Source organism: Schistocerca serialis, chromosome 4 (assembly GCF_023864345.2).
Source record: "Schistocerca serialis cubense isolate TAMUIC-IGC-003099 chromosome 4, iqSchSeri2.2, whole genome shotgun sequence".
Taxonomy (NCBI): domain Eukaryota; kingdom Metazoa; phylum Arthropoda; class Insecta; order Orthoptera; family Acrididae; genus Schistocerca; species Schistocerca serialis.
In genome coordinates this window covers 766,259,168-766,547,525 of record NC_064641.1, presented here as the reverse complement: position 1 = coordinate 766,547,525, position 288,358 = coordinate 766,259,168, and the positions used below count along the sequence as shown (strand labels likewise).

At 43.3% G+C, this 288,358-nt stretch overlaps 2 protein-coding genes across 2 annotated transcripts; one reads left to right on the top strand and one right to left on the bottom strand.

The window, feature by feature from the left end:
* Positions 1–20,596: 20,596 nt before the first annotated feature.
* Positions 20,597–21,286, bottom strand: LOC126474754 (uncharacterized). The gene has a single exon (XM_050102231.1). It carries the CDS (start codon positions 21,284–21,286, stop codon positions 20,597–20,599), a length of 690 nt encoding a protein of 229 aa, XP_049958188.1.
* Positions 21,287–120,421: 99,135 nt separating this feature from the next.
* LOC126473316 (uncharacterized) lies at positions 120,422–265,073 on the top strand. Its single transcript, XM_050100299.1, has 5 exons — positions 120,422–120,586; positions 194,361–194,578; positions 223,760–223,971; positions 238,820–239,180; positions 261,409–265,073. Exons 1-5 carry the CDS (start codon positions 120,523–120,525, stop codon positions 261,766–261,768), a joined length of 1,215 nt encoding a protein of 404 aa, XP_049956256.1. The 5' UTR covers positions 120,422–120,522; the 3' UTR covers positions 261,769–265,073.
* The last annotated feature ends 23,285 nt before the right edge of the window (positions 265,074–288,358 follow it).

Sequence of the window (288,358 nt, the reverse complement as noted above, 5' to 3'; positions counted from 1 at the left end):
GTACAGGTAGGTACAGCTGCCCATGCAGCTTCAACACGATACCACAGTTCATCAAGAGTAGTGACTGGCGTATTGTGACGAGCCAGTTGCTCGGCCACCATTGACCAGACGTTTTCAATTGGTGAGAGATCTGGAGAATGTGCTGGCCAGGGCAGCAGTCGAAAATTTTCTGTATCCAGAAAGGCCCGTACAGGACCTGCAACATGCGGTCGTGCATTATCCTGATGAAATGTAGGGTTTCGCAGGGATCGAATGATGGGTAGAGCCACGGGTCGTAACACATCTGAAATGTAACGTCCACTGTTCAAAGTGCCGTCAATGCCAACAAGAGGTGACCGAGACGTGTAACCAATGGCACCCCATACCATCACGCCGGGTGATACGCCAGTATGACGATGACGAATACACGCTTCCAATGTGCGTTCACCGAAATGTCGCCAAACACGAATGCGACCATCATGATGTTATAAACACAACCTGGATTCGTCCGAAAAAACGACGTTTTGCCATTCGCGCACCCAGGTTCGTCGTTGAGTACACCATCGCAGGCGCTCCTGTCTGTGATGCAGCGTCAAAGGTAACCGCAGGCATGGTCTCCGAGCTAATAGTCCATGCTGCTGCAAACGTCGTCGAACTGTTCGCGTAGATGGTTGTTGTCTTGCAAACGTCCCCATCTGTTGAGTCAGAGGTCGAGACATGGCTGCATGATCCGTTACAGCCATGTGGATAATATGCCTGTCATCTCGACTGCTAGTGATACGAGGCCTGGGACCCAGCAGGGCGTTCCGTATTACCCTCCTGAACACACCGATTCCATATTCTGCTAACAGTCATTGGATCTCGACCAGCGCGAGCAGCAATGTCGCGATACGATAAACCGCAATCGCGATAGGCTACAATTCGATGTTTATCAAAATCAGAAATGTGATGGTACGCATTTCTCCTCCTCACACGAGGCATCACTACAACGTTTCACCAGGTAACGCCGGTGAAATGCTGTTTGTGTATGAGAAATCGGTTGGAAACTTTCCTCATGTCAGCACGGTGTAGGTGTCGCCACCGGCGCCAACCTTGTGTGAATGCTCTGAAAAGCTAATCATTTGCATATCACAGCATCATCTTCCTGTCGGTTAAATTTCGCGTCTGTAGCACGTCATCTTCGTGGTGCAGCCGTTTTAATGGCCAGTAGTGTATTTACTATATTAATCTTACAGTTATAAATGACATGTAAAATGAAAGAGCAACTCAAACAGTTTTACCAAGAACCTTATAAATGTTCAATGTGAGCACCATTTGTCACACGGCACACATGAAGTCTATAGCAGAGTTCTTCCCAAACGTTGATAAGTGTGTCTTCAGTCACTGTAGCAACAGCTGCTTCGCCGGCCGCGGTGGTCTAGCGGTTCTTGGCGCGCAGTCCGGAACCGCGCGACTGCTACGGTCGCAGGTTCGAATCCTGCCTCGGGCATGGATGTGTGTGATGTCCTTAGGTTAGTTAGGTTTAAGTAGTTCTAAGTTCTAGGGGAGTGATGACCACAGATGTTAAGTCCCATAGTGCTCAGAGCCATTTGAACCATTTTGAACAGCTGATTCAATCCTGTTTGCTACGGTCGCAGGTTCGAATCCTGCCTCGGGCATGGGTGTGTGTGATGTCCTTAGGTTAGTTAGGTTTAAGTAGTTCTAAGTTCTAGGGGACTTATGACCTAAGATGTTGAGTCCCATAGTGCTCAGAGCCATTTGAACCATTTTTCAATCCTGTTTCTTAATTCAGGGAGGTCTGCAGGTAGCGGAGGCACGTACATACGATCCTTGATGAAGCCCCAAAGGAAAAAATCGCATGGCGTTAGATCGGCTTAACGTGGAGGCCATGCAAAGCAAGCCTTGTCACTGGGCCCCTTGCGGTCTGTCCAGCGCTTAGGTACAGTGAAGTTCAACCAATGGCATACTTCGCTATGCCAGTGAGGTGGCGGACCATCTTGCTGGAAACTGAAGATCTCTGGCTCATCTTCTTCCAACTGAGGGAAGAGCCATTGCTCTAGTGCATCAAGATAAGAAGTGCCACTTACAGTAGGTTCACCAAAGAGAGTGAGAGAGAGTCGTTCACTCGTAGCCCAAAGAAGTCCGGAAGTCTATTCGTGAATTGCAAGTTCCCGTGTCGACTGTTCGGAAAGTTTTAAGAAAACGCATACTGTACATCTACGTCCTTACCGTTTGCAGTTATTACAGGCTCTAAAGCCGGCAGACCAAAACCCATAAACTTTCTGCCGGGATACAGCACAAAAAACAGTCACTTTAGGGGCATCTCGTTACATTTGTACCACTTTGTGAGGAATTTCTGAGCCCCAGATGCGCACATTGTGAGTGCTAACATGTCCACTAAGGTGAAAGGTCGATTCATCACTGAAGACAATGTTGGTGTTGTTGTGGTCTTCAGTCCTGGGACTGGTTTGATGCAGCTCTCGATGCTACTCTATCCTGTGCAAGCTTCTTCATCTCCCAGTACCTACTGCAACCTACATCCTTCTGAATCTGCTTAGTGTATTCATCTCTTGGTCTCCCTCTACGAATTTTACCCTCCACGCTGCCCTCCAATGCTAAATTTGTGATCCCTTGATGCCTCAAAACATGTCCTACCAACCGATCCTTTCTTCTAGTCAAGTTGTGCCACAAACTTCTCTTCTCCCCAATCATATTCAATACCTCCTCATTCGTTACGTGATCTACCCACCTTACCTTCAGCATTCTTCTGTAGCACCACATTTCGAAAGCTTCTATTCTCTTTTTGTCCAAACTAGTTATCGTCCATGTTTCACTTCCATACATGGCTACACTCCATACAAATACTTTCAGAAACGACTTCCTCACACTTAAGTCTATACTCGACGTTAACAAATTTCTCTTCTTCAGTAACGATTTCCTTGCCATTGCCAGTCTACATTTTATATCCTCTCTACTTCGACCATCATCAGTTATTTTACTCCCTAAATAGCAAAACTCCTTTACTACTTTAAGTGTCTCATTTCCTAATCTAATCCCCTCAGCATCACCCGATTTAATTTGACTACATTCCATTATCCTCGTTTTGCTTTTGTTGATGTTCATCTTATATCCTCCCTTCAAGACACTGTCCATTCCGTTCATCTGCTCTTCCAAGTCCTTTGCTGTCTCTGACAGAATTACAATGTCATCGGCGAACCTCAAAGTTTTTATTTCTTCTCCATGGATTTTAATACCTACTCAGAATTTTTCTTTTGTTTCCCTTACTGCTTGCTCAATATACAGATTGAATAGCATCGGGGAGAGGCTACAACCCTGTCTTACTCCCTTCCCGACCACTGCTTCCCTTTCATGTCCCTCGACTCTTATAACTGCCATCTGGTTTCTGTACAAATTGTAAATAGCCTTTCGCTCCCTGTATTTTACCCCTGCCACCTTCAGAATTTGAAAGAGAGTATTCCAATTAACGTTGTCAAAAGCTTTCTCTAAGTCTACAAATGCTAGAAACGTAGGTTTGCCTTTTCTTAATCTTTCTTCTAAGATAAGTCGTAAGGTTAGTATTGCCTCAGGTGTTCCAACATTTCTACGGAATCCAAACTGATCTTCCCCGAGGTCCGCTTCTACCAGTTTTTCCATTCGTCTGTAAAGAATTCGCGTTAGTATTTTGCAGCTGTGACTTATTAAACTGATAGTTCGGTAATTTTCACATCTGTCAATACCTGCTTTCTTTGGGATTGGAATTATTATATTCTTCTTGAAGTCTGTGGGTATTTCGCCTGTCTCATACATCTTCCTCACCAGATGGTAGAGTTTTGTCATGACTGGCTCTCCCAAGGCCATCAGTAGTTCTAATGGAATGTTGTCTACTCCCAGGGCCTTGTTTCGACTCAGGTCTTTCAGTGCTCTGTCAAACTCTTCACGCAGTATCTTATCTCCCATTTCATCTTCATCTACATCCTCTTCCATTTCCATAATATGAAGACAATATGATCCAGAAAATCCTTATTGTCATGAAACAACATTTCGTTTGCGAAGTTGGCATGTAATCCATGGTCTGCCGGCTTTAGAGCCTGTAATAACTGCAAACGGTATGGACGTAGATGTACAGTATGCGTTTTCTTAAAACTTTCCAAACAGTCGACACGGGAACTTGAAATTCACGAATAGACTTCCGGACTGATTTCTTTGGGCTACGAGTGAACGACTCTCTCTCACTCGTTCAACAGTCTCTTCACTAACTCATGGTCGTCCTGCACTCTTCCCTTTACAAAGGCAGGCGGTATCTTCAAATTGATGTTTCCATCTACGAATGTTATTATCACTTGGAGGATCACAACCGAACTTCAGCCACAACGCACGTTGCACAGTTACTACAGATTGCAAACTGCAAAACACAAAACGCTTTCTGTTCACTAGCCGCCATCTTCGCTACTACCGATGTCTAGCGGATTGAGGCGGAAACATTGCGCGCTATGCATGCACACTGGTGACAAACACAACTGTTAGAGTTGCTCTTTCATTTGACATATCATTCATAACTGTAAATTTAATGAATATATATTATAAAGCATTAAATCCCCGGTATTCATTTATAAACAGATTGTACATTGGCGCAAGCTATGGTGTCCCAAATTCTGACAAGAAATTGTAGCGTAAGGACATCTGCAGCACAGCTCGGTTGTTGTTTTTGTTGTGATCTACAAACCGAATAATGGCTTAATGCAGATTTCCGTGCAAGTCATGCTGTGGATTCCTCCTCATCTCTGTATAATTACAGCAACATCAATCCACTTGAACCTGTCTTCTGTAGTCAAGCTCTGGTCCTCCTCTACAATTTTTAGCCTCTACAGCTCCCTCCATTACCAAATTGAAGATCCGTTGTTGCTTCAACAGGTGTTCTATCAACAGATCCTGGGTTTTAATCAAGTCTCATTCTTCTTGTTGGTGTTCAATTGAAAAGTTTCCGTAACAAAAAGAAAAGCAATAATATTCCTACTATGTCTCAAGTAACTGAAACTGACTGGGATCAAATACTTGAAAGTCAGTTAAAGCACAGAACTTTATAAAATTACTGAATTACGTTGAGATAATGCTGTAACAAAAATTCTTCAAGTTATTCAGTTAAATAACAGTATCTGCAGAAAGCGAATCGGTAGATGAATTCGTTGAACATTTACCTGTGTGATCTGCGTCGAAAGGATGTCTTTTGCTGTAAAAAAAGAGTCCAAATCTGGGTATATCAGCAACTGACAAGAGTACCAAATTGCTGACATTAATTAGTGCCACATTTTTGAATTTCGAAATAACGTTTTTCCGTCTTGAAGTTATCCAGAGTAAGCAACAGCACAACTGAGCTAAATTGGCACAATGTGTGCCTTGAAGAATCGTTGCATATTTACAAATCACACCAGCACAGTAGCCACTTCTACAGTTCGAGCAGAACTGATATTGAACAACATTCAGCTACAATCTCGTTGATTGTTAAAATCTGAAAATTAATGAAATAGAATGAAATTTAGCATACATCCCAACAGAAAATGCAGTATGATTTGTGAAATAAAATGTCATTATGCCCATACTTGGCTATGCTTCGGATTACTGTTGATATGTTATTAGCTTTTCAATTAATCAAATGAGAGCGAGAATCTGGCGGTAATACACTTTAATGAAGTGGAACAGTTCCCAGGTGTTACGTTTCAACCTTGAGGTTGGTTTGCACAAGTGCACCATTCTTCTCTTTTGTCCGCATTCCCTTTCATTTTCTCATACGTAGCAATCTGCTGCATGTATAACATCCTTAGTCGTCTCTGGCGATTTCTTCCCACAATAGCATCATCTGCTGCTGTTCCAGTGACCCTATCGTGTCTTAAAATGTGTCCCACGAGTTTGTCTCTTCTTGTTTGGCGGTTGATCCAGGCACAACTGACTTCCTGCAATCTTCTCAGCACCTCCTCATTGGTAACTGTCACTCGAACCTTCTGTAACACCAAATCCCCAGGGCTTCCGACCGCCTTCTCTCTGGTTTTCCTATCTTACAAGTTTCAAACCCTTACAGGGCCACACTCCGAACCAATACTTTCTTGATCCGTTCTTTTATTTCCATACTGATGTTCTTGCTGGTGAGTAAGAGCTTAAGATCTTTATCATATTAAACGCAGTTTTGACCTGCTGTATTCGGCTCACAATTACTTTCAGCTTCTACATTTGCTTGTGTTCCTGTTTCTCAAGTAAGTAAATTCCACTATCAAATGGTTCAAATGGCTCTGAGCACTATGCGACTTAACTTCTGAGGTCATCTGTCGCCTAGAACTTAGAACTAATTAAACCTAACTAACCTAAGGACATCACACACATCCATGCCCGAGGCAGGATTCGAACCTGCGACCGTAGCGGTCACGCGGTTCCAGACTGATGCGCCTTTAACCGCACGGCCACACCGGCCGGCTAAATTCTACTATCATTTCTAACTTATCAATCCCAAATCCTACTCTTAGACATTCATATTTTTCTTCAATACTGCACACCATCACTGTACTTTTTCGCGAGTTTATTCACACCATCCTCATCACTGAAAATCCTTTCCATTGTGCTGAGCCGGCCTCTGTGGCCGAGCTGCTCTAGGTACTTCAGTCCGGAACCGCGCTGCTGCCACGGTCGCAGGTTCGAATCCTGCCCAGTTCACGGATGTGTGTGATGTCCTTAGGTTAGTTAGGTTTAAGTAGTTCTAAGTTCTAGGGGACTGATGGCTTCAGATGTTAAGTCCCATAGTGCTTAGAGCTATTTGAACCATTATGCTGAGGACCTTCTCTAGGTCTTCTTTCGTTCCCATCGGCTTAAGACAGTTTGTCTATCTTGTTGTTGTTATGGTCTTCAGTCCAGAGTATGGTTTGATGCAGCTCTCCATGCTACTCTATCCTGTGCAAGCTTCTTCTTCTCCCAGTACCTACTGCAACCTGCATCGTTCTGAATCTCTTTAGTGTATTCATCTCTTGTCTGTCTTATGCCCACTTGATTCCAATACCAGTAGGTTCACGAAACTGGTCTCCAGATTCCTAGATGTTAATTTAAAATAAGAGAAGAGACAGCTCATCTTGTCAAGTAGTGCCATACATTTCTTTCCTCCCTATTTCGATTCAGTACCTCCTCATTTGTAATCCGACCTACATATCTAGCACTAGTTTTCAAAATCTTCTATTCTCATCGTGGCTGACCTGTTTACGCTCAGTGTTTGACTTTCGCGAAAGGTTACACTCAAGACTAATTAATTCAGAAAAGACTTCCCAACATTTAAAATTACACTGAGGTGACAAAAGTCATGGGATACCCCTAATATCATACCTGACCTCCTTTTGCTCGGCGTAGCGCAGCAACTCGATGTGGCTTTGACATAAAAAGTCGTTGGAAGTCCTCAATAAAAATATTGAGCCATGCTGCCTCTACAGCCGTCCATAATTACGAAAGTGATGCTGGTGCAGGATTTTGTCCACGAACTGACCTTTCGATTACGTCCCATAATTATTAGAGGGGATTCATGTCGAGTGATCTGGGTGGCCAAATCATTCGCCCGAATTGTCCAGTATGTTCTGAAAACCAATCGCGAACGATTGTGGCCCGATGGCATGGTGCACTGTTATCCATAAAAATTTCATCGTTGTATGGCAACATGAAGTCCATGAATGGGTGCAAATGCTATCCACGTAGCCTAAAATAACCATTTCCAGTCAATGATCGGCTCAGTTGGACCAGAGACCTCAGTCTAATCCACGTAAACACAGCACGCACCATTATGTAGCTACCACCACCCTGCACAGTGCCTTGTTGATAACCTGGGTCCATAGCTTCGCGGGGTCTGCGTCACATTCGAACCCCACCATCAGCTCGTACTAACTGAAATCGGGGCTTCCAATCGTCTAGGATCCAACCGGTATGGTAACGAACCTAGGAGAGGCGCTGCAGGCGATGTCGCGCTGTTAGCAAAGGGACTCGCGACCGTCGTCTGCCGCCATTGACTCCAGATTTCGCCGCACTGTAGTGGCGGATACGTTCGTCGTACGTACCACATTGATTTCTCCTGTTATTTCACGCAGTGTTTCTTGTCTGGCAGCACTGACAACTCTACGCACACGTCCCTGATCTCCGTCGTTAAGTGAAGGCCATCGCATGCCTGAAAATTATGATCTCTGCACACTCTTGACACTGTGGCTCTCGGAATATCTAATTCCCTAACGATTTCTGAAATGAAATGTTCCATGCGTCTACCTCCAACTTCCATTCTCTGCTCGAAGTCTGTTAATTCCCGAAGTGCGCCCGTAATCAAGCTGAAAACCTATTCACATGAGTTACCTCAGTACGAGTCCGCCCCCGGTAGCTAAATGGTCAGCGTGACGGATTGTCAATCCTCTGGGCCCGGGTTCGATTTCCGGCTTGGTCGGGGAATTTTCTTCGCCTACGGACTGGGTGTTGTGCTATCCTCACAACCATCCTATCATCCTCATCAACTGCAGATCGCCGAAGTGGCGACAAATTGAAAGAGCGGCACCCGGCGAACGGTCTGCCCGGCGGGGGACCCTAGCGATATGATTAAATTAAAAAACCTCAGTACAAATGACAGCTCCGCGAATGCACTGACCTCTTATACCTTGTGTAAGCGATACTACCGTCATCTGTTCAAATGGTTCAAATGGCTCTGAGCACTACGGGACTTAACATCTGGGGTCATCAGTCCCCTAGAGCTTAGAACTACTTATACCTAACTAACCTAAGGACATCACGCACATCCATGCCCGAGGCAGGATTCGAACCTGCGGCCGTAGCGGTCGCGCGGTTCCAGACTGACCCTAGAACCGCTCGGCCACAGCAGCTAGCCCGTCATCTGTATATGTGCATATCGTTATGTCATGATTTATGTCACCTCAGTGTATACCTGCTTTTTATCGCATTGAAGTCGGTTTTATTTTTTGTATGCACTTCATCATACATTTATTTACACAGATACTTGTTCACGCCCTATTTGTTGTTACCGTCGTTTTGATTTGTCGTTGTACAGCTTTGTAAGTACTGTTGGTGACTCTGTTTTTATACGAATGGCTCTGAGCACTATGGGACTTAACTGCTGAGGCCATCAGTCCCCTAGAACTTAGAAATAATCAAACCTAACTAACCTAAGGACATCACACACATCCATGCCCGAGGCAGGATTCGAAACTGCGACCGTAGCGGTCGCGCGGTTCCAGACTGTAGCGCCTAGAACCGCTCGGCCATTCCGGTCGGCTCTGTTTTTATACGAACAATATTCATATTTTTATTTGACTTTGTATACTATATATATATATTTTGCTTTATTTTATTTTGTTTTACTTCCAGTCCTCCAGTGATGGTGCTTGTAATAAGAGAAACCTGTTGAGAAATAAAGTTTCACAGGTACAGTTGACGGCTCTAGATGTTTTACATTAGACATCTGACGGATGTAAGCGATTATCTTTTTTAAAGTTCTTGCAAATAATGAGAGTGCGGCAGGCGAGCGTCTGAGGCGCGGCCAATCGCCACGGCAGCCGCCGGAACGATCAGGAGGTTGTTGTGCCTATGACGACGCTGCGAAATGTGTCTGCGCCTACGGTGTGTCGTTTGCGGCGAAACAGCCAACCAAGAAAGCTAGCTGCGCCGCCAACACATAACGCTCGTATTTTTGCGATCAGCATTTTGTTGACCCTGACTTTGTAGGTGTTCTTTGTTCCGTAGCATTGTGTCCCTGTAGGCAGGGTTGTTATAAAGTTCTGTTGAGGCCTTCACGGCTGCTGCAGCGGCCACGCGCCCGCAAAGATCCCACCACACTTCACACCCTACAGCAGTCCCCTCCTTTAGCATGCGCCTTTATTTTTTCATGTCAGTTTTAATTATACCTCGTTCCTGAAACAGAATCTTGAACATACTACCGAAGTTCTTTTGTTGGCGTTTTTAGTTGTATATTTTTGTCCATTAGGCCTATTATTTCCGTTTTTTTTTGTTTGTAACATAACGAATATGATTTCCTAATATCGACAATAGTACAAAAGCATATGTTTGCATTTCTTCTGTCGTCAAAGATAAGTTGTAAGGTCAAGCCGGCTAGTGTGACGAGCGGTTCTAGGAGCTTCAGTGTGGAAGCGCGCGAACGCTACGGTCGCAGGTTCGAATCCTGCCTCGGGCATGGATGTGTGTCATGTCCTTACGTTCGTTAGGTTTAAGTAGTTCTAAGTTCTAGGGGACTGATGACCTCAGATGTTAAGTCCCATAGTGCTCAGAGCCATTTGCACCATTTTTTGTAAGGTCAGACAATCATGTCATGTTTCTTTATTTCTCCGGAACCCATACTCATCTTTCCTAAGTCCAGCTTATATCATTTTTCCCTTTCTCTTGGAAACAATTCGTGTCAATATTGTTTTACTCATGACGGCTCGATGATATTCGCACCTGTCATTACCAACCTTCTTTGGAATTGGAATTATTTCTAGGGGCGTTGAATAAATAAGATCACGAAAACTGTCAACGGCCAGGAGAGCGATGTTCTGACTTAATGCCCCTCCTTCTCCTTATCCTGTGACGCCTATCGGCTGAAGTGTGTGTGAAATCTTATGGGACTTAAGTGCTAAGGTCATCAGTCCCTAACCTTACACACTACTTAACCTAAATTATCCTAAGGACAAACACACACACCCACGCCCGAGGGAGGACTCGAACCTCTGCCGGGATCAGCCGCACAGTCCATGTCTGCAGCGCCCCAGACCGCTCGGCTAATCCCACGTGGCTATCGGCTGAAGATGACATGGCGGTCGGTCAGTGCCATTGGCCCTTCCGAGGCCTGTTTGGACGGAGTTTACTTTTTTAGCTTTTAGTTTAACTGAATAAGCAACGTAATTTTTTTTTTTCTGAAAGCAGATTAGTCTTATACAGGATTCTAATACACCATATTATTCCGCACTCTTTTGGCTACAAAACCCTATTTTTCAACATAATCTCAGTTCACTGTAACGGCTTACGCCACTTTACTGGGAAAGCCTGTATGCCCGCGTGGTACCACTCTACTGGTCGACGTCGGAGTCAACCTCTTGCTGCAACAATAACCTCCCATTCATTCACGAATTGCTTCCTGGCGAGCGCATCCTTCATTGGGCCAAACAGATGGAAGTCGGAAGGCGAGCTGCCCAGCAAGCACACACCTTTTAGTACCCAATCTGGTCGACGAGTGTGTCAGTACTACCAACAGAGACGCCCAGCTGAGCAGCGAGGTGTCAGATTGGGATCGGTCCATCACCTCGAATGAGAGTGTCCGCACGTTCCAACGTCCCAGGAGTCACAACTGTGTGCAGCCGGCCGGCGTCCAGGAGATCGGACGGGCTTACACAACCTTGTTGGGATGATGAAGGACTCCTCGCCCAACGACTCACCGTGCTTTTATTCACTGCCAGGTCTCCGTAGATATTCTACAAGCGCCAATGATTATCCGCGGTGCTCTGGTTTTGCGCGAAAAGGAACTCAGTGACAACTCTCTGCTTGGAACGCACCACCGCTACAGACGCCATTTTGAAGGCGCCGCCACCTACCGGAACTTTATGGAACTGTAGGAGCTGAAACTGGAACATCCCACGATGTCCCACAACCAATTCCACATTTTTTCAACCGAAATGGACCGAGGAAGAACATACGTTGCATTACGAGGTTTGTCCGGAGAATACGTATAAAAGTTGAATAATGTCTTTATGTTACAGGTTGCAGTCACCACCAGGTGAGACTACTGCTGTAATCAATCCCATCAACGCTCAGTCCGAGTCAGAGCACTCTGCGTGAAGGTGGTAGTGTGCGGCAGCTTATTGACAGTTACCCTTTTTCGCTTGCCGTCGGTATGGAGCTCTCTCTGATTGAGGAACAGCGCGTCAACATCAAGTTTCTTGCAAAGCTAGGCAAGAATGGCCGTGAGATTTTTGAGTGTTTGGAACAGGTTTACGGTGACAATTCTCTGAAGGAACCAACCGTGAACAAGTGGTTAAAAAGGTTCCGGGATGGCCGAGAAGAAGTGAACGATGACCCTCGCCCAGGACGCCCATCGACATCGCGTTCCGATCCAAATGTTGAACGAATTCGGGCTTGTGTTCTTAAAGACCGTAGATTGACAGTCACAATGATTGCTGACGAGCTGTCAACCCCCAAAACAAACGTTCACGAAATTCTGACACAAAAATTGAAATAAAGAAATTGTGGGCGAAAATCGTGCCGAAGCTCTTGACGCCAGAACAGATAGCAAAGAGGATTGAGTGCTGTGAGGATTGGTTGGAAGCAGAGGAACGAGGGGACATCCTCAACCGAGTCATCACTGGAGACGAGTCCTGGTTTTACGAATTCGATGTGGAGCTCAAATCTCAAAGCAAGGAATGGAAACTAGCAGGAGAACCGAGAACAAAAAAGTCGCGAAAATCAAGGTCCAATGTGAAGACAATGTTGATTGTTTTCTGTGATTCTAGGGGCATTGTTCACAAGGAATTTGTCCCTCCCGGCCAGAGAGTTAAGTTCTGACGCGTCTCAGAGCTCGTGTGGCCCGAGTTCGACCGGAGTTAACCTAGGTGGCAGTATTACAGGTCCTAAAAGATTACCCACTCTTCCCGCCCAAATGTTTACGGAGAACCTTGGTTGGTGCGTTCTAATAGCAACAGAATGCTGATGTGGCTGTTCCTGCTGTTAAAATACCCGTGACCTGTAAAGAAGGCCTCATCTGTAAATAAAACATGTGTGTGGAAGGCAGCATCTTTGGTGTACGAACCAGTGCACAAATTGCATACGATGTAGGTAGTACTGCATACGATGTAGGTAATCAACCGGTCCTAAAACCTGCACCCTTCGAAGATGCTCCCCAAATGGATAACTGACCTCACAAAGTGCGAGCCATAGAATAACTGTCAGACACGCGCGCGCACACACACACACACACACACACACACACACACACACACACACACACACACAAGCACACACACACAAAAACAACAAAGAGACCTCTGAAAGATTCAGAACAACCGCCAGGAACACCTTCAACTGTTCCACTGTCAGCCGTCTTATTTTTTAAACCTTCAACTGCTTCACTGCCCGCTATGTTTGTTTTTACAGCTGGTAAACAGTGCAACAGTATCAGTGCCAGTGACAGTGGAAACTCAATATACAGGGTGTTACAAAAAGGTACGGCCAAACTTTCAGGAAACATTCCTCACACACAAATAAAGAAAAGATGTTATGTGGATACGTGTCCGGAAACGCTTAATTTCCATGTTAGAGCTCATTTTAGTTTCGTCAGTATGTACTGTACTTCCTCGATTCACCGCCAGTTGGCCCAATTGAAGGAAGGTAATGTTGACTTTGGTGCTTGTGTTGACATGCGACTCATTGCTCTGCAGTACTAGCATAAAGCACATCAGTACGTAGCATCAACAGTTTAGTGTTCATCACGAACGTGGTTTTGCAGTCAGTGCAATGTTTACAAATGCGGAGTTGGCAGATGCCCATTTGATGTATGGATTAGCACGGGGCAATAGCCGTGGCGCCGTACGTTTGTATCGAGACAGAATTCCAGAACGAAGGTGTCCCGACAAGAAGACGTTCGAAGCAATTGATCGACGTCTTAGGGAGCACGGAACATTCCAGCCTATGACTCGCGACTGGGGAAGACCTAGAACGACGAGGACACCTGCAATGGACGAGGCAATTCTTCGTGCAGTTGACGATAACCCTAATGTCACCGACAGAGAAGTTGCTGCTGTACAAGGTAACGTTGACCAGACCACGTCACTGTATGGAGAGTGCTACGGGAGAAACAGTTGTTTCCGTACCATGTACAGCGTGTGCAGGCACTACCAGCAGCTGATTGGCCTCCACGGGTACACTTCTGCGAATGGTTCATCCAACAATGTGTCAATCCTCATTTCAGTGCAAATGTTCTCTTTACGGATGAAGCTTCATTCCAACGTGATCAAGTTGTAAATTTTCACAATCAACATGTGTGGGCTGACGAGAATCCGCACTCAATTGCGCAATCACGTCATCAAAACAGATTTTCTGTGAACGTTTGGGCAGGCATTGTTGGTGATGTCTTGATTGGGCCCCCATGTTCTTCCACCTACGCTCAATGGAGCACGTTATCATGATTTCATACGGGATACTCTACCTGTGCTGCTAGAACATGTGCCTTTACAAGTACGACACAACATTTGGTTCATGCACGATGGAGCTCCTGCACATTTCAGTCGAAGTGTTCGTACGCTTCTCAACAACAGATTCGGTGACCGATGGATTGGTAGAGGCGGACCAATTCCATGGCCTCCACGCTCTCCTTACCTCCACCCTCTTGACTTTCATTTACGGGGGCATTTGAAAGCTCTTGTCTGCGCAACTCCGGTACCAAATGTAGAGACTCTTCGTGCTCGTATTGTGGACGGCATACAATACGCCATTCTCCAGGGCTGCATCAGCGCATCAGGGATTCCATGCGACGGAGGGTGGATGCATGTATCCTCGCTAACGGAGGACATTTTGACCATTTCAACATAACAAAGTGTTTGAAGTACACTGGTACGTTCCGTTGCTGTGTGTTTCCATTCCATGATTAATGTGATTTGAAGAGAAGTAATAAACTGAGCTCTAACATGGAAAGTAAGCGTTTCCGGACACATGTCCACATAACATATTTTCTTTCTTTGTGTGTGAGGAATGTTTCCTGAAAGTTTGGCCGTAGCTTTTTGTACCACCCTGTATAGAGTTTGACAGTGCTGAAGATGAGGAAAAAGAAAACGTAAGTGTAACATTATGTAAATAGACAGACACACACACACATACACACACACACACACACACACAACATAGAACTAATTAACATCAGCCATAGAAATAACAATTTCAAATCGTAATTTTGGCTTAAATAATTTATCTACTTTAAGGTGTAAGTGGTTGCAGATGACAAACTTTGGAACAAAACAGTCTCTTAGAAACACAACACATCAGAAAAACTACACCATGTGGTAAAAAGGTACGAATTCATAATTTATGTCTTTTTTTTCAAATATCTGTAATTACGATTTAAAAACTAATAGTTACATGTATGCAAACAGTAAAGAGCATTCTTTATCTTTAACAGACGAGAAATAAAAGCCCACTGAAGATGCTGCAACTGCAGTGAAACATGTTAAGGGTTAAAAAAACAAAATTGTGTTTTGCTAAAGGCGCACACTATCCAAAAACATACGTATAGAACCCCTGTTGCTTGAAGGTTCATTGATAAATCTACGAATCACGTTATCCTCAAAAACTAGTGTTCTCACGTCTCACCTACCACCAGCAACATGCAGAGGACGCAAACTCCCCGTTCCTGCTAACAAGGGAACCTCCCCATCGCACCCCCCTCAGATTTAGTTATAAGTTGCCACAGTGGATAGACCTTGAAAAACTGAACACAGATCAATCGAGAAAACAGGAAGAAGTTGTGTGGAACTATGAAAAAATAAGCAAAATATACAAACTGATTAGTCTATGTGCAAGATAGGTCACATAAAGGATAGACAGAACTCATGTGCGCCGTGGTCCCGTGGTTAGCGTGAGCGGCTGCGGAGTGAGAGGTCCTTGGTTCGAGTCTTCCTTCAAGCGAGAAGTTTAATTTTTTTAATTTTCAGACAATTATCAAAATTCAGGCACTCACACATAATCAACTTCGCTCTCCAAAACTCCAGTACAAGTTCAGATTTGCTTGGATATGTGCAGGATTTGACGGTCTACACACGGAAAAATTTGAAAACCTTAAAAAAAAATATGTTTTGACAGAGCACAGGGAAAAGTGTGCGACTGTGAGATTTTTGGATTCACTTGTTGCAGTTTATGTGAGAAACTCTTATGTTTTCATCACTTCTTTGGGAGTAATTATCACATCCACAAGAAAACCTAAATCGGGCAACGTAGAAGAATCTTTTTACCCATTCGCCAAGTACAAGTTAGTTGGGTCGACAACATATTCCTGTCATGTGACGCACATGCCGTCACCAGTGTCGTATAGAATATATCAGACGTGTCTTCTTGTGGAGGAACTGGTTGACCTGTGACCTTGCGATCAAATGTTTTCGGTTCTCATTGGAGAGGCACCACCTTTCGTCTGCTAATCGCACGGTTTTGCGGTGCGGTCGCAAAACACAGACACTAAACTTATTACAGTGAACAGAGACGTCACTGAACGAATGGACAGAGCATAACTTCGCGAAAATAAAGAAAAAATTTTCGCTCGAGGGGAGACTTGAACCAAGGACCTCTCGTTTCGCAGCTGCTCACGCTAACCACAGGACCACGGCGCTGCTGTTCGCTAACCGTCCTTGATGTTGCCTATGTTCGCGTGGACTACTCAGTTTGTATGTTTTGCTTATTTTTTCATAGTTCCACACAACTTCTTCCTGTTTTCTCCATTGATCTGTGTTCAGTTTTTCAAGGCCTATCCACTGTGCCGACTTATAACTAATTCTGAGGGGGGTGCGATGTGGAGGTTCCCTTGTAAGTGTCCTTGAATTGCAGCAAAGGTGCCGTGGCGCAGATGTCTTCTGTTGGGAATCGATTTTCGCAGATAAGAAGAGCTGCTCCTCTGTTTCCCCTTGACTAACTGTGACACTTAATCTAATCGTTCAACGAACTCGTTAAATCCATACTCCATGTTGAGTACTAACAGCAAGAAAACCTGCATTTAGGACTAGTAAGATGCGTGACTCTGAAGCTGTAATATTACATCAACACGAGCTGCACAGAATAAGAAGCTCCCTAGGAGCTGTGCAGCAAATGAGTTGGTGTCAGTGCACATCATGACCATGTGGATAACTCATAAATGGAAGACCAAAACGGATATGTTCCTTAATGGAAAGTGATCGTATTTGTGTGATCTACCAAACCTCGAAGTTTGTTGTGGGGTCCTGAACCTGCTTATACATCGCAAAAGCCAGTGTAGCGCATATGAGTAGTTACAGTTGAGTGGCAACACGTATCATAGACCTCATTCTTTCATTAATCGCAGTTCATAGAAAACGTGGCCACGTAAGTGCTATCCGCGAGCCTTGTTACACTTTCCATGATGCGAGCTGCGAACTTGCATCGACTTGTTATCCGGACTTGTTCTTATGTGGTCTCACATACAGGTAATAAAAGATTACAATGGAAAATAGTACATGATGTTGCTGCTAAGGTGTCCAAGCCTGGACTAACGTTTACTTTACTGGTTTATAAACTAACGCGTCTCTACTGAAATCATAAACTATCCTTGGTTCAAATGGCTCTGAGCACTATGGGACTCAACTGCTGAGGTCATTAGTCCCCGAGAACTTAGAACTAGTTAAACCTAACTAACCTAAGGACATCACAAACATCCATGCCAGAGGCAGGATTCGAACCTGCGACCGTAGCGGTCTTGCGGTTCCAGACTGCAGCGCCTTTAACCGCACGGCCACTTCGGCCGGCCCTGACACAGCAAGTCCCGATCTTCAGTCCTATTCCCATCCAACTCTAAACACGTGCGCTTAAACTGTAATGCGCTAACCAAAGCTCCCAATTCAACTGCTAGTTTTTTATGATGATATTCCAAGGCCAAAATGCCCAAATCCGCAATCCGATTAGTTAAATGCATTAACTGCGCCCACACCCTATCCAGCTGACCGTCACCAGGTTGGGTTCCTTCAAAATGGTTCAAATGGCTCTGAGCACTATGGGACTTAACATCTGAGGTCATCAGTCCCCTAGAACTTATAACTACTTAAACCTAACTAACCTAAGGACATCACACACATCCATGCCCGAGGCAGGATTCGAACCTGCAACCGTAGCGGTCGCGCGGTGCCAGACTGTAGCGCCTAGAACCGCTCGGCCACTTCGGCCGGCTGGGTTCCTTCCAAACCACAAATAGTGTACTCAAGGCCTCTAACAGCCTTAAACAAAAATTCAATGGCCGCTCCTGTCTCATCACCACCGCCGGCGTGACGTCAACCGGATGAAGAACTGCAGCGCGCAAACGAGATACTAAATCCGGAACACTGCCCTCAATAGGTTGGCGCCTTATTGCCAACTCGTAAACTAGATGGTCCTTCCTGAGCAGGCCGATCCCTGGACACTGTCTGACCGCCATTAGAATACATCTGAAACAATCAACAACCAAAACAATACGGTGCCATAGAACAGAAACAAGGGTGAAACTGACAGTAAATGGAATGGCAAGTGCAAATGTAATCATGCCCTGCTACCAGTGAAATGCCTGGGCTAGCAGGACAGAGCGGATTAGGTTGTGGAAAGGGGCCAAAATGAACTCCTGTCAGTTGCATTCAACATGCAAACTTTATTTATCAACACATAATATTACAACAAGGATGCAAAACACTCAAAACTTTAATCGACCTCCTTTGATTAACCTTAGATCGGCTGAAGGCCACATTCAAAATTCAAGACACAAGGCTTAAGCAAAAGTGAAATACAAGGTTCTTCTGGAGGTTTCATCGAGGAATATTTTGTAAATCTTCAATCTAATCGGCTGAAGGCCTTAGCAATTTAATTTTAATGGAACTAGGCTGGAGGTCGCATATTAAGCAATAAGAGGAGTTTCAATCAAAAGGCACAAGGCCTTATCTGAAAACATTTCATGCAAATCGGGCTGAAGGCCACATTCAAAAGTATAACAATATTATGAATTAAGGGCAAGAGAAGATGATTGATTTAATAGATATTAAAACTCAGCTGAAGGACGCTCACCGACAAATAATTTAACGGCTTAAGCCCTAGCAGAAGAGTTTGAATTTTAAAGGGCAGAAGGCTGTATCTTAAAACATTCCATATAAAATACAGAATAACAAACTTATATTTTAAAGGCAAGACAAGGACACTAATTTAAAAGATAATACTCAGCTGAAGGCCGTTTAACGGCCTAAGGCCTAAAAAGAGTTTCAATATAAAGGGCAGAAGACCTTATCTTAAAACCTCTCCAGTAAAATTCGGCTGAAGGCCCCATATAAAAATATAACAATCTCATGCCTTAAGTGGTTGACAAGAACATTAATTTAAGAGATACTGATTCTCAGCTGAAAGCCACACATCAACCAAATAACTAAAATCCAAACAGGGAAATTACTACATAACACACAATGAACTGCGCTCAGAAGTCTCCAGTGGCTGGCCAGGAATTGGAACACTAACGCCCGTTTAGGTGAGACAGGCAGCTCTCCAGTGATTTCTTAATCTGGAGGTAACCCAACCGACAGACAGCTGACTGATCAATCAACCAAATCAGTTCCTCTCCACGCAACCAGCAAAACGACCACAAGATTTCAATACACGGCACACACAATATTGGCGCCCACAGCGCCTCAGTTGTCGAACTACACACCGCACTGGTCAGCAAACAACAGGACGAGGAAAATACACTGCCTAAAATGACATCAACTTCTGCCACAAGGCAGAAGATACCGCTGGTGAACTTCCACAACAGGGAATAAATTAAGTTAAATTTCACAGGAAGACAGCTGGAATCTTAGCCGACTTAAATACACACTTTGTTGCTCGCGGGAATGTCCCAAAAGCGACGACCAGGATCCAACGAAGATATGTAAATAGTTGAGGCTCGATAGTAACTTAAGTGACGACTCGACTTTCATGTCCAGGACGACATACTTCGTAGCACTCGCAAGCGGCACCTCACACTCCAGCCGCCAGCTGCTGCTGCCCGACTCCGCGCGACGAGGCTTACTTGCTGCTCTACGCCAACTGACCGACTGGACTGCTGGTCCGTCCGAGACTGCTGCTCCGTCGCGACTGACCACCCGACGCAGACGCAGACGCACAAGACCGAGGGCTGAACCCTCTGCTGGGGGCGAAGTACTAGCGCTTTATGCGCTTCACCTTCTTAAATGATGGGGTGAAGATGTGGGATAACATGGTGGGTGTTTTTTTTTTTTTTGTTACTTGACGTTTGTGCTGGTGGATATATATATATATATATATATATATATATATATATATATATATATATATATATATATATAAAGAAAGATTAAAGGACAGTGAGAGGGACAGTGAGAGAAAGGGAAAACGAAAGGCCTAAGTGACTGGCCGGTGGTTATGGTGAGTCTCCGCTACGCTTGATGGTGGCTTGTGTGTGTTCATTTCTGAACTTGGCCCTGTGATTTCAATTTTTTCCTGACAAATATGTCAACGGGGAGCTTCTTCTCTCTCCCACCCTACCGGGCCTCTTCCCACACCCACGATTCTATGACGTCGACCAGGTTGTCCCATTGGGGGGGGCGTAAATATTGGGTAAGAGTTGATGATGTCTAACTCTTCGTCCGTGGCTGCTTCCGCTAGTATGGTACGCCATCTGTATGTCCGTAGGTCGAGCGGTTGATGGGGGAGGGGAGGCTTAGACTGGCCGGGTGGGGTGTAGGGGTATGGGAGGTGTGATTGGGGGTACGACCCGCTCTTCAGTGACGAGGCAGTGTACTTGAGGATTTCCTGCACATCCTCCATCCTTGGGAATGGTAGCCGCACCTTCCTCCTCTTCTTTGGTTGCTCGGCTTGCGAGCAGTCAGGTGGCGCGTCGGCACCCTTGCTTGTGGCTGCCACCTTGGAGGGGGGCAGCCCGGGCGGCAATTCCTCTGTTTCCATGGGCGCCACCTCCTGCATTGCTGCAGGAGGGGGAGCGGTGGTTTGCGTGGCCGCGTCGACCCCCATCGGACGACTCACGGCGGGGTTGGCGGCGGGATCTGGCGGCTGCTTCTTGATAGCCCGCAGCTCGTCGCGCAGCTGCTGGAGCTGGCGATGCACAGCTGCGAGCTTGGAAGCCGGCCATAGCTTCGTCGGTGGTGGCCTCAAGGCGGCGCGGCTCGCACCCCTCGCTGAAGCGGGGGGGCGGGGCAGCCGTCGAGGCGCTTGACGTCGCCGCAGGGCGTGGTGCGGCGGGTAGACGGCGTGACTCGCGGAGGTAGCCACAGCTACGCGAGTTGGCGGCGTGTGGTCCGCCGCAGTTCGCGCAGACGCAGGCTACCCCACGTGGCTTCGTGCAGCTGCGGGTGTCGAGGGCCGCCGCGCACTTCAAGCACGCGACGGCGTTCTTACACCCGCGCGCGGAGTGCCCCAGCTGCTGACAGTAGTAGCACTGGAGCATCGTCCTGTCCCGCTGCGTTCGCCTACGCCTTGGCTGCCGTTGGTGGCCACCGGTGAACCCCATCGCGTGGATGAGGGCCTCCAATGCGGCGGCAATCTGTTTCCCAGCCATGGCGTTGCGTGCGCGGAGACGATGTGAGTCGCAGCGAGTCGAGCAGCGGAATGGCGTGCCGTCTGACCACCCGACACATGACGACCCGGAAATACTATCGGTCGCTCCAGAGATGGTACGACAGTGCGCTTATCGATGCGCGCTGCTGCTGCCACTCACGGGCAAACAAGGCAGGAAGTTAGTGACGCCAGTAAATGGAATAAGAAAACGAGGCGGCACTACCGTAATAGAAGATGGCAAACAATTAATGGGATGAACACCAGCCGTGCACAGCTTACATGCAATATGTTTTACCAGATTCAGTTGAAATGCAACAGGAAAAAATATAGTTACTGATAGGAGTACAGCAGTAGCATTGGAGAGCTTCGAACTTGCTGTGTTTCGAATGCTAATGGAATGTATAAAGAATTTTCAAGGTAGATTTAGCACGCATCAGTATGTCATAGTTTTAGTACAGTGTCATATGCAGAACGAGGTCTCATGCAGCAGGACCACAAGTGAAGACAATCACTGCTGGACACATCGACGAATAGGAGACGTCGGCATCGACACACTGCCATGTGTATCCTTACACTGCCACAATCTGGAAGTTATCTGTGTCTGAGTGCAGTCCCTCTCACAACAGTCCGTATGTAATCAGCATTAGAGGGGTGAAGAGAGAATGAGCACAGTTTGCAACAATGCAAATTTACTCAAGATGGCAGACCCTCCCCTACCCTGCCCCTGCCTCCCGGTGTAAATGTGTCAACAGTGCACTGATGACATCATGGTTTTTTCCCCATTCTCCTTCACCACCACATTCCACCCCACCCCTCACCTCCCTCATCAAAACTGTCAGAAAAAGTCGCTCTGTATTGAGCTGTTGTTGTGGAAGGCATATGGTGTTTTTTCCTTTACATTGGGTGTTATCCTGTTGGAAATTGGTGTGCTAAATTGATGAGGTGTTGGTGTTAAACAGAGAGGATTTTAATAACTGTATTACCAGTATGCATTCAAGGAAGGACTGTGTCCATAGCAGCCAACATGAGGATTGGAAATGGAAGATTATGGAAGAATGTTATGATATTTTTTTTTTAGTATTTGTATTTTGATTAAATTATTATTCTCTTGTGAAGATTCAGAAATCTGTTGTGAGTTTTGCACCACTTCTTGGCGGGAAGAGCAAAGACTTTTCAAAAACTTAAGTACTGTATGTTATAGTTGATATTTCACCTGAAATCGTTTGCAGAAGGCGTAGCGTTCTCAATATTAAGAACAGAGTTCGCATTGCCACTTAATTTATTTGTGTCGTGATCATGTTCGATCACGACCGGGTATGAGACAGCTATTACGAACAGAGAAACCTAAGGGACCAGACAGAGCTGGAAATTTTCTTTGCTATACTACACCACACGTTAAAAGAAATTGGATTTAAATCACTGACAAGGTAAATGGCAGTGCGCCTTCTGCCTTAACTACGACGTTTGCCGACATGCAGTCGGTCCCTGGTAGCTGTATGAAAACTATAAAAACACCATTATTTCTGTTGCCATTAGTAGGAGATGGATAGCATAGAAATACTTTAAGTAATAAGCAGGCACTACAGCATTTGAGAACATAATAACGAATTTAATTACCTTAGTCAGTATTGCTAACAATAGGCTCCGTACAATTTCAATTTTCTATCTTGCTGGCTGTTTCTTTAAAGAAAGTCCTTTAACATCTTCCATATTTCATCTTAGATGCACACATAAATTCTTACATAGCACTGAACAATAGCAATATTTTACAATAACTAATTAGTGATTGCGGACCGCGCCACATACGCGTCCACCATCTTTAAAAAATATATCAAGACTGTGGTAATAGAAGAGGATTACAATTATTCAGCTGTCAAAAAATAAGAAACACGAAATATCGCTATCGATACAATTTATGAACAAGCGCCGTGGCGCGTAAGATAGTCTTTGAAATATCAAGTGGTCGCTGCTCAGCGACGATCTAAGACATTTATACAAAAATTGTATGACAAGCATGGTTAGATTACCGAATGTAAGTTTATTTAAGCTATCGAAACGGCAGATACTAATATTACACTGCCACGCATGAGGAGGGGAGGAATACCGGAGGTATTACTTCCGTCCTCATGTCACTCGTGATATTAGTGGCTTTCAATACATATCTATTGCTGAAATTGAGTAGTCATATAGTACTATACACTTGGCGTTTCATGAAGTTAGCGTAATAGAAGAACTATTCATTGTTATGACCATTAGTAAAAATTGTCTTTGTGCAGTTCATCTACATCTGTGTTTTGGTCACAGGGTTTGTTAACATCTACAACAACATGGAAAGTATTACTATTCACAATAAAAAGCTATATACATTAAGTGGAGATGACAGGCATTGTCGCAGAGAAAAAAAAATACACATACATAGAAGTACCTACATAATCCTAAAATGCTTACAAACTATGAAACTGACATGACATTTTCATTATTCTTTCACATGTTTTCCAAATTTTCAATGTCTCTACAAGCTCGATAGGCTTGTGTTTATTTCATCGTAATATTCCTTCTTATTTTACACACATTGTAGATTCGTTTGTGGACACACTGTGCCGTCGAATTGTTTGTCAAGAACCGCTCACGATGGGAGTCCTTTTTCTACCACTTCACTGAATGGAATTTGCCATTTTCCGTCAACTCATGGAATATAGAACATAAATAGAGAATACTCTGCATTAATATTACTTAAAATTATCGGTTTATTTACAATGGGTTCAGGATGGGTAAGGTTCATTTCTTTCTTTCTTTCATTTCGCACTGATTTCTGCTCTTGTTTATGACAGCGGTTAAGCAAATATCAACTTCGTTCTGACCGTGTCAGAAATTTATTCTAGTCGTGACCATTTTATTCTTTGCTTAATACAAATCGTTCTCTTTCAGTCTCTAAAATATGATGTTAGCTATGTACATATACGACAATGTCTTTCAAAATGGTATGAAGTCTCAGTTATTGTCGGAGCGAGCCACGCGGACCCGGCCATCAAAGTTTCAAATATCCATTATTTCGTCATACGCCGCGGCGCGGAAATGTTGACAGACCAGCACCGGCCAGTATCGCGCGCGCAATCGTAGATTGGATGTGTGCTGTGTTGTCCGCCGATAACGTGCTGCGGTTAAAGCATGTTGTTTGAGGATTGCTACTGTTGCTTCACCGAGGGTGCCTGCACGAAGTCATCTCGTCGTACCACTTGTCAACTGTCCGTAAAGGACTCACAGGTAAGTGAAAAGAAGTTATTTTGCTGGCTTGCTAGGGCTGCATGGCGAACGATACTTATTCACTGACCGTTGCACGTGTTAAAAATAAAACTAATACACACAAGGTTTGATATAAAGAACCGTGACACAGACTCGCATTTCGACGCACAAAGTTTCACTTTAACTTTGATAGGCGTTCGTGAACTAAACGCCGTGTTTCATCTCACTTTCTCTTTGCAAAAATAACACTTTCACAGGAGGATAACAAGATACCTTGACTAATAATACAGGGTGATTCAAAAAGAATACCACAACTTTAGGAATTTAAAACTCTGCAACGACAAAAGGCAGAGCTAAGCACTATCTGTCGGCGAATTAAGGGAGCTATAAAGTTTCATTTAGTTGTACATTTGTTCGCCATTTTAGCCAATAAAGTTTTTGGTCCCTTTTTCTTCGAATGTGCTACTGTAACTGGACTACAGTATCTGGAGATGTTAGAGAATTGGCTGTTCCCTCAGCTCGAACAAGAAGCACAACAATTCATATTTCAGCAGGATGGAGCGCCACCACATTGGCACTTATCTGTCCGTAACTACCTGAACGTCAACTACCCGAGGCGATGGATCGGCCGCCAGGCAGCCCGTGACAGAGCACTTCATCACTGGCCTCCAAGAAGCCCTGATCTTACCCCCTGCGATTTTTTCTTATGGGGGTATGTTAAGGATATGGCGTTTCGGCCAACTCTCCCAACTACCATTGATGATTTGAAACGAGAAATAACAGCAGCTATCCAAACTGTTACGCCTGATATGCTACAGAGAGTGTGGAACGAGTTGGAGTATCGGGTTGATATTGCTCGTGTGTCTGGAGGGGGCCATATTGAACATCTCTGAACTTGTTTTTGAGTGAAAAAAAACCTTTTTAAATACTCTTTGTAATGATGTATAACAGGAGGTTATATTATGTTTCTTTCATTAAATATACATTTTTAAAGTTGTGGTATTCTTTTTGAATCACCCTGTATTTACATAGTTTACTTATATACACATATACATTCTTAATCTAATGGTCACGTCCTGTAAAGAAGTGCTGTCGATCATTTTCTTTGTCGCTCTCTTTTGCCTACCAGTTAAAATTTACATCTTCCACTTAAGACTCAATCTCCTCTTATAAACTCAGCTACCAGTTTCATTTATTCTTTACCGTCAAATTCTTATTACATTTTTAATTGTCCCAAAGACAAACTAATTGACCTCCTCTTTGATAACACGCCTCTTTTTATCACTCTTTTCATTATTGGTCCATTAACTTGTGCTTATTGTGTTATTTAAATTGAGGACAGCCTCCAGACGGAGATACTGCCTCCTTTCCATGCTGAATACTATGCGCTTAAAAATACACGGGTGATGACTAACTAATCGCGCGTTACGAAGACAACAAACTCAATTGCATGCCAAGTAAGTGGCTTGACTCTAATTGGCTTCAGCAAGCAAAATTTAACTGATCTCGTCGCGAACCTGCGCGCTTTTCATATGAGCTGCTTCGCCCAGACAGTACAAGTAAACCTTTACGAGCTGATCCTTGGAATAGAATGTTTGAAGGATTATCAGGGGTCGGTATTTTGGATAAGATTTTATAAAGAAACACAAAAGTCGGCCTTTCAATAATCTGGACATTATAAAAATTATCATGCTAAACAAGAAACACTTATATGCGAGAGCTTATGCTGCTGCAATTGCTTTTTGCATTTCATTCACTTAGTCACTTAGAAAATATAATTGATTCATTTACATGCTTCTATGCATGTGCTTGTTTGACCAATTATTTACTTGGTTACTTGACTCTGCAGCCTTCTACAAGAAGCTGTCATCCTTTTTTTCCCCTTAATACTGTTGTGAGTTTTGCATCACTTCTTGGCGGGAAGAGCAATGACTTTTCAAAAACTTAAGTACTGTAAGTGATAGTTTATATGTCGCCTGAAATCGTTTGCAGAAGGCATAGCGTTCTCAAGATTAAGAACAGAGTTCGCATCGCCTTTTAATTTATTTGTGTCGTGTTCATGTTCGATCACGACCGGATATGAGACATAGCAACTACGAACAGAGAAACCTAAGGGACCAGACAGAGCTGGAAATTTTCTTTGCTATACTACACCACACGTTAAAAGAAGTTGGATTTAAATCACAAACAAGGTAAATGGCAATGCGCCTTCTGCCTTAACTACGACGTTTGCCGACATGCAGTCGGTCCCTGGTAGCTGCATGAAAACTATAAAAACACCATTATTTCTGTTGCCATTAGTAGGAGATGGATAGCATAGAAATACTTTAAGTAATAAGCAGGCACTACAGCATTTGAGAACATAATAACGAATTTAATTACCTTAGTCAGTATTGCTAACAATAAGCTCCGTACAATTTCAATTTTCTATCTTGCTGGCTGTTTCTTTAAGTAAAGTCCTTTAACATCTTCGATATTTCATCCTAGATGCACACATAAATTCTTACATAGCACTGAACAATAGTAATATTTATAATAACTAATTAGTGATTGCGGACCACGCCACATACGCTTCCGCCGTCTTTAAAAAATATATCAGGACTGTGGTAACAGAAGAGGATTACAATTCTTCAGCTGTCAAAAAATAAGAAACACATCGATACCATTTATGGTGGTCGCTGCTCAGCGTCGATCTCACAAATTCTTACACAAATTGTATGGATTTTATGAGCCTGCATGGTTAGATTATCGAATGTAAATTTATTTAAGCTATCGTTTAAATTTATCGATTTTCAAGTAGGAGAAACGAAGGCATATACTCTACTGGTTCAGTACATAATTAAAATATAACATGTAAGCAACCGCCAGCAATTTACTCTAAAACTATGTCTACTTCATTTGATTCCAATGGGTAACTTCTCTGACAGCCCTTATTCGCGTGTTCATATTGCTGCACAACCTTGAGTTCCATAAATTCATTTGCCGTTGCAGTGACTATGTGTTATTACAGTGTGATAGTTCTCATTTTTTTGTGTTGCAAAAGCGAATCGTAACCGATAATTGCTGTTTCAGCTACGGATACACAGAAATTATGGCCTTTCATAAAAAGAGACAAAACAGATGACGAAGCATTCTGCAAATATGGTTCCTTTTATTTTTCAGTTACGTATGGTGGGAAATCTGTCATAGGTCGTATTTTAAGACCCAAAAGCACAAAAGAAGAGCTCAGGGAGAAGCATCCAGTACAAGACTCACAGACTTTCTTTTGTAAAGCTGGATACAATAAAGCAAATGCTCAATGTTACCGCTGAACTGACAAAAGCATTTAAGTCACTTGATTACACGACCAAATAGTGTTCAGCTTTTTGATTGCTAAAAAGCAAAGTGTTGTAAGAATTGAAGTCACAGCAGTTATCAAACTTTTTCTTGCTCCTCATCCTGTATCCATTTGAAATCTGGACTTGGAAAAAAAAAGTCGTTTCAGGGACTAGCAAATTATGGCGTCAATCATAAACCATTGAAATTATTTCCTATATTATTCAGTATTTTGATGCAGATGAAGGGATAAAACCTAAAATAATTAAGCTCCCTTCTGTACAAAATGAAACACCAGAGACAATATCCAACTTACGCATTTCAGCTCTCACAGATGTTGAAGTTAATTTTAACAAATGTGTAGCATTTTTCGGCGACAACTGCAATGCCAATTTTGGGGGTTGAACCGCAGAGGTGAAAACAACATATTTGGTCTTTTAAAAACGAAACTCGGGAAGAACCTGCGAGGAGTGGGCTGTTAACCACACTCTGATGCAATTTTATCAATCGATATCGAGTTAATAGTGATAAACTTTTAAACTACTTTTCCTGTACACAATCGAAAGACGTAGCGAAGGAGGGAATCCAGGGACCGGGGCACCCTACACCTAAATGAAATTACACACCACCTAGTTGCCGTATAGAGAAACTGAAAGATATTTTGATTTTTATACTTATATGGAGATGGTGTCTGTTATTTCGGACATGTCCGAAAGGACAGGCACCATCTCCATATAAGTATATAATTCTGACAATACCGGCCGTGACCTCCGTATTCTGTGCGGATGCACTCATATTCCCTGAACTCTTACTGGGCTTGGTAAGAATGTCTTCCACGAGTAATGAGTGTGTTGGGGTGGGACGCTACGAATGTAGTGTGTGGACATAGAAAGTGAGGATGCCGATTCTCAGTCCCCCAAATTCGCCAGTTTTGCTTACTGACGAATCCGTCCAAATGAAAGGGGCTTCGTCGCTAAACCAAACCACACATTGCATACTAATTTCCACCATGCTCCATGGCCAATAGTGCAGTTTGAAGATTCTAATGCAAACCATTCAGAAGTTATGACGATTTTACGAGGCGCGTTTTTTTTTTAAAATTGGTTGAGAGGCATGATACGTGTTTGAACAAACTTGGTAACTATGTCGAAAAATAGAGTGAAGTATGTACTTTCTGAAAATAAATTTACTTTTTTGAAACAACTTTTCATTGTGTACTTGTGTTCAAATGGACCTTACTTAAAAAAAAAAAAAACACGCCTCGTATTTCATACTGTTCAGTAACTGTCGCCATGCATTTTCGCGCGGTCGCAGCGCCGTACTGCGTTCGTCACAGTTCGCTCACGGAGGACGCCGCCTAACACACGAGGCACGACAAACAAGTGATGTGACACGTGGTGCGTCAGACACGTGGCGATGACGTGTCACGTGCGTTACTCGACACTAAAAGAGGAGAGAATAGTTAGTAACGTGCCACCACATCTTCTTCGGACGACGAAACTTTCCTGACTTCGATCAACTTCATTAACAATGATCAACAAATGTTAAAACTTATTGTTAGGTACATTCTTTCATTAATGTTGGAAGGTATGGCTGCAACAGTGATGGGAGAGTATTAAAAGAAATCTGTTCTGAAGCTATATTACATCTGTATTATGGTGTCAGTTCGAAAGTGTCCAGGTGTGTGCTTTATTTAACTCAAAAACACAACATGTTTGGAAAGACATGATCCCTTATCAAGTTCTTAAAAATATTACGCGATGCTGTAATCATAATGGAATCATGTCCCTCCCAATCATCTTGTGACTTGAAATGAAATAAAGCACACATCTAGACAACTGGTGCGTCATATTTTCTATTCTGATAAAGTTCTTTTGGTAAAGTCTTGCTTACGGGTGAGAACACACTTCCAGATCCTACGCCTTTGCAGAAAGAAGATTTGCAAATTTCCTTGTTATTTTACTACGTAAAAGCTTTTGGTCTCAAAAAACGCAGTATGGTAAGGACAGAACCTCATAGACAATTAACTGATGAAAGGTGAATGTTTAATGATACATTAGCTAGAGGAGTATATACAGGACGTCCCACATAAAACCGGTACGCCGGACCTACCAGTGAATCACCTCTGGTCGAATTGCTTGTGAAGTGGCAACGCTGTTTCGAAAGTTGGCTACACTGCATTTTATCAGAAAGTTGAGTGCAGCTGTGTGCTTGTGCGACAGTTGTTGTGAAAAGCCCAAATTGTTACAGAAATGGAGCAGATTGCATAGAACAGCGAATTGATATTGTGGATTGTTACATAAACACAGGCACCGTCAAGAAACGTAACGAAATGTTTCAAGCGTACGATCCTCATAGGAAACTCCTCACGACCAGGACTGTTGAAGAGCTATACAAAAAATGGAGGGCTGTAGGACCCGTTTAGAACGTGCAGAGAAATACGCCACCGACAGTGAGGATCCTGAAACTATAGAAAAAGAATCGTATTGACATTACGAGAAGTCTCCGCAAGTCGCTAAGGAGGTTATCACAGCAGGTTGGTGTATCTTGTACATCGTGCACTAAAAGATATTAAATTAAAAGCGCATTTGAACAGCCAATGTACCGTGGTTGTGTGGCTACGGTGTTGGACTCCGAACTGTAAGATCTGTGTTCAAATCTCTGTCGTGCTCCATATTCTTTTTAGCAAAATTATGACCGAGCGAGGTGGCGCAGTGGTTAGCACACTGGACTCGCATACGGGAGGACAGCGGTTGAATCCCACGTCCGGCCATTCTGATTTAGGTTTCCCGTGATTTCCCTAAATCGCTTCAGGCAAATGCCGGGATGGTTCCTTCGAAAGGGCACGGCCGACTTCCTTCCCCCTTCTTCCCTAATCCGATGAGACTGATGACCTCGTTGTGTGGTCTCCTCCCCCAAACCAACCCAACAAAATTATGAACTGTCCGCCAAGTCAATGGCATGTCTACTAGATGTATTCAGATATGCATCTATGTTGTCGTGTAACGTCCGTTTGCAACAGCGAGTTGTAAAGAAGGGATCTCCTATTTGTTGTACGCAGGTACCACATGTTATGATCCTTGCGTTCCGTTATGGAAGTTTTGATTCTTGAATTCCTTTGTTGTAACTTAGTTCACACCCATTTATTTGTTATTTCTATTTCTGTGAGAGGTCTATGTGGCATTTCGTCTGCTCTCACTAATCCCCACATCTACTTGCAACGGTAATATATTCTTACCACGTGACTAAAATTTATAACCAATGCATAGTATGACAACTGTCAAGACTACAGAAGGAGCACCGACACGACACTGAGTTGACGGACAGTTCATAACTTTTTGAAGAAAAAAAAGGTAGGGGTAAGAGGGAGAATTGAAAAGAGATCTCCCCTTTAACAGTCAAACGTCGTGACCACATAACTACGACCACATTCCTACACAGGCCTGGTCAATGTTGCACATCTTATGCTTTGACCATTCACAGTTTCCCTTTTGCTTCTGTTTTCACAGTTCAATACACCTTCTTCCTGTCTTCATGCTTCATCTGTGCTCATTTTTTGACGGACTATCCACTGGGCCATCCTACCACTAGATCAGAGGGGGGTGTTTCCCTTGTGAGTACGCATAACAGTCGCGACACTCCATCTCATCTTCGTTACCCACAGCGATAGCAGCACCCCAAGCAGCCAGTAAGCGACATTTCTGAATACGATATCGGATGAGTGTGAATACCAAGTTTATAATGATATGTAACATAGCTTTTACCATAGGGAGTATATGTAGTGCTATAAAAATAGTCAACAACTAAAAAAGTCACCATAATTTTGTTGTTATTCTTTAGTTTCTTACTACAGAAGGAGCACCGACACGACAGTGAGTTGACCGACAGTGGAGGTGCGAAACAGTACATTACGGGACAGTTTATTACGATTCTCTTGCAACGTACAGATTTAATGAATAATGTCGTTTCTCTCTCATAACAAAAAATTGCTAGTAAATACCAGAAGACATTACGTTTTGCACAAAGACGTCGTATATCCACACAACAAAGTGGAGTTTTGTTTGCTAAACTTCGAGCCATATCAGTGACTGTGGAAAGTAGGAAAACTGTATAGAATATAATACCTACACTGTTTAACTTACCAAATAAGCTACCACACAAGTAGCTTAAGGAGAAACCATGCAAACCTGATGTAGAACGTTAAAAGCAATAAAACTATTTCCCAAAACAAAAGAACCAATTCCACAATTGTTCCCTAAATCTGAGCCACAAACGGCAAGAATCTTAAATACATTCGCTTCTGAAGCAAAAGGAATTACATTTATAAAACTATTAGTGTATTAGAATGTCGAGTGAAGTGCAAGAATGGGCGAATCATTAGACTCTCCAAATCTTTTTTAATGTTACAGGAAGTGTCTATGATAACAATTACTGACAAGAAGAGAAATATTAACTTCTATGCATGTAATGTGCGTTTACCTTCTCTTTTTTCCAGCGGAGTAAGCTGCAACTATACACATATTCGAAAGGAAATTTCCTCAATATTAAGTTGTATACACTGAACCAGTGCGATTCAGCTGTTTTTACGCGTATTTCACGATAATTCATGTCTTTTGGTAATTTACTAACCCATAGACCGCAATAATATAACGACTATTTCGCTCATTAAGTAGAAAATAATAACAAACGATATCACGTGACTGTTTATTTCTCACCACATGGAGAGCTAGTGTCGCTCCAGCTTTCAAACGGAACAACTTCCACAACAGAGTGTGTCGTGACTGCATGTACTAGGCTGTGCTACACCACAGGATACATATAATGCGACCGGTTGGCACGAATCTTGATTGACACTGTGACTCGTGTAGCATGACCTACATCAGTCCCTTTCGTGAAAGCGGAGTGTCATCTTGGAAACTGGCGGGAAAATATCCTAACCAGGTGGAAGAGGTTGTGGAAGCATGTCGTCGTTTTATGTTGGACAGTTGTTGCAACCCCGATTGATGGTTCAAATGGCTCTGAGCACTATGGGACTTAACATCTGAGGGCATCAGGCCCCTAGAACTTAGAACTACTTAAACCTAGCCTAAGGACATCACACATATCCATGCCCGAGGCAGGATTCGAACCTGGGACCGTAGCGGTCTCGCGGTTCCAGACTGAAGCGCCTAGAAGCGCTCGGCCACAGCGGCCGGCCAACCTAGGTGGAGGCTGTGGCGCTGGTGCGGGCAGACGCTGCGGTCTCGAAGCTCCCACGGTTGATGGTGCTTCGTAAATACTGTACACAGGATTCACGCGGTCGATTGACATAGTTGTGGACTTGTTTACGGCAATGTCTAGCAAATTCATATCTTTTATTAAGAACGACACAGGCCAGGATAAGGATGTTGCAAACGTCGCTCTCGCCACCATCAGTCCGGAACATTAAGTGCGAGTTGCTGTCTAGATCGCTGTGCACGTAAGTGGTCAGCGCACTGTTCCTAGAAGTCCCGGACACTAGCATCTGAGCGACAGTCTCAAAACTGATGTAGTGACTCCGGCTGATCTCTGTAGAGAATTGGCGTCGATAAATCCTCCAGGAAGACGCAATGTTTCGTCACAGACTAATTCTGCGGCCAAGGAGTCGATGTCGGACTCGCAAGTAATTTTTAGTCCGACGAGAACCGTCGGACGGACCGACGTCCAGGAAGTTCATCAGTATAAGCCACCAGGCAATGAAACCAATGCTCGATCGTAGCACTACTCACAGGACGGTAGCTGGTGATCTCGTGACGTATGTACCCACAGAACTTTGCCTGCTGTGCGTACAGATCAGATCTGAATGGCCGGCCGCAGTCAGTACGTGTTGCGAGCACCCGAATATTCCAGAATGAAATTTTCACTCTGCAGCGGAGTGTGCGCTGATATGAAACATTCCTGGCAGATTAAAACTGTGTGCCCGACCGAGACTCGAACTCGGGACCTTTGCCTTTCGCGGGCAAGTGCTCTACCAACTGAGCTACCGAAGCTGCAGAGTGAAAATTTCATTGTGGAAACATCCCCCAGGCTGTGGCGAAGCCATGTCTCCGCAGTATCCTTTCTTTCAGGAGTGCTAGTTCTGCAAGGTTCGCAGGAGAGCTTCTGTAAAGTTTGGAAGGTAGGAGACGAGGTACTGGCAGAAGTAAAGCTGTGAGTACCGGGCGTGAGTCGTGCTTCGGTAGCTCAGTTGGTAGAGCACTTGCCCGCGAAAGGCAAAGGTCCCGAGCTCGAGTCTCGGTCGGGCACACAGTTTTAACCCGAATATTGCTAGCCACGCTGATGTGAATGTGCGGCTAATGATTCCGCAGAGGTGTTTCCTCCAGACAGTACGTAAAACGATCTGTCGTGATGAGGAAATACTGCTGGCCATGTAACAGAGGAAACAGGCCTACAACATCGTGGTGTTCACGTGCAAAACGTGTAGTTGCATCTGGAAAATCATCAACGTCTACATGCGCGCACATGACGTGACACGTTACATGTCCGTGTCCACTCCCAACAGTCTATCTCCATCCGAGACCATACAAAACAGTGCGACACTAAGCCGAAGATTAGACGCACTCCAGGGTGGGGCAGATCGTGAAAATTGTCGAAAACTTGCCGTCGAAATGCGAGTCGGTAGGAATACGCGCAATCTTCCTTGCGAAACTTCACAGTGTATTTGGACATCTTCACCACGAGAGTTGACAAGTTATTAACTTCGTACCTGACGTGGCATCTTTGATGAAGGTCTGGAGCTATTGGTCACCCCACAGAGCCTTGGCCAGTTCCGAAAAGTCAATTGTACCTAGCACACTGTTGACACGCGAGAGAGCCAGCTGCTGTGGCCGAGCAGTTCTAGGCGCTTCAGTCCGGAACCATGCTGCGGCTACGGTAGCAGGTTCGAATCCTGCCTCGGACATGGATGTGTGTGATGTCCTTAGGTTAGTTAGGTTTAAGTAGTTCTAAGTTCTAGGGGACTAATGACCTCAGATGTTAAATCCCATAGTTCTTAGAGCTATTTGAATCATTTTGAACACGCGAGAGACAATCAGCCGCTACATTGTCAGTGTCAGAAGAGTTACAAGATGCTACTCCTAGCGGGTGTAAAATGAATGTGCACAACGGAAATACGGAACGCGAAAATGAAGATTTGGCCGTGTTTGACTACCCCCTGAAGCAGATCTGAGGATCTTTTAATGGTGATTATCTCCTCCTTCTTGCACTTTAACATGTAAATTACAACATAAACATAAATGAATGATTAGGGAACTAGTAGCTACCAAATTATAAATGCTGTTTCCGCTTATACATTTATTGTAGATTAAAACCCCTTTATATTACAAGTGTTTATATGTCTATGTCCAATGGACATAAAGGGATATAAATTAATTTCCTAACTAATGTGATTGATCAATTGCCCAAATCTGCCCCTTTCATGGCCACGTGATCTAATATAAGTAACGCGAGACGACTGGCATCATCTACATACCAAGCACTAGAAGACACTACTTTCAGAGATGATCTACAGTGGTGTGCAACCTCAGTGGGAATAAAATTTTCGTGATCACAGCTGTTTAGCTTTATAGTCCTAATAAGCCGAAGCAATTAGCAATATCACCATATGTACTGCGTCCGGTGCGTAGGAGCGATGGTTCTCGTACACGTGTGCGACAACGGAAGAACTCCAGCCACAAAATATATAAAAAAAACTAATTTAAACATTAGTACGGGACAAGATGGTCCTCTGACTAGTATAATCTAATACTGTCTTCTCCTCTCTGTGTTCTACAGACGAGAAACGCAAACTCGCAGCCACAAGGACAGAGTTCAGACAGCGTCTCAACGTGAGTACAGGCAGAAGTAGTGCTCTCAATCACTGAACGCTGCGTACTCAACGACGACTCCCAACCCGGAGTCCAGAATCGTATAAGTTAGCAACAGTACAGTGCCTAACTGTTCTAACTGTAAAATATTCTGAGAGCCCATCTGTACCAACAAAAGCTGATGCTGAGCGACTGTCCAACACGGACGCTCAAAAGACCTGTCCTCTCTTCTCCACGGCTGGCTTCGCAGCAAAGCTCGGGTCCCCTCCCCCCTAACTCAGAAGGTGAATCTTATTCTCGAAACCACAGAATATTCTCCCTCTCTACAGATTCTTCCGAACGCCGACCAACTATCTTTTAGTCTCTCGTCGTCCAGCGCGGAGATTTTGCGAGGAAATACCTATACTCGTACAATGGTACGCTTCTCAGAGTAAAAAGTCCTCGGAAATAGCCCAGCCTGTGATTTGTGAGGTGATCTTCGTTCCTCTCTGCTGCGTCCAAGATTTTCAGTTTCCAAAGTATTTTCCAGTTATCCTTCCGGCCCCACTACAATACTGGCCGGCCGCTGCTGCATTGTGCTTCCGCGCTTAGGTGCCCAGACCGTCCACCTTGGCACTTCCTGTGTGAAGCAGGTCCAACACACCTGTGCGGGCTTTTCCACCTAGGACTTGAGTTACGCCTGCCATTTCATTTCCACTGGCTTTACAACCTCTACTAGTACAAGCAATCATTCATTACGCCAGTTTGATAATAAGCGTTAGCAATTATTTACGAGGTATACGTAGCAATGTCAGTCTTCTTTAAATATTCATATACACGATGTACAACCTACCAAATGATACCTAATTCTGGTTGTAAAGCACGGCAAAGTATGTAGATGAGTGCTTGTAAGGTGCGAAATTATAGTCACCATACAGTATGTCTAATGTTCGTAGTGAATTGGCTTATAATCTCCAGATGTGATGAACTCTTCTCGTGTGGTCAGCTGAGTGGTGGCGTCGTCTTGTCGACCAAAGTCCCTTTAGGCTTACAGACACCAGGCATCTACAGTATTGAGTGTGAATGTGGAAGGCAGTACATGAGACAAACACAACAGTGTGTATCACAGTGCTGTACGGAGCACATCAGAAACGTGCGCATAGGACAAATAAGCAAGTCTGCGGGAGCAGAGCTTTGCGTTAACAAGGGGCACACCTTCAACATTGAGGAAGCGAAGAAGGTATGCAGTGCTAGCGGATTCTGGGACGTCTGCCCAACAATCTGGTCAACCAGGATAGCGGATTTCAACTTAGCGCAGCGTGGGATTCCACAGTTGAGAATGTACGTCAGTAACGCTCTGCTATGAAGATGGCGGCGTCCGCGGACAAAATGGACAGCGACCAGGAGTTGACGCCCGGACCACAGCAGCGCCGTCATCTCCCACCAACGGCCGCTCTGTGATCCGCTACTACCGGCCGCGCCGCTCGGCCCTCGGTTCTGGAGGCGCGTGATTGGTCCGCCTGCAGAAGAGGACAGCGGTCAAGTAACTATATACACATGTGGAGCACATGGCTGGCCGCTCATTCCGGCATTCCCGGCATTCCGGCATTCTCGCTCGCCGCGCCAACATGTCTGGACGCCAGGGAAGACGAGGAGAACAAGCTGCCGCAATCGTTAGCCTCCTGGGCCAAGCGCTTGGACTGGACAGCGAGCAGAAGAGGAATAAACCTTTACAGTGCTTCCGCTGTCAGAAGTTGGGGCACTTCGCCGTGGACTGCACAGGAGTAGTCGCGTGTTTGAAGTGTGCAAAGCCGCACCTCACTCGCGACTGTAAGAAGCCCAGGGAAGCCGCTGCTACATGTTGTAATTGCGGCGGTTCCCACGCCGCCAACCACCGTGGCTGCAGTTATCTTAAGAGCCGTGGCCGCGGGAGGGAGCGGAACACACACCGACGGCGAACCACTGCGCAAGAAGAGGTGACAAGGAATCAAGAAGCGGCAAAATCTCTACCCGCGCATCACGCCACTGGCACTTTTGCCGGTGCTGCCGCGGGTGGAGGGCTGTGCTGCTGCAATCCCTACAGCATTCACAAGATCGACGATGCTGTCGCCAACGCAGTTGCTGCTCTCAAATCTGCCATGGCAGGTGAGAGGGCCGCACTTCGGGCCGATGTGGACGAGGTACGCCTCCAGCTCGCGCAGCTTCGCGAGTTGCTGGCCTGTAAGTCTCGCAAGGGGCGAGAGGTTACGACTGCCACCATCGCCACGCAGACGGACGCTCCCCCGGCTCCTGCGGTAACGCAGGGCGCTGTGGGGGTGCCCATGGAGGTGGCAAACAAGATGTCTGCCCCCTCCTCGAAGGAGGAGGCCCAGCGGAAGCAAGATTCCGAATCATCTCCACCAGTAATACGGGATGACGTGACCAAAGGCATCGAAACGCCTGCCTGCCCTTCCGCGGACAAGGCGGGATTGCCGCTGCTGGGAGAAGAAGTCACAACAGCTGCGCCCATCCAAGACCTGGACACAGAAGAGGTAGTCTACACGCCGCCTGCAGAGACAGAGATCACTGCGCCTGAACTGCTGAAGATGGTCGCAAAATCATTGCGTAACAAGACGTTCGCGCATCACAATACCCCGTACCCCTTTACCGCCTCCAATGTTCCTAAACCACCTCTACCCCATAAGCCTTATGATTTCGGATGGGCAATTGCAAATCTGACCGCCGTCATTCCCAAGAGGGACTTGGACCTTATAAACCGCTTCCCTATTTTTACCGATTATGACTGGCAGCGTATAATCGCTGTTATTCCGAGAGTTAAGCAGAAGAAGAACAAACATTCCTCTTCCTCTCGCCGCTAGTTTTCTAGCACTCTTTGTATTTTATCCTGCCGAGCTCAGACAAGTTTTAGCAAACCCTTTTTTATCCCAGCCAATTTTACCTTTATACTTGTGGAGTAAATGTCAATTGACAACAGACTCCAATATTGTAGACCACCTCAGAGGAGGTTATCCATACCAGAGAGCTGCAAGCAAAATGGCTGGCCGCTGCCTCCAAGATGGTGCCTGTTAAGTCTTGTAGCGCTTGTTCTACTGTTTCGGCAGTAGGTGGCGGAGCGGGAGCGATATCAGATGCGACAGTTTCTCGGTATCGCTCACAGTCTGTACGTTTGTAAGATGTCTGGTACCATGGGAGTCCTACCCATTCTCCGACATCGACCTCTAGAATCACTGGGTTGTGGTCGGAGGACATTCTATTGATTTTCCTTGCGGCCACAAACCTTGCGATCCTCCTAGTGAGAGCTATGTCTAACACGTCGGGCCTGCCTCCACAAAGGGGTGGCCCACCGCCGCAAATACAGCTCGCGGAACACTTGCTAGCTCAAATTCGACATAAGAACAGAGTGGCAAAAGAGTGGAAGATCACCAGAAATCAGGCCACCGGAAAGCTGCTCAATCGTCTACAGAGAGAACTGAGGGTAGCGCTCAATGAGTACAGAAACCAGCAAAGGCAAAACCGCCTCACAGCTCTCAAAGTAGACGATCATACACTATGGCAAGCAACCAAACAGTTCACAAAACGACGCGCTACGATGCCGCCACTGCACGGCGAGCGGGGTCTGGCCTACAGCCATGCTGAGAAGGCCAACGCCCTCGCCGACTCCTTCGAGAAGCAGTTCCAAGAGGCAGACCCTCAGGATGAAGAGCATGAAGAGGTAGTCAGTCGTCAACTGGCTGTCCTCCTCAATGCTGAGGAGGACCCAGAGGACGAACCCACACTTTTCGCCCCCGAGGACGTGGCAAAAGTAATTAGGTCAGTCCCCACAAAAAAGGTGCCAGGACACGACAGTAGCACCAATCAGTTAGTCAAAAATCTCCCACCCACGGCGATCACACACCTCGCGAACGCCCTCAACGAGATTACTCGATCCCGCGAGTTTACAGCTTGCTGGAAACATGCGGAAGTGGTCGCGATTCACAAACCAGGGAAAGACCCTCTATTCTCCGTCAAAGTAGAAACTACCACCTCCACCAAAAGGCGTAATCGTGCTGGGATGCCACAGGGGTCGGTCCTGGGGCCCGTTTTGTACAGTCTGTACACTGTGGACACACCAAAGGCCCCCCTGGTGCACACTGCACAGTATGCAGACGACACAGCCTTCTACACAAGAAATGCGAACAAGGACCTGGTCATCCATAGGCTACAAAGGGTTTTAGGTGACACAGAAACTTGGCCCTGTCGCTGGCGTATCACAGTCAACTCTGAAAAGACACAGGCTATCCTGATTACCCGCAGGCTCGGAAGGCGCGAACCTCCTCAACGCCCCCCTCCATCTTCACCTAAAATGAACCCAGCCCCCTGACGCAGAACCTCCAAGTACCTTGGCGTAACCTTGGACTTCACCTAAAATGAACCCAGCTCCCCTGATGCAGAACCTCCAAGTATCTTGGCGTAACCTTGGACTCTCGTCTTACGCGGAAACCCCACATAGACGAGGTCCACAGAAAGGTCTGCGGCAGAATGTCCATCCTATACCCAATCCTGAACTCAACCAGCTCCCTTCCCTACCCACTAGCAGTAAATGTGTAACAGGCCCTGATCTGGCCGGTAATCGAATATGCATGCCCCGTCTGGGGATACGCGTCAAAGCAGCATCTGGACCACCTCCAGAGGCTGCAAAACCATGCCCTCAGGAGGGCACTGCACCTACCTATGGAATTCCCCACTGATGATCTGCACGCCGCTGCCGAAATCCCACTCCTCAAAGAAAGATTCCAAAATCTGGCAAGGGCTTTCTACGAGAGCTCCTCCAGATGTGGAAATAACCTCATCCACTCCTTAGGTCGGTATGACATGTCCCGCGACAAGCACAAACGCCCTATGACGATCTTCGACGACTAAGTCGAAGAGAACATCCCTATATCCAAATCCTAATCCTCTTCCCGCCTCCAAAATAACAATCATCTTGCCAACCTCAGGCCAGTACCAGACACAAACAGAACATTCATCACATTTCACAGACACAAAAAAAAAAAAAAAAAATAAAAAAAAAAATAAAAAAAAATCACAGATAAATTTACACACACAAGTACACAGAGGAGTAAAAGCCGCAAGCCTACAAATTCGCCCACAGGCTTCCCCAAAGAGGGGAAAGTATTAGATGAGAGCAGCAGTGGCTGGCGGAGGCAAGGGAGACGAAGCCAAGGAGAAGTCAGGATTCCGCCTTCTCGCCGTCCTACTGGAGCATCTGGCTGATGAAGTGCGAAGCGGAAAGAAGAGCGAGAAGAAGAAGAAGATGCAGCAGTGCTACAACTGCCAACTTCTAGGCCATGTAGTAAAGTCCAGTGGCAACGTGGTCGCATGCATGAAATGTGCAAAGGCACACGATACACGCGACTGCAATAAGCCGCGAGATGCTGCTCCGAAGTGCGTCAACTGTGGTGATGCACATCCTGTAAATCATCGTCGTTGTAGCTATATCAAGAATTGGAGCAAGGAGAACAAGAAGACTGGGGCCATTAAACCTGAAGAGGTGGCCCAACAAGACAAAGCGGCCGCCCCGCCCCCTATCCAAGAAGGGGAAGCGGGCCGTGCCGCCGCGAAGAAGAAGACTACTACGATAGTTTTCGTGAATCATTACAGAAAGCCACAGACGATGCCGTCGCTGCGCTCAAATCCGCCATGGTGGAGGAGAGGGCGGCCCTGAGGGCGGAACTGGAAGAGGTGCGCAGTCAGATGTGCCAATTGACGGAAGCCTTGACTCTCGCAACTCGCAAAGGAGAAGTGCCGACCCTCACCAGGAAAGGGATAGATGCGGAAACCCAGATGACGGCCTCCCTGGCCGACGCTGAAACGCAGGTTGCTGGAGAGGTGGTCGAGGAAACAGAGGAGGAGGCACAGCAGCTGGAAGAAGAGGGCGAAGAAGCAGCACAAGTCGTTGCTACGGTTGAAGAAGAGGCTTCCAAACGCGACCACCTGCAGCTGCCGGTAAACCCGAAAGCAGCGAAGATGGTGACGGTCATGTTAGCGAAGTCACTGCGAGGTGGTACGTACCTGCTGTACCTCAACCTTCCATACCCCTTTACCCCTCTCGATGCTCCCAGACCCTCTCTTCCCCACCAACCATACGATTTCTGTTGGGCAGCCGCAAACCTGCACAACATCGTTTCCAAGGAAGACCTAGCCCTGATCAATTCTCATCCCATCTTCACGCCCCGGGATTGGCAAATCTTGGGTGTGGTGCCAAGAGCGAGGACTAAGAAGAAAAATCGCAAGTCACACTAGCACAACCACTTATTCAATCCTGCCTTGCTCAGGCAAGTTCAGTCTTTTCCCTAGTCCCAGTAATTATCCTCACCCCATCATTTTTGGAGTAGATGTCAAATGACAAAGGCTGCACATTTTAGGCAATCTCTGGGAGGCTGTCAGTCATAGAGAGCAAGGAGGAGCATGCCAACACCTCGCCTAAGGATGACAGGTATGAAACTCATCGAAACGTTGCGACGACACCACCACTCGGCTGATCACCCGAGAAGAGTTCGTTACTGGACTACCTTAACAAAGCCTGCAATCGCATTTAAACTCTAGATTGTCATATTGCATAGGAGTGCAGTTGTTGGTGTTACGCCTGAAGGTGTATATTAGCGGCTTGGGGTGCATCTAAAACGTGAATTCTCTCGCTTCAGTCCGTGACCGGAGCTATTTAACTATCTAGTAAGCGGCCAGGAGTTCATGGACATACACTCCTGGAAATGGAAAAAAGAACACATTGACACCGGTGTGTCAGACCCACCATACTTGCTCCGGACACTGCGAGAGGGCTGTACAAGCAATGATCACACGCACGGCACAGCGGACACACCAGGAACCGCGGTGTTGGCCGTCGAATGGCGCTAGCTGCGCAGCATTTGTGCACCGCCGCCGTCAGTGTCAGCCAGTTTGCCGTGGCATACGGAGCTCCATCGCAGTCTTTAACACTGGTAGCATGCCGCGACAGCGTGGACGTGAACCGTATGTGCAGTTGACGGACTTTGAGCGAGGGCGTATAGTGGGCATGCGGGAGGCCGGGTGGACGTACCGCCGAATTGCTCAACACGTGGGGCGTGAGGTCTCCACAGTACATCGATGTTGTCGCCAGTGGTCGGCGGAAGGTGCACGTGCCCGTCGACCTGGGACCGGACCGCAGCGACGCACGGATGCACGCCAAGACCGTAGGATCCTACACAGTGCCGTAGGGGACTGCACCGCCACTTCCCAGCAAATTAGGGACACTGTTGCTCCTGGGGTATCGGCGAGGACCATTCGCAACCGTCTCCATGAAGCTGGGCTACAGTCCCGCACACCGTTAGGCCGTCTTCCGCTCACGCCCCAACATCGTGCAGCCCGCCTCCAGTGGTGTCGCGACAGGCGTGAATGGAGGGACGAATGGAGACGTGTCGTCTTCAGCGATGAGAGTCGCTTCTGCCTTGGTGCCAATGATGGTCGTATGCGTGTTTGGCGCCGTGCAGGTGAGCGCCACAATCAGGACTGCATACGACCGAGGCACACAGGGCCAACACCCGGCATCATGGTGTGGGGAGCGATCTCCTACACTGGCCGTACACCACTGGTGATCGTCGAGGGGACACTGAATAGTGCACGGTACATCCAAACCGTCATCGAACCCATCGTTCTACCATTCCTAGACCGGCAAGGGAACTTGCTGTTCCAACAGGACAATGCACGTCCGCATGTATCCCGTGCCACCCAACGTGCTCTAGAAGGTGTAAGTCAACTACCCTGGCCAGCAAGATCTCCGGATCTGTCCCCCATTGAGCATGTTTGGGAGTGGATGAAGCGTCGTCTCACGCGGTCTGCGCGTCCAGCACGAACGCTGGTCCAACTGAGGCGCCAGGTGGAAATGGCATGGCAAGCCGTTCCACAGGACTACATCCAGCATCTCTACGATCGTCTCCATGGGAGAATAGCAGCCTGCATTGCTGCGAAAGGTGGATATACACTGTACTAGTGCCGACATTGTGCATGCTCTGTTTCCTGTGTCTATGTGCCTGTGGTTCTGTCAGTGTGATCATGTGATGTATCTGACCCCAGGAATGTGTCAATAAATTTTCCCCTTCCTGGGACAATGAATTCACGGTGTTCTTATTTCAATTTCCAGGAGTGTATATGCCCCTCTTTTGGTGTGATGGTGACAATTTCTGCGAGATGTACGAAAGTGGTAGCCACGAAACATCTGACAACTGCTGCAATGTCCCACCGATAGGCGTTTGGCTTGAGTCTACCACCAACGCCAAGTGTGCATCAAAACTGAGGTGTGCGTGAAGTGCTGTGTTCGCCATACCCTGCTTTGCGGCTTCCAAAGCAGAGCACATCTTCTCAGACCACTGCACTAGGTTACTGCCTCTGCCCTTTAGAGCGGTAAGTGCCGCATTTAATGGTGCCTGCAGCTCCGCTGAGTGCTGTAGATGGTTGCAGTAAAAGTTTTACCATCCCTCGCAGATGGTGTAATTATCTAATTGTGGTCGGACTTGGTACCTGCAGAATGGCTTCCACCTTGTATATTAACGGTGGGGAGCCTGTAGCAGATACCCAGTGGTCTAGGAATGTGATTCGGGTTGGTCAAACATGTACTGCTGCTTAAATACCTCTTTAAGATGCTAGTTGTGTTGATACACGTTAGCCAAATACACAAATTGTCACTGGCTACATGACATATGGATTATACCTTCTCGAACATTGTCTCAAATTCAGCCTTGGCAATGGCCAGGTGGTCGGATGCCGAGTGCCTAGGTCTGCAGGATATCGGCAGACCATCTGTAGTTCTTACAGGCTGAATCAGTTAAAACTTCCAGCTCAAATATTTCAGGAATGGAAAGTGATACAGATGTGCCGTTTTCACAGAATGTATTGGTAATCTGGGATTCGTATTGTTATCCAATACACAGATTGTAATAATTCTTTGAAAGTGTATTTTTTGTGCAAACACACATTTTATAAATGGAACAATGCCTCTTGACATTAACAAACTAAAAGTAGGGTTAATTCGAATGTCAGTAGTGTTTGTTGCAAGATTATAGGGCGAGTAGTTTACGAGATATAGCATTTTGAAAAAGTTTTCACACTGACACTTGTTTGTGCCACTCAACCTGCGCAGTTGCTTGGTACAATGTTGTTACTCGTATGTTTGCTTAAAGTGTGCTTGTGTGTTCCGTGAGTGCATTGTGAGGGGCTAGTCAGTTAATATGTGACAGTCCTAGCAGTAGGTCGTGAGTGGACGAGGGGATTTACCAATGCAGAAGGAGCTGACTTAGTGATTGTATATGGAGAGTATAGGAAGAATGTAGTTCATTCTTGTACGTTATTGCGGTAAGAAATACTAATAGACGTCAACCATCTCGGCTGTTATTTGTCAACCACTTCTATCAGTTACGTGAAAGTGGTACACCTGGACAAGATAACAGAAGGAAACACCTAACGACAGAATAGAGGGAAATTAATGTTCTTGCTGCTGTTGCAGTTGATCCCCACGTTAGCTTCCAAGTGACATGAATGAGGCAAGTGTCCTATGCATTCTCCATCAACGTAAATTCTACCCCTATCACATCTCTCTCCATCAGGAGCTATATGGACACGACTATGAGAATCGTGTTAACTTCTGTACAAGGGCACTAAGACATGACAACCCAGACGTATCATGTATCTTGTTTAGTGATGAAGCCACATTTACCAATCATGTCCAGGTAAACAGCCGAAATATGCACAATTGGTTTGTTGGCAATCCCCATTAGCTTCGTCAGGTGGAACATCTGTGTCCAAGAATTGTAAAAATTGTGTAGGACGGTGAACCATCAGCTTACAGGGTCGTTTTTCATAGAAAGAACACTGAATATGCAAACGTGTTGCAGCATCCTTACAGACGATCTTCCACGGATGCAAGAAGACATTCCTATGAAGACTAGGAGGAACATGTGGTACAAATATGGTGGCTGTCCAGCCAATAGTGCACGAAGTACTACAGCATGTCTTCGCGAACTGTTTTTAAATCGTTGGATTGGACACAGAGGACCTGTACCTTGACCAGCCCGTTCTCCAGATTTGATGCCTGTAGACTTTTTTCTGCGAGGAAAACTGGAAGACGTCATCTACAAGGACATGTCAACTACTCCCGACGATATTAAACGAAGTTTTACTGCTGCCCGCTGGAACATCTTCACTGAAATGCTGGCAAGTGTGCAGTAGTCGCTCCATACTAGTCAGGAAGCATGTATTGCCGCTGATGGTGGTCATTTTGAACACAACCTGTGGTGGTCAATTGTCTCGTTACTGGTCAGAATAAACATAACTAGTTAACTAGTGTATACACTTGTGTTGGTCTTTAGTACATTATGTGATCAGAAGTATGCGGACACCCCCAAAAACATACCTTTTTCATATTACTAGGTGCATTGTGCTTCCACATACTGCCAGGTACTCAGTATCAGCGACTTCAGTAGTCATTAGACATTGTCAGAGAGCAGAATGGGGCGCTCTGCGCAACTCACGGACTTCGAACATGGTCAGGTGACTGTCATTTTTGTCATACTATACGCGAGATTTCCACACTCCTAAACATCCCTAGGTCCACTGTTTTCGATGTGATAGTGAAGGGGATACGTGAAAGGATACGTACAGCACAAAAGCGTACAGGCTGACCTCGTCTGTTGACTGACAGAGACCGCCGACGGTTGAAGAGGGTCGTAATGTGTAATAGCCAGACATCTAACCAGACCATCAGACAGGAATTCCAAACTGTATCAGGATCCACTGCAAGTACTATGATAGGCAGGAGGTGAGAAAACTTGGATTTCATGGTCGAGCGGCTGGTCATAAACCACACATCACGCCGATAAATGGCAAACGACGCCTCACTTGGTGTAAGGAGCGCAAACATTGGACGATTGAACAGTGCAAAAACGTTGTATGGAGTGACGAATCACGGTTTACACTATGGTGATCCGGTGGCAAGGTGTGGGTATGGCGAATGCCCGGTGAACGTCACCTGCCAGCGTGTGTAGTGCCAACAGCAAAATTCGGAGGCAATGGTGTTAAGGTGTGGTCGTGTTTTTCATGGAGGGGAATTGCACCCCTTGTTGTTTTGCGTGGCACTATCACAGCAAAGGTGGTTACACGATAATAATATCCCTGTAATGGACTGGCCTGCACAGAGTCCTGACCTGAATCCTATAGAACGTTGGCGTCGTCCCGGGCCCCACCAACTGACATCGATACCTCTCCTCAGTGCAGCACTCCATGAAGTATGGGTTGCCATTCTCCAAGACACCTTCCAGCACCTGATTGAATGTATACCTGCGAGAGTGGAAGCTACCATCAAGGCCATCATGGGTGGGCCAACACCATATTTTATTCCATCATTACCAATGGAGGGCTCCACCAACTTGTAAGTCATTTTCAGCCAGGTGTCCAGACACTTTTTATCACATAGTGTATATGCCGCACAGGTATTATACAAGTGTCAGTGTGGGAACTTTTCAAAATACGATGTCTCGTGAACGACTCGCCCTAGAATCCTGCAACGAACACCACTGACATTCTTATTTATCCTAATTTTAGTCTACTAAAGTCAATAGACATTATTCCGTTTAAAAAGGGTCTGTTTGCCCAAAAAATACGCATCTAACTGTTATTACCATCTGTTTAGTGCCTAACAATAGGGTGCCTGACTGGAAATCCATTCTGTGAAGACTGCACACCAATAGCACTTTCCATTTCCGCAATATTTGTGGTGCAAGTTTTAGTTGATTCACCCTGTGTATGCTGCACCTTATTGTCAGACACTTGCATAGGTGCACCTACAGGTCTGGTAAACACAGGCCGGCCGCGGTGGTCTAGCGGTTCTAGGCGCGCAGTCCGGAACCGCGCGACTGCTACGGTCGCAGGTTCGAATCCTGCCTCGGGCATGGATGTGTGTGATGTCCTTAAGTTAGTTAGGTTTAAGTAGTTCTAAGTTCTAGGGGACTGATGACCACAGATGTTAAGTCTCATAGTGCTCAGAGCCATTTTGGTAAACACAGGGAACAATCTTCATAGGGAGGTGTACCCCTCATCATATGCCTTTATCAGCTTGGGAGTGTGCACAGTTGCATCACGATGGAATCCTACAGCCGTCAGTCCATGACGCTATCGACCAGCCGAGTGTTGGCCACCTCAGGTACGAGGTGGTAAAGTGACAAGAGATCAGCTCCTATAATGGCCTCCACAATGTCCGTGAATATGAAATCCCACATGACTGGGTGGCGTCATCAAAAATTTAGTTCAATCCACTGTGTTCCGTACATAGAGTTGGAGGAGTTATTAGTGGTGGACAAACAGAATTCTGTCAGCGGTCTGTAACTATGCACTGAAGTGTGAGGTAAGATGTTCAAGTCTGAGCTGCTGTTTGTTAAGTAGTTCTGTTTGCATCTGCTGTCACTGATGAAGAGTGTTGTGATTTAATCAGTTCCACCTACAGCTGACTGACTGCTGCTGGCGTTTGGGAATCAGCAGGTTCTTGTACATTTCTGTGCCTGTTCACCAAACATATGGTGATACTAGCAGGTAGGTTGTTCTATGTTACACAATGTACCCTTGGATGCTGAATGGCTCTGGGAAATCCAACCCCTAACATTTCCAGAAGTGTGCCACTATGCATGCATAACAACTCCATGTTTGACACAAAGGAGTCCAAATATGCACGTGTGACTGTGGCAGCCACTGCTCTACTACCACGTACCATTAACCTGAGCAGGTGCAATGCCCTCTCAGATGCGATCTGCGAGAACCGCCACGTCGTCCAATGACTGCTCCGTTTGAGATGCCACGATTGCTTTGACTTGTGCTGGTAGTCGACTGCTCCACAGGGTAGTTAGTAGCTTGTCTGGAACAGTTACCATGTCTACCTTGCATCGTAATTGGCGTAATTATTGTGACAGCTTGCGATCACCCGTGTTCTCTTGCTTCAGTACCTGCCCCATTTCAGCCTCTTGTGATGCTCTAACTCACCAGATTAGTTCGGATTTAAGTTTCTCGTATGAGTTTTCTGGTGGTGACACAGTAATGACTGCCTGAATGTCTGCGCTCACGTTGAGAGCAAGTTTCGTCAAGTCAGCCTTGATTCTCGCCTAGCAAAGGATTGCTTCCATTTGTGGAAACAACAGCACCAGCTTGTTAGCCCAGAAGGGAGGCAAACGGACCGATACTTTGGACATCTTTGATTCGCAGGCCATCTCGATAACTAGTAAATTCAGTAGTGGTTTAGCCTTCTTCAGCTCACATTGTTTAGCTCCATTCACATTAGGTTCACCACAGTAGTGGGACAAAGTATGTGTCACCCCACTCTCCACTGTTGCCAGGTGTATCCAAGATGGCGGTGATGACGTCATCCATGATGGCAGCCTGTAGAGTTGGCAACAGCCCATGACGTCATCCAAGATGGTGACCGTGACGTCAGCTGATGATGCGAGTACTGTTAACCAGAATGGCGGCTTTTGGTGGAAAGTTTGAATTTTGGCAGGAAGATAGGTCAGTTGGGCTCCCTCCACTAACCTAAACCCCTCCCCTCCCCCCCCCCCCCCGCAGAAAATGGCGGGCTGTTCAAATACTATCAGTACAATACAACACACCTCTACTAACCTAAGAAAATGGCGAGAAAATAGGTCACTTGGGCTACCCCCACTAACCTAAGTCATCCGACCACCACCTCTTCCTAGGAATAGGCAGGAAAAGGACTCAGCCTGTGCTGTACGTAAGTCTTTTTTTATGCAGTCTTTATTTAAACAGTTAGAGGCAGTACCAGTATCAAGTGTGTTCACCAGGGTGCCCAGAGTCCAACTGACCTAGTACAGAGTACCACCACCATAGGGTGCTGTTATCCATTCCATGACAATCCAAGATGGCGATCTGGGGTGGGGGGAAATGGCAGGAAATCTAATTTAAACAATTAGAGGCAGTACCAACATCAAGTGTGTTCAGCACAAGGTCCGGAGTCCAATTGACCTAGTACACAGTACCACCTCTAGAGGACGCTGTCATCCTCCCATAATGTAATCCAAGATGGCGGTCCGGGATGGAGGAAAAATGGTGGGTCACGCCACTGCCGAAGGCATGTGAAAGTCACGTGTACAGTTAAAGTTCTTCGATTGTTATACTGACGTCACATATGTATCTAAATAAGTGCCAAGTCATCCTCTGGGCCAGCTGTGAACCCAGCACAGGAGGCTGGACCCAGAGTCTGTTGTGATCCAGCCCCCTCCTCTCTCTCTTCACACTACAAGACAAAATTCTGCTGTTGTACTGTAATGAGGAGATGGAATTAATAATGCAAATTTAACATACATACGAAAATTTACACTCAAAATAGAAATTATTTACTCATTTGGTAATCCTGTCTCCAGAACTTCCCGCTACACTCTGAGGTGTTGCTGCAGCTATCTCTCTTCATCTTGTGGAGAGAAAAGAACTAGTAAACACACACAGACACGATGGAATGCACAACAAGGCAGACAGCAGTGGACTCAGGACGATGGAAGTTGATTGTGGGTTTATATAGACTGAGGCGGCCGGTGAGAAGGCTTATTTGAATGTACAGCCAATGAGAAGCTATTAGCGAACGTCACTATTTCTGAAAGGGGTAGTCTGTCTCTCTCTCTATATCTCTCTCCCCCCCCCCCTCCCCTCTCTCTCTCTCTCCCTCTCGCTCTCTCTCTGAGTAAAAAGAATGCTTTTATGATTAACTGTATTTTCGCAACTGTGGATATTACGATTTCTCGTGATGGCTCGTTAGGACCATCAGGAAGAATGTAATCGGTGTTATTCTGGGCTATTTTCATGAACAGGTCCTGTTAGGATCGCGATGGATAGAAAGTAGTTGATCAGATTTCTATAGTGCAGGCTGTGATGTCAGTATCCACAGGTTTCATGCACGAGGGCTAGACCAGTTCGCTTGTCCTGTTAGTATTGCAAGGGAGATAAAGCAGTCGATAAGATTTCTACACCGCGGTCTTTGATGTCAGCATACAAAGGTTTCATGTGCACTGGGTAGACGCGTCTCGTATGTCCCATAAAGATCACAAGGCAGAGAAAACAGTCAACCAGATTTCTATAGCGTGAGCTGTGACCTCAGTATCTAAAGGTGACGCACACGCAGTCTATACACGTCTCGCATGTCTCGATAGGATCGCAATGGAGAGAAAGTGGTTGAACAGATTTCTATAGCGTCAGCTGTGACGTCAGTATCCACAGATATCGCGTCAGCAACGGTAAACACACGCTTGTGTGACTCAGAGGATGGTTTGGCGCTTATTTAGATAGACATGTGGTGTCAGTATAACACTGAAAGAAATTTAACTGTACATGTGAATTTCACATGCTGTCGGCAGCAGCATGACGGCCATTTTCCTCCACCCCAGACCGCCATCTGGAATTATGTCATGGAAGGGATGACAGCACCCTCTGACAGCAGTACTGTGTACTATGTCAATTGGATCAATTGGACTCTGTACCTCATGGTGAACACATGTGATAGTGGTACTGGCTCTAATTGTTTAAATAAAGACATACGTCCACCACAGGCTGAGTCCTTTTCCTGCCATTTTCCCCCACCCCAGATCGCCATCTTGGATTACGTCATGGAAGGGGTGACAGCACTCTCTGGTCGCAGTACTGTGTTCCAAGTCAGTTGGACTCTGGAGCTTGTAGTGAACACAGTTGATTGTAGTACTGCCTCTATTTCTTTAAATAAAGACTGCATGCAAAACAACGACTTATGTCCAGCACATTCTAAGTCGTTTTCCCGCTAATTCCTAGGAAGACGTCGCAGTCAGATGACTTAGGTTAGTGGAGGTAGCCCAAGTGACCTATTTTCCCGCCATATCCTTAGGTTCGTAGAGGTAGCAGTGATGTGTTGCATTGTCCTGACGGGATTTGAGCTTCCCACCATTTTCTGGTGGAGGGGAGGGAAGGGGTTTAGGTTAGTGGAGGTAGCCCAATTGACCTATCTTCCTGCCAAAATTCAAACTTCCCGCCAAAAGCTGTCATCTTGGAAAATGGTACTTGTGCCATCAGCTGATGCCACATCCGCCATCTCGGATGACGACATGTGCTGTTGCCAAGTCTACAGGGCGCCATCATGGATGATGTCATCGCCGCCAGCTTGGATACAGCTGGTAACAGTGGAGAGTGGGGTGACACATACTTTGTTCCACTACTCACCATTTGTCGGGATATGAGTACTGTGAGACGACCGAGCTTTGTAATAATGTATTCCATTTGAGACTAGAAACTGAGCTGGATTTAAATTCTTTGTCGATGAATAACTGCGTCTATTTACTAGCTTGCAGAACACATCATTACAGGAGACGTGTAGAATATCAGAAGCACTTTACTGGTAGCAATAACAGTCCTGAGCACAATAATATTTCGTGACAAGCTTCATACTCGTTACTATCAAATTTCGCACGTGAAGGAATAAATAACACATAGAAATCATAAGAACACATACGCAACACAGCACCCCTGTGGAAACTGCCTGACAGCGGTTCAATTGTCATCATGCATACGTGACACTACACCACTGAATACACAGAATGTCATTGGTTGGCCCGAAACTTGATTGACACGGTGACCTGCATAGCAGACATCTACTAGGGAAATGTTGCAATCAAAACCTGATAATTACATCAGCTTTCTGCAGATCGACAGTAAAACTTTTAATAGCTTGTGTAGAGCTACTTCGCCATCACATTGAGAAAGACAGCACAAATATGCGAAGATTCTCTTCTACTTGGTCGTCTAAAGATAGTTCATTATAATACCACAATGTAGGAAGATATGGCGCACATCATTTGTGGAATAACCGGATAATTTCGATTTTTATTTTTCATTGCATTCCTGCTTATATGTAATGCATAGAATATGGTTGGGAAATATGTGACACCTCTACCATCTTGGTAATTGCCAGTGCTGTTTCGATTCTGTACCCGATCGTAATTTCCATAGTTGTGATAACTCGCAATTCAGAGAGGTACATTGTAAAAAAAAAAAAGTCTTTCACTAAACCTATGCGGCGAAACATCTACGCAAACAAAGTGTGCCATCTCTTCACACTTTCAGAGAGTCAAAATTTGTCTCAATGAAAGGTACAATCAATTTCTGTACCTTTTTAGACACAGAGAACAAACGGTTGCTTGGATACAATATTAGGTAGGTGGTCTTGATGGCAGTAGTTGAGAGAGTTATGCAAATGTATGGACCACTAAAATTATAATTTTGGAGTGAAGGAAAATGCCTAAAAATACGTAAGACTTTTATCTAATCAAATCCATGCTCTGAATTTCTTATGTTTTTACATAATCAGGAATCAACTTTTCAGCAGCAGCATTGATGGTTGAAGGATAGCATGTTACATTTGTAGAGGCTGGAGAAGCACTTAGTGATTTAAGAATGAATATTACAGGAAAATGAAAAACCATATTCATGCCACACCTTGTATTAAAAGTGCTTTAAGGGGCTCCGGAAATGTTCAAAATCATGAAATATTCAATTTTTACTTTTCTGTATTTTAAAAATGTACAGACTTTCACCTTTCGATTGATAAATAACTTATTTAGCTCAGAAGACCATTTCTAAAATATTTTTGAAATATGTTCTGTGGCTGTTTAAATGCCGTTTAAATGCTGCGAAATGCTGTACTCATGAATATATGCTCATCATGTACATTTTAGTGATGCAAGAGAAGGTAAATGTTACAAAATAAGTGTTGTGCCTAACCTGTGGTAGTTCGATATACATCTCTCGCTCGATTGTCGTGTGTTTCACGTTTATTTGCTCTTTGGTAATCCTGAAAATATTCGTAATGAATTCCGTTCATTGAAGTCTCTGTTTTATTGAAGGATAATTATGGATAAACAAAATGACTAGAAACCCTCTGAAGGCTTTTAAGAAAAGGAGAAATTTTGGGAAGCCAATGGTAGGTGTTATTACCGTAAACAATAAAGACGATAACCAAGTGTGTGAACCTAACATTGTTGGTACACCTGCCCATTGCAGTGAAAGTGAGAAAAAAAAGTACTTCACAGAGGAAGCTTGGTTCAGTTAGTGAAAAGTACGAATGTTTTATGGGCGAATCGGATGTGAATGAAATATTTGATGCGTCAGCTCTCAATGGTATTTTTGCAAACTGTGTTAAGTTGTGTTCGGTGTAGTGAAGTCTCTCTAGAACACTCTATAAAAACCCATGTAGGACTTGCCAGTGAAACGGAACTGAAGTGTGGTAAGTGTTCATACATGACCACCTTTTGGAACAGTGTTGCAGTAACTCCAAATGAAGAAAATGGTAGCAAAATTACATTAGTTTTGTTTATGCCTTGCGTACAGTTGGTAAGGGTGCTACTGCAGGTGCAGTTATCTGTGACATGATGTATCTTCGAAATCCCCCAACCAAGTTTACGAACTGTAATAGATTTATAGGCTCTAAAGTAGAAGATACCTGTATAGAATCAATGAAGAAAGCTGTGGAAGAGGCAGTAATAGAAAACAGTGGTAACCGAGACTTGACTGCAGCATTCGATGGTACCTGGCATAAATGGGGACTCACATCTCTTTATGGTGTAGTATCTGGCACCAGTATGTATACAGCGACAGTTTTAGATGTAGCAGTAATATCTAAATATTGTAGCTGTCCACTAAAACAATAAAGGTACATCTGAAAATAGTTGCACAGTTAACTATAGTGGCAGTAGTGGAGGAATGGAAGTGGCTGGTGTTGCTAGTATATTTCAACGTTCTGTTCCATGTGATAAAGTAAGATATTTGAATTACCTTGGTGATGGTCATTCTGAATGTTTCAAACATATTGAAGAACTGAACCTATGGTGATGATGTTGTAGTTGAGAAATTTGGGTGTATTGGACACATATAAAAACGAATGGCATCAAGACTTCGGCAACTGAAAGTTCCTTCAAACACAAAAACTCAGTCATGGTAAAGGGTTGGATGGGAAGGGAAGGTTAACTGATAGTGTAATTGACAAAATTAAGAAATTTTATGGAATGGCTATTATGCAAAACATATGCAGTGTCGATGAAATGAAGAAGGCTGTTTCGGCTATTTTTTCACACTTTTTCAACGAATGAAAGTCCCCATCATCACTTGTATCTCAAAGGAGACAACAATAAGTGTAAGTACAACAAGGGATTGCTCACTGGTGAAGTGCACACTCATAAACGTAGTCTGGCTGATCCGTTAATGGAAGTTATAAAACCTGTTCCCAAAAATTTAGCAGCAGCTGAACTGTTGAAAAAGTGTGTTCATGGAAAAACTCAAAAACCCAATGAAAGTGTAAATAGGAGTTCTATAGTGAAGACCCCAAGACTGTGTTTGTTGGAATAGAAACACTTCACTTTAGTGTGTATCATGATGTTACTATTTTCAGTAATGACAATGTAGAGTGCAAAGTATTTCGAGATATGGAAACGAAGATAGGTTTCAACATGGTACGAACGATGCTTGCTTTACATAAGGAATGTCTTCAGGCTGCTGACAGAGCTGTAAATAATCTAGAAATACAAGCCACAGTAAACAGGAGGAGGACAAAGAAGAAGTTGGAGGAGGGGTTTGCAGAAAGTTAATCCTAACTTTGTCGCTCGATTCCCAAAAGTTTTTATTTTTTCATATAAATTACATTTTTTCTCAGGATCTACCAATTCAATTTGCTTCAAATTTTCAGTCCCTTTTGTGTAATTTGACTTAGGCTTTCTCCACAAACCTGAGTACTGTTGATCTTATAAACAAAAAGTGGCACAAAAAAAGTGTATTTTCATCACAATAGAAAAAAATAATCTCTAATAACCGAATTCAAATTTTTAAAAATCCCCATGTTAAGTTGGAGCCAATACTCCAATAAATAACTTGTAAAAATTTCAGCTTCCTAGCTCAAATACTTTCTGAGAAAACATGTAATTCATAAGCTCGGTTTTAACTTTGGAAAGATACGGCTTTCTGGAGCCCATTAAGTAAACTTGAACAAGAGTGCAATATAAATGTTACTAAGTTCACTAAAACAGTCTGTGAATTTTATGATAGCTGAGCAAAATACTCTGAGAAGTGGAGGGATATCATGTTAATGCCTTATCAGACTATAATTAGAGCCTTATGAACAATATATCTACATGGGATGAGGTACAAAAATGCTACAAGTCTCTTAGAAATGTGTTACCAAATTGCACAAGTAATGACAATGACTAGTTTCAAGAGTGTGTTAATATTCAGCAATTTGTCACACCTCAGCAAAAAGAGAAACGAAGCATAGAAAAAACTGTCATCAATATATACTAGGTAGGAAAAGGTCCACCCATATATCTTATGAAAATATTTCTAAATTATGGAATTAATATTATTTCTTCCCATTACAAATGCACAAGTCGCGTGTGTCTTTTCTTTGATGAATAAGATATGGACTTCTAAGGAAAGTCAAATGAAAGTAGAGAGTTTGAAAGCAATACTTATGATGAAAATTGTTTGAAATACAGTTGTTCAGAATTCTACGACTTCTTAAAGGGAAAGAAACGTTTTCTGAATCAAATTCGTCCGGCGCAGAAGTCAAACAAGTGTGAAAAGCTGTGTATCGTTCCCTAAGCAAGTGTTTTATCCTGTTTATTAACTTTTAAGATCAAAACTGAGCCAACTTTGGCCCTTTGGCATAACTTTTTCCCACATACAGAACTAATATAAATTTTTTTCTCCAGAGATTATGCTGAATATGTTTGAACCTGCTGCTCTATACTTGTTGTTAGTAGGTATAATCTCAGTTTAAGTCCATCACACTTATTTTCAAGCCTGTTTTCATATTGGAAACATTGTTACAAGGGACACGCCTCTTTTTCAGATAAAAATATGAGAATAAATGAGCCAAGCCCAATTTTACTCTGTTTTGGAACTGACTAACGTTATTATTTTCTGATCTCATAAATGTACTTTCCTTGTTTGTGTTACACTCATATGTATAGCATTTTCATTCAATAAAGTATGCAACTTAGTACCAGTACATTACTTTAACCGTCTTTTTTCTGCCTTACTTTATCTTACAGAAACTGCGTTAACATTATTTCTTCATTACATATGTAGAATATTGACTAACTGATCAAAAAATATTTACCGAAGCATAAAACTGTAAATGAAATAAAGTCGTCCTACAAAGAGATAACATTAGCCCATTTAGGAGTACAATTTTTTCAATCATTAATGACTAATTATGCTCTGTATCTTAAAATGTACTCAGAAAACCGTCACTTTTTCCACAGAATTTATTTGCATTTTTTGGCAAAAATGTAAGACATAATAAACTGTAATCTTCAAAAACCGGGAGAAATGGGCAAAAGCTGGTCTATTCTACGGTATTATAATCATACAGTGACTGTGCATGTGCCTATGATTTGTATTACGTTTGTTATATTATCAATTGGCGCCTGCTGTTCATTTCATTTAAGCTTTAGTAATGTAATGTAATCCAATAACAGAGCATTGTTGCATTACGAGTAAAAGCAGTTTTAGAATTGGCGTCAGTTTCGACTCCTAGAAATATAATCACCATGCATGTAGTCTACAAATGCTGGTTTGTAAATCTAATTCGAAGATTATCGCTACACATCCGTACTTGCTGCATGATGTATCTATCGGTGCTGAATCAAGTTAATGAAGCGACAGAGCAAACAGATAAGCGCACTAAGACTTCTGTATGCAAATGATTATGCCATAGTGTTGCGAACATTGACAACAGCGATCTGTCGTACTGCTGCCACAGTGTAGACTGCACCGCTGTTCTGCCATCTGTTGACCAAGCCGAGCAACTGCTATACGGCATTCCGTTCGATTGTATCCAAAGGCGGTAGTTAATTTTAGTTTCTATTTTGAAGTTTTTTGTGACCATAAATGAAGTAAGACTCATACCCACAACTACAGGTACCTTGGTCGTTTATGGAGTGGCTATAAATTAACGTGTATCCGAAATATTGATGGTGAATATATTTCATACTCACTTGACGTTTATCATAACGATTGTTAGGCATCTACTTTCGTTTAATTGGTGTCGTGTGCAATGAAATAACTTCTGAGTATCAATTTTTGTGGGGAGTATTTGCCGGACGGCAAATGAACTCTCACAACATGCGATTAACGCGTTACATGGAGATACGATGATGGGTGCACGTGTTGCTAGATTGCGTGACGGATTGTAGTAAATCTGGAGAAGTGCAATTTTAATTCAATTAATAACGGTGACGGACTCCGTCGTGCCCACTACGCAGCCGAGCTATAAATAACTCCGCACTAAGAGAAGGTGCGAGAGGAAGTCGTCGGGATTTGCCAAATTTACTGGAGCTTGTTCACATATAGCTAAAAGGCCTAGGTAGTCGGACTGCAGCCTTCGCCGCAGCATCGGCAGCTTCATTCCCCGATGTGACCAGGGACCCTCATGAACATCAGCGAGCGAATGGAGGAATTCGTGGATTCGTTGTACTAAGGGGTGGTATGTGTACAGTACATATAGCCTCTGGGGGACACTACAGAAGATCAGATCATAATACACAATATTGAGAAGCCTGTGTCGTCGGATGTACTGGGTGGACTGGTAGAGAGCGGAAAGCTCTGCAGTAAAAATCGAGCACTGGTCTAGAAGCCGGAATCTAAAATGCTTGCTGCCAATGACAAATGTGCATCCAACACCATAGTCTGTGTTAGAGCATTCAGTATAGACGAAGGTGCTGTCTCCAAGTTGTGTGTAACGTTCGAGAAAATTAACAGCGATAGATCGAATCTAGAGTTGGGTCTTTGGGAAATGAACTAAGTTCAAGATGAATGCAGATCTCTGCACGAAACCAAGGCGGTGAAGGGCTCTCACCCATCGGGAACGTGGCGGGTAATGTAAGGTTAGGCGTCGAAAGCAGTATATGAAAGCGAACTCTGGGAGGCAGCAAACAGGCTGCGCTTACTCCGTATAGGTGGTCAAGGGAATTACCAAAAACGGTTGCTTGATTTGAAGAGTTTGGTTTGCCAATGGGTAATCCCGCCTTTACAACATGGTAAGTCTGTGACAAAAAAAATTTTTGTTGGTTATGTGAGCCTTTACTGAAAGAGAGGATGAATTGTGGAAAAAAGATCTGAAAGAAAACAAGTATCTCCGTGATAAGAAAATGCTTGGTTAACAATGAACTGCATTTGTTATTATACAAGTAGGTTCACCATGTGGAGGGTCCGACTTGAGTAAAAGAATTTTTAAGTTTTCAGTTATTTACCAGACATGATTTGCTGAAGTTTCAGCATCATCAGCGGGCTGTCATTATCTCTTTCTATAACAGGCAATCTACCAACAGACTGACCCATTGTCTTATGTGGAGAGAGTGTGGATCTCATACAAAAATTGGTATTTGGTCTCTCTGTCAGCGTTTTCGGAAATTCAATTGCTGAGAGGGTAAAATAGTGGGTGAAAAGTTTTTTTGAAAGCAAATCAGTATTAAAGAAGTACTAAAGCATTTTTAAAGTTGCATCTATGAAAATTGGTGCTTGACTTCTGGGTTAGGGATAAAATAATATGTATTTCAATGTTTTTGAAAAGTCATCTCCTAAGGGGTTGAAATAGGGTATGAAAATTTTTAGGAAAATATTTCGTTGTCTTAAAATAACTTTAATGCAAAATCAATGAAAATTGTTACTTCAATTCTAGATTAGATATAAAGAAATATGTGTCAGGAAAAGAAATTTTCTATGGAAATATCACCACAAGAACGCAAAAGGTATGATTAACAAAAACCAGAATCGCTTTTTTGGTCAGAAGTACATTCTGGAAAGACGATGCTTCGGTGGCCTTAATTAGCCTGAAAAGCTTATACAGTTTGTAGTTTGTGGGAAAAAAAACATAAAAATTCGATTACAGAGAAACAAAAAAGGTCTGTGCACACGATGTAGTCTTTGCGAGTGACGCAGTGGGCGCTAGGCTTTCTATGAAACAGGAAAAACGCTCTTTAGTACTTCCATACATTGAAATTTGAGTTTTTACGACAATGTTTGCAAATTTGAAAAACAAAGTTTTGTATATGTACCTCGTTACTACATGCTGAAGTTTTCATGATTTTTTTTTTTGCTACTAACAAGGTACGATATCTATACAAAACTTTGACTGTTCTTCAAATTCGTAAATACTTTCTTAAAAATTCAAATTCATGTGCGTGCAAGTAGTATAGAGGAAAATAAAGGAAAGATAAAAATATGGATTTTGGTCAAGGCAGTCCGTCTCCAAAAACAAACCTTTTGTATGATTGTTGATTTGTAAATTCCTGTAAAAGGACGGCATGTACCTACGTAAATATTATTATATTTTAGTTGTATGCAGGTGTTCTATGATTTTTCTGTTGACACATTCCTGGTCATAAACGAGCAAACTCGTTTGTCAAATACACCCTTACCTAGCTGCGGATTTGTCAAACACGCTTGTACTCGTTCATATAGGGTTGTCAGTTTTAACTTCACTTTGAAGCAGACGCTGCTCGTGTTCCTGAGTACTTCGACAGTAGTGAGAATGGCCACAAATGCAGGCGCACTTTTGGCATTGACTTTGGCAAGAAGAGGAAGAAGAAGAAACAAGACTCTGGTCCAGGGACTGGCTTAAAATAAGAGAGAGATTTACTCATAAAGTATAAATATCTAAAGAGAATACTGTACGCGACATCTGCAGCAGATGAAGTCACGTTATTTTGAGACAGCGCATTTTAGGCCATAGAATGCTTAGCGTATTTTGCTCTTATTACTTCGCTAGTAGATATACGTCACCTTCAGAAGTACCGTGAACTTTTTATGTGTTTTATAACATAATAACATTTCCTGGCAGATTAAAACTGTGTGCCCGACCGAGACTCGAACTTGGGACCTTTGCCTTTCGCGGGCAAGTGCTCTACCAACTGAGCTACCGAAGCACGACTCAGGACCGGGACTCACAGCTTTACTTCTGGCAGTACCTCGTCTCCTACCTTCCAAACTTTACAGAAGCTCTCCTGCGAACCTTGCAGAACTAGCACTCCTGAAAGAAAGGATATTGCGGGGACATGGCTTAGCCACAGCCTGGGGGATTCTCATTGGTTAAAAGAACGATTTTACAAACTACGGCTTTGTATCGCAATGTCATTGCGCTAGCGCAGGCTAGTAACATAAAATGTGGACTGCTTTTCATAGACTTCCATAAGGAATTTGATCAAATTAATCACAAATACCTGATAGAGATAATGCGCCGAATGGACTTCCTGCCAAAAACCATCGACATCATCAAGAACATGGCTATGGGTGTTACTGCACAAATCTCCGTTAACTGTCAACTGACAAAAAAAATTGATTAAAAGGGGGTGTTACCCAAGGAAGTCCCTTATCCATGCTGATGTTCGTTATATCGCTGGAACCTTTCTTGAGACAGCTACAGCACAGGCTGACAGGCATTACCATTCAAGGAACAAAGACCGTGGTTGGTGCTTACGCGGACGATGTAGGCGTAATCATCAGAGACCAAACAGATGTGACACAACTAGAGATGATACTTGCAAAATACTGTTCCGCATCAGGTGCGAGGGTAAATGAAAATAAAAGTAAATTTCTAAATATAAAGCGGCTTGCTAACTTACGCATTGAGTGGGCGAACCATGTTAATGAACACAAACCTCTTGGAATGGCATTTACAACGTCCCTTTTAAAAATGATAGCAATAAATTGGCGGGAGGTGGCAAGAAAAATCAAAGGAGCTTTGATTGAAAACTGTCAACGTAGCATAGACCAGTTCCAGAGAATACTATTTATCAACACGTATATTTTATCCAAGGCCTACTACATAGCACAGGTTCTCCCCATTCCATCAATGGTGGCGAAGACGATCATGTCCACCTTAGCAAAGTTCTTGTGGAAAGGGGAATTGTTTCGAGTGCCTGAAGACAGCAGTTTTGGATCCAAGCAATGGAGGAATGGGTCTAACAGACATCAAGTCTAAAGCGATGGCATTGTATGTCAAACGAACATGGAGCATAATGTGTAATGATCCAGGGTGCATTACAGCAAAACTATACGATATTGTCAGGCCAGAAAGTGTAGAGCCGCCGATAAATATACAAAAAATAAGTTTTAAGCTGAAACACATTAGGGAGTATTATCTTGAACTAAGTTATCTCAGCAAAAAGATTTTAAACTTCAAAAACGTTACAGCAAAGGCGATTTTCGCTGAAAGACGGAAACATGAAAGGAAAAATAACATAGAAGCCAAATATGCTGGAATAGCATGGAATGTGGTCTGGAAAAACATCAGTTGTGATGTTCTTTCGTCTGACGTGAGAACAGCGTGGTTCAAGGTAGTCAATAACATCATCAGCACTAATGAGCGTCTCTTTGCCATCGGCTTAAGTGACACAAACCTCTGCAGCAAATCCAACCTCGTTGATAGTGTGCCTCATCGTTACACTTGTGGAGATCGGATTATCAACTGGAGGTGGACCAGGGAGAAAATTGCTCAAATAACAAGAACTTCAGCAAACAATGTACCGACTAACATTTTCTTCAGACCAGAGGAAAGTTCCTACCCTCAGGCAAAAAATAACGCAGTGATTTGGTTAGTGGGCAAATATACAAGTTATGTTTTTAACAATATTGGGAGCGATGAACATATTGAATACAAGATGCATATGGAAAATGAATTCGAGAAAATACTCAAATATCAGAATCACAATAAGAAATATGGTAACATGCTCCGAATTGTCTTCAACCGAATGGGTATAGGTTAGGAACTGGATTCGTAGTAGAGAGGGAATGGATTGGGCCACGTTCCCGACCCTAACCTCACATGCAAGTTACACATAAAAAATAAATCAGCAGTACAGCAGATACAAGAATATGGCGAGAAACATCTGGTGTTTGATATAAAGTAAGATCTTGAACTCCCTATAGATGCGTTTAGAAGGCTGGGACTGACAAAAATAACAAGGCAGTGAAGTATTTTGCGATGTCGCTGTTCGGGACTGCCCTTCTGTCCACGTAATTTACCCTGGAAGGAACACACATCAAGGATTTACTGAATGAGTAATTTTGGTCTGGGAAATGATGATGAGGAACCGGCTGCAGAAGAAGAAATGTGCATGCTGAACTGCCACCAGTTGAAGGTGACAGTGAAGGTGCTAAATCGTGCTACTGCTAAAGACTCCTTTTTTGAATGCTGTAATTTATGACTGCAATTATCTGTCACCTTATTTATGTCATTTCATTGTAGCCATTTTTGTTACTGTTTTTTGGTGAATAAAATAATAAAAAAAAGTTCGAGTCTCGGTCGGGCACACAGTTTTAATCTGCCAGTAAGTTTCATATCAGCGCACACTCCGATGCAGAGTGAAAATCTCATTCTGGAAACATAATAACAGTTTGGTACCTGGAACTGAAAAGCGATTCACGTTACCTAACATGTCAAAACAATCTTCTCCGAAGTGTTTAGAGCACAGTTTTGAATATGTTTGTAGGGATAAAATTCTTCCTTTTTACTTTGTGGAGCAATATTTTGACTTTTTGTTCATCTTTCAGGAAGCTAGACTACAAAAACCACGTAATGTAGGGAACTGTCTCATGGTAGAAGTACTGAAATACACACAACGGTTTGAGAACATGCATAAACTGGAGAAAACTAACCAGACTATCAAGTATAAATTTTATCTGTATATGAACGTAGCTCGAATATGTATACGCTGACTGCCAGTTTTTCAAACACACTTGCAAATTTAAATAGCACTTGTCTCCTAAACACATGGCCTAAAAATCCCAGAAGTTAGCTCTCTACAATACAAGGCTTTATAATACCGTGTCTCGGTATTTTTCAACATATTAAGTGCCTCATATCAATACGACATTTACAACTATTCATTTGTTGTACATACCTATGAAAAGTAACTGGACCTCCTTTCACAAAATTCTCTTTACACCAGACAACGATGCACAATAGCTGTAATTGATGTTCAAGCGTGCAGGAACGTAATATAATACAACGCAGATAAGCGTAATGTTCAAGTTTTGCTGTTAGCGCAAAATGACGACAAGCAGCGTATCCCAAAATCACGTGACAAGCTCGGTTTGATGCTGAGAACATGAGCAGTAGGCTATGCTCACTCCGTAGATGTATATAGCCTGTGGATTTACCCAGTGACCTCCGTACTGTTTGGATGTCGAACTCCAGCTGTCTGAGCATGACGGCTAAAGAAGCACATAACACATTTCTTGCCGAATTACAACATGGCTGCCACGAAATGTCACGAAAGCGCAAAATGAAAATATTTTTCGATTCTGTTTCCACATCAACCTATTACATTGGACGTTGATATGAAGTGGAAAGCTAGAAATAAGTAAAGAATTATCTGTCACATACAGCGATGGAAGTCTTTTGGCCTAACTACAACATGGTGGGCTAAGCAAAGGCAACTTTCTGCAAGCACGCCAAAGTTCCATGTTCTATGATCATAGTTCTAAATCGAGGTACTATAGAGATCACAGGATTTACCCACGAAAATCTAAAGGAAACATTACGCTCAGAAACGAATATTTACATCAGCTTTCTTCGAATGAGCAACGAAACTTTTAATAACCTGTAAAAAATCGTAAAGCAGCAAACTTGTCTGTCAAATTCGATCATATGCAGCCACGGGTGTATCAAATTAGCTCGTATACATACCAACAAAGCTTTCTGTTTAACCTTACATTTGAAGCAGATCCTTTTCGTGTATTCTGTATTTGACACTAGTAGGAAAGGCTACAAATGCAGATAAAGCTCTCTGGCACCGCGATTAAAGAAAAACAAGAAAACAAGGCGCTAGTCCAGGGAATTGTTTAAAACGGTATAAAAAAACACACATTAAAACCTGTCAATGGTTTCGGGATCTGCGTAATTTGGGTTGACCGACCTTTGAAATAGCGTATTCCGTCTGAGACTAAGAATTGAGCTGAATTTAAACTCTTTGTTGATGAGTTACTACATTTGCTTACTAGCTCGTACAACAGATTGTTACAGGAGACAAGTAGATCAAGAACACTTTACCCACAGCAATAACGTTGCTTAGCTTAAGAATATTTCGTGAAAAGCAGGCTACTTGTTATTATTGAAACCAGGGGAGTAGTAACCCGGAATAATACTAAGTACAGAACAAATAAACATGGAATACACAAAAACATATAAAACTCATATGTAGATATCCTGAGAACATAAACAAACCTCAGCACTCTGGTGGCTTGATCGGAAACTATTTGACGTCCGCAGCTCGTGGTCGTGCGGTAGCGTTCTCGCTTCCCGCGCACGGGTTCCCGGGTTCGATTCCCGGCGGGGTCAGGGATTTTCTCTGCCTCGTGATGACTGAGTGTTGTGTGCTGTCCTTAGGTTAGTTAGGTTTAAGTAGTTCTGAGTTCTAGGGGACTGATGACCATAGTTGTTAAGTCCCATAGTGCTCAGAGCCATTTGAACCATTTTTGAACTGTTTAACAGTTCCGATTCACTTGCCTTTGTGCACACGTGACGCAACACCACTGACAAGGGAAATTCCCCATCGCACCCCTCTCAGATTTAGTGGTAAGATGTCCCAGTAGATAGCCCGTCAGATACTGAACATACATGAAGCATGATAACAGCGATAAGGTGTACTGAAGCAAAATAGAAACAGTGAACGGTCCAAGGTGTGGACGTGCAATATCAAGCGCACTTAAGCAACCACGGTCTCCTGCTTCTGTGGTCACGATGTTGGACTACGAATGGTCCCTAAGGTCCGTGTTCAAATCTCACTCGTGTTTCATTTTTTTTTTCTTTTTTCACAAAATTATGAGCTGTTCACCCAGTCATTGATCTATCTGTTCTCTATATTCAAATTTGCGTCTGTGTCGTGGTGAAATGTCCGTGCCGGGGTGGCCGTGCGGTTCTAGGCGCTACAGTCTGGAACCGAGTGACCTCTACGGTCGCAGGTTCGAATCCTGCCTCGGGCATGGATGTGGGTGATGTCCTTAGGCTAGTTAGGTTTAAGTAGTTCTAAGTTCTAGGGGACTGATGACCTTAGCAGTTAAGTCGCATAGTGCTCATAGCCATTTGAACCGTTTTTTGAAATGTCCGTTTGCAACAGCGACGTGTAACGAAGGGTCTTCCTATTTATTATACACAAGTACAACATGTTATGACTCTCGCGCTCTCTAGCGTCATCTCGTTGTCACTGTAGGCTTGTAGCACAGGAAGCAAGGAGAGGGAGTTGTTGGTGGCCAGTATCCTCTTTCTATAACACAACTGCACGCATATATTAATAGAATTCTGTATTCATAAGAATAAGAAAGCTAGTTGTTGTTGAACAAGTTCTTCCATAAGAGTCCACTTTAGCGTCATTGTTGATGAAGTACACGTCTCGCTATGCACACTACTTTTGTCGCTAGGTACTGACTGACTCCGAGCTAGAGGCTGAGCTAACTGTGTCTGCGACTCCCACTAGGCTGCGTCTGATGCCTCAAATCGTTGACTCACTGGATGACTGACTGGGCCCTCCGGTCCGCAGTGGCGATTTAAATACTGGCGGCCGAGAGGACACTGGCGGTGCGTTTCTTACGAGTCTGTCTTTGGCCTCTATCGATCTTCTCGCAACCTCTTTGCCGCCTGATGTGCTGGCGACAGCTTGGGCCAGCACATTCCTCCCCCACGAAATGCCTCGCCATTGTCGTGTAGTGAGGCTGTGAATGACAACAGGGAGGGAGACCGATTGCTGGACATAGAGACGAGCCGGGAACCGTAGCTGTGGAGGACGACATACTCCTGACCGTACCCTACCATCTGGCTTCTGAGCCAACAGGAACATCCTCTGGAAAACTGCTCCAGAGCATACGTCCAGATCTGAGGATACGTCGTGGGGCAATGACGGCAATGGCAATGGTTGGTCCAGGTCCATTGGGTTGGCGAGTGGGGACGGCAGTGGCGAGCGCACAACGTCCATCCAATCCTCCTGGTGGCACCAGTGCGGGGGGGAGGGGGAGCTGCGAAGGCCGCACAGTCCTGTGAGGCCATGAATCAGGGTTTAGAGAAGCAGCAGAATGACGGGGCAAATGAAACGCACGAATTTCCTTCTGGTGTCAGTGGTGCAAACCATTGGGACCTGAAATCAAATACATAGAAGAGCCAGTGATTCTGGTTCAGACCTCTTTCCCAGCGCCCACCGTTGCCATGAAACCTGGAAAGAACAAGATCACATGGCACAAAACCATACCTGTGAACCATTGGTGGCGCCAGATGCTGCAGTGGGCGTAAGAAATGGAGCAGTGTCCGTAGGAGGGCCATGCAGAAGTTTCTCCAGTGATGGTCCATCTCATAGGTGGGAGCGATAGGAGGCGAGAAAGAGTTGCATCGCCTTTTCCCGTGTGTGGGAGGTGTGAAGTTTTGTCATCTTTTATTTGAAAGCGCATACTAAACGTTCTGCTTCTCCGCTGGTCTGAGGGTGAAATGGAGCACTTGTGAGATGGCGAATGTCATTTCATTCACAAAACTGTTCAAAATCATGTGAAGTGAGATGTGGTCTGTTGTCTGTCACAAGTACTTCTGGCAATCCTTCTATGCAAAGTATGAAGAACAACGCTTGAATGGTGCTATGTGACGTGGGAGGAGGATATTGGTGTTTAACGTCCCGTCGACAACTAGGTCATTAGAGACGGAGCACAAGCTCGGATTAGGGAAGGATAGGGAAGGAAGTTGGCCGTGCCCTTTCAAAGGAACCATCCCGGCATTTGCCTGGAGTGATCTAGGGAAATCACGGAAAACCTAAATCAGGCTGGCCGGACGCGGGGTTGAACCGTCGTCCTCACGAATGCTATGTGACGTCGTCAAGTTCATAAGCACCGCAAATGGGAACTTGCTACAAGAGTCTACCACTATGAGCCAACGAGTATTCCAAAATGGTCCTGCAAAGTCAATGAGCACTCGTTGCCATGGCGATTGAGTCATAGGCCAAGTTGAGAAGGTCTATGGAGGAGCTGATTGGTTTTCCGCGCATCCGCGACACTGTGACGTCATCTGTTTAATGTGGGCGCACATGTCCAGCCAAGTACAGTGCCAGCGCGCTAGCTTTTTAGTGCGAACCATTCCCCAATGTCCTTGGTCGAGCAATCGCAATACATCCTTTTGCCACACTTTGGCAATAAGCTTACGTGATTTTCCACTGTCATTTTGAACTAGAATCACCCCCCGTTGAACTGAAAGGCTATGCCGACGAGCAAAGTATCGGTGCGCAACTGAGCTCTGGATACTGTTCAATGAACGAGGCCAAGACGTGCGAATGTAATGCAACAAAATCTTGAGGTCTGGGTTTGCTTCCATTGGAACTTGGAAACTTAAGGTAAGGTCTTATGGAACCAAACTGCAGAGGTCATCGGTCCCTAAGCTTACACACTACTTAACCTAACTTAAACTAACTTAACACTAAGAACAACACATACACCCATGCCCGAGCGAGGACTCGAACCTCCGATGGGGGGAGCCGCCTGGGCCGTGACAAGACACATCAGAATACGCGGCTACCTCGCGCTGCTTCCATGGCTTGTGCAATTTTTCTGTAGCACAAGGGAAAAGTTTCCGGCAATTCAGATCCCTGCGCATCAATTTGGCAACGAGATGCGACAGATGCATCAAAATCAAGAGTCTGGGCCAATCGGAAGGCGAGATAGGGCGTCTGCATTGTCATGCTTTGTCGTAGGCCTGCACACAATTTCATACTGATACTGTGAAAGCAACACAGCCCAGCGTTACGATTTTTGAGCTGTGCGTGTAGGAACTGGCTGTGACGGAGGAATCAAGGACTGCAAAGGCTTCATATCTGTCACTAAATAGAATTTGTGACCGTACAAATAGTCATGGAATTTGGTCACAACATACAAAATAACGAGGGCCTCTTTGTCTATTTGAAAACAATTGCACTGAGTTTCCGTTAAGAACTTTGAGGCAAAAACAATAGGTCTGGCTTTCGTAGGAAGGAGCGTCGACTTGCAAAACTACCGGCGTGGCAGGGTCAAAATGCACTAAACATCTGTCACTAACCAAAGCATTTTCGAATTTCTGAAATGCGTCTTGACAGCCGTTAGTCCACATAAAAGGTACATTTTTGCGACGCAGGCTACGCAATGGAGCCGCGATCAGAGCGGTTTTCGCTATGAAGGTTTATATACGATAACATTGTCCTATGCCATAGGTGCCCAATTTCAATTAAATACACACATATAACACATCAGCCTCAGCTGCGAATAGAAACCAATCTTTACCTAGGTTTCAGCCAAAATAATTTGGCTTTCTTCAGAAGCTATTGACACTAAACTACTGCATGCCAAAGTTTGGCCATGTCAAGTATAAAACTATAGCACCGTAGTAACCACTCATAAATCTACAATAATCTGAGGAGAAACAGCAGGCCCCACTGCGCGGACGAGGTCGGTAGGCCGCGAAAACTGCGCCGAAACTAATAGCAGCGAGCAGCTGTGTACCGAGCACCGGTGACAGTCATGCTCATGCACGTGTGGAAATGTAGATGCATAACAGTAGTTAGAGAACATATACCCAGGAAACATGGTGATGGCACGCGTGGTTTAGTGTCAATAGGTTCTGAAGAAGGCCAAATTATTTTGGCTGAAACCTAGCTAAACATTGGTTTCTATTTGCAACAGAGGCTGACATGTTATATGTTTAATTATCACAGTTGCTGACAGAGCTCCACGATGTTAAAAATTCTTCAATTAAATACGCTTACTCATGGAGCAAAACTGTAAATCGAGAAAAAATCAAGGACGTGTTTCCAAGATTGCTTAACAAGCCATGACAGAATGTCTTCAAGATAAATAAGAAAACAAGGCTTCAGGTTTTGAGAAAGGTTTCGACCCAAATGGAGTTTTGGAAAGAGAACATAGCGTTGAAAGGTATGCGAATGTTGAAAATGCCGGTGAAGAGGTCTTTGAAATGGGAATTAGGTAAGAGAGCAGAGGCTACACCTGTTGTAAGAAGAAAAAGGAAATTGGTAACCGTGGAGCCTGGAAAGGAATCATCCCTGCTCACTTGCATGCAAATGCTTGATTCACATGAAAATGAGAAGATAAAGAAGGTGGCAAGGCCAACAAAAATTTGCTGGTGTGTCAGCTGCCCTAGTGAGGAGTCTGACTTCAGTGTTAATGATTCTGCAAGTGATGGCCTGGAATGTGACTGGAGGACTGTGACACTGATGAGAACACTACTCAAAGAGAGGATCAGTTGTGGAAAGAAGACCTGAAAGAAATCAATTATGTTGCACTCATTTGTAAATGACTACTCTATCCAGCAAAATTGTTGTTTTTCTGACAGCAGAGGGATCTAAGAAAGTTATAATGATGTGTGGAGAAAACTATGAATTTTTGGAAGTGTCCAACAGAAGGGAAAGAAGACGTAGTGACCTACGATTTTTCAGATGAAAATATGACAATAAATGAGCCCAGCCCCATTATGAGACGATTTTACTCTGTTTTGGAACTAGCTAACGTTACTCTTTTAAGATCTCATAAATATACATTCCCTATGTGACTTACACTCCTATGTATAACATTTTCATTCAATAAAATATTCAATTTAGAACTAGTTCATTACTTTAACTGTCCGTTTTTTGCCTTACTTTATCTTTCAGAAGTTGTATTAACATTATTTCTTCATTACTTATGTAGAATATTGACTAACTGATCAAAGAATATTTACCAAAACATAAAACTGTAAAAAAAATAAAGTCGTCCTACAATGGGATAACATTAGCCCATTTAGGAGTACAATTTTTTTCCAATCATTAATGATTAATTATGCACTGTGACTTAAAATGCACTCAGAAACCATCACTTTTCCCACAGAATTTATTTGCACTTTTTACGCAAAAATGTCGGACATAATAAACTTTAATTTTCAAAAACCAGGAGAAGTGGGCAAAAGCTGGTCTATTTTATGGTATTATAATCATACAGTGACTGTGCATGTCTCTATGCTTTGTACTATGTTTGTTATATTATCATTTTGCGCCTGCTGTTCATTTCGTTTAAGCTATTAGTAACGTAATCCAATAACGGAGCATTGTTGCATTACGAATTGTAAGCAGTTTTAAAATTGGCGCCAGTTTCGACTTCTAGAAATTTGGCCGTCTTGCATTTAGTCTACAAATGCTGGTTTGTTAATCTAATTTGAAGATTATGGCTGCGCATCGGATTTGCAGCATCTATCAGTGTTAAATCACGTTAATGAACGGACAAACACAGAAGTCCACTACAACATCTATTTGCAAATGATGGTAGACTGCACCGCTGCTCTGCCATCTGTTGACCATGGCGAGCAGCTGCTGTTTCGCATTTGGTCTGATGTATCCAAAGGCGGAAATTAATTTTAGTTTCTATTTTTCAGATCTTTGTGACCATAGATAACAGACTCATACCCATGACTACACGTGCCTTGGTCGTTTATGATGTGGCTATAAATGAACGTGGAACCGAAATATGGATGGTGAATATATTTCATACTCGCTTGACGTGTATCAGAAAGATTGCTATATATGTACCCACGTTTCACACTTGCGCTGTATGAACCTGCAAATATAGTGTTATTTTTGTAGGGTTTGGTTGCTAATAAGCAAATCAACCCATGAAATGTGTTGAAAGCGTAATATACTCGTCATTGATGATTGAAGGTGTAAAAGGGGTGTGAGTTCGTGTATTGTAAGTTTCAATAGTCGGTTTCAGTAAGCTCAGAACGGTGCAGTCTCCAGTTAAGAAATAGCTGTGACTGCACCGCAGTGACCAACACGCAGCCGAGCTAAAAGTATCTCCGCACAAAGAGAGGTGGCGAGAGGAAGCCGTCGGCAAGTGTTTGGCTTCCCGGAGCTTGTTCCCATACGAAGAAGACCAGCGTTCACACCAGAGTATCAGAATGCTCGAGGTTGCAGCGACATAGAGATCATCTGAAGGGACAGAATAGCTAATAGGCCTAGGTAGTCGGACAGCAGCATTGGCAGCTTCATTCCCCGACGTGACCAAGGATCCACATGAACATCAGCGAGCGAGTAGAGGCATTTGCGGATTCGTTATACTAAGGGGTGGTACGTGTATAGTACAGAGAGGCTCTGCAGGGCACTACAGAAAGATCAGAATATGACACACAATATTGAGAAGGCTCTGCCGTTGGATGAACTGGGCGGACTTGTAGAGAGCGGAAAGCTCTGCAGTAAATATCGAGCACTGGTCTAGAAACCGGTATATAAAATGCTTGTTGTCAATGACAAAGGTGCATACAACACCACAGTTGCTGTTAGAGCATTCAGTATAGACGAAGGTGCTTTCTCCAAGCTGCGTGCAAAGTTCAAGTAACTTAACAGCGATAGATCGAATCTAGAGTAGGGTCTTTGGGAAATGAACCAAGATGAACGCAGACCTCTGCACGAAGCCACGGCGGTGAAGGGCTCTCACCCATCGGAAACGTGGCAGGTAACGTAAGGTTGAGCTTCGAAAGCAGTATACGAAAGCGAACTCTAACAGTCAACAAACAAGTTGTGCTTACCCCGTATAGGCGGTCGAGAGAATTATCAAAAATGGTTCCTTGTTTGTGGAGGGTTCTGTTTGTTAGTGGGTAACCCAGACTTTAAAACGTGGTAAATCTGTGATAAGAATATATCTGTTGGTTAAGGGTTTGGTTTGTCAATGGGTAATCTTGGTTTTCAAATGTGGTAAGTCCATGATAAGTAAATGGTTGTTGTTTAACTATGAACTGCGTTTTTTACAATACAAGGGTTTTCGCAATGGGGAGCGTCCGACTTGAGTACGGCAATTTTTACGTTTCCATTTATTTCTCAGTCATGATTCGCTGAAGTTTCAGCTTCATCAGTGGGCTTTCATTATCTGTCTCTATATGTAAAAGCAATGTACCAACAGGCTGGCTCACTATCATTGCCCCGCCAAAACCACTAAGGATAGAAACTTCAGATGTGCAGAGGGTGAGAATCTCATAAGATAGATATCATGTAAGAAGAGATTGTCGAAATTCCTCTCCTAAGGCTATGAAACACTTTTTTAATATATGTCGCTATTAAGGCACTTTTGAAGCTAGAACTACAAAAACTGGTATTTGGTTTCTCTGTTAAAATTAAATGAAATACTTTTTGAGTATTTTTGGCAATTAAATTGCTGAGAGGGTAAAATAGTGGGTGAAAAGTTTTTTTTTAATAAATCAGTATTCAAGAAGAACTATAACATTGTTAAAGTTGCATCTATGAAAGTTAGTATTTGACTTCTAACTTTGATATAAAATAATATGTATTTCAATGTTTTTGGGAAGTCAACTCCTAAATAGGTAAATTATGGTATGAAATTTTTTTAGAAAAATATTTCGTTGTATTAAAATAACCTTAAAGCTATCATCATCATCAGTGTTCTGCCAAAAGGCAGTTTTTCACATAGTAGTTCTCTGGGCTGTCCGGTCTTCTGCCATCCTCTTCAGGTCTGCATAATTTCCCCATCCATTTATGTCATCTATCATCTTGTATCTCCTTCCTCTCAGTCTTCCCCCACAAACCAATCCTTCCAAAGCATCTGGTAGCATTCACTCCCTTCTCAATGAACGTCCCAACCAGTTCTTTTTCCTTCCTCATACAGCCTTCAGCAGACATCTTCTCTCACCAACCCTTTCCAATACTCTTCCATTGCTCACTCTTTCCAGCCAGCTTATTCTCTCCATTCTCCTCCTCATCCACATCTCAAATGCTTCTAACCTTCATTTAATCCTCTCGTCTCAGCGTCCATGTTTCTGCTCCACATAGTGCCACACTCCAAACAAAACATTTGCCAAGCCTTTTCCTTATACCTTTATCTAATTTGCCACAGAAGTCTCCTCTTTCTTTTGAATGCCGCCTTCGTTATGACAGTTCGAGTTTTCACCTCCTGGTGACATCTCAAGTCTTCAGTTATTGTGCTTCCAGGATATTTAAATGCACTTACTTGGCTAATGGTAGATTGTCCTATTTTAATATTGGACAGTCTGCGTCTTGTACTGATGACCACACTCTTTGTTCTTGCTGTGTTTATTTGCATCCCATATTCCACACAATCTTCATTCAAATCTTTCAGCTTGTTATTCACTGTTCTGCCACTAATACCATGTCATCAGCAAATCTTATACATTCTATTCTCTTTCCACCATTACATATTCCTCTTTTCCCATCTAAGCCCTTCGCAATAATCTCTTCAAGGTATGTTTTAAACAACAGTGGGGAAAGGCAACAACCTTTTCTAACACAACCAATGCTACTTCCTTCCGACATTTAATTCCCAATCCTTATCCTTACTTTCTGGTGTAAATATAGATTATGTACCAGTCGTCTCTCTTTCCAATCTATTCCTTTCCTCTTCAAAATATCCATCAGCTTGTTCCACTGAACTCTGTCAAAAGCCTTTTCAAAATCTATGAAAACAGCAAAAATTTCTCTACCTTTTACCGCATATCTTTCCCCTGTAGTTCTTAACAGGCCAATAGCATCTCTTGTTCCTTTTCCTCTTCTAAATCCGAACTGTTTCTCTGCAATTCCTCTATCCAGCTTGCCATATAGCCTTCTATTCAACACTCTCAGCAAGACTTAAGCTGCATGAGAAATTAGACTGATGGTCCTATGCTCTTCAGAGTTTTTAGTGTTTCTCTTTTTCTCTATTAGTATCATAACTGTTGCAAGGAAGTCCTCAGGCCATTCCCCTTTGTCATATATCTCGTTACAGAGGTAGACTACTTCTTTTCTTGCCTTGTTTCCCAGACTCTTCAACAGTTCTGAAGGCAAATCACCAATTCCATATTGCTTCCTATTCTTCATCTCCTTCAGCGCCTTTTCTACTTCTACTTCTATGATGGTGAACCCCTTTCCATCTTCTGGCACATATTGCTGCTCGTCAACCTTAATTTCGGTTTTTATTTCATCCCCCTTATACAGACATTCAATATATTCTTACCATCTGTTCAAAACCTCCTGTGGTTCTTCTGCTAGAGTACTATCCGCTCTTTCTATTTCCATGTTACACTCCTGGAAATTGAAATAAGAACACCGTGAATGCATTGTCCCAGGAAGGGGAAACTTTATTGACACATTCCTGGGGTCAGATACATCACATGATCACACTGACAGAACCACAGGCACATAGACACAGGCAACAGAGCATGCACAATGTCGGCACTAGTACAGTGTATATCCACCTTTCGCAGCAATGCAGGCTGCTATTCTCCCATGGAGACGATCGTAGAGATGCTGGATGTAGTCCTGTGGAACGGCTTGCCATCCCATTTCCACCTGGCGCCTCAGTTGGACCAGCGTTCGTGCTGGACGTGCAGACCGCGTGAGACGACGCTTCATCCAGTCCCAAACATGCTCAATGGGGGACAGATCCGGAGATCTTGCTGGCCAGGGTAGTTGACTTACACCTTCTAGAGCACGTTGGGTGGCACGGGATACATGCGGACGTGCATTGTCCTGTTGGAACAGCAAGTTCCCTTGCCGGTCTAGGAATGGTAGAACGATGGGTTCGATGACGGTTTGGATGTACCGTGCACTATTCAGTGTCCCCTCGACGATCACCAGTGGTGTACGGCCAGTGTAGGAGATCGCTCCCCACACCATGATGCCGGGTGATGGCCCTGTGTGCCTCGGTCGTATGCAGTCCTGATTGTGGCGCTCACCTGCACGGCGCCAAACACGCATACGACCATCATTGGCACCAAGGCAGAAGCGACTCTCATCGCTGAAGACGACACGTCTCCATTCGTCCCTCCATTCACGCCTGTCGCGACACCACTGGAGGCGGGCTGCACGATGTTGGGGCGTGAGCGGAAGACGGCCTAACGGTGTGCGGGACCGTAGCCCAGCTTCATGGAGACGGTTGCGAATGGTCCTCGCCGATACCCCAGGAGCAACAGTGTCCCTAATTTGCTGGGAAGTGGCGGTGCGGTCCCCTACGGCACTGCGTAGGATCCTACGGTCTTGGCGTGCATCCGTGCGTCGCTGCGGTCCGGTCCCAGGTCGACGGGCACGTGCACCTTCCGCCGACCACTGGCGACAACATCGATGTACTGTGGAAACCTCACGCCCCACGTGTTGAGCAATTCGGCGGTACGTCCACCCGGCCTCCCGCATGCCCACTATACGCCCTCGCTCAAAGTCCGTCAACTGCACATACGGTTCACGTACACGCTGTCGCGGCATGCTACCAGTGTTAAAGACTGCGATGGAGCTCCGTATGCCACGGCAAACTGGCTGACACTGACGGCGGCGGTGCACAAATGCTGCGCAGCTAGCGCCATTCGACGGCCAACACCGCGGTTCCTGGTGTGTCCGCTGTGCCGTGCGTGTGATCATTGCTTGTACAGCCCTCTCGCAGTGTCCGGAGCAAGTATGGTGGGTCTGACATACCGGTGTCAATGTGTTCTTTTTTCCATTTCCAGGAGTGTATTTCTCTTTCTTTTACGTTCAAAAACTATCTCACTAGCTAGTCTATACATCATTTCATACTTTCCCTCTTTCTCCATATTCTCTATTTCGTCGCATTTCTGTTTCATCCATTTATCCCTTGCTTCCTCAGTTTCTTTTCTTAATTCATTATTCAGTTTCCTGTACCTCTTTTTGCCTTCTTCAGTTTCTACATCTTTCCACTTTCTCCACTCTTCCATCTTTTTCAACATGTTTTCTGTTATCTGTTCTTTCCTGGTACTTTGGGATACTCTAATTCCTAGTACTTCTTTGGCAGAGTCCATGAGACCTTCCCTCATTTTTATCCATTTGTCATTAACACTTTCATCAAAACTACCTCTTTCCCATTTTTCCATAAATCTGTTTTCCAAGTCTGATGCCTTTCCTACCTCTTTAGTCTTTCTATGTTTAGTCTTTCTTTTGCTTTACCTCTCCAGACTTTTTTCAACTTCGCTTGTATTTCTAGGTTGTGGTCTGAATTTATATCCGCTCCTGGATAAACTTTGGCATTCTTCAACCCTAAACCTTTTTTTGTATCAGGATGTAGTCCAACTGATATCTTTCCCTATTCAAATTTGATATCCATGTGCAACGTCTCCTTTTGTGGTGTTCAAATATTGTGTTACCCACTGCTAATGAATTTTATTTACAGAAACTAATTAGTCACTCACCTCTCTCATTTCTTATTCCTAACCCAAATTTTCCTACTGTATCTTTATCTCTTCCTTCACCCATGACTGCATTCCAGTCCCCCATGATGATAATGCAGGCATTTCTATTTTCTTTCTCGATGAGTTCTTGTCTTTTCTCTTAATATTCATCCACTTCCTCATCTCTATGCTGGCTGGTTGGCATATATACCTGTATTAACACAAAATGTTTTGCATTACCCTTCAGTTGTATCATCATTAGTCTTCCATCAGTAGATCATACTTTCATTACCTTATTTTTCAGCTTTTGCCCTATCAATATTTCTACTCCGTTTTCACTACTCTTGATTTCCCCTGAGTAAAAGAGCTTATAATCTCCACTTTCTATCTCCACATTCTCTCCTCATCTCATTTCACACAAACCGAGGACATCTAATCTGTTCCTTTTCATGACCAGTTCTGCATTCTCTAGCTTTCCGACTTGCAGTAGTGTCCTCACATTCCATGTTCCAATACTTATCTTTCCTTCCTTCACTGTCTCTTTCTTCCTTTGAAATATGTCCGCCGCCCGAAGTGGCCGTGCGGTTAAAGGCGCTGCAGTCTGGAACCGCAGGACCGCTACGGTCGCAGGTTCGAATCCTGCCTCGGGCGTGAATGTTTGTGATGTCCTTAGGTTAGTTAGGTTTAACTAGTTCTAAGTTCTAGGGGGCTAATGACCTCAGCAGTTGAGTCCCATAGTGCTCAGAGCCATTTGAACCATATTGAAATATGTCAACTCTCAATGTGTTCCCCTCCCATAGATCCGAATGAGGGGAAGTTTTAACTCTGGAATCTTTCACATGGGGAGACATACCATGTACTGCTTGGGAATGTAATGTGGTAGTTTCCCGTTACTTTCCAAATAGGCCCAGCCTAAAATCGGCCGCTCACTGTGAGTCAGACGCTGTCTGTAGCCGCCTCTCTGGGGTACAGTCGCTACTTGTACTCTTTTTGTGAACAAAGAGAAAAAGTGCCTCTTCCGCCAGCTTCACCGTTCCGAAAGACTCTTTCTCCGCTGTCCCTGCCGTTGAGGTCTTATACATATAACAGGAAATGACAGGAAAAGGACATGGTGAGGATAGGCTTGGGATAGGAAAGGGGGAGCGATAGGCCGTTGTGGGCCAAAAAACCTTGCTTTGCGAAACAGCACAAAAAAAAACATTCACTTTTGGTGAATCACGTTTGTATTCAATTGTTTCATGAGAATTTTCGAGCCCTCATATACGGATATTATGACGGTGAACCTTACTGCTAACATGGAAAGTTGCCCCATCGCTGAATATCAACCATGACAGAAAAGTGTCATCTTCCATGTCATCTAGAATAGCATTGCTAAAGTCCACACGCTTCACTTTGTCAGTATCTCGAAGAGCTTGTACCAGTTGTAATCGGTATGGTTTGAGGGCTAAACGACGCCGTAACACACGTCTCACTGTCATGCGCAGTAACACAAGTTCTCGACTAGCACCACGTGTAGACTTGCAGGGGCTCCGCTCAAATGCTCGTCATATTTGTTCCATTGTCTCTTCACGAACTCGTGGCCAGCCAGGACTTTTGCCTTTACACCCTGTTTCTTCAAACTGTTTATACAACCATTCAATGTTCTTTGGTGACGGTGGTTTAGCACGAAATCGGGTATGAAACGCCCACGGAACTGCGATCACTGATTGAGTACGACTAAATTCAATAACACTACATGCCTTCTGTTGCGCGGACGCCATATTGCGCGAGACTGGCTGCACGTTCCAGGTTTTTTTTTTTTTTTTCTTTATTGTGTTTCAATTCCCCCCGAAGGGGGCGGGCTGCCAGCAGCTTACTACGCTACTCTACAGCCTACAGACTTTTTTTAAATAAGGAAGAAGAAAGAAACAAGGAAAAATAGGCGATAAAATGGTGATTTAAAGTGTAAAATGGCGTAAAATTGCGGAAAGTTAAAACAGAAAGCAAAAGGGGTGCGCAATGTAGATAAAAGACACAGGAATCAGACAAGTAACATAGTAGACACACAAGTAAAAAACATGGCGACAGTCTGGTTTCTGTTCGCAAGACCCAGCGACAGTATGATGGCCGTTCGCAACAAGTCCCAAAAAACACAACACGGAACACTCACTGTAAAACATGCACTGTAGAACACTGCACGAAAGTGGCAGCACAAAGACGACACTCCCAAGCCAAAGGCAGATGGGGGGGGGGGGCGACCTGCAGGAGGGGGAAAAACAAGGAGGGAGGAGAGGAAAAAACGAAAAGGGGGGAACCAAGGAGGGAGAGGACTAATAAAGGGGGAGAAGGGCAGACGCGAGAGGGAATGAGAGGAGGCAGAGGAGGGAGATGGAAAAGGACGCGGGGGAGAGAAGGGGGCAAAGAGAGGGGAGGTGAGGAAGAAAGAGGATGGAAGGGGGGAGAGGGAGCCCGGGAAAAGGACAGAGGAAAGGAGGGGTAAATGGAGGGAGAGAGGGCATCATCTGGGAGGGGGAGTTGATGGAAGCCACCTTGGGAAAGGAGATGTAGGGTGTAGAGATGGAGGGTAGGGGGGACACGTTCCAGGTCATAGAGAGCCTACTATATAGGCTCTCTACAGGTCAGCTCTCGTAGCGACATCTAGGGGATATTTTCTGAAACTAGACCATGCCGATTACAACTAGCGCTATTTGAGGCACATAGTGACATTTGTCTCAATATTATTACAAGTTAAAATCTTTTTGGAACACCCTGTATTCTGTAACTGGTTCTGGTGTAGTACATATTGATATTCGCTGCTTCTCGTCTAAATGATGGTGGTGCAGCATTACATAATACATGCATCCATGGAAGTGGTGTTCATTTAGTAGTGCCACTAATTGTTCTCATAGACTCATTTGTACAGTGTTGGCATTCTCTTGCACCTGCTGCTTCTCGTCTAACTGATGATGGTGCAGTATTAAATAGTATGGAAGTAGTGTACATTCAGTAGTGCCAGTAATTACTGTCATTGCCTGATTTAGGTTAACATCAACTTTGCTTGTACAGGGTGTTTCAAAAATGACCGGTATATTTGAAACGGCAATAAAATCTAAACGAGCAGCGATAGAAATACACCGTTTGTTGCAATATGCTTGGGACAACAGTGCATTTTCAGGCAGACAAACTTTCGAAATTACAGTAGTTACAATTTTCAACCACAGATGGCGCTGCAGTCTGGGAAACTCTATAGTACAATATTTTCCACATATCCACCATGCGTAGCAATAATATGGTGTAGTCTCTGAATGAAATTACCCGAAACCTTTGACAATGTGTCTGGCGGAATGGCTTCACATGCAGATGAGATGTACTGCTTCAGCTGTTCAATTGTTTCTGGATTCTGGCGGTACACCTGGTCTTTCAAGTGTCCCCACAGAAAGAAGTCACAGGGGTTCATGTCTGGCGAATAGGGAGGCCAATCCACGCCGCCTCCTGTATGTTTCGGATAGCCCAAAGCAATCACACGATCATCGAAATATTCATTCAGGACATTAAAGACGTCGCCCGTGCGATGTGGCCGGGCACCATCTTGCATAAACCACGAGGTGTTCGCAGTGTCGTCTAAGGCAGTTTGTACCGCCACAAATTCACGAAGAATGTCCAGATAGCGTGATGCAGTAATCGTTTCGGATCTGAAAAATGGGCCAATGACTCCTTTGGAAGAAATGGCGGCCCAGACCAGTACTTTTTGAGGATGCAGGGATGATGGGACTGCAACATGGGGCTTTTCGGTTCCCCATATGCGCCAGTTCTGTTTATTGACGAAGCCGTCCAGGTAAAAATAAGCTTCGTCAGTAAACCAAATGCTGCCCACATGCATATCGCCGTCATCAATCCTGTGCATTATATCGTTAGAGAATGTTTCTCGTGCAGCAATGGTAGCGGCGCTGAGGGGTTCCTGCATTTGAATTTTGTATGGATAGAGGTGTAAACTCTGGCGCATGAGACGATATGTGGACGTTGGCGTCATTTGGACCGCAGCTGCAACATGGCGAACGGAAACCCGAGGCCGCTGTTGGATCACCTGCTGCACTAGCTGCGCGTTGCCCTCTGTGGTTGCCGTACGTAGTCGCCCTACCTTTCCAGCACGTTCATCCGTCACGTTCCCAGTCCGTTGAAATTTTTCAAACAGATCCTTTATTGTATCGCTTTTCGGTCCTTTGGTTACATTAAACCTCCATTGAAAACTTCGTCTTGTTGCAACAACACTGTGTTCTAGGCGGTGGAATTCCAACACCAGAAAAATCCTCTGTTCTAAGGAATAAACCATGTTGTCTACAGCACACTTGCACGTTGTGAACAGCACATGCTTACAGCAGAAAGACGACATACAGAATGGCGCACCCACAGACTGCGTTGTCTTCTATATCTTTCACATTACTTGCAGCGCCATCTGTTGTTGAAAATTGTAACTACAATAATTTCGAAAGTTTGTCCGCCTGAAAATGTACTGTTGTCCCAAGCATATTGCAACAAACGGTGTATTTCTATCGCTGCTCGTTTAGTTTTTATTGCCGTTTCAAATATACCGGTCATTTTTGAAGCACCCTGTATGTGCACTGTGCTTCTATACCAGAGCACAACTTGAATAACTGCCAACGATAATTTCAATCGCCATGATCTATTATAAACATACCAGTCCAGAATGTATCCGATACCAAGATTTCATCTTTCGGTATCCAGTTTTACTTCGTGCTTTTAAAAATCATCCGCAGGTATGGGCTCTGCAGTGCCTCTAGCCCCTTGGCGATTGTTCTGCACCTCAGCTCGGACGCTCTTTGCAGCATACATGCAACAGATTTTCACAAAATTATTAATGAATCGCTCAGAAACCGACCTAATAAAGCATTCGATAACTGGTTTCGGTAAGATTACGTTACCTCTTCAGATCTGCAATGAATAGAACTAATTTGACAGGGTAATAGGTTTTCAAGTCATGTGTTAGAGTGTACAAAATTAATGTGCATACATTTGGAAAAGTAACATACCTTACGCCCTAGAAATTCACGTCACTTTCTATGTCTGTGCTATGTATTGGGTCATATCACGAATAGGCATGTGAAGTGCATGAAGACCACTAGACATCGGCCTGTAAAATTTAAAGTAAGCAATATGTGTGCCCACCCAGCTAGCCACGTGGTCTAAACGCGCTGCTTCCCGAGCAGGAAGGCGTGCCGGTCCCCAGCACGAATCCGCCTGGCGGTGTGTCAAAGTCCGGTGTGCCGGCCAGTCTGGGATGGTTTTTAAGGCAGTTTTCCATGTGCCTCAGTGAATGAGGGCTGGTTCCCCTTATTACGCCTCATTTACAGTATGTCGCTGATTGCTGCGCAAACACTGTCTCCACACACGTGCACACCATAATTAATCTACCACGCAAACATTTGGGGTTACACTCGTCTGGTATGAGACGTTCCCGGGAGCTGATGGGGAGGGGGGGGGGGGGGGGGGCGCTGGTGACCGAACCACACAATAACCCTGGGTTCGCTGTGGGGCGGCGGTGGGGTGAGTGGACTGCCTATTGTGGGGTTGTGAACCACTGAGGGCTACGGCAGGGACAAAGCCTTTCCGTCGTTTATCGGTCCTCAGTTCAATACACAATACACACACAATACAAGCAATATAGACAAAGATGACAGTGTGCGGAATACAAGTGCTTATACTCACACAACAGCTAACCAGAGACAGAGATGGAGAGTAAACACAACTAACCCACATGCCCACCAGGTGGCTCTGTGGTAGCACAATTTGGAATCGTTTTGTGTCAAGTAAAGACATTAATATACAATACCAAATAATTGTTAATATACTAATTGAAAAAAGAGCTTCTAAAACAACGTTGTTTATATACAAAGCGTAATCCAAATCAGAAATCATAGTGATCTTAAAACAACATTTTTTTTTAAATAGAAGACTCCATTTTATTAAAATGTAAAGACTAGTTTACATAATCAATTTATGGCGTAATCCAGTAAGTAATCAAGCCAAACATTCATCATAGTCTATAACATACATCGATAAAACAGGTTCCAAATTTGTGTTTGGGACAACAAATTCAGAAACTAGCTTGTAATCCTATTACCCTGTCAACTTGGTTCTATCCACCGCAGATCCGAAGATGGTAACGTAGTTTTACCGAAACCGGTTATCAAAATAAATTCTTTTTTAAGTTTTTCTCCTCCGTTTGTTACACTTCAGATCGCACCCAACCTGGCGCAATGTCAGGAATATGTAACTCAGAAATCGTTTAAGTTTCGCTATCTTCGATTTGACATTTTAAATTAATGTTTCAAGAGGGAATTATGAAACACCAGTTACATTCCAGTTAGCAGCATATAAACTTTTTTTTTCGGCTACTCTTGACTTTACGAAGAAACTGATTTCTTATGATATTTCATTCTGACAAGCAACCTGTAGGTTATCGTGTAGAGCAGTAGTTTGCCGAGCAGGAAGTTTTAACGCAGGATTGTATCCATTTGTGGAATTAACAGCATTGATCTGCTTACACTCATCAGCCTGAGTGCAGTCTGTTACGACCATCTAAGCAAACGTCGGCTGATTCCCCTATTTTATGCCACAAAGACAACACAGAAACAGTGATAATATGAAAACGCACTATTCAAACGCTACACGATTCGAAATTAGATGGCGTGCATACGTTTAAGCCATATTTCCGGTTCGTTTGACGTTGTTGCAACGGGAACGACTACCGACCACAGAAATAAAATAAATGCTAGATCCGAGCCGACGATTCTCATCATGCCCGGACCTGAAGAAACAGGAATGACGCCACAGAAGTTGGCGTGACTTTCCATTGTCAGATGGCAATATTGGCCACGTGAGATTACGAATGCAGCAAGAGGTGTAACGGGACGCAGCGACGCGACGTAGACTGAGGTACCGTTTATTTCCTGCCCTCTCTCGCACCATCTGCGCAACTAATGCTTTCACTTAGCATTTCGTACTTACGTTGGCACGATAACGTCCGCAACACTTACTGCACAGTTAAAAAAAAACATTTCGTAAACAAAGCAGAGTATCCGTGTATCCGTGGGAAGCACCGCCGTACGACATGATACGCCGCCTTGAGGAGGCGTTATTAAGACTCGGAAAACTTCTGCGGACGCTGCTCTTGCAAAAGCCGAGACATATTACGCAGCAACGCGAACCGTACAACACGCCGAAGGGATGGGGGAACAGCTTCGTTGGTCACGTGGTTAGGTACAGCCTCGCCTCAGAGTAGCGTGTGTACAGAAAAGAAAGCAGAGGGCGCTTCCTTTGATTTGTATGAAATCAAGCGTTGACCTCGACGCCATATTGAAACCAAGTAAACACGTAACGAGATGCTAGTAACAACTACGGTTCGAAATTGACATTTTTACGAAACGGAATTAATCTAACCGGTTAAATCAGAACTTTCACGACAGGGAACGCTAACGTAGTCTACGATTTGACCAACTCAAGGTAAAATAATCCATTTCCTACCTCAATGGAAAGCTTAGTGACAAAAACAAAGTGCAGAGACGTAAACTAATTTCTTACCAAAGGGAGCGGAAGACAGTCAGACTTTTACGAAAGGGAACGTCCATTCCGCTCCCCTCCATTTCGCGACCGGTTCTTGCACCAAGTTTTGATTCATAGTAACCTGTACATCGAATTTAGCCTTCATACGCTCTTGATTTATTTAACTGGTCCTAACCTTAGGTGTTCCCCTCGCAGTGATACTGCCTTTGGTGGATACAGTGTATTGAATGATACTGGAAAAGCATCAGGATTCAATCGATTTTTGAATAGGTTATCGAACGTGGGAGCCGGCCGCGGTGGTCGAGCGGCTCTAGCCGCTTCAGTCCGGAACCGCGCGACTGCTGCGTTCGCAGGTTCGAATCCTGCCTCGGGCATGGGTGTGTGTGATGTCTTTAGGTTAGTTGGGTTTAAGTAGTTCTAAGTTCTAGGGGACTGATGACCTCAGATGTTAAGTCCCATAGTGCTCCGAGCCATTTGAACCATATCGAACGTGGCCTATTAGACGGTATGCGTGTACCTGCAGAGTGCAAGACTTGCCCTGTCTTGTCTATATTGTAGTTTCTCACTGTCGTCGTCCGACATAAGTTGGTATTACAGAACGCCACCATCCCTAGTTAGCAGTATTTTATGAAGCGCAAAATTAGTGAAATGCAATGCTCCATTTGCTTTAAAAGATTAAAAACGGGAGAAGCCACAACAAACTTGAGACATAATATTAGCAGAAAACTTAAAATTTAACAGTTTAGCCATACTGCTTGTTGACTTCTGTCTCAGGTTCTTCGGCCAACGTTCGTCTTATGGTTTTTCTGACGTTTCGCTAGCACGAGTGGCTTGCATTGTCAAGTTTCTCCGTCCGTTGCCGGTGGTGGACTGGAGCCGAGCTCACAGCCGCAGACTGTATCTGGCGCACCAACATCCCAAGGGCTTCTCCGCGGTCATTCCCGTTGCGGTTCTCTTGCTACCTGCGACGGTCGTTCGCTACAGCATGGGAAGCCAGGATCCGTTCACCTTTAAGCTTTCTTCTTTGCCGTTGAAACTATTATCGTGTCTGTGTATTTCTGTGCCTTTTCTGAACAAGCAGGTGTGATAGTTCTTCTCTACAGCCAGAACTTCCGTGTCGGCGAATTTTACTACATGGTCGGTCTCACACAGGGCGTGCTCTGCCAGAGCAGCGTCAGTGTCCTTTCACTGAGACAGCACTGTGTAATTGTGGCTCTCGAAGGCAAAGCTCAGAATTGGTTGTTGATTGCCACTCAAGAACAGGTGTTTATTGCATGACATCTTTAGTTGCAGACTTCCTTCATTATGACAGACGTCCTTGGTTGCTGTCATCACTGGAAGTGACATCATTGTTGCAGGCATCACGTGGTGTGCATTTTGTAATTTGTTTGTGCCCTGGCAGATCCCAGTTACTTGGTACTCTAAAAACAGAAAATACTTATCGAAACAACTTTACAAAAAGTTTTACACATTCCTGTAAACATAAGTGATAACAGTTAAGTAAGTAACTGCACATGCAGTTTATATGAATGAAAGTTTGTAAATTGTTTCATATGAGACACAAATATATTAACATGAATCTAAAATTATTGTACATCAAACTCATATGTGTATCATTATGAGAACTGTTTGATTACTAATTAGGATGTCTGCTCATGAAGCTTATTAAGGTAAACATATAAAGTGTTAATCAAATATTAAGTAATTCTGCACAGGCAGTGTTTGCTTATAATATAAACATCAAAGAAAGTGTCATACAGAAAATGAACAAAAAAAATTTATATTGCCCAAGAAATGCTTTGCATATTGCAGCGTCATACACGAAATGGCACAAAAATATTATACTGCGTAACAAATGCTTTGTATATATGGACATATGATATGCTGCTTGATGCAGTTATACGCAAGAATGCTAGAAAAATATTGTTCTGCACAGTCAGTACTTGGTGCATATTGATTAAAAATCTTAACAGTGACATACATCACTGTTTTACTTAAGTAACCTTGATGTCTTAATAATCATATATTGAATAATATCGTACTGTTCTAGCAGTTATTTGTATGATCAGAAGTATACTTTTCTCGGGGAATGAAAGTACTATCCTACCATCACCCTATCTACCACAAAACACACAGGAATCTATACTACACATAAACTGGATTCATCTTTTTACAGGATACGTATTGTAGTTACGGCATAGTCAGCTTTTTCATTCCTGTATTCACTGTGGAATACTGTTTAGTATAATGTTCTCTGTTGTCTTCTCATCTGAAAAAAATTGATTAGTTCTTATACTAACAGTAGTATAAATGTTACATAAAATTCTCTTTTCTTATGGGACACGTCTTCTCTCTCTGAGCTCTCGACCAACACTACTGAAATATTACTCTCGGTCTCTCGCAGACAAACCTCGTCTCACAACAATGCTTAGAATCTCGCTCCTATGTTTCGCCCTCAAATTGTTGCGTCGATATCTGAGTGCTTATTTATTTCCATAGAGAACCGTAGAATCTTAGTCAATGCAATGAATAACCTAAAGTTGGCTATATTGTTTTCGATACACAATGTAATATTTAATCGATGTAATGGAGAGTTCTGATACACTCGTTACATTCGTAAATGAGTGTCTGTGCATTGTGCTTGAAGTAAGATTCTAGAAGTTTGCAGTGAATCTCTGAATCACAACTGTAAGCCTTCGTATGTAAGATTTAAAGAGTCTAGCAGGAGATGCTGGCTAGCGCCGCGAAGTCATTCTCGAAACGGGTCTGTAGTAACAGATGGTGCGAGTAAGCACCGAGCTCTTAAGAATGCGAAGGGCAATGCCTCAGCTGTATGTAAACAGTGGATACAGCTCTGGTGAAAACGGAGACAATGATAAACCACTCTCGTGGTAGGATGGAAACAGTAGTCTTGTTTTAAACAGCCAAAATCAAATAAAACACCTAGTATCATGTATTAATGTTGTAATAGTATATGAAAATGTGTTTATTTGAATTTTGTTTAAACTTATTAGCAAACTAATTAAAGGCGTTATTTTACTGTTACAGGGAATCGTGCTGGAGCTGTACGCTGGGGTTGAACGTGGGAGAATGGACTGACTGCTGTTAAACTCAGCTCCAGATGGGAAAGTCTGGACAACAGAATCATCAGTATGAATTGCTGTTATGCCCTGCTTGCGTACATTCTGATAAAAGGTATGAGCGTAATATCTGTCGCAACGTGTTTGAGAAATGTATAGGTGATGTGTTTGTTTTATTTGTAACCATGTGAAGTGGACATCTTTAAAACACATTCAAATATAAACAAGTTTAAAACAGCATGGTGACGGCAAAGTATTAAGGAAGAGTGTAACGTGTAGAAAATGGCACGTTAAAGGCATCTGATGATGCAAATGTTTCTTCGAATTGAAAGCACGGCAATACGCCAATAGTCATTGTATATCATATAACACATTATGACGAATATTTTGTTCAATCTAGAGAACGGCAATGCGTAGATAGTAATGTTATAGCAATTCACTTCTCATGAGAAATATTTTGTTGAATTTAATGGTAGGCAATGCACCGATATTAACTTAACAGCAGTACAAAATTTTGTGATTGAAACTTGGCTTGGAGCTAGTGTATTGATACGGAGTATTCTAGCAGAAATGATAGACTGAAAGTTAATGAAAGACTACCATGAACATAAAGGTGCAGAAGAATGCTACTTTGAAAATCTGTACTATGAACAGAATGATGCAATTAGTATAGAAAATGTAACTAAAGATTAATGATTTTAGATACAAGGTTTTAAAAGAATTCACTGATGGTAACAATTTGCTTTTCTAATCATAAAATAACGAAGTCTATGATTGTATAAGTTAATTAATAATTTGAGAATGAAAAATAAAGCAGAATCAATTTTTGAAAAACGTAATAGATCACAAATATAATGGAATTACTGATGATAACTGAAAAATTTATAAGAGCTTGGTTATTTCCAAAACTGATTGCCGTCTGCGAGATTTCAATTTCTGGTAATCTCAGAAGGAAGTGGATGTGTAACATTTCTGGCTTTACAGCTATCATACTCAGCTACAAGAAGCTCTTCTTAGAGCAGCTGAGAAGGCAGCAGTGGCAAGATGACGTAATTTTGTGTGAGGTACCGATGACTGGTGGTTTGTTCGATACGGGCATCGTGAGAAAGACCGCTTGGATTGTGGTCCTCCTCCGCGATTGGCTGCTGCGTTCGGAAGTTGCACGCCAAAATGATAAACTTTGTAATTAATATTAGAAAAACTAAAAAGGGAATTTACTTGCTTTTCATATAAAAGCAGCTCTCAATAGCAGGCCATCATTCCGTTATTCCAAAAGTATTAATTACCAGCAGAATAATAAACAATTGCGAAACGAAAAGGCAGATGAAGCACATCGGAGATCTTCGCCCACCATCGCTTGGATGTTGGGGGAAGTGGTTCGGCTTAAGATCAGAGCTGATTCGGCAGTCTCGGACGACAGACATGTTGTACGCCTTGGTCGGTATCGGTTAAGAACTTAATTAGCAATCTCTTATTATTTAGATATGTAACTGAGAACAGTTTGATAGTAATTATGGCTAAACGCAGTTCATTATTTTATTTATTTTCCATGAAAGTGTGAAGACTGTTATTATTTGTGAATCATAAAGCGAAAGGTAATTGTGCAGTTTCTCGTATTCTGCTAATAAAAAGCGAATGGCATCCCGTTTAAAGAAACCTGTTCAAAATGTAATTACTTTCACAATACCACTTCCTCGCTAACTGTTTATTACAGCCTCAAGATAACGGACTCACGACCTACGTGCTGTTTTCTGCGCAGGGGACAACACCTGTAGTAAACTGCAGGTTGGTGAAAATTTATCCGGAACTCATGCATCCCACACAGGGCGGTGGAAGCAACTATGCACCTCGCATGTAGTGCAGTGTTAGTACATATGAGATCAGTGACACATCATCTGTGGGTACACAGAGGAAGTATGAAGGAAGGAAATTTTCAGGGGAATGGATTTATCATACACACGTAAATTCCTCTCGCAGTTAATACCACTCTCTCTTTCACTTTCAATAATATCAGAGTAGCATTTACATCCAATGTTGCCGATTATTTGTTCGATGTATTGCGATTCCTATATTCCCTTACAGTGTTTCCCTATGCAGCTCCCACCATGCCAACGATGTCTATACGTACGTAATATCATCCTGCCTCTTCTTCTTGTCGCTGTTCTCCGTCGATGCTGTGGAGAACATCCACATCTTTTATCACTTATATTTCAGCATATTCTGGTAACACCATATCGAAAACGCTTCAATTCCCTTCTTTTCTGGTATTTCCGTAGCCCATGGTTCACTTCCCTATATCGCTGTGCTCCAGACGTTCGTTCTCAGATATTCATTCCTCAAACTATGGCCTGAGTTTGATACTAGTAAACTACTTTTAGCGAGGAATGACCAGTTTCCCCATGCCAATCTATTTCAATTTCCACGTTTTGCCCGACACGATTAATTCTGCTTGCAAGCAGAAATCCTTCACTTCTTCTGTTAGACGGCTCGCAGTCAAGAAGTTATTTTTATCGCTAATCATATTTCTTCTGCGCCCCCGTACCTTCGTCTTTTTTCTTTCAATCCATATTCCATGCTCAGGCGACCACTCATCCCATGCAAGAAGTTTTGTAAATCTCAGTTTCTCTGAGGATGGAAATGTCATCAACGAACCTTACCATTAATGCCGTTTCAACAAAAATTTTAAAACCATCTTGAAACTGTATTTGTTTCCTCATTGCTTCTTCATTGTACATGTTAAACAAGAGCAGAGAAGGAATGCGACCTGCCTTACGCCTTTTTTAATTCGAGCTCAATTCCATTCTTATTGTCCCCTTTTACTTCTTGTACATATTGTATATTACCATTCTTTCCCCGTAGATTATATTTAATTCTCTGACAATTTCAAACGCGTTGCACTTGTTTACATTGTCGAATACTTTTTCCAGGTCGACTAATCCTATGAATGTGTGTCGATTTTTTTAAAGTTTTGTTCCCATTAACAAGCACAATGTCAGACATGCCTTTCTGGTGCCTTTACATAAAAGCAGAACTGCCTGTGAACTAACAGACTTCCAATTTTGTTTTCCGTTCCTATGTATATCATTCTTGTCATCGACGTGAATTCCTGAGCTATTAAGCTGACTGAATTGTAGTTCTTGCAATTATTTGCTTTTCGTATCTTCGGGATTGTGTAGATGATATTGTTCCTAAAGTGTGATGGAATATCTCCACCATAATATACTGCACACATCAACTTCACTAATCGTTGATTGCCGCTCACACCATGATTTTAGAAATACCTAAGGAACGTAATCTATCTACTTTGCCTTATTTGATCACCAAGTCTTCCAAATCTCTTTCAAATTCTGACTCTAATAAATAGATCCCCTATGTCTTCTACATCGACACTCATTTCTTCTTCTTTCACGTCGGTAGACAGTTCCTCCACTCTACATCCACATACATACTCAGCAAGCAACCGTATGACGCATGGCGGCGTGCATCTTGTACTACTAATAGTTATTTCCTTTCCTGTTCCATTCGCAAAAAGAGCGAGGAAAAAATGACTGTCTATATGCCTCTGTACGAGCTCTAATTTCTCATATCTTCGTGGTCCTTACGCCAAATGTACCTTGTCAGCAATAGACTCGTTCTGCATTCAGCTTCAAACGCCATTTCTTTTAATTTTTTCGGTAGTGCTTCTCAAAAAGAAGTCGTCTTCTTTCCGAAGATCTCCATCTGAGTTCACGAAGCATCTCCATAATACTTACGTGTTGATCGAACCTACAAGCAGCAAATCTAGCAGCTCATCTCTGAATTGCTTCGATGTCTTCCTTTAATCCTACCTGGTGGTGATGTCAAACACTTGAGCAGTGCTTAAGAATGGGTAGCAGTAGTATTCTATATGCGGTCTCCTTTACAGATGAGCTAAAGTTTCCTAAAATTCGCCAAATAACCTGAAGTCGACCATTCGCCTTCCATACTACCATCCTTACATACTCATCCCATTTCATATCGCTTACGTTATGTTTTACTTTATGTCTTAGGAATTTGATTGACATAACTGTGTCAAGGAGCCGTATTACTAATTCTGTATTCGAACATTAAAGGATTGTTTTTCCTACTCATTTGGATTAACGTACATTTTTCTACATTTAGAGTCAGCTGCCATTCATCACATCAACTACAAATTTTGTCTGGTTCATCTTGTATCCGCCTACAGTCACTCAACTTCGACACCTTCACGTACACCACCTCTTCATCAGCAAACAACCGCAGATTGCTGTCCACCCTGACCGTCAGATAATAATAGAGGTCCTGTCACACTTCCCTGAGGCACTCCTGACGTACACTTGTCTACCTCACATCACCACCCTTTCTCCTTTCCCACCCATTCTCTCTTGCCTCCATGTTTAAGTGTGAATGTCGACACACTTGCTTTTAATTTCATTGGACGTTATTTTGGCTTTCCTGTAAGGTAAATCTATCCGTTTGATTTCCCTTTCTATTTACTCTCATTTTTGCTTGTAGTCATCTTGATTTCGTTCGTAATTAGCTTATAGCGCTATATTTCTTTCTTTCCTACATGTATTTGCATTTTATTCTTTTATCGAAAAATTGAAGTATTTCTTGTTATTTGTACATTAAGCCAAAACGCTGCTTTCTGTAGCAGTTGTCAGTATTTCGACTTTATTTTCATTGGCTATAGGCCTATTTCGGCTCAAAGGCCATTTTCAAGCACTCTGCAACATATAGTACGGTATTTAGATCATATATCTGTCCGTTTTCGTAATAAATAATTATTTTGTACATTTGGCGTAAAACTTACTTCCATATTACGTCGTTGACGCTCTTGCTGTCAGATATCTTAACTTGGTGCGTTTTTAAGCGAAGCAAAGGCGAAATTATAAATTACTCGCTAAGTAATGTCTCAGCAGTGGAATTTATCTTTGTTGGTCAGTATTGTTAAGATCTTGTTAACATTTTGCAAGTTTGACAGCTTCGAGCTATGTCAGATATGTTACATGGTTACAGATTTGTTTTTATAAATCTATGGAGTTGTGTGATAGTAAAATCTTTGGAGCTGTATATTGGTGTTCGTTTTATGAAATTATCCGCAGATTGCTGTCCACCCTGACCGTCAGAATACGAGAAACTGCACAATTACCTTTCGCTTTATGATTCACAAATAATAACAGTCTTCACACTTTCATGGAAAATAAATAAAATAATGAACTGCGTTTAGCCAGTACAGTTATCATAATAGTTTTTATGTTTTAAATCGGTTTGTTCGCTTAAAATTTGTTTTGGATATTTGCGGGTGTGTATATAGATTTCTATCTCTTTTCGAAAGTTCAATATCGGGCCTTTTGGTGTTATGTGCAGAATTAGCATCGGATTTTCAATCTGGTCTATGTTGTGATTTTCAGTTTTTACGTGGTTAAATGATGTAGATGGGTTTGTGTCACTGTTTCTGGTATGTTCTCGGTATCTGATTTGGAAATTTCTGCCTGTTTGGCCTATATAGAATTTTTCGCGGTCATTATAATTAATTTTGTATACGCCAGGGTATGAATCTACTGCTAGTTTCGTATTCCCGGAGGTAATTTGTGTCTTTAGGTTGTGTACAGTGCGGTATGGAAACCTAACTCCGCTGCCACATGTACGCATCTGGATGGCAAAAACGCGGATTGTCACACAAACATCTGCTTCTATGACTAAGCATTAAGTCAGACCAAGCTACATCTACAGTGTAAACACAGTAGAGATACCGAATAAAGGGGAAGACCCGGTACTTTATAGGTCAGTGGTAAGACACACGGTTCATGACACACGTGGAACTTCAAATTCTAAACTGGCAAGCACGAATGAAGTAAACTGCTCAAAAAATTTCCAAAAGTCTTTCAGAATCATACATCACCTGGTTATGACGGATACCCAAAATACAGACGATAATCTCTTGAAAAATGTTAACAAAAGACTGCCATCCGAAACTACGAAATTGTGAACAGAAGGATTCACAATAAATTTTACTTAAAGGAATTGACGCGCAAACAAATGTGGAACTCTATAGTTCTGTGAAATCGATAAAATATGTCAGAAATTAGAGGGTGGCTGTAATTAAACTTCCGCTACTTGCGCCTGTGCAGACGGAAAACTATTTACCGTAAGGGTACTCATCTTTGCAGGAATGAAGTTTAGACTGCGCTGCAGGACTTGCATTGTTAGTAATGTTAGTGTCATGATTTACCATTAGGCGCCTCTCCTGGCACGACGACGTACGGTTGAAACACAAGCATCAGCGTGCATTACGGTTGCAGATAGTCAACATGGGTCTGGACAACGTGAGCAGGGCTTTACTCGCAAAGCTGTTGAAGAACATGACTCGGAAGTTCAAATTTTCTAGTTGCTTGGGAATTGCTACTGGGAGGTGCCGACGGCCAACTGCGCCACATATTGTTGAAGAAGTTACTGTTGCCATGGTTGAGAATGCTGGATGCAATGTGCCATCTTCAAGCAGTGCACGAGCTCTGATCAAGTTACGTTTAGCTTTCAATCGACCAATGAACTAGGGCAATTTCAGTCGAGCCGCTACATCATTTTGTAGTGAAGAGGCAGTTTGGCGGATTTTATCTTTTAATGTACACGAAAAAGTGTCAGCTATTACCCATCCTGCTATTTATTTGGAAACTGACCACAGAATGTACACCAGCAAAAGCTTAACGTCGAAACGGGCAAGGTGCAACATATATCTTATTTCGATTATAATTTACCATGTGCCTCTTATCTCAATAATATCTATAGTAGTTCTGTGTGTTAAACATTAAAATTCTGAATAATGCATGATTTAGCTTATATTAGTAATGATTCAAATGCGATACGGTAGTAGTAGTAGTAGTAGTAGTAGTAGAGGGGTTTTGTGGGCGCACGACAGCAAGGTCTTCAGCGCCCGTTCAGTAACATAGTGAGACGGGTGTCAAGAAAAAAAACTCATAACATTTACATAAAACGGAACATAAAACACGGGGAACAATCATTGAAAAATAAGTGCTCACCCACACCGAAGCGTGGGATGAAGCAGGGCGTCAGCAGTAAAACATGGACAACACAGGAAGAAAATGGTAGAGGGAGCTAAAACAATGTAGCAGATGGAAATGGCTGGCTGACCGCAAGGAAAAAAGGGAGGAGTCAGCCACTCTGCAATACACTAAAACCTCCAGCCTAAAAGTTTAGGCCAGAGTCCAGACACATCACAGAACTTAAAAACCCTAGACACACACGTCTCATCGTTAGCTAAAACACAAGGCAGATCCCCATCAACTTGTGCTTCTGCCCTTGCATCACGGTATAAAATGCAGTCTGTTAAAATGTGCCGGACAGAGATGTGCACACCACAAGCGTCACAAAACGGAGGATCCTCCCGCCGTAATAAATAGCTATGCGTCAGAGGACAGTGCCCGATCCGAAGACGTGTGAGGGCCACCTCTTCCCGCCTGAGCAACTGGCAGGAGGAACGCCACGGCCGAGTGGTTGACTTTACCGACCGCAGTTTATTGGCCGTCACCGCCAGCCATTCTTCCTCCCACAACTCCATGCACTTCCTGTGGAGTGCAGCGATGACTGACTGCAAGGGGATAGGACACTGGACCACATCCTGCTCTCTGCAGGCCTCCTTGGCAGCCCGATCAGCCTGTTCATTGCCCCATATGCCGACATGACCAGGCACCCAGCAGAAGGATACCTCTTTACCCCGCCGGTGGAGCAAGTACAGTTGGTCATGTATCAACTGGACCATCGCCTCAGTCGGGTATAGGCTCTGCAGTGATTGTAAGGCACTAAGAGAATCGGAGCAGAGAAGAAATCGATCGCCCCGAACACGATGCGATACGATACGGGTTAGGCACAAAAACATAATCAAATTCCCAGATGATGTTGATAACGTCCTTCTAAAACGTATTCAATGTCTTATGAGTAAACTGTAGCAGCAGTTGCTCCTTCAAATCGTATGATGTATGAGGCACATCGAAAGAGTGCTAATGTGATCTTTAGTGACATCGATATCACTTTCCTACATAACAATCAGGTAATCGCACTCAAGTTTTTTTTTTTTTTTTTTTCGTTCCAGAGCACACTCGTTCAAATTTTTCCCAACAGCAAACATCCCGAATGCCCCTGATGCCACGAAAATAGTAGAAGAAAGCCGCATCCGCCAGAACTGTCACACCTCTGACGAAACAGAGACGGTCCGCGGTGAAAATATCCTGCATCTTGCTTCACGGTAGCAGGAATTTGGCAACTGCTTCCCGTCAGAATCCACCGAAACGTACAGCTCTTCATATTTCATCGCGTCAATGCTACATCCAGTTCTTTTCTATTACTGGAACTATCATACGCAAAAGTACCCAAACGATCTTAATTGTGATCAGCACGATTCCTGTGTAACCTGCATAATACAGCTTCCATGCTGGTTTTCTAGCCACTTGGTGGTGCTGTCGTATGCTACGCTAAACTGGTACCACAAGATACTCGTTGGGAATACTGCACCATTTGATTTTATTTTATTTTACACTAAATTGAGGGTCGAATATTCATGGTTATTGTACGAATCAGTACATGAAGTTAACATCATAAAAGAAATAACACATAGTAAAATATGCACAAATGCTAATCAGACCACAAGCCGCGAGAATATAACTAGCATAGCCAACAACATCACATAGGAATTAGCTTAATGAGCTTTTTTAATCCTTGTGGTAGATTGTTAGAAGTCGATGCAGCTGAATACTGCACGCCTTTCTGCATCTGTCCAGTACCAACCGAGTGGAAGCCGATATTTCTTGGGAATAAGCACATATTGTTAACAACAAACGACGTTAAAGAAAGTACTAGGGTAAGTAAATTATTATCCGCAATTTTGTTATATTTTTGTTTATTTTGGTAGTGCTGTCGTTTTACGTTGATGACGCATGCTTAGTTTATTTGTTGTTATATCTTTGCAATTTTCAAGCTGCTAGGTTAGTTTCTTTATCGCTGCCGTGCTGTTAATCATGGCTGATCCGCTGTCTATTTGCACCAAAGAAGAGCAGCGTTCAGTGATCCGTTTTTTGTGGTCGGAAGGCGTACCAGGGGCCGAAATTGATCGAAGACTTTCGGTACAGTACGGGAACGGTGTTTTGCTACAACGGAGCGTCCTCGAATGCATTGAAAAATTCCGAAATGGTCGTAAAAGTGTTACGCACGACGAAGGAGCCGGACGACCGTTTACCACCACAAATGAAGAAACCACTGAACTTTCACGTGAAATGATTATCTTATACAGAAGACGAACTATTGACGAAGTCGCACATCGTCTGCAAATTAGTCACAATTCTGCGTACGAAATCATCACCTACAGACTTGTGTTTCATAAAGTTTGTGCAAGGTGGGTCTCAAAACAACTCACACAGTTGCATAAACAAACGCGCTTGGACATCTGCATAAAACATTTGGATCGCTATGGTAACAAAGGGGACAACTTCTTAGACAGGATCGTTACTGGTGACGAAATATGGATCCATCATTACGAGCCGGAGAATAAACAGCAAAGTATGCAATGGAACATCCAAAGTCGCCGTGCAAGAAAAAGTTAAAAGACCCAACCGTCCGCAGGAACATTGATGCTTACGGTTTTTCGGGACGCACAAGGTCCAGTACTGTAACATTGTTGGGAAAAGGGCACAACAATAAACAGGGTACGTTACAATGAGATGCTTACTACCAGGCTAAAGTCTGCAATTCGAAGCAAACGCCAAGGACTGCTGTCAAAAGGTGTTGCGTTGATGCACGACAATGCCCGTCCGCATACTCCTGCCCACACTGCTGAAACGCTCCAGAAACTCAAATTTGAAGTACTGGATCATCCTCCATATAGTCCCCATCTTGCCCCTTCTGACTATTACTTGTTTGGTCCACTCAAACAGGTATTAAGGGCCGTCGATTTGCCTCGGACGAAGCAGTGAAAGAAGCGGTACATTCCTGGCTCGCAGCTCAAAAGAGAACCTTCTTTTATGAGGGCATCAGGAATCTTGTACAACGATGGACCAAGTGGGTTCAAACGCAAGGAGACTATGTCGAAAAATGATGTTGTAAGTTTCCTATTTGATTACAATAAAATTTTATATCTACTTTGCGGATAATAATTGACTTACCCTCGTATATATTGAGAGCCCAATGTCAGAATTCCCAGACCCTTGAACAGGAAACAGGGAACTCACACCAAATATTGCTCGAACTGCACATTTCTGAGCCAAAAATACCCTTGAAAATGCGCTGTCCTTGAAAATTTACTGTCTATCTGAACACTTAAAAATTTGAATTGTTCAGACTCACTGATCATATGCCCATTCTGTCTCAGCGAAATGTCATTTTTAGTTGAACTGTGTGTCAGAGACTGTAAAAACAGTCTTACTGTGATTTAGCCACGAACTTACGTCTTGAACTTATGCCTTGAAGCCATGAACGTATGTCTTGAACTGCACTACTTTATGCATTACCTATGTTGCACTCAGTATCCTTCACTACCAAGACAGTATCATTGGCAAACAGATATGTTTTAGATTCACGTGTCATATTAGCAGACATACATTTATACACTACTGGCCATTAGAATTGCTACACCACGAAGATGACGTGCTACATACGAGAAATTTAACCGACAGGAAGAAGATGCAGTGATTTGCTAATGATTAGCTTTTCAGAGCATTCACACAAGGTTGGCGCCGGTGGCGACACCTGCATCGTGCTGACATGAAAGTTTCCAACCGATTTCTCATACACAAACAGCAGTCGACCGGCGTTGCCTGGTGAAACGTTGCTGTGATGCCTCGTGTGAGGAGGAGAAATGCGTACCATCACGTTTCCGACTTTGATAAAGGTCGGATTGTAGCCTATCGCGATTGCGGTTTATCATATCGCGACATTGCTGCTCTCGTTGGTCGAGAGCCAATGACTGTTAGCAGAATATGGAATCTGTGGGTTCAGGAGGGTAATACGGAACGCCGTGCTGGATCCCAAGGGCCTCGTATCACTAGCATTCGAGATGACAGGCATCTTATCTGCATCACTGTAATGGATCGTGCAGCCACGTCTCGATCCCTGAGTCAACAGAGGGGGCGTTTGCAAGACAACAACCGTCTGCACGAACAGTTCGACGACATTTGCAGCAGCATGGACTGTCAGCTCGGAGACCATGGCTGCGGTTACCCCTGATGCTGCATCACAGACAGGAGCGCCTGCAATGTTGTACTCAACGACGAACCTGGGTGTACGAATGGCAAAACGTCATTTTTTCGGATGAATCCAGGTTCTGTTTACAGCATCATGATGGTCGCATCCGTGTTTGGCGACATCGCGGTGAACGCACATTGGAAGCGTGTATTCGTCATCGCCATACAGGCGTATCACCCGGCGTGACGCTATGGGATGCCATTAGTTACAAGTTTCGGTCACCTCTTGTTCGCATTGACGGCACTTTGAACAGTGGACGTTACATTTCAGATATGTTACGACCCGTTGCTCTACCCTTCATTCGGTCCCTGCGAAATCCTACATTTCAGCAGGATAACGCACGACCGCTTGTTGCAGGTCTTGTACGGGCCTTTCTGGATACAGAAAATGTTCGACTGCTGCCCTGACCAGCACATTTTCCAGATCTCTCACCAATTGAAAACGTCTGGTCAATGGTGGCGGAGCAACTGGCTAGTCACAATAAGCCAGTCACTACCCTTGATGAACTGTGGTATCGTGTTGAAGCTTCATGGGCAGTTGTACCTGTGCACTCCATCGAAGCTCTGTTTGACTCAAAACCCACGCGTATCAAGGCCGTTAATACGGCCAGAGATGGTTGTTCTGGGTACTGATTTCTCAGGATCTATGCACCCAAATTGCGTGAAAATGTAATCACATGTCAGTTCTAGTATAATATATTTGCCCAATGAATACCCGTTTATCATCTGCATTTCTTCTTGGTGTAGCAATTTTAATGGCCAGTAGTGTATGCACTGATGAGCTAAAACATTATGAGCACCTATTTAAAAGTGTTCCCAGAGGTTTATGGCACCAGATTCCTACGCACAAGTCCCACACTTCCAGTAATTTACGGGCGGTTGGTTTTTGGCCGCGGATCTGGCGTCCGATAGCATCGCAGTTGGATTTCATCGGATTCAGGTAAGCCAAATTTGATGACCATAACATCAATTCGAGTTCACTATCACGTGCCTCCAACCATCGCAGCGCGATTCTGGTATCCTGGTGCAAAATGCCATCGCTGTTGACGAAGACATCGAGCATAAGGGGTTACAGAAGGTCCCTAGTAATGTTAATCCACAGTTGTCATGGTGCCTTCGATTACTACTGTAGGTCCCATGGACGCCCAGATGGATGTCCCCCATGACATAATACGGCTCTCACCGGCCTGTATACATGGCGCGCTGCATGTTCCGAGTCGCCGTTCACTTGGATGACAGAGTATCCGGACTTGACCATTGACCTGGTTTAACAAAAAACGGGATTTATCCGACCAGGCAGCATGATCCCATGGATTCGCGGTCCAGTCTCGCAATTCCCGCGCCAATTGTAATCATAACTTGCAATGTCGTTGGGTCAACATGGGAACACGTAGAGGTCCTCTGCTGCGGAACACTATATTCAACACTAAGCTCTGAACGATGTGCTACAAAACACTTTGTTTGTGACAGCACTGTACGCTGTCGTCAGATCTGCCACAGATCGCCGCTTATTCTGCTTTAGAGAGCGGGGAAGCCTCCAATCCCTATGTCCTGTGATGAGGTATGGTCGTCCAACTTCTTGTCACCAGCTCGTGGTTTCAGCATTCTTTAACCACCTTTCGTAGTTTCTCACAACAGTAGCACGCGAGCAGCCGACTAACTTCGACGTTTCCCAGTACCTCACTACAACAATATGGCTTTTCTCAAAGTGCTTTTGTCGGTGGATTTCCGCATTTGCGCCACTTATCGTTGCTAGGATGATCCCCACTCGTCTCTGCTCCGTTCACACACTTCTCTTACCGCGTCACGGGACCTCAGTGCCATCACGCAACATATAAACTCGCAGTGGGCAGTGTTCAAGATGTTTTGGCTCCTCAGTGTACAGGGTGTTTCAAAAATGACCGGTATATTTGAAACGGCAATAAAAACTAAACGAGCAGCGATAGAAATACACCGTTTGTTGCAATATGCTTGGGACAACAGTACATTTTCAGCCAGACAAACTTTCGAAGTTACAGTAGTTACAGTTTTCAACAACAGATGGCGCTGCAAGTGATGTGAAAGATATAGAAGACAACGCAGTCTGTGGGTGCGCCATTCTGTACGTCGTCTTTCTGCTGTAAGCGTGTGCTGTTCACAACGTGCAAGTGTGCTGTAGACAACATGGTTTATTCCTTAGAACAGAGGATTTTTCTGATGTTGGAATTCCACCGCCTAGAACACAGTGTTGTTGCAACAAGACGAAGTTTTCAACGGAGGTTTAATGTAACCAAAGGACCGAAAAGCGATACAATAAAGAATCTGTTTGAAAAATTTCAACGGACTGGGAACGTGACGGATGAACGTGCTGGAAAGGTAGGGCGACCGCGTACGGCAACCACAGAGGGCAACGCGCAGCTAGTGCAGCAGGTGATCCAACAGCGACCTCGGGTTTCCGTTCGCCATGTTGCAGCTGCGGTCCAAATGACGCCAACGTCCACGTATCGTCTCATGCGCCAGAGTTTACACCTCTATCCATACAAAATTCAAACGCGGCAACCCCTCAGCGCTGCTACCATTGCTGCACGAGAGACATTCGCTAACGATATAGTGCACAGGATTGATGACGGCGATATGCATGTGGGCAGCATTTGGTTTACTGACGAAGCTTATTTTTACCTGGACGGCTTCGTCAATAAACAGAACTGGCGCATATGGGGAACCGAAAAGCCCCATGTTGCAGTCCCATCGTCCCTGCATCCTCAAAAAGTACTGGTCTGGGCCGCCATTTCTTCCAAAGGAGTCATTGGCCCATTTTTCAGATCCGAAACGATTACTGCATCACGCTATCTGGACATTCTTCGTGAATTTGTGGCGGTACAAACTGCCTTAGACGACACTGCGAACACCTCGTGGTTTATGCAAGATGGTGCCCGGCCACATCGCACGGCCGACGTCTTTAATGTCCTGAATGAATATTTCGATGATCGTGTGATTGCTTTGGGCTATCCGAAACATACAGGAGGCGGCGTGGATTGGCCTCCCTATTCGCCAGACATGAACCCCTGTGACTTCTTTCTGTGGGGACACTTGAAAGACCAGGTGTACCGCCAGAATCCAGAAACAATTGAATAGCTGAAGCAGTACATCTCATCTGCATGTGAAGCCATTCCGCCAGACACGTTGTCAAAGGTTTCGGGTAATTTCATTCAGAGACTACGCCATATTATTGCTACGCATGGTGGATATGTGGAAAATATCGTACTATAGAGTTTCCCAGACCGCAGCGCCATCTGTTGTTGAAAATTGTAACTACTGTAATTTCGAAAGTTTGTCTGCCTGAAAATGTACTGTTGTCCCAAGCATATTGCAACAAACGGTGTATTTCTATCGCTGCTCGTTTAGTTTTTATTGCCGTTTCAAATATACCGGTCATTTTTGAAACACCCTGTATGTAAGAAACAGTAGCGGTCCCAGCACTGACCACTGAGGCACTCCTCACTTAACCCTGCCCCAATCAGACGTCACGTCGTATCCGTTCTCGTTTCTATGTAGAATGAATTTTTGCTGTCTTTTCTTTAAGTATGCACAGCTTTCCGTTACCTGTACAGTGCAGCGCATTCGCTCATCAACTGATTCAAATGTAATATCGTTTTTCATGTACATGGGCACTCCTCCACTCCACAGAACTCGAAAAAAAAAAGCCAGCTAATCTGTATCCCGGTATATGAAGCCTCTGAATTGTCAAGGGGTTTAAGTGGTGCTCTGATATACCAAGAAAGTCGGAGCCAACATAAACAAGCAGTTCAAGAACACTATCTCTAATGCGTCTTAAATTTTGATGAAATATGCAAATTCCTTCATCACTTGGACGTCTGACCTCTTTTTGAAGGTTGAAACAAACCTTTGTGAAGTCAGCAATGAAGCTGTATCTCATCACACGAAATATAATTCAACGCTATAATTATTGAAATTACAATTAAATCAGTACCATTAGCTGCTGACGGTCGTTGATATACATCGATGGAGACAGTTGAAAATGTGTGCCCCGACTGGAACTCGAACCCGGGATCTCTTACTTACATGGCAGACGCTCTATCCATCTGAGCCAACGAGGGCACAGAGGATAGTGCGACTGCAGGGACTTAACGCCGGTACGCTCCCCGTGAGACCCGCATTCTCAACTTATAGTCCACACACTACATTCGTAGTGCCTCTGCCATTATACCCATTATGCCATGCCTGTTCTTTCGGATCTTCACATCGTTAAGGGTAACCGGCTGACGACCTTCAACAATGCGGATGCACACGAATTGCCCGAACTTTTAACGGGACTAGGTGGATTACCTGCCGCGACTAATGGGTATAATGGCAGGGGCACTAAATGTGGGTCTGACGGGGAGCGTACCCGCGATAAGTCCCTGCAGTCACACAATCCTCTGTGCCCTCGGTGTCTCATATGGATAGAGCGTCTGCCATATAAGCAGGAGATCCCGGGTTCGAGTCCCGGTGGCAGCACACATTTTCAGCTGTCCCCGTTAATGTATATCAACACCCGTCAGCAGCTAATGGTATTGATTTAATTGTAATTTCATTCTAGAGAGCTGCACGGTCACCAATGGCAGCTGTTCTTTCGGACATCTTCATATAGCTATATAATTATCTGTGTTCATGTTTATGACATACGAAGACGGCGTAACTGTCTCCTTCTTCCGGCTTGAGCCTCGCTGCGAGAAGGTCATGTATTAAAGTGATGAATCATTTATCGGTATATTTTTCAGCCTTTTACGAGAGGCGTTCAATAAATAATGGAACGCAATTTTTTTCTCGGTTCGTTCCGGTTGAAAAGATGAGGGTTTGTTGTGGAATATGGTGGAATATCCCCTCTTCAGTCCGTATAGTTTCCCGAAGTTCCGATGGGTAGCGGCACTGTACGTAGCCTTCAAAATGGCGTCTGCAACGGAGGTTCCAAGCAGAGAGGTGTCGTTGAGTTTCTTTTGGCAGAAAACCAGAGCGTCACAGACATTCATAGGTGTTTACAGAATGCCTACGGAGGCCTGGTAGTGAACAAAAGCACGGTGAATGGTTGAACGAGGCGTCTGTCATCATCGCAACAAGGTCGTGCAAACCTGTCCGATCTTTCGCGTAGCGGCCGGTCGCACACAGCTGTCAGTCCTCCAATGTTGGAACGTGCCGACACTCTTATTCGATTTTTTTATTAAAATGAAATTCCTCCAGCTGTACTTAAGATTTATTATTTACTTCGCTACTAGTTTCGGCGTTGCGTCAACGCCATCTACAGGCCCGCCATCCATGTGGATGGTTCAAATGGCTCTGAGCACTATGGGACTCAACTGCTGTGGTCATCAGTCCCCTAGAACTTAGAACTACTTAAACCTAACTAACCTAAGGACATCACACACATCCATGCCCGAGGCAGGATTCGAACCTGCGACCGCAGCAGTCGCACGGTTCCGGACTGCGCGCCTAGAACCGCGAGACCACCGCGGCTGGCCATCCATGTGGAACACGTGTTGATCTCACTGCGGACTTCTAGACTGAGCCACACTCAACTGATTTCATCAAAGTTTACGGGCCTGAAGATATCGTTCACGCAAAGCCGAAACTTGTAGCGAAGTAAATAAAAAATCTTAAGTACAGCTGGAGGAATTTCATTTTAATAAAAATTATACCAGCTGTGTCTCGCCTTCATCCAGTTTAAATATGGATGTACGAAGACTATTGTTCGAAGTGATCAAATGTTCAAATGTGAGTGAAATCTTATAGGACTTAACTGCTAGGGTCATCAGCCCCTAAGCTTACACACGACGTAACCCAAATTATCCTAAGGACAAACACACACACCCGTGCCTGAGGGAGGACTCGAACCTCCGCCGGGACCAGCCGCACAGTCCATGACTGCGGCGCCTAAGACCGCACGGCTCATCCCCCGCGGCTCGAAGTGATCGACAGATCACAATGAAACACCTCACTGCACAGCTGGAACGTCTCTGTCGGTAGTGCTGGCATCGTCAACCACCCGTTGGGTTATTCAAAGCTGTATACCAGCTGGATTCCTCCCAATCTAATAGAAGATCATAAACAGCGACGAGGGGTGATCTGTGCGGAATTGCTTACGCGTTACGAGGCTGATCTTGACACTTTTTTGTCGAACACTGTCACAAGCGACATAACATAGGCCCATCAGTTCGAACCAGAAACTAAACGGCTGTCCATGCAGTGTCGCCACACCACCTCTCCTCCGAAGAAAAAGTTCAAAGCCGCACCCTGAACCGGTAAAGTCTTGGCATCGGTATTCAGGGACTTTGAACATGTTACTGACGCCCTCCCTCATGGTGCAACGATCAACTCTGAAGTGTATAGTGGTACTCTCAGGAAACTGAAGAAACGACCTCAGCGTCTTTGTCGCCATAAAAATTCAAACCAACTTCTCCTTTTCCCCGCGACAACGCAAAGCCTCACACAAGTTTGTGCACTCAAGAAGAGCTCACAGAAATCCTATGGACTGTTCTTCCTCATCCATTCTACAATCCAGATCTCGCACCTTCCGACTTCCACTTATGTGGACCAATGAAAGATGAACTCCGCGGGAAACGGTACGTTGATGATGACGTTATTGATGCAGCAAGGCGTTGACTCCGACGTCGACCAATAGAGTGGTAGCTGCGGATCCCCGGGCCTCCCAGTAAAATGGCGCAAGGTCGTCGCATTGAACGGAGCTTACGTTGAAAAACAGAGGTTTGTAGTCAAAGTAGTGGGGAACAATAGGGTGTACTAGAATCCTGAATAAAACCAACCTGCTTTCAGAAAAAAATGTGTTGCATTACTTATGAACGATCCTCTTAAATACATTGGAAGTGGACGGTTTGGTGGTGCATTGTTTGCGCGTTTTAAGCACGTTATCGTTCATGCATTTCAGTGCCTGTATGTTGACCCTGTAAGGAGCATTATTTCTCCTATTATGCAAGCCATTCCTCTGTATTAAAATCTGACAATACACAGTTTTGTCTCACCAAACTTACCGTGTACCAACAACGATATCTGGCTCCGACGCAGTAAAACCAGTTACACAGCAAAATGAATTGAACTTATTTCAATTCATAATTTCTGTGCAGGACAGCTGTACATATTTTCACCACTCTTGTTGTTGCCAATGGTTGCGTCTTTTCTTCGTCGACGTTTTACCTTCTGATTTACAAATTAAAATAAAATACACATCGGTACGAACGATGTAGCAGTACATGATGGGTCCTTTGTTAGTGAGACTTCCCGTAAGCGGGGATAACCATCAGCTGACTTCAGTCTAAAAAAGGTGCATATGGCAATCGATTCATATGTAAATGTAAACATTAGGTAACACGTTGTTAGAGGAAAGATAGTCCTTAACGCCTGTAAAATCAGTTTTCTTACAAACAATGGCATTTCAAACATGTTATTACTCTGATTAGAATATCCTGAAATAATACCTGTAATTCTATCACATCAACACTTCAGGACACTTAGTCAACACAGTTTTTTATTTTGAATAACAGATTTTGAAAGAATATCTGTCCTCCCAGAAGCTCTACGATAACTCGAAATACTCTTTCTGTTTAAAAGTTCCAGCCACTTTCACTACCGTTTCGGTTCCATGCGGGAACAAAATTCTGCACCAGACTTTTGTTACATGGTATTTTCATATTGTTGGCTTTTTGACGTATTCATACAGTTTAAGAACCATTTCATCTTCATGCTTTATGTTTCTTTTGAATTTTTGCATCTGATGCAGAAAATATGTATTCTTCCTATTACTTTTATGTTTATTGCGTATTTCCATTTTACATTATTTGATCCACTTAAATTTATATACTCACATTACTTTGTATTCCACATGTATTTACGTTTATTGAAATGTTGAAGACTATTTTGTGTCTTTTTTGTGCATTCAATCTTATTTATACGTGATTTTATACTTTATTTCATTCTTGTTGTTGTGAAATATTAATCACAATTAGAACTGTACAAATTTGTACAATGTGATTTGATAATCACATAATCGTTTAAGACAACTTCCTAGGATCTGGCATGTTATCCTTATTTGTCTCCTAAGGTGTCTGACTTGCTTTGCATTCAGCTTATAAGTTAATTGCTGTCACTTTTCCACTCAATCCTCATGTTAATCATCGGTTTGGTCAAATTCGTTGCAGAAGTCGATTCATATAATATTTTCAGATTTTAGTGTCAGTTCATGTATTCCTCGTTAACTTTATCTGAAGACATATATGACATATGATACATCTGTAATATTTTTCGTATTTGTTTGTTACTACATTGTCTGTGGATTTCATGTTTTATTTTCATTGTCACATTTAGTCTGTTTGCAAACAAAATTATTTTAGACAGCATAGTGTCATGCATTTCTTGAAGTTTGTACATGATGACTTTCGCCTAAGCAAAATGTTCAACGAGTAAAGAGTACCGTCTCACTACAAACAAACGAGGTAGCACAGTGGTTAGGACACCGGAGTCGCATTCGGGAGAACGAGGTTCAAATCCCCGTCCGGCGACCAAGATTTTGGTTCTTGTGGTTCCTCTAAATCGTCCCATGCAAATGGCGGTATGGCTCCTTTGGAAAAGGCACGGCCGATTTCTTTCCCCATCTTTTAATAATCCGAGCTTGTGTTCTCCGACTCTAATGACCCCACAGTCGACGGCACGTTAAGCTCTAAACTTCCGTTTTCCTTCCTCTCTGTACCATTCGCAACTGGCTTTACCACAAGAGACATATAACACAGGACCTAATCCAGTCAAACTCTGTTGCTGTCTTCAGTTCATTCCACTGCGTAATGACTTCATAAAATAAGTTACACATGTTGTCCAACACCAAGACGATTGCGTAACAAGAATAACCAGGACAGTACGTTCCTCTGGACAAAAACACTAAAGTGCACAGCAAAATTCTGGCGGTATATGGACCAAATGTAATGTAGCGTCCTTCCGTAGTGAAAGTGTGCCGGCCATTTGACCAAGACCGCACAGACGTGGACGATGCTGATCAGGATGGAAGGCCACCGTCATCGAATTCAAACGACGATATCCAGGAAATCGAGGAACTCATTCGCAACAATCGCAGGCATTGGTGAGCAGATGCTCATCCGAGATCGTCTTATTTTGGCGGTTGACGATATATCGATATTTTTTCGAATACGTATCTAGCATGACGACGACATTTTTGTAACCGATCTATTGTTATCGAAATTGCAATATCAAGTGTCAATTTTTTCATTTTATATTATATTTTTTCGCAATTTTGGGCAAATTTATGAAATTGTTCTTTTGAAACTGGAGTAGAACATAATTTTACTTTCACTGTGTGAAGGAATCTTAATACAGAGTGACACACGGGAGACGGACGGTTTTGAACTGCGTAGTACTGAGGGCGCGATGGTGGGAGGTGGTCGTGGTGGGGATAGTTCCGATCCACACAAGACGCCATTTCATTTACTCAGTCCCTATGGGGCAGTGGGACTTGCAACGTCGAGTGTTTGTCTATGATAGTTTCGTGATTGTTCCGTGCGCGGTTTAATGTCAGTCGACATGGAGCTGTTCCGAGCTGTAACACAATCCTCAGATAGGTGGAAAACTTCAGATCAGCTGGAAACATGCTGGATAAGAAGCATCCTAGTCCGAGACGCAGAGTAACGACACCAGAAAATGTTGAAAGGGTAAGGCAAGCGGCAGTCAGAAGCCCGTGACGGTCAGCTAGACGTGATGCTAGTGAGTTGGCTCTGAGCACTATCAGTCCCCTAGAACTTAGAACTACTTAAACCTAACTAACCTAAGGACATCACACACATCCATACCCGAGGCAGGATTCGAACCTGCGACCGTAGCAGTCGCGCGTTTCCGGACTGAGCGCCTAGAACCGCTAGACCACCGCGGCCGGCAGTGAGTTACGAATCAATCGTGAATCGGTTAGACGAATTTTGCATAAAGAATTAAAATTCCATCCCTACAAAATGCTCATTGTCCAACAACTTAAGGAAACTGATTTAGCTGTACGAGAAGGCTTCGCTTACAGAATGCAAGTGATTTTGGGATCGAATGAAAATGAAATTTTATTGATGAGCGATGAAGCTCAATTTCATTTAAACGGGTCCGGGCTCCAGAGCATCCACCCCTTATCCACCAGCGTCCTCTACACTCAGAGAAAGTAACAGTCTGGCGTGCTCTTGGTTCTGTTGGCATTATTGGACTTTTTTTTTTTAAGAGAACGGGGCCACTGTTACTGTTAATTCGGTTCGTTACATTCGTAGGCTTGAAACATTCCTGAAATCAGAACTAAGAAGACGACGAATCCCTTTAAAACGCGTTTGGTTCCAGCAGGATGGGGCAACATCGCACACCCCAAACACTTCAATGACAGTTCTTAGACGCATGTTTCCTGGCCGGATTATCTCACGTTTTGGCAATGTTCCTTGGTCTCCCAGGTCTGCCGACTTGTCAGTATGTGACTTTTTTCTGTGGGGATATCTTAAGAACTGTGTCTATAACCACGAAATTTGGACGAGCTGAAGAATGCAATCATTCAAGAAATTGCTGCCATCCCTGCAGAGATTTTAGTCCGTGTGATGGAGGATTTTGAGAAGAGACTTGGGTCCTGCATTCGAAATGATGGACATCACCTTGACGACATTATTTTTCACAAATAACTTTCTTAATTAAAATGGTAGATAATGAGCTTTGATTTTGTGTAAATAAACATGCATTAATTTTAAAGTTGGCTGAGTATTATTTCATTAAAAACCGTTCGTCTCCCATGTGTCACCCTGTACTTCTTGAGCTCCCATCACGTCCAGTCTTCCTCTATGACTGTATAATGTAAGTACAGATGACGTAAAGAAGAAGTTCGATTGCACTGGGGTGGTGTCGGTGTGAATGGAACAAGATTTCCGATATGGAGAAATGGCACACCAGTTGCATTAAAAAACAAAATTTTGAAGCTACTAGTGTGCTATTACTTAACATCGGCATTCTACAAAAACAGTTTCTGAAAAAGATGACCGTAATGCAAATGACAAGATTGGTTTTTGCGGTGGGCAAAGAAGTGTGACGTAAGCGGCGCTCGGCGCTACCAACAGAAACTCAACGTTTTAAGTTCAGCACACAATTTTGACACTACAATGTTAGGTCGCTTGCGTTTGCAGAAATGAAGAAACAGGTAAATCGGCATGAAGTGTTCCAGACAAATCCGATATGTGACGAAACGTAACGACGGATCCTTTCGACATCTTTTATTGCGCCACTTACGTGCAGTTACCATTGTTAGCAAAATGATTAGAGCCAAGCGTGAAGGTGCATCGTTTTCCTTTCAATTCTTGTTCTAGGGGGACAGGCAGGCAGCTAGCTTGTTGACGTACAGAATCTCCAACTATACATCAATACTTAATTATTTAGATCTAAGGTCGGCAACATAACTACAATGTGCAACCGATATTTTCATTGGCCGGTACTCGATACTTCTTTCGTCGACATATTTTTTAAATATCGATTCATCGGGTTCCCGATATTTTTAAAAAGTCCTAGACTCTGCATTAGCAGAAAGCCGTGCTCACGCTGGGTTTCTACATTACAGACACCTGCGAACAAAGGCATGTGCCGTGGAAATTTAAGCAAAGGCATTATTCTCTGCACAAGAATGAAGCACCACACACGGCGCGCACTATTTGAGCTTTGCTGTGGCCGTGCGGTTAAAGGTGCTTCAGTCTGGAACCGCGTGACCGCTACGGTCGCAGGTTCGAATCCTGCCTGGGGCATGGATGTGTGTGATGTCCTTAGGTTAGTTAGGTTTAATTAGTTCTAAGTTCTAGGCGACTGATGACCTCAGAAGTTAAGTCGCATAGTGCTCAGAGCCATTTGAGCTTTGCTTGAGTGTTTTCGGTGGGAGGTCTGGAAACATACGCCATACCGTCCAGATCTTGCACCAAGCGGTGTCTTTCTCTTCAGCAATCTGAATTAACATCTGTGGGGGAAGGGGAGGGGGCAGGGCAGAGAGTTTTCCAGCGTTGAATGGCTCTGTCTATGACCAAGGAGCGGATTCCTACCTTCGAGGGACTGAACGATTGATACAACGATAACGATGCGACCGTTGTACAAGACTCTACAACTGCTGGAAAACAGTGTCATCTATACATGTTAGTTGGCCTGCAATATTAATGTGTAACTCTCTTTTCAAGTTTCCTCGTATATTCAAACAGCGTAATGTGTAGAAGTGCTCTTACAGTGAATGAACATGACCAAAAAACTTAAGTAAAATGCTTGGATATCACTGTACACGAAAAGAAAAATATCGCAAACTGTAACAAATGAACAAAAGAAGTTTAGTGCATTTAGATATGGTGCGTTCTCAAATTCTAGGTTCTACTTACTATGTCGTAACTATTGGTAGGTACCGGTAGCATTTTAGAGAGATTTTTCGACAAGTAATACCATTCCGTACTTCGCAACCTAATTGTTTCAGAGAATTGGGAATTTACTGAGATCGATTTCTAAATAAGAATCAGAAAACTACTACTTACCCGAAGTTACCAAAATTTACGTGGGTCCGCCTTGATGCAAACACTTTTGTTTTGTTTTTATTTTCGTCCACAAAGTAGTTTCAGCGACGTCTCCATCGTCAGAGGATTATTCTTTTTTTTAAATAAAACATACGAAATTAGCATCGTTACAAACATTACAGAACGTAACGAAATAAATCTCGGGTGAACAGCCTGGTGTGAGTGTACAAAGGACACAATATTTCGGCAATCGACCTTGTTGCCATCATCAAGTGTGCTGAGTACATCAGGGAGAGGGTATAGCCCCCCCCCCCCCCCCCCCTCTTGCCATCGACCCTGATCTTACGTCCATCCTTACCTTCATCCATTCTTTTAAAAAGTCACCCATCATGTTCGGTAGATGTGTGAAGCGCTTCAAAGGAGTACTACTGTTTTTGACAGTTAATTCTTTACTAACGTAGGTGAAAAAGTACAAAAGAAGTACTATTCGTCCAGCATCACGGGTTCTTCTGACGCGCTTGCCAAGTTACTAAAATGGGTGGAGAAAACTTCTCGTCACTAAAAATTTTCTTTTCGTAGTATTAAGATTTTTCTAGAAGTAGAAATGTACAGCGATTCTCTTATTTTTGTTGCTCTAAAGACGTTCCATAGATGGTAACATATTACAGCCGATGTGTTATCACAGAATTTTGGCTTACACAAGTACCAGCGCGCTCAACAATGCTTCACAATTGCTAAATATGTACGGGAGCTGAATATTTCCTCCTAATATGGGATATTGCTGGGAACGGTGTCAGTGCGCAAATTTCGGCACTTCGTTGCGAATTGTTCCACTTTGAAGATATGGAACTCGTATTTATAGTAAATTAATTAGAATGTGAATGAAAAGGACTCTTTTGTTTTCGTTTTTTGTGTTTCTTTGTATTCAAATTTTTGTACACAATACAAACTCAAAACTTACGAATATACATCATTTCTCGCTTTTTTCGATACTGTATGTTACAAGTATGAATCAGTTCCAAAGTATTTAAATGCCCAACCTTGAGTGTTCTCTATTGCTGCTGCAAACGAAAACTTGATTCGCTGAAACTGAAAGAGTAAATCGGTTGGTATCACTGGTAAAAGAATATTTCTCACCCGCCATGTCGTCTCACCCGCCATGTCGTGAGATTTGGCGTGTCATGAATACATGTCAGGTGTGTTGCGAAATTTTTAATGTCTTCTAATCTTCTGCAGATGAGATATCTATGACAAAAAGTTTATCGCCAAATCGTTTCTATGAGTAGCCCAATTTGCAATAAATTGTCCATCATTGTATGTAATTATGCACATTTAAACATGTATTTATCATAATAACTATATATATTTTTTGTATTCAACTCCAAAACATTGACTCCCTCATTCCATACATAATCTTCACCAAAAGAAGCTCCATATTTGCCGCCGTCGGCACCTTTTCATCTTTATCGGCAAGGGGCCGTTATCTTTGACTCTTTGACGCCGTGGTCGGCTGCGTCAGTAAAAAACTAGGGTGGATACTCAAAGTGGATTTCCGGAAATTCTGAATTATCCCTCTTTCAGTTCGCTTTGTCGTTTTATTTTATGGTAATCAGGCAAGCACGTCATTTGTTTCGCTTTTCGGTGTAATTTTGTACTAGGTTTAGTAGTTTCATGCGTTTACAAGTTGCTAGTGCGCTCTTTTCATCATGGACAGATCTGTAAAAAGAGTTAAGAAAGCCTCAGACGTCGACACTTCATCTTCATCTCAGGAAAGTGGAGATGAATATACCAGAATTCGAAAGGAAATAAAAATTATGCTCTCTTCCTCACCTTCTATACAGAGAAACAAAACCAGGATAAAATAAGGTCGAACATAACAGCTAATATAGCAGCAGCAGCACTCCGTCTTCAGACAAGTGGCCCATGACCATCCGACCGCCGTGTCATCCTCAGTGAGGATACAGATAGGAGGGGCAGATGGTCAGCACACTGTTCTCCCAGTCGTTATGATGGTTTTCTTTGACCGGAGACACTACTATTCGGTCGTGTAGCTCCTCAATTGGCATCACGAGGCCGAGTGCACACCGAAAAATGGCAACAGCGCATGGGCCCGGATGGTCACCAATCCAAGTGCCGTCCAACCTCGACAGCGCTTGACTTCGGTAACCTGACGGGAACCGGTAACCGTTAATATAAAGAATACTAATTATATAAACTTCGGATTTATTTGGCTAGGCGAAAAAGGCAAACCTACACGGAAATGTTTGGTGTGCGACACAGTTCAAATGACTCTGAGCACTATGGGACTTAACTTCTGAGGTCATCAGTTCCCTAGAACTTCGAACTACTGAAACCTAACTAACCTAAGGACATCACACACACCCATGCCCGAGGCAGGATTCGAACCTGCGACCGTAGCGGTCGCGCGGTTCCAGACTGTAGCGCATAGAACCGCTCGGCCACCACGGCCTGCTGCGGCACAATGTTGTCAAATGAGTCCATTCTACCTAAAAAGCTAAAAAGGTATTTGGAACGAAACCACCACCACAGCGTCTTTCAAAAACCGCGAGAGTATTTTCAACGTCTGTATATTTCCATTTAATCATCTACTGTCATGATGCAAACACCTATAAAGCCCTCAGATAAAGCCCCTTTGGCATCCTTCAAAAATTTTGAAATATTTGGGGAAACAAAAACATTATCACATCCGAGAAGAGCTTTATTTTACAGCATGTAAAGAAGTTGTTGCTACTATGTTGGGACCGGAAGCAGCTCAAAAGTACCTCTGTCAAATGATAAAGTTCATTAGCGCATTATGAACATGTCAGTTGATACTCAAAGCAATGTTACAGAAAAATTAACAAAAACCCACTTTGCTCGATAGGTAGATGAAAGCGCTGACATTTCCGGAAAAGTTCAGTTATTAACTTTTGTGACATTGTCTGCGGATCAAAAATTATTGAGCAATAACTGCCTTGTCGAGAACGTTGAGAGGTTCTTTCACGATAACAGCCTCAAGTGTTGCATTGCTATTAATGTTGTGATGCCGCTGCTGTAAGGACAGGTTCTGTGGTCTTACAGGTTTACCTCGAGTGGCGCTATAAAACCATTACTAACCAGAGGAACTCCCATCGCAACCCCTTCAGATTTAGTGGTAAGATGGCCTAGTGGATAGCCCGTCAAAATCTGTACTCAGATCAAGCATGAAAACAGAATAAAGGTATAATGAACTGTGAAAAAAAGAACACTCAAAACTGTGAACGGTAGAACACTAAGATGCGCAACACTGACCGAGCGCATGGAGCCGTAGGCTGGTCGTTATATTGTCACGATGTTGGATTGCGACGTGTTGAAATCCTCCTCGTGCCCAATAATTCTTTATTTACAATATTATGAACTGTCCGTCCCTTTTGCAACAGCGAGGTATAAGGAAGGGACCTACAGACGTACGTACCTCCTGTTTGTTCTACACAAGTGCCACATGTTTTTAGAAGTTTTGATTCCTGAAGTGCTTGGTTGTTCCATAGTTCACCTCCGATTATTTGTTGTTTTCATTTCCGTGACAGATGTATGCGATCTCTCGCCTGCACTCACTCTTCATCACGTTAACTTGCGACGGTAATATATTGTTACCACATGACTCACATTTTATAAGCAATGTACAGTATGACAACTGCCAAGACTACGGAAGGAGGACAGAAACGTCAGAGGCCGGGCGGAAAGTTTACAATTTTGTGAAAAAAAAAATCCCCAGCACAAAAGAGATTAAAACATGGTTCTCCCACTTTAAAGTCCAACACCGTGACCAAACAATCGTGCCGCCGGGATCCTTGTAATGAACTCAGTGTTGCAGATCTTGAGCTTGGCCAGTTCACTGTTTCTATTTTGCTTCTTTTTTCACAGATCAGTACCCCTTCTCCATGTTTTTATTCTTGATCTGAGTTCATTTTTTGATAGGCTAGCCACTGGGCCGTTTTACCACTAACAAGGGGAGGCCGCCAATTGTGAAATTCAAATTCGATTCATACTGCGCATAATAAAAGCTCAAGGCCAAAGGTGTAATGTGGCAAAGCGCCAAGATGCACTTCTCAGCCGTTGTCGAGAAAATCGACAGTTAAAAGAAACCGTTGAAGTGAAATACTCTCTACGATTAATAATTTTCTACAGCGTTGTGGCGCAGCGGTAAGCGCTCGGCTTCGTAATCCGAAGGTCGCCGGATCGGATCTCGCACCATGCAACTTTTTTTTTTATTATTAGTTTTTTGTAATTCAAATATATATATATATATATATATATATATATATATATATATATATATATATATATACTATTAATGAATTGCTTATGCATGTTGGTGAAGGCGGATCGCTCTCCAATTGTACCGCCTCCATTTTTCCCTTTTTTTTTTAACAGGGTTTACCAAAGCTCTCCCGCCCGCACTGATTTTCGACGATGTTGTAAGTTGCGCTAGGGACCGCATCTACCTTCTTTCGGAGTTAGCACGCAACTACGCTGTTATGCGGCGGCACGTATCGGCCCATTCAACATCTGTCCTTCAAGTGTAACGAGCGAGTAACGGAGTTTATATTTCATACCTGCCACAGCAAATTTGTGTTCGTGGTGTCTCTATTCTAATTCGAACGTTTGACTTACGCTATACATATTCGTTTCGGAATATCGTTTCTACGTCTTCCGTCAACTATACGTGGATAACATTACGAAGATAATTAAAAACATTTGTGAAATACAACTTTGTTTGCGGAAAACATAATGATGTTCGAAGTCGCCAGTTTTTCCACGACAAACTACTTTCAACAACTTATCATATGCATAATTGTTGCAACTGATTGCCGAGCGCTCGGGTTCGTAATCCGAAGGTCGCAGGATCGAATATATATACGTATATATATATATATATATATATATATATATATATATATATATTGAATTACGAAAAACAAATACTAAAAAAAAAATTGCATGGCGCGAGATTCGATCCGACGACCTTCGGATTATGAACCCGAGCGCTTACCGCTGCGCCACGACGCTGTAGGAAATTGTTAATCGTAGAGAGTATTTCACCGGAACGGTTTCTTTTAACTGTCGATTTTCTCGACAGCGGCTGAGAAGTGCGTCTTGGTGCTTTGCCACATTACACCTCTGGACATGAGCTTTTATTATGCGCAGTATGAATCGAATCTGAATTTCACAATTGGCGGCCTCCCCTTGTAAATCTGATGGGGTGCGACATAGAGTTTCCCTTGTAAGGAAGTACACAATGTTGATCTCCTCTGCTGTAGCTCGCAGACAGATAAAAGAGACCCATTTACGTAGTTTCATTTATTTAAAATCATACAAATTTAATTCACGTCACTCAACTCTCAAAGAACTTCGTGCACCGAAAAGCTTGGCAAACTACAAAAAGTAAGTTGCAAAGGAACAAACAGCAGTCATGAAAACGTACGGGGCTAATTCGGAAAGTAAGATTACAAGAACTTTTTGAAGTACAGATGAATTTATTTTAATAAAATTCACATGTATTGTAGTATAGGTGCCGGCCGCGGTGGCCGAGCGATTCTAGGCGCTTAAGTCCGGAACAGCGTGACTGCTGCGGTTGCAGGTTCGAATCCTGCCTCGGGCATGGATGTGTGTGATGTCCTTAGGTTAGTTAGGTTTAAGTAGTTTTAAATTCTCGGGAACTGATGACCTCAGAAGTTAAGTCCCTTAGTGCTCAGAGCCATTTGAACCATTTTCTAAATTCAAAATGTAAAGCTGTTTTTACACCAACCAATGCAAACACTTTTAACCCATACTTTGCTGGTTTGCTAGGGATATACTGCCTGAATGCAATGGGCAGTTTCCTCTAAATGCCAAAAGCTTTTCGTCAACAGTAAGATATTCACTACGTAAGAAATATTTTATTATGAATAGTTCAAGTACCTTTCTGATAGGAGCCAACTTGTCAGTCTCTCTGCGAACACCTCTATCATGGATATTATCTAACCTAAGGCACCTCAACAGAAACCTGAATCGGTTTTCACTTATGCATTAATAACGTGATTCAAGTCCGTTTCCCTTTGAGTTATCCCACAATTTCGATATACTCTTCCTAGATCATCTCAAAGATCCACACATATAACAAACCAATGAAAGCTCTGATATCTATCGCATCTGTTTCTTTAGCATCGCTTTCCCTAGAGAAGTTACCACGAACTTCACTGATGGATATATTAGCGCATGTTGCGATAATGCTTATCGTGTTTTCATCCAAGAACAAATTCAGAATTTCTATTTCTGTCTTCTTTATACGAGCTTGATGTTTTGGTCCAGGCAAGTGCGTAACAATATTACAAGATCTGCTTCTACCAATGGTAGGATATTTATTTTTCCTCCGTTTAGTTATTCCACCTTTCCCTAAAAGAAATGCATCCTTTTGAGTTACGTCGTCCTGTGACTCATATTCATCATTCTCTGGCACTTCTTGTTCTGTTCCTGAATTCATGAACACAGTCCTCAGTCTCTGGGTCAGCGCTATCACTGTGAGCATCACTCAGCTCACTGAACCATTCCAACCATACATTAGGATCTCTACTAAACTCCGTCCCAGGTTTTTTTTGCTTTTGACATTTCTTCCACAATCTAAAAATATAGAGAATACTAGGTAACTGCAGTCAGTTTCATTAAGTCCAAATTTACGCACATGAAAGATCGATTGAATCTAGGAAAGCAATAAAGTAATGCAGACTTACTTACTTACTTTGTTTCAGACTGTGGCAGCAGAGCTCGCGCGGATGACTAGTGTCCTCCAGACAATAATAATGTTTTATAAACAATGTATCTTTCGTAACTGAAACCAACAATAATTGGAGCTAATTGCTGGAGAGTTAACAGAAAGGTACTGAAAATGGCGCGATCTCAATCCTGCCCTGTCAGACATAAGTGAGCGGGAAAAATTAACCTAAGGACATCACAAACATCCATGCCGAGGCGGGATTCAAACCTGCGACCGTAGCGGTCGGGTGGTTCCAGACTGAAGCGCCTAGAACCGCTCGGCCACATCGGCCGGCTCATGAATGAAAACCTTCACACAAGTCACTTTATTCGATAACAGAGACTAGCAGTTGTCAGGAAACAATTCTGTAATAATACTTAACTATCTATAAATGGTTATGTACTGTTTTAGCTTATGCACGCTGAACTGAGCACGTTAAAATTAGATATTCTGTGCCTGTTATGCATTGACACTTCAGTTTCATGTCAGTATTTGGTATCAGTATCGCTTGCGCCAACACAGAGGTCTAGTGCGGACTGTAATAATCGTATGGGAGCGAAATTTGGTAGTATTTGTACCGCGGAACTGATTTACGTTGGAAAAGACTAGTGTTTTTGTCTTTTCCACCAGGTGCAACTCTGGCGCTGTGAATGAAAGGAAGACCTGTAGAAACATTTCCACAGGTAATGCATTGCGAGTGGGACTTGGGCAGGAAAGGTCAAACAAGTGAGAAAGGCGTAATGTTGATTTTCTTATTAACCACTGCTTACACAGTTCGTTCTATATGAACACGGAAACGTCGACGATGTGCTGTACAGCGCCATATTTGCACATGGTGACAAAAATTAGAACTAATTTTTTCCAGCGTAAATCGGTTATATATTAATGCATTAGCATATCTATCAAGTTTCGCTGTCGTATGGGAATTACAGCCCACATTGGACCTCCGGTAATGCTAATGTATCCTAGTTCCAGATTTCTTGCACCCGAACTTGTAAATAGTTCTAATTTTCGTCCACCAAAGTACAGTAGCGGACAGAACATTCAAGAAGCAGATCAAGAGAATGATTTTGTGAATTGTTCTGTCTATTTCTTGAAGGCTTTTTTAGTTTATTTACGTTTGTACAGTTTTATCTATGTTTTTAATGGTGTGAATGATGCGTGAATACGGTCTAAAGTAAATGTGTAGATCATTGTTATAACGACAAACGCTGTATGAACTACCGTGAGAAATTTTTAAGACAGTGTGAATGCAGACGATTGGGAATTTTGTTTCAGAACATGTTAAGTAAGTTTATGGTAAAAGGAAAGCTGATTCGAGTGCAAATGAAAATAGTTAATAACGTAAAGTATAAATAAAACATCAGAATGTTAAATATTTATTTCATGGAAAAGTACAATTCGAAGATATATTATATGTTGATTGGTTAGTCGCGAAAAGCGCGGGCTAACGCGAGAGAATAATATTTTTCTATTGAACTTAAAGAAAATTGACCAATCAGAACGGAGTATTCTTCGCGCGTCTTTTCTCTATGAGATTGAGAACGCTTATTGCACTCTAAAGAGTCGGAGCCCAGCCTTTCAATGGTACAGTCGTGTGTAGTATGAATTGTAGTTTGCCGGTGTTAAGTTGTGCTACATGCCTCAAAAGTGCATTAAAGATAAGGCATATTTATTATAGTGTGTTTTTTAGAAAGTACGGATTTTTTAAGTAATTTTGTGTATGAGAAAAGACTGTAATTCCGTGTGGCATATTGGGAAGATCGGTGACAAAAAATTTGAATGCATTAGTCACTGATAAACTTAATAGTATAGCGGGCATTTTCATTTAAGAACAATCCGTGCTTAGTAGCTGTTCAGATTTCGAGAAATACGTTACCATAAACTTCCTAACGTGAATGAAAGGGTTTGTGCATGACTGTGTTACGATTAGCACTGGCTTGGCAGCGAACTTGTAATTCTAAACTTCAGAATATACCGAAGTTTTGCCATTATTTCCATCTTTCATTCAAAATAAACATCTCCCGATTTTTTGAATGCAGCCTGGTGCGAGTTGCAGTACTGTTCGGCGATCTGCTGCGACGAGTTCACAGGTAGGAGCTGGAGGAACCGCGCCGCCGCACCTTCATCATCGCATATCCCGCGGTATTGATCAGGGAACATGTCAAACGAAAACGGACCTTGCGCCCACTGTTTCTGGTGCGAGGAGTGCTCATTTTGCCAGCCAACTACACATCTGTTCAGCCAGGCAGGCTCTCGCAAAATGAGAGGCGAGACCAGCTCTCGCGAGAGATCGAGTCATGAGGCTGCGAGGGTCGGGCGGGGAGGGGGAACGGAAAGGTTCCAGCCGAGGTGACGCGGGCGGCATTAGTACAGCTGCCGGCGCCACGGTCGCGTCGTACTCTTTCGCATGAGCATATCTCTGTCTCGCTCTACTGGCTGCCAGACCAACCGGCGATATGCGCGCTGTCACCTGTTTGCTGTCACTGTGCTTCACGTACTTCGCCCACGCCCAGCGTAATGGTAAGCCGCGTTTACCAACTTTCAGCACACTTAAGTAATGTTCTCCAAACACAGTAAACGCGTTGTGAGGGTCAACGCTCTCGCCGCCGCTCTGACAGTGTTCTATACATGTCACAAACACTTGTAAAACACGCATAGTAGCCGTAGTAACACAACATGTGTTGGACAAAAACTTTTCTGTTTACTATGTAACAATGTACTTCTGTCCCATTTGCCAGTCTCATCACAACTGGCGCTTGCGCATCGGTTTACGTCAACCTCATCACCTATTGCACCTGATGCCGAAACCACCTGGTGCCAACACAAAGCGTCTAGCAGAAGCAGTGTGCGACTGTGCTTTGCTAAATCCTGTGTATTCGGCGCACCAGACTGAAAACACATGTTGTTCAAGTGATTACTTGCGGTTTGTCTAGTTCCAAAGATACTACTACACAGCTTGCAGTTCTTCTGCTCCCGTTATCTGTTACATCTGCGAAATCCGAACATACCATTGTTTTGTCTTCGCGTTTACAAAAAAGGCCTGTAAAACCGTTCCAGATATCTAGTATTTCTCTATCCTGCTAACGTGTTCAGCACGTATCTGTCCTTAGTTTCATGAATAGTCATTTCGACTGCGTCCAGTACGTCAAACTTTTTTCATTTCCTTTCAAAGAGCAAAATTTACAAGTATTTCTGTAACAGTGTAGAAAAGTGCTACAAAACGGAGACAGATGCTCGGCTAGCTCTCGACAAGTAGGAACTTTGCTACATAATCCCACTTAAAAACATTTAGACATTAATGTAGGGAGGCATACGATCTGCTTCTAATGAAGACACTGGCAACACAAAAACAGTAGCAATAATCTAGTTACTAGTTTTAGTAAAGTAGATACTGACCCAATGTTTTTGTGTGTATGACCGTGTATGGCAAATGATTCCGTTCCCTTTAACAGTTGATCAGATGTGTACACGTGATTAGCTATTTTGACCTGCAATAATTACATAGCCTGGAGTTGACAGTACGTTCCCTCTGTCTGGTCGAGAACGCCTTCACTGTTTGTCCAATATATCTTCCGCTGCACATTGTACACTGTATACACTTGAGTTTTCATACTAAGTCCTCCTACTTCCACTTATTGTTCTGTTTCATTAAAATGTTCTGCTGTAAAAATATTTCAACGTTGTTCGGCTTGAAGGTATTTGATCTCCTTGTTTTTTTATTGTTATCTACATCTACATCTACGTGATTACTCTGCTATTCACAATAAAGTTCCTGGAAGAGCGCTCAATGAACCACCTTCATGCTGTCTCTGCCGGCCGAGGTTGCCGAGCGGTTCTAGGCGCTACAGTCTGGAACCGCGCGACCGCTACGTACGCAGGTTCGAATCCTGCCTCGGGTATGGATGTGTTTGATGTCCTTAGGTTAGTTAGGTTTAAGTAGTTCTAAGTTCTAGGGGACTGATGACCTCAGAAGTTAAGTCCCATAGTGCTCAGAGCCATTTGAACCATTTTTTTTTTTTTTTTTTGCTGTCTCTCTACCGTTCCACTCTCGAACGGCACGCGGGAAAAACGAGCACTTAATTTTTTCTGTGCGAACCCTGATTTCTCTTATTTTATCGTGATGATCATTTCTCCCTATGTAGGTGGGTGCCAACATAATGTTTTCGCAATCAGAGGAGAAAACTGGTGATTGAAATTTCATGAGAAGATCCCGTCACAACGAAAAACGCCTTTGTTTTAATGATTGCCACTCCAATTCACGTATCATGTCTGTGACACTATCTCCCGTATTTCGCCATAATACAAAACGAGCTGCCCTTCTTTGTACTTTTTCGATGTCATCCGCCAGTCCCAGCTGATGCGGATCCCATACCGCACAGCAATACTCCAGAATAGGGCGGACAAACGTAGTGTAAGCAGCCTCTCTGGTAAACCTGTTGCGCCTTCTAAGTGTTCTGCCAATGAATCGCAGTCTTTGGTTTGCTCTACCCACAATATTATCTATATGATCGTTCCAATTTAGGTTATTTGTAACTGTAACCCTTAAGTATTTCGTTGAATTTACAGCCCTCAGATTTGTGTGATAACTTTTTAAGTTTTTTCCTGAGCTAGTTCCTTCGTATCCTTCTTCCTATTCCTGTGGATTGCTTGGTTTACAATGTATACGTTATTGCCGGTCTGTTCATGTTCACAGATCAACGATGTCTCCACTGATCGGCCGAATGTCGTTAGAGGGCAGTGTCTGTGATGCCCACAGTCGACTACCGTGCACTCTATGCGCTGCATTTGCCTCCTACAACCCAGGTTGCCGCACGGTCAAATCGGCCTTGATATCATTCGTTGAGTGTCTATCGCCGGTATGCCTCAGCCGTGGCTACGTGACGTCAACACTTGCAGTCGTCCTGTGCTGTGGTTTACGCATTATCTGTAGGATGTTGAACAATCATTCCACCGTGTCTGGATAGCCGAGCGCGTTAACGCGCAACTTGCGAGATTCGGGGAGACGAACGTGCCCCGGATCGAACTAGCGATAATAGCTGGTGCAGCCGGCTAGCTTGGATGTGGCTTTTAGGTGGTTTCGCACATCCACCTAAAAGGCTGGGTGGTTTCGCACATCCAACTAAAATGCTGGTACCTACCTTCCGCATCAAACACAAGTTACACAATCATTCAGAAAACGTTCTCACGCTTCAGCATGAGATTTTCAGTACACGCAGACAATCCCGGGAGGGATTGGGGTAAGGGGAGAGTGGGTGGCACCAGAAACAACATCCAGGGACGAGCAACCTAGGCCGCCTTCCCACGGAGCCACAGAGAACTTCCCAGCGCTGGCAACCATTGATTTAAATGGGCACTTTCAGACGGCTGGCGGAATATTGCTTCAGATCAGCGGCCTCAACACGACGCCAGTTCGGTGGTGCCGTTGACCGGCCAAGCAGCGTAACGCCGTTTGTTAACAGTCGCCTCGTGACGTACTGGGATTGCTGCTCACTGTTATTTGGTAGTACGGCCGTGTTATCATGCTTCCACTATTGGCCAAAGATGAAAATCAATACAGAAGACTGAAATTAAAATTTTCACCAGATGACGAACGCAAACGTTCTTCAGAGAAGACGTCCATTGACGAGCGTTACTCACATTTCTTCCCGCTTGTGTTGGGTCTGTTGACATGTAACGTAACATACAGGTATGCAAAGTGTCCTCAGATCTGTACGTCTCGATCACGAACAAAAGTGTGCAACACACAACAAGGTTTTGTAATATCATCAGCAAATTATGGAGACACATTCGGAGGCCGATCAAAAATTCTGCACTCTTTAGCAAGAATACCAAAAATACATTCAACTTGTCTTCCAGCCCTGCAGAGACTGTGCCTGAAAAATTTTTTAAAAAGAAATTGCCGCTCTATAAACGCAATTAGAAAGATGACAAACCGAAAGCTTAATCACCAACAGGAAAGAAATGACAGCCGTCACGTAACAGCCTGCTTTGGAGAAATTAAGTTTCATTGTCAGTAAATTTCTTCGGATGCTATCAGTTCTTGATCACAGATCAATCAGGCGATCTTCTGTTGCCTCAACGTCAGTGAACATGAGTTGTGGGAATCCCATATGACCAATAACACTATCGAGAAAATGTTTATGGTGTAATAAAATGGTTCAAATGGCTCTGAGAACTATGGGACTTAACATCTTAGGTAATCAGTCCCCTAGAACTTAGAACTGCCTAAACCTAACTAACCTAAGGACATCACACACATCCATGCGCGAGGCAGGATTCGAACCTGCGACCTTAGCAGCCGCGTGCTTCCGGACTGAAGCGCCTATAACTCGTTCACCGCGGCCGGCTATGGTGTAATAAAGCGACCCACAGTCAACTGTCTTCATGACGAGTATACTTTTATCATTTGTACCAAAGTTGGGTAAATTGGATGCCTTTCTAATAAACCTTGAACACTTCTTCCTTCGAGAAATGGTGGCACCCAGGATTTTCTTTCAAATTATCGCTTTTTCATTTTTTTGTTCAGTATGAGAAGTAAAATAGAGGCATCGTGCTGATCAGGCTCCATGATGGAACCGAAACACGGAGACGCGGCAGACCAAAGCGGCATAGCGCGACGACGAAAGTAGCCGCTATTCCTTGCAGTAGCGCTACGCCGCCAAGTGCCGTGTGAAGGCCCCGTGCGTCGCTGGAAAGCGCTTCTCGGTAGCCTCGAGTGAATGGGTCCAATGCTTTGTCGGCCATATAACAATGCTGGACCGTTAGAGAAACAGGAAGAGACTAAGAACAAGTGGAAGAAGAAGATTCACACTAGACAGTGCTGCCTTCGGGAACCGCATTTCTTGAGTAATCTTCGAAATGCGATGACGTATGCGTCTTGTACCAATTATCACGCTACGTTCGAAGTCTGTTAACTCTAGACACCTGCCATGCTCGGTACACGCCTGTCTGAAACAAGCTGCTCAGATACCTTACAATACTCTCCAGTATCTTAGTTTTTTTTATCAGTTCAATGTATAGGTCTTCTACACTTCTTTCTCTGACTGGTAAATAATTCATTATTTGTGTGTTGATTGACATTCTCACTCTTCGTAACCTGCTTCAACTTTAGCAGTTTTGTTACGTTTAAATAAATCAACCGAATAATGGAGACACACTGGAAATGTAATTAAAGTGTCTGGCGGGTCTTTTTCTGTTTCCACTACAACAGCCGGGGTTGGTAATCTAGTATGGTACTTTATATTTTAAAATTGTTTTTAATGATTTCTTATATCAAATTCCGTAAGTGTTTTAAAATTTTCAGTAAAATGTAACCCAAAAATTTAAGTCTAGTAGTAACTGTGACTTTCCGCAACAAATGTCGTCATATTTTAAGGTTTAGTTCCCTTCTTACACATCTACTGAATTTTAAACTCTATGTTGAGAATGAAAATGAACGAAATTTATATAGTTTTTAAATTTTTTGTGGTGGTCATAAAGTACCCATGCACTCGGTTTAAACATTGCGTAAAATACGTTGGCTCGTGATTAAAGGTACTTTCAGGTTCTGTACCCCACTTACAAAATTCTAAAATAAGAACTGGGTCTCTTTCCCAGCAGAAATATTAAGCCATGCTGCCTCTATAGCCGTTCATAATTGCGAAACTGTTGCCGGTGCCAGATCTTGCACAGAAACTGACCTCTCGATTACGTCCCACAAATATTCGATGGGATTCATGTCGGGTGATCGGGGTGGCCAAATCATCCGCTCAAATTGTCCAGAATGTTCTTCAAACCAGTTGCGAACAATTGTGGCCCGATTACATGACGTCATTATTCGGGAACATGAAGTCCATGAATCGCTGCAGATGGTCTCTTAACCCTTAACTGCCCGAATTTTTCAAAATTGGATATTTAAATTTATTTTCAGTTTTTTGACTTCTTGTGCATCTAAGTAGTGCATATAAGCTATTATTTGACTCTTCTCTCTCTTAGTTTGTCTGTAACATAACGTGTCCATATGGACACGCTGGACACTCAGATTCATATTTGAAATATTTTCTGTGGTAGTGAAATACATTTGAAGATATGTTTTATTAATCAGATTTTTAATACAAGTAAGGCAAAATTTGAACAAAATAATCCTTACAAACCAATTTATAACACCATACACAAAATAATTCACAATCATTTGTTTTACTGACTTTCATGGTACACTTCAAGCATTCTAGACAGAGTCCTACATCACATTTCCCACATTTTGAGTGAACATCTGATGATTTCTGTTTGCAGTACAAACCTACACATCTTCTCTTCTTCTCAGTTTTCTTGATATAGTGCTTTATACCATAATATCTGATATCACTTGGAACACACGATTTGTATCCACACATAGGACTGATGGACGGCCTGCCTGCTCCTTTTACATGATTCATATATCTTTTTAGGTAAACTTGAACAATTTCACTTCTGAATTCAGGTTGAGTAGTCGTAGCTCCCGTTCCTTTCTTCAGCTGCCACGCATTATGTACAGATACGTCAATCAGCCAAGAAAGTAAATCCCAGTACCACTTCTTGTTTCGAATGTTTATTCTGCACTTGGCAATGTTTTCATCCATACTATCCACTCCTCACATGTGTTTATTATAGGCTGTGATAATTTGAGGACGTTGTACCTGAACTGGCTCAAATGGCTCTGAGCACTATGGGACTCAACTGCCGAGGTCATTAGTCCCCTAGAACTTAGAACTAGTTAAACCTAACTAACCTAAGGACATCACAAACATCCATGCCCGAGGCAGGATTCGAACCTGCGACCGTAGCGGTCTTGCGGTTCCAGACTGCAGCGCCTTTAACCGCACGGCCACTTCAGCCGGCTGTACCTGAACTGTCTTCTTCTCTTTTGCGGAATATCCTTTTACAAATGATACAGGTTCAACTCCTTCACAGGTAGAAGCTACAGTAACCACTGAATTGTCCACCCATTTTGTGACTATAACACCATCGTCCTTCCAAAGTGAGGATTCAAAATACCCCCTTTCCTTTTTAACTAGCGCTTTCTTTGAGGAAATTGGGCACGATTTGGGAACTCTGTTTTCTCTGATACTGCCTGTTGCTCCATAGCCCTTTTCTCTCAGGTATGACAGAAGAGAAAAACCTCTAAATAAGTTGTCAAAGAAAAAGTGGAATGGCAGTAGCTTTACATCCAGTGTCAAATCATTCATCATCTGAACGAGTGGGTCAGTAGCCTTACCAAACTGTGCTTCATATACTGTATTTGGATTGTGTGATTTTCCTTGATAAAAGGAAAAATTTACCAGATATCCAGAAGCAGTGCATAAACACCATGCTTTATATCCAAGTCGTATCGGTTTCCCCCTGATAAATTGCTTGCAAGAGTGTCTCCCAAAATATTTTATCATTGTTTCATCGTAAGACAGATGTTGCTGAGAAACAAACAGCTTATTAAATTTGTCTCTTACTATTTCAATAAAGGGTCTAATTTTCCACATCTTGTCCTTTTCATCAAATTTGTTATTGTCGTTACAGTGTAGAAATCTAAGAATTTGTTCAAAACGATTTCTCCTCATGGCATTGCATACAAAATCGTTTCGTGTGTCTAAATTGGAATCCCAGTATAACCTCTTATTAGGGAGAGAGTTATAACTATTTAGAATGAGGATCCCCAGAAAGCACCTCATTTCTTCACAAGTTATGTTAGGATTTGGAAAGTTCTTGAAAAGTGCGTAGTTGTTTGACTCATAAACTAGGAATTGTATCAGATCGTCATCAAAGAATAATTCGAATATTTCCACTGCAGACTTATCAACATACGTGTCAAAGCATGGATCAGGAAAAGACTTCAAATTTGAAATTAGTGCACCATGAACCCAGGTCTTTTGCATATTTCTGTTCCTGTAATCTATATATCTGAAATCTTTTTCTGTGTGTGTGTGTCTGTTAATCTTATTTCAGCTTCAGCCCGGAGTTGTCTAGGATTGATATTATCTGCTATTCCTCCTTCATCCTCATCAACCGAATCCTCATCCGTGAGGACTGCTGGATCAGGGATCGTGATGTAAATTCCATCAGTCTGAGGAGCATTTGAATCCTCAAACAGGATGTCTAAAACATCCTGCACAGTCAAACCAGGCTCTAAAGATTCTGCCAGACCTCTGTTATGATATGAAAAGAGAAAAAGAAACGAAATCATTTTTGACCCTGCAACTGCCCAGCGTGTCCATATGGACACGGCTGAAATAATCACTTCATAAACAGAAAGTGAATCGATGGATAACAACTTTTCTCAAATGAAAATCTCTATAAACATATTTAGATATACTACAAACAGTTTCACATGCCAGAATGAAGAAGTTCTTTACGAAACATTACTTACTTTACATCAACATGCTCCATTGCGGATGTCAAAGAACTCCCTGAAATACAGGCTGTCACAATCACAGTGTAAATGGTAACAATGAAGTGTTAAGACAATGTACGTAAAATTCAAACTCTCCCTGAAAACAATATGTGACCGCCTACGCTAAAAATAATTGTAAGCCAACAATGAAGTAAAAACAAAACTAGTCAACAATTGTGTCCATATGGACACGATGGGAAGTTATGTGTTAAGTAGTCGAACATAACCACTTCAAGTCAGTTATCGTATCATTCCTACCACCAACTCTTACCAACTGAATTAGGTACTCATCTTATCAGGACACGGTTTTCCAGTACTCTAGGATCCAACCGATTAAGTCACCAGCCCAAAAGAGGCGATGTGATGTTAATAAAGGCACTCGCGTCGGTCGTCTGCTACCGTAGAATATTAACGCCGGATTTCGCCACACTGTCCTAACGGGTATGTCCGTCGTACGTACCACGTTGATTTCTATGGTTATTTAACGCAATGTTGCCTGTCTGTTAGCACTGACAACACAAACACCGCTGTTGTCGGTCGTTAAGCCGGCCGCTGTGGCCGAGCGGTTCTAGGCGCTTCAGTCTGGAACCGCGTGACCGCTACGGTCGCAGGTTCGAATCCTGCCTCGGGCATGGATGTGTGTGATGTCCGTAGGTTAGTTAGGTTTACGTAGTTCTAAGTTCTAGGGGACTGATGACCACAGATGTTGAGTCCCATAGTGCTCAGAGCCATTTGAACCATTTTTTTGTCGGTCGTTACGTGAAGACCGGCGGCCACTGTGTTGTCTGTGGTGAGAGGTAATGCCTGACATTTAGTTTTCTCGGCACGCTCTTGACACTGTGGATCTGTGAATACTGAATTCCCGTACGATTTCCTAAATGGAATTTACTAAGCGTCTAGCTCCAACTACCAATCCGCGAAAAAAATCTGTTAATTCCCGTCGTGTGGCCATAATCATGTCGGAAACCGTTTCATATGAATCACCTGAGTGTCAATGCACTGCCCTTTTATACCTTGTGTGCGCGATACCAACGCCATCTGTATATTTGCGTATCGCTATCCAATTGCTTTTGTCACTACAGTATAAGTACCCGATCAGCGTCTGCGTCGTCATCCAGATATTTGAGCTTCCGACTCGATGAGTTTGCCGAGTCGGCTTCACGACACTTTGGCGGCGAAATGTGTCAACATCGCTGCTTATTTATTCAAGCAGCTCCTCATTTGGCCTCATGTGGGCTAAAGCACTCAACTACAGATCTCCTCGTTCCAGATACATCAGAAGTAGTCGGCAGGGACAGAACACACAAACTCTTCGTCAACAGCGAGTAAAGCCGGTTCCGTTTCAGCCGCGCTCGCGAGTGGCCGCTGTTAACTGTTGCGCTGCACTTCAGTGTTTACATCGCTGTACTTGTGCTTCGCCGAGTTCCGTCCGCCCGTTATTCTCCGTGTTCGTTCCTGTTCCTTGTGATCTGATCGCTCTTTCTGGTCTTGCTGCTGCTACTTGGAATTTCGGTTGATTAACCGAAATTGCTTCGCTGGATTAACCATGGCTACAAACCTCAGGAAGAATACTCTGGTATTTGCTTTTGACAAGGAATCCCGTCCTGTTCAGCCGACATCCCTGGAAATAGATGACTGGATTACACAGGTAATTGGTCTAAATTCTGAAACCGTTCATACCTGGCAACTGGATCAGGAAAAATACTGTGTTTTTGTCAAGTTAATCAGTGCTTCGACTGTTGATAAAGTGTTACGAAAGTGGGGCTATGAAGTAGATTTTGTGCATAGAAATGGTTATAAAAGTAAGGTTTCCATCTATAGAGCGGACATTCATTACAAAACCGTTCGTGTCTTGAGTCTTCCCATTCAAATTGAAAATGATAAGATTAAGGAAGCTCTTTCAAACTACGGAGACGTTAAATCAATTGCAAATGAAAGATGGTCGCCTCGCTTTAAACTGCAGTGTTTTAGCGGGGTCCGCTGCGTAGAGATGGACGTTAAGACGAATATTCCGTCTCACATAACTGTTTGTGGATATAAGGCACAAATTGTTTATACAGGTCAGGAAGCTACATGTCATATATGTAACGAAACCGGCCACTTCAGACAGGAATGTCCGCGGCGAACTGTTGTTCTTAAAAGTAATTTGATACAGCGTCAGAAGCTTACCTTAAATAATCTGTTACCATAGAATAGCCCGGAACAACTGGTTGAGGATGTTAACGCAGCGGGCCAAGCTGATGTCTCCCTTCACGATAACAGTCAATTTCCCCCGTTAACAACAAAAGGAAACCCTGTTGCCACTACTCGTGAAACTGAAACGCAACCGAAAAAACGACCTCTGGAGATAACTGATAGTTGTTCAGAGGACGAGCTGTCTTGTCCCACTCCCTCACTTCGCAAGCAAAAACAGTGCGATGAGGAGGCAGAGGAACCTGAAGGCAAAATGCGAATGGAAACTAATGAACAGAAAGATAATACACATACGGTACCAGAAAATGAAGGGGGTGTAAGCAGCATTAATTTGCAAGAAACAACAGGTGCAGTTGCCGATTGCAAAGATCAGAATTTATCTGTTAATAAACAAATTCAGGGAGAGGTTGCAAAACTGCAGTCTCCATTTGTTTCCCTCGATCAGAAAGTGAGTGAAATTAATAAAGAACGAGGAAGTGGTGGCCAAACTGAAATCACGGTCAACACCTCAGGGCAGGCGCCGGCAACCGAAATTGCGAAAGCGTCTGCTGCTGCTCCAGATAAGCCGCGAAGTAAAATACCGACGCAACCAAATGAGAATGTAGCTCGTAACCAAGGGAAGGGAAAATCCGGTAGGGGCGACCCAAACCCAAAGAATTTTCAGTCCGAAACGGTCGTACACGAATCACTGGAGGAAAAATCAGAAAGTTTTCCAGGAAATCAGTCTGCTTGCGTTACAAGAGAAAACATCAGAAGTAGAAAAAAAACGGGACAGTAACTAATAAACTGATTAAAGTGTTATTCCATGTTCAGCCTTCCGAGAAAACTGTTACAGCTTAACTGAATCCTGAACCACAGGAAACTAAATTAGTTCATCAAAACAACTACATAGTGACTGCATAATGACGCAGTCTTATTCTGTCACCACTATAAACATAAATAAAATCACGACCGGTTTGAAATTATCAGCCCTTAAGGAATTTTTGTACGAATCCGCGACTGATATTGCCCTGTTACAAGAAGTTCTAATTTCGGATTTGGTAATTCCCGGTTTTGTCAGTGACATAAATGTGTCTCCCGAAACAAGTGTTGGAACAGCTATTTTGGTGAGGGAAGGGATTACAGTAAGCGAGGTGGAACGACTGGAATCCGGAAGGGGAATAGGACTAAATATCTATGATGTGACTATCATCAACTTGTACGCCCCTTCAGGAAGTTCTCATCGAGCTGACAGGGCACGTTTCTTCAAAGATGACCTGATATACTTGTTAAGGAAATCGCCAAGACAGTTATTACTTGGAGGTGATTTTAATTGTGTTTTAAATCGAAAAGATCAGTTACCTAATTTTAATTTCTCAAGTGAACTAAAACAACTAGTTACTGGTTTAGAATTAAAGGATATATGGGAAATCAAATACCCCTCCACTGTTGAGTTCACTTATGTCATGGCAACGTTACGTAGCAGAATTGATAGACTATGTATTTCTAAAAATCTTGAAACTTCCGTGACAAAACTAGAAACCATTCCTACGTACTTTTCAGACCATTCAAGTGTCTTAGCTTGCATAAATCTAACAAGACAACCGGTTCGCCGATTCAAGAATCAGTGGAATTTGAACACTTCCTTGTTAGTAAATCATGATTTAGAAGATCTGATTAAAGAAACATGGGCAATATGCCTGCGAGTCCGTAGTAGATATGCCACTGCTATTGACTGGTGGGTTAAAATAGCAAAGCCAAAGTTGAGGAAAGTTCTTATTCGATACAGTGCCCAGAGCGCAAGGGAAATGAAATGCGCTATAGAGTATTACTATTCTGTTTTGAGAGATCTATATGATCAAGTCTCAGCAGGTTCCTCACTTCGGATAGCAGACATCAAAAAAGTCGAAGCCAAGTTACTTAATATCAAGAGAAGTCAAATGGAGGATTGACAATAAAATCGAAGGCAAATTCGGTGTCAGCAGATGAAACTACTTCCCTATATCATTTAGTGAAGCATACGAAAAACAGGAGAAGGACTTTTATTGATGAAATTCGAACAAAACACGGTACGATTCTCAGAACCCAGCAGGATATCATGGACGAGATTTATCGCTATTATTGCGAGCTATATTCTGTACATCAAAGTAGAGATGCTTCCTTGGAAGAATTCCTTGACATTCTAGCCACACAGCTGACAGAAGATGACAAGGAAAATTTTCTCGAGGTTGTCAGTAAAGAAGACGTGTATGAGACTCTGTGCGCCTCACCACCAAAAAAATCCCCAGGACCGGATGGTCGGCCACCAGAGTTATACATCCGTTACTGGCCAATAGTAGGTGCGAAAATCACGGACATTGTAAATGAGGTTATTCAGGGTAAAATGATTCCGGCTGAGTTTAAGGAGAGTAAAATTGTTCTGGTGCCAAAAAATAATGGAAACAAAGATTTAAATAATTTTCGTCCATTTTCACTGCTGAATTCTGATTATAAATTAATAGCTAGAATAATAAACAAGAGAATTTCATGCCTTACAGATAAAATTATTAGTCAACATCAGAACTGTGCGCAAGTCAGAACGATTTTTCAAAATCTAGCGGAATTCAGAGATATCATTGCAATAACTTCTGTAACAAATATAAAGTGTGCTTTATTGTTTTTGGATTTTTATAAAGCTTTCGATGTAGTAAATCATGAATATCTTCCACAGACATTGAAGAAAATAGGTTTCAACGATAGGGTCATACAGTTGATTAAGAACATAGCAACTGGAATAAATGCTCAAATAGCGGTGAATTGTCAACAATCCATGCCGATGCAAATACAACGAGGTGTTCCTCAAGGAAGTCCTCTGTCCATGTCGCTCTTCGCAATTTCGCTGGAACCTTTCCTCCGACATGTCCATGCTACATTAAAAGGCTTAACATTATCAGGAAATAAAACAGTTATAAGAGCCTATGCTGCCAATATAGGGGTCATTATAAGGAATAGTGACGAGGTAACCACGCTAGCAACAGTGATTGATTCGTACTGTAGAACATCTGGAGCCAATGCAAACGAAAAAAAAGTAAGATTTTAAATCTCAGAGGTTTTGATAATATCAACGTCGAGTGGGCAAATTTAGTCCGACAACATCAAACACTTGGGATCACCCTGACAGCACGCCCTATGAAAATGACGGCTTTAAATTGGAAAGTTTCAGCAGATAAAGTGCAAGGAGCCATTGTAGAGAATTTAACTCGATATATGAACCAAGTTCAAAGAACACAGTATATCAACTCATGCATCCTTGCTAAGGCTTATTATATTGCCCAGCTGTTTCCAATACCGAGAATGATAGCGAGGAGAATAATGTCCAAAATCACCAACTTTTTGTGGAGAGGTGAAGTGTTCAGAGTACCTGCTAACGTAGCCACTTTAGATCCCAAAAATGGTGGACTAGGATTAACTGATATAACGGATAAAGCCTCTGCTCTTTTTATCAAAAGGCAAGTTAATAAGAGACTCGCGAGAAAGCATAACCAGCCAACTTTTCGAGATCATTAAACCTCCAAGCCTGCTTCCCCCGACTGACATGCAGAATATCAACAGTCCCTTACAGCACGTGAGGATTTTCTATGTAGAGTTTAGTTATGTCAGTGTCAAACTCAGGCAGTCCCGACACTTAACATTGAGAGCCATAATGCGGGAATGAAAGAGAAGCGAAGGAAGAAACAAAATAGAACGACAGTTTCCAAACATTGAGTGGACTGAGATTTGGAAAAACATTAGTTCTAATGTCCTCACGTCTAATATAAAAACGTCATGATACAAGACAGTAACAACATAGTTAGCACCAATGAAAGACTGCACGCAGTCGGACTCTGTGAAACAAATTTATGTCAACAATGCCATCTAGTTGACAGTAATTCATAGATATACTTGCAGTGGTCACATGAATAGTTGGAAGTGGATCCGGGAGCAAATAGCTCTGATTACAAGGACATCCCCTGAGTATACATCGCTGTCATTGATACACAGGCCTGAAGCACGCTATTTCCCAGAAGCAAAAAATAACGCTGTGTACTGGTTGCTGGGAAATTTTGTTAACTACGTCCTTAGCAAATTAGGATTTGATAGCATCATAGAGTTCAAGGTACACATGCTGTGTGAGTTCCACAAAATTAGAAGCTATTCGAATCACAAGAAAAAGTTCGGTAATATGTTAAAAATTGTATTTGAAAGAATGGGCGTTGGTTAATATAAAAAAGAAGACTGTGTTGACAGTGATGTATTGTAGTTACCTTAAGGATACTATTTAAGATTTTACAGTATATTTATGATGTGTGCCTTTTCTACTTCAGAGAGTAGTTTTTGAAATTTATAAGCTAATGAACAGAACTTACGTGACATTGAGGTTGAGTGTCTAATAGTGTCAAAACACAAAACATTAAAGGTGCATTATTGGCTTATACTAGAAATTTGTAAATAGACAGTTTTTATAGAAATGTCCTTGTCTATTGGTTAAAACCATAATTCTATCTGATAAATGTAATATTCAATGGCTGGCACATTGCCCTGTTCATTTTTGCACTGTGATGTGTAAGTCAGTTTCGCAGTGAAATACTGATTATATAGATCTGATCACTTAAGATACTTAAGATTCAATTAATGTCCAGAAAGTGTAGTTGGAAGGCTAGTCAACTTTATTATATATCTCCTTTCCGCCATTCTCAAGTATTTCAGAAATTGTCTAATATGATTATTAAATTGTTTTATATTTAAAATTATCCCACCAACTTGCTGATATCCATCATAAAGAAATTATGCTTCTGTAAAGATTGCAGCTCATGTAATTCAAAGAGAAGATTTTACTTCTTCAGGTTGAAGTCTGAATGTCTTTAAAAAATTTTTTCTTGATGTTTAACTCAATTCTTTCTGGTAATTAGTCAGTAACACAATCTTCTGTTGTCTTTCCTTAACGTCAGCGTAATTGAAATGATCAAACCGTTTTGTTTAAATAACTTCATGTATGTATAACTTAGTATGTATCTGGAATGTGTAACATTGTTTTTTTTAATAAATGTTTTATGAAAAAAAAGAAAAATGCGGTTCTAGGCGCTTCAGTCTGGAACCGCGTGACCGCTACGATCGCAGGTTCGAATCCTGCCTCGGGCATGGATGTGTGTGATGTCCTTAGGTTAGTTAGGTTTACGTAGTTCTAAGTTCTAGGGGACTGATGACCACAGATGGTGAGTCCCATAGTGCTCAGAGCCATTTGAACCATTTTTTTTGTCGGTCGTTACGTGAAGGCCGGCGGCCACTGTGTTGTCTGTGGTGAGAGGTAATGCCTGAAATTTAGTTTTCTCGGCACGCTCTTGACACTGTGGATCTGTGAATACTGAATTCCCGTACGATTTTCTAAATGGAATTTCCTAAGCGTCTAGCTCCAATTACCAATCCGCGTATAAAATCTGTTAATTCCCGTCGTGTGGCCATAATCATGTCGGAAACCGTTTCATAAGAATCACCTGAGTGGAAATGACAGCTCCGTCAATGCACTGCCCTTTTATACCTTGTGTGCGCGATACTACCGCCATCTGTATATTTGCGTATCGCTATCCAATTGCTTTTGTCACTACAGTATAAGTACCCGATCAGCGTCTGCGTCGTCATCCAGATATTTGAGCTTCCGACTCGATGAGTTTGCCGAGTCGGCTTCACGACACTTTGGCGGCGAAATGTGTCAACATCGCTGCTTATTTATTCAAGCAGCTCCTCATTTGGCCTCATGTGGGCTAAAGCACTCAAGTACAGATCTCCTCGTTCCAGATACGTCAAAAGTAGTCGGCAGGGACAGAACACACGAACTCCTTGTGTGCCGCGAGTACAGCTGACTGCTGATTCCGTCTGGCATTGTTGATGCAATATTCTGATTTGTGAAACGCCCATGCTCTGCGGAAGGTGTTATAGTCCGATCCACGAACGATGGCGCTTCGCGCATGTCGAGGTACGGACGGGGATGACGCTGTTGACGATTCCATCTGAGGTCATCAGTCCCCTAGACTTAGAACTACTTAAACCTAAGTAACCTAAGGACATGACACACATCCATGCCCGAGGCAGGATTCGAACCTGCGACCGTAGCAGCAGCGAGATGGGCATGCTTTCCGCTTGAAGGAAGCGTACGTATATCCTGCAAATTATGTCTCTCGCTTGCCTGTACAGAATTTGTTACTTACCGCCAACATCAGCGATAACAACTCGCAACAAATGAAACAGAAATCCACGAAACAACTCGCTACGATCACGTTTAATGCTCGTATTAGCTACGGCTTTCAGAAGAGAGCTCTCTAAATGCTATTGAACGCTCATGGGCTGTCGGAGTAAGCGTGACGTAGGCGCGCGGAACAACCATAAACTCGACCGTCATCGTTCGTGTAAGAAAGTGGTTGTTGAAATCTCTAATTACAATTATAACTTCAAAACCAGGAGAAAACTGAATTATACAGAAAGCTATTGCAGTATTCGGCTGTTTACTTTATTAAGACATATATAGAGCAGTGAAGATTGTTCACGCCTCGAATAACAAATGGTGTAGCTATTACAAAAGTGATAGTTGGAAATATTTCTTTAAAGTAGTTGTCAATCGAAGTGGTGTACATACAGTCAAAAAATTAAAAAAGTAACTTTTATTTCCGTAGCACCTGGATGCATAAATCCGAACAGTTTTCTCTCTCATTTTCTTTTATGCTGGCCTGAGTATTACCGCATTTCTAAGCGGATGCTTGCATTATCTGAAACGTCCTGAACGGTGTCGCCCATCAGATGTTCTGGTGGTAACGAGACTGGAATTTTTACACATCGTTATGCTACTGCAGCGATAGCATCATCGAAAGATAAGACGCCCTGTAATTCCCCTAATTCTGAAGTTAGCTTGTAATCTGAACCGATGAGTCATGTGACTTTCTACGTCATTCCAATCACGTGATGCAGATACTCCAAAGCACTGGAATCGGGACTTCACGTCGTTCTATCCCAGTATTCCAAGAAATTCCCTGTGAAATAATGAGTAGGCAAGAGATTTCAACACTAACTGATAAGAAAAGTCCTTTTGTGACATTCAAGATGCCAATTCTAATAATTCTGACAGATAACTGACTTACATGTTATGGTTTAATGAAAACTACTCTCAGAATGAGCCGGTACGTAATTTCTAGATTATACGATGGTTATTATGAAATGATCAAAGCTGTGGGTTATCCTTATCGAGGTGAGTACGCCGAAATGCCTGGTGTAGATGATCCGGCAACTGTTCTTTTCGAACACAGCGACAGTAGCAGTCAGGAACACCTTTTCGTTCATCTTTTGTAATAATGAGGTCGCAAGACAAGGTTGCCTCTCTCTCCATCATTGTTAGTTGTACAGGGTGATTCAAAAAGAATACCACAACTTTAAAAATGTGTATTTAATGAAAGAAACATAATATAACCTTCTGTTATACATCATTACAAAGAGTATTTAAAAAGGTTTTTTTTTCACTCAAAAACAAGTTCAGAGATGTTCAATATGACCCCCTCCAGACACTCGAGCAATATCAACCCGATACTCCAACTCGTTCCACACTCTCTGTAGCATATCAGGCGTAACAGTTTGGATAGCTGCTGTTATTTCTCGTTTCAAATCATCAATGGTGGCTGGGAGAGGTGGCCGAAACACCATTTCCTTAACATACCCCCATAAGAAAAAATCACAGGGGGTAAGATCAGGGCTTCTTGGAGGCCAGTGATGAAGTGCTACATTTTCATCACTCGTTCTTGGCCGTCCAGAACTTTTCCCTTTGCACAAACACCCATTCTCTGTAAACTGTTTATACCAACGTTTAATACACCACCTATCAGGAGGTTTAACACCATACTTCGTTCGAAATGCACGCTGAACAACTGTCGTCGATTCACTTCTGCCGTACTCAATAACACAAAAAGCTTTCTGTTGAGCGGTCGCCATCTTAGCATCAACTGACGCTGACGCCTAGTCAACAGCGCCTCAAGCGAACAAATGTACAACTAAATGAAACTTCATAGCTCCCTTTATTCGCCGACAGATAGTGCTTAGCTCTGCCTTTTGTCGTCACAGAGTTTTAATTCCTAAAGTTGTGGTATTCTTTTTTAATCACCCTGTATATAGTGAGCACGTTAAAGACGTGCGCCCTCATAGCTAATGGGTTAGCGCAGCAGAATGCCATTCGCGGGTCTTGAGTTCGAGTCCCGGCCCGGTAGAAGCTTTTCTCCGCTCGGGGACCGAGTGTTGTGTTGTCTTTATCATCATTTCATCCTCATCGACACGCAAGTCGTTGAAGAGGCGTCAGCTAAAAAGACTTATCGCAGGCGACCGGTCTACCCTACGGGAGGCCCTAACCACACGTACATACCACTTCATTAATTTATATGAGGGAGCTTCTTGAGGACAAGCATGACGGCATCGTTGTTGGTGGCAGAAAAATTATCAATCCCAGGTACGCAGACGACACTCTGATAATTGAAAGAGAACAACATCTGGAACGAAGCAGAGAGTATGGTCTTGAAATCAACAACACAAAGCCTGTTGTGGATCTCCCTAATGACAACAAACCTGACATCACAAAAATTGCTGGCTAAGAGGTCGACAGTCGCTTCGAGTTTTTAGGGTCTGTTGACACTGATACTGCAGTGAGATCAGTAGAGCGCTTCTCGATTGCGTGACATTCCACAAGAAAACTTGCTCGCATCTGAAAGGAAACCTCCACGACAATGCCCACCCTCGTCCGAATTCTATGCAGCAGAAACTTAGACAATGAAGACGACGGATCGTCATCGGATTGATGGTCTGGAAATGTGGTGCTATAGAAGAGTGTTTCTCAGTCGTTCAGTATTCGCGACCAAATTTTCAGTCGTAATTTCATCGCACCTTGCGCCCTCCCCCACTTTTCCTCGTGCCATAATAAAATATGTATATAGAGTATTTTGTCGCTAAGGATACAGGGTGTTAATTATTGAACTATATTAAAAAAACGTAAATTATTTACAAACTACGGCTTGGATAGACTTTATTCAACATGTAAACCTCACAACAGATATTCGAATTTAGGTCATGACATGTTCAATATACCTGTCATTATTGGCGAGGATGTGACGCAGACGAATAGCGAAATTCTGCATGACCCTCTGAAGTGTCGGAACATAGACGCTGTCGATGACCTCCTGAATGGCTGTTTTCAGCCCAGCAATGGTTTTGGGACTATTGCTGTACACGTTGTCTTTAATATAGGCCCACAAAAAGGAGTCGCATGTGTTCAGATTCGGAGTATATGGCGGTCAATCGAGGCTCGTACCAGAGCAAGAATTCGGTCCCCAGAGTGCTCCTCAAGGACATGAAAAACTCTTCTGCTTTGATGGAGTCGAGCTCCGTCTTGCATGAACCACATCTTGTCGGAATCAGGGTCGCCTTGGATAATGAGGATCAAATCATCTTCCAAAACCTTTACGTACCGTTCGGTCGTAGCGGTGCCATCAAGGAATATCGCGCCGATTATTCCCTGACTGAACATTGCACGCCACACAGTCACCCGTTGTGTGTGAAGAGACTTCTCGATCGCGAAATGCGAATTATCAGCCCCCCATATGCGCCAATTTTGCTTATTGACGAACTCATTCAAACGAAAGTGGGCTTCGTCGCTAAACCAAATGCGGACGGGAATACTAATTCCCATCACGCCTTGCGGCCTACCGTGCAGTTTGAACGTCCTAACTCAAACCGTTCAGGAGTTACGACGATTTTGTTTCATATAGTTCAGTAATTATCACAAGGTACAAAGCTTACAAACCGAATATGCAAGTTTGTTGCCATTTCGCAATACCGATCCGGTACATTAACAACAGGATCAGTGTACCTCTGTTGCTCTGCGAGCAATAGCCGAAGAACAAGTCTTCATAGACTTCATAACAATTAGGGAAATCAAAAGACTATTTAGCAATTTAAATCACTGGATTTTGGGCAGGGATGAATTGATGAGTTTTCTGCACTGAAAACAAGAGCATTTCGTGTACCGTTACCATTTTAGAAATCATATCTTTGCCAATTTTCTGCGTTGTCTGCTTTACAGACAAAGTATAGCTCTCAGCTAAACATGGAAAAAGAACTCAAGAGTATCTATTTCTAACATTAAATCCTCCTTCGAAAATCTTTGCTCTGCTTGCCAGGCCTAGAGAGTCTCTAGTAAGTACAAAACTAATTTTTGATTCAGTATTGAAAAGTTAATTATTAAATTCATTGTGCAGTATTGATTGAGGCCTATTTATAAGTGGATTATATCAGTGTAAATGTGAATTTTAATTTATTATTTCAGAATGCATTTTGTTTTGCTTTCCTTTCACAGTAAATTAATGAATTTCTCAATTCGTATTGTTTTCTTTTCAGAAAGCTCTCCCCTCCCCCAATTTAGTGTTAAAATGCCCCCCGCCCCCACCCCCTCAGGGGAGAGGGCGGAGGCGTGTGGTCCTCTACAGTCGAGTCAACATCAGTAAATCTCAGACCCCTTACAGCGCTTTTGACAGCTTTCAATTGCGAAACGCAACCGGCTGTAGGTGAAAACAATCGATATTCATAGGGCTATGTAGAGACGGTGTCATAGACACGCTTACAAAATCGTGTTGTAGAAAGCAGCTGCGTCAATCCTACAAAAACTGTCCGGGATATTACACTGCAAACACAGCTCATATTTGTGTTTTTGTTTCTAACAGGAAATTAGCAAAATGAATAATCCGGCAAAGCTGCGTTTGTCAGCTACTTTCAAAATGAAAGAAGAGCCCTACCGTTGGAAGTAGCGGGGTGAGGCTCACACACGGGCAAGAGTATGCTATCAGCCAGTCCCAAGAGAGATGCAACAAGAGCAGCCTGTCTCAGCTGCCAACACCCACCACCACCACAACATCACCTGCACTATCCTTCAAGCTCAGACAGCGTGCTGTTCTGTGACATCGTTCGTTGCACACTGTCGTTTCATTTCATTTCTTACGATTGTAGGACCGACTGACAAAAAACTAAATTATGTCATTACGATTTCACAAACGCAGCTAAGTCAGATCGTTTTATTCGTTACAATAGGCCTATTTCGGCACACAGCCATCGCCAGATTATCTGTTAGTAAATGACACATAATTCTTGTACAATATTTCTAATATTACAGGTAAATATTAATTAGAAAATGCGACTATAAAATTTGTTACGTATGTCAGATGGGTTTGACATCCATATATTATCGTGGTTCTGTGGGTGTCTCTTGTTTTAATTACACTCCATTAGCGTTCTTGGAGGAATAACAGTTGGTTGTACTAGATACGACATGTTATCTGATATAATTTTCAGAACCGTGGCAAGACGCTGAGACCGCGCGGCTACCCTGCGCTGCTCGTTTTCTTTAAGGGCTACAAAAATGTTAGTTGGTTTAGTTTTCCTTGAAAAGGTTACGCAGGTAAAATTGCCCTTAAGTAAAGACGGTATTTGGTAAACACAAACAAAGGTCCCGAGTTCGAGTCTCAGTCCGACACACAGTTTTAATCTGCTAGGAAGTTTCAAACACAATCCTCTTTATAACGATCGCAAATGCACTTTTAGTAAGCAATTGTCTTCTGGTCAAAGACATGCTTGGATCAGTTTACCCGTGGTACTACAACAATTTTCGCGGTGTCAAACAGCTGGGCATTAATTGTAAACAAGGAACCGGTGAAAGACTTTCGAATTTTTACAGTTGTAAATAATGACAGTATCTGGAAAAGTGCAGTCGTTGGGATAAGGGTAGCTGGCAACAATGACAAATATGTTTGCCGTTTCGGAAGGTATATTCGTTAAGAAAAGTACGACGGGCAGTAATAATGGACTACCGCAGTGGTCACGGTTATTATCTGTGCCAATAAGGTATACAAATTATCCTGTTAATAAGTACCTTAACAGAACTAAAATGGTATTTGTAATAAGACAATATGAAAAGCGATTAATGAGATAGTTTCGTAAAATATGCCCTTTTGCCTGTAATACATTTTGTTGTTAAAATTCTCAGCAAATAGTAAGTTTTAGCGCAAAATCGGTATGCAATGTCAGAAGACGGTTAAAAAGTTACAAAAAAACCTTTGTAATGATACCTCATTCATTCCTGTACGATTAGTATGTGTTGAAAAAAAAAATGTTGGCTTGATAAATGTATGATCCACTTCGCCTAATAAAGCAGAATATTCGATTTCGCCTTCCAGGCCATTGAAAACATCGTTTCGTCGAAATTACCAATGTCAAAAGTATTTAGAGCGCGAGCGCTGGGCTAACAAATACACAGGAAGCAGAACGAAAGCAGTCAGGGACACAACACAGAACATAAATAATTTAAAGCGTCTTTGCGAAGCGTAGTTACTTCAGAATCCGAAAACTGCTTGGTAGGACAATGCAAAGGCCCTTTCCTGTGCAGTATACGTGGCTACCAACAGAGGACAGGAGGCATAACGTTGGATCCTATTTTTCTCGCCCGGCACGAACAGGGCTCCGGCGCCGACCTTCCGGATAACTGCTTCACTGAGTGCTGCAACATCTCAGATGGAATACCACGAATTTCGCCTTGAAGTCTTTGTTTCAATTCAGCCATTATTCTTGGCCGAGTCGTGTAGACTCGACACTTAAGGTAGTCCACAACAGAAAACCACAAACGGACGAACCCGGTGATCTTGACGGCCAGGGAATGTGACTGAACCTTGGGATGACACGGTTACTAAACAATTCTCTGTCTGCTGCCATTTATTCCCTTGCAGTGCATGATGTCGTAACACGCTGTTGAAACCACGTCTCGTGAAGTTGTGTTATATTTTTCAATGCAGGTTGTGGCTCAAATGGCTCTGAGCACTTATGGGACTCAACTGCTGAGGTCATTAGTCCCCTAGAACTTAGAACTAGTTAAACCTAACTAACCTAAGGACATTACAAACATCCATGCCCGAGGCAGGATTCGAACCTGCGACCGTAGCGGTCTTGCGGTTCCAGACTGCAGCGCCTTTAACCGCACGGCCACTTCGGCCGGCAAAAAATTACATTATTATTGCCAAAATTAAAATTTGCACCAGAGGCCTGCCCACTACCACCAACTCATTCTGCGATACTAACACATTCCAAAGAGCTTGCAAAACTAAAGAGTTTAAAAACTTTCTTAACAAAAGAAGAATCATCACTAAGTTATATCATTGTTTTTTAAAAGAATCCAGAAATAAATTTAATAATTAACGTTAGATTGTGCAATTAATTGAGTAATATGAATTTTAAGTATGCCAGATATCTCGTAATTTCAAATATTTGTAAAAGAAGAATAATTTTAGCTATACAAACAGAGCTAGTAACAAATTAATTTCTTTTTATACATTTTAGCCTGAAATACAACACATCGTATACAAAATCATATGAAATTCTTTCAGAGAAACAGCCGAGATAATGTTCACCTATACGAGATTCGAAAACATCCCTTGTATCGGCTATTTCTATAAAGAAAAGTAATGTCAGAGGAGGGTGTCCCATTACAAGGTGCAACAAAAGATGGGAACTTTCCAAAATACGGATCCGAACTGGCATTCACTGTGATTCGTTCTTCATTTACGAAAAAGTAAGGCCCGATGACCACGTGTGACGAAACTGCGCACAAACTGTCACCTTGTAGACCTGTGAATGATGATCATGAACTTCATTAGGATTGCTAACGGAGGATCTGTTTATTCACGTTACTTGTGAGATGAAAACCCGCCTCATCTGACATCCATAGCATGTCCAGAAGTCCGCAGTCCTTGTTTATGTTTGTTATAACTTGTTGAGAGAATCTTAATCGCAACGGGTAATCGTTCTCCTTCAGATGCCGCACGATACGCAACTTGTGAGGATGGAATTTTGATTAAAAATGGAGTATTCGGCGAAGTCACTTCCGGGACACACTGCCCGGAGCTGCTTGCCTACCACCTACACTTCGTGGTCACCGTGAGACTGAAACGCCTACAACTTCGATATTCTGTGGCGTATGAACACATCTCGGGCATCCTGTTGGTTCATTTTTTTACAGCAGCTCCAGTCTCTTCAAACTTTTTAACCCAAGATCGAATCCGACGATGAAGCCCTAAGTTGAAAAAAACGTAGGAACTCCCTCTGTACAATTTCAAAACTATCAAAACATTTTTATGCAAAAGCACGCTGTTGACCGTTCTACTGATCCGTGAATACTAGAGTGGCCATCACAAAATTACACACCTCAAGGTCACACCCGCGCCGGCCGTGGTGGCCGAGAGGTTCTAGGCGCTTCAGTTCGGAACCGCGCGAATGCTATGGTCTCAGGTTCGAATCCTGCCTCGGGCATGGATGTGTGTCATGTCCTTAGGTTAGTTAGGTTTAAGAAGTTCTAAGTTCTAGGGGACTGACGACCTTAGATGTTAACTCCCTTAGTGCTCAGTGCCATTTGTCACACCCGCTGCCTGTAGTACATAGGCGTTAAGCGCTGTGATTCGTCCGCCTCAAAGTTTCGTTGCCGTATGTTCACTTAACAGTGCAGTGGGTCAGCGCCAGGTATGCGTTCCTTGTTTCCGCCGATATCGTGTGTACACGTGTAGTTTCAGTCTTCCGTGGAACGGTGCATTGGCTTGTTTGGTGCTTTAGTACTGAGCGAAATGCACTAGTAAGTAAGTGCCTGCATTCGGTAGTGAGCGAAATGCAGAAGCAACTGAAACCTGGTAGTCAAGGAAGACAGGATTCGGTTACAATTGTGGACGGGGCGGTAATCAGTTACCATTGGTTGCCTTTTGCAATTACACACATTTATTTTAAAACGACAATTCCAGACTCAGCAATAAATAAAGATGTCACACGCTATTGATGAAGGAATAAACAACTGTGTAATTAATAGTGATTTCAGTGCGTTACAATTTACTAGGTGAGAATAAAATACAGACACAGCAAATAATGTTTTAAAAACAAGCCAATGTGACCAAAGTAACCAAGGTCACGGCTGAAGGCCTTTAACGCCAAGAACGGCAATTATAACAAAATTTTGCAAACATACTGTAAAACACCAATGCAAAGGTTAATTTAAAAGGACAAGCAGCTGATCACCAAACAGGTGAGACAAAATGGTGGTAAACTTGGTAGCACAATCATTTAAACCTGCTGTAACGCCAAGAATGGTAATTATATAAAAAATTTAGAAACATACAACAGCAAATACAATAATAAAACACAAGGGCCAGTCACAGACGGTGCACCAGGAATCGACCTCTGAATAGGTCCGGCAAAAAAAAAAAAAAAAACACTTTTGCGAGGATGAGATAGGCAGCCAAGAGTTGCATTCACTTCACAAGATGGTAACTCAGATTAGTGGCAGTCTAATGAATGACTAATGATAATATTGCTGAGGGTACCTGACATCCAATAAACTAAATGCAAAAATGTAAAAATACGCCAAAGCCGGAACTGGCAGTCTGGACTCCGCCCGCAGAATACTGTGTTTAGAGCGCCCGGAACGAGAAAGGAATCACTGCCACCAGAGTAGAAGAATCGCCAACCAACCTACAATCAAGAAAACTGTGAAAACTACGCGCCTCACCAGACAGCAGTGGCAAGGCGAGAAAACGTACACTGCCGTTATATACACTAACCCCCAGCGCAGGAAACTGGGGCGTTAGCGGCCACGGGGCAGGAAAAAAATACCGCAGGTTGGACCTAACAGATAGTAACAAACTGAACACAATAAATAGTCATTACAAGTCCAGGAAAGCTGCTCCACTCGCTGGTCCTCGCCTCGGCAACACTACAAGCTGCAACACGAACCCAAGTCACTGGTGAATCGCAAGATCTCACAATGGTGGAGGTTTCTCTACTTGAATCCAAATGCACTCATCTTAAAGCTTGCAGGATCCGATTTACGACGAGGTCGTGCATCCTCGTGACCACACGCCTTCGATCCGGCAGTCCATGCGCGTTGCCAGCAGTCCCAGCGTGTTCTCACACTTTGTGGACCTGGCTCCTCCTCCTGAGTCCCAAACCAAACTGAACACTGACAGGACCAGGAATAACCACGACGTCGCCCCAAAGACAGGGCTACAGTTACTACATATCGATAACCGCCGCTGCTGCCACTAGCAGACAGGCAACACTTGCGAAACCAAGTGGCGCCAGTCAACACGAGAAGACGACAAACAACCGCAACCATGCCGACTAAACGATACGGTGTGGCCGCCAACAGAGGACAGAAACCTACAAAACAGCACCAACGCCAGCCGCAGCATGGCTCAGCAACTGCCTGCATAGAGGGCGAAAAGGACGTTCGAAATTAATCTAAAATTGTTGTATTTTACTGAACTGGCTAACAGTGCAGAAACTCGGAATAATATAAAATTTTCTGCATCTACATCTACATGGAAAGTCTGCAAATCACATTTAAGTGCCTGGCAGAGGGTTCATCGAACCACCTTCACAATTCTCTGTTATTCCAATCTCGTAAAGCGCGCGTAAAGAACGAACTTCTGTATCCTTCTGTACGAGCTCTGATTTCCCATATTTTATCATAGTGGTCGTTTCCCCTTATGGCGATCGTTTCCCCTATGTAGGTCGGCGTCAACAAAAAATTTTCGCATTCGGCGGAGAAAGTCGGTGACTGGAATTTCGTGAGAAGTTTCTACCGCAACGATAAATTTTGCGTTAAGTTCACGAAATGACAACAAAACGTTTTGGTATATCGGGAGCGGCTGTATTCCACATTAACAGTGCTGTAACGTTGGCAAAACCTCTAGATTTGAGCTTGTGTTTTGAATCTCCAAGAAAGGGATGTAAACGAAAACGGAAATCTATGGAATCTGACAATTTTGAGAAAACGTTTTAGTTCGTAAAACTGTACCTAGATACCACGATGAGACTACCCGACGGCTACAAAGATAGAGAGTGATCTCAGTGAAAACAATTGTTCTGGTTCAGAGACCTCCGTACTTTGTCTTCTCCGCTCACATGGTTTTTGAGTCAGAAAGTATTATGGTGGACGAAAATTTTCAATGGAATACAGAGACACTGCAGCTGCAAGAACGAAGTTTTGCGTAAAATGCACTTAACTGCTTGCTGAGAAGAATAGTCTTCTAGTGTACTTTGAGGAATCAGGGCTTTCAGAAAAGCAGACGCACAAATATATTTTGGTCTACATCAAACGGAAGTAGCGGCGCAGTGACGAAGTGTTAGTAAGAGCCGCAAATAATACATTTTCGGGAGGCAAGGGAATATTCACTGTTGTATTAAGACGAGCCGTCGGAACTAAAGTCCCACAAAAGTACTTGGCACTGCCGCGCATTGAGTCTCATGCGAACAAAATGTGTTCATACACCGAAGAGCCAAAGAAACTGGTACACCTGCCTAATATAGTGAGGGCCTCCGCGAGCACACAGAAGTGCCGCAACACGACGTGGCATGGACTCGACTAATGTCTGAAGTAGTGCCGGAAGTAACTGACACCATGAATTCTGCAGGGCTGTCCATAAATCCGTAAGAGTAAGAGGGGGTGGGGATCTCTTTTGAACATCATGTTGCAAGGCATCCCAGAAATGCTTAATGATGTTCATGTCTGGGGAATTTGGTGACTACCGGCCGTGTTTAAACTCAGAAGAGTGTTACTGGAGTCACTCTGTAGCAATTCTGGACGTGTGGGATGTCGCATTGTCCTGCTGGAACTGCTCAAGTCCGTCGGAATGCACAATGTACGTGAATGGATGCAGGTGATCAGACAGGATGCTTACGTACGTGTCACCTGTCAGAGTTGTATCTAGACGTATCGTAGGTCCCATATCACTCCAACTACACAGACACCGCACCATTACAGAGCCTCCGCCAGCTTGAGCAATCTCCTGCTGATGTGCAGGATTAATGTATTCATGAGTTTGTTTCGACACCCGTGCACGTTCATCCTCTCGATACGATTTGAAACGAGGCTCGTCCGACCAGGCAATATGTTTCCAGTCATCAACAGTCAGTCCAATGTCGGTGTTGACGGGCCCAGGCGAGGGGTAAAGCTTTGTGTCGGGAAGTCATCAAGGGTACGTGAGTGGGCTCTCGGCTCTGAAAGCCCATTTCGATGATGTTTTGTTGAATGGTTCGCACGCTGACACACTGCAGCAGTTTACGGAAGGGCTGCACTTCTGTCACTTTGAACGATTCTCTTCAGTCGTTGTTGGTCCCGTTTTTGCAGGATATTTTTCCGCTGCAGCGATGTCGGAGATTTGATGGTTTACCGGATTCCTGATATTTACGGTACACTCGTGAAACGGTCGAACGAGAAAATCCGCACTTCATCGCTACCTCGGAAATGCTGTGTGCCGTCTCTGGCGCGCCGACTGTAACACCACGTTCAATAACACTTAAATCGTGATAAACTGCCATTGCAGTAACCGATCTAAACTGCGCCAGACGCATGTTGTCTTATATGGGCGTTACCGACCGCAGCGCCGTATTCTGCCTGTTTACACACTGGACTCGCGTTCGGGAGGACGACGGTTCAATCCCACGTCCGGCCATCATGATGTAGGTTTTTCGTGATTCCCCTAAATCGCTCCAGGCAAATGCCGGGATGGTTCCTTTGAATGGGCACGGCCGACTTCCTTCCTCGTCCTTCCCTACTCCGATGCCACCGATGACCTCGCTGTCTGGTCTCCTCCCCCAAAACCAACCGCCGGCCGCGGTGGCCGTGCGGTTCTGGTGCTGCAGTCCGGAACCGCCGGACTGCTACGGTCGCAGGTTCGAATCCTGCCTCGGGGATGGGTGTGTGTGATGTCCTTAGGTTAGTTAGGTTTAAGTAGTTCTAAGTTCTAGGGGACTTATGACCTAAGATGTTGAGTCCCATAGTGCTCAGAGCCATTTGAACCATTTTTGAACCCAAAACCAACCAACCCCTGCCTGTTTACACTGTATCTGAATACGCATGCCTACACCAGTTTCTTAGGCACTTCAGTGAGATGACACGATACAGTAATGATGCCTTAGACGTTACCAAAGTTAATTTTATAGTTTTGTTGACAACTTACAGACGAATGGAAAAACTAGTAGAAGCCGACCTCGGGGAAGATCAGTTTGGATTTCGTAGAAATGTTGGAACACGTGAGGCAATACTGACCCTAAGACTTATCTTAGAAGCTAGATTAAGGAAGGGCAAACCTACGTTTCTAGCATTTGTAGGCTTAGAGAAAGCTTTTGACAATGTTGACTGGAATACTTTCTTTCAAATTCTGAAGGTGGCAGGGGTAAAATATAGAAAGAGAAAGCCTATTTACAATTTGTACAGAAACCAGATGGCAGAAGAAACGACGGGCATGAAAGGGAAGCAGCGGTTGGGAAGGGAGTGAGGCAGGGTTTTAGCCACTCCCCGATGTTATTCAATCTGTATCTGAGCAAGCAGTAAAGGAAACAAAAGAAAAATTCGGAGTAGGTATTAAAACCCATGGAGAAGAAATAAAAACTTTGAGGTTCGCGGATGACATCGTAATTGTGTCAGAGACAGCAAAGGACTTGGAAGAGCAGTTGAACGGAATGGATAGTGTCTTAAAAGGAGGATATAAGATGAACACCAACAAAAGCAAAAAGAGGATAATGGAATGTAGTCGAATTAAGTCGAGTGATGCCGAGGGAATTAGATTAGGAAATGAGACACTTAAAGTAGTAAAGGAGTTTTGCTATTTGGGGAGCAAAATAACTGATGATGGTCGAAGTAGAGAGGATATAAAATGTAGACTGGCAATGGCAAGGAAAGCGTTTCTGAAGAAGAGAAATTTGTTAATATCGAGTATAGATTTAAGTGTCAGGAAGTCATTTCTGAACGTATTTGTATGGAGTGTAGCCATGTATGGAAGTGAAACATGGACGATAAATAGTTTGGACAGGAAGAGAATAGAAGCTTTCGAAATGTGGTGCTACAGAAGAATGCTGAAGATTAGATGGGTAGATCATATAACTAATGAGGAAGTATTGAATAGGATTGGGGAGAAGAGAAGTTTGTGGCACAACATGACCAGAAGAAGGGATCGGTTGGTAGGACGTTCTGAGGCATCAAGGGATCACCAATTTGGTATTGGAGGGCAGCGTGGAGGGTAAATATCGTAGAGGGAGACCAAGAGATGAATACACTAAGCAGATTCAGAAGGATGTAGTTTGCAGTAGGTACTGGGAGATGAAGGAGCTTGCACAGGATAATATAGCATGGAGAGCTGCATCAAACCAGTCTCAGGACTGAAGACCACAACAACAACAACTACTTTCTCCCTGGGGAAGTTTCTACAAGCTCCAACAGTATGCAGGTTCATCAGCGACGACATGTTTCGTTAACACAGGCGGAACAGTTCCACACCTGTTACGGTATTTTATTTTTCAGCTCGGTATGCTTTTGTAGTGCCACGATAAAACATGTATCAAAAAAATGGTTCAAATGGCCCTGAGCACTATGGGACTTAACTTCTGAGGTCATCAGTCTCCTAGATCTTAGAACCACTTAGACCTAACTAACCTAAGGATTTCACACACACCCATGCCCGAGGGAGGATTCGAATCTGCGACCGTAGCGGTCGCGAGGTTCCAGAATGTAGCGCCTAGAACCGCTCGGCCACTCTGGCCGGCAAACATGTATCATATGCATCTATAAAATTTCCGAATGTTATTACATTTTTTTTCAGTCCAAATATGTCGGTGGTTGTGTCTTAATCAACAATTTGAATCAAAAATCTATTTTCCTTAAAATCTCTTGTAAAATTATTTTTTATTCTTTTCGTAGCAGCTGACAAAAATTTTCTTTTAGGAAGTACTGCATCACATTCTAGAGTAAAAATAGAGGCATCTAAAAATGTTTCGGAGTTTTTAAGAACTTCTGAAATTATCACTAACTAGCAGTGCTATAAGAGGGAAAGATTGTGAGGTGCCTATTTTCATGCGGCCACTATAAATGGCAAAGTTGTTTACACCTCAAGGTCCCAGTTCCGCAGTGCTGTCAGCTGTATATGGCGGTCACTATGCACCTCATTAGTTCCCTGTGTCACCCTCTAGTTCACTTTTGCCTTCTTGTGGTTGATGATGACCGTGAATGTGAGTCACGTCCAGTGTCACCTTTTCAGGATCTAGAGCGCCATTTGCATTTGCGTCTTGTGTAAACACATTAACTAGTGCGCAGTGCGCCTCTAGCGAGAAGACGCCTCGCGCGGCAAGTCAGTGACCGGTAAGGAGATCAGTGGCGTGGCGAGATAACGAGCAGCCCGCTCGCAGCTGTTTGTGCGGGTACCGCTATGGCAGACAGGGTCCCCGCGCTGGTCACGCCAGAAGCTCGCAGCGGGCACGCAGGAACTGTGGCCTGCGGGCGAGTCGTGTGAAGTTAGCACCCCTTTTTCGAGAAATATACATTTTTTTCAGAGTTCTTGATAGATATGGCATAGTTCTAGAGTTCTTTGTACAAAATTTCAATAGTTCTGCAGAATTTAGCGAAGAAAACAACAATATTCGAAAAAATTTTCGTATCGAAAACGTTCTTTGGCAATTTCCGCAAAATGTAAATAAGTACAAGAGTTCTGAGCACAGTTCTGAACAGAGCTCCAAGAGTTCTTTCGAAAATCCCAGTAACATTTTTTTGTGCAGCTAATAGTTTACGAGATAATTGCATTTTAATGAGAAAATCTTTTCACTTACTGTGAAGTTGGCACCCTTTTTTTTTAGAAATATATATTTTTTTCAGAGTTCTTGATAGATATGGCATAGTTCTAGAGTTCTTTGTACAAAATTTCAATAGTTCTGCAGAATTTAGCGAAGAAAACAACAAAATTCGAAAAAATTTTCGTATCGAAAACATTTTTTGTCAATTTTCGTAAAAATTAAACTTGTACAACAGTTCTGAGGACAGTTCTGAACAGAACCCCAAGAGCTCTATCGAAAATCCCAACAACATTTTTCTATGGCGATAATGTTTTGAGATAAATTGATTTAATATGGGACACACTTTCTTTACGGATAATATAAATATATTCGTACAACAGTTCTGATGACAGTTCTGGACACCACGTGAAGAGTTCTATCGAAAATCCTAGTGAAATTTTAATGTGCAGGTAATAGTTTAAGAGGTAATTGCAACTTAATTAAGAATTCCATAAGAACTCCTACTGTGAAGCTGGCACCCTTTTTTTCACAAATGTATACTTTTTTCAGATTTCTTGACAGATATGACATAGTTCTAGAGTTCTTTGTACAAAATTTCAATAGTTCTGCAGAATTTAGCGACGAAAACAATATTCGAAAAAAATTTCGTATCGAAAATATTCTTCGTCAATTTTCGCAAATTGTAAATAAGTACAACAGTTCTGAGCACAGTTCTGAACAGAACTCCAAGAGTTCTATCGAAAACCCAAGTAACATTTTTTTGCGCAGCTAATAGTTTACGAGATAATTGCAATTTAAGGAGAAAATCTTTTCACTTACTGTGAAGTTGGCACCCTTTTTTTCACAAATGTATACTTTTTTCAGATTTCTTGATAGATATGCCATAGTTCTAGAGTTCTTTGTACAAAATTTCAATAGTTCTGCAGAATTTAGCGAAGAAAACAACAATATTCGAAAAAATTTTCGTATCGAAAACGTTCTTTGGCAATTTCCGCAAAATGTAAATAAGTACAAGAGTTCTGAGCACAGTTCTGAACAGAGCTCCAAGAGTTCTTTCGAAAATCCAAGTAACGTTTTTTTGTGCAGCTAATAGTTTACGAGATAATTGCATTTTAATGAGAAAATCTTTTCACTTACTGTGAAGTTGGCACCCTTTTTTCAGAAAGATATATTTTTTTCAGAGTTCTTGATAGATATGGCATAGTTCTAGAGTTCTTTGTACAAAATTTCAATAGTTCTGCAGAATTTAGCGACGAAAACAACAATACTCGAAAAAATTTTCGTATCGAAAACGTTCTTTGGCAATTTCCGCAAAATGTAAATAAGTACAAGAGTTCAGAACACAGTTCTGAACAGAGCTCCAAGAGTTCTTTCGAAAATCCAAGTAACATTTTTTTGTGCAGCTAATAGTTTACGAGATAATTGCATTTTAATGAGAAAATCTTTTCACTAACTGTGAAGTTGGCACCCTTTTTTTCACAAATGTATACTTTTTTCAGATTTCTTGATAGATATGCCATAGTTCTAGAGTTCTTTGTACAAAATTTCAATAGTTCTGCAAAATTTAGCGACGAAAACAATATTCGAAAAAAATTTCGTATCGAAGACATTCTTCGTCAATTTTCGCAAATTGTAAATAAGTACAACAGCTCTGAGCACAGTTCTGAACAGAACTCCAAGAGTTCTATCGAAAACCCTACTAACATTTTTTTGCGCAGCTAATAGTTTACGAGATAATTGCAATTTAAGGAGAAAATCTTTTCACTTACTGTGAAGTTGGCACCCTTTTTTTCACAAATGTATACTTTTTTCAGATTTCTTGATAGATATGCCATAGTTCTAGAGTTCTTTGTACAAAATTTCAATAGTTCTGCAAAATTTAGCGACGTAAACAATATCCGAAAAAATTTTCGTATCGAAAACATTCTTCGTCTATTTTCGCAAATTGTAAATAAGTACAACAGTTCTGAGCACAGTTCTGAACAGAACTCCAAGAGTTCTATCGAAAACCCAATTAACATTTTTTTGTGCAGCTAATAATTTACGAAATAATTGCAATTTAAGGAGAAAATCTTTTCATTTACTGTGAAGTTGGCACCCTTTTCTTCAGAAATGTATATTTCTTTCACAGTTCTTGACAGGTATGCCATAGTTCTAGAGTTCTTTGTACAAAATTTCAATAGTTCTGTAGAATTTAGGGAAGAAAACAACAATACTCGAAAAAAATTTTCTATCGAAATCATTTTTTGTCAATTTTCGCAAAAATTAAACTGGTACAACAGTTCTGAGGACAGTTCTGAACAGAACCCCAAGAGCTCTATCGAAAATCCTAATAATATTTTTCTATGGCGATAATAGTTTGTGATAAATTGATTTAATGTGGGACACACTTTCTCTACAGAAAATATAAATATATTCGTACAACAGTTCTGATGACAGTTCTGGACACCAAGTGAAGAGTTCTATCGAAACTCCTAGTAGAATTTTTTAGTGCAGGTAATAGTTTAAGAGGTAATCGCAACTTAATTAAGAACCCCATAAGAGCTCCTACTGTGAAGCTGGCACCCTTTTTTTCAGAAATATATATTTTTTTCAGAGTTCTTGATAGATAAGTCATAGTTATAGAGTTCTCGGTACAAAATTTCAATAGTTATGCAGAATTTAGCGAAGAAAACAACATTGTATAACAAAGCTGATTCAGGAACCCTTTCCTTTTGATACAATTCTTCCTGTTGCCACAATAAATCACTTGTGCATAGATTCCAACTGTACTGATCATTACAAAAATACAACCATTGACCAGCGGCGCACATTTCTTGCAGCGTTGTACAAAGCATTCGGCTTATCCGCTGTGAAAATACCACACTTAACGCTATTTTAAAATTTACGGTGGATGGCTTCCGTTTATCTACAATGTCAGCATCTATCGAATTATCTTCATGCAAACGTGATGCCTGGATCACTCACTTCCCCTTTTAGGTACGGAGGAAACTAGAGTTCAGTCTTGTGGAAGTCAAAAAAGGAAATGTGGGCAGCCCTTCTTTTACTGATAGCAAACTCTAGAGAAATCTCCACACTTGTTTTTCTTCATCATGCCAACAAAAGAAAAACGCTCCCTTCATAGCTCTATTATCATTCCAGTACTAGTAAACCAGTTGTCCGCTTTCACATTTCGACCTGACTGATATATAGGTTTACACAGTCACAGAACAACATCAAATTGTTTATTGCTCAGTTGGTGAATCCTTCTGGTTGCAACACAGCGTATATTTCCAAATTGTACAGATAAAATACTTAAGAATCCACACTTAAGAATCCATACTCGTTTGTTTTGATTGATACATATTGGCGAAAACTGTACCTTCCACAGAATCCTTCCAGCTTCTTGCCTACTGTAACATTTTCTCCAAGGGTGTAAGATTTGTGGTAGTTGCGTACAAACACAGTAAATATTTCCCGAATAGCTGTTAGCTTGTCTAATTGTCTCCTTTCATCACGAATAGCGCGACTGTAAAATCTAAGTCTCTCCAGAATAAATTTGAAACGTTTTATGTTCGTTTGCGAGGTGAAATTTTTCAATGCCATCACCATCAGTTCCACACAGATCATCCAGGCTTTATCTGTTACTTTTGTTAACAACAATTAAAAACAAGAGACTGATGAAGGCTTTCAATTCAATATCATCTATTGATTTTACCCCTCTCTCACGCTGAAATGAGTCTTTGATGCTCTCAAAATTCTGATTGGAATACAAAACTACAATAGACAAATATCGTTATCTATGAGGTAATTACAGCATCACAAATGCTGCTTTGGCTGCGCCTATTGGTACAGGTAAATTTCGAATAATATTATGCTCTTCGAACAATATGCTTCGAATTTCTTCAACATTATCTAGTACTTCCCACTTAAAATAATAAAATTCCTATAAAATAACGCAACCACGCGCAGTGTATTAATCTGATATTTGACGTTCAGACAGCGGACACTGACTATTAAACAGTTCAAACAGAATTTAAGTGCAGTTTACATTCTGGATTAGCTTTGTACTACTTACTACGTTGATAAACAAATAAACTAATCGCTGAAATGAAATACGAAAGGGCACAGTGGATAAAAACGAGCAATCGGCTCATATCTCATCAAGAGAGCATTAGCGTCGATACTGAATCATACATACAACAATGAAAGGCACACATGAAGTGTATATTTTTAGAATCAGGAAGAACCAGATGAATTTTATCACGTAAAACAGTAATTGTTTTGAACTCTCATGACATCCAGGACCCACTAACAGCTAAAAATATGCCCAGGACCCTCATGGATGAAAGTTATATTGCAACATCACCAGCCGCTAGGATACATAAAAACATGTGCTGTGTGTAACGAATAAATTTGAAATTGATGTCGTTAATATTGTTGCAAACATTTGTTCTAGTTAGAAAGGAAGTGTGGAAGATTGATGAGTTACACTACAGCGAGAGTTAAAAGTCTTTACAATGTATAGAAATGTAAGTATATTTACTGAATATATCGTACAAACGAACTAAGTAGTATGTTTAAATCCTAATTCAATACATGACTGATAGAGGTGTTATAATGTTGAGGGGATACAGTATTAAAGTTAATAAGAAGTTCGAAATTTGTAAATAAGAACCTCGTTTATTTGGTCCTCAATAATCCGGATTTCCGGTTTATCCGGATTCATATTTTGTGTCCCTTGGTATTTTTCTCTTTTTTTTCTTATAACACGAAGATGTGTAGTCGGTGAGGTACATAGGCTGCTTATCACCAGGCCGGTAATTTAGTCTAGTACTGAGTGATAAGGAACTCGGAGTGTGTGAATGACATTGTTTCTCAAGTATTGTACATTAATATAACGGTGTATTGATTCCCATCAAGTAAGTTGCATAGTAACCACGCCAACAGCACTCCACCACAGCTCATTGTACCTCTGGCGCGATTCTCGACAGGTGTGACACCATCTGGTTAGTGGCGCGTGTGAATGTATCTGCTCTCTCTGCCATCTGTTTGTTTTGCACTGACGAGCCTTCTCTCCTTGAATCATCTAAGCGTGCACATCCCACGCTTCCACCTACAGTTACTACAGTCAGTCTTAAGAAGGTGTACTGGCATTTGTATAGTGCTGAACATTTAGACTTTTTGTATTTAGTAGAATATACATCCGGTTTTCGATTTTCGGTTTTCCAAAATAAAAGTGAGAATTTACGATCGTACTCATAGCTGTACTTCCAGCAGTACTTCATCTCCTGCGTTCCCAATTTCGTAGAAGTTGTCCTACGAAAATTGCAGAAGAAGCACTCCTGGACGAAAGGATATTGTGACGATATTCTTTGGTCACAGCCTGGGGTTAGAGACCCGGTCCGGCACACAGTTTTTATCTGCCAGTAAGTTTCACATCGGCGCACACCCACTGCAGAGTGAACACACCATCTATTTCATAATCTACTGGCACCATAAAAATGTTATGAGGGTTTTTAAAAGAACTCTTTCGGTGCTATCCAGAACTGGCAGCAAAAGGGTTGTGCCAATTTATTATAATGTAGACCAAGTGGGTCTCTCGAAAATGCTATTATCTCATTAACTGTTATCCCCACAAAAAATGTTATTACAGTTGTCGGTAGAACTCTTAGGGTCGTATTAAGAAATGCCGTCAGATCTTTTGTACGAATTTATTACTTTTACATGACAAAAGTGAGTCCCACATTAATTATCTCATATAATGTCATCGTCACAAATAATGTTATTATAGTTTTTGGTAGAACTCTGTGGGTGATATTCAGAACTGTCATCAGAACTATTCTACGAATTTTGCTATATTAGATAAAGTGAGTATCAGATTAAAACAATTATTGTATAAACTATTATCGCCACAAAAATGTTCTTATCATTTTCAATGCAACTCTTCCGGTGCTATCCAGAACTGCTAACAGAACTGTTATACAAATTTATTTTTTCCAAACTGACAAATAATTTTTTACCATACCAACATTTTGCCGTGTTATTGTTTTCTTCCCGAAATTCTGTAGAACTATTCGCGTTTTGAGCAGGGAAATCTAGAACTATTGCATATATATCAAGAACTGTGAAAAAAATTTATATTTATCGTAAAAGAGGTTCAAACTTCACGGGAAATGCTCATAAGCATTCCTTAATAATGGCAGTTACTACGTAAACAATTACCTGCACAGAATATGTTACTAGTTTTTTCGATAGAACTCTTACAATGCTATCCAGAGCTGGCATCAGAGCATACGAACAGACATAATTTTTTTTTTTTGAGTAAGAGTGCCCCACAATTAATCAATTACCATACAAACTATTACAACCACAAAAAATGTTATTATGATTATAGATAGAAGTCTTGACGTGTTAACCAGAACTGTTCATCAAAACTGTTGAACGAATTTACTTTTTCTGTGGAGAAACTGGGTCTAACATCAGAGCAGTTACCGTATAAACTATCATCGCCACAAAAAGATGTTATTAGGATTTTCGATAGAGCTCTTGGTGTTCTGTTCAGAACTGTTGTACGAATTTACTTTTTGCGAAAATTGACAAAGAATGTATTCGATATGAAAAATTTTTCGAGTATTGTTGTTTTTTTCGCTAAATTATGCAGGACTATTCAAATTTTGTACAAATAACTCTAGGACTACGACATTTCTACCAAGAACTCTGAAAATATATATATATTTCTGAAGAAAAGGATTCCAACTTCACAGTAAGTGAAGAGGTTCCCTAATTAAATTGCAATTATATCGTAACGTGTTAGCTGCACAAAAAACTGTAATTATGATATTCTATAGAACTATTGGGGTTCTGTTCAGAACTGCCCTCAGAACTGTTGTCCGAATTTACTTTTTGCGAAAATTAATAACGAATGCTTGCTATACGAAATTTTTTTCGAGTATTGTTGTTTTCTTCGTTAAATTCTGCAGAACTATTGAAATTTTGTACAAAGAATTCTAGAACTATGCCATATCTATCAAGAACTCTGAAAAAAATATATATTTCTAAAAAAAAGGGTGCCAACTTCACAGTAAGTGAAAAGATTTTCTCATTAAAATGCAATTATCTCGTAAACTATTAGCTGCACAAAAAAATGTTACTTGGATTTTCGAAAGAACTCATGGAGCTCTGTTCAGAACTGTGCTCAGAACTCTTGTACTTATTTACATTTTGCGGAAATTGCCAAAGAACGTTTTCGATACGAAAATTTTTTCGAATATTGTTTTCGTCGCTAAATTCTGTAGAACTATTGAAATTTTGTACAAAGAACTCTAGAACTTTGGCATATCTATCAAGAAATCTGAAAAAAGTATACATTTGTGAAAAAAACGGTGCCAACTTCACAGTAAGTGAAAAGATTTTCTCCTTAAATTGCAATTATCTCGTAAACTATTACCTGCGCAAAAAAATGTTACTTGGGTTTTCGATAAAACTCTTGGAGTTCTGTTCAGAACTGTGCTCAGAACTGTTGTACTTATTAACAATTTGCGAAAATTGACGAAGAATATTTTCGATACGAAAATTTTTTTGAATATTGTTTTCGTCGCTAAATTCTGCAGAACTATTGAAATTTTGTGCACAGAACTCTAGAACTATGGCATATCTATCAAGAAATCTGAAAAAAGTATACATTTGTGAAAAAAAGGGTGCCAGCTTCACAGTAGGAGCTCTTATGGAATTCTTAATTAAGTTGCAATTACCTCTTAAACTATTACCTGCACAAAAAAATTTCACTAGGATTTTCGATAGAACTCTTCACGTGGTGTCCAGAACTGTCATCAGAACTGTTGTACGAATATATTTATATTATCCGTAAAGAAAGTGTGTCCCATATTAAATCAATTTATCTCAAAACATTATCGCCATAGAAAAATGTTGTTGGGATTTTCGATAGAGCTCTTGGGGTTCTGTTCAGAACTGTCCTCAGAACTGTTGTACAAGTTTAATTTTTACGAAAATTGACAAAAAATGTTTTCGATACGAAAATTTTTTCGAATTTTGTTGTTTTCTTCGCTAAATTCTGCAGAACTATTGAAATTTTGTACAAAGAACTCTAGAACTATGCCATATCTATCAAGAACTCTGAAAAAAATATATATTTCTAAAAAAAAGGGTGCCAACTTCACAGTAAGTGAAAAGATTTTCTCATTAAAATGCAATTATCTCGTAAACTATTAGCTGCACAAAAAAATGTTACTTGGATTTTCGAAAGAACTCTTGGAGCTCTGTTCAGAACTGTGCTCAGAACTCTTGTACTTATTTACATTTTGCGGAAATTGCCAAAGAACGATTTCGATACGAAAATTTTTTCGAATATTGTTTTCGTCGTTAAATTCTGTAGAACTATTGAAATTTTGTACAAAGAACTCTAGAACTATGGCATATCTATCAAGAAATCTGAAAAAAGTATACATTTGTGAAAAAAAGGGTGCCAACTTCACAGTAAGTGAAAAGATTTTCTCCTTAGATTGCAGTTATCTCGTAAACTATTAGCTGCGCAAAAAAATGTTACTTGGGTTTTCGATAGAACTCTTGGAGTTCTGTTCAGAACTGTGCTCAGAACTGTTGTACTTATTAACAATTTGCGAAAATTGACGAAGAATATTTTCGATACGAAAATTTTTTCGAATATTGTTTTCGTCGCTAAATTCTGCAGAACTATTGAAATTTTGTACAAAGAACTCTAGAACTATGTCATATCTGTCAAGAAATCTGAAAAAAGTATACATTTGTGAAAAAAAGGGTGCCAGCTTCACAGTAGGAGCTCTTATGGAATTCTTAATTAAGTTGCAATTACCTCTTAAACTATTACCTGCACATTAAAATTTCACTAGGATTTTCGATAGAACTCTTCACGTGGTGTCCAGAACTGTCATCAGAACTGTTGTACGAATATATTTATACTATCCGTAAAGAAAGTGTGTCCCATATTAAATCAATTTATCTCAAACCATTATCGCCATAGAAAAATGTTGTTGGGATTTTCGATAGAGCTCTTGGGGTTCTGTTCAGAACTGTCCTCAGAACTGTTGTACAAGTTTAATTTTTACGAAAATTGACAAAAAATGTTTTCGATACGAAAATTTTTTCGAATTTTGTTGTTTTCTTCGCTAAATTCTGCAGAACTATTGAAATTTTGTACAAAGAACTCTAGAACTATGCCATATCTATCAAGAACTCTGAAAAAAATATATATTTCTAAAAAAAAGGGTGCCAACTTCACAGTAAGTGAAAAGATTTTCTCATTAAAATGCAGTTATCTCGTAAACTATTAGCTGCACAAAAAAATGTTACTTGGATTTTCGAAAGAACTCTTGGAGCTCTATTCAGAACTGTGCTCAGAACTCTTGTACTTATTTACATTTTGCGGAAATTGCCAAAGAACGTTTTCGATACGAAAATTTTTTCGAATATTGTTGTTTTCTTCGCTAAATTCTGCAGAACTATTGAAATTTTGTACAAAGAACTCTAGAACTATGCCATATCTATCAAGAACTCTGAAAAAAATGTATATTTCTCGAAAAAGGGGTGCTAACTTCACACGACTCTGCGGGCGGACGGCGCTGTCGCAGGAAGCTCTCTGGCCCTCTTGACCTCGTCCCTGCCGCTGTCGGCACCGAGGACATCCGGGCAGAGCGTCCGTTTCCGTGCACGCCATACGCTGATCACGTGCCATCCTCTCAGGGTAGTTTCGTACACCCAGGGCCGTTGCTAGGTATATTGCCACCATAGGCGAGAACTGATAAATGGAACACTTTTTTTAGTTCAATCGGTCTCCCCGATACCCCCACTCTCCCCTCACCACCACCAACATCCAACCGCACAGCATCGCAACTCTTCCAGTCATTAACCTAAGGTCACCAGAAGTCATCATTTTCTTGGGACACTCAGATGGAGACAGACTTACAGAAACCGACTCATTTCTATGTATGGAAATGATGAACTGCACTTACCTTTTACTCCTTTTAGATATGTTGAAAGAGAAGTACAAAACCTAGCTTGTGAATACGCGATACATTGTCTACAAGATATAATAGTGGAACTAGAAACATGAACAGAACCATTCAATTCAACTGACGCGTGACCGTTAATCTGCAGAGACAAAAGCAAAAAAGGGGCTGGTATCAAATAGAGCTGTTCTCCAGGATACATCGCTATATGACGGCGTTATATTTTCTACCGATATATCGATATCGAGATAGCAATATAGAGTGCCGATATTTTTATTTTACATTTTTTTTTTCGAAATTTTCGGGAAATATTTGAAGCTCTTCTTTTGAAATTGTAGTAGAATATAATTTTACTTTCACCGTGTGAAGAAGTTTTACTACGAGGGTCACTCCAAAAGAAACGCACACTATTTTTTTTTTTAAATCCATCTTTTATTCTACAGTTTTACAGTGTGTAGATACATCCTTTAGGATCAATATTTTCATTTCTGCACATAATTTCCATCCCTCTCAACTGCATTACGCCATCTTGGAACCAGCGCCTGTTTACCCGCACGGTAAAATTCTGGATCAACCTGTTGGAGCCATTGTTTGGCAGCGTGCACAAGTGAGTCATCATCTTCAAACCTTCTTCCACGAAGAGAGTCTTTCACTTTCCCAAAGAGATGATAGTCACATGGAGCCAGGTCAGGACTGTAAGGCGGGTGTTTCAGTGTTGTCTGTTGTGACTTAGCAAAACAGCCAAGTCACAACGAGAGGAAGCCGAAAGGCACGCGTTAAGCTCACGCAGATTGGTGTGAGGTCTGGAACAGTTAAAAGGAAATGAGAACTTAGAAAATGGACGCAGTTGCTGTAATACTTAACTTTAATCCACATTTGTAGAACATCGCTCTTGATGATACATGCTTCACATAATAAATATCAATTGAATACGGCGCCTTGCTAGGTCGTAGCAAATGTAGCTGAAGGCTATGCTAACTATCGTCTCGGCAAATGAGAGCGTATCGGTCAGTATAGCTTCGCTAGCAAAGTCGGCTGTACAACTGGGGCGAGTGCTAGTACGTCTCTCTAGACCTGCCGTGTGGTGGCTCTCGGTCTGCTATCACTGACAGTGGCGACACGCGGGTCGGGCGTATACTAATGGACCGCGGCCGATTTAAAGGCTACCACCTAGCAAGTGTGGTGTCTGGCGGTGACACCACATTGTCCATCCGAGTTTTGTGATCGCTTCCATGGTTTTGTGACTGACAAGTGGCCGTGCATTGTCGTGCAACAGCAGAACATCCTGCTTTTGCCGATGTGGTCGAACACGACTCAGTCGACCTTGAAGTTTCTTCAGTGTCGTCACATATGCATCAGAATTTATGGTGGTTCCACTTGGCATGATGTCCACAAGCAAGAGTCCTTCGGAATCGGAAAACACCGTAGCCATAACTTTTCCAGCGGAAAGTGTGGTTTTGAATTTTTTTTCTTGGGTGAATTTGCATGATGCCGCTCCATTGATTACTTCTTCGTCTCTCGTGAAAAATGATGGAGTCATGTTTCATCACTTGTCACAATTCTTCCAAGAAATTCGTCTCCACCATTCTCTTTCTGTTCAGAAGTTCGCTGCATACCGTTTTTCTTGTTTCTTTGTGAGCCACTGTCAGCATCCTGGGAACCCACCTGGCACAAGCCTTTTTTAAAGCCAACACTTTCAGTATTCTGCAAACACTTCCTTCCCCTATCCCAACGTAGCGTGACAACTCGTTCACTGTGAAGCGTCTGCCAGCAGTCACCAATTCGTTAACTCTCTGCACATTGTCTGGAGTGTGTGCAGTACGAGGCCTGCGGCTGCGAGGACAATCCTCAGTATTGCCGTGCCCGCTTTCATCACGTAACCTGCTTGCCCACCGACTAACTGTACTGCGATCGACAGCAGCATCTCCATACACCTTTTTCAACCTCTTGTGGATGTTTCCCACTGTTTCATTTTCACAGCACAGGAATTCTATGACAGCACGTTGCTTCTGGCGAATGTCAAGTGTAGCAGCCACCTTGAAGACATGTTGTGACGGCGACACTCACGAGAACAGGTTGAACTAAGTTTGAAAACAAGCGGGAAGGATGTATCTACGCACTGCAAAACTTTCACACATGAAGAATGAAAACTGTATTTTTACAAAACTAATGTGCATTTGTTTTGGAGTGACCCTCATACTTTGTGAGCTTTCATCACGTCCAGTATTTCTCTTTGACTATGTGAAGCAAGTGCAGGTGGCACGAAGAAGAAGTCCTGTTGCCCTGGCTGTGGCTATATAAGTGGAACAACAAGATTTCCGATGTGAAGAAATAGCGCGCCAGTTAACTATAAAACAATTTCTATCGCAAGTAGTGTGCTATTTTTGCAGATCTGAGTTCTTCAAAAACACCAAAATGATGAACAAAAATCTAAATGACAAGCGTGGCCTCTGCGGTGGGCGGAGACGTGTGAGAGGGAAAGCTGACGTAATCAGCGCTCGGCGCTCAGCGCTACCAACAGAAACTGCAACGTTTAAGTTCACCACGCAATTTTTTTTGACACTACGGCTGCCAGCTCGCTGGCGTTAAAAAAAAAAAAACAGGGAAGTCGATATGAAGTGTTCCAGACAACTTCGATATGTGACGATACCGAACGAACGATGGCCCCGCCGTATACCTTTCATTGTGCTATTTACATGCTGTGTTACCACTGTTAGCAAAGCGGTTATCGCCAAGCGTGAACGTGCATCGTTTCCCCTTTCAGTTATTGCTCTAAGGGGCATAGGCAGGCTGCTAGCTTATTGATTTACGGAATATCTAATAATAAATCAATACTTAAATATACAGCTCTAAAACCGGCAATATATTTACAATGTGCAGCCGATAATTTTGTAGGCCTGTACGTCGATACTTTTTTCTGTATCTCGAAAGCCGATAATGATATGTTTCTAAATATCGATATATCGAATTCACAATATTTTTAAAAGTCTCAATAGTCCTAGTACCAAGTCGCAACATGGTCGCAAGCCAGCGCACGTTGTCCGCTTCACCGCTTCATCGAGATGAGTCAGTGTCATGTTTGTTTATGTTCCGTACTCAGTAGCACCTGCTTTAGTTTTAAGGTAGTTTGAGGCATTGTGTTTACTTTCGTCAAAGTGAGTAAAGACTTACTAAGTAACTGTTTCGTATGCTTTTGAAAACAATTCAGCGTTTGAATGTTTCCTCATTTTCATTTTCTTATCCTCAGTTTTTTCAATGTTTGTTTCAAAAATGGCTCTGAGCACTATGGGACTCAACTGCTGTGGTCATAAGTCCCCTAGAACTTAGAACTACTTAAACCTAACTAACCTAAGGACATCACACACATCCATGCCCGAGGCAGGATTCGAACCTGCGACCGTAGCGGTCGTGCGGTTCCAGACTGTAGCGCCTTTAACCGCTCGGCCACTCCGGCCGGCAATGTTTGTTTCAGAATTATTTTTTTCCGCCCTTAAAATTTTATCGCCCTAGACGCCAACCTAGTCTTGTCTAAAGGTACAAACGGCCCTGCGTACACCCGACGTCTAAAGGGGCTGGGGCAACACCGCCATGTTCCCAACATGGGGGCAGTTACCCACTGTGGGGTAAAATGAAATTTTCTGAGGGGTAAAAGCGAAACTGGTCACTTGTTTTTCGGCCACAAAACTAGTTTTTGTAAAAGCTCATAGCTGTTTTCACCATTTCATAAGACTGTGGTTCTGAGTACAGAAGTTACCAGTAATTACATTTTTATGATTCCGTACCTCAGTCGGTAAAAACGGAAACTTTATAGGACCACCTCGTGGTCCGCCCGTCGTCTTTCTGTCTGTCTGTCCGACTGTTAAAAACCCTTTTTCTCAGGAACGGGTAGACGCACCTGAAGTTGAAATTCATGTTATTTGCTGTCCCTTAGTGGTGTAAAAAATGTAGCCTTCTAAGTCAGTTACAATCAAAAGGTAACGGCCATTTATGTCATATATTTTCATACACGCAAACTCTAGTATTTCATCCGTCCTCAACAACTGTAGTGGTGTATAATGAAATAATAAGCAACTATGTGATTCTTGAGTTTCTCCCGGCGTATTTGATAATCAAAATATCCACGGGTATGCTGCCGGTCTACAGTGTCCAACGGGCACAATATTTCGGCGATCAAACATGTCGCCATCATCAGGTGAACTGACGGACTGAGCTCCTGTGAACGTGCCGGCACGGAGATCCGTACGCTATGGCTGCTCAGAGGGAAAAGGGTTCGGTCGCGGCGGCGGCCGATTTAAATACCCTCCGCCCGCGGCGCGCTCCCTCCGCCGTCCGCGCCCAGCGCCACGGTCGCGCGGTGGAACAGATTGCGACGGCGTCTGAGATGACGTCGGTGTGATGGCTCTGTCCGCCGTGGTCGTCACAACAACTTGCTTTTATGCAACTGGTTGCTTATTATTTCATTATACACGCAAACTCACCCGTTAAAACTTATAGCGTACTTCCCGTTGAACTAGAATCATGAAACTCGACAGCAAGCAAAGTTCACAGTACAAGTAAAGAAATAAATCCGAAAATTTTTAGTTTGTAATTATATCTCAGCGAGACAGATAGCCGTACCGTAGGTGCAACCATAACGGATGGGTATCTGTTGAGAGGCCAGACAAACGTGTGGTTCCTCAAGAGGGGCAGCAGCCTTTTCAGTAGTTGCACGGGGAACAGTCTGGTTGATTGACTGGTCTTGCCTTGTAACATTAACCAAAACAGCCTTGCAATGCTGGTACTGCGAACGGCTGCAAGCAATGGGAAACTACAGCCGTAATGTGAATTCTGAAATTTCCCCGGCGTTTATCTCGTACCAGTAATTTTCGGGTTTGCAGCCGGTTCCCATCAACATCATGCCACGATATTTCGGCCCAGAGACGTCCGGCCATCCTCAGGTGAGTAGACGAAGTACTGAAGAGACCAGATGCAGTCGTGGTGTTTATAGCGAATTCCGCGCATGCGAATCGTACTGGCGGTTTACGGAGCATGCGTTAGGAGGTCACATGCGCGAGGCATGAAGCAAGAACAAACTAATCGTTGAGTATCCGCCACACACCGTTGGGTGGCTTGCGGAGTATCAATGTAGATGTAGATGTAGAAAACGTCGATTCCGTTGTGAACCCATAATTTTAATAATTGGATTCAAATTTTTATTCAGCTGAAAGCCGTTATCACGATTCATTAAATTATCAGCAAGACGTATTTCCACGGATTCTTTAGTTACAGAGTTCCAGAAGCTGGAAACCACTGCTAAAATTATTATATTCCATTGAATGTCCCATGAAAATGCAATGTTCTGCTACTGCTGATTTCAAAGCTGTGTATTACAGTGCATTCCTGGACGGTTCCTGTCGTTTGACCTGTATATGCAGAGCCACACTCACGGGGAATTTTATAAACACCCGCCTTCCTCAATGGTAAAGCGTCTTTAACGGCTCCGACTAAGTCCCTGGTCTTTGCTGGTGCACGGAAGATGGTATCAATATTATTCTTCCTAGGCAATTTGCCTATTTTAGAAGACACGTTCACCGGCACATGGAAGGAACGCAGTTGATTTATAGTCGTCATCAGTCTCCTTAGAGGGTTGCTTCTCGTTATTATAATTGTGGATAGCCTTCCGTATTTGATGCGAAGTACAGTCCTTCTCTTTAAAAACCTTCTCCAGATGCGCTAATTTTTCGTGAAAGCTATCAGCATCCGATATTACATGCGCCCGATAAACGACGTAAGAATGATGGGTCTTCGGGACGTTCGGTGTATAGAAACCCCACACATACAGATCTGTATCTTCAGGCGTCCAGCTGCCGTCACCCCGCACAAACCGCCGGTGTTCTCAGTACTTTAATTCAGTTCTAAGCAAAGAAGGTAAAGCAGAAAGGTAGAAAGAGTGTATGGAGGGACTATACAATGGCGATATACTTGAGGGCAGTATTATGGAAATTGAAGAGGACTTAAATGAAGGTGAAACGGGAGCTATGATATTGCGTGGCCCTGGGAATAGAAAACGTTCCACTAGTACTACTGATGGCCTCGGGAGAGCCAGCCATGACTCTACCATCTGGAGAGCAAGATGCATGAGACAGGTGAAATACCCTCAGACTTCAAGAAGAATATAATAATTTCAATCCCAAAGAAATCAGGTGTCGAGAAGTGTGAAAAGTACCGAACTATCAGTTTAATAAGTCATAGCTGCAAAATACTAACGCGAACTCTTTACAGATGAATGGAAAAACTGGTACAGGCCGACCTCTGGGAGGATCAGTTAGGACTCCGTAGAAATGTTGGAACACGCGAGGCGATACTGACCCTACGACTTATCTTAGAAGATAGATAAAGGCAAACCTAACATTTGTAGACGCAGAGAAAGCTTTTGTCAGTGTTGACTGAAATACTCTCAAATTCTGAAGGTGGCAGGGATAAAATACAGGGAGCGAAAGGCTATTTACAGTTTGTACAGAAACCAGATGGCAGTTACAAGACTTGAGCGGCATGAAAGGGAAGCAGTGGTTGGGAAGGGAGTGAGACAGGGTTGTAGCCTATCCCAAATGTTATTCAATCTGTACATTGAGCAAGCAGTAAAGGAAACAATTGAAAAATTTGGAGTAGAAACTAATATCCATGGAGATAAAATAAAAACTTTGAAGTTTGCCGATGATATTATAATTCTGACACAGACAGCAAAGGACCTGAAGAGCAATTGAACGGAATGGACAGTGTCTTGAAAAGATAATATAAGATGAACATCAACAAGAGTAAAACGAGGATAATGGAGTGTAGTTGAATGAAATCAGGTGATGATGAGGGAATTACATTAGGAAATGAGACATTTAAAGTGGTAGATAGGTTTTGCTATTTTGGGAGCAAAATAACGACGTTCGAAGTAGAGAGGATATAAAATGTAGACAGGCTATGGCAGGGAAAATTTGTTACCATCGAGTGTCAGGAAGTCCTTTCTGAAAGCATGTGCATGGAGCTTATCCATGTATGGAAATGAAACATGGACGATAAACAGTGTAAACAAGAAGAGAATAGAAGCTTTAGATATGTAGTGTTACAGAAGAAAGCTGAAGATTAGATGGGTAGATCACGTAACTAATGAGGAGGTACTCAACAGAATTGGGGTAGAAGACGAATTTGTGGCACAACTTGACTAGAAGAAGGGATCGGTTAATAGGACACATTCTGAGACATCAAGGGATCACCAATTTAGTACTAGAGGCAAGCGTGGAGGATAAAAATCGTAGAGAGAGACCATTAGATGAATACGCTAAGCAGATTCAGAAGGATGTAGGTTGCAGTAGTTACTCGAAGATGAAGAAGCTTGCACAGGATAGAGTAGCATGGAGAGCTGCATCAAACCAGTCTCTGGACTGAAAACCGCAACAACAACAATTATGTCTCACGAAAAACACATTTTTTTTATCAATTGGTATCCGACTGTCTGTCTGCCCAGCTGGTAAGAGCCCTATTTCTCAGAAACATATAGACATGTCTAGTTGAAATTCGTGTCACATACAAAGGTCTGCGGTTCTTTGGCGGTGTATGGAATTTAAGGGCCGGCCGCTGAGGCCGAGCGGTTCTAGCCGCTTCAGTCCGGAACCACGCGACCGCTGCGCTCGCAGGTTCGAATCCTGCCTCGGGCATGGATGTGTGTGATGGCCTTAGGTTAGTTATGTTGAAGTAGTTTTAAGTTCTGGGGGACTGATGACCTCAGATGTGCCATAGTGCTCAGAGCCATTTGAACGAATTTGAATCTAAGGATCTAAAGCAATGCAATCAAAAGAAGCGGACATTTAATTCTCTTAGAGCACTTCCCATTGACCTACAATCATGATATTTGGGAAGAAGCAATGTTTCACAGTAAAAGCAAAGGAAATATCCGAAAATTAATATTTTGTAGTTGTATCACAGGAAAAAATATTTTTTTGGTCATTTGTTATCTGAAAGTCTGTATGTCCTTTTTTTAAGACCCATTTTGCTGAAGAATGTGTAGGCGTATATCTTGTCTTTATTGTTATCGGGGAAGGACAAGAATGTAGAGATTCTCACTTCACGGGGTGGGTAAGTTACCTATGCACATAATTATGGAACCCTCCGTGCGCGAGCTCTACTCGCACTTATCTGGATTTTTTTTTCAAATGCAAGCATTAGCACATGAGACTGTAGTAGAGATTACAGCGCGTGAAGAGAATGTACGAATATTTTCCGCACACAGTCCACGCAGTACACACATTCTCTGTACCATGCATCTATGACAGTAAACATACACAGGGTGTCCCAAGAGGAATGATCAATATTCAGGCGTATGACAGGAATTATAGTTCGAAGTAAAACGGTGTAGTAAACATGGGTCCTAAAATGCGTACCTTAAGAGCTATTAGCGTATGAGCTCTTGTTCAGTTCAAGAGTGTGTCTCAGAGTAGCGAATGTGAACAAGTGTTCGTAGATCTTAAAGTGTGCACTTTAGAGCCAATGTTTATCCCACATCTTCTTGTTTTAGAATTATGTATTAATACCTTCAGCTGTTGACGGGCGTTAATATATATCGACGGGAACAGGTGAAAATCTCCGGCTTACATGGCAGACGCTCTGTCCATCTGAGCCCCCGAGGGCACAGAGGATAGTGCGACTGCAGGGACTATCTCGCGCACGCCTCCCGCGAGACCCACATTCTCACCTTATAGGTCCACACACCACATTCGTAGTTAATATATATCAACGGGAACAGGTGAAAATCTCCGGCTTACATCGCAGACGCTCTGTCCATCTGAGCCCCCGAGGGCACAGAGGATAGTGCGACTGCAGGGACTATCTCGCGCACGCCTCCCGCGAGACCCACATTCTCACCTTATAGGTCCACACACCACATTCGTAGTTAATATATATCAACGGGAACAGGTGAAAATCTCCGGCTTACATCGCAGACTCTCTGTCCATCTGAGCCCCCGAGGGCACAGAGGATAGTGCGACTGCAGGGACTATCTCGCGCACGCCTCCCGCGAGACCCACATTCTCACCTTATAGGTCCACACACCACATTCGTAGTTAATATATATCAACGGGAACAGGTGAAAATCTCCGGCTTACATCGCAGACGCTCTGTCCATCTGAGCCCCCGAGGGCACAGAGGATAGTGCGACTGCAGGGACTATCTCGCGCACGCCTCCCGCGAGACCCACATTCTCACCTTATAGGTCCACACACCACATTCGTAGTTAATATATATCAACGGGAACAGGTGAAAATCTCCGGCTTACATCGCAGACGCTCTGTCCATCTGAGCCCCCGAGGGCACAGAGGATAGTGCGACTGCAGGGACTATCTCGCGCACGCCTCCCGCGAGACCCACATTCTCACCTTATAGGTCCACACACCACATTCGTAGTTAATATATATCAACGGGAACAGGTGAAAATCTCCGGCTTACATCGCAGACGCTCTGTCCATCTGAGCCCCCGAGGGCACAGAGGATAGTGCGACTGCAGGGACTATCTCGCGCACGCCTCCCGCGAGACCCACATTCTCACCTTATAGGTCCACACACCACATTCGTAGTTAATATATATCAACGGGAACAGGTGAAAATCTCCGGCTTACATCGCAGACTCTCTGTCCATCTGAGCCCCCGAGGGCACAGAGGATAGTGCGACTGCAGGGACTATCTCGCGCACGCCTCCCGCGAGACCCACATTCTCACCTTATAGGTCCACACACCACATTCGTAGTTAATATATATCAACGGGAACAGGTGAAAATCTCCGGCTTACATCGCAGACGCTCTGTCCATCTGAGCCCCCGAGGGCACAGAGGATAGTGCGACTGCAGGGACTATCTCGCGCACGCCTCCCGCGAGACCCACATTCTCACCTTATAGGTCCACACACCACATTCATAGTGTCCCTACGCAACACACTCATTACTCGTGTAAGACATTCATACCAAGTTCCGTAAGAGTTCTGCACAGAAGAGGAAGGTCATGGCCGGTATTGGCGGAACTATGTACTTGTATGGATATGGTGTTTGTTCTTTCGGACATGTGTATTGGGTAGGGATACTATGAATCTAGTGTGTTGTGTGGACATATAAGGTGAGAATGTGGGTCTCGCAGGAGGCGTGCGCCAGATAGTCCCTGCAGTCGCACTATCCTCTGTGCTCTCAGTGGCTCAGATGATAGAGCGTCTGCCGTGTAAACAGGAGATCCTCGGTTCGAGTTCCGGTCGTGGCACACATTTTCACCCGTCCCCGTTGATATGTATCTACGCCCTTCAGCAGCTGAAGGTATTAATATATAATTCTAATTTCGTTCTAGCTGGCTGCTGGTCATCAATGGTGTCTGTTCTTTCGGACATGTCCGAAAGGACAGACACCATGTAAGTATATTTTCTTGTTTTGCTGCATAATATAACCTCTTAAAATATGGATAGCAAAAAGCTTGCAGTAGAAGAGGTTTGTTTCATTGTGTCTAAGATGAAAAAGTTCTCATAGCTCTTAATATATGCGTTTCATAACTCATGTTTACACTTTTACTTGGGATTTAATGTCATATACCTGATACTGACCATTCCTCCTAAGACATGTTGCGTATCACATATGTTTAAATCTCTTCAAATGGTTTAAATAGCTGCAAGCACTATGGGACTTAACATCTGATGTCATCAGTCTACTAGACTTAGAACTACTAAAACCTAACTAACCTAAGGACATCACACACATCCGTGCCTGAGGCAGGATTCGAACCTGCGACCGGAGCAGCAGCGCGGTTTCGGACTGAAGCGCCTAGAACCACTCAGTGACAGCGGCTGGCTTAAATCTCTTATGAAAAATGATTTCTCGTAGTTGTAGAGATTTCGCACATAGGATCGGATTTGTTTTAATTATTTATTTGGTAACAATAAAGCAACAAATTGACAGTACAGCACAGCAGTAACTACATAATGGCCACTACACTGTTGTAGGACCTACACAGCATTATTACGAGAGGCGTGCCATAAGTAATGCGACACATTAAGCAGATTGATTTTATTCAGAATTCCAATACACCAAATCATTCCCCATTCTTCTGACTACAAAACTCTATTTTTTTAACATAATCTCCATTCAGTGAGACCGCCTTACGCCACCTTGCTGGGAATACCTGTGTGCCTACATGTTACCACTCTAGTGGTGACCTTAGAGCCAACGTCTTGCTGCATTAATAACCTCCCCATCATCCACGCACTGCCTCCCCTGCAGAGTGCATCCTTCGTTGGACAAAATAATTGTAAATCAGAAGGCGAGGGACCCAGCGGGCACACAGTTTTGAGTACCCCAACTCGTGGACGATAGTGTCAGCACGTACCAAGAGAGACGTCCAGTGGGACAGGGACGTGTTTGGTTGCGATCCGTTGATCTTTTCGAACGAGAGTATCCCACATTCCAACAATGCAGGAGTCACCAGTGTGTGCGGGCGGCAAGCCCGCGGGTGATCAGACACGTTTGCGCCACCTCGTTGTGATGATGACAAACGGCTCACCGTGCTTTTGTTCTGTGCCAGATATCCATAGAAATTCTGCAAGCGCCTAAGAATAGCTGCGATTCTCTGGTTTTCCACCAAAAGAAACTAAATGACAGCTCTATGCTTGGAACGTACCTGCGGTACAGACGCCATTTTGAATGCTACATATAGCCCCACCATTTACCGGAACTTCATGAAACTGTTGAGGCTGTCGCGGAAATATTCCACGATGGCCCACAGCAAATTCCGCATCTTTTTAACCAAAACTGGCCGAGAAAAAAAAAGGTGTTGCATAGTGTACTGAACCCCCTCGTATTGCTATTATTATTATTATTATTATTATTAGTGGTGATAGTGGTCAGACACAAAGCATCGGCAACCCGAAGTCTTCCAGTTCCTTTCATTTCAGAAGTAATGAGGCCAGATATCGGGTGATTTGCAAACATTAAGTATAGTGCAAACGTTTTAATTTGATTCATTTTAAATAGAGGTTCTAAGAATACCACCACTTGCAAAGTAGGTTAGAAATCAGATTAATAATGTTGCTCACGCAGCATATCTTCGCTTTATCGGGCAACAACAAAGTTATTGACTGTGGATGGTATCGTCAGAATGGAAATAATGAAGTCACCGTAAAAAAGTATTAATTTTGGCACTTATCTTGAATAGATGCCCACGTAGATTTCGTCGAAGTTGTTATGGCTCATCTTGTTGATTCTAGGGTGATTCCACTTTGATTGCTAGAAGGTCCAGATCTGTATTTTAGCAATATTTGCAGACCTGACAAATGCGTTTTTCAGGAAATTCTTAATGATCAAACAATCCCAGATCAGAACAATGGTATGGTAGAAATAATTTTTGACTTGATGTTCACGATCCACATTTTTATTAACCTTCTTGTAAATTCACATATACTCCTTCTTAATTGTCACATCATCTAGAAAACAGTTTTGTATCAATCTTCATATATTTAATTTCCACTTTAACCAGACACAAGACTTGACTGTTCTTTCTCAAAGCGAAATAACAACTTAACTTCTGCAAAGTGAAACAAAGACTGCTCTGTGCGCATTCGCGCCAAAACGGTTACAAGTAAGTCAAAGGTTATGACAGTCTCACAGAAATGAATACACACAAGAACCATATCACTGTAATACATCGATACATCGGAGTACCTATACATTAATAAAACCAAATGAGAATCTTGTCACAAAAATATGTCTGTTACTTCGCAGAAAAGTAGTACAATACTACTGGTATCGAGAACTGGGGTTGGAGTGCCGTAATGGTCACGTAAATAAAGAACCATTACAAAGTGCAACTTGTAGGTGAAGCAAGTGTACCTAGGGAGACTAGTGCCGCAGAGTAAACATGTTTTGTAAGTGGAAAGACGAAAAGGATTTCCGGTCAGATGAGTTGCGGGTAATATCAACAGCAGCAGAAAATGGTATAACAGGTGTAGGATTCGTTATGAATAGGAAGGTAGGGCAGAAGGTGTGTTACTGTGAACAGTTGCATGGGGGTTTAATTAAATAAAATGCAAATATTTAGGTAGCTGTTTTTCCGATTACGCTGTGTCTCGTAAAAGTTGGCCCTGACTAGTATTATTACGCAATCTGACTGCATAGAACAACAACAAAGAATGAAATGAAAATTTTCTGTTAACACAATTAATTAAGTCCCCAGCAACTATAAAACCTACGAAACCAAAGCACAAGTGTAATTGTTCTGTGTGTGGGAGTGTGACTCAACGTACACATCTGGCACGGTTCTTCTTCAACAAGACAAGAAATTTTAAATATCATTTATACTGAAGTAATTAAAAAAATAGAAATACTATAATTGCGCAAGAAACCCAGAATTACACTCTAATACAAGAACACACGCCAGATGCTTGTTGACTGAACCTGTAATGACGCATTATTCATACACTGAAATAATGAGAGAGAAAAGAAAAAAATTTTTTTTTTTTACCTTCGTTTATATTGAGGAAAAGCACTCTAGACATTACAATCTCTCCACACCGACTCGCTACTATCACATCTCAACAAGAACTTTTTAGTATCACATCTCAGCAAGCACAGACTCCCACGAGTTCTCCCCAAGCACTGACTACTACGAGACCTCGACAGGCACTGCCAGTGGAGGCGGCTGAATAATACTCTTTGGCGCAATCTCTGGCGCTGTGGCTCAGTGTAGCCACCTTTCATATGCCCCTCCTCCACGGGCCAGAATTTGATGGTATTTTTGCCAGCATTGGTGGTGAAAATACCACCAAATTCGTTCACAAAATACAGACAAAAATAAAAGATAATATTAATACCTAAATATCACATAATTAGTTAAAATTTTGGCTTTGCACTGACCTTTCAATAACCTAATATATAAAATACAGTAAGCAATACAAATTCTTTCATACATGTGGCTTTACATAATAGTTCACACAATACACAAAAAATCAGTTTATACAAATGTTCACATAAAATGCTTTCAATGATTAGTTCCAGTAGTAGCACCCAGCGATGGTCAACAGGTGCAAACACCAACAAGTGACATCATTTTAGTAAAAGCAGTTTCATCAGTGGCACCCAGCAATGTTGAACAGGTGCAGACAGCAACAAGTGACATTATTTCAGTAGAAACAGTTCCATCTGTGGCACCCAGCAATGTTGAACAGGTACACACAGCAACAAGTGACATCATTTCAGTAGAAGCAGTCCATCAGTGGCACCCAGTAGTGTTGAGCAGATACACACAGCAACAAATCACATTATTTCAGTAAAAAAAACAGTCCATCAGTGGCACCCAGTAATGTTGAGCAGGTACACACAACAACAAGTGACATTATTTCAGTAGAAGCAGTTCACCAGTGCACCCAGTAAAGTTGAGCAGGTGCAGACACCAACAAGTAACATCTTCTCAGTTGAAGCAATTCCATTAGTGGCACCCAGCAATGTTGAACAGGTGCAGACAGCAACAAGTGACATTATTTCAGTAGAAGCAGTTCCATCTGTGGCACCCAGCAATGTTGAACAGGTACACACAGCAACAAGTGACATCATTTCAGTAGAAGCAGTCCATCAGTGGCACCCAGTAGTGTTGAGCAGGTACACACAGCAACAAGTCACATTATTTCAGTAAAAAAAAACAGTCCATCAGTGGCACCCAGTAATGTTGAGCAGGTACACACAGCAACAAGTGACATTATTTCAGTAGAAGCAGTTCATCAGTGCACCCAGTAAAGTTGAGCAGGTACAGACACCAACAAGTAACATCTTCTCAGTTGAAGCAATTCCATTAGTGGCACCCAGCAATGTTGAACAGGTGCAGACAGCAACAAATGACATTATTTCAGTATAAGCAGTTCCATTAGTGGCACCCAGTAATGTTGAACAGGTGCAGACACCAACAAGTGACATTATTTCAATAGATGCAGTCCATCAGTGGCACCCAGTAATGTTGAGCAGGTGCAGACAGCAACAAGTGACATTATTTCAGTAGAAGCAGTTCCATCTGTGGCACCCAGCAATGTTGAAGAGGTACGCACAGCAACAAGTCACATTTCTCAGCAGAAGCAGTTCCATTAGTGGCACCCAGCAATGTAGAACAGGTGCAGACACCAACAAGTGACATTATGTCAGTAGAAGCAGTCCCATCTGAGGCACCCCGCAATGTTGAACAGGTGCAGACACCAACAAGTGACATCATTTCAGTAGAAGCAGTCCATCAGTGGCACCCAGCAATGTTGAACGGGTGCAGACACCAACAAGTGACATTATTTCAGTAGAAGCAGTTCATCAGTGGCACCCAGTAATTTTGAACAGGTGCTGACACCAACAAGTGACATTATCTCAGTAGAAGCAGTCCATCAGTTGCACCTAGCAATGATGAGCAGGTCTAGAGAGCAGTTCATGATATTCACCATCACTGATCACACTGTTCATCAGAGTTTATAAGCAGAAATTAAACATGTCCTAGTGGCACCAATCATGTAGAAAAAGTACAAGTAACAGTCCATAATATTCACTATCACTGATCACACTGCTCATCAGAGTTTATAAGCACAAATTAAACATGTCCTAGTGGCACCAATCATGTAGAAAAAGTGCAAGTAACAGTCCATAATATTCACTATCCTAATCACACAGTTCATCAGCAGAAATTAATCATTTCTAAGTGGCACCCATTATGTTGAAAAAGTGCAGGTAACAGTCCATAATATTCACCATCACTAATCAGACAGTTCAGGCATAAACAATAGTTTGAATGCACATATAAATGCTTTTACACTCTAAACATATAAATTCTAATAAACACACAAATGATATCAGATAATTGTCATATTAACTATTACAAATACTCAAATATCAGTAAACCTATGATATTTATGGGTGTCAGTGCAAGCCACTACAAACAAGTAAAATAATATTTAGGAGATAGGTTGGGACTAATTATTTGGGATTAGGAAAGGAAAACACACAAAACACACTCACTTATCTTTCATCCACATTAAGTACTACTGTGTAATTGAATAGTGTTAACTGTGTAAACGCAATTCTGTCAAAATTTGATGTTCATCATGTGTATCAAGTAGTAGTGGCAGCAATGTATACAGTCAATAATAGTTAAGTCAACGTCATAGTCATCATGTCAAGACCAATGTTTGCCAAGCCAGATCAAAATGTTCGGTTGCTGAACAACTGTCAGTGAGCCAAGATATGCAATTACTTCCTCTCTCCAAAAAAAAAGTTATATGCTGCTTAGTGATTTAACAAAGTGTGTGTAGACAATCTTCCTTCCACTTTAGTGTTCTAGTCTGCTATCTTCATCCTCCTTGTTCCGTATAGACCAACAAAAAAAAAAAAAAATATGCTCCTCACTTACTTTACCTCTTATCCACAAAAACTCCAATAATCATCAGCATCACGTAATCTCAATACTTCAATAATACCTCTTACGTCGATACATATAAATCTTATCATCAATATCATTTACCTTACCTCTTGTCCACAAAAACTCCAATAATCATCAACTTCATATAATCTCAATACCTCAATAATACCTCTTCAATACGTCGACACATATAAACCTTATCGCCAATATCATTTCACTTCCATAACAACTCTTTCCTCTAGTCAGTCTCCTCGAATAAGTACAGATAAAATCCTAATGCAAAACTAATCATCCCATACAATCCGAAGACACACTGTCAACACACAACCTCTGTGTAATCCATCTGAGCCAAATCTTCTACTCATTATGAATTATAAACAAAGAAATGCATACATGACCTCTAACAGACTTAGTTCGAATAATTCTCTGTAATTAAGTACGATTACGGAGTGTGAATGATCATAATATTTCACAGTGTGTACACCACTTCAAGAATTATGGCAAACAGAAGCAAACATGTGGAGTATTTCTTGTGTCAAGTGTCACTTCCTATTTCAATTGCTCACAAAAAATGCAGTGTAATAACTGTCAATGGTCTAAACCTAGTTTCGGTATGTCATGTCGTTAGCTTCCTTCCTATTAGCATAAATTTATACAGCTTTCATAAAACCTCCAGCTCATGTGACTTCTATGAAGTTTCTTGTACTAATGTCGTTCGTCGGATTATAGCAGTTCATTTTCTTATCTTAAAAATATAAGGCACTGAGCGTAAGCAAAACATGCAGTAGCGAGTAAATATACCAGTAGTGAACAGAATGTCAACAAGTGGATGCAGCACAATTCTTACAACGAGGCTCTGCCAAGCGAACAATCTGTAACCTATACCATGGTGTAACCTAAACTCTATGTTCGTACACTGTACATCAGCATTGCTATATACCAAATTAAAGAGTAGTTGTGACGACAAACAGAAATGTATAAATATGCAATCCACACGCATAGCAGTAAACATATATCTTACATAATAAACAGGTCATTAGCATCATATCAGCATAAGCAAATAAATGTTCATATGTCATCTTAATAAGTAAACATGAAGGCGCAAGCAGATAAATCACAAAGTATAACTTACATACATATCAGCACAACTAATCAGGTGACAATTATAATTTAAATAAATAAGCACAGCAGGCACATAATAAAAAAAATATGACATCAGTGAAAAAGCAGCGCAGCCAAGCGATGCATAATATATACAAATAACAACCCTGTTCATTAATAAAACATTGACAAAATCAGCAAATGTACGCAAGCACGTCGCTTCACAAGTAAATTCATAGAACATAAAATTAGCACAAAGTATGAATCACGTAATTGCGAGCAGCAAATTACGTCTAAAGTACGTACCTAAGTGGAAAAATGTTACCTGAAAAAATAAACTCAATTAATAGTTACCTTTTTTAGTTTATTAGTTTCTTCTTGGAAATTACATTCTTTCTGAAATTTTCTCGATAGCAAGTCCTCTTAACGTTGGAGACACACAGAATTTACCTGAAGTTCTTAAATATTTTATACAACCGTATCCTGAAAAATACTGAATGTTAATAACATAATTCATCAAGTCGCTATAGCTTTATACTGAATTTAATCGGAGAAATTAGACTGTGTATTTGTTTACGGCTGTCAGTGCATTCGCACTGGGCGCTCGATCAGCTGTAGGCGCGTGACGTAGGAAGCAATTGTTTGCGGTCAACGACTGCCCTGTGCGGCGCGCAGACTTGACTGTCGCTTTGAGTATATGCCGCCGCCAAAACACAGCGCGGTATCCTTGTACTCTCTGCGTGTTTACATGTAGCTGTTAGTTTCTCACAAGTATGTCATTCCACAAAAATTTTAACGTTTGATATATGATGTATTCCCTTAGAGCGTCGGGATTTAAGAGTTTCTACTTCGACAGTGTTATCATGAATAATTTTACGAATTCTATATGGATCGTTATAAAGCAGAAAAAATTTGCGACACAAGCCTTTTCCCTTGTGAGACAAACGATGAGACTTAATTAATACCTTTTGGCCAACTGAAAAAGTTTTTAAACGACCAGGACATTTTGCTGATTTCTCTGTTCTAGCAGCCGCTGATGCAATATTTTGTAGAGCCAGGTTGACAACTTCAGAATGCCGCAGTTTCCGTGAAGGCGGAAAAGGAACGATTTCAGAAATGCGATTTGTCGGTGCTTTGTTTTTTAATATCAGTATAGGCGGTAAAGAAGTTGAATCATTAGGAAGTTCATTCAGAATGTTTTGAAAAATATGAAGATACTGATCCCACGTTCTGTGATTCTGATGACAATTAAGACGACACAATTTATTGATTTCCTTCATCCATCTCTCTGCAGCGTTAGATTGAGGGTGAAAAAGTGAAATGAAAATTGGTTTAATTTTACGACGCCGTAGAGTACGAAGCCAAATTTTAGAACGAAACTGTGATTCATTATCTGATATAACCTTATCAACATGACCCACTTCTTTAAGAAAATGTTTGATGAAAGCGTTAGATACTGAACGAGCTGTTGCTTTGCGTAAAGGTGTAAGACACACATATTTTGACGTCAACTTCACTGCTACGAAAATGTATGCAAAACCATTAGTAGAACGAAACACTGGACCGAACAAATCAACTGCAGCCATCTCCTTTAATTTCGCTGGAATAATAGGAAACAACCGTGCTCTGTGAGAAATTGTTGGCGGCTTAGCCTTTTGACATAATTTGCATTTCGCCAGAACCGATCGAATACGTTTTTCCATATTACTGAAGTAGCAATTGTCCCGTAATTTGTGAAAGCATTTTCTGGGACCAAAGTGTGCATAACTGAAATGTGTATACCAAATCAGCTTATTAACCCACTCATCAGGAATACAAACTAACCAAACAGAGTTGTCGACCGATTTTCGTTTAAAAAGAATGTCATTGCGAACTAAATAATGCTGTCTAATCGCTACGCTTTCCTTTCTCCTCCACTTCTCCTTAATGTCCTTCCAGATTGGATCCTTATTTTGCTCCTTAGCGATGTCCTGGAGCGAAGACGAAATAAAGTTCTCAAACGCAACACCTTGAATATAAATCAAACAATAATTGTTTTCCTCGCAGTCCTCTTCAGCAGTTTGTTTCAAACCCATAGGTGCACGTGATAAAGCATCAGCAACAATATTTGAAGAACCCTGTATGTAAACAATACTAAAATCAAACTCCTGTAGGTACAACGCCCATCGTGACAATCTGCCGTGAGTTAATTTTGTTGACATAAGAAATTCCAGAGCTCGATGATCGGTGTAAACCTTAGTATGTCTGCCAAACAAAAATGTGCGAAATTTTGTGAAAGCCCAAACAACCGCCAAAGCTTCAAGTTCCGTTATCGAATAATTCTTTTCTGATTTAGAGAGAACACGACTTCCAAATGCAATAGTTTTCTGGACTACAACGCCGTCTTCTTCTATCTCTTGAAATAAATGTGCACCTAGGCCTTTGTATGATGAGTCCGTCGCCAAACAAAAATCTTTAGATAAATCCGGATGTGAAAGAAGTGGAGCAGCAACTAAAGCATCACGGAGTTGTTCAAATTCTGATTGAGCTTCCTCATCCCAACACCAATTAGATTTCTTTCCTGATAGTTCACATAAACGAGATGTGGCCAAATCGTCCAATTTAACAAAGCGTCTAAGAAAATTACAGACACCAAGAAAACTACAAACATCACGTTTTGTGGTAGGAACAGCATAGTTACGAATAGCGTCTAATTTTTCTGGATCAGGAAGAATACCTTCTGTAGAAATAATGTGACCGAGAAATTTCACCTGAGAACGACCAAATTCAGATTTCTCCAAGTTCACAGTAATGCCAACTCTTGCAAAGATACGTAACAATGAATCCAAAATTTTGTTGTGCTCACTCCAAGAATTTTTAGCAATAAGAATATCGTCAACATATGAAGTAATGTTGTCACGAAGATAAACAGGTAAAATTTCGTTTAAACTACGAATGAATGCTGCTGAAGATACAGTAAGTCCAAATGGTAATTTCCGAAACTGGTAACAGTTACCAAAGGCTAAAAAGGCAGTATATTTTCTACAATCAGGGTGGAGTTCTATTTGCCAAAAACTTGCGCGCATATCAATCGTGGATAAAGCTTTAATTCCATGGAAATGTTGAAGAAGTTCATCTAAATGTTGTGGACGGTCAGTTTCAGGAATGATGATATTATTTATCTGTCTGGAATCCAGAACCAAACGAATTGACCCATCCTTTTTAAGAACGACATGTAATGGGCTAGTATAAAGACTGACTGCAGGCTCAATAATGCCCTGATCTAACATGTATTGAAGTTCATTCTTAACCTTGTCTCTGTAAGCCAAAGGAATGGCGTACGTTTTCCCGCGAAATGGTGTGTGTTCTTTTACTTTAAATAAATATTGTAAGCCTTGTATAGTTCCTGTGTGATGACTAAATACTGTAGCATGTGAAGTCAAAATGTGGTGCAGCTCTTCTCTTGCAACGTCATCTGGCACTTCAGCTTTCTTAACCTTTTCATTAATTAATTCTTCGCTATTAATTATATCATCCATCGCGTCTCTGTATCTATTGTCATTGTCATGAATAAACACACTGTCGTCATAATGCTCAACGAAAACATCAGAAGTAAGAAACCTTAAACATTTTGTATCTGACTCAGATCTTGTTAAACACTCGAAAAATTTCAAACATTTCGGCATTCCGGCAACAGTCAAATTCACACTTCTTTCTTTAAAGTTCAAAATTGCCTTATGTGCATTAAGAAACTCCATACCTAATGTAATTTGTGTACTGAGTAATGGAACAATAATAAAATTAGCAGAAAATTCGTATCCCTGACAAATGAAATTTAAATTGGTCTGTTGTTTGACTTCCACACTTTTTCCAGAAATCGCTCCTCGAATTGTAGTTTTAGAAATAGGTAACACAGGACAAGCAATAGTTCTTACACATATACGAAAAACTGATTCACTAATGACATTCAATGGGCTCCCAGAATCTAAAACTGCAGTGAACTTATTCTTACCCACACATACTTCAATAACAGGATGTAAAAATGCGTCTACATTATTTTCCTTTTCGTCTAGCAAAATGTCTCTCATGTCTTTCAGGCGTACGTAGTGTAAAGTCGTAGTGTCATTACTTTCTGAACCGTCTATATTGCTGCCAGAAGCCGAAGCTGCAAGTCATTGTCGATTGTTTGCGTCACGTCTTTGATTATTCGCGTCATTTCGCGGATCAATTTCTACGATTTGCACTTGTCTCTCTGAAGTTCTGTCACGTGGAGGATGCCAATTAGGTCCTTCCTGTCTGTTAGATGCAAATTCTTGGTTGTGTCTGTTATTAAAAATTCTGTTTTCCTGTCTGTCTGCATAACTACTTCTTGTGTAATTTCGACTGTCACTTCTGAAATTATTGTTGTATCTACTACCCTGATTATTTCTGTAGTAAGAATTTCTATTACTGTTTGAATAATTTCTGTCTTGATGATACCGATTACTGTTGCCGTATGATTGATCATTCCGGTACGAATTACCGTTATTATAATTGTCTGTGTAATTTCTGTTAGAACGTCTGTTATTGTCATAAGGCTGGTATCTATTGTCCTGTCTGTTACATCTGTCATTCTCAAAATTACCCATATAACGCCCGTTCCGATCACTATCCCTTTTCTCTGAACATCTATTGTAAATACTGTTACTGAAAAAGTTACAAGAAGTCCCGTCGTCGTTGTCATACTCAAGTTCTTGCAGCAAACTCTTAAAAGTCTCTATGTCGTCTTTACATCTTCCAGCCAGAGCAATTTGTCTTATGGATTGTGGCAGCTTAGTTAAACAAATGCGGATTAATTCAGTCGGGCTGTAAGGGTTGGACAGGAACTGATTCTTTCGAATCATGTCTTCAAAGTATTCTGCCGGCGTGCGGAACTCAGACTGTTTAAAATTACGCTGCATAATCAGACTATCTTTGACTCTATCTTGCGTGTTTTCGGACCAATATGCCGATAGAAATGCATGATAAAAATCATTTAGATTATTACAATCTCTAATGAGTGCACGCATCCGCGTCGCCGGTTCGTTTTCTAAATATCCACACATAAATTCCAGTTTGTGACTTAGTGGCCAATTTGGTGGAAGTGCGTACATAAATTGATCTAACCATGAACATGGATGTATGTCATTCTTAGAATTGCGGAAGATCTTAAATTTCCGAACAGTCAAAAAGCGTTTATAGTCAAAGTTTTCGCCTCGTGGCGACAAAGACCTACCGCGCCTGTCCCTGTCCCAATATCGATTATTGTCAAGTTCGCGCGCCTGGCGCTCTCTTGTTGCTTCTCGTAAATGAAATAAATTACTTTCTTCAAACCCCTCTGCTATCTGTGATTTTAAACTTCTTCTACTGTCTTTTCCTACAATTTCGCCTTCAATTTGTTTGACTTGCTTTTTTAATGCCTCAAATTCCCTTTTCACGCGTTCATTAACTTTTCCCTGATTTTGAACATGCTTATTTATGTTCTGGTACTCTTCGGTTTCTGCAAATGGTAATGCAGCTGAATCATCCGAATCTCTGTCCCCATGTAAACTAAGATTTGTCAATTTGTCTGAAAGCTCCTCAACTCTTTCCGCTAAATCACCTATTTTTTCTTTCTGTTTATTTACGTCTTCCGTAAGTGTCGCGACTCGGGTTTCAGTATTGACACATTTGGTAGTTAACTGTTCATATTGTTGTGTTAGATTATTTATTCTGTCATTTGGTACGGATTCCTCGATTCTCTCAAATATTTCTTTCTTATCGTGTGCACGTTGTAAATTTAACTCTGAAAATTTTTGTACTATCACGCGATCTCTTTCTTCCTGTTCTCTATCCTGTTCCCTTTGTCTAATCTCTACTGCAATTAATCTACACTCCTGGAAATGGAAAAAAGAACACATTGACACCGGTGTGTCAGACCCACCATACTTGCTCCGGACACTGCGAGAGGGCTGTACAAGCAATGATCACACGCACGGCACAGCGGACACACCAGGAACCGCGGTGTTGGCCGTCGAATGGCGCTAGCTGCGCAGCATTTGTGCACCGCCGCCGTCAGTGTCAGCCGGTTTGCCGTGGCATACGGAGCTCCATCGCAGTCTTTAACACTGGTAGCATGCCGCGACAGCGTGGACGTGAACCGTATGTGCAGTTGACGGACTTTGAGCGAGGGCGTATAGTGGGCATGCGGGAGGCCGGGTGGACGTACCGCCGAATCGCTCAACACGTGGGGCGTGAGGTCTCCACAGTACATCGATGTTGTCGCCAGTGGTCGGCGGAAGGTGCACGTGCCCGTCGACCTGGGACCGGACCGCAGCGACGCACGGATGCACGCCAAGACCGTAGGATCCTACGCAGTGCCGTAGGGGACCGCACCGCCACTTCCCAGCAAATTAGGGACACTGTTGCTCCTGGGGTATCGGCGAGGACCATTCGCAACCGTCTCCATGAAGCTGGGCTACGGTCCCACACACCGTTAGGCCGTCTTCCGCTCACGCCCCAACATCGTGCAGCCCGCCTCCAGTGGTGTCGCGACAGGCGTGAATGGAGGGACGAATGGAGACGTGTCGTCTTCAGCGATGAGAGTCGCTTCTGCCTTGGTGCCAATGATGGTCGTATGCGTGTTTGGCGCCGTGCAGGTGAGCGCCACAATCAGGACTGCATACGACCGAGGCACACAGGGCCAACACCCGGCATCATGGTGTGGGGAGCGATCTCCTACACTGGCCGTACACCACTGGTGATCGTCGAGGGGACACTGAATAGTGCACGGTACATCCAAACCGTCATCGAACCCATCGTTCTACCATTCCTAGACCGGCAAGGGAACTTGCTGTTCCAACAGGACAATGCACGTCCGCATGTATCCCGTGCCACCCAACGTGCTCTAGAAGGTGTAAGTCAACTACCCTGGCCAGCAAGATCTCCGGATCTGTCCCCCATTGAGCATGTTTGGGACTGGATGAAGCGTCGTCTCACGCGGTCTGCACGTCCAGCACGAACGCTGGTCCAACTGAGGCGCCAAGTGGAAATGGCATGGCAAGCCGTTCCACAGGACTACATCCAGCATCTCTACGAGCGTCTCCATGGGAGAATAGCAGCCTGCATTGCTGCGAAAGGTGGATATACACTGTACTAGTGCCGACATTGTGCATGCTCTGTTGCCTGTGTCTATGTGCCTGTGGTTCTGTCAGTGTGATCATGTGATGTATCTGACCCCAGGAATGTGTCAATAAAGTTTCCCCTTCCTGGGACAATGAATTCACGGTGTTCTTATTTCAATTTCCAGGAGTGTATTATTGTGAGAATTCAAAATCGGTTGTACTTCTTCTCTGATTTCTTTCTTTAACTCATCTTTCATATTTTTGAAACATGACCCTATTCGTGAATCTAACCGTGTTTCCAAAGTTCCCATCTCTGTTTTAATTGTTCCTATCTGTGATCCCTGTGAGTCTAACCGTGTTTTTAATTCAGATCCCAAATTCAATATTGCACTCATCAACTGCTCCGTATGAACTAGTTCAAAATTCCTTTCGCCCCTAACATTTCCCACAAAACCAGCTTCCTTCGTCATAGCTGTAAGGCCATCTGTGTTCGATACTATTACAGGATCTTCTGTCGTTAATCTCGTATTCTGTGAACTTTCTGATTGAGAAAAATTTTGAAATGGTTCCGGACTATTTTCCCGACTTATTAAATTGTTTTCCACTTCATCATTCATCACACTGTTCTCCTGTGTTGGCGAGTTCGCCATGTAAACAATTTCGTCATTCTCACTATTCATCATTTTTGCCTTTTTCATTGATCGCGTAATCATTTACAAAATATACAAAACTCCTCACTATATGAAAATTGCACACAATGACACTTTAGACACTTTATCTCCAACAATACCATTCACACGAAATGTTTCCTTCAAACACGATTAACGAACAATTGAAATAATTGCACTAAATTGTCAAACGCGTATACAAGACAACAAATCAAATTCTGAGAAAAAATACCATTAGAAGAATGACAATTACCAAATCTACACATGCAAAATAGACTACAATTACTAAAGTACAAATTACTGCAACAATACTACTGTCTACTATTTTTACAATCAGAAGAATTCCAAGGGACGATCCTGGCAGGGTCGCCACGTGCATGGGGGCTTAATTAAATAAAATGCAAATATTTAGGTAGCTGTTTTTCCGATTACGCTGTGTCTCGTAAACGGTTGGCCCTGACTAGTATTACTACGCAATCTGACTGCATAGAACAACAACAAAGAATGAAATGAAAATTTTCTGTTAACACAATTAATTAATTAAGTCCCTAGCAACTATAAAACCTACGAAACCAAAGCACAAGTGTAATTGTTCTGTGTGTGGGAGTGTGACTCAACGTACACATCTGGCATGGTTCTTCTTCAACAAGACAAGAAATTTTAAATATCATTTATACTGAAGTAATTAAAAAAAATAGAAATACTATAATTGCGCAAGAAACCCAGAATTACACTCTAATACAAGAACACACGCCAGTTGCTTGTTGACTGAACCTGTAGTGACGCATTATTCATGACACTGAAATAATGAGAGAGAAAAGAAAAAAAATTTTTTTTTTTTTTTTACCTTCGTTTATATTGAGGAAAAGCACTCTAGACATTACAATCTCTCCATACCGACTCGCTACTATCACATCTCAACAAGAACTTTTTAGTATCACATCTCAGCAAGCACAGACTCCCACGAGCTCTCCCCAAGCACTGACTACTACGAGACCTCGACAGGCACTGCCAGTGGAGGCGGCTGAATAATACTCTTTGGCGCAATCTCTGGCGCTGTGGCTCAGTGTAGCTACCTTTCACAGTTCAGTGACCGGGTTGTTCTAATCAGAATCGACAGCAGACCAACACCGACAACGATAGTTCAGGTATACATGCCGACGTCGCAAGCTGAAGATGAACAGATAGAGAAAGTGTATGAGGATATTGAAAGGGTAATGCAGTATGTAAAGGGGGACGAAAATCTAATAGTCATGGGCGACTGGAATGCAGTTGTAGGGGAAGGAGTAGAAGAAAAGGTTACGGGAGAATATGGGCTTGGGACAAGGAATGAAAGAGGAGAAAGACTAATTGAGTTCTGTAACAAGTTTCAGCTAGTAATAGCGAATACCCTGTTCAAGAATCACAAGAGGAGGAGGTATACTTGGAAAAGGCCGGGAGATACGGGAAGATTTCAATTAGATTACATCATGGTCAGACATAGATTCCGAAATCAGATACTGGATTGTAAGGCGTACCCAGGAGCAGATATAGACTCAGATCACAATATAGTAGTGATGAAGGGTAGGCTGAAGTTCAAGACATTAGTCAGGAAGAATCAATACGCAAAGAAGTGGGATACGGAAGTACTAAGGAATGACGAGATACGTTTGAAGTTCTCTAACACTATAGATACAGCAATAAGGAATAGCGCAGTAGGCAGTACAGTTGAAGAGGAATGGACATCTCTAAAAAGGGCCATCACAGAAGTTGGGAAGAAAAACATAGGTACAAAGAAGGTAGCTGCGAAGAAACCATGGGTAACAGAAGAAATACTTCAGTTGATTGATGAAAGGAGGAAGTACAAACATGTTCCGGGAAAATCAGGAATACAGAAATACAAGTCGCTGAGGAATGAAATAAATAGGAAGTGCAGGGAAGCTAAGGCGAAATGGCTGCAGAAAATATGTGAAGACATCGAAAAAGATATGATTGTCGGAAGGACAGACTCAGCATACAGGAAAGTCAAAACAACCTTTGGTGACATTAAAGGCAGCGGTGGGAACATTAAGAGTGCAACGGGAATTCCACTGTTAAATGCAGAGGAGAGAGCAGATAGGTGGAAAGAATACATTTAAAGCCTCTATGAGGGTGAAGATTTGTCTGATGTGATAGAAGAAGAAACAGGAGTCGATTTAGAAGAGATAGGGGATCCAGTATTAGAATCGGAATTTAAAACAGCTATGGAGGACTTTCGGTCAAATAAGGCAGAAGGGTTAGATAACATTCCATCAGAATTTCTAAAATCATTGGGGGAAATGGCAACAAAACGACTATTCACGTTGGTGTGTAGAATATATGAGTCTGGCGATATACCATCTGACTTTCGGAAAAGCATCATCCACACAATTTCGAAGACGGCAAGAGCTGACAAGTGCGAGAATTATCGCACAATCAGCGTAACAGCTCATGCATCGAAGCTGCTTACAAGAATAATATACAGAAGAATGGAAAAGAAAATTGAGAATGCACTAGGTGATGATCAGTTTGGCTTTAGAAAAAGTAAAGGGACGAGAGAGGCAATTCTGACGCTACGGCTAATAATGGAAGCAAGGCTAAAGAAAAATCAAGACACTTTCATAGGATTTGTCGACCTGAAAAAAGCGTCAGACAATATAAAATGGTGCAAGCTGTTCGAGATTCTGAAAAAAGTAGAGGTAAGCTATAGGGAGAGACGGGTCATATACAATATGTACAACAACCAAGAGGGAATAATAAAAGTGGACGATCAAGAACGAAGTGCTCGTATTAAGAAGCGTGTAAGACAAGGCTGTAGCCTTTCGCCCCTACTCTTCAATCTGTACATAGAGGAAGCAGTGATGGAAATAAAAGAAAGGTTCAGGAGTGGAATTAAAATACAAGGTGAAAGGATATCAATGATACGATTCGCTGATGACATTGCTATCCTGAGTGAAAGTGAAGAAGAATTAAATGATCTGCTGAACGGAATGAACAGTCTAATGAGTACACAGTATGGTTTGAGAGTAAATCGGAGAAAGACGAAGGTAATGAGAAGTAGTAGAAATGAGAACAGCGAGAAACTTAACATCAGGATTGATGGTCACGAAGTCAATGAAGTTAAGGAGTTCTGCTACCTAGGCAGTAAAATAACCAATGACGCACGGAGCAGGGAGAACATCAAAAGCAGACTCGCTATGGCAAAAAAGGCATTTCTGGCCAAGAGAAGTCTACTAATATCAAATACCGGCCTTAATTTGAGGAAGAAATTTCTGAAGATGTACGTCTGGAGTACAGCATTGTATGGTAGTGAAACATGGACTGTGGGAAAACCGGAACAGAAGAAAATCGAAGCGTTTGAGATGTGGTGCTGTAGACGAATGTTGAAAATTAGGTGGACTGATAAGGTAAGGAATGAGGAGATTCTACGCAGAATCGGAGAGGAAAGGAATATGTGGAAAACACTGATAAGGAGAAGGGACAGGATGATAGGACATCTGCTAAGACATGAGGGAATGACTTCCATGGTACTAGAGGGAGCTGTAGAGGGCAAAAACTGTAGAGGAAGACAGAGATTGGAATACGTCAAGCAAATAATTGAGGACGTAGGTTGCAAGTGCTACTCTGAGATGAAGAGGTTAGCACAGGAAAGGAATTCGTGGCGGGCCGCATCAAACCAGTCAGTAGACTGATGACCAAAAAAAAAAAAAAAAAAAATGACCAAAAAAAAAAAACCTCCCCCTTGGCAGTTCCCTCCCGGAGATCCGAATGGGGGACTATTCCGGAATCTTTTGCCAATGGAGAATTGTCTACTGTCAGTGTGCATTAGTTAGCTTTCCTTTCTGAGAATGAGTTAGGTTGCGCGCTGTACTGACAACTGCTACAGCAGTCAATCAAAAAAGATTGACAGAAATAAACAATACCAATTGTCTCAGTGATTCATTAGTTGCAGCAATTACTGCGCCCTGCACTCTCACTGGGCGACACCACATCAGTGGATGTTGATTCATCTGTAGCAGTTTTCAGAAAATGGTTCAAATGGCTCTAAGCACTATGGGACTTAACATCTGAGGCCATCAGTCCCCTAGACTTAGAACTACTTAAACCTGACTAACCTAAGGACATCACACACATCCATGCCCGAGGCAGGGTTCGAACCTGCGACCGTAGCAACAGCGCGGTTCCGGACTGAAGAGCCTAGAACCGCTCGGCCACTGCCGCCTGCTGTAGCCGTTTTCGATCGTTCCAACTTTCCGTTTGTATGCGACAGAGTCTGTTTCACAGAATTCCGCGAGAAGTTTCAGCACCATAGTATGGGTAGTGCGTTGTCTTGGTAATGTGGTTGAAATCCTCTGGGATAGCATGGGTGTTCCTCTCTCTTAGTATCAGGACGATCTCAGTACACTCGGCTTGTCGCCAGCAAAGAAGAAACATCAGCCATAACTCGAGAATGAATGAAGCTATATTCAAATGAAAGACACCACTTTTTTTCTTGTAACATTCTGTAAATATTTGGTACGTCACTTTACACACTTTCCATTTGAAAATTACAACTTACATCCAAGATTAAGTCTTCCATAATGGGTGCTATGTTGATACCCTCTCACATTTTAGATTATGTGACTTTAAACTTCCGTTTATCCAGCTGTGTTTTCGCTTTAGAAGGGTAGTGAGCTAAAACATTATGGCCATTTGCTTAATAATGCGCTGTTTCAGCTTTCAGCGGTATTTGTCATAGCATGGATTCGACAAGTTTCCAGACATATATGTGGCACCAAATGTTTTCATAAGTCTCGTAAGCTGCAGGCCAGTGGTTTGTGGACGTTGAGATGATGCGTGATACTGTACGAGATGTGTTCCAACGGATCTATCTATCTATCTATCGCTTGCGCCATATCCCGCGGTGACGCAGGATTGGCCATGGTTAAACGGATTTGGCATGTTAATGGTAAGGGGTGGCCGGATGCCTTTCTGCCCGCCAACCTGTACCACCCAGGACGGAATTAGTGTACCCAGAATGTCCGTGTCTAGTGTAAATCGTGAAATACTGCTAACGTTGAAACGTCCCCTTAGAAAAATTTATACATGACTGTGCTTAAAACTGACACACAATATTTTTAGCGCAACGCAATCTGACTTTCAATAATCCCTACAAAAGAATGGCCCTGACTAACATTAACCTATACCTTTCACAAATCATTTACCTCACAAAAATCTTCGTTACTCGAACTACTGCAATACAGCAAGCGCCACTACTGCCAGCTAAATAAAAGATTCAAACTACGGAAGGCACTAACTACTGATAGGCATAGTTAGCAAATGAAAGATTTTAATAGAGAACAAACAATGTATTTACCTTAATAGTGTTGAAAAATCATAATATACATAGGAGTTCATGACATCAAGTCTTAAAAATTTCCAAACTCCCCCATTTCTCTCCCGACATCCACCACTGCTGGCGGCTCACCTCCAACTGCGCAACGCTACGCGCTGTTAACAGCCCAGCTGCCCAACACTACAATGGCAGACAACAATGCAAACTAGCCACAGCCTGCACACAGCACAGCCAGTGATTCTCACACAGACCACTACATAACGTTGCCAATAAGAAAACATAAACAGCCTACTTACAACGTATTTTCAAATGTCTGTGATGCGTGTAACTGAGGCGGAACGTGGGGACCAGCCCGGTATTCACCTATCGGGATGTGGAAAACCGCCTAAAAACCACACCCAGGCTGGCCAGCACACCGGCCCTCGTCGTTAATCCGCTGGGCGGATTTGGTCCGGGGCCGGCGCGCCTATTCGAGTCCCGAGCCCAGGAAGCAGCGCGTTAGTGCACTCGGCTACCCTGGCGGGTTAGAGGTGTTCCAACGCATGTGGTGGCCAAAACATCAGTACGAATGCAATGTCGTGCTCTTCAAACCATGATCGACCTTTCTGGCGTAGGGACACTGACAGTTATCCCAGTGCAAGATGCCATCGTCGTCAAGGAAGACATCATGCGTGAAGGCATGCAGGGTGTTTGCACTAATGTTCAAGTACTCCACAGCCTTCATTGTGCTTTTTATTACTAGCACATCCCATAGGGACCCAGATGAATGTCCCCAGTACGTTCTGAGTTGCCAATCGACTAGGCAATGGTGAATCTGAACACAATCATCAGCCTGGTGTAGTAACAAAAGTGATTTATTCGATCATTTGAACTGGTCCATTGTCCAGTCTTGATGACCTGTGCCAGTTGGAATCTGTGCAGTTGTAATTGATGATGTCATTGGACCAGTATGGAACACATAGGGATCACCTGATGTGGTGCCCATGTTCATGTGCGCTGAATGGTGTACTCCAGAATACTTGTGCCTGCACTCTATTGTACTCTATCCTCAGATCCGCCACACATCACACCTGTCACGCTTTACAGAACAGGTAAGTCACCAATCTTCCCAATGGGTGAGTTCACCATCCTTTGACCACTACTATAGATGCTCATGACATTGGCCTTTTCCGAGATAATCGTTTCCAGTTTACCATTCTTACTACGACACATGCATGGAGTGTCACAATGTGGGATTCAAATTCGAGACAGGCAGTGGTCTGGGTTATCAGTGTAATATGGCTCGGCTCCTCAAAGTTATCACAAAAATACAGGATGCACCATTTCCAGAACGACCCTTGCACACTGAGGAAGATAGGCTCTGTTTCCTGTATAGTCTGGTGAGAGCAGGAGGCATATGAGTGTTGATGGTGTGTGTGTTGTGTTGCAGCGGGCTGCTCGGTGGACGTGTGGCGCGTGAAGAGCCGACACGAGCCGGTGTTGGCGGTGGGTGGCGCATTGGCGCTGCCGGATCGCGAGACAGGACAGCTGCTGCTGCCCAGTGGTGGTGTCGTGCTAGCCGGCTGTCCCGGGGCCGGCAACAGCCTTAAGTTGGACAAAGGACTCCCCCACGTCAACGCCTCCTGCACGTCGACCGGCTCCCTACAGGTACTATACTGCTCTATCTGCTGGTGCCACACCGCTGCCTATTCAACAACTGACTGAGCAAGGTGGCGCAGTGGTTAGCACCCTGGAGTCACACTCAGGAGGACGACAGTTCAAATATCCGCCAACTATCCAGATTTAGGTTTTCCATGATTTTCCCGAATCACTCGAGGCAAATGTTAGAATGGTTCCTTTCACAGGGTCATGGCTGATATCCTTCCTCATCCTTTCTTAACCCGAGCTTTTGCTTCGTCTCTAATGGCAGCGCCGTCTGTAGAATGTTAAAAATCCAATCTTTCTTCCTTCCTTCCTTCCCACACTGTGCAATGTACACGTGTGTCAGATGGCTTCAAAAAGGGTGAAGCAATCATAAACAGGAAAGTTTCTTTGTACACTAAAGTATTTTATTATACATCATTGTATCGGAGATGGTATGCCCTTGTCTTCCTCCAGCTTTCAAAAAATGGCTCTGAGCACTATGGGACTCAACTGCTGAGGTCATTAGTCCCCTAGAACTTAGAACTAGTTAAACCTAACTAACCTCAGGACATCACAAACACCCATGCCCGAGGCAGGATTCGAACCTGCGACCGTGGCGGTCTTGCGGTTCCAGACTGCAGCGCCTTTAACCGCACGGCCACTTCGGCCGGCCCTCCAGCTTTGGTCTGACTTACCCTGCGATTTATAGGAGCACCTGCAGATTAATGAGGACTCTTAATCATCTTGCACATGGACATTTTTCACATTAGCAAACATGTGGGATATGAAATGGAGTGACCACATTGGCTCAACTGTAGGTAATGCCGTAGACAGACGTCGGCTCATTGCCAGGCTACTGGCAAAATGGTGTCAAAGAAGACCACTCGCAATAAGACGTTGGTACTTAGGGAAAGGCATATTTTGGTGTGGATTGGGCCTTACTCAGTTGCCGTTGGTTGCTCAGTTTTTCTTCTTCTTCTTTTTTTTTTTTTTAATTGCGTACACTTTATTTGGAACGAATTGCATATAAGGTTGGCAATAAGGAACAATTATCAATTTTGATTGTTAAGACAATATCTAATTAAAATTCTTTAGACAAATTGCGTTCACAGCTGAAGGCCTCATTGACCAGAAATTCAAATTATTTGTCAGCTGAAGGCCTCAATAGTAATAACCCAAAAAACAATTTGACGGCTGAAGGCCAAGATAGCAAATTCTTACTAAAATATTATAAAAAAGGACGATCATATTAAGAGAGAATATCAAATTAAAAATTTTTAAGACAAATTGCATTCACAGCTGAAGGTCTTATTGACAATCGTCACAATCTGACCAAATCAAGAGAGAAGTGGGCCTCAGACAGAGCTCCAAAGATCGACCTGGGAAAGTCGCTCAACTTCGTAAACGATGGGACAGGCAGCCAAGAGTTGTATTCACTTAACCAGATGGCAACTCAAACTAGTGACAGTTTAAACGCCTCGAACACTCTTGCAACTTCTATCTAATGTCTGATATCCATCACAATGACGGAATAACCCAGGCAAAGCGGAATCGGCGGACAGCACGGTGTGTTCTGAATCCAGTGCTTAGAACATCCAGAAGCAGAAGGATCCACTACGACCAAAGTAGTCCAAAAGAAACAAATATCCGAACCAGAATCAAGTTGGCTGTCTAACTACACACCTTACTGGACAGCAGTGGCGAAGCAAGGAAAGGTACACTGCCGCGAAAATAAGCTAACCTCCAGGGCAGGTAACTGGGGCGCTAGCGGCCACTAGGCAGAAAAATACCACTGGTCGAACTTCATCAATAAACACAAGGAATTCAATGATTAATAATAAAAGGTGGACGACAGCTAATTAATTTCCACTCTTTGCTCTTCGTCTCAGTGACCCTGCGAGTAGCAACGCGCGAACAAACAGCATGACCTCAAAATAGTGGAGGTTTCACTATTAGGTTAATGTTCACTCAACTCAAAGGTCCTGGGTCCGGTGGACTACGAGGTTGTGGCCCTCGGAACTACAGCCCGTCGATCCGGCAGTGCCTGCGTGCCGCCAGCAGTCCCAGCATGTCCTCGCGCTGCCGAACCTCACTGCTGCTCCGTAGAGGAGGAGATTAGTGTTTAACGTCCCGTCGACAACGAGGTCATTAGAGACGAAGCGCAAGCTCGGGTGAGGGAAGGATGGGGAAGGAAATCGGCCGTGCTCTTTCAATGGAACCATCCCGGCATTTGCCTGAAGCGATTTAGGGAAATCACGGAAAACCTAAATCAGGACGGCCGGAGACGGGATTGAACCGTCGTCCTCCCGAATGCGAGTCCAGTGTGCTAACCACTGCGCCACCTCGCTCGGCGCTGCTCCGTCCCAACCCAACTACCAACACACCCGACCCAGAAAATACTTGACGTCCTTCCAAAGATAGTACCATGGTACTACATATGGATAAACGGTGCTGCTGCCACTCGCAGACACACACAACGCTAGCAAACGTAGCGGTGCCAGTAAACACAAGAAGAAAACGAGACGCCACTATCCCTATTACATGATGCCAGCCTACCAACGGCACCAACGAGAGCTGCACACGGCTCCCACAAATCACTTGTGCATCCAATTTAAAATACTGTTCTAATGGGTGCAATACCATGTAAATAGGTCTAACAGGGGATAATGGACATACGGTGTCTGATCAGAACCATCCAGACACTCCCATGTAATGCGCTATTGACAACTAGATGTCACGTGAGTTGGACCCACCAGTATAAAAGGAAGCAATGAGAATTATGTTGTCAGTAGAGAGGCAGTCAGGAGAACTCGGTGAATTCGAACGTGGACTAGTCATTGGCTGGCACGTGAGTAACAAATGCCTCTGGAACATTTCAACCCTTTTAAAACTGCCCAAGTCGACTGTTGGCGATGTGATTCCGAAATGTAGGCACGAAGAAAAAAATACCCAATTAAACGAAGACCAGGCACATCTTACGTACTGACGAACAGGGGCCATCGAGCATTGTGGAAGGTGGTTGTAACAAATTTCTTGAAATAAGCAGAGAGAGTCTCTTGTGAGTTTCAGAGTGTTACCAGCAGTCCAGTATAATATAATAAAATAATGGAATAGATGATAATAAAATGTTGAAATGCGTGGCTTTTTAAAAATGTATTGAATTAATGAGATTAACTTTTCGGCATGAATGACAAGCACAATAAGCTGAGCTATGCCTGGAAATAAGTTCGTATTAGTTCATATTATTTTGCAGGGCGAAGTAGTTTCTTTCTCCGCTGTAGATTTGTGCTTACCATTCTTTATAATGCTACTTTTGGTCGCCGTGTTCACCTTTGAAGTCTTGACCGTGTTCCCATTAAGCTTATCGGATCTTCGTAATTTTCCAAAGTACACAGGTGGGCTTCAGTTCTTGTAATTATTGTACTATTTGAAATAACAACGCACACGACCTTTCTGTTAATAAAACAATACTGTATTTTTCGAAACGGTGCACATATGAAATACATACTCCTCATTTATTCATAGCGACCCCAAAATGGCGGTCTACGATTACTCGCTAAAAATGGCGTGCTTCTCACTCGTTCACTAGCTGAGCGCGAATCCTTCCTTCCTCCTACTAGTACCAGAAAAATCCTCTGTTTTTTAACAACTGAAAGTCATAAAATACATGACGGTAGGCATAGGCATAGGCTCTATGATGGGCTACCGCTTCATCTTCTCTCTTTGCCTTTAAAGAAGACGAAAACATAAAGAAAATGCAAAAGGTTTATCACACCAGCTAGCTCAGTGACTGTGCGTTGAAAATTAAAAGAATAGGGTACAATATTTGGGGAGCTCATCCTAAGCCACACCTTTCTGTAGTCGGTGCTAAGTGAGGCTTGAAGTGGTCATTGGTCCCTTAGTTCTTTGTTTGTCAAGCCAGGAATAGTCCCCAGAGAGAAAGAACACAAAAGACAAATCCCAAAGGACTCGACTGTATCTGAGAATAGAGATAACCAAGAGATAGAAGCAAGTTGAAGTGAGAGCATTGTAAAAGGGTGAAGCTGGGAATGGATGGATGGATGGACTGATTGATTGATGAGGTTAAAGGGACCAAATACTATATGGTCATTGGTCCCTTAGTTCTTTGTTTGTCAAGCCAGGAATAGTCCCCAGAGAGGAAGGACACAAAAGACAAATCCCAAAGGACTCGACTGTATCTGAGAATAGAGATAACCAAGAGATAGAAGCAAATTGAAGTGAGAGCTTTGTAAAAAGGTGAAGTTGGGAATGGATGGATGGATGGACTGATTGACTGATGAGGTTAAAGGGACCAAACTACTATATGGTCATTGGTCCCTTAGTTCTTTGTTTGTTAAGTCAGGAATAGTCCCAAGAGAGGGAGGACACAAAAGACAAATGCCAATGGACTCGACTGTATCTGAGAATAGAGAGAACCAAGAGGTAGAAGCAAGTTGAAGTGAGAGAATTGTAAACTGGTGAAGGTGGGAATGTTGTCCAGCCCAGAAGGCAGATGGAGTTCCCCAGGACATGTTATGCGACCAGTGCATTGGGCCAGTGTTTCTATACCCTCCATTACCACAACAAAACTAGCAACATGAACAAGATAAAATATCAGGAGAGAGAACAGTGATGATGAGTCTGTCAACCAACGATAGATGTAAAAGAATAAGAAGAATTAAAAAGGTGTGAAAGACAAAATTAATCACACTATACCCTGTGACCATCAGAGGGAAGGGTTTGGCTTTGACGAATGCCTGTAGAACATTACCAGCTGTCATGCATGGCGCCAACAATGCAGTAAGGAGGATGTGGTCTTTTGGTATGATGATGCTTTTCATGGTTAGAGTGTGGCCTCATTATTGCGCTTAAGAAAACACCTAAATGCGAAAGGATATGAACAAAATTTACAGAATTGTGTTCTGCGTACAATAGAGTAACTGTCTGGAGACGTCCTGCATTACTAGCTCCTCTGGTCTTGGGGGAAGAAGGGCTGCCATTCTTCTCCTGATATTGAGATAACTCACCGAAAGTGTTCCAGCACTGTCAGTGGTTCACAAAGGAGTTCAATATCTAACAATAAAAAATTTTTATGATTTTCCCAATAACATAAAATGTCTAACAGGTAGCGAAGGAAATTTAATCTAAAATCATTTCTCCTCGACAGCTCCTTCTATTCCATTGACGGATTTCTACTTAAAACTGGTAACAACAACCAAACTTGTTTTTAAGTGTAGTTTTATGAGTAGGAACAAAATTATAATGTGTTCATTAACTTTAACACTAATTAATAATATACACTCCTGGAAATTGAAATAAGAACACCGTGAATTCATTGTCCCAGGAAGGGGAAACTTTATTGACGCATTCCTGGAGTCAGATACATCACATGATCACACTGACAGAACCACAGGCACATAGACACAGGCAACAGAGTATGCACAATGTCGGCACTAGTACAGTGTATATCCACCTTTCGCAGCAAACATGCTCAATGGGGGACAGATCCGGAGATCTTGCTGGCCAGGGTAGTTGACTTACACCTTCTAGAGCACGTTGGGTGGCACGGGATACATGCGGACGTGCATTGTCCTGTTGGAACAGCAAGTTCCCTTGCCAGTCTAGGAATAGTAGAACGATGGGTTCGATGACGGTTTGGATGTACCGTGCACTATTCAGTGTCCCCTCGACGATCACCAGTGGTGTACGGCCAGTGTAGGAGATCGCTCCCCACACCATGATGCCGGGTGTTGGCCCTGTGTGCCTCGGTCGTATGCAGTCCTGATTGTGGCGCTCACCTGCACGGCGCCAAACACGCATACGACCATCATTGGCACCAAGGCAGAAGCGACTCTCATCGCTGAAGACGACACGTCTGCATTCGTCCCTCCATTCACGCCTGTCGCGACACCACTGGAGGTGGGCTGCACGATGTTGGGGCGTGAGCGGAAGACGGCCTAACGGTGTGCGGGACCGTAGCCCAGCTTCATGGAGACGGTTGCGAATGGTCCTCGCCGATACCCCAGGAGCAACAGTGTCCCTAATTTGCTGGGAAGTGGCGGTGCGGTCCCCTACGGCACTGCGTAGGATCCTACGGTCTTGGCGTGCATCCGTGCGTCGCTGCGGTCCGGTCCCAGGTCGACGGGCACGTGCACCTTCCGCCGACCACTGGCGACAACATCGATGTACTGTGGAGACCTCACGCCCCAAGTGTTGAGCAATTCGGCGGTACGTCCACCCGGCCTCCCGCATGCCCACTATACGCCCTCGCTCAAAGTCCGTCAACTGCACATACGGTTCACGTCCACGCTGTCGCGGCATGCTACCAGTGTTAAAGACTGCGATGGAGCCAACACCGCGGTTCCTGGTGTGTCCGCTGTGCCGTGCGTGTGATCATTGCTTGTACAGCCCTCTCGCAGTGTCCGGAGCAAGTATGGTGGGTCTGACACACCGGTGTCAATGTGTTCTTTTTTCCATTTCCAGGAGTGTATATCCTGTAAACATCATTTCGATAAAAGAATCGCTTAAATGATCTGCGGAACATGTAACTAACTATCGCCCATTTTGAAAGATTCATGGTTGATTACAAGTGCTGAACTGTCACTTATGTTCAATTCATACGTAACGTTATCTGTTCTGGCATGCCGATCATCATGAATCATTTGCTCCTCTGTTTCGATGTTCTTTCGAAGTCAACTGTGTACCAGAAGGCACTTCGTTGGATATAGATGCATGTCCAGTTTTAAAGAGAGTTATCCACTTGTAAATTTTTATTTCACGAAGACAGCGTTCACTACACTGCAGCTGCGTTCTGCAAATAATTTCTGCATCTTTAGCCCCTTCAGAGTACCGGTACATAAAATGAATCACGTCCTTCATCTCTTCTTTAGTGCATATGGAGCATGGGGCACTTAAAATTAAATGCAATGAACTTTCTTCGAACAGACCTTTTTTTTTCTTTATTGAATTTCAATTCCCCCCGAAGGGGGCGGGCTGGCAGCAGCTTAGTATGCCGCTCTTCAGCCTACAGACTTTGTTAAAAAGATGAAGAGAATAAATAATAAAAACAGGCGATAAAATCGGAGACTTAAAAACATGGCGAAAAAAAATCGTGGAACTTAAAACAAAGAACAGAGGGATGATGATGCTAATAAAATACATACGAAGCAGACAGGTAAAACAATAGACAGACAATTAAAAAAACACGGCGACAGTCTGGTTTCTGTTCGCAAAAGACATAAAATTCACACCCAGCGACAGCATGGTTTCTGTTTGCAACACGAGAAAGACGAACAACACTGAACAGTCACTGGGACACTGCACTAAAATGTTGGCAAATGTGACATACCACAGCCAAGAGCAGGTGGGGGGGCAACTGGACAGATGATGGGAAAATAAAAAAAGTGGGAAGGAGAGGAAAAGCGAAGGGGGGGAGGCGGGAAACGAGCTGGTGGACGATTAGGACCCATAAGAGGGGTGGGGGGGGGGTGCTGGGCAGATGCGACAGGGAGTGGGGAAGGCAAAGAGAGGGAATACGAAAGGACTCGGGGGGGGGGGGGGGAGAAGGGAGGTAGGGAGAGGTTTGGTGGGGAGAAAACAAGATGGAAGGGGGAGAAGAGGGAGCCCAGGGAAAGGACGGAGGAAAGGAGGGGGGGGTGGGGATCAGAGTTGATAGGAGGGATAGATGGAGGGAGAGAGGGCATCATCCAGGAGGGGGAGTTGATGGAAGCCACCTTGGGAAAGGAGATGAAGGGTGTAGAGATGGAGGGTAGGGGGGGGGGACAATAGTGAAGGTGTGGCAGGGGGCAGGGATGGGAGAGGAGTGGAGCAACCAGGGGGTGAGGGGTATCAGGGCGGCGGGAGGTGTAGAGTATGCAGATATGTTCGAGGAACAGGAGCAGATGGGGGAAAGGAATGAGGTCATAGAGGATCCGCATGGGGGACGGGAGGCGTATATGGAAGGCGAGGCAGAGTGCATGAAGCTCAAGGATGTGGAGGGACTTACAGAATTGGGGGGGAGGGCAGATATCCAGGCAGGACTGGGGTAACAGAGGATGGGATGGATTAAGGATTTGTAGGTGTGGAGGATGGTAGAAGGGTGCAACTCCCATGTCCGGCCAGAGAGGAGTTTGAGAAGTCAGAGGCGATTGTGGGCTTTGGATTAGATGGAGCGGAGATGGGGGATACAGATGAGGTGACGGTCAATGTTGAGGCGAAGGTAGGTGAGGGTGGAGGTGAGGCAGACAGGACGGGCACAGACAGCAAGGGAGAAATCCAGGAGCCGGAAGGAGCGAGTGGTACGACCTACAATGATTGCCTGGGTTTTGGAAGGATTGATTTTCAGGGGCCACTTGTTACACCATGCGGCAAAAAGGTCAAGGTGATTCTGGAGAAGGCGTTGGAACTGTTGGAGGGTAGGAGCGAGGGCGAGGAATGCAGTGTCACCGGCATATTGCAAGAGGTGTACTGGAGGGGGGGGAGGGGTTGGGGCATATCTGCCGTGTACAGGATGTAGAGGAAAGGGGATAGGACAGAGCCTGGGGCACACCTGCAGAGGGGTAGAAGGTGTGGGAATTGGCATTATGGCGGGACAGGAAGGAGGCCATCAGACGGATGTAGTTGACAGGAAGGGCGTAGGTGTGGAGTTTAAACAGGAGAACGGGATGCCAGACATGGTCGTAGGCCTTTTTGAGGTCAAGGGAGACAAAAATGGTGGAGCGATGGGAGTTAAGCTGGAGGGAGAGGAGATGAGTGAGGCGGAGGAGTTGGTCATTGGCAGAGAAGGAAGGTCGAAAGCCACATTGGGTGTTGGGGAGGAGGTGGTTTTGGCGGAGGTGGTGATGGATGCGCTGGGAAAGAATGGATTCCAAGAGCTTACTGAACACCGATGTGAGACACATAGGACAATAGGAAGAGGCATCAGATGGATTCTTGTTGGGTTTGGAGAACATCAGGATACGGGAGGTTTTCTACAGGTCGGGATCAACAGATCTTTTCATTTAACCTACGTATGTAACGCACAGAAACAATCGCAAGGTTAACGCATTTCATTGTTAGGTGAGTGCTGTCAATCCATGGAGAAGAAAAAAGAGCTGCTTCTACAAATTGACTTGGCCTCTTAATCAGTGTTACTTATAACCTGACATCAATAATAGAGACCGGGCCAAATATCTCACGAAATATAAGCATCAAAGGAAAAAACTACAAAGAACGAAACTCGTCTAGGTTGAAGGGGGAACCAGATGGCGGTATGATTGGCCCGCTAGATGGCGCTGCCATAGGTCAAACGGATATCAACTGCGTTTTTTAAATAGGAACCGCCATTTTTATTACATATTCGTGTAGTACGTAAAGAATTATGAATGTTTTAGTTGGACCACTTTTTTCGCTTTGTGATAGATGGCGCTGTAATAGTGACAAACGTATAAGTACGTGGTATCACGTAACATTCCGCCAGTGCGGACGGTATTTGCTTCCTGATATATTACCCGTGTTAAAATGGAGCGTTTACCAATTGCGGAAAAGGTCGATATCGTGTTGATATATTGCTATTGTGATCAATATGCCCAACGGGCGTGTGCTATGTATGCTGCTCGGTATCCTGGACGACATCATCCAAGTAGACATGCAACAAATGATGTTGCTCTACCAAGTAGGTGTTTTAGCTGCTGTCGCGGCTAATCTGCAGAGAAATTGCGCGAGGTCGGGAATCTCAATAATGACGGTGTTGAGAATGCTACATTAACATCGATTGCACCCATACCACATTTCTATGCACCAGGAATTGCATGGCGACGACTTGGAACGTCGTGTACAGCTCTGCCACTGGGCACAAGATAAATTACGGGACGATGACAGATTTTTTGCACTCGTTCTGTTTAGCGACGAAGCGTAATTCACCAACAGCGGTAACGTAAACCGGCATAATATGCACTATTGGGCAATGGAAAATCCACAATGGCTGCGACAAGTTGATCATCAGCGACCTTGGCAGGTTAATGCATGGTGTGGCATTATGCGAGGAAGGATAATCTGTCACAAAGCGAAAAAAGTGGTCCAACTAAAACATTCATGTTTCTTTACGTACTACACGAATATGTAATAAAAATGGGGGTTCCTATTTTAAAAAAACGCAGTTGATATCCATTTGACCTATGGCAACACTATCTAGCGGGCCAACCATAGCGCCATCTGGCTTCCCCCTTCAAGCTAGACGAGTTTCGTTCTTCGTAGTTTTTTCGTTTGACACTTATTTCGTGAGATATTTGGCCTGGTCACGATCAATGGACCGCCCTACACATAGTGAATCACCTAAAACTTGCACCGCAAATATTACTGAAATGGAAAGTGCTATTGATGTGTGGCTCTCACAAATTGACTGGTAATTAGGGGCTTATATTGTTAACCACTCAGCTGATTGTAATAAGTGAATTTTTGTACAAGTATACACTTTTATAAAATGGAACAATGCATACTGACATTAAAGAACTGAAAACAGGGTAAATTAGAATGTTATCTGTGTTCGTTGCAGGATGCTAGTGCGAGTCGTTTACGAAATATCATATTTGGAAAAGTTCGCACAACGGCACTTGTACAATGCCAGTTCAAAAAAAAAATGACTCTGAGCACTATGGGACTTAACATCTTAGGTCATCAGTCCCCTAGAACTTAGAACTAGTTAAACCTAACTAACCTAAGGACATCACACACATCCATGCCTCTAACTAACCTAAGGACATCACACACATCCATGCCCGAGGCAGGATTCGAACCTGTGACCGTAGCAGTCGCGCGGTTCCGGACTGCGCGCCTAGAACCGCGAGACCACCGCGGCCAGCGTGTACAATACCAGTGACAGAACATTCTACAGAACAACACAAGTCCATACACAAGTTATCTGGATTCTGGCCATTAACGAGACAATTGACCATCACAGTTTGTGTTAGAAATGACCACCGAAAGCGGCAGTACACGCTTCCAGTCTGGAATGGAACGATTGCTGCACACGTGCTAACATCTCAGCAGAGATATCCGAGCAGGCAGCACATCATCGGGTGTGGTTGGTATGTCCTTGTAGACAGCGTCTCTCAGCTTTCTCAACAAAAAAAGTCTGCAGGCGTTAAATAGTCTTTAAAGTTTCTCCACAAAAATCGTCTACAAGCTTCAAATCTGGGGAACGGTTCGACCAAAGTACAGATCTTTTACGTCCAATTCAACGATTTGGAAACGTTTCGTGAAGACATGCTGAAGTACTTCGTGCACTATGAGGTGGACAGCCATTATATTGGTATCAAAGTTTCCTCCTAGTTGCTAGTATTCTAGCATCAGTGGGAGATGGTCCTTTAGGAGGTTGTGCGCGCTCAGTGTTAAGTCTATGAAAATGGAGCCTGTGAGGTGATGGTTCACTATCCCGTGTACAATCCACGGACGCTGATGTTCCACCTGATGGGGCCAGTGGGGATTGTCAGCAGTCCAATAGTATGTGTTTCGGTTGTTTACATGGCCAAGATTGGGAAATGTGGCCTCATAATCTCTTCCGTGTAGCTTTGACGGAGTGATATGTGACAAGGATGGAACCTATCTCGACGGTGAATGTGTAGGAAACTTACCTGACTCATGCCGCTTCTTCATGCGACAGCGCGGGAACTAACGTGCGGATCAACTGCTAGAGCGTTAATTTCCCCCTCTTCTGTCCTCACGTTTCCTTGTGTCACATAGTTTAGGTGCTACCCTACCACTATTCTGTGACTGGTTGAAGAGGCTGATTAATAGTTACCGAGATGGTTGACGTCTGTTAGGATATCTTGCCGCATACGCTGTTCAAGAACGAACTGCATTCTTCATACGGTGTCCATACATCATGAGCATGTCGGCTTTTTCTACAGTTGTAAGTCCCATTTCCACTCACTACCTACTGCCTGGACTGTTACACACTAACTGACTAGCAAGTCGCACTACACTCAAGGAACACACAGGGAAACTTTAAGCACACATGACTACATCGTACCTAGCAACTACGCATGTTGAATGGCATAAACAAGCATAGGAGTGGAAATTTTTAAAAATACGACATCTCGTAAACGACTCGCATTAGAATCTTGCAACAAACGCCACTGACATTCTAATGTACCCTGCTTTTAATTTGATAATATCAGTATGGGTTGTCCCATTTAAAAAGTTTAAGTTTGCAGAAAAGTACCCTTTATATTATTACAGTCTGTTGATTGGCTAACAGTACGAGCCTCTGACTACCAAACCATTCTGTAAAAACCGCACATCAATAGCACTTTCCATTTCTGCAATATCTGTGGCACAAGTTTTAGGTGATTCACACTGCATATATGCCATACCATAGAATACAGACGGTGCGTAAATCTCACCACCGCGGGAAGCACATTCCCAATTAATGTACAGCCAACAACAAATATTAACAAACGGCTTTCACGGGTATGAACGTACGGCAGGGGGCTCACGAAAGTAAATACAGGGTGTACATGAAGTCCGGGAACATTTTCAATTATTTATTGCACAAGAACTAAACACTGTGTCGATGTCATACATATTGCATTTTGTAGAGAAACTCTCAAACTTTTATTTTACAAACATTCGATATGCGAACCATGCATGAGTGACCCAGCAGACGTCAACACGGTAATCGAATTCTTGCCATACCCGATCCAGCATGTCATCGTCGACTGTGACAGTCCTTTCCCGTATTCTCTCCCGGAGTTCTGCTACATCACATGATAGAGGCGGTACAGACACCAGATCTTTAATTTGTCCCCACAGAAAAAAGTCACACGGAGTGAGATGTGGTGATCGGGGAGGCCATTTCACGAAACAGCTCGCTCCGCCCCTGAACTGGCCATGTTTGCGACTAGCGCTGACTATCCGCAAATTACCAAACTACGCTACGATAATGTGTAATAAAATCCTCGGATATTGTAATTAACATTTTATTTTCAGTGTAACTTGAACATGACCTTTTGCATTTTACTACAGTAGACGAAAGGGCATACATATTCACCGTTAAAGAAATACACTCCTGGAAATTGAAATAAGAACACCGTGAATTCATTGTCCCAGGAAGGGGAAACTTTAGTGACACATTCCTGGGGTCAGATACATCACATGATCACACTGACAGAATCACAGGCACATAGACACAGGCAACAGAGCATGCACAACGTCGGCACTAGTACAGTGTATATCCACCTTTCGCAGCAATGCAGGCTGCTATTCTCCCATGGAGACGATCGTTGAGATGCTGGACGTAGTCCTGTGGAACGGCTTGCCATGCCATTTCCACCTGGCGCCTCAGTTGGACCAGCGTTCGTGCTGGACGTGCAGACCGCGTGAGACGACGCTTCATCCAGTCCCAAACATGCTCAATGGGGGACAGATCCGGAGATCTTGCTGGCCAGGGTAGTTGAGTTACACCTTCTAGAGCACGTTGGGTGGCACGGGATACATGCGGACGTGCATTGTCCTGTTGGAACAGCAAGTTCCCTTGCCGGTCTAGGAATGGTAGAACGATGGGTTCGATGACGGTTTGGATGTACCGTGCACTATTCAGTGTCCCCTCGACGATCACCAGTGGTGTACGGCCAGTGTAGGAGATCGCTCCCCACACCATGATGCCGGGTGTTGGCCCTGTGTGCCTCGGTCGTATGCAGTCCTGATTGTGGCGCTCACCTGCACGGCGCCAAACACGCATACGACCATCATTGGCACCAAGGCAGAAGCGACTCTCATCGCTGAAGACGACACGTCTCCATTCGTCCCTCCATTCACGCCTGTCGCGACACCACTGGAGGCGGGCTGCACGATGTTGGGGCGTGAGCGGAAGACGGCCTAACGGTGTGCGGGACCGTAGCCCAGCTTCGTGGAGACGGTTGCGAATGGTCCTCGCCGATACCCCAGGAGCAACAGTGTCCCTAATTTGCTGGGAAGTGGCGGTGCGGTCCCCTACGGCACTGCGTAGGATCCTACGGTCTTGGCGTGCATCCGTGCGTCGCTGCGGTCCGGTCCCAGGTCGACGGGCACGTGCACCTTCCGCCGACCACTGGCGACAACATCGATGTACTGTGGAGACCTCACGCCCCACGTGTTGAGCAATTCGGCGGTACGTCCACCCGGCCTCCCGCATGCCCACTATACGCCCTCGCTCAAAGTCCGTCAGCTGCACATACGGTTCACGTCCACGCTGTCGCGGCATGCTACCAGTGTTAAAGACTGCGATGGAGCTCCGTATGCCACGGCAAAATGGCTGACACTGACGGCGGCGGTGCACAAATGCTGCGCAGCTAGCGCCATTCGACGGCCAACACCGCGGTTCCTGGTGTGTCCGCTGTGCCGTGCGTGTGATCATTGCTTGTACAGCCCTCTCGCAGTGTCCGGAGCAAGTATGGTGGGTCTGACACACCGGTGTCAATGTGTTCTTTTTTCCATTTCCAGGAGTGTATTTGAAAAATAAAATCATGCCATCGGTAACTTGTATTTTATCTTTTCCTTTTCACTATAGTAGACACAAAAGGCATAAATAGTCACCGTTAATATGTGAAAAATAAAATCATGTCATCGGCCCAATCAAAAGAAATGGTTTTCCTCATTGAGCCAGGCACTTTCCGTGAATGGTGTGTAGTGTGATAGCTATTAAATACTATACATATCTAATTAAGTGTCAATACACGTCATATATTTTATTTTTAGAGGTTTTTCGTTGGCACCTGAAACCGAATAATATGTTTTGGAAGGAGGCTAAAAGTAGAAGCGTCGTCTTCGCAGGTAACAAGCAAAAAAAGTCTGATTATCAAAACGCAAACTCTTAAAAAGCATATAATGAAATCAATATTTAGCTTTTGTTCATAGTAAATCATTTAGACTGAAAATTAAACAAAATTCGAGGTGGCTCATTGAAAGCAACCCACGCACGCTGCATCGCTTAACACCTAGTCTACGTTCGCAGAACGTGATTTTAAATTGTGAAAATAATAAAATGATGTGATCTTCTAGTACTTTCCAATGATGGCTGCAGAAATGTTATCACAAATACCATATTACTACGTCTTTACGGCGTCATTAATACTAGTCACCTACAAGAACATTGTGCAAAACTTATATTTTCACTGCCTTTTTGGGTCTTCGTAAAACAACTCGCCACTCAGATGACGAATTTTTGGCCACTTGGGGTACACTTAATGGGCGCTAGAATGCGCCTATTGTCAATATCCACAGAGAAATCAAGCCGTCCCATCGATGGAGTCAGCCCATGGATAGCAACCTTCTCCTACTTGACCATCAACTACACCTGTGCAATTTTACAGTTCATTGCAAGTGTCAGTAGTGGTCAGAACCGTGCTCTTTGTGTAGTTGTTGGTGGATTGTGTAACAGATAACTGAATTCGAACGTGGGCAAGTTGCTGGTGCCCTTACAGTAGGTGCTTCCGGAGCCAAGGCAACTGAAGTGTTTCGTGCTGCAAGAGGCACCGCATGGAGGTCTATACCTCATACAGGTAAAGCGGAAAACATCATCCGCTAAGTCACCATGTGGACGGTCACTGAAGAGGATCGTGACGAAAAATTAAAGAACGACACTTCAGAATTGAATGTCGCACTCTCGAACGTTGTCAGCACCAAAACAACACGAAGGTAGTTCCAAAACGAGGGAATTGCAAAGCGAGCTGGAATTCCAAAACTACTCATCAGTGATGCAAATGCTCGTAACAAAAAACGTGGCACCGAAGCTATAAAGCGTGGTCTATGGAGCAATGAGGGAAAGTCATTTGGTGGAATGAATCTTGTTTCACTCTGTGTCCGACCTGTGGCTGAGTTTACGTCCCACAAATGAAACATTGCGGGAGTTCGGTGGTGGTTTGGGCACCCATATCGCTTTATTCCATGGTTACTCTGCAAGGTCCCAACATTACCAAGGATCATACACCATTTTGAGTGATCGGGTCCATCCCATGGTACAGTGTTCGTTCCCTACTGTCTGCAGCTCGTGCTCTGGCGGTCGCGTTCTCGCTTCCCGGGCACGGGGTCCCGGGTTCGATTCCCGGGGTCAGAGATTTTCACCTGCCTCGAGATGACTAGGTGTTTGTGTTGTCCTCATCATTTCATCATCATACATGAAAGTGGCGACGCCGGCGGCTGTGTCCGAGCGGTTCTAGGCGCTTCAGCCCGGAACCGCGCTGCTGCTACGGTCGCAGGTTCGAATCCTGCCTCGGGCGTGGATGTGTATGATGTCCTTAGGTTAGTTAGGTTTAAGTCGTTCTAAGTGTATGGGACTGATGACCTCAGATTTTAAGTCCCATAGTGCTTAGAACAATTTGAACCTTTTTTTTTTTTTTTTTTTTTTTTTTTTTTTTTTTTAAGTGGCGAGATTGGACTGAGCAGAGGTAGGTAATTTGTACAGGTGCTGATAACCGCACTGTTGAACGCCCTACAAACCACACATCATCATCATCATCATCATCATCATCATCATCATCATCGTTCCGTACTGGTGAAACTGTGTTCCAAGACGAGAGGGTCCCCTTTCACACAGCTCGCATCTTCGAGGACTGGTTGTACGAGCAGGATGACGAATTGTAGCATCTCCCCTGGCCACCAAAGTCACCAGATCTCAGTATTATTGAGCCTTTGTGATCTACTTTGGAGAGAAGCGTGTATTATCACTCTCCATCTCCAGCATCGTTACCTGAACTTTTCATTGTTTTACAGGAAGAGTGGTGTAAGACACTCTTTAAAACCGTTTAGAACTTTGTATTTATCCATTCCGAGACGACTGGAAGGTGTTTTGAATGCGAACGATTTTCCTTCGCCGTAATAGACGTGTTTTTGGTATTTCCGTATTTTTGTCCAATACTCGTGTAGTGTTTTGGCGAAAACACAGAAAATCAAAATATGGCTGGCCAGACCGGAATTAAAAGCACCGTCCTCCTGAATGCAGGTCCAGCCTCTTAACCACCGCGAAAGCTTTGTCGGTGCACCCTTTGATTTGATTCCAAATATTCGGCTTCCCTTCACAACCAGTTCGGGTTGTTTACAAGATTTCAAATTATTTTGTTTTGTTTGCGAAAACCAAGGAGTCGCCGTTGTTTTCGTCGCAGATCAGTGACGCAAGCTATAAAACGAACAGCCGGCCGGTGTGGCCGTGCGGTTAAAGGCGCTTCAGTCTGAAACCGCGTGACCGCTACGGTCGCAGGTTCGAATCCTGCCTCGGGCATGGATGTGTGTAATGTCCTTAGGTTAGTTAGGTTTAATTAGTTCTAAGTTCTAGGCGACTAATGACCTCAGAAGTTAAGTTGCATAGTGCTCAGAGCCATTTGAACCATTTTTTTTATAAAACGAACACAGCTGCTCACAAGTGAGCATGACACACACGGTAATAAAACAAGAGTAACCTTGGGTGCGCGTCATATGTTTGCAGCAGGTGCCTGTGACCTGTTTACGTGACTGGCTCTTCCTATCGATGCAGGTAAGTTCCAAAAACGCTGAATTTTTTCACTTTCTTCTCTTTCTTTTGCCAGCACGGTCTTCAGTTAGATGAATGTATGACTAAACCCTATACATAGTTTTGTTTCTGGATCTTGTGCTCGCTATGAAATTAATGTATAACAGCAGCGTTTCTTCGAAAAGACTTCAGATTTCGCTGATTGTAGTGACTGAGAAGAGTTAATACGGTCAGCGCGTATGAAGCGACCCCAATGCTTAGATAGACACCATCTCTCTGTCTTCGGTATACATGCAAGAATCAAACAGAAACAAAGAAGAAATAAATCGAAAGTAGTGAGATTAGAATGCATCGACAGGCTGTGACCTTGTTCAAGGGCCCGGTTGACTTCCATATAAAATGATTTAGGGAAGCTGTCGAATACTCAATCGGGGTGTATACAGGTGGATTGGAGATATGTACACGTAGATTGGAATCCGGCTCCTCTCATATGAGTCTAGTTCTTATCCACTTCTCCGTCTCACTCATGCGTGAGGAAAGCCAACGACAAATAATGTATATTAAGATTGTTAGAATAAGCTCATCTGGGAGGACGACGGTTCAATCCCGCGTCCGGCCATCCTGATTTAGGTTTTCCGTGATTTCCCTAAATCACTCCAGGCAAATGCCGGGATGGTTCCTCTGAAAGGGCACGGCCGACTTCCTTCCCCATCCTTCCCTAATCCGATGAGACCGATAACCACGCTGTCTGGTCTCCTTCCCCAAACCAACCAACCAACCAACCAATAAGCTCATCTGTGTCTAAGATATGTTGCTTGCTACATAGCGTTGTGTCGTAAGAGCAAAAGGGCGAGATACTACGGTTGATATATCTCTGCTATCTTTTTTGTTCTCCCCATTACACAGAATCTGTGACGAAATTAACGACAATCGCCTAGGTAACTGTCAGTCTGACATAATTTCAATCTTTGTCCGTCCAAATGAGGCATCGTCCGAGTGAAGTGCCACCACGGTTGAGACACTGGACTTGCATTCCTATAGAGTGCAAGCGGGGTAATCGGAATAAGTCACGATCTCTGTTCTTACCAAATCTTCGCCCAATTCAGAACTTGTACTCCGTTTCCAGTAGCCCCGTCACTGATCGTTGATGAAGGAAGGCATGTCTGTCTCTTGGCATATGTACCATTCAGTCGCAGCTCGTTAAATTAATCGCAATACTGATTCTCTGGTCCCACCTCTCGAACAACTTCCCTTCAAAGGTGCTGCCTCCTTCTACATGGCAGTGCCGTCTGCAAACAACCTTACAATGCTGAGGTATGTAATGTTATTTATACAAAGTGAGTAGTATGTGAGGAAAAGTACGAGCGGCGATGGAAACGTTTATGTTTGAGGGCTTTGCTGCAGCGTACATGAAACTGTTGTGGCGTAGCAAGACAGCCACGCCACTGAAGTAGCCGAAAGGCACGCGTTTAGCAGGCAAGAGATAGGTCTGTAACAGGATACGTAATGAATGCTATAAAGAAAAGTACGTAGCTTCAGGAATACTTAACTTTAATCCATCCTTTTGGTACATCTGGAGATTGTGGCGATACAAGTGAGACTCTTTAGATACATGCAATGTTACTAATGGCGCCTTGCTAGGTCGTAGCCATGGACTTAGCTGAAGGCTATTCTAACTATCTGCTCGGCAAAGGAGCGAGGCTTCGTCAGTGTAGTCGCTAGCTACGTCGTCCGTACAACTGGGCGAGTGCTAGTCCGTATCTCGAGACCTGCCTTGTGGTGGCGCTCGGTCTGCGATCACACAGTGGCGACACGCGGGTCCGACATGTACTAATGGACCGCGGCCGATTTAAAGCTACCACCTAGCAAGTGTGGTGTCTGGCGGTGACACCACAGAAACATAGGACGATTCCGATGCAGGTATAAAAGCACTGAATGTAGGCGTGGAATTAATGTGGCATTCGCGTCTTTCCGACATGTGTACGTTAAATGCGAAAACCGGCGCTGCTAGGTCCGTCAGGGTAGGCTGCGACCTCTCCTGACGTATGGCTTCTCTCCAAGCCAGACTGCGTCGGACTCCTCTCAACAACTGTTTGCTCGCTAGCACTCGCGATAATACAGTGTGTTTATAAACGAATATCGCGGTTTTAACGCTTTATAATATTTATTTCATTAAACTTACAGTTATAAATGATATGTCAAATGAAAGAGCAGCTCAAACAGTTGTGTTTGGCACCAGCGCGCTGCCGCTGTCGCTATATTGACGGGACTGCCTTGGCCCGAGGTGTAGGAGTTTAAGCTTGACTAAGCTATTCCTCCTCAATTCCTCCTGCGCGTGCGCAGCACGCAATGTTTCCGCCGCAATCCGCTAGACAGCGGTAGTAGCTAAGATGGCGACTAGTGAATAGAAATCGTTTTGTGTTTTGCAGTTTTCAAAGACCGAATCTGTAGTTACTGTGCAATGCGAAGTTCGGTTGTGATCCTCCGAGTGATAATAACATTCATAGATGGTATCATCAATTTGAAGATACCAGCTGCATTTGTAAAGGGAAGAGCACAGGGCGACTAAGAGTTAGTGAAGAGACTGTTGAGTGAGTGAGAGAGTCGTTCACTCATAGCCCAAAGAAACCAGTCCGGAAGGCTACTCGTGAATTACAGGTTCCCGTGTCGACTGTTTGAAAAGTTTTAAGAAAACACGTACAACTACGTCCTTACTGTTTACAGTTTACAGGCTCTAAAGTCGTCAGACCAATGATTACGTGTCAACTTCGCAAACGAAATATTGTTTCTTGACGATGAAGGTGTTCCGGATCACGTTGTCTTCAGTGATGAATCGACCTTTCACCTTACTGGACATATTAACACTCACAATGTGTGCATCTGGGGCTCAGAAAATCCTCACGAGGTGGTACAAAGCAACGAGATTCCTCGAAAGTGACTGTTTTTTGTGCCATATCCTGGCAGAAAGTTTATGGGCCTTTCCTTTTTTGGTGAACCTACTGTAACTGGCACTTCTTACCTTGATACACTAGAGCTATGGCTCGTCCCTCAGATGGAAGAAGATGAGCCAGAGAACTTAATTTTCCAGAAAGATGGTGCGCCACCTCACTGGCATAGCAAAGTACGCGATTGGTTGAACTTTACGGTACCCAAGTGCTGGATAGGCCGCAAGGGGCCCAATGAAAGGGCTTGCTTTGCAAGGCCTTCACGTTCACCTGACCTAACGCCAATCAGTTTTTTCCTTTGGGGCTTCAGCAAGGATCGTGCGTACGTGCCTCCGCTACCAGCAGACCTCCCTGAATTAAGAAACCGAATTGAAGCAGCTGTTGCTACAATCACTGAAGACATACTTATCAACATTTGGAAAGAACTGGGCTACAGACTTGATGTGTGCCGTGTGACAAATGGTGCTCACATTGAACATTTATAAGGTTCTTTGTAAAACTGTTTGAGTTGCGCTTTCATTTGACATATCATTATAACTGCAAGTTCAATATAATAAATATTATAATGCGTTAAAACCCCGATATTCATTTATAAACACCCTGTAATATCTCAGACTCAGAGTTTTTGTATGCACGCAACAGCAGCATCAGTAGCCAACTTTCCAAAAAATGAACATCCAACTTTCAACTTCGACTAGGAAATCTCATGGCATAAAGCATGGCTGTTAGCTTGACATTATGTCGGCGTTCGTCGAAAGCCGAAGACCGGCAACATACTCCTTGGTTATATACGCCATATTTATTCCACTTCAACAGCCATGGAAGACTGAACATAGTTTGTTTCTGCATTCCAACCTTCCTTGTCATTTCAGTCCCGGGTTTCGTGCAATACGGTCGTGTTATCTGTCCACTCCAAACAGTCACGTGGTATTTACTTCCAGCGAGCGTCTGAAGCATTCATTTTCATTAAAGCGTGTTTAATGGTGTGTTATACGCACACTGTCAGCTGAAGGGATGGCAGATCTTCCTGAGACGGTTCAAGTTATACGGGCAGTGATAGTAACCTGTTACTAATTATAATATATCATGCATCGTCGAGCAAAATATGTAATAATATGTCGCCTGTTCTGTCTGATGGTAAGCGGGGTAAAACAAATTGACTTTCGCGATTTAAAAATGAAAACTTTTATCTATGGAAACTATCTCGAAGTTGCAGATTCTTAAATCAGCCGTAATAAAAAAGATGATGCAAACAGAAACCGAATGCATCTAAAATGATATTATACTACTCTTACTTCTTTCCTGCCGTGATCTCTAAAGATTTTTTATTGCTATACTTCATTTATACATCAGTGGCTGGGATTGGTTTAAACTACATAATTTGAGTCAAATTATTTGAATTATTGCTGGAGGATACAATGTCGTAATGGCAGTACGTTTTTCTTTACCAATAAATCAGTTCAAGAAGATCGAACCAAAAATGGAGTTTAGTAGTGGATGACAATTACTTTTATATTTTCTTATTTCAGCTAGTAGAATAGCGACAGAGAGTTTTAAACGACCAACTGGATCTTACACGAACCATCAAAGGTAAAGATATCACTAAGTATGCGATCTTTATAAGACAGAAATGCGATCTAAGTAAGATACGTCACACAGGCTCCTCTAAAACAAATTACACTGAAGTCAACGGTAGCAGTGCAACAGCAACAACAGCCGCCCTTGCAGATTCTACAACAGCAACAGGAGATACAGCTACACAATCTGCTCCACTTGCAGCAGGAACAACATTTATTACTACAAGACCAACAAAAGAAACTGCAGCAATAACATCATATGCAGTTAACAGCGCAACAATCATGTCAGCAGCCCAGTCCAAAAAAAATTTAAGCGCCCTGAAAGCTGCACATGCTTATTGCCGAATGTAAGTGTAACTATAATAGTGCAAAACGATACTGAACCAGAACACAAACATATTTGTACTGCACCTAATGCATAGTCTCATGTAGATGTTGACATAGCAGAGACAATTGATACACATACTGTAGAACGTAGTCCATTGTAGTATTGGCTCAAAAAGTCAGTAAGCAGGTTCGAGTTCGCGAATCACATCCAGTACAAAAATGCATGAACGTAGACGTAATAACAACAGACACAGTGCAACGGATCAAGGGCCTTTCATTGTGTTTGTGGAAAGCCTAGACAAAAACTTTGGAAATTTTCTTCTTGTGTCAATTGGTAAATTGATGCATTCGGACAGCGCCCACCTCAAAAAAAGATATTAGTCTGTCGGGCAGAAACAGAATGAAAATGAAACATAAGCCAGCAATTGCTGCGGATGATCTACTGGAGTTATCTACATGCAAAGGAAGAAACCTGATGTGTCTACCCCCAGTTTCTTGTTATATACATACGGGATCATACACGGTGTTGATACAACTCTAACAGGCAAAGAGATCTATACGGAAATACTACGTGAATACCCAGTTATTAGCGTCACTCGATACACACGGAAAATTGGTACAGACCCAGAAAGAAATGTGCCACTAGTGGTATACAAGATTGCATTTAAGTCACAAATCTTAGCACATCAAGTGATAATCTTGGGTATGAGATGCTTGGTACAACCCTATATTGCTCCACTCAACAATGCAGGAATTGTTTACTATATAACCATCTCGCCCCGCAGTGCAGAACTAGATGTAGTAAAGGTGGCGGACCGAATTCAGTCGATGTTTGCACGCAAAAAATGCCAGTGTGGCGACATTTATTCTGCCGCGTCCCATGCCAATAGGAAATATAAGACGGTTTGGCCCAATGTACGACAGCGGAAATAATGAGAAATAAATTCCAACAACAGAACACATGACTGTAAATAAGCCTACTGCATATGACAGTTACCCGGAATATCGACCCCTACAGTCACGTGTGTAGTAAACAATGAGAGCATCTGTAGCTCAACATCGTACGCCTGACGTAGTGCAGCCAATAACACAACAGAAACGACGACAATTACAGCAAATACAGCATACCGCACGATAGCCAGGGCAACAACAGCTGTGGAGCGATCGTGGCGACCAGTAATCCCTAGAAACCAGCCTAAATCACTCAGCTGTAACAGAGCCTGGCGCCAGGATTGTGCACAGATGAATCAAGAAATATATATGCCACATCGTCTCCCCATACGCCCTACCTTACGTAACCAATATGCACCTCAACCTCATAACCTCACGATCTCACCGAATAGGAGCGAATCCTTTGCATACAAAATACAGAGTTTATAGTAAATATAATTGTAGAAGCTGGGCAACAGCCTTGCCGCAATGGATACACTGGTTCCCGTCAGATCACCGGGCGTGGCCGACACTTGGGTGGGTGACCATCCAGGCCGCCATGCGCTGTTGCCATTTTTCGGGGTGCAATCAGCCTTGTGATGCCAATTGAGGAGCTACTCGAGTGAATAGTATCGGCTCCGGTCACAGAAAACCATCATACTGACTGGGAGAGGGGTGTGCTGACCACACGCCCCTCCTGTCCGCATCCTCAGCTGAGGATGACACGGCGGTCGGATGGTCCCGATGGGCCACTTGTGGCCTGAAGACGGAGTGCTGCTGTTGATAATTGTAGAAGAAGTCCATGCCATCGCCGGACGGAGTGGCCGAGCGGTTCTAGGCGCTACAGTCTGGAACCGCGCGACCGCTACGGTCGCAGGTTTGAATCCTGTCTCGGGCATGGATGTATGTGATGTCCTTAGGTTAGTTAGGTTTAAGTAGTTCTAAGTTCTAGGGGACTGATGACCTCAGAAGTTAAGTCCTATAGTGCTCAGAGCCATTTGAACCATTTTTTTCCATGCCATCAGGAGCCATTCACACCCGACGATTGCTTGCTAACTTCTTATCTACAACCAAGGAAACGTATTAATTATGAAATACAAAATTTGGCGGTGAAATGCTCGTTCGGCAGGTGCAAATAAAGATGCCATGCGTCGTGAATAGTGGGTGAAATCTTATGGGAATTAACTGCTAAGGTCATCAGTCCCTATGCTTACACACTACTTAACCTAAATTATCCTAAGGACAAACACGCACACCCATGCCCGAGGGAGGACTCGAACCTCCGCCGGGACCAGCCGCACAGTCCATGACTGCAGCGCATCTGACCAGTCGGCTAATCCCACGCGGCGTCGTGAATTAATTGCAAGAGAGATATGTGTCTAATGTGATTCAAGTTCGGATATTCGGTTTATTTCAGAAGCTTATGTGTATTTAGAGGTGATCGGGAACATACTACATACATACTAAGGTCGCATTTGCCTTGAAATAAAAATCGATTTCTAGATCATTAATAGTCTTCAAGCTGTGAGGACCAGAATAGTCGACCAAGAAATATCCGTAGTATTAATGTATTGCCTACAGAGAACGGCTATCTCACGAAGTGAATAGCACAATTTAATGCGTTATTTGTAACTGCCCTCAGTTATTTGTAAAGATTTTAATGCTCACAGCTATGCTTGGGGATGTGGTTGCCAAGACTGTAATGGGGCATCTTCACATAATGGGTGACTTCGGTTTTGATGTTTTGAATGACAGAACGCCAACATTGATTCCGAAACCAGAAGAACGGCTATCCGCTATCGACATAATCCTGTATTCACCAAGGCGGTGAATATTTGCGACTAACCCTTGGGATCAGGTCACTATGCCGTAGAGATACAAACAACTATAAGGGGGTTTGTGTCCTCGCCCAAAGACCCCACGTGCTATTTGTCGGAATTAGGCATTGGCCGTGCGAGGGAGCCTTCAACCGTTTATTCCCAAAAACAGTTCATAGTACCGCGCACGCTACACCGACCATCAGTCTCTGTCGTCCTAGCAGCGGATAATTACGGACTCGTCGAGAAACGCTCCATTATGAGCCGAGAAGACACGTATTCCGCGTCCGTGCCACGCTAGTGATCACAGCTTTACCGCGAGCAGGCGGCCAGTGACTCAGTGTGAAGGCAATGCAGTTAGTCAGCATTTCGAGATAGCGACAGCTTGCGCGCGTGTACGCGCGAGCCTGCGGATAATCTTCTAACCCTTAACACAGCTCAACATTACCTTCGAATGACCAAGAACCCATCACGAAAGCGGAGAGTAACTAAAACACACAGGGTCAAATATCAAGGAACTACAGAGGACCGGTTTAAGGCGCTAACCACCTCATCGTCATCATTGGCAAGGTATTATAAAATTTTAGTATTATCTTGATGCAGCAACAGCATCAATGCCTACCCTAAAAGCAACCTACGAGGGGCGTTTGAAAAGTCTGTGCAAAAATAAAAACTTCTTACGTGTCTTTGGTAAACTTTTATATTTTTCGACATAGTCTCCTTTTTTAGACTTATACACTTCACCCAACGCTGTTCTAATTTGTTGATCCCTTCCGAATAATAGGGATTGTCCAAGTCTGAAAAATAGCTGTTAGTTGCTGCAATCACCTCCTCGCCTGAATAAAATCTTTGTCCCGCCAGCCATTTCCAGAAATTGGGGAACAAATAGTAGTCCGAGGAAGCCAAGTCTGGAGAATAGGGTGGATGTGAAACGCGTTGGAATCCTATTTCGATTAATTTTGCGACCACAACTGCTGAGGTGTGTGCTGGTGCATTGTCGTGATGGAAAAGAACTTCTTTGTGGTGCAATCGCCGGCGTTCTCGGTTTTCAAACGGTCCAATAACGATGAATAATATGTACTTGTAATAGTTTTACCCTTTTCCAGACAGTCGATGAGGATTATCCCTTGCGAATCCCAAAAGATAGTCGCCATAACCTTTCCGGCCTAAGGACAGGTCTTCGCCTTTTTTGGTGCAGATTCTTCCTTGGTAACCGATTGTTCAGATTGTTGTGTGGTCTCAGGAGTATAGTAATGTATCCATGTTTCATCCACAGTGACGAAACGACGCTTAAAGTCCTGCGGATTCTTACTGAACAGCTGCGAACCATCCTTGCAACACTTCACATGATTCCGTTTTTGGTCAAGCGTGAGCAGTCGCGGAATCTGTCTTGCGGATGGCTTTCTCATGTCCAAATGTTTATGCAAAATATTATGTACCCGTTCATTCGAGATGCCCACAGCACTAGCAATCTCACGCACCTTAACTCTTCTGTCATCCATCACCATATCATGGATTTTATCAATGATTTCTGGAGTCGTAACCTCCACAGGGCGTCCAGAACGTTCAGCATCACTTGTGCCCATAAGGCCGCTCCAACAATTTTGAAACCACTTACAAACTCTTCTAATCGAACGTGCAGAGTCATCGCAATGTTTATCAAGCTTCTCTTTAGTCTTCTGAAGCGTTTTGCCTTTTATAATGTTTAATCACCACACGAAATTCTTTTTCGTCCATTTTTTGACAATCACTCGACTTCCTTGATTCACACGAATGCCGAACACAAAGAAATAGACCGATATGGCTGAAACTTGGTGTGCGTTCTTTACAAAGATGCTGCTAACTAAACATGATCCCGATACGCGCCGATGGTGCCATCTCTCAGACTTTGCACGGACTTTTCAAACGCACCTCGTATTAGAGAAATAGGACAAGCTTCAGTACAGAGCAGTGAAAACATATCCGGTTGCATGTCGACAGCGCCGACCAATACACTCCCTGTAGGGGGAAAAAAAAGAAACCGCACAAAGGCCACAAGAACGTGACGACCAGGAAAATCCAGCAGTTACATCAAATCCTCCAGCCCAAAAGTAAAAAAATAAAACCATATGCATAGAGCTCCTCTTCTTATAACTATCATCAGCTTCGAGCATTATTCCAACGAGACAACAGTAAACTAGAACACAGCCTTGGGAAGCGAAAACGGTTGGCTAAATTAAGTCGAAATCTACATGCACCGCTCCAAGACACCAGAAGTTGCTTTCTACTGCCCATTAACAAACACTTCAGTGAGGCTATGCTGTACCTAGTGAAGCATCCATTTACACTGCTGAAATATTCGCAGTTCGCGAAGTGGCTGCTCATGGTAGGTTGGTTGGTTGGTTGATTCGGGTTGAGGGGACCAAACAGCGTGACCATCGGTCCCATCGTATTAGGGAGGAAATGGGAGGGAAGTCGACCGTGCCCTTTCACAGGAACCACCCCGGCATTTACCTGAAGCGATTTAGTGAAATAACGGAGACCAAAATTAGGATGGCCGGACGCTTGTTTGAACCGTCGTCTTCTCGAGTGCGAGTCCATTGTGCTAACCACCTACCTATGGGACAAGGAACGCATTTCAAACAGTTTTGTTCGTAACTGACTTTGAAAACACCTCCCAAAGGATATAAATTTATCGGAATGTGACCACTCCCCATTATATACAGTATAAGATACATTCAGTTTGATTCATACTAGAAGAAAAGTTGGCATTGACGTTAACCTCCTGTGGTTCAGGGGGCATTCAGGCATCATTGGGAACGAAATAGCAGAGAGATATGCTAAAGGAAGGTATATTCGAAGGAATTAGATACCCCTGTAGTGACCTTATAGGGAAAATGCGCCAACAGTCTTAAAGGAATAATGGAACAAGGAGATAAGGAATGGATGAAAACCCCAAGAAACAAAGGAAGATTTTACGCCCGTATTCATCCAGAACTGCGGGTGGAACCTGCCGAGGAAACCGTGGTACACCAGAATCAGGATGAGTAAACGGTACCAGGGCTACGAATGCGGTTGGGACGTGTATGTTACCTTAGTCGCCTTTTTCAAATAAAAGTTGTAGCTTCCCCAGTGCGTGGTTGTTGCAGTGAAAAAGAAGACGATTTAAACATGTAATAGTGGCATGCACACAGCAAGGGAAATTATACCGCGAGCTGAAGGTGTCAATACGTACAACTATTACTGTCCTCCTAAGTACGAATGATGTAAGAATATCTCACATAACAGGAATGTCTCGAAACTGAAAATTTAATCTGATTTTGTGTCGATGTTTATATATGTATACGTGCAATGTATATATGTTTATCACATCAAAGGAATCTAACTAAATGACTCAGACATCAATATTTAATTTCATATTTGTTTTGAATATTTGTATCTGTATATGTAACCATGTTCGATGGGCCGTGACCCGCCATAAAGGTCCGCAGCTCGTGGTCGTGCGGTAGCGTTCTCGCTTCCCGCGCCCGGGTTCCCGGGTTCGATTCACGGTGGGGTCAGGGATTTTCTCTGCCTCGTGATGACTGGGTGTTGTGTGCTGTCCTTAGGTTAGTTAGGTTTAAGTAGTTCTAAGTTCTAGGGGACTGATGACCATAGATGTTAAGTCCCATAGTGCTCAGAGCCATTTGAACCGCCATAAAGTAGGCCGGTGTGAGGTGGAGCGTCAACCATTAAGTTAAGTAGTGGTTTTGACTTTGTACGTATGTACTGTTTGTCTTTTCCTTTTCTTTCTCGTTTAAAAATGTATAGCTATGGTGTTCTTTTAACCATTGACAAAGGTCTTCTTAGGCACTTGTGGGTTTTATTGTTGCTCTGAAGGAGGTGCAGTTATCTACGCCGAAACCTGGGTTAACACTTAACACTAGGTGCTTTTTTCGCAATCGAGGCGGCTTTTTAGTTTTTTAATATATTAACCAACGATTGCTGACGCGCTGCGATGTTGAAGGTTCTTACATTTGTGTTCACGTAGCAGACCCCTTAAATGTGATACTGCCTAACACTTGCTCTCCATGCCCACTCCAAACTTTGCAGGTACACTCCGTGTTGCATTTGCATTTTCCCATCCGCGTAATGCGCTCAGAGGAGCTGTGAAGATGACTGACACTTTGCAGGCGCCCGGCGGCCGCGTTACGGCTGGTAACCTGTGGTGCGAGAACCGCCCCTTGGCCGAGGCCCACAAGACGGCGCGGCGGTGCGGTCCGTCGGGCAAGCTGCGCGTCTTCGAGCTGGGCTTCAACGTCTCCCGCCAATGGCTGCCCGTCATAGAGGCGTGCCACGACGCCGACAAGGCCAGCACCTTCTACTCGCACCACCAGCTGCTCGGGTACGTCGCTCACGCAACACTGGATCCCGATATAAATAAAATGAGAAATCGCTATGCACATACTGTAGATTACATCTATTAAAATAACACGGGCTATTACGCCGTGCTCGAGCCGCGTGGAGTGGACGCTCGGTTAGAGGCGCCATGTCACCGATTGCGCGGCCCCTCCCGCCGGAGGTTCGAATCCTCCGTCGGGCATGGGTGAATGTGTTGTTATTACACTACTGGCCATTAAAATTGCTACACCAAGAAGAAATGCAGATAATCAGCGGGTATTCATTGGACAAATATATTATACTAGAACTGACATGTGATTACATTTTCAAGTTTGGGTGAATAGATCCTGAGAAATCAGTACCCAGAACAACCACCTCTGGCCGTAATATCGGCCTTGATACGCCTGGGCATTGAGTCAAACACAGCGTGGATGGCGTGTACAGGTACAGCTGCCCATGCACTTCAACACGATACCACAGTTTATCAAGAGTAGTGACTGGCGTATTGTGACGAGCCAGTTGCTCGGCCACCATTGACCAGACGTTTTCATTTGGTGAGAGATCTGGAGAATGTGCTGGCCAGGGCAGCAGTCGAACATTTTCTGTATCCAGAAAGGCCCGTACAAGACCTGCAACATGCGGTCGTGCATTATCATGCTGAAATGTAGGGTTTCGCAGGGATCGAATGAAGGGCAGAGCCACGGGTCGTAATACACCTGAAATGTAACGTCCACTGTTCAAAGTGCCGTCAGTGCGAACAAGAGGTGACCGACACGTGTAACCAATAGCACCCCATACCATCACGCCAGGTGATACGCCAGTAGGGCGATGACGAATACACGCTTCCAATGAGCGTTCACTGCGATGTCGTCAAACACGGATGCGACCATCATGATGCTGTAAACAGAACCTGGATTCATCCGAAAAAATGACGTTTTCCATTTGTGCTCCCAGGTTCGTCGTTGAGTACACCATCGCAGGCGCTCCTGTCTGTGATAGAGCGTTAAGAGTAACCGCAGCCATGCTCTCCGAGCTGATAGTCCATGCTGCTGCAAACGTCGTCGAACTGTTCGCGCAGATGGTTGTTGTCTTGCAAACGTCCCCATCTGTTGACTCAGGGATCGGGACTTGGCTGCACGATCCGTTACAGCCAAGCGGATAAGATGCCTGTCATCTCGACTGCTAGTGATACGAGGCCGTTGGGATCCAGCACGGCGTTCCGTATTACCCTCCTGAACCCACAGATTCCATATTCTGCTAACAGTCATTGGATCTCCACCAACGCGAGCAGCAATGTTGCGATACTATAAAGCGCAATCGCGATAGGCTACAATCCGACCTTTATCAAAGTCGGAAACGTGATGGTACGCATTTACGAGGCATCCATCACAACAACGTTTCACCAGGCAACGCCGGTCAACTGCTGTTTGTGTATGATAAATCGGTTGGAAACTTTCCTCATGTCAGCACGTTGTAGGTGTCGCCTCCGGCGTCAACCTCGTGTGAATGCTCTGAAAAGCTAATCATTTGCATATCACAGCATCTTCTTCCCGTTGGTTAAATTTCGCGTCTGTAGCACGTCATCTTCTTGGTGTAGCAATTTTAATGGGCAGTAGTGTAGTATAAGTAGTGTGTAAGTCTAGGGACCGATGATCTCAGCAGTTTGGTCCCTTAGGAATTCAAACACATTTGAACATTTCTTATGCCGCGCCCGAATTAACTTGTTGCAGCAGCCCAAAGCTTCGTCCCCATCTTTGGGGAACGTGTGCAAGTGGGATTATAGCTGCTGTGAAGCTCCGGTTTGGACCCTGGCTCGCTACTGCCTGAAGTAAACGTTCGTTACTGCGAGTTACCGTGCAGACGGGTGACGTCACAATTCTTTAAAATGGTTCAAATGGCTCTGAGCACTATGGGACTCAACATCTGAGGTCATGAGACCCCTAGAACTTACAACTACCTAAACCTAACTAACCTAAGGACATCACACACATCCATGCCCGAGGCAGGATTCGAACCTGCAACCGTAGCGGTCGCGCGGTTCCAGACTGTAGCGCCTAGAACCGCTCGGCCACCCTGGCCGGCTACAATTCTTCAAAACTCGAGCACAGTTAGTTGAAACCAGCAGAAAAGCATTAATTAAGCTATTCATTGCTTAACACCAGATGGTTATAATTGAAGTGCAGCTACTGACGGAGTTCCAGTGCGCGCTGGAAGTATTGTATGGTAGCGAAGCTTAGTACGAAGATAATGCCAAAAGTAAGTTCTCCTACTTTTTTTATAAGTACATGGACCTGTTTATTTCTACAATGGTTTACATCAGTTTACAGCTTGAACATTTAGCTATTTTTCGACATAATCACTATTTCTGTCGATGCATTTTTGTAGACGCTGTGGCAGTTTTTGTGTGCCCATGGCCGGTCTGTGTGGCCGAGCGGTTCTAGGCGCTTCAGTCCGGAACCGCGCCACCGCTACGGTCGCAGGTTCGAATCCTGCCTCTGGCATGGATGTGTGTGTTCTCCTTAGGTTAGTTAGTTTTAAGTAGTTCTAAGTTCTAGGGGACTGATGACCTCAGATGTTAAGTCCCATAGTGCTCAGAGCCATGTGAACCATTTGTATGCCAGTGTCATACCAGCTTGCCGCCATGCTGTTCAGAAAGTCATGAACCTCTTCTTTCACCTCGTCGTCGGAGCTGTATCGCTGGGACCACAATTAACGCTGACAGGTACTGTGAGACTCTGCAAAAACTCAAATGGGCAATTCAGAATCGGAGAAGAGGAATGTTGAGCAAGGGCGTACACATTCTCCTTAACAATGCTCGCCCAGACATCGCTCGGCAAACCGTTGCCCTCCTGCAACAGTTTCAGTGGAACACAATCACCCACCCACCCTATAGTCCTGACTTGGCGCCCAGTGACTATCACCTGTTCCCTAGGTTAAAAGAACATTTGGCCCGAAAGCGATTCAGCTCCGACGACGGGGTGAAAGAAGAGGTTCATAACTTTCTGAACAGCATGGCGGCGAGCTGGTACGACATGTACATACAAAAACTGCCGCAGCGTCTACAAAAATGCATCGACAGAAATGGTGATTATGTCGAAAAATAGCTAAATGTTCAAGCTGTAAACTGATGTAAACCATTGTAGAAATAAACAGATCTATGTACTTATAAGAAATAAGAGACCTTACTTTTGGGATTACCCTCGTAGATATTCTAATATGTTAATGTGGAACCGATTTATGCTGTAAAAAAAATTAGTTCCAGTTTCGGCCACCAGATGCAAATATGGCTCTTTACACCGTTTGTATGACAGTGTGACATCCATGCTGTTATTTGACAAGCCTTAACCATTGATAATAAAATCAACATTATACCTTTCTCACTTGTTTGACCTTTTCTGCCCACGTCACGTTCCTAGTCTATTAGATATGGAATCATGTCTATATATCTTTCTTGCTTTCACAGCGCCAGATTTTCAACTAGTGGCCAAAGTTATAACTAATTTTTTCCAGCGTAAATCGGTTCTGTATTAACGCGATAGAATATCTTCCAAGTTTCGCTACCACATGAAAATGATAGCCCACACAGGAGTTCTGGGAATAGCTGTACGTCTCTGAATATTTCGAGATACACAGATAAAAATATTGCAAGAGTTATCAATATCAGCGATTATACAACCACTGTTGCTCCCTCTAGACTTTTCTACGCATAAAGGTCCTCTATGCTTCTGCACGTTGTCTAATATCTTGGAATCCAGCAAGAAACGCTCTTGGTCTGTCCTCCGTCTATTCACCTGGATACGTGTGCCAGCACACCTCTGTTTCACTTTCATTGAAGCCTTAATAACTGTCTCTGAGTCATTTGCTTGTCTTCCTGTCTCCAGTTTGCTGCCAACATTTAATGCTTCATTGTTTGCTCAGCAGAGTGAGGTGGTGCAGTGGTTAGCACACTGGACTCGCATTCGGGACAGTCTCTTCGTTATTCCTGCGTAATCGGTTCGCTAGACAAACAATCAGACAATTTGGATTAATGAGTTTTATTACAATAAGATAATTACAATACTTAACTTTGGTAATTACACAGATGTGTTGCAAGCAAAGGGCGACATACGAAATAATCAGTCTTTGCAGTGACCGCTGATCTCTAACTGACTAAAGTCTGTTCTAAACTGCTGTCGAAGTCGCTATCGTTAACGCTGCTATCCAAGTGGCTAATCTTGAAGCTGCTATTGAACTGGGCCGCCAACAATTTCTTTTTTCTTTCTTTATTGTCATTTTGAAATCTGATACAAAGTAGGCCGGCAGCGGCAAAACAACGCAGCTCTTCGGCCACAGATAATACATTCACTACAAGAGGAGACATTGGAAAGACGAAACAACACGGCGCATAAACAACAGTAGACACACAAAGTTAAAATACATGAAGTCGTTCACAGGTACAGTGTCCAATTAAAAAACGTCCAGCACTCCGACACTAACAGAGACGACAGAAATGACACACGTGAACGAAGGAGCACAAACGACGAAACACTGAATCACTAACACGATGGCACACAAACACTGGCGACGCTCTCCGGCGCGCGAATGTTCACTGTATGTGTACGAGTCTGGGGATCTACCAAAAGGGCAAAAGGTGGGGAGGGGGGGGGAGGGAGAGGGGAGGGTGTAGATGCCAGATGGGAGAGGGAGGAAAGAAGGTAAGGGGGTAGGGGAAGCCCGGGGGAGGAAGGAGGGAGAGAAGGGAGAGAGGGTGCCCTTGTGAAAAAACACAGGCGGTGGAAGGGGAGGATCAAAGTTGGCAGGAGGGGTAGATGGAGGGGATGAGGGCATCATCATTGAGGGGGAGTTGGTCGAAGCCACCTTGGGCGAGGGTATGGAGAGTGGAAAGATGGAGAGCAGGTGGGACGTGGGAATACAGGGGCAGTAGCAGACGGGGGTGGAAGAGGATGGGAGAGACAAACGGGTGAGGGGGATCAAGTTTACGGGAAGTGTAGGGGATCCATATCCGTTCGAGGTAAAGGAGGAGGTGTGGGAACAGAATGAGGTCATACAGGCCGCCAACAGTCGGGCATGGGGCTCATGTCCTCTTCACCTAGGGCCCGCTGTTGTCGCATTGTCGTCCTGGAAGGGAGATTGGTCAGCGTGCGATTGGCTGACCCCTTCTCACAGTCTTCTCTCCTCTATCATTCCCCGAGTGGCGCGGCGCTTGACTTTACGCCGTAACATGGGAGGTTCAAACCTTCATTCGGCCATCCTGATTTAGGTTTTCCATGATTCTCCTAAATCGCTTCATGCAAATGTTGGGTGATTTCTTTTAAAGGGCACAGACGACTTCCTTTCCCATCCTTCCCTGATCCTATGGGACCGATGACCTCACTGTTTGGTCTCCTTCCCAGATCAACCAACCACCCAACCATTGGCTGCTCAGCAGCTCTCAGTTTTCGAATTGTTATCGCATTAAAAGTCCGTGCAGTACATCACTGAGATGTCAGTATTGGAAATCTGCACTGATCGTGAACTTTCCATTTAGACACATTGGAATATTCGTTTTGAAAACTCTATTTAGTTGGCATTCCAGGTCACTTTTACTCTTGTGTTTATTTCTTTTGTTGTCCATCTATTTGTTTTCGACTGTCCTACAGACAACAATAGATTCTGTAACTTTGTTATTCATTTGTGATATTTTCTGCTTATACGTCATTTTACTTTTTTAAATGTCATTTTATGGCGTACTTATAAATTTGCACTGTTTCGCTGTTGTACTTTGTTTGCGCTAGAGACAACAGAGCGGTGTCGCAAGTAGACGCAGAAGTGATTCGGAGAGGTTTTATTAGTATATATTCCTACTCACTTTTCCCACCTTTAGGATCTGGGGATTTCTTCTAAGACCAACAAGACCACTGTTGATGAAACAGACTCCTGACTCTTTTCAGCTTCCAAACGCTCTTGTTGCTTGGTTGCACTAGTCACAAGCAGCGCGATGTCATCAGCAAGGCTCAAGTAGTTCAGATAGGTTAAAATACCATTTTCGTTTTCTCGATTTAAGGATCTGAAAAATTGTTCTAGCTGTGATGATAGTAAGTTTACTGATATGGACTACTGACTCATCTGTCAGTGATTATTTACACACCATCCTGATGAATCGTATGTTCTTCGCTCTACTAACATGGATCGACTTACTGACTTATTTCCGAACGACTGTTAGTACACAAATATATATTTCCTAGATCTTTTGTGGCAAGCCGGCCGCGGTGGTCTAGCGGTTCTAGGCGCGCAGTCCGGAACCGCGGGACTGCTACGGTCGCAGGTTCGAATCCTGCCTCGGGCATGGATGTGTGTGATGTCCTTAGATTAGTTAGGTTTAAGTAGTTCTAAGTTCTAGGGGACTGATGACTACAGATGTTAAGTCCCATAGTGCTCGGAGCCATTTTTTGTGGCAAAATACTGGGATAATTGTTCGCATAAAGCTTCGGTTGAAGGCCCCTCTTCCTTCTCCCTTGCCCCCTCCCCCTCCCGTCTTTCACGTTCATATGAAATGCTGCTCAGTCTGCACGGACGTCAACGGGAAATTAAGTTTGAATCATCTTTGCCTCCTTCCTCATACCCTTTAATTAAGACGTCATTTCCTGTCATCGCCGGAAGTAACTTATCGATTACAATTGACAGTTTGTCCTGGCTCAAGATGAAATCGCGTGAACTGGCCGGAGTCGTACAGTACGTTCATCTGTCAGTGTTTCCCAACTTACTTTACAGTTGATCCGTCCTAGTTGGCTCACTACGGTTTTCTAAACAGGGACTACTGTAAGGCGCGTGGCAGAATGTGTGACTTGCTGTACCTGTAAGCGGTCTAGATGAAACCATACAGTGTGTTTATAAATTAGTTATACAGAAGTAAGCTTTAATTGTGGAAAGTGTAAATAATTTACAGAAATGTTTGATAGAGCATTGAATTCAGTGTATTTTGAAGTTTTATTTCCGCCTAACACAGTTCCTGACGTTCCCGCTAGGTGGCGTGCTCAAATCAGTTAGTCCACAGTCATCGTGGATACGATACTGCAGTGCCCGTGTTATTCAGAAATGCGATGGCAGGTTCCTTCGGACATGCATGCATGTCTCGGAAGTGTTCCTCTACTGTACTCAGTAGGCAGAGCTGTACATATTCTTCTGAAATTTTGCGTTTTCTTAACCTCAATAAGGCGAACTCCGTAACTACGAAAAATACTCCCACGCCGCAACACCACCTCCTCAGTGTCTCACTGTTGGACTACTCACGAAGACAGGTAACGTTCCCCAAGCATTCGCCAACCCATCCACCTTTCATCGGAGTGTCACAGGATACAGCATGATTCATCCCTCCAAATCATTCGTTTCCAGTCATACTCAGTCCATTGGCGTCGTTCTTTACATCACCTCAACTGTCGCTTAGCGTTGACTGCAGAAATGTTTGGTTTACGAGGACCACTGTACCCCATTTTTAGTTTCCTGCCCACAGACATCGTACTAGCTGGACATCTGCTAGCAGTGTGGAACTGACGAGTGACTCGTTCTGCAGATTTCATCCGATTTTTACAACCACCTTGCGCAGTGCACTTTGGTCTGCGTCTCTCAGTACTTTAGGTCTTCTTGGTCTTGATGTAGCTGTTTAGCTTTCCGTTTCCACTTCTCAATCACATCGCCAACAGTCGGCTGGAGCAGGGTTGAAATAAGCCTGATGGATTTATTTGTTACTCAAATGACGTCCAAGAGCTAGTCCACGTTAGAAATCAATGAGCTCTCATGACCGACCCGTTCTGCTGTAATTGCTATGTTATTGTCGACAAAACGCGCCCCGACTCTTTTTATACCGACAATGGTGTTGCCATCCATTGCATTATGTCGGGAGCCTTACCATTATGGACCTTTTTGTCCCAGCCTCCAGACAAGACCCAGTTTTGTCCAGATTTGGCAAAATACTGTTATCAGCTTGGCTCAGATACTGAAGTAACGACATCTGTTCGCGCAACATGTAAATGTTTATGTCTCACAGATAGCGTTGCATGTTGCGTATTTGTTATCGACGATGCAAGCACGATCTATATCTAGCGCCGTCATTCGAGAAAATACCAGACTTCTCCAGTACTGAGGGGCTGTAACTACGAGGGTAGTCCCAAAAGTAATGTCGCCTACTTTTTTATAAGTACACAGACCAGTTTATTTCTACAGTGGTTTACATCAGTTTACAGCTTGAACATTTAGCTATTTTTCGACATAATCACCATTTCTGTCGATGCATTTTTGTAGACGCTGTGGCAGTTGTTGTATGCCCATGTCATACCAGCTCGCTGCCATGCTGTTCAGAAAGTTATGAACCTCTTCTTTCACCTCGTCGTCGGAGTTGAATCGCTGGAACCACAATTAACGCTGACAGGTACTGTGAGACTCTGAAAAAACTCAAAACGGGCAATTCAGGACCGGAGAAGAGGAATGTTGAGCAAGGGCGTACACATTCTCCATGACAACGCTCTCCCACACATCGCTCGGCAAACCGTTGCTCTCCTGCAACAGTTTCAGTGGAACATAATCACCCACCCACCCTATAGTCCTGACCCGGCGCCCAGTGACTATCACCTGTTCCCTAGGTTAAAAGAACATTTGGCCGGAAAGCGATTCAGCTCCGACGACAAGGTGAAAAAAGAGGTTCATAACTTTCTGAACAGCATGGCGGCGAGCTGGTATGACATGGGCATACAAAAACTGCCACAGCGTCTACAAAAATTTATCGAAAGAAATGGTGATTATGTCGAAAAATAGCTAAATGTTCAAGCTGTAAACTGATGTAAACCATCGTAGAAATAAAGAGATGTATGTACCTGTAAAAAAAAATAGGAGACCATATTTCTGGGATTACCCTTGTATTTAAGTTGCGCCACCCGCAAGAATCGGGCATTTCCCATTTGATTAGCGATGCGATAAGACGGTTCTTTCTAAACCTAATACAAACAACGAGGGCAAGTCAGTAATGTCTGAAGTGTTTGCATCGGGTGTATAGGGCGTGAAGTGTATAGTGACGTCTACTTCGATGATTTGAGTGTTATTGTCGATTGTTTACTTATGTTATTATAGTTTACTAACTTATCTTGTTATAGCTTACAAAAATTTCTAAGGATGGAAAGGGAAACTGTCACGTTTCGGATGATTGCACAAAAGAGTGGTCTTTTGTCAAGGCCCGACGTACGGATCAGGAAGCGTTGTGTGAGATTTGTACATGTTTCATCTCAATAACTCACGGAGTTGAGGCAGATATGAGGCAACACATTTCTACGAAGAATCGTACAAATAGATTCGCGGTAGTGTCGACATCAAAGCCTATTGCTACATTCGTTATTAAAGAAGATAACCAGGAAGAATTGCTCGTTGCTGTTGCAAAACTATCAACAGCTTATAAAGTTGTCAATCACCGTAAAACTGAATACCGCATTGCATCCTGACTCCAAAGTCGCCGCAAAGCAGTCTGCAACCAGGACCAAAGCTACAGCGATTGTGGAAACATCGCACCACACTCCGTGTTCGAATGCATAAAACAATTGCAAGAAGTGACATTTTACGGCATAGGAACCGACGCATCGAACCATAAGAATGAGATGATGTTTCCTTTAGCTATTCAATACTTTACTGAAAGTGACGGAATCCAACAGATAGCTGTCGAAGTTTGATTTGCTGAACTACGAAACATCGGAGACAATTGAAAAGTTTTGTCTGGATTCTTTAATACAACTTCAAATTCCATTAGATAAATTAATCGCTTTTTGTGAAGACAAAAGCAGTACCAACTTCGGAGGACTTCATCGACGCGGCCAGCGGAATGTGTTTTACAAAATTAAAGGAGAAGTAAGAAAAAATATAGAAGGAATTGGATGCCCTTCCCATATTCTCAATGCTATATCAAGCGCTGTTCGAGTCTTAACTGTCAAATAATCGTCATGAAAATATTTAACTATGTTTCAATATACACGGCAAGGAGTTCTGCTTATACGTTTTCGTCGATCATTAGACTTTTCATCTCACTCAATTTCTGGAGAGGGTCCGTGACAGCGGAAATACTGACGTGTTTGTTGCTTAGCGCTCCTCGTGCCGATGAGCTGCTATCTCGTAAGCTACAAACTGCGCACAGAAGTAACATAGATCCTGGTACCCGAATTACGAGACAATCGTTTTCAAATGCGGTACCTATTTGTAGCAAAAAGCGTAAATTAAAGTTGTTGTAATACAACGTAGTGATTAGAAGAAAAATGGCCACTGTTGAGGAAACTATGACGCTATATAGTAACAATCGTGAATACAAGACGATCGACGCGAAGTGCTCCGAATCGGTCCGACAATCTACGCGAAGTGCTCCGAATGGGTCCGGCGTGCGATGACCCAAACCAAGGGACCATCAGGCAAAATTTAGCGCGTCTACTATTATCTCTACACCATTGTTACTTCCACAATTACATTCTTAACTTCTGCGGCGACTCTGTCTTTTTTGTGTGATCACATATTAAAATTAAAGGTTGCACAGCCCGCATAGATCAGTTCAGTTCCTTTGGCCTGAACATATGCTTCTATAGTTTCTTTTTTTGGGATGCGTAACTATAGTATTAGTATTGTTTTATTATAGATTCGGCACCGAAAAAGAAAAGAGGGTTACAAAAGAGAGAAAGTCAAAGCCGAAAACAGGAATTGAGGGGTGTGTTACACAAGAAAGAAAAATTTAGAGGGTGGTTAACTGTTGATCCCAGCCGGCCGAAGTGGCCGTGCGGTTAAAGGCGCTGCAGTCTGGAACCGCAAGACCGCTACGGTCGCAGGTTCGAATCCTGCCTCGGGCATGGATGTTTGTGATGTCCTTAGGTTAGTTAGGTTTAACTAGTTCTAAGTTCTAGGGGACTAATGACCTCAGCATTTGAGTCCCATAGTGCTCAGAGCCATTTGAACCATTTTTTGTTGATCCCAAGGATATTCATCGTGCTCATTAGTTTGTGTGCTGGAAGAAGCGAACTTCTGAAACAGGCAAATAGCGATCCGCGCAAAAATCTAGTGTCACAATATAATAAACATTCAGTGCTTTCGTCGTGGGTGCATCAACCTATTACGTGCACTGCAAATCTTAAACTCGGAGAGGACACCACAGCTGCAGAAATATGATTCGCGACCCCAGTTGTTGAGCGTTCACTATCTTTGTCAACAACAGATCACATACTCTGATCAAAAAATGGCTCTGAGCACTATGGGACTTAACATCTATGGTCATCAGTCCCCTAGAACTTAGAACTACTTAAACCTACCTAACCTAAGGACATCACACAACACCCAGCCATCACGAGGCAGAGAAAATCCCTAACTCCGCCGGGAATCGAACCCGGGAGCCCGGTTGTGGGAAGCGAGAACGCTACCGCACGACCACGAGATGCGGGCACATACTCTGATCAGCCAGTACATTATGTCCACCTATTTAATAGCCGGTATGTCCACCTCAGTCGCGGTAAACAGCGGCGACGGGTCGTGACACGGAAGCAATGAGCCCATGGTACGTCACTGGAGGGAGCTGACACCACATCTTCACACGCAAGTCACCTAATTCCCTTAAATTCCGGAGTGCGGGGCGATGAGCTCTGACGCCACGTTCAATCACATCCCAGATGTGTTCGAGCGGGTTCAGATCTGGCGAGTTGGGAGTCCAGTACGTCAATTGGAACTCACTGCTGTGTTCCTCGAACCACTCCACCACACTCCTTTCCTTATGACGTGGCATATATTGAAAAATGCCACAGATGACAAGAGACATGATCGTCAAGAAGGGGTTACGTGGTGTGCAACCAGTGTATGATACTCCTCGATCGTCATGGTGCCTTGCACGAGCTTTACTAAACCCATGGTTCCCCATGTGAATGTTCTCCAGAACACAATGGAGCCGCCACCAGCTTGTCTCCATCCCAAAGCACAGGTGCCATGAAGCTGTTCTCCTGGAAGACGACGGATTCGCGCCCTCCCACCGGCATGATGAAGAAGGAATCGGACTATGCAACCCTCTGCCACTGAGCCAACCTCCAATGCCGATGGCCACATGCCCCTTTCAGTCGTAGTTGTCGATGTCGTGGTGTTAATATTGGCACATGCATGGATCGTCAGCTGCGGAGGCCCGTCGTTAGGAGTGTTCGGTGCACTGCATGTTCAGACACACTTGTATTCTACCCGGCATTAAAGTGTGGTGTTAGTTCCGCCACAGTTCGCCACCTGTCCTGTCTTACCAGTCTGCCCCGCCGACGACGTCCGACATCTGTCATGAGGGGTGCCGCGCGGTCTAGGCCCCATGCCATGGTTTGCGCGGCTTCCCCCGTCGGATGTTCGAGGTCTCCCTCGTGTATGGGTGTGTGTGTGTGTGTTGACCTTAGCATAAATTAGTTTAAGTTAGATTAAGTAGTGTGTAAGCCTATGGACGGATGACCTCAGCCGTTTCGTCCCATAGGAAGTTACCACCACAATCAGAACAATCATGAGGGGTGACCGCCCAAATTCACTACGTCTGGGCGTGATTTCACCTTGGTTTCACTACTTGTTGAAGACACTCACCACAGCACTCCCCAAACACCTGAAAAGGCGTGCAATTTTCGAAATGCTAGTGTCGAGCCTCCAGGTCATCACAGTCTGTCATTTGTCAAGCTCATATAATAATGTGTGTGAAATCTTATGGGACTTAACTGCTAAGGTTATCAGTCCCTAAGCTTACACGCTACTGAACCTAAATTATCCTAAGGACAAACACACACACCCATTCGTAGGGAGGACTCGAACCTCCGCCGGGACCAGCCGCACAGTCCATGACTGCAGCGCCTCAGACCGCTCGGCTAATCCCGCGCGGCATGCTCAGATAGATCGCCCGCTTTCCCATCTACACACGGACGACATGCTCACTGATGCTACCGCGCACGTGTCTGAGTAGCAGAGATTCATCGCCAGGTGACGCTGCTATCGCCTGGGCGGATTTATATAAATAGTAGGTCGGTGGACATAATGTTCTGGCTGATCAGTGTAGATGATTTCATAAAAGACATTTTCGTCGATTCTAAAATTGCTCAAAATGCTAACGGCAGTATGCTTTCCTAATTTGTTTGAAAATAGGACTGTTGGCTCTGAGCACTATGCGACTTGACTTCTGAGGTAATCCTTCGCCTAGAACTTAGAACTAATTAAACCTAACTAGCCTAGGGACATCACACACATCCATGCCCGAGGCAGGATTCGAACCTGCGACCGTAGCGGTCGCTCGGCTCCAGACTGTAGCGGCTACAACCGCACGGCCACTCCGGCCGGCAGGACTGTTCAGTGTACGTCATTAGATCCTTTTTTGTCGTAACTGTACAAGATTTTTGCGCCGTCAGGCACTTTCAGGTGAGCACGATGTATGAGACAGGCGAAATACCCTCAGACTTCAAGAAGAATATAATAATTCCAATCCCAAAGAAAGCAGGTGTTGACAGATGTGAAAATTACTGAACTATCAGTTTAATAAGTCACAGCTGCAAAATACTAACGCGAATTCTTTACAGACGAATGGAAAAACTGTTAGAAGCGGACCTCGGGGAAGATCAGTTTGGATTCCGTAGAAATGTTGGAACACGTGAGGCAATACTAACCTTACGACTTATCTTAGAAGAAAGATTAAGAAAAGGCAAACCTACGTTTCTAGCATTTGTAGACTTAGAGAAAGCTTTTGACAATGTTAACTGGAATACTCTCTTTCAAATTCTGAAGGTGGCAGGGGTAAAATACAGGAAGCGAAAGGCTATTTACAATTTGTACAGAAACCAAATGCCAGTTATAAGAGTCGAGTGGCATGAAAGGGAAGCAGTGGTTGGGAAAGGAGTGAGACAGGGTTGTAGCCTCTCCCCGATGTTATTCAATCTGTATATTGAGCAAGCAGTAAAGGAAACAAAAGAAAAATTCGGAGTAGGTATTAAAATTCATGGAGAAGAAGTAAAAACTTTGAGGTTCGCCGATGACATTGTAATTCTGTCAGAGACAGCAAAGGACTTGGAAGAGCAGTTGAACGGAATGGACAGTGTCTTGATAGGAGGATATAAGATGAACATCAACAAAAGCAAAACGAGGATAATGGAATGTAGTCAAATTAAGTCGGGTGATTCTGAGGGAATTAGATTAGGAAATGAGACACTTAAAGTAGTAAAGGAGTTTTGCTATTTAGGGAGTAAAATAACCGATGATGGTCGAAGTAGAGAGGATATAAAATACAGACTCGCAATGGCAAGTAAAGCGTTTCTCAAGAAGAGAAATTTGTTAACATCGAGTATAGATTTATGTGTCAGGAAGTCGTTTCTGAAAGTATTTGTATGGAGTGTAGCCATGTATGGAAGTGAAACATGGACGATAACTAGTTTGGACAAGAAGAGAATAGCTTTCGAAATGTGGTGCTACAGAAGAATGCTGAAGATAAGGTGGGTAGATCACGTAACTAATGAGGAGGTATTGAGTAGGATTGGGGAGAAGAGAAGTTTGTGGCACAACTTGACTAGAAGAAGGGATCGGTTGGTAGGACATGTTTTGAGGCATCAAGGGATCACAAATTTAGCATTGGAGGGCAGCGTGAAGGGAGACCAAGAGATGAATACACTAAGCAGATTCAGAAGGATGTAGGTTGCAGTAGATACTGGGAGATGAAGAAGCTTGCACAGGATAGAGTAGCATGGAGAGCTGCATCAGACCAGTCTCAGGACTGAAGACCACAACAACAACAACAGGCACTTTCAAGGTGAACATAGGTACTTTTCACATGTCGTGTAGGGACATGTTTGGAAATGAGTTGGCAACACTGTCCTCAGGTCGCTGCTGCGGTTCCGGCGACAGCAGACGCAGCCGCGACCGACATTCACCCAGGGCTGCGAGTCGGGAGAGCTGTTCCTGGGCGTGTCTCCTAGCAACGCGTACTCGCCGTCCGCCGTCCAGCAGACTCTATCGACGACGCTGGGGTCAGAGGAGAAGGCGAGGCAACTGCTCGCCCAGACGACGCTGAGCCGCGGCCACCTCGCGCCCTCCGCAGACTTCATCCTCAACACGCAGCAGCACGCCTCCTTCTTCTACGTGAACGCGGCGCCGCAGTGGCAGATATTCAACGAGGGCAACTGGCTGTCCGTCGAATCGGTGTTGCGCAACCACGCACAGCAGCAGTTACTGGATCTGGAGGTGAGTCACACCGCCATACATACACTTCCGGAATAAAAATTATTACACCCTTTTAGAGATTTCCCATGCACTCAAGATTTATTGTTTTAACAGTGCATATGAAGTACATCGAACGATGACGTTTACAGATCAATAGCACTACAGGTAGCAGGTATCGATCCACGTAAAACACAATACTAGCACGTGATGTAGCCCCCACGGGCGGAAGTGCAGGTGCTGACATACTGTCGATCGGACAGATGGCAAACATTCTGGGATTCGTTATGCCACGCCTGCTCGAACTGTTCACGTAATTCTGAAGAGTTGGTTGGTGAGTCGCGCGAGTCACTTCTCAACCCATCATATTCCACATATGCTCGATGGGACACTAGAGTGGAGATCGTGCTGGCCAGGGAAGTTGCTGCACGTCTTGTAGAGCACGTTGAGTTTCACAAGCAGCGTGTCATGAGCATTACCCTGTTAGAAGAGCACAACAGCTTCCTGTTGGAAGAACGGCAAAAGAACGTGTCTAACAACATTTAGCACGCACCAAACACTGGTTAGCGTCCCCCAGTAACGCCAGAAGTGAACGAGAGTTGTGGCTTATCGCATCCCAGACCAGAAATCCTTGGATGGGGCCTGAGTGTCATGGACTTTTGCACTCTACGAGACAGAGTTCACCAGGTGTACGTCGTACGTGCAAACGACTATCACTTGCTTGCAGGCAGAATGTATTTTCGTCGCTGAAGACTACGGTGCGCCATTATATCTTCCAAGTGATCCTCTGACGAAACGTCGAAGCTGTGGCGTGAGATGAAGACGAGATACAGCTGTTCTTGCCCGTAGTCCCACTGCTGGTGACTGTATCGCTACTCGTCATGTTAACACGTCTGGGCTCTCAAGCCCTCTTTCCTGTGCTGTGGTAACTGTACGATGTGCCACTTCACCCTATTCAATACGGTGATCCTGGCGGGCTTTTGTGCTGCATGGGCGTCCAGAATCTCGTTTATGGGTATGAGAATGTTCACGTGACCGCTGATACCAGCATTCATTCGTTCACGTGATCAGGCCCAGTGGACCCAGGCCACGACAGTTAGAGCTCTCCATCCGTCTCTGTCTTCTGCTATCTGTCTCCAGTATTCCGTGACTCCCAGCTGCAACAAGTCTTCTCTCACTCCACCGATCCACCACTTTCTACCCACTGGCCTGCTGTCTGACGGGATCTAGTCCATTGCAATTTTGGGCCACCTTGTTGCCTCCATTCTAACTACATGTCCAGCCCATTGCAGTCTTTCGCTTCTCATCACTCCCAAGATGTTGGAAATTAGCGTTTGGCGTCATTGGCCGGGAGGCCCCTTGCGGGGCAGGTCCGGCCGCCTTGGTGCAGATCTTATTACATTCGACGCCACATTGGGCGACCTGCGCGCCGGATTGGGATGAAATGATGATGAAGACAACACAACACCCAGTCCTTGAGCGGAGAAAATCCCCGACCCAGCCCTGAATCGAACCTGGGCCCGTAGGACAGCAATCCGTCACGCTGACCACTCAGGTATCGGGTCGGACACTCCCAAGATGTTAGGCTCGTTGTACAGCTCTTCTAATTCTGTGTTATGTCGTCTTCTCCTATCTCCAGTAGTCTGATCTCGGACTGGTCCAAATATTTTCCTGAGGACCTTCCTTTCAAATGTAAGCAGTCGATTAAGGTCTTGTTTTCGAGTAGTCCAGGTTGGTTCAAATGGCTCTGAGCACTATGGGACTCAACTGCTGAGGTCATTAGTCCCCTAGAACTTAGAACTAGTTAAACCTAACTAACCTAAGGACATCACAAACATCCATGCCCGAGGCAGGATTCGAACCTGCGACCGTAGCGGTCTTGCGGTTCCAGACTGCAGCGCCTTTAACCGCACGGCCACTTCGGCCGGCAGTAGTCCAGGTTTGAGAAACATAAAATACTACTGGCATTATTAATGTCTTATACAACCGTAGTTTTAGTTGTCGAGAGACGCTTCTACATTTTAATATAGGGTCTAGATAGTGATAGCATCTGTTTCACACCTGCAGTCGTGCTTTTATCCCTGCTTCGGTTGATTTTACTTCTGTAAAAATTGATCCAAGATATTTAAACTCTTTCACATGTTTATACAATTAAATCTTGAGAGTTTTGAATCTTTCTTCCTATGGTCATATACTCAGTCTTTTCAGCTGCTTTGTAGACCGAGCCTAGCTGCCAATAACTCCAAGGTCTGTATACTTATTTTCAGATCTTCTTGTGTGCATGCTAATAGTGCAATGTCGTCTGCATAGCCCAGATATGTAATGTATTGCCAGTTTGAATGCCCTGGAAGTTTTCTTTGTTGAAAGTCCGCATTTCCTTCTCAAGTGCCAGGCTGAAGAGGACAGGTCATAGCCCATCTTCTTGGCGTAATCCTATTACAACTGGGAAGCTTTCTGCCTACCTTAACCTCAGGTTTTGTGTCTTTTAGGCATACCTCTACCAGATTGACCAATTTCTTTGGTATACCAAACTCTGTCATAGTTCTAATCAGGTCTATGTATACTGTCGTAAACCTACTTGAAGTCTGCAAACAGGAGATGTATCTCTATTCGTACATTGTTTCTCAGACCTGTTTTAGGACAAAAATCTGGTCCGTGGTTGATCGTCCTGCTTGAAAACCTCCTTGGTATTCTGCAATTATCTCTGTTGCTAGAGGTTTTATTCGTTCTAATAGGCAGTTGGAGAAGATCTTATAACAGCGCTATGCTCCTATAGTTGTCACATACTGATTTATTTTTATATATGGAGCATATCACAGCTACCTTCTATTCCTCTGGTATTTCGTGTTTTGCCCAAATTTGCTCGATTAGCTTGTGGATCTTGAAACAGAGGTCTCCAGCGTTGAGAAGTTCAGCGGGAATTTCGTCCTCTCCTGGACTTTTACCATTCTTAAGGGGAGTAATAACTATAAAATGATAAAGGTTGTTTCTGCTTGTACATTTATTGTAAATTAAAACCTCTTTATATATTACAAATGTTTATATATCAATGTCCAGTGGACATAAAGATACACAAATGAATTTCCTAACTAACTAATATTAGTGATCAATTGTCCAAATTTGTCCCTTTTTATGGCTACGCGATCTAATATAAATAACGCGAGATGACTGACATCATCTATGTACCAAAAATTAGAAGACACTACTTTCAAAGAATATCTACAGTAGTGTACAACCTCAGTGGAAATAAAACTTACGTGATCACAGCTATTTATCCTTATAGCCCTAGTAATAATAGCATTAGATATTATAGCAATATCACCGTATGTACTGCGTCCGGTGCGTCGGAGTGATGGTTATCGTACACGTCTGCGACAATGGAAGAACTCCAGCCATAAAATAAACTATTTCGAACGGTAGGACGGCAGAAGGTGCTCCTCTGACTAGTATGATCTAATATTGTCTTTTCCTCTCTGTGCTATACAGACAAGAAACGCGAACTCCCAGTCACCAGGACGGAATTCAGATAACGTCTCTACGTGAGTATACACAGAAGTGCTCTCAGTCACTGAACGCTGCGTACTCAACGACGGCACCCTACCCGTAGGCGAAGTACAGAATCGTATAAGTTCGCCAGTACAGTGCCTAACCGTTCTAACTATAAAATCTCCTGAGAGCAAGGACAGCAAGTCCATCTGTACCAACAAAAGCTGATACTGAGCGACTGTCAAACTTGGGAGCTCAAAACTGAAGACTTCTTCTCTCCACCGCTGGCTTCCCAGCAAAGCTCAAAGTTCTTTATACATATTTCCATGAAAGGCTTATTGAGCTTCCTTCGTGGTGCTTTTCACATATTTCCTCTTTGCTTTCCTCAATGTGGCTTGTGTCTGCCATTGTATTTCTTCGAACTTTGATTTTTCTTGTTCCTGCATATTACTTTGTATCCACAGTGTCTAGCCCGTTGTCTCTCCCTGATAGCTTCCTCACACTCCTCATCGAAACACACTCTTTTTCCCTTAGTTCGCTTTGGGATTACTTCTTGACTGTTTCTTTAATGGTCTCTGCAGTCGCCTCTGAGCTACCACAGTATCTCCTTCGCCTTCATTCAAAGCCTCAAAACGATTTGTCAGTGCTACCTTGAAAGTTCTTCTTATGTTATCTTTAATCAGGCTCTCCAGGTCACATCAAATGACTCTTTGCATTCTTTTGTACTTCCTGGCTCTCCGTATTGTTTTCATCCTTTCCATGACAAGGAAGTGGTCTGATCCACATTCCGCACCTGTTGCTGTTTTGACATTTTATATCCACTTCTTTATTCTCGTCTCTACAATTAGGTGGTGAATTTGGTTCACTGTCTTTCCATTCGGAGACACCCAGGTTTCTTTATATATTCTCTTCCTGTCGAAATCAGTACTACTTACAAACAAGCCTTTTGCATTCGCAAAGCTAACCAGCCTAGTGCCGTTATCGCTGCTCACATCATGTAAACTGACCCTCCCGATGGTCCCCGTGCAGGCTGCTTCTTTCCCTATTTTCGCATTAAAATCTCCAAGGATGATTTTGTAATGTTCACTTGGCACATTGTCTAAAACCGTTTCTAGTTCCTCATAGAAAATGTCTTTATTGATGTCATCGCTTTCTTCGGTTGGAGCATGACAATTTATATATGAGGGCTTGTGTTTTCCTGTGTCTATGGTTAGGAGTGAGATTCCGGGGTTGATTGATTTAAAATCTATGAGAGTGTTACAGATGATTTCTTCACTATTTTGGTCCCTTTGGGTGATGTTTACAAGGAAGTGAGTTGCTATGTTGCTTGGAACTTGTGGCGGAGTGGTTTACCTGGAGGGCAATCTGAGATTAGGCTGGTGTGGTAGGGGGTGCTGATGGCGAAGTTTATGTAGCTGAGGCTGTGGTGAATGAAAAGGAGAAATGAAAATTAAAACACCTGGACCCCTCTTTATTGCATTTAATTTATTGATGGAACTAGTTCCGGTGTTTGATCCCACGATATTTAGGTCCTTTGACCACCGTAATTTGGGAGGAATTTAATCTCATGTACAATCTTAACAGAAAGAAATATTAAATAACCAGTGCGCGTAAATCTCTGGTTTACAACACAGTATCCTTTCATTCATCAACTGAAGACTCAGGATATTGTTTGATGAACGAAGGGGGTAGTGTCATGTAAACCAAAGATCTACAGACGCCGGTTGCTTAATATTGGCTCGTGATTGCACACGATATTGGATTCCTCGCAGTTTACGTTGGTCAAGGGACCTGTAATGGAACACCCAAACTGGTTGCGTAAATAAGTTAAATACAGAAGAGACGGCTGCACATGTTTTAATTTTCATTTTATATTGAACATCCGAAGAGGAGCGAGGGGAGGGGAGGTAAGGGACATCCCAGTTGTTAGGAAAGTGGGAGATGTGGAAACAACCATTTGGGATAATGACTAGTGGATAAATGTGGTTGTGGGAGTGGGATTTCGATTCAGGTGAGTATAGGCGACAGCGAAAGTGTTGGGTGCTGGAACACCCATATTGATCAAGGTGGTGTGAAATACGAGCTAATAAATGGTTCAAATGGCTCTGTGCACTATGCGATTTAACTTCTGAGGTCATCAGTCGCGTAGAACTTAGAACTAATTAAACCTAACTAACCTAAGGACATCACACACATCCATGCCCGAGGCAGGGTTCGAACCTGCGACCGTAGCGAGCTAATAAATGACTGACTGAAAGTGCTAGAGGGCAATGAAGACGACGGAGATGAGGACGGAATGAGAACTGACGAGATGAAAGACGGTGAGAAAGGCGGTACGAAGACTGTGAAGATGACAGGGGACTACGACGTTGGCACGAAAACGCCGTTGACAGTAGTCGACACAGGGCTTTGGCGATGGGGAAGGTGATGGCAGGGAGCTTTTTCCAGATCGTGAATGCAAGTCCGGGAGCATCCCAGACGCTTGTATTCCCGATAGGAAGGGAAAGTCCAGTCCTCGGATGCCAGTTATTGACCTAGCACTAGAATGTTGGTCTAGCCAGCCCAGCCAATAACCCCCACAGTGGATGAATGCGTGTTTCATATGACAAGTTGCGAACCGAGATATCCATATATCAAAGCAGAGTGAGAGTCGTAATTGCAATGTAAGTCGAATACTGAACTTGAGGCGAAAACCACCGTAGTGCGTAACAGTGTGCTTCACACGCGTAAATGAACGGGTGTTGTGCGTCCACGGCTTTAAAAGGATACGCTCACCAAGGAGTCTCCCCGGAGCAAATATTTACTCTTTTGGGGCCTCTGCAGCTGTTTGGTGGCCGTTTGATTACTTCACTTTCTGAATCACTTCTCGGCGGGGGATCTACACTCTGCCAACAGCAACGTGGTGTAAACAGTATCATTTTACCGCTGTACTACTTCATTCGCGGATGGTGCACGGAATGAATGCTGTTGCTGCACCTGTCTATAAGACAGAATTCCTCTAACTTTATCGTTATGATCAGTACGTGACGTGACTGCGTCTCTTGACTCGTCTCGAAACGAGAGGCTCGGTATTTTTAACGTTAAACTTTGATGTGCCTCACAGTTTTTTTCCTACAGCGTTTCCTACTGGTTGATCATTTCTGTGCCGTTCTAACGTTGTTTAAGTAACAATGTGACGAGGAAAAGTGTCCTTTTTCGAATTTTCTGTGCCTCTACCGTTAACCCAGCTCGTTATGGATCCCCCCACTGAAACAAAAATGATTAATCGAAAGAGCTGGTCCTTTTTAAACAACCTTCTATGTGGATAAATATTATTGTAATTTCAATGAATCTGCCTCTCAGCCGCCACTTACGCGTAAATTTTCGTACTCTTTCTGTCTTAAAGTATCGGATCAAACGTATCTGGACAGCTTTCAGTGGAAATAAATATTTTATATGTCCATCCTTCGCCTTTATGATGGATTGAACTCTGTTGGGGGCACTTGAACGACGTGTCTGGATGTTTGTGGAGTAATGGCAGCCCAGTCTTCCTCAGGAGCCGGAACCAGAGAAGGTAGTGATGTTGGACGCTGGGATGTGGATGAAAGTCGACGTTCTAATTCATACCAAAGGTGTTGGATTGGGTTCAGAATGGTAATTTGAACAGGCCACTTCATTTCAGGAATGTTATTCTCCACAAACCATTGCCTCACAGATGTTGCTTTATGACCAGATGCGTTGTCATTATGATATGATCAGTAACTCAGAGCTGTTCCTCTACTGTACGTAGACATTAGACATGGGATACCTCCTGCCCGCATCTCGTGGTCGTGCGGTAGCGTTCTCGCTTCCCACGCCCGGGTTCCCGGGTTCGATTCCCGGCGGGGTCAGGGATTTTCTCTGCCTCGTGATGGCTGGGTGTTGTGTGCTGTCCTTAGGTTAGTTAGGTTTAAGTAGTTCTAAGTTCTAGGGGACTGATGCCCATAGATGTTAAGTCCCATAGTGCTCAGAGCCATTTGAACCATTTTTGGATACCTCCTAATATCGTGTCAGGCCTCCTTTTTCCCGGCATAATGCAACAACTCGATGTACCATGGACTCAACTCGTTGAAAGTCCACTGCAGAAATATTGAGCCATGCTACCTCTACAGCCGTCCATAATTGCGAAAGTGTTACTGGTGCAAGGTTTTGTGCACGAAGCGACTTCTCGATTATGTTTCATACTTGTTCGATGGGATTCATGTCGGATGATCTGGGTGACCAAGTCATTCTCTCGAATTGTCCAGAATTTTCTTTAAACCAAGTTCCAACAGTTGTGACCTGGTGACATGTTTTGGAATATGAAGTTTATAAATGTTTCCAAATGGTCTCCATGTAGCCAAACATAACCTTTCCAATGAATGATTGGTTCAGTTGGACCACGAGACCCAGTCCATTACATGTAAACACAGCGCACACCATTATGAAGCCATCACCCGCTTGCACAGTGCCTGGTTGACAACTTGGATCCATAGCCTCTTGGGGTTTGCGCCACAGTCGAACCCTACCATCAGTTCTTACCAACTGAAATTGGAACTCATCTGACCAGGCCACGGTTTTCCAGTCGTCTAGCCTCAACACGATGTGCTCACGAACCCAGGAGAGGCAGTGCAGGCGGCGTCGCGCTTTTAGCAGAGGCATTCGCGTTTGTCGTCTGCTGCCACAGCCCATTAACGGCAAATTTCGGCGCGCTGTCCTAACGGATACGTTCGTCATACGTCCCACATTGATTTCTGCGGTTCTTTCACGCAGTATTGCATGTCTGTTGGCACTGAAAATCTACGCAAACGCCGTTGCTGTCGGTCGTTAGCCAGCCGGGGTGGCCGAGCGGTTCTAGGCACTACCGTCTGGAACCGCGCGACAGCTACGTTCGCAGGTTCGAATCCTGCCTCGGGCATGGATGTGTGTGATGTCCTTAGGTTAGTTAGGTTTAAGTAGTTCTAAGTTCTAGGGGACTGATGACCTCAGAAGTTCCCATAGTGCTCAGAGCCATTTGAACCATTTTTGTCGGTCGTTAAGTGAAGGCCGTCGGCCACTGTGTTTTCTGTGGTGAGATGTAATGCCTGAAGTTGGGTATTCTCGGCACACTCTTGACACTTTGGATCTCGGGATATTGAATTTTCTAACGATTTCCGAGATGCAGTCCCATGCGTCTAGCTACGACTACGATTCCACGTTCAAAGTCCATATTAATTCCCGTCCTGCGGTGATAATCACGTGGGAAACCTTTTCACATGAATCACCTGAGTACAAATGACAGCTCCGCCAATGTATTGCCCTTTTATACACTCCTGGAAATGGAAAAAAGAACACATTGACACCGGTGTGTCAGACCCACCATACTTGCTCCGGACACTGCGAGAGGGCTGTACAAGCAATGATCACACGCACGACACAGCGGACACACCAGGAACCGCGGTGTTGGCCGTCGAATGGCACTAGCTGCGCAGCATTTGTGCACCGCCGCCGTCAGTGTCAGCCAGTTTGCCGTGGCATACGGAGCTCCATCGCAGTCTTTAACACTGGTAGCATGCCGCGACAGCGTGGACGTGAACCGTATGTGCAGTTGACGGACTTTGAGCGAGGGCGTATAGTGGGCATGCGGGAGGCCGGGTGGACGTACCGCCGAATTGCTCAACACGTGGGGCGTGAGGTCTCCACAGTACATCGATGTTGTCGCCAGTGGTCGGCGGAAGGTGCACGTGCCCGTCGACCTGGGACCGGACCGCAGCGACGCACGGATGCACGCCAAGACCGTAGGATCCTACGCAGTGCCGTAGAGGACCGCACCGCCACTTCCCAGCAAATTAGGGATACTGTTGCTCCTGGGGTATCGGCGAGGACCATTCGCAACCGTCTCCATGAAGCTGGGCTACGGTCCCGCACACCGTTAGGCCGTCTTCCGCTCACGCCCCAACATCGTACAGCCCGCCTCCAGTGGTGTCGCGACAGGCGTGAATGGAGGGACGAATGGAGACGTGTCGTCTTCAGCGATGAGAGTCGCTTCTGCCTTGGTGCCAATGATGGTCGTATGCGTGTTTGGCGCCGTGCAGGTAAGCGCCACAATCAGGACTGCATACGACCGAGGCACACAGGGCCAACACCCGGCATCATGGTGTGGGGAGCGATCTCCTACACTGGCCGTACACCACTGGTGATCGTCGAGGGGACACTGAATAGTGCACGGTACATCCAAACCGTCATCGAACCCATCGTTCTACCATTCCTAGACCGGCAAGGGAACTTGCTGTTCCAACAGGACAATGCACGTCCGCATGTATCCCGTGCCACCCAACGTGCTCTAGAAGGTGTAAGTCAACTACCCTGGCCAGCAAGATCTCCGGATCTGTCCCCCATTGAGCATGTTTGGGACTGGATGAAGCGTCGTCTCACGCGGTCTGCACATCCAGCACGAACGCTGGTCCAACTGAGGCGCCAGGTGGAAATGGCATGGCAAGCCGTTCCACAGGACTACATCCAGCATCTCTACGATCGTCTCCATGGGAGAATAGCAGCCTGCATTGCTGCGAAAGGTGGATATACACTCTACTAGTACCGACATTGTGCATGCTCTGTTGCCTGTGTCTATGTGCCTGTGGTTCTGTCAGTGTGATCATGTGATGTATCTGACCCCAGGAATGTGTCAATAAAGTTTCCCCTTCCTGGGACAATGAATTCACGGTGTTCTTATTTCAATTTCCAGGAGTGTACCTTGTGTACGCGGTACTACCGCCATCTGTATATGTGCATATCCCTATTCCATGTCTTTTGTCACCTCTGTGTATGTTCGTGTCCTTCCGCACTTAGCGTTATCTTAAGCGTAGTAGGCGGATCTCACTCTAGCCGCGAAAAACACCCCTATACCGTAACACTACCTCCTCCGTACTTCACTGCTGCCACTATAAATGATGGCAGATAACGTTCTGCAGGCTCTCACCAAACTCAAACCGTTCCAGCGGATTAGCACAGGGCATAGCGTGACTGATCAGAATGAACCACTCGTTTTCAATCACCCACTATCCGGTAGCATCACTCTTTACACCAATTCAAGCGTCTCCTATCATTGTCTGTATGAATCATGAGGAGCTGTTCGACCTGGAATGCTTGTAGCACTTTGCAACTCACGAGTGATTCCTTGCGCTGACTTCATGCGACTTTTTTCAATCCACACTCCCAAAGCTTGATGGTCTCTGTCTGTCAGTGCATGAGGTCTACCTGGTCTTGGTTGAGTTTGTGGTTGTTCTTTCGCGTTTCGACGTCAGAATCACATCAGGAGTCGATTTAGGCAGCTGTAGAAGATTTGAAATGTCCCTGATAATTTGTTATTCAGGTAACATCGAATCACCAGTCCACGTTCAAAGTCACAGACCTCTCCCGATTGTCTCATTCTGCTATTACTGCTTCTGTAGTGACACCACGATATTCAAATGGTTCAAATGGCTCTGAGCACTATGGGACTCAACTGCTGAGGTCATTAGTCCCCTAGAACTTAGAACTAGTTAAACCTAACTAATCTAAGGACATCACAAACATCCATGCCCGAGGCAGGATTCCAACCTGCGACCGTAGCGGTCTTGCGGTTCCAGACTGCAGCGCCTTTAACCACGATATTCCTCACCTCGTTTTATACTGGCAGGTCCGCCTCGCGTGTCATTTAGTGGCCAGTTCCACGTTTCATATGGATTGCCAGGATATTTTTCGTTAGATGTTGTATGTCATCCGTTGGTTTTTGGGTATGGACGATTCCATTGTATGCTCGGCGCTACTATCACCATTAATCACGGGACTATTTGTCTGCGTACACATATGACATGATTTTTGGATGTTTATAGTTGCAGGTCTTTGGAAAAATGCTGATCTCTCTTGATAAAAGAATATTCGTTTCAGTTTTGTTGCGAACACAAGAGTTCAGAATGTTAATGTTTCTAAATAATCGAATGTAATATTCAAAAACTGTCTAAAACTGAATAAATTACTCACACCTCAAGCCAGTTGAAGTAATATTAGAACCGGTCCAGTGGGAACTGCTACGTGCAAACGGTAACTACATACTGATGTCAGGCATCTGGAAACGAGCCTTCAAGCTTCGAAACGCATAGTGCAGCTTGATACAAACCTCGATTTTCTACTGGAGTCAGATATTTTTTCCGGTTTATTTTACGAATTAAACTCAGGCATGGCCCCAACAGGAAATTTTAGTACTTGTAATATGTTGCTTCATTACCTGGTGCCTAAATGACGATCATTTGGCGAGAATGCTTTCAAATTATCGACTTTGTTTTGGAATTCAGCCATGTGAAAAGTGGTGAAATGAAATTGACAGTCCTTTAACTAAAGGTACATGCTGCGTAGTTGCCCTTCCCATTGCATAATTGATTCGCTGTTAGCCGTTCTTTACCTCCTTTACAAAAAATGACCGTCACAGTATCTTTGCGGTAGTGTACTCGGCGTGCGCCTGAGTGTTTACATCTCTCATGATAGCAGCATGTAGCAAGCAAGTGACCCCAAATGAAGATGACGCACGAGCCTGGCGCAACACGAGTGGAAGCCGAGTAAGTTAGCACGTGTATCGCTAATGAGCCGGTTGTAGGCTTCCTTCTCTACTCACACTGGTAGCCGGGGAAAAAAAATAAAAAGAAATATTATACAGGTACTTAATCAACACAATACTGATATACAAGGTGAAAATTATTAAAAGCAACAAATGCAGGGACAGATTCCTGACTGGAAATGAGGCAGAAAAGGTTCTATGAACATGTGTTCCGAAATACATCTTTGCCATGGTAGATGGCACCGACGAATGACCACGTGCCGTGTATTGCGGGCTGTGTGATTCACCCAGCGTACTGTAAGCAACAGAATGGTCCGGTGTACATGTCGGGAACAAACCGAAATGGTGTTTGTGTGCGGGCTAGCAGATGGAAATGGCCGAGAGGCAGCACAGCTGTATCAAAACAATTACCCTCACAGATACCAACCACATGACGCAACATTTCAAATCCTTTTTGGGAGTTTGTGTGATCATGTGTCCTTTCAGACAGACAAACGTGCAGCGAGGCGGCGGACTGTACGTGCAACAGATTTGGAGGACAGGGTTCGACAGGGTATTGAGACGAACCCTAGTACAAGCTCCAGGCGAGTCGCCTATCTACATAGTGGAAGCCAAAGACGATTATGTGTATCCTGCATTACATTGCATCCCATAGAGGCCACTTCGAGCACCTTTCGTGAGATGGATGCGATGCAGCTCTGTTCTGTGTTCCGGGACGATTTGTTGTCGTTGCTCGCACGCTCTCCATTTCCGAACACATGTTCATAGGACCTTTTTTCTTCCAGTCAGGAATCCGTCCTTGCTGTTTGTCGGTTTTATTGATGTTAACCCTGTATTTTGGTTTTATCTCATATAATTGAAACATTTGTAAACGGGTACGTTATTCTCTATCAAAGATGTTACGCTAAATGTGACATTTCCTTTTATGAACTTCTGGTCAGAGTCCCTCAGTGTAACTTTGAGCTTTTATTTGCTTGAACATTTATCAAGAGAAACACATTAGTGAGATATACGTAAAAGAAATCTCCTTCTCCCACGTCAAGAATTTGGCTTGCCGACCATTTCCGGCTCAGTCACACCACCTTTTGCGGGATCTTCTCAGTGGTCGCCGTCCGACAGAGCTGTAATCATACGTCAGCCTCGGGATTCTGGAGGCTTCCATGTGTAACGTATGAGTCTTGCACTTATTCTTATACCCTTCAGTCATAGCGCTAACTTTTAAGACTCTGTAACCGTCGTGTTCTGTTTGCTGTTTTTCCTATATAATACTCCTTGCTCCTCTCTCTCTCTCTCTTAATTTTTTTTATTTTATATTTCTCTATCATTTGTTTAAACGGCTTCGACATGGCTTCATGTACAAGAAATACTATAAGATCTACACTCATGCTCATAAATTAAGGATAATGCTGATACTTGGTGAAACAACGCTCTGGTGGGCGGTTTGCAGGTTTAAATCACCTCGGGGTATGACCATGTGGTGCATTTGACCTGCGGTCGTCCCACGGTGGCGCTGGCAGCAGTCCACATACGCAGAGGTGTGTTGGTGCATGTCAGAGTACGGTGCATCGAGTAAGTGTGCAGACGTTTTCAGACGTGCTGTAGGTGACTGTGTGTTGAAAATGGCTGAAACAACACATATTGATGACGTTATGAGGGGTAGAACACTAGGGCGACTGGAGGCTGGTGAAACACAGCAGGTTGTAGCACGGGCCCTGCGTGTGCCACAAAGTGTGATCTCAAGATTATGGCAACGATTCCAGCAGACAGGAAACGTGTCCAGGCACTATAGTACGGGACGTCCACAGTATACAACACCACAAGAAGACCGATATCTCACCATCAGTGCCCGCAGACGGCCACGGAGTGCTGCAGGTAGCCTTGCTCTGGACCTTACCGCAGCCACTGGAACAGTTGTCTGCAGACACACAGTCTACAGACGACTGAACAGACATGGTTTATTTGCCCGGAGACCTGCAAGGTGCATTCTACTGACCCCTGGTCACAGGAGAGCCCGTAAAGCCTGGTGCCAAGAACACAGTACATGGTCATTGGAACAGTGGTTCCAGGTCATGTTCACGGACGAGTCCAGGTGTAGTCTGAACAGTGATTCTCGCCAGGGTTTCATCTGACGTGAACCAGGAGCCAGATACCAACCCCTTAACGTCCTTGAAAGGGACCTGTATGGAGGTCGTGGTTTGGGATTATGGTTGGTGCACGTACACCCCTGCATGTCTTTGACAGAGGAACTGTAACAGGTCAGGTGTATCGGGACGTCATTTTGCACCAGCATGCCCGCCTTTTCAGGGGTGCAGTGGGTCCCACCTTCTTCCTGATGGATGATAGCGCACGGCCCCACCGAGCTGACATCGTGGAGGAGTACCTTGAAACAGAAAATATCAGACGAATGCAGTGCCCTCCCTGTTCTCCAGACCTAAACCCCATCGAGCACGTGTGGCATGCTCTCGGTCGACGTATCGCTGCACGTCTTCAAACCCCTACGACACTTCAGGTGCTCCGATAGGCACTGGTGCATGAATGGGAGGCTATACCCCTGAAGCTGCTCGACCACCTGCTCCAGAGTATGCCAACCCGTTGTGCGGCCTGTGTACGTGTGCATGGTGATCATATCCCATATTGATGTCCTGGTACATGTGCAGGAAACAGTGGCGTTTTGTAGCATATGTGATTCGGGACGGTTTTCTCAACTTGTCAGCAATACCGTGGGCTTATAGATCTGTGTCGTGTGTGTTCCCTATGTGCCTATGCTATTAGCGCTAGTTTTGCGTAGTGCCACGTTGTGTGGTACCACATTCTGCAATTATCCTTAATTTATGAGCATGAGTGTATATTAAAAGATTAAATATTGTAACAATAAACTCGGAAGACACTGTTTTAGTTAATACTCAAGCTTCACTGTCATTTACCGAGATGGCAATGCTATTGTTCTACAGATTTTTATTTGTGTTTTTCTTATTTTATTTTTGAGTGATTTCGCGTCATGCCACCAGTGTGTTGAATCCTGTGTGTCTGATTACGAAGGCGTGCCGGTAAGTAACCCCTTCAAAGTTTTTATGTGAAAACTCTTACAGGTTTTTAAATGAAACAAACGTTACTAAAATTCTACATCTTTATTCTTGACATCTGTATATTTGCAGATCTCTGGCGCTAGAGGGCTCCGAATTGTAATCTGTGACATGGCGGTGTGGAACGTAACGATGTCGGTGTGTGAGAAAAAGTATGTTGAAACCTTAGTTTCGGATTCGAAAAGATCGTCCACACATGGAGCATCCTCTCCTCCAGCACACCATACACAAGTGCTGCGACATCCGTAACAATCCGACTCCCTGAGTTCACTGTCAACCATGATCCTCCATACAGTCCTGGCGTGGCTCCGTCCGATTTTAATCTATTTCCAAAACTTAAAGAACACATTCGAGGACTTCAATTTGATCGTGATGCAGCGGTACAAGCAGAGGCGAGGTTATGCCTCCGTCAGCAAACATTCTACAGCGACGGTATCAACGAACTCGTCTCATGTTGGGAGGATGATCATTTTGAGAAATAAATATCTAGACATCAAGACAAAAGATGTGGAATGTTAATAACGTTTGTTTTATCAAAAAATTGGGAATTTTTCACATTAAAAATCGCAGGCATTACTTTACAGCACGGTCTCGTAATTACAGTCTGACTGCTGTCAAAAATGAATAATTGCATCTTCTGTCCTGCTTTGCCAGAGGCTTATATATGAAGATTTTACTTATTGTTGACTCTGTCTTTTGAAATACCACGATCTTCGTTTTGTGGACTAAAATACCCAGACATTTTTTGCTGACCTGAACAGTTGGTAGACCATCTTCTTTATCCTGCAGTTTAGCAAGATCGCCCGCAAGTACTAAAAACTTGAGAAACGTATCTAGATAACTTTTATACCTCTAGTAGCCAACATTTTGCATCTGCATACATGTTAATCTATATACAGGGTGGTCCACTGATAGTGACGGGGCCAAATATCTCACGAAATAAGCATCAAACGAAAAAACTACAAAGAACGAATATCGTCTAGCTTGAAGGGGGAAACCAGATGGCTGGTGCGGCATTGTGGGAGGAAGGATAATTGGCCCCCATTTTATCGATGGCATTCTAAATGGTGCATTGTATGCTGATTTCCTACGTAATGTTCTACCGATGTTACTACAAGATGTTTCACTGCATGACAGAATGGCGATGTACTTCCAACACGATGAATGTATGGCACATAGCTCGCGTGCGGTTGAAGCGGTATTGAGTAGCATATTCCATGACAGGTGGGTTGGTCGTCGAAGCACCATACGATGGCCCGCACGTTCACCGGATCTGACGTCCCCGGATTTCTTTCTGTGGGGAAAGTCAAAGGATATTTGCTGTCGTGATCCACCGACAACGCCGGACAACATGCGTCAGCGCATTGTCGATGCATGTGCGAACATTACGGAAGGCGAACTACTCGCTGTTGAGAGGAATGTCGTTAAACGTATTGCCAAATGCACTGAAGTTGACGGACATCATTTTGAGCATTTGTTGCATTAATGTGGTATTTACAGGTAATCACGCTGTAACAGCATGCGTTCTCAGAAATGATAAGTTCACAAAGGTACATGTATCCCATTGGAACAACCGAAATAAAATGTTCAAACGAACCTACGTTCTGTATTTTAATTTAAAAAACCTAGCTGTTACCAACTGTTCGTCTAAAATTGTTAGCCATATGTTTGTGACTATTACAGCGGCATCTATCACAAAGCGAAAAAAAGTGGTCCAACTAAAACATTCATATTTCTTTGCGTACTACACGAATATGTGATAAAAAATGGGGGTTCCTATTTAAAAAACGGTGTTGATATCCGTTTAACCTATGGCAGCGCCATCTAGCGGGCCAACCATAGCGCCTTCTGGCTCCTCCCTTCAAGCTAGACAAGTTTCGTTCTTTGTAGTTTTTCCGTTTGATACTTATTTCGTGAGATATTTGGCCCGGTCACGATCAATGGATCACACTGTATATATTAAATAATGTCGTGGGCAGTACTGGAACCTTATCACCGCACATGCTATGGGTGTCTTACAGTTTCTCCTTGATCATGGTATCAAACGCTGTAATTAAATCACTATAAGTAAGCTGTTTCCAAATTTAATTCTTACATTTTTTATTAATTTGTTTTATGGTAAACACGTCTTCCATATAGGATCGTATTTTTGGTGTCCTTATTGTCCCTCGATTATTTAGGCTTGCTAAGGAACCCTGGCCTCTGTCGTCCGCTATGCAAAATCTCGTCACCTTCATAGTTTTGACGGTCTAAAAAATGGTTCAAATGGCTCTGAGCACTATGGGACTTAACATCTATGGTCATCAGTCCCCTAGAACTTAGAACTACTTAAACCTAACTAACCTAAGGACATCACACAACACCAAGTCATCACGAGGCAGAGAAAATCCCTGACCCCGCCGGGAATCGAACCCGGGCGCGGGAAGCGAGAACGCTACCGCACGACCACGAGCTGCTTTTGACGGTCTCTTATATTGTACAAATATGCAATCCTGATTTCTGTACCCGGACGAGAATGCGTTCTTACGAGGCATCGATGGCATGTTGTGCGCACGGAGGGTCACAGTCGAGCGACACAACAACGACCGATTTGGTTCAAATGGCTCTAAGCACTATGGGACTTAACTACTGAGGTCATCAGTCCCCTAGAACTCAGAACTACTTAAACCTAACCAACCTAAGGACATCACACACATCCATGCCCGAGGTAGGATTCGAACCTGCGACCGTAGCGGTCACGCGGTTCCAGACTGAAGCGCCTAGAACCGCACGGCCCAGCGACCGATTTCCGTGGAACAAATGTACACGGCTGTAGGCCTTTATCGTTGAGGTCAGACTGCTGCTGAATTTTGGAACTCATTTTATGGTCTGGTATAATGACGTCCCCGGAGGCCAAGATCTCAGTAAAAATCAACATGGTTGCCGCAAACGATGAAATCCTGCTCGTTTCGTTTCTTCACGAAATTATCAGTACAACAGATGCCGGAGCCCGGATTGATGTCGTATTCCTTGACTTTTGGAAGGCGTTTGATACAGTGCCGCACTGTCGCCTAATGAGTAAGATACTTGCGTACAGAATATCAGACCTGCTTTGTGAGTAGAGCGATGAATTCTTTGGAAATAAACCACACTGTGTCACTCTTAAAAGAGAGAAATTTTCAGGCCAGCTGATTTGTCTTATCAGGAAACGGGGAAGTGATCTTCACGGATGTGATATGCGAGTTTGGGGTAGCAATCATATGAACAAAAGGGTTCTTCGTTGCGGCGAGACCTTTTCATGAATTTTAACTAGTGACTTTCTCATCCGAAATTCAATATTTTTTCACTCCCACCCACATAGAAAGAAATGATCATCGTAATAAAATAAGAGAGAGTTCGTATGGAAAGATAGAGGTGTTTGTTTCTCTCATATGCTATTCGTGAGGGGAACGGTAGATAAATGTTTGAAAGTGATTATATGAACCCTTTGCCAGATGCGTAAGTGTGAGTTGCAGAGTAATCATGTAGATGTAGATGTGTAGATAAAGTAGCTTCAGGCATACTCCAAGAGACTGTTACAGGAGCAATACTGTTTACAAGATCAATAAATAAACTACTGGATAACGTCGGAAGTTGACACCATTTCAGTATATTCACTTCTGGCTTTTATTCTTGAGTACAGCACTGCTGATATTGACACATAATTACACACTGCAGCCAAGATCGGTAATATCACAGAATTATACAAAAACTTGAAAAGAAGACGTATATATGTTTATATACTGAGTCTGGAAACCAATTACAATATGTTATTAGGAGATACGGTAGTATGAGCCTAAAAATTGAAAGACTTGAACATGTATGTGAATATTAGCCAGTTTTCTGTTTAAATTTTACACGGTAAAAAATATCTCTCTACAACAGCTTGTACAGGTATGAAGTTGCGCATTCTTATTCAGGTAATTTTAATAGAAATGTAATCTCCATTAAGTTACGCTGATTTGATTTTTATTAGAAATTTACCAACTTTTTTGCGAGAAAACAATGAAATTAAACAGTTTTTAACTATTGTACACTGAGGTGACAAAAGTCGTGGGACACCTCCTAATATCGTGTTGGACCTCCTTTTGCCTGGAGTAGTGCAACAACTAGATGTGGCAGGGACTCAACAAGTCCTTGGAAGTTCCCTGCAGAAATATTGAGCCACCATTGCGAAAGTGATGCTGGGGCAGGATTTTGTGCACGAACATACCTCTCGATTATGTCCCATCGATGGAATTCATGTCGGACGATCTGAGTGGCCAAATCATTCTCTCGAACTGTCCTGAATGTTCTTCAAACTAATCGCGAACAGTTCTGGCATGGTGGCATGGCACATTCTCATTCATAAAAATTCCGTCGTTGTTTAGGAACATGAAGTCCATGAGTGCCAGCAAATGATCTCCAAGTAGCCGAACATAATCATTTCCGGTCAATGATCGGTTCAGTTGGACCAGAGGAGCCACTCAATTCCATTTCACATGGAAACACGATCAGCTTGCACAATGCCTTGTTGACAACCTGGGTCCATGGATTCGTGGGCCACACTCGAACCCTGCCATCAGCTATTACCAACTAAATTAGGAACGCATTTGACGAGGCCGCTGTTTTCCAGTCGTCTAAGGTCCAACCGAGAAGGTCACGAACCAGGAGAGGCACTGCAGGCGGTATTAGCAAAGGCACTCGCGTCGGTCGTCTACAGCCAGAGGCCATTAACGCCAAATTTCGTCGCATTGTCCTAACGGATACGTTCGCCGTACGCCCCACATTAATTTCTGCAGTCATTTCATGCAGTGTTGCTTGCCTGTTGGCACCGATAACTCTACACAAACGCCACAGCTCTCGGTCATTAAGCTAAAGTCATCGGTCTCTGTGTTGTCCGTGGTAAGACCTAATGCCTGAAGTGTGGTATTCCCGGCACACTCTTGACACTGTAGATATCAGAGTATTGATGGATCTCGGGATATTGAATTCCCTAACGATTTCCGAAATGGAATATCCCATGCGTTTTGCTCCAACTATCATTCCGCGTTCAGAGTCTGTTAATGCCCGTCGTACGGACATAATCACGTCGGAAGCCTTTTCACATGAATCACCTGAGTATAAATCACAGCTCCGCCAGTGCAATGTCCGTATATAATGCGTATACGCGATACTACAGCATCTGTACACAGGGATATTACTATTCCGTGACTTCCGTCGCCTCGAAGTATCTCATGTATAACAAATAGTTTAATAGTTTTCAGCATATATAAAGCCAAAATATGAAGTGTTGAAAATTGTAAAATGACAATGTCGTAGTAAAATGGCAATTTTAGAATAATACAATTTTTTAAATTACGAGGTATTAAACAAATGCAGACAGAAACGGTAATAGTTGTGATTCTGATAGCCTCTAAATTTATTGAAAATGTCTATTTTTAAGCAATCTAATCTTTGTCTTCCTGTACAGCTTTTATCTTATACCGCTCCCTGTAATACCTTGGAAGTTATTCCTTGATGTGTTAGAGCACAGCTGCGGACTACTGTTTGTCACAGTAGTCTGCAGCTGTGGTCTAATTCATGTGTGACTAGTGATGGGTTAATGAACATGTACATTTACAGATTATATTATTTTACACTGTTTGTATACGTGTGCTCGCACTATGTAACAACGACACGAATGTATTTAGCAGGATTGCCAACGACACACAAATGTGTCAGCTTACATTACGTTTACATGGCTTAAAGCCGCAATATCAGCACTTGATAATGGCCTAAGGCCGAAATTGCAATAGTGTAATAAAAACGTATGACAGTCACTGGCGTAAAGATGATGTCTTTCGTTGAATGGTTCGTACGCTGACACTTCTTGATGAGCCAGCATTGAAATCTGCAGCAATTTGCGGAATCGTTGTACTTCTGTCACGTTGAGCGATTCTCTTCAGTCGTCGTTGGCCCCGTTCTTACAGCGATGTCGGAGATTTGATGTTTTACCGGATTCCTGATATTCAAGGTACACTCGTGAAATAGTCGTCCAGGAAAATCCCCACTTCATCGCTACCTCGGAGATGCTGTGTCCCATCCCTCTTGCGCCGACTTTAACACCACGTTAATACTCACTTAAATCGTGATAACCTGCCATTGTAGCAACAGTGACCTATCTAATAACTGCGCCAGGGACTTGTTGTGTCATTTAGGCGTTGCCGACCACAGCGCCGTATTCTGCCTGTTCACATACCTCTGTATTTGAATACGCATGTCTGTACCAGTTTCTTTGGCGCTTCAGTTTAGTTCATGAGATACGAGGAAAAGAGATGGACAGAGGCAGGAGAAGGAGGAGATGGAGAGAGAAATGTGAGAGAGGAGGGGATGGACAAGAAGAGAAGGAAGAGGAGGTGTTCATGGAAATAGGAGGAAATGGACAGAGAGTGGGGAGAAGGAGATAGGCAGGGAGAGGGGGGGAGCAGCAGCAGACAGGCAGAGGAGCAAAGGAGATTGACAGAGAGAGTGGGAAGTAGAAGATGAACAGAGAGAGGGGGAGGGGGAGGGAGAGGAGGGAGTAGCAGGTGGATAGAGAGAGGAACAAAGACAGAAGAGATGGACCAACAGAATTGAAATACACACATACCAGGGAAAGGCTGGGTACTTAGCTGGTGTCTAAATCTTTCTTTCTTTCTCGGGCCTTTGTCCCGCTCCAACGCGGGCTCGGTTTTGTTTTATTACGGATTTGTCAGTGTTAACTGCAGAGGGTGGCCAGATGCCCTTCCTGACGCCACCCCGAACCCCTCTGGGACGGAAGTAGTGTACCCCAGCTGTCTGCGGCTAGTGTAAGTCATGAAATAGTGCGAACGTTTTCAAATGTCTGTGAGTCGTGTGTCTGAGACGGAACTTGGGGACCATCCCAGTATTCACCTAGTAGGATGTGGAAAACCGCCTAAAAACCACATCCAGGCTGGCCGGCATACCGGCCGTCGTCGTTAGTCCGCTGGGTGGATTCGATCCGGAGCCAGCGCGCCTACCCGAGTCCCGGAAGCAGCGCATTAGCGCTCTCGGCTACCCTGGTGGGTAGCTGGCGTCTAAATAAAGATGGCGAATTTTTCTTTGTGTTGTGCAGGTATGGACAGGGACGCACGGCGTACTGACGCTGAACGACACGGAGGGCCGTCAGAAGGAGCTGTACCTGGCGGAGGGCGAGCGCATGGCGGTGCCGCTGTTCTTCTGGAAGCTGGTGCACGACCCGAAGTCGGGCACGGCGATCGCCTTCGTGGGTGTCAACAACCCGTTCGCCGCGGGCACGACGGCAGAAGCGCAACTGTGTCCCGACGTTTGCGGCGACGCGGGGTGGGCGAGGCGCAAGTGGAACCGACCCAACAAGGGGCGCGTCACGTGCTGCTCTGCCCAGGAGCTGGCCGCCGCGGTGCCGGGGGCGCCACAGATCCACGCTTCTGGGCTGCTGGCTGGGCCGCGCGCCTGACCTAGCCACAGTACTGGCACCTACCATCACCTATAGGCGAGACTGATGTCCTCTGATAGCATTTTGGGCGAATTATTTCCATCAATAACGTCCCGCGTACCACTATCCTATTATGGCCTCACTGTACAGCCGACACGCAGTGTGAATAATGTATTACTAGAGCTGCATTTTCACCAGTATGAAACAGTTTCACCATCTATTGCCGTCAGTAGTCTAAACCGAGTCTGACGTACTTCACAGTCGATTCAAGATACCCTTATCTAACGTCAGTGTCCACATCCACCCCAATATCAAAGTACTCCATCGCTCGTGTGGTTGGTCCCATGATGACATGTTAGCCGGCCAAAGAGCTTCAGTTCTACAAATCATCTATACGTTTTGAATTAGTAAAGCTTGTGAGTACTTTCCATCAAACCAATGTGCAATCATCCACCACTCACCACTACTTGGCTGCTCTGAGTGTTGTGTGCAAGACTCAGCGTCCAACATGCCGTGTGATCTAAATATTGCTGACACCTACTTCATGCAACACTACCATCAGCTCTACACCGACGTCTTCTAATGATCCCACGAAGGAACTAATTCTGGCAACAATATAATGTGACATCTGTACAATATGAAACTGTTTCACAAGCTGCTTCCCTCGGAACCGCTAGTATCTCTACGTCAAGTCTAATCCCCTTAATGGTCTCTTGGAGGAACTGCTCCACCGATAACATCTGCCATACCACCACCCTGATGTGGACTTCTTGCACAACCAGTGCTTATCGCGAATGACACCAGAGCCTGTCATTGTTATGCACACTAATGTGAATTCTTCCAGATCTATTGAACTTAGATCTACTCTGACATTTAGGCTTAATTTTTGATTAAGTGTAAACCACCACGTGACACCTCCTTAAGTATCATCCTGTAATAACCTACTGAAATACAGTGTCACATCCATGAAAACAAGAAATTACTACAGTATGTATTATATACAACACATATAACAATCTTTGGGCTCAAAAAGAAATGTAGTACTGGTCTCTCAGTGCAACACTGAAATTTACAGACATGCCGCATGACTGGAGTATGCAGATCTACATACATATATTTTCATTTATATGAATTATACCAGTGACGAAGAAAAACACTGTGATATGCATTTTGGTCTGCCTCTCGTTAAAATGGTTTCATTTGTTACTATATTCATCGCTACCATTACCAGTTTTTAAAATACTGTGACTGTGTAGTGACATCCACACTAATTATTTGCAACAGTCCACTACTGTAGTGAACATCAGATCATCTTCGGGTTGAACTTGATAAGCATTATTAATGTCTACAAGGAGCCTCTTATATCTACAGCATCTACTTCAAAGGGGAAAACTATTTCAGTGAATGTGCAGCGAATAAAAAAGTACACCACCATGAAGTTACATCAGTTTTTTTCTTCGCTGTCTCACTCAACTACCTGTTGGCCACGCCAAGGACAAAACTCTCAGCATTAGCCACTCAAGAGTTCTATCCATTACTACATGGTCAGAACCAGAAAGTTCTGCCCATCCATGTCCACCCTTATACACAATGTCTCACTATTGCTGAATACAGGGCTACTGTGATCTCTTAGATTGCATTGTGAATCTTCACAATATACTTCTGCTTCATCATCTACTAAGACACAAAAATATTTCAAATGCTGTATTACCATACTCATGTTCACGTCAATACGAAATTGCTCCAGATTGGGATAATCTCAGTTAATCGGAAGATCTGAGCTACGGCCTAGACGCCAGATCGGCGGCACTGAGATTTAAGCACTTCTTCATAACTGGAGCTTCCAGTAATACAATCCTATCAATACAGTAATGTGAGAAACATTTTAGCTGACACTAAACTCAACACTGTCATGCTATCTTATTTGTAGTTGATATTGTCTACCTTCAACTTGTAAAGCTACTGTACAATCACGAATACTGAAAAGTGAAATACGATTTCCGCCCTGGGAAATAATTTTAAAGCCCGCTATGCAGAATGCCCTTGACATCTCTAAAACTCTCACAGTGTGTTTTGGCTTCTGTGCCAATGATCAGAATGAGTTTAACATCCATCCAATAGAGCTCCCACAGCTCTTGGATACTACTTTTGGCCATACCATCTAGTATACAGCAGAATGTTTCATCACAATGGTAGCTGAATATGAAACCCATTTTATCAACTACTGTTTACAACAGCACCACGACCGTTTCACAAAGAATATATTACCATGAATATATTCCTGCTGCAAATTTATTTTCAATATGCACTTCAAGATTAATGGGCTGAATCATCATGTCAGTTCACACTCACACTAGTGTGCAATAGTTACAGTGACAAATTGAACCACATTAGCTTTTCATGTTTCTAAGAAGCATTGTGGATCCAAGAATTCACTTGAAGTGTTAATGTTTAATTGAAAATCAAGACATTCCAACAATAAAAAGCAACTGGTGCGTAAAGTTCTACTCTATACAACATTAATGTGAAATGGTGCTGTCGACCCTAGCAGTTTCAGCTCAGACCTACATAAAAGTAGAAACAAAATTTATCCAACGAGTACTGAATTCGATATTGCTGTACAATAAGCGTCTCTCCAAATGCTCACTCTGAACTTTTGCCTGTATTCCAGGATCAGAACGTCAGTCTTACCTCTGTACCAGAACAAAACTGTTTCATCAGCAGCAAAGCTAATCTGAAGAATGATCTCTAACTGCATCTGACATGCTCAGTGACCACACCGCACTCAGTGCACAGTAATAGAGGATAGTAACACCACAGACGTACACTAAGCTGTTATTGGACTCTGATTTTTCGTTAGGACGCATCGTGAGTGTCCTAATTAGATGATTCGGAATTTTATGGCTTTTGTAGCATCAACGCACCCTACACCAGTATAAAATTGTCGAAACGTCTTTTACCTAATGCCTTCAGATTGATGTATCGATTTTATTGGACTACAGAATTGTCCCAAAATTAGTTCTATAAGTTCTGCTCTATTCAACATTAATGGAAAAGGTTAATAAATATTTCAGATCATAAATAATGAGTTCTTCGTTTGAATAGGTAGTTAACCTACACACTCATAAATTGCAAAGATCCTTGTGACTTTATTAAGGTTGGTAAGAACTATTGCAAAATAATGTACCACATCAATATACTTTATGTTTACAAACAAGCAAGAAATGATAACTTCTCTTTGTGAAACTGAAATATCAGTTATGTGAAACATAATAAATAATAAAAGTTTATAGGGCACAAGCTTCTCTATATCAATTATTCTACAATTTAATTGTTTGATTACATATATTTTCACATTCTCCAATAATATTCCTTCAAGTATGTATACTGTTGTTAATGTGGTCCGATCAGGATCAAGGTTCAGTTAGGACTTAGATACATCCAGTCTGTTAACATGAATATATCAGTAGTACAGGACAAAGAAGTCTCAACAAGTATCCACATATTGCGTTAATTGGCGTCTCAGATTGACAGCATTGATCACGTAAGTCATAGATCAGAGTGTGAGTCATTGTCTGACACTAATTTATCAAAAGGGTTCAACACCTAGTCCTATTTGAGAATGACTGTAAGAGCAAGAATAAAACACTTTTCATGAAGCTACAATGCTTTCACATTAAATAACTGTGGAGATGCATACCTTCTAGCCTTCAAAAGTCCACAGTTAAATGAGTTTTAAGTTGGATGTGTGGCGAAATTATTTCCATATAGAATTTGGTTCATTAGACATAGGGCATCCACAATCATAAAGTGGGCTGTCCAGTCAGATCGCTTTACCATTGTGTTTCTTTGATTTCCTATTCGGATTACCCCCTCAATTATGAAGGATACAGGTTCGTACAGAATGTGGATCATTGACTTAAAAACATATTCCAAAGTAAATTTGTGTTGCTGGTGAAAACTAGTTGAGACTCACACTGGGATTTGAACATACTCCTTCAGTGTTCTATATTTCTTCTTGAATAACTATACCAGAAAGTCACACTTGAATGTAGCAAATCATTTTGTATCCTTTCATGAACCAAAGCACAAGAAAGAGATTGTATGTTCCACTGACAAACATCCAGCTCATTTTAATGGTACACCCATTGTGTAATCAGACATACATATATGGGCATATTGAGGACAGACACTGACCCGTATCCAAGATGTGATCCAAATCCACGATTCCCTTTTTCTAATAATTAATTAACTTCATTTTGTCATCTACTGCTATTTTAAACATAGAGAAATGGCATTTTACCACCGTAAACGACATTCTGGTGAATATCCTCTGAATTTTTACAGATTTTTTTTCTTTTGCTCTTTTAAGAAACATATTTTTGAAGGTCTTCACTCACCAAATGAACTTCCTTTTAGGATACAACTTACGCTACAATTCTGAAATGGGGTGCGCTCACAACTACACAAAACACTGTTTTGACCATGACTGACACTTGAAACGTTATGAGGAATCTGCACAGGTGCCGTCCATGGTCAAATAGAATAGAGCATATACAAATCATTATGTGTATTGTAACAGTATTTGTTTAGTGTAGTTAGTTAAATAAAACTAAAATTTCTGTTTTTTAATAAAAACGTAACCAAACGTGTGTACTGGGTGCTAACATGCAGAAAGTGAGTCGATATAAGCAGCACTCGGGATAAAAAATATTTGTGGATTATTTTATCGTGGCACATGTTATATTCGCTGTTTGGGCCATCTTTCTCGTCTCAAAAATTCTATATGACCTTCGTAGTGGAAGGAAGATAAAATTCAAAAGTTTCAAGACCAGGACATTTTAAGTGACGACAGAACCCACACAACCAAGCTAACAACCTTCTGGATGCATGTTCCTCGACTAGCTGAAAAAGCATTGCGTGAACTCCAACTAAATGAGTGAAACGTTGATTATTTTTGTGTGTGTATAAAGAAATCTTTGGTTGCCACACACCACAAATCCGAAAGGAAAGCATATTAAAAGCCTACATACTCGGGAAAAAGTTGTTCCTGTCGCTTAAAAACGTTTTTCTACAACCTCATTTATAAAAAAACTCAGAACACTTGTTTTTGTTAGAAACATAAAATTTACCAGTTTGTGATCGATTTCCATTACATTTTTATAGGGAAGTTTAAAATACGTATTTGAAATGAGATTATTTTTGCTTTCATGTATTCAGTACCCAGAAAAAATTGGAAGACTCTTATACAGGACCAGGTCCCAAATTTCATGACAAGAAACTAATCCACACCACAAACGAAATCCTTTACCAAACAACTGAAAAACAGACTCAATGAGGGCCGGCCGGGGTGGCCGAGTGGTTCTAGGCGCTACAGTCTGGAACCGCGAGACCGCTACGGTCGCAGATTCGAATCCTGTCTCGGGCATGGGTGTGTGTGCTGTCCTTAGGTTAGTTAGGTTTACGTAGTTCTAAGTTCTAGGGGACTGATGACCTTAGAAGTTAAGTCCCATAGTGCTCAGAGCCATTTGAACCAGACTCAATGAGGAAAAGAAGAATTGGTTTTTATGATACATCCGCAGAATGAACTTAAATAGACTAATCAAATAAAATGTTTTGACTACTTCTGGAAAAGCAACCAAATTATTTTAAGAAAACTAGAAAAAAAGGACTAGAAAAAGAGGTTCCAATTCAAAATCAAAACCAAATGAACGACACAGATCTCTGAAGAAGAACCGAAAGCAAGAGCAGAAAGAATGGAACAATACGTGGCTGACGAGGGAACGCACAGAACATTAAAAAGTGATTGATCTAATGTGCCCCAAAGTCGGCTGCAGCGAAGTAAGATGGAAATGGATTATACACATAGCAATAAATTTATATTTCATTCCTCGAACTATTCAAGATCATTTATTCAATATTTGGTGTATAGGAACAGTTACATGCAAATTGTTTCATACACTGTAGGAGACTGTGCTCCATGTAAGCAATAACACATTATTCTTAAGGTTCAAAGAAAACACATCACCTACCGTGTCGGTTGGGCAAGAATACAAAATAAGTTCTGCCGTGGTTTTGCTGATCATACTATATAACCGTTGTCTTGTTGAAAAAAAATTGGTAACGTATCAAACGTCATTTAATGACTGCACAAACTGCGGGCAACACTATTAATCGGAAAGTAGATGCTCGGCTCTCACGCTTGCAGTTATCACTTAGCCAGATGGAAATTTCTCTGTTCTTACAGTTAGTAATTTTCAGATACCTCTGTCAGTCCAGCTATAAGATTTTGAAACAGAATTTCATCTGTGATGACAACGTGTATATTGAAAATGAAATCAGTATTGCTTAGGTACCAAGCTAGCCATAAAATAATATTGAGATCTGGTGACTGTGGTGTCCAGGGGAGATGCGACAGTTCATCCTCGTGCTCACAAAACCAGTCCTGGACGATGCTAGCTGTCTGAACGTGGGTCCTGATGTCTTGTAACACAGCATCACCATTGGGGAACAAACACTGGTCTACAGAATGGGCCTAAACAACCAAAATTGTCATATAATCGTTGGCTGGAATGCGAATTTGCAGGCTACCCAAGGGGTACAAGGAATACCACTATATGGCTGTCCAAATTATCACGGATTCCCCGCCATCTTTCACTCCTAGGAAGTAAATTCGGCGAGAAGTTTGAAACAGAGTGAAACAAGTCTCGTCCTCCAAACTAAATTTCTTCCATTGCTTCATAGCCCAGGTTTTATGACTGCGGCATCACGTTTTCCTCTTACGGGCATTAGCATCATTGAGGAATGGTTCTGGAATTTCAGCTCGCCGTGCAATTTCCTGCTTATGGAGCTCCAGTCGTGTTGTTACAGCTATCGTCCTCTTCTTTTTTTAGCACAATCCTCTTCAATGACCACCTGTCACTATCACTCAGGACACACATTCGGCTGTGTTGTGACTGAGTGGATGATGTTTTTCCTCTTTCCCTGTATGCAGTATAAATCTTCGATATATATGACGATAGTATCTGTTCCTGAAAGAACAGTTACCGTTGATGACCATGCAGCTCTGCTAGAAATGAAGTGATAATTAAATGGGCACCCTAGCTGCAAACAGGCGTTGATGTACTTCATTGGGGACATGTTGAAAATGTATACCCCTACCGGGACACGAACCCGGGATCTCCTGCTTACATGGCAGACGCTCTATCCATCTGAGTAACCGAGGTCACAGAGGTTAGTGCGTCTGCAAGGATTTATCCCTTGCACGCTCCCCGTGAGTCCCACATTCCTAACATATCCACACCACTACATTCGTAGTGCACCATTCGTAGTTTGCCCATCATGCTCATTACTCGTGGCAGATTAACCCAGCAAGTCCCATAAGAGTTCGAGCATAGCGTGTGCGTTTGCACAGGAAAGTCAGTGGCCAGGAAGCCATACTTTAACTATATATGACGGGCAAACATCTGTTAGGCGCACTACGAATGTAGTGGTGTGGACATGTTGGGAATGTGAGTCTCACAGGGAGCGTGCAAGGGATAAGTCACTGCAGGCGCACTATCATCTGTGCCCTCGGTGGCTCAGATGGATAGAGCGTCTGCCATGTAAGCAGGAGATCCCGGGTTCGTGTCCCAGTAGGGGCATACATTTCCAACATGTCCCCAATGAAGTACATCAACGCCTGTTTGCAGCTAGGGTGTCCATTTAATTATCATTTCATAAATCTTTGATGCGTTGTCCCTTGAAACTCCAAACACATCGGGTACCTTGGTTACAGAAGCACCCACCATGTGAGCACTAATAATTTGTTCAGGTTCCAATTCACTTAGCTCGGACACAGTGCACTCACAACTACACAAAACACTGTTCTGACCAGGACTGACACATGAAAAGTTATGAGCAAGCTGCACAGGTGCCGTCTGTGGTCAAACAGAATAGAGCAATCTGCAGTTTTGCAAGCATCTGCACTCATGTTCAAGCATCCATTACTGGCGGTATTTTCACATTTGTAGCGGCAACTTCTGCCACTGAATGTGTCAGGATGACCAAATGTAGCGGGAAGAGGTAGAAGGCACCATATTAAGACACGTCCGGTTTCCAAGTGATTTATTGTTTCCGAGTACAGAGCCCTCGTACACCTCAGTCTGCGTCACAGGGCCCCGCAATGCTGAGGAAGCACCCCAGCGGCCTGTGCAATGCAATGCAGTGCCGAGCCGGCCTTGGCCACCTGCGGAGTTCCGATGGCGTCAGGATGCACCAGCTGCCGACTCAGCTGTCCCCGTCCTCGTTGCCTCAGCGCCGCTCCAAGGAGCCGCCGAGCGGCAACTGCAAGATGGTCTGCGCCGTGTTCCCTCGCCAGCATGGCTTAGGACACGGCGACAACAAGCGCCCGTGATGCGCCATCTGAATCAGCGGCGCTAGCCTCAGGATGCATCCAGTGTGTGTTGGAAGCCAGGACACCTGCCAGTGGTAGTAAGCCGTGGAGTGGCTAGCTACGGACCCCATTTTGGCCTCAGAGGGTCGAACCAGGGACCCACTGTGGACTGGAGCGCTGGCGCCCCATCTGCTGCTGCGTACGCCCTGCTGTCCAGAAGAGCCGCCACACTTGAATGAATCTCGTTAGAAACCTGCACCTATTTATACACAGCTGCGTGCCTATGTTTTTCCATACACGCCGCTTCTCATTTCATACTCAAAACACGCTAGATTGGCCTGTGGGCTCCTTCTGCCTGTGATTTGCGACATGCAAAACCGCTATGTATACTCTTTCAGCAATTTGATGGCCCTGTGGCCTCTATTCCACTTCGCAACTGTTGGTATGTGTAACCCAATGCAATCCCGCCCACACCTGGCTGTAACTTGTGCTCAGAATATTGCGCAAAACTAACTTTCCCTATCCTAAACGGTGGTGCCGCCACACATTTTTGTCCAACCATTGTACATTCGTCACTCATTCCCAGATAAAAGGGAAAAGATGGAAAACAACTTACCTGATACATTTTGACTTCAGAACCAAGTATGACCTGACAAACTGTTGTCAAAATAGACAACATGTAAAACCCAAAAGTTAAGACAATCTTCCTGAAAGATCGAAATGGATGTCCTATTGAGACAAACACACTGACCTGCGGAACAGTGGTGCTAGTAGCGCTGCTATGAGGATGCAAATCAGGTTTGCTTCAAATACACGCTGTGAAGGTCATGAGCGTTAGTTGCCTCTGAGAGTGGACGTGGTGAGTTGATGTTAGTCAAGAATGCCTTTAAGGCGACAAAAACGCTGTTGTCAACACTTCACTGAGTTTGAAGGAGGTCGTGTAATGGTGTTACGAAAAGCTGGATGTTTCTTCTGCGATACTACAGAAAGACTTGGCAGGAATGTAGCCACTGTACGTGATTACTGGCTGCGGTGGTCACGAGAATGTACGGTCGGAAGAGGACCAGGCGCCGGACAACCATGTGAATCATGTTCGGCGTATGACTCTAGCCCATCATACTGCATCTGCAGAAACATTTTTGAGCAGCAATTGGCACCACAGTGATACAAAGAACTGTTACAAATTAGTTGCTTCGAGCCAGACGCCCTGTAACATGCATCCCACTGACTCCAAACCACCGACCGCCATCTGCGACTTCAGTGGTGTCAAGTGAGACCTCATTCCAGGACAGGCTGGAAGTCTGATGTGCTTTTCTGATGAAAGCTGGTTCAGCCTGGTGCTAGTAAGGGCCGTGTGATGATTAGGAGGAGGTCAGTTGAGGACCTGTAACCATCTTCTCTGTGAGTTAGACGCACTGGACCTACACCTAGAGTTATGGTCTGTGGTGCTGTTTCGTATGACAGTTGGGGCACTCACGTAGTTATCGCACGCAGCCTGACTGCAAAATTGTATGTCAGTCTGGAAATTTGACCTATTGTGCTGCCACTCATGAACAGCACTCCAGGGGGTATTTTCCAACAGGATAACGCTCGCCCACTTACCGTTGTTGTAGCCCAACATGCTCTACAGAATGTCGACAATTTGCCTCGGCCTGCTCTATCACCAGATGTCTCTCCAATCGAGCACATATAGGACATCATTGGACGTCAACTCCAGCGTCATCCACAAACAGCATTAAGCGTCGCTGTATTTACCAAGTGCAAAACGCGTGGAACGCCATCCCAAAATCTGACATCCGGCACCTGTACAACACAATGTATGTACGTTTGCACGCTTACATTCAGCATTCTGGAGATTACACCGGTTATTAATGTGCCAACATTTCACATTTGCAATGGCTTATCTCGCGTTTACATTAACTAGTGATATACAATGTTAACCACTTATATATGTTACCTAGAAAAATGTATTCCCAAAATTTCATTACTCTATATTAATTATTTTTTCGTGCTCCAATTTTTTTCCTTCGGTGTACATTGTCCGATTTGCAGTTGGTGCCTGTACGACACTGAGGGCAACATTAAAACTGATATGTCATGCATCACTTAAGATACCATGTATGTTAGACTAAAAAGTAGCTGCTCTTACACATTTCATATTAGTTAACACTTAGTAAGTGTTTGCTTAGAACGTTCGCAATTTCGGTCATCAGCTGTGGCATGTATGATCAAATTTTCTTTAAGAGGCGCCTGCATTGCTTACGCCATTTGATTTTACGAATGACACATACGTAAAGGTTTGGCTAATACAGTATATAATGTATCTATTTCTGCTGCATCTCATGTCTTTTTTGCACCTCAACAGAATTTGTGAGTACTTTTATGTGGATGAAAGCGGAATTATCATTCTGATCGCACTAGTATTTTGAAATGATACAGTGGAACTGTCTCCTTGGTGAACTACATTTGACATAGTCTAGACTGTTGTTCTCCAGAAATCTGGAACATCCGATGTAAGAATCTCGCATGGTACAGAATCGGAAAGCTTTTCCTTCCGCATTTTGATGATACTCCACAGCCTCCATGTTGAAATTAAACAAAAAATGAAATATAAAGATTTTGACCAGCACGATCAGACGGTAGCAGTCCCACATTCACATTAGATAGAGATAACTTAAATCAGTGATAAACAAGACAGCAGCAGATAGTCGATAATCAGAAGTAGTGGTTTATGTCACCCTTTAATCAAGACGAACACGTATAGTAAAGTTCCTGCTAGTTTAGAGCTGGGATTATCTGAAATTCAATGAGACTATGCCCTGATATAAAAATTATGCTCTCTCATACACAAAATCTGGATGCATGAATTATATTTAGGAACTCAAGGACTGCGCAGAGATTATAAGAAATTACGTAGGTGTCAACAACTACTTTGTTATCGCAACGATCAATAGTGGAGATAGCATAAATAAAATTGAATTTAAGTGAGTGTGAGTAATCGTATCAGATATTTCACCAAGCATAAAAGTGTTTAAGCAACGGTACTTACAGCCATTTTCAAGGCAATGGAAATGGAAAAATTTGGAAATTTGTGGTATGTTCCTGTATGATCAAAGTGCTGACGTCATCGGTCCCTAGGCTTACACACTACGTAATCCAACTTCAACTAACTTACGCTAAGGACAATACACACACACCCAAACCCGAGGGAGGACTCGAATCTCCGACGGGGGGTAGCGGCACGAACCGTGGCAAGGCGCCTCAGAACGCGCTACTACCCCGCACGGCGCAGTAGATATTGGCTTAGAGTTTATGGTAACGCTATACAAAATATGATACATCGAATAAACACACTTTCTGTAGCAGAATGCACCAATACCCACCTTTTCTGCTGCAAACATGCACAGAAATGTGAAGTACAATATTCGACTGACTATTACTATTGTTGACGTGAACTGTATTGAGATAGGTAGCCAAGTAACACGTTTCAAATCAAGTTACTGTATATCAAGTGTTGAGTACAAATTAGCCACGTCGGCTTAAATGAAAGGAGAAAGATTTGAAATAATGTTTAAATGTAAATTCAAATAACTGATCTCAGAAGAATGAATGAGTCACAACGACACAGGTATTACTTGCGATTAGAGAACACGTGACTCACATATAGGCAAAATGTAAAAAAATTTAACAAAAGCGTGATCCAATATAAACTGCAGAGCACTTGCAAAGATTTAGTAATAGAGATTGACTAAACTGACAGTATCACTGTTCGGATGAATTAATAACACGCAGATTCTGTACTGAGCCCCGAAACACACTCGCCTCACAAAGCCGTGCTAAAATAAAAACTACTTACGTGTTTGGGCTAAACCTTTTTTATTCTTCGACATAGTCTCATTTTAGACTCATACACTTCGTCCAACGCTGTTCTAATTTGTTGATCCCTTCCGAATAATAGGAATTGTCCAAGTCTGCAAAATAGCTGTTAGTTGCTGCAATCACCTCCTAGTTTGAATAAAATCCTTGTCCTGCCAGCCATTTCTTCAAATTCGGGAACAATCCGAGGGAACCAAGTCTGGAGAATAGGGGTGATGTGAAACAAGTCGGAATCCTATTTCCATTAATTTTGCGACCACAACTGCTGAGGTGTGTGCTGCACTGTCGTGATGGAAAAGGACTTTTTTGCGGTCCAATCGCCGGCGTTTCTCTTGCAGCTCGCTTTTCAAACGGTTTTTTCGTGTGATATTTTTACAAATTAACAGTTTTCGGATTTTTTCTTTAGTTGTACTGTGAAACCTTCCTTCTTTTCAAATGTCATGATTACAGGTCAACAGAAAGTTCTTTATATGTTTTGAAGAGTGAGTTTGCGAGAGCGAAAATATGTATAATAAGTGGCCGTATCTTTTGATTGCGTTGAGTTAGAAACTTCAATTTTGTACCAAGCCAAGAGAGCTTAAGCGGCATAACTTTCAATGTGATAGTTCTACCCTTATGTGAGAAAAAGAGTTTTTAAAAGCCGGACAGACAGACGGTTAGACAGACAGACAGACAGACAAACAGACAGACGTACAACGAAGTGATCCTAGAGCTTCGTTCTTAGCGATTGATGTACGGGATCCAAAAAATTGTAGTCAGATTGTTGATTTCATCCATCAAGTGTATTTACTGTATATTATAGTTAGAATATTTGCTGTTTATTGCAGTTAAAAACTACCTCCGATTTTGTTCTCGGGATTTTTACTCTTATTAGGGTAATTCATTTTTAAGGATGTCTCTAAAGTAACAACACTACACAAAAGCACTTACCTGCAACTGTCTATTCTTGTTCAACGATTTTCTGTTGAAACTTTTCGCATATGGTTGTAAACCATGTATTACCTGAGTTACTTCTTGTATTATTTACATTTGGATTCGCTGCCTCCATTCCGTAAAAAAAATGTTGTGAAAGGTGTTGTCAAACTGTTTCCTAACTATGTAGTTACCGCAATTCTTTTCAAACTGACCTTTCCCTTATGGAAAAATGACGTGTAAAACTTAGGGACGAAAGTAACTTTCGCATGTTGTGTTACTAACAATTAAAATACCTCGATTAAATTTGAACCATAAATGGAAAGAACTGGTACAGTATAGTACAGAAGGTAGCTGAAAGAAATATACAGTGAGGTGAACAGAAATGAAACTTTAATTCAATTACTGTTTATGGTGTCCCCTGGACGTTAGACAAGGCGGGATGTGGTTATTAATAGGGAATTCATGCTCAGCAGCGTGCTACCATGCGGGCCGCAATGTTGTGGAGGAATCCTTGTGGTAGGCCGTTTCACTTCTCCATCAGGTCGGTAGACAGCTGTTAGATGGTCGTTGGTGCATGTGGACGTGCTCTAGTGTGTCTCCCAAACACATCCCACAGGTGCACGATAGGGTATAAGTCGGGGAAACGGGTAATCCAGTCCGTTCGCCGAATATCCTCTAGCTCCAAGAGCTGCTTCACCTGCGCTGTCCGATGCTGTCACCCATTCCATCCATAAAAATGGAGTTGGAGGATGCACACACACACATGTAGTTTGCTCTCCGAATCACAACTCCTATTTAACCCCCGCCTCTATCTAGGAAATAGGCCAATCAGACGGCTCCTAAGCCGACACACGTACATACTATACATACATTTCATACTCCCAATCACACCTCTGTATTTCACCGCTGTAAAAATATGAGACAGCCTTTGTATCTTCACTTGACGCCGAAACCTAACAGTTTTTCGAGCTTACTATCTACTTCGTGAAAGGCACAGTGAAACCTCAGATTGAATGTCACACTTCATTTCTCGTTTAAATTGTCTGTATTATTGATCAAAATATGTAGAGATTTGTTCAGTATCAGTACAACACATAGGTGGCTCACTTCATTGGCACCACTGCTGTATCTTACAGTTTAAGGCACACTTGGGGTAAAAACACAAAATGTGTTTGATCTTCGTACCAAACTAAAATAGCACTTTACAGAAACCAACAATTGTTTCCATTGTTTGTCAAAACATAAAGATATTGCCCCTGCTGTTGTAACTTACAAGTTAGGATACACATGTTGTCAAAACACTATAGTTTGATCTTTGTATCAAAGTAAAATAACACTTTGCTTTTGTAACTTACGGGTCAAGATGCATTTGGTTTCAAAACATGACTATAGTATGATCTTTGTACCAAAGTAAAGTAAAACTTTAAATAAACCAAAAATTGTGCATGTTATTTATCAATATACATGAATATTTGTTCTATAATAGTACTAAACACGCATGACTCACTTTATTAGCATTACTGTTACATCTGTGATGTTAAGGTTGCGGGCGCTGATAACCATGCAGTTGAGCGCCCCACAAACCATACATCATCATCATCATCATCATCGTTAAGGTTGCATGAAAACATGACTATGGTTCTATCTTCGTATCCACTTGGTGCTTACTAGCCATAATGGACCCCCAAATTAAATATGCAGTACAGCAAAGCACTGGTCCACAGTATACATGCTTAGTACCATACCGTTCTTATTACACACCAGCGAATAGAGGTGGGTTTCACGTTCGGGTGCTGCAGTTCGTTGCTACGAAAGCGAGTGAGGAAGCTTCCACTGGTCAGTGCAGCAGTGGGAGGTCAGGTTGCCCTGCTACTAGCGATATGTTCAAAAGTATCTGAAGGACCTGAATTGTGTAAAGTGCCACAATACTCAGAAGTGTCTGAATGACCTGAACTGCGTAAATTGGCACCTTGTTCAAAGATATTGGAACGAGATAAATTGGATATACTGGCGCCATGTTAAAAAGTATCCGAATGGCCTGTATTGCATAAATTGGCGTCACGGTCTAAAGTGTGAAAACGAAGTGAATTATTTATCAAAAACATGTGAAGATATTGACAATATTGGTGAAATTTACATTACGTATTTCCACGTCTAAAAGTCAGGATTATTTATCAGACATACCTACGACTACATCTACTCCTATACTTCAGAAGTCACCTTACGGTGCGCGACAGAAGACACTTTGTGTACCAGCGTCCCCCTTTTCCTGTTCTAGTCTCGGATAGTTGGCGGGAAGACCGATTATTGGTACGCTCCCGAATGCACTCGAATCTCTCTGATTTCACGATATTGGTCTTTTCAGGGGAATTCAATATAATGATTGACTCTTTTAGAAAGGCACAGTCTCGTAACATTAACAGTAGACCATACGATGATGCAGAATTCTCGTCTCGCAGCGTCTGCCACTGACATTCCCTGAGCATCTCCGTGACGCTTTCACCCTTACTCAGTGAACCTGTAAGGAAAAGTTCTGCTTTTCTTCGGATCTTCTCTATTTCCCCTGTCAATCCTATCTGATATAGATCCCAAAGTGACGAGCAATATTCAAATACCGGGTGCTCAAAAAGTCAATATGAATTTTAAAACTTAATAAACGACGGAATAATGTAGATGGAGAAGTAAGAATTGACACACATGCTTGGAATGACATGGGGTTTTATTAAAACAAAAAAAAAACAAAGTTGACAAAATGTCCGGGAGCTGTATTATCAAAATGGGGAATGTGCTAGTTCAGCGTTACAATCACATCGCCATAGGAAGGGGATTCGCACGGGTAAAGGTCCGTTGATAAATGCAGCTATGGCGAGAATGATTTCGAAGTTCGAAGCCACGGGTTGTTTAGACGATAGACCCCGTAGTGGCCGACCGAGCACAAGGCGTAATGCTGCTGAGACAGTTCAGGAAGAAATGGAGACTGTAGCGGGTTCGTCTATGCACGGGGAAGTCAGCGCTCGTGCAGTCGCACGTTGCACCGGCATTCCATACACTACTGTTTCGTTGGCACTTAGGCGTACCCTCCAATGCTATCCGTACAAAATCCAGCGGCATCATTAACTGTTACCTGGCGATTTAGTGAAGCGGAGGGCATTTGCGGTGTGGGCGTTTCAAAAGATGGCGGAAGATGACGATTGGTTGAGTAACGTGTTGTGGACTGACGAAGCTCATTTCACGCTCCGAGGGTCTGTCAACGCCCACAACTGCGGAATTTGGGCTACCGAAAATCCTAGAACTGTCTTGGAAACTCCATTGCACGACGAGAAAGTCACGTTATGGGTTGGATTTACCACATATACCGTTGTCGGGCCTTTTTTCTTCGGGGAAATGCGTGATTCTGGTTTTGTAACTGCTACCGTGACGGGTGAGAGGTACGCCGATATGTTACAGAATCGCATCATCCCCAGCCTGGCTCATAAACACCTGCTGGAACGTACGATGTTTATGCAGGATGGCGCTCCACCCCATATTGCTAGACACGTGAAAGATCTCTTGCGCGCATCGTTTGGTGATGATCGTGTGCTCAGCCGCCACTTTCGTCAAGCTTGGCCTCCCAGGTCCCCAGACCTCAGTCCGTGCGATTATTGGCTTTGGGGTTTCCTGAAGTAGCAAGTGTACCGTGATCGACCGACATCTCTAGGGATGCTGAAAGACAACATCCGACGCCAGTGCCTCAGCATAACTCCGGACATGCTTTACAGTGCTGTTCACAACATTATTCCACGACTACAGCTATTGGTGAGGAATGATGGTCGACGTATTGAGCATTTCCTGTAAAGAACATCATATTTGCTTTGTCTTACTTTGTTATGCTAATTATTGCTATTCTGATCAGATGAAGCGCCATCTGTCGGACATTTTTTGAACTTTTGTATTTTTTGGTTCTCATAAAACCCCATGTCATTCCAAGCACGTATGTCAATTTGTACCTCTCTATCTACATTATTCCGTGATTTATTCAGTTTTCAGATTTATACTGACTTTTTGATCACCCGGTATTGGTCGAACGAGCGTACTGTAAAGTACTACCTTTGTTGTTGACGGACCACATTTCCTGAGGATTCAATAAATCTCAGTCTGGCATCTGCCTTCCCCGGGATTAATTTCATGTGGCCGTTTCACTTCAAATGGCTCTACGCATACAATCGTAGATGTTTTATGAAAGTAACTGCTTCCAGTGATAGTTGTGCAGTCGTGTGATTATACAACAAAGAGTCTTTCTCTCTATGTATTCGCAGTACACTACATTTGTTTATGTTGAGAGACAGTTGACACTCCCTACGCCACGTGTCGATCCTCTGCAGGTCTTCCTGCATTATCTACAATTTTCTAGAGTCGCGACTTCTCGGTATTCAAGAGCAACATCCATGAAAAGTCTCATGGAACGCCCGATGAAATCTCTTATCTCATTTATGTATATTCTGGAATGCAGTGGCTCTACAACATTCCTTTGCGGCACATCCGAAGTTACTAATACCTCTGAAAACTTCTCTCCGTTTAAAATGACTTGTTACGTTCTCTTTGCTGGAAACTCTTCACTCAAGTCGCAGAGTTGGTCTGATGTTCCTTACCCTCGCATTTTGTTCATTAGACAGCACTATGGAACTGTACTGAACTTCCCCCAGAATTCCAGAAACAAAGTATCTATCTGAGTGCCTGTATTTACTGCTTTTTAGGCCTTGTGCACAAACGGAGCGAGCGAGTTTTCGCACGTTCGTTGTTTTAGGAACCCGTGTTGATTCCAACAGGGCAGATTTTCGGTCTGCAGAAATGTCATAATATGAGAGCATAAAACAGGCTACAAAATTCTATAACAAACTGACTTCATCAGCAACACACACACACATATACGATATTTATGTTGTCACAAAATTGTTTCCACATTACTTATTTCCGTATTACTTATCAAAAACCCATGATTGAAATATCTATATTGTTAATCAAAATAGAAACAGGACTCCGTCTTCAGGCCACAAGTGGCCCATTGGGACCATCCGACCGCCGTATCATCCTCAGCTGAGGATGCGGATAGGAGGGGCTGTGGTCAGCACACCGCTCTCCCGGTCGTTATGATGGTTTCCTTCGACCGGAGCCGCTATTGTTCGGTTGAGTAGCTCCTCAATTGGCATCACGAGGCTGACTGCACCCCGAGAAATGGCAACAGCGCATTGCAGCTGGGATGGTCACCCATCCAAATGCCGGCCACGCCCAACAGCGCTTAACTTCGGTGATCTGATGGGAACCCTTGTATCCACTGCGGCAAGACCGTTGCCTAAAATAGAAACAGGCAGTCTGCATTTCTGTTGTGCACATGTGACACTACTACTCTAGCTTACAGTTTAAGTTGCTCTTGACAACGAGCAAACTTCGATATTTGTACCAAACTATTTGCAAGCCACAATGAAGCCCCAAATTAGATATTTCCACGTCTAAGTTATTTGTATTACTGTTCTATAACTGTATTAAAAAAGATGTTAGCTGCAGTAATATGCTGCGCAGGGAAGGCAGTGATAGTTTACGGTTTCAAACTAGTAGGCAGTCTGCGCTATTGTTCTGCAACTGTGCAAAACACAAAATGGTTCAAATGGCTCTGAGCACTATGGGACTTAACATGTGAGGTCATGAGTCCGCTAGAACTTAGAACTACTTAAACCTAACTAACCTAAGGACATCACACACATCCATGCCCGAGGCAGGATTCGAACCAGCGACCGTAACGGTCGCGCGGTTCCAGACTGTATGACCTAGATCCGCTCGGCCATACAAAACACATGTTGGCTACAATAATATGCTAAGTGGGCAAGATAGTGACAGTTCTCAGTTCAAAACATACAACTACGTAGTCTATATTATTGTTCTGTAACAGTGTCTTGAAAGGAGGGTATAAGATGAACATCAACAAAAGCAAAACGAGGATAATGGTTTGTAGTCGAAATAAATCGGGTGATGCTGAGGGAATTAGATTAGGAAATGAGACACTTAAAGTAGTAAAGGAGTTTTGCTCTTTGGGGAGCAAAATAACTGATGATGGTCGAAGTAGAGAGGATATAAAATGTAGACTGGTAATGGCAAGGAAAGCGTTTCTGAAAACGAGAAATTTGTTAACATCGAGTATAGATTTAAGTGTCAGGAAGTCATTTCTGAAAGTATTTGTATGCAGTATAGCCATGTATGGAAGTGAAACATGGACAATAAATAGTTTAGACAAGAAGAGAATAGAAGCTTTCGAAATGTGGTGCTACAGAAGAATACTGAAGATTAGATGGGTAGATCACATAACTAATGAGGAGGTATTGAATAGAAGTGGGGAGAAGGGGAATTTGTGGCACAACTTGACTAGAAGAAGGGATCGGTTGGTAGGACATGTTTTGGGGCATCAAGGGATCACCAATTTAGTACTGGAGGGCACCGTGGAGGGTAAAAATCGTAGAGGGAGACTAAGAGATGAATACACTAAGCAGATTCAGAAGGATGTAGGCTGCAGTGGGAACTGGGAGATGAAGAAGTTTGCACAGGATAGAGTAGCATGGAGAGCTGCATCAAACCAGTCTCAGGACTGAAGACTACAACAACAACAACAACAGTACAAAACTCATGTTTGCTAAAATAATATAATAGGCAGGCAAAGCAATGATAGCTGACAAAAAAATAGGCATTTAGGACTGAAATAGAATTCTAATATGAGAATCTGACAGGTGGGGTGTCAGCTGATGAAAGAATGCAATGTTGTAAAATTTATGGGTTAAGATACGTTCAAATGCTTCTGAGCACTGCTGTTAAGATACGGTACAGTTTGCCCATAAAACGTGACTATTGACTCTCAAACTAAGTGCCCCAATACTATTTCCAAATCTAAATTGTTTACATTGCTGTGCTGTAACGGTATGAAACAAATGTGGTTAAAATAACATGCTCAGCGGGCATGCAGTAACAGCTGAATGAAACTATGCTTCTAGTGGAACAAAACGAACTATTTACTGGCTAGCTGATAAACACTAAAGTGACAAAAGCTATGGGATAGCAGTATGCATACACACAGAAGAGCCGGAGAAATTGGTTCACTTTACTAATATCGTGAAGGGCCCACGCGAGTACACGGAAGTACCGCAAAACCGAACTGGCATAGACTCTAATATCTGAAGTAGTGCTGGAGGGAACTGACACCTTGAATCCTGTAGAGCCGTCCATAAATCCTTAAGAGTACGAAGGGGTGGAGATCTCTTCTGAACAGCATGTCGCAAGGCACCCAGATATGCTCAGTGATGGTCATGTCTGGAGAGTTTGATGCCCAGCGGAAGTATTTAAACTCATAAGAGTGTTCCTGGAGCCACTCTGTAGCAATTTTGGACGTGTGGGGTGTCGCATTGTCCTGGTGGAATTGTCCAAGTCCATCGAAATGCACAATGGACAACAATGGATGCATGTGATCAGACAGGATGATTACGTACATGTCATCTGTCAGAGTCGTATCTAGATGCATCAGGGATCACATATCATTCCAACTGCACACGCCCCACACCATTACAGAGCCTCTACCAGCTTGAACGGTCCCTTGCTGACATGCAGGGTCCACGGATTCATGAGGTTGTCTCGATACCTTTACACATCCACCCACTCGATAAAATTTGAAACGAGACTCGTTCGACAAGGCAACATGTTTCCAGTCAACAGTCCAGTGTCGGTGTTGACGGGCCCAGGCGAGGTGTAAAGCTTTGTGCTGTGCAGTCATCAAGGATACACGAAAGCCTATATCGATGATGTTTCGTTGAATGGTTCGCACGCTGACACGTGTCGATGACCCAGCACTGAAATCTGCAGCAATTTGCGGAAGGGTTGCACTTCTGTCACGTTGAACGATTCTCTTGAGCCGTCATTGGTCCCTTTCTTGCAGGATCTTTTTTCGGCCTCAGCGATGTTGGAGATTTGATATTTTACCGAATTCCTGATACTCACGGTACACTCGTGCAATGGTTGTACGGGAAAATCCCCACTTCATCGCTATCTCGGTGATACTGTGTCACATCGCTCGTGCGCTGACTATAATACGACGTTCAGACTCGCTTAAATCTTGATAACATTCCATTGTAGCAGCAATAACCGACCATTGTAGCAGCAGTAACCCATCTAACAACTGCGCCAGACACTTATTGTCTTACATAGGCATTGCCGACGGCAGTGCCGCATTCTGCCTTTTTACATACTGCATCTATATTTGAATATGCACACCTATACTAGTTTCTTTGTCACTTCAGTGTTTATGGATGGCGGTAGTATACCGTGCACAAGGCATAAAAAACGCATGCATTGGCAGAGCTGTCATTTGTACTCAGAACACATGTGAAAAGACTTCCAACATGCTTATGTCCGCACCATGGGCATTAACAAACATTGAACGCGGAATCATAGTTTGAGCTAGATGCAGGGGCTCTGAGCACTATGGGACTTAACATCTGAGGTCATCAGTCCACTAGACTTAGAACTACTTAAACCTAACTAACCTATGGACATCACACACACCCATGCCCAAGGCTTGATTCGAACCTACGACCGTAGCGATCGCGCTGTTCCGGACTGAAGCGCCTAGAACCGCATGGCCACACCGGCCGGCAGATGCAGGGGGATATTCCATTTCGGAAATCGTTAGTAATTCAATATTCCGAGATCCATAGTGTCAACAGTGAGCCGAGAATATCAAATTTCAGGCATTATCTTTCACCACGCACAGCACAGTGACCGATGACTTTCACTTAACGACCGAAATCAGCGCCATTTGTGAAGAGTTGTCAGTTCAAGCAATACTGCCTGAAAGTACAGCAGAAATCAATGTGAGACGTAAGACGAAAGTATCCGTTTGGATACGCCGTGAAATTTGGCGTTAATGGGCTATGGCAGCAGAGGATCGACGCGAGTGTCTTTGCCAACAGCACGACATCGCCTGCAGGACCTATCCTGGTCAAGTGACTGTATTGATTGGACCCTCGACGATTGGAATACCATGGTCTGGTCAGATGAGACCCGATTTCAGTTGGTAAGAGGTGATGGCAGGGTTCGAGTGTGGCGCATACACCATGAAGCATGGATCCAAGTTGTCAACAAGCTAATGTGCAAGCTGGTGCTGTACCCATAATTGTATGGGCTGTGTTTACATTGAATACACTGGGCCCTCTGGTCCAGTTAAACCGATCATTGATTGGGAATGGTTCAAATGGCTCTAAGCACTGAGGTCATCAGTCCCCTTAACTTAGAACTACGTAAACCTAACTAACCTAAGGTTCAAGTGGTTCAACTGACTCTGAGCACTAAGGGACTTAACATCTGAGGTCATCAGTCTCCTAGAACTTAGAACTACTTAAACCTAACTAAGGACATCACACACATCCATGCCCGAGGCAGGATTCGAACCTGCGACTGTAGCAGTTGCGCGGTTCTGGACTGAAGCGCCTAGAACCGCTCGGCCACCACGGCCGGCTAACTAACCTAATGACATCACACACACCCATGCCCGAGGCACGATTCGAACCTGCGACTGTAGCAGTCACGCGGTTCCAGACTGAAGCGCCTAGAACCGATCGGCCAAACCGTCCGGCCGGCCGAGTGATTCTAGGCGATTCAGTCTGGAACCGCGCGACTGCTATGGTCGCAGGTTCGACTCCTGCCTCGGTCATGGATGTGTGTGATGTCCTTAGGTTAGTTAGGTTTAAGTAGTTCTAAGTTCTAGGGGACTGATGACCTCAGAAGTTAAGTCCAATAGTGCTCAGAGCCATTTTTTTTAACTATATTAAAAATAGGGTGTTTTGGCGATGTCTTTAATGTACTTAAACAGCATATAAATTGTGAGTCACTGCTACATCCCTTTCATTTCGTAACGGTTACAAATATCGGAACGAGGTTTTACTCAATTGATAGTATGCTGAGATGCACGTAACGTTTTGATCAGATAATGCTCTGAGATCTGGTATCAACCGAAATATTGAAACAAGCATGGTTTTTTTAATGGAATCGTACGCTTTTCGTAGCTGCATTCAATAGCTCTTGGAAAGACTATTACAATGACATTGCGCTTGTTAATATTGACGTTGAACTCTTTCGTAAAAGAGTCAGAACCAAAGCGCACTCTGGTAGGAAGTTACATAGGCTTAGTCTTGTCATGTGACACCATGCAAGCGGCTTTCTTGCCAGTTATGAGGTTAACGAGACAAGGACAACTCAACACCCACTCACCAGCAGAGAAATTTTTCAACCCGATCAGGAATCGAACCCAGATCCTCTCAAAATAAATACTTTTCATAAGGAAACGTGGTTTTACGCTTTACCTAAATATTTTGTTTACCATCGACTGCAAAGCACATTCGATACTGCCATTCGAAAAATAGATGAAACCTGACAGTACATTATGCTCTATGTCGTTGCGTGCTGTGGGGATTCGACAGTGCATATCGTCTGGCGTAGTTGGGGCTTTATGATAAGACTGCATTTCACTATTCCCATAGAAAGAAATTAAGAAGAGTTAAATCAGTGGACCTGGCTCTTCATTGTACTGCAGCATTCCGTCCTATTCAATGGTCAGGAAACTTTTCATTCAGTATTTGCTTTGCAACCTGGGGAGTGTGAGCTGAGCAGCCGTCATGTTTCAATCACATACACCGTTGCAAATCCAGTGGCACTTCTTCTAGAAGAACAGGTACAATGTTCGTAAGAAAGTGTGAATGTGTATTTCCATTTAACACTCCTGGGATAGTCCGCCCCGATAGCTCGATGGTCAGCGTGACGGACTGCCGTCTAAGGGACTTTTCAGAGTCACCAAAACATTATAGCGGCTCAAGTGCATTATAGCGGTTTCAACTATCCACTTTCAAATACACTTCAAAGTCAGCCAGATGTTATGTAAGTAGCCCGTTTGTATGTCTGTATGTTGGCAGTGCTATAGTCTGCATTACTATCACTGACAGCGCTGTGCGCCTTCACTAACAATCTATGTGGCTGGTTGGACTCGCAGTTGTTCAATAGTTAGCAGTGTTGGAGGTTAGCAGTGAGCGATTGGACGGTCTGGACGTGAGTCCGCCACGGAGACTTAGTGTTGGTTGGAAATGGATTGTAAAACGATCACTGATGTATTTGCCAATGCTTGGATAATGGAATTATTGACGATTATATAATTTTTGGAACTGGATGTCACATGAATAAGGTAAAATCTGCTAAATACATTGTTTCCTCCGCAACAAAATCTTTCCTTTGTTAACTACATGCCCATTAGTAGTTAGAGCCTACAATAGCTAGAATCTTTTATTTAGCTGACTGTAGTTGCTGCTTGCTGTAATTGCTATAGTTCGTGTCATGAAGATTTTCTGTGAGGTAAGTGACTTATGAAATGTATGGGTTACTGTTAGGATCCCTTCTAACTCAGGGCCATTCTTTTGCGTTAACTATTTGCAGTTGGACTGCGTTGTGTATAGTTTGGGTCATAAACGAATAGGATAAGTTTGAGTCTTCCTTGTCAGGGAAAATTCTGTGGGTCAGTGCTGAAATAATAGAACCAAGCAAAGAGACAGTAGGTTCAGTTGCACTCAGCAAATTCATCTCGTGGTAAAGACTAAAAAGGTTCAGTTTCATTCAGCAGTTTCAGAATTAAACGTAGAAGTTTCAGTTATAGTAAACTCACTCTGGGGTTAAAACTTTATATTGCAGTACAAAAGTTTGTCATCTTCTGCTGATAATGCTGTGTTATGTGGTTGCACAGTAAAAACTATATGACACTTCAATGAAATGACGTACTTGACAGTGGTTTTAACATGTGAATTTAATACACATTCAGTGACACTGCAACATCTAGCCTCCACAAAGTGGTAACAAATTGCCCCACATAGCGCCATACGCATGACATGGGGTAGCACGTTACACTGTAACAACTAGCTCCAGCTCCTATTCCAATACCAAAAGCTAACAGGGAACGGGATATAACCTCTCAGCTACTGGATCTCAAATAGTGTTCTAACACCATAAACTGACAGTGCACGTTTGCCACAACCTGACAGTGGATGTCAGCTACTGGATCTCAAATAGTATCACCAGGTGGGGTGATGCATTGATTAGCACACTGGGTTTGCATTTGGGAGGACACTGGTTTAAATCCATATGCATTCATCCATATTAAGGTTTACTGTAATTTCCTGAAATCACTCCAGACCAATGTTCAAAAAAATGTTCAAATGTGTGTGAAATCTTGTGGGACTTAACTGCTAATGTCATCAGTCCCTTAGCTTACACACTAATTAACCTAAATTATCCTAAGGACAAACACACACTCTCATGCCCGAGGGAGAACTCGAACCTCCGCCGGGATCCGCCGCATAGTCAGACCAATGCTATAGTGGTTTCTTTCAATGGGCATGAGCGATTTCCTTCCCCATTCTTGCAACTATCTCAGCTTATGCTCCGTCCCTGATGACCTCAATGTCGGTGGTATGTTAAACCCTAATCTTTTTTCCTTCCGTCTTCAAACGGGGTTCTAGCACCTGAATCTGACACCCCAACTAGCCCCAACCAAACTGTAAAAGATTGCCACGTACATTACCACTTTATGTTTGGTTACAAAAAAATGGCTCTGAGCACTATGGGACTCAACTGCTGTGGTCATCAGTCCCCTAGAACTTAGAACTACTTAAACCTAACTAACCTAAGGACATCACATACACCCATGCCCGAGGCAGGATTCGAACCTGCGACCGTAGCAACAGCGCGGCTCCGGACTGGAGCGCCTAGAACCGCACGGCCACCGCTGCCGGCATGTTTGGTTACAGATAAGTATCAAACAACTACCCCAGATTTGCCCCATACGACACCGTCTTTGACATTACGGATCACGCTTTCCCTAATTGTCTTTGCCAGTGATTACAGAGCTCTGGGCTGCAAATATATCAAGTACGGTCGGTAGCTGTCAGACAGGAGGCAGATATGTACTAGTGCACTGCCAAGAATAATTAGTGAAAAGAGTTAAAATGCAGATGCATATTTTATACACCCACACAAGGTAACGGGGTAAAATTACGACGATAGTAGTAGCACTTGAAAATGTCACAGTACTTTAATGAGCCAATCACGTAAAGTAAATGACAGTGGTTGTATAACAGGCAAGTTGGAAAATGATATAGTCTTCTAATAATGTTTTGTAAAGTAAAGATCAACTCAAACATAAAATGCATCTATAGTCCTGCAACCTTGGACAAACCAATAATCACAAATTAATATTTGTTTTGTAAATAATTTTGTGCTTGCTGCGGAGGATGGCCACCCAAACAAACTTGTTAACCGCAAAATAAGTTTATCCACAGATGTCTGCGATTTGAGAATCCCTGATGGGGTTTCGCTTTTTGTAAACAAAGGAGCAAAGAA

Bases quoted from the DNA above. Each gene is read 5' to 3' on its own strand.
- LOC126474754 (XM_050102231.1), bottom strand. From the start codon at position 21,286: ATGGCTGGGAAACAGATTGCCGCCGCATTGGAGGCCCTCATCCACGCG.
- LOC126473316 (XM_050100299.1), top strand. From the start codon at position 120,523: ATGCGCGCTGTCACCTGTTTGCTGTCACTGTGCTTCACGTACTTCGCC. The intron at 194,579-223,759 runs GTACTATACTGC...GACACTTTGCAG, and splicing joins CGTCGACCGGCTCCCTACAG to GCGCCCGGCGGCCGCGTTAC. The intron at 239,181-261,408 runs GTGAGTCACACC...TGTGTTGTGCAG, and splicing joins AGCAGTTACTGGATCTGGAG to GTATGGACAGGGACGCACGG.